Genomic DNA, 254,960 nt, shown 5'->3' on the forward strand with positions numbered 1-254,960 from the left:
AGATCCAGGTGACAAAAACACAGCCCCCTGCCAAGGTACTGAACTTCCTCCCCAGTTATGCTGCATTGGAGAGCTTGAAGCAGAAATTGGAGGGGAGGAAGTGTAGTCACAGTTGGAGTCAGTGTTCTTGAAAATACAGCTGGGTGCAACTTTCCTAAAACATTAAGTATATATTGTAATTTATATATATATATATACACACACTTTACAAAAATATAAAACATGTTTCATGAGCTTAAAGAGCCCATAAATGTTCCATATGCACAGAAACATATTTCTCTCAAATTTGTTTAACATCCATGTTAGTGAGCATTTCTCCTGTGCCAAGATAATCCATCCACCTGACAGGTGTGGCAAATCAAGAAGTTGATTAAATAGCATGATCATTACACAGGTGCACCTTGTGCTGGGAACAAAAGGCCACAAAAATGTACAGTTGTCACACAACACAATGTCACAGATGTCTCAAGTTGAGGGAGTGTGCAATTAACATGCTGACTGCAGGAATGTCCACTAGAGCTGCTGCCAAATAATTTAATTCTCTACCACAACTTTGTTTTAAAGAATTTGGCAGTATGTCCAACCGGCCTCACAACCGCAAACCATGTGTAACCACAGCAGCCCAGGACCTGCACATCAGGCTTCTTCACCTGCGTGAACGTTTGAGGCCAGCCACCCGGACAGCTGATGAAACTGAGGAGTATTTCTGTCTGTAATAAATCCCTTTTGTGGGGAAAAACTCATTCTGATTAGCTGGGCCTGGCTCCCATGATGGTGGGCCTGAGAGGGCATAGGCTGCATCCCTGCCCAGTCAAGAGAAATCCATAGATTAAGGCCTAATTAATTTATTTAACTTGACTGACTTGTTGTTTGCATGTTTTATATCCATTTTTGTTCAGCATATGAAAGATACGCTCCAAATGTTTCCAAAACTGTATCACGTGTATTTGCGTTTAGACAGCGCATTTGGCCCGCATCGGAGCGTTGCTGCATTTTCCACAAGGCTAAAGGGGACATCCAATGGCTCAATGTAATGGAATTGGAGTAATGAACAAGGGCTAATGGTTGGCTTGCTAGAAGAGATTTTATTATTATTATTTTGCTTTCAGAAAATGTATACACAACAGTGCAGAAAGTAACATTAATTATACACACAGCAGAAATAACAAAACTATTTATGTACACATGTCCCATGTTTTATTTGCTTTGTTTTAATTAGCTCACAGCTGATCTGCATTCACACTCCAACAGATGCATTGAAGCACCAGGCTCTATTTCAGGGGTATTCAACTCTTAACCTGCGAGGTCCGTAGCCTCCTGGTTTTCTGTTCTACCTGAATGTATTGCATTCACCTAAATCAGTCCCTAATTAGAAGTGAACAATGAAAAACGTGGAACTGGCTTCGAGGTCCAGAGTTGAGTTTGAGGGCTCTATTCTGTCATGAAATCCATCAGCCCAGTAACAGAACTACCTGTATTGGGATTAACAGTGTCTTCCCAGAGCTGAGATACACTGCAAGTAGCAAGAGTGTCAGAATGATGTTGGGGTCAGTCATCCTCCTCTTCATCAACATCATCTGCCTCTTTCTTCAGGGTGCAGCTCAGTAATGACTTGCGGATCTCTGATCTCTCTGCTGCACAAGGAAAGACAGAAACAAAACAGACAGTATAGTTCGTTCAATTCTCACTTCAATGGTTTGAAATCAAACTAGATGGTAATTGTACATTAATTACAAAAGCAGTCTGACTTGCTTTACCTCTTTAAAAAGTATTTTTGAGGTAATGGTAGAAGTTTAAACAGTTTTACTTTACTATTTAAAGCAAAGTAGTTTTGAAGTATGTATGGTTTTGAAAAATGTTATAGTAATGGTATTGTTTGCAGTAGTAATGATGGTGACTGGTTATAGTTGAAAAAGTAGGTAGATGAAAAGTTAGGATAGCCTGAACATATGAAAGCTGGCTTGCTGTATCTAGCTTGAATGGTCCAATAATTAATGTTGGGGAGTTACTTTACGCTAATTTATATAGTTATAGTTGATAAACTTAAATAATTTGAAGTTAGAATAGCCTGAACATTTGAAAGGTGGTTTGATGTCCCTAGCTTGAACAGTTCAAGAATTACTGTTGGGGAGTTATTTTATGCACATTTATGCAAATGTATTTAGTTCTAGTTTATACGTGTTAAAGAAGTAGATAGCCTGAATGTTTTAAAGTTGGTCTTGTAGCTTAATTGGCCAAGGAGCAGGACCATTTTCAATTGCTATACCTCTGCATTTCTTTGGTTCTCATTCAAACCCATGTTAATTTATGCACATTTTAAAATGGTTAGTTAAATTATAGTATCAAAAATCTTTTAACAAGCAATCTAAGTATGGTCAGTCAAAACACCTCAGAGTTGGTTTGGAGTTAATAGCTTAAGCGGTGAAAGAGGAGAGATCTAGAATTTTCCTTATTACCATTCTAGTGGATGGTCCTTTTTTGCCATTGAAATGCATTGGTATCCATACCAAACGGCTCCGTTTGGGCTGCTCGATGACACAATATGTAAAAGCTGTTAGCTAACATTAGCTAGCTGCTTTTCATCACTCTAAACTGACAAACAGCTGTAACCTTTTAATTGGTAAAATATATTTTTGTTCAAAACACCAGATTTGAATAGCAGAGGATGATTTCATATACTGTAACTTTTTGTCTCAGGGTGCGTTCATAAATTCAATCTGGAGTGCCAGAGTGCGCTCAGTGCCCTCTGGGCGTTTGTAAATTCAGAGCATTTCACTCTCGGTGCGTTCAGAGTGCACACTGGACGTTCTGGTCGAGGAGTAAGGTTGAGCCGAGCGAGCGTTCTGGCCACACAACGGCAGTCAAGCACCCAAGCTAACTGGCCAACGTTGGCTAGCTACTTCCAGACAAATAAGACAACACCTCACTGACTATTTTACTCACCCTATTTTTAGGTTATCCAGAGTGTTGGTGACTAATTTAACTGCTGCCGGCAACAATTCAATCATGCTTTTTTTTAACCGACGTTTACTGACACCAGCCATATTCAATGGGTGTTGAGCGTTCGTTATCTGTGCTCTGGCACACTCAGACGAGAATACTCTGAAATCGGAGTAGATCACCAGAGTAAATTTACAAACTAAACTGATCGCAAAGTAGTCAAATAAGCTGATGTGTCAAAAGTTATTGTTTACAGTGAATATTGTAAGTGATGATGTCACAATGAGGCGCTTTAGAAAGTTGAAAAAAACTCCCATTAAAGTTAATGAAGATGGACAAAAAGACAGCAAAATTAAACGGCATTTCTAGCTTAAACAGTGTAAGAGTAGCATACAAAATAATAACAAAAAGTATATTTGCTTTGGAAGTCCCACCTAATTATAGCTTCTCTGTAACCTGGTTGTTGCCAATTCAAAACTTACTAGATGACTAGGCATATTGTCTGCAATGAGAAAACTGTGCATGGGTAAGGAACTGATGTACACTGATAGAGCAGACCATCACATACCTTCACTCTGACAGAGGGGGAGCATCCGGTGGAGCTGCTGAGTATTGTATCGGACCAAATATTTCTGACATGTCCGGATCGTTCCTGCATAAAATTAAAATAAGTAGACAATGAATTTGCTGTTAGTTACCCTCACTGTTCAGTGCAAAATATATGTTTTTGTTAAGTTGATGACGGCACTAGAGCTGGTATATATATATATATTTTTTTTTTTAATTGTACACTGAGTTTATAATGTTCAATTGTAATTAGTATGCTTTGATTAACTGAACAAACTGTTTCCATATTAGCCCTCTTAGGTGAAAGACAAAACAGTTAAAATAAAAACAAGTTGGAAACCTGTCTTTTTTGTGTGCAAATAAATACAAATAATGTATGCATGCGTGTTACTTTTACATCCCAAATATCAGCTACAACTTGTTCATGCAAAGGGAAGTTGGTCTGTCTTACCTCCCACATGCAAACAGTTCAGAAAACATGGCACTCTTTGCCCTCGGTTCTCCAGACTGGTGATGAATGGCAATGCAGACCAGATGAGTCTGTAGTGGCTCTTCCGACAGCGCAGGAACACAATTCCAGTGTGGGCATTCAGATATTTCACTGAAAAAAAATAAAAGTGACTATGCAACAGGATTGATATAGTAGTAGCAAACATGTGTGGCATTAGTATGCGTGTTGGTAAAAGCCTAAGAATGAGTGTGTGCAAAGAGTCATTGCAGGTAGTCCGGGTAGCAATTTTGTTAGCCATTTATCAGTTATGGCTTGGGTGTAGAAGCTGTTCAGGTTCCTGGGTTAAGTGCTTTCCTCAAAGGCACAACGGCAGTGGTCCGTACCACCAGCAGCCCCCTAGCTGCATGCTGAGTTCCAACAGTATCACTTATCTTAATAATGTCAGCCAGTGGTGGGAAAAGTACCCAACTGTCATACTTGAGTAAAAGTACAGATACCTTTTCTTAATAGAAAGTTACTCAGTAAAATTACTACCTGAGTAAATGTCAAAGTATTTGGTTCTAAATATACTTAAGTGTAAATCATTTCAAATTCCTTATTAAGCAAAGCAGGTGGCACCATTTTCTTGTTTTTAAAATGCAGATAGCCAGGGGCACACCTCAACACTCAGACAATTTACAAATGATGCATGGGTTCAGTCAGTCTGCCAGCTCAGAGGCAGTAGGGATGACCACATTCTCTTGAAGTGCATGAATTGGACAATTTTCTTGTTCTGCTAAGCATTTTAAATGTTAAGAGTATTTTTGTATGTCAAGGAAGATGTAGGGAGTAAAAAGTACATTCAGGAATGTAGAAGGAACAGTTCAAACAAATAGTAATGTACAGTACCCCCCCCCCCCCCCCCCCGAAAAAAAACAAAAAAACTAAAAGTAGTACTTTACGCCACTGTCAGTTAACTAACGTGAAATGGTATTGTAAACCTAGTCTAGCATAGTGGGCTGCAAGCCCTTTTCAAGTGTATGCTATTGCATCATTAACATTAATTTAAGTGATCACATTGCTTAGCTACACAAGGTGGACTAATTCCCTTTATCAATACCTGAGAATCCGAGGCTGGACAGTGCAGCGCCATAGTCACCGTGCGCTCGAGCTACCGCTGCTTTTGTGGCAGTGTAGATGGCTCGGTCATCTAGCAGTAACAGATTGCTTCGATCTGATACGCAAACTTCACACAGCAAATATCTGCGAAGAAAAGCGTTTGATCAGGAGGGGAGAACTTCATAATTGTAGACATTAGCAACATGTAAATACGAGCTATTTTACCTGGATTTCAGTCGCACCATTTCTCTCAACACATGTCGATGTTTCTACTTCCGTGTTGGGTAATTTAACGAATGACAACTCGTGGTGGGGCTCAAGATTGATTGGCATCATGATAAACCAATCGCGATCTTTTACCAAAATAACTACTGCGCAGATGCACACTCAGAGGAGCTCGAGTCCAGATTGTCTTGGCTAGAATGAATACAGTTTATGTCCTAACTGTTGTCCTACCCTAATTATCCTAACCTGCTACGAAAAGTCAAATCTGACAAAAACTGTCACCTATGCGGATGACTCAACACTATACACGTCAGCTACTACAGTGAATGAAATCACTGCAACACTTAAAGAGCTGCAGTTAGTTTCAGAATGGGTGGCAAGGAACAAGTTAGTCTTACATATTTCAAAACGTAAAGGCATTGTTTTTGGGACAAATCATAAACTAAACCCTAAACCTCAACTAAATACTGTAATAAATGTGGAAATTGAGCAAGTTAAGGTTACTAAATTGCTTGTAGTAACCCTGGATTGTAAACTGTCATGGTCAAAACATGTTGAAACAACAGTAGCTAAGATGGGGAGAAGTCTGTCAATGATAAAAGGCTGCGCTGCCTTTTTAACAACACTATCAACAAGGCAGATCACACCTGGACTACTGTTCAGTCGTGTGGTCAAGTGCCACAAGGGGGACCTCGGAAAATTACAATTGGCTCAGAACAGGGCAGCACAGCTGGCCCTTAAATGTACACAGAGCGCTAACATTAATAATATGCATGTAAATCTTTCATGGCTCAAAGTGGAGGAGAGATTCACTTCTTGTTGACATGCTGAATGCACCGAGGTGTCTGTTTAAACTACTAACACACAGCTCGGACACCCATGCATACCCCACAAGACATGCCACTAGAGGTCTGTTCACAATCCCAAAGTCCAGAACAGACTAAGGGACGCGTACAGTACTGCTTAGAGCCATGGCTACATGGAACTCTATTCCACATCAGGTAACTGATGCAAGCAGTAGAATCAGATAAATAAATACAGCTTATGTAACAGTGGGGACTGTGAAGAGACACACACACACAGGCACAGACACACATTCACATGATAAGATGGATGTGGTACTGTAAATATGTGGTAGTAGAGTAGTGGATTGAGGGAACACAATGTGTTGTGAAAAGTGTTCTGAAATGTAATGCCATGTAATATTTTAAAACGTATATAACTTCGTTAATGTTGCTGGACCCCTTGGAAGCAGCTAATGGGGATCCTTAATGAATACAAATACAAATATCCTTTCTAATCAAAACCAACCCAAACCCCTTTTACTTGGCTTCTGCCAACAGAATATATTTCTACTGTAGGACTACTGACATTTGTACCTCTATTTGCAACGTTTCCGCCTTTGACTGTATTATGAAACTGAGTTTAAGTTGTTGCCGTGTTTTATCTTATTTTTCCTTTTCCCTCATTACCATTTATAACTCATAACAATTTCTAATTTGCCATCCCATGGACAATTAAGTGTCAACAACTCAGCATAGATGTTTTTGCTAGCTGTTGGTTTCTCATGATTTAGTAGTCCAGGTGGAGTTCTTTGTCCACCACTTTTTTCACACCAACTGTCAAAATTTGTGTTGAAGCCTATTTTATTTTAACTAGGTAAGTCAGTTAAGAACAAATTCTTATTTTACAATGACATCCTACTCCGGCCAAACCCGGACGACCCTGGGCCAATTGTGCGCCGCCGTAAAGGACTCCGGACGGTTGTGATACAGCCCAGGATTGAACCGGGGTCTGTAGTGACACCTACTAGAACTGAGATGCAGTGCCTTAGACCGCTGCACCACTCAGGAGCCCTAGCAAGAGAAGGTCTCTCTGTCAGCTGAGAAAAAAAACCCACCTGTTGCTTGAAAACTGCAGGTGAAAAAACAGGGAAAACAACAAGTGATTCACACATACATAAGATACAAGACAATGAGAATGTCACAGTTTAGGACTGTACCCTATTATGAAGAACTTTTATTTAATGCAACAACAAAAAAGAGAGACAGAGTTTCGCAAATTTAATAAGATTCAGTTTCAATAAAGGAAAAACAGACACATTTCCAATAAACATATGTGATTATATACAATATTTGCATCTTTACAAATCAATATCTTTCTTACAAAACACAACAACACAGATAATTTAATATATACAAGCATTTGCTGAAGTGCACAGAACCCCATACACCTTGGGGTATAACATCTTAAAAATATATATATTTTGCGATTATTGAAAAAAATGTTAGGTAGTGAACACATCACATCCACTGCCTTCACATAACAGTAATAAAAGTTGTTGCCCTCAGAAAAATAAATGCAGCTTCATGGACTTGAGGACATTCAAGACAACATGGAGATGGGGTTATGGAGCATCGCAAGGTAAAATGTAATAGTGTGTATAATCCTGGTTTGTGTCATCTTTATCTGTAGGAGAGAGCAATGAATGGAGAGTGTAATAGGTGGACTCCATTGTGCTCACAAGATACCTCCACTCCCCCCCTGTCACAGTTCAGGGCAAGGCCTAACTCCACATTGGTCAGCAGGGGTCCCACCCCCTCCCCCCACAGATCAACATTGGTATCCTGCAGAGACCATGGAGCTCCTGGCCTTTCTCGTGGGCCCCCACTTGAAAGCTCCCCCACTTTCCGCATGCCAACTAGGCTTGGCCCCCCTATGGCACCACCAGCTGCCTCCTGAAGACCTTGGAATAGGAACAGCAGATCAACTTGAAGCTCCAGAACATTCTCCTTTGACAGCAAACTGTATCTGTGGAATACAAAGGTTAAGAGTGGAGTCAGGACCACAGTACTTTTGCCTCATAGTAACAACTTTCAGTTTCCATAGATATGGAATGTAGTTATATAAAAAGTTGAGGTAATACAGCTAAGTAAGTGTACCATCATGTCAACCAGGACTCTTACCGTGTGGGAAGCTTGCGTTTTGCCATGTAGGAAAGGACAGGCTCAATGTTCAGGTGTTGAGGATTCAGCACACGGAGATGAATCTCAGCTCTCATTACTGTCACTGACAGAACATCCTGACTGAGAAGGAACTCCATGTCTGTATCTAGTGGGAAAAAGAAAAACATTATGTAAGGCCTAAATGAAAGAAGTACCACTCAGAATGTGACAGTGACCCCATTCCTCCTCACTAGAATGAATGTTATTTTCTATAAAAACCTAAGTCTTAAAGGTACTTTGAATTTAGATTCTTTATGGTAGGTCTGTCTACATAGGCCTACTTATTTAGTCCAAGAGTAGGCACAATAAATGGCTGAGAATCTACTTCAAATGACTGGATATAGATTCCTACCTCCACTGATACGACCCTGAATCCCCTTGACGCCTCTGCAATGGAAACGTAACTGACAGCAACGATAGACCTGTCTGACAAAACGGAATAGCGGTTGCTCTGGATAGACTGCACGCCGTAAACCTCCTTGGGGCATTGAAAGCACCCGAAGACGATGTAGCTGTGCCAAATCCATCCGGAGCGCGTTGGTTTCCATCCAAGGCACTGCCAACAGTGCGCAATGTTGCCGCTGTGTCGCCTCGCTCTCCCGTCGCCACCGTCTCAAGATATCTGTGTGTAAAGTCTTGTGTCCATCCTGAAAAGTGGATGACGTTGACAGTAACTCCTTAACCGCGCGACACTGTACTCCAATTAAATGAGTAGTCATAGATAGACACATTAAGGCAATCCAAAATAAGGCTGTAAAAGCCATGGTGGTGGGTCCGTAGTTGGAGTGCTCCACTAGAGTTGTACCAGCTCCGTCCAGTGGTACAGCGTTACTGAAAAGGACCGCTTATCTCCGTGGTTTAAGGGGTATGCCCTTACACTGACAATGGCAGGGCATTCTGCCACTTAGAATTTTAATTCTGTTTCTCCACACCCTGTTTTTTTCGTGCCCCTAACCACCTATTTGCACCCCACTGGCCCATAAAATGCGTTTGCATAATAAGGCACCCGAGAACACCGACTCCAGTCATTCAAATTCAGCTACGCAACTAATGACCCTAATTACACTATATTTGGACGATCAAGAATGGTTTCATTTACAAGACAAACAAAGGGCACAGAAACCGAGATTACTTTCTATATGGATAGCGTTCGCACGTAGACAGTCCTGTATGTTATGAAGCCCCAAATTATCTTACATTTCATGTCAACTTACATTTAGTCATTGTTCCTCCACTTCACCCAAAACAATATCATTACCATGATAACAAGTGAGGATGGTGTTCGTACTTTAGTGTTTGTAAAATGCTGCGAGCGCCGTTCTCTCTTGTTCCATTGAGCTACTAGGCCTATTATTGATATAACACCACAGTGGCCCCTGTAATTTAGAGTACAATGTGCAGCTCATTTAGACAAGCCAATTAAAATAGAGTTAATTTACTAATTCATCCATACATCAGTTGATCTATTGTAAATAACCACATTAGCATACATGCATTTGAGATAGTTTACTTGGAAGAAAAAGTACTTGCCATAAGACCAAGATGTATTGACAAAAATACTTTTTTCAAGAATCACCCATTCATTTTTAACAAACTGCAGTCTTTGCAAACAACCTCATCGAATATTATTGGAAAAGCACTGAAAATTATCACATTGAGTGTATGCAATGGCTTTTGTTGTCTTAATCAAAATAAACCCCATAAGGAAATCCAAGAGTACACAATAATTACATGATATTTGTAAATAAATACCATATTTTTTCTACATACACTGTCATTTGTGGGTGGTGGTGAAGGATTCAGTGGCAGCCGAGAGGATTACAGTGATTAGGAAACCCAGCAGCCATGTCATGAAGTTTGTACATTGAGTATTTGTTACACAAAACCACTTGTGTTCTGTATAAGCTCATGTGGTGTGTTGGCATTTCATAGTGCAAAATGTCTGCAGTCTTGACAAAGATCATGGCCCTCTGCACATTAACACAAAACAATGTAGGACTTGACCATCATTCTTGCAAATAGTTTATTTCATTTAACCAGCTAAGTCATTGAGAACACATTCTGTTATACAATAATGACCTGACCAAGACAGGACAAGAACCATGCAGCAAAGCGAACAAGTGACGACATTACAGATAAAGCAGACATTTCTTAAACTCCACGCAATAACACAAAAAGCTAAATACATACAACTTCCTATAATTCTTTACAAAGTGCTTATATTAACTTGAAAAAAGGTTCAGGGTAAGAACAGTGTTGGAAATGAATTTAAAGAGTATCATATTCAGAGCAGAGACTGAGTAGAGAAAGGTGCTGGTAGAACTCTCCTTGCCATGGTCAGTCAGAGCAGGTTTACCCCATGTTTCATTAATCTGTGTCGGGCCTTGCTGGGCAGAGAGAAAGCGCTGTCCTGGTGGTTAGGAATGCCAGAGTTTCTCACTGCTCCGCCTTGCTGCAGGAAGTACGTCTCCTGGGCCACGCTGCGGGTCCCGTACACAGCTGCACCAGCGCTCCTGTGGTATAAACATTGTGTCTAAACATTATACATACAACTCAATGCCAAAACACTCAAGGTTAATACAAACGGCATAATGATGGCCTCCGTTCCACTACCCCCATTATCAGCCTTGAGGAGTAATGAATGGTGAGAGCCCCCTCCGTCACTGCTGCTCATACTGACCTGACAATAGCCTCCTGCAGAGCTTCAGTGTGAGAGAAATGCGAGTGGAGCAGCGATGTGGCTCTCACAAAGGAACACTCCTGGGCTCCCCCTGGCCTGCCAGACAGGTTGGCTGCAGGGACACACAGCAGTCTCTCGTTACAAATACCACAAGCATGAATGGCAATCAACCACGCAATAAAAAAGCCTGAGATCGTGTACAGGGTCCTAGTTGCTCAAATGTACCCCAAAATACCCATATCAGCTAACACAAAGTTCACACAAAACACCACAGTCCCACAAAATGCACTAAAACATCCCAATCAGTTACTGCAAAGCACTGAGCTTACTACTCACACTAGCAGTAAGGTGAACACTGGGAAACTGAAAGACATGGTTCCATAAACAGAAATGGACAAAGAGAGAGGAAAAAGGTAAGAGTCAGACAAAGGTGGAAAAAATAAGTATAGAATATACAGAGCGCTGAGAATATTCAAGCCTCACTTGTGAGCGTGTTCTGTATACAGTCAAAGTGTGCAAAGGTGTACGGTCCATGTGGGCCGGGAGCCCCCAGAGCAGTGGTCCTCAGATGTGCCTCCAGTCCGTTCAAAGATGCCAGGCTGCTGTGATACTGAGCATAAACCACAGGGTGAGAGTAGACTAAATATCAAACTGCTGTAATAACATGTAGGGCAATAGTATATTTAAGCAATAAGGCACGGGGGGGGGGGGCATATGGCCAATATACCACGGCTAAGGGCTAGACTTAAACACGACGCAACGAGTGCCTGGATACAGCCCTTAGCTGTGGTATATTGGCCATATACCACAAACCTCCGAAGTGCCTTATTGCCATTATAAGCTGGTTACCAATGTAATTAGAGCTGTAAAAATACATGTTTTGTCATACCCGTGGTATATGGTCTGTGGTATATATGGTCTGGCTATACCCGTGGTATATGGCTGTCAGCCAATCAGCATTCAGGGCTTGAACCACCCAGTTTATACATTTAATTTCCGAACAGTTGAACACAGGTGGTGGTTCAGAAGGCGGAAACTCTTGTGGAACACTCATGCATGAACAAACATTCATATCCCTCCCATATTCCCCAAAAGTTCCTCACCACTTCCTCTGTGGCTGCAGTGTTGCTGTGGAAGTCTGGCTCCACCAGTAGGGCCAGTACCAGCCCTCTCACCCTGTGCTGGTACAACGACATGGGGAGCAGAGGGGCCTCTGTAGAGTTCTCACCGGGCGAAGGGGAGTAGGGGGGCACATCACAAGTATCAGCCTGCAGTAAACCTTTACTACCCTGTCCTTCCTTCTCCTTAAACACCTCCACATTCCCCACCCTCTGACTGCCAGGCTCTGGGGACTCCTGACCTCTGAACCTGAGGGCTCCAGCTCTCTCTCCACTCAGTACAATACTACCTCCATTCTGTCCATTGATGTGACGCAGGTCCTTGTTTTGCATTGACCTGGCTCCTCCTGCAAGACCCGACTCAGCTCTCCCACCATCTATGCTGTGAAAACTGTGGTCGTACGAACTTCCTGTGACACCCTCCTCCCCCTCATGGGACAGCTTTCCATTGGACAAGTTATGATCAGAGGTCTCTGGAGCGACCTTGATAGGTGAAGGGCTGAGAGGGCCAGGAGTGTGAAATGTAGGACTTGGGCTAAATAGTGACTCATCAGATATAGTTGACTGGGGAGTGGAGGGATAATGGAAGGATAGTGGCACGCAGTGGGTGGGGTCTGGGTCAAGTGGATCAGTGGTTGGTGTGTCAGATAGGGTTCTTGACAGGAGGCGGGACTTCCTAGGTCGGTTTGATTCCTTTGGAGTAGATTGGGTAGATTTGGATCTGCAGGACAGACACAGGCTCAACAATGTATCCTCATATCAGGGTGGCAACCATTGAAAATGTGTCTAACCCCCACTTTCACTTGGTTTGAGCTTACTGTATCAGGACAGAACACATTAACTCACTCTAGTTAGAGTGTTTACCAGAAAAGGATATACTTCATACAGTGGAGGGGGGTTTCTTCAGAGGTGGGTGAAGTACCTGGACTCTCTGTCCACAGGAGCGGAGCGGAGATACTGTAGTTCAGTGGCGGTCAGGAACACAGTGGTGGAGGTCACTGGGCTAGATAGAGGAGTGCTGCCAGAAGAGCTGGAGGAACTCAGTCCATTGGGTCTCTGGTCCTAGAGCAATATAGAAGCATAAGCAAAAAAGTATGGCAAGGCCTGTAACTAAACAAACTGCTGACTTTGGGTGAAGAAAACTATAGTATAGCTTGGAGCAGGAGGAAATGGCAGCAGGTTTACAGGCGCTGTGCTATTATTAAATTTTTTTTTGCGTTATTTGTAACTTATTTTGTACAAAATGTTTCTGCAACCGTATCTTACGACAAAAAGAGCTTCTGGATATCAGGACAGCGATCACTCACCTCGGATTAGACAAAGATTTTTACTCTAAACACCTGACAAGGCCAACATCCCAGTTATTGGCAAGAGGAAGAGGCGCAGGTACAGAGGACACAGAGCGGGATGTCTTCTGCAGGTCCTCACGTTACCGTCAATATTACTCGCAAACGTGCAATCATTGGACAATAAATTAGACGAGGTATGATCACGAATATCCTACCAACGGGACAGCAAAATCTGTAATATTCTTATGTTTCACGGAATCGTGGCTGAATGATGACATGAATATTCTGCTAGCGGGATATACGCTGCACCGGCAAGATAGAACAGCACACTCCTGTAAGACGAGGGGGGCGGTCTGTGCATATCTGTAAACAACAGCTGGTGCACGAAATCGAAGGAAGTCTCTAGAATTTGCTCGCCTGAAGTAGAGTATTTTGTGATAAAATGCAGCCCACACTATTTGCCTAGAAAGTTTTCAGCTATACTTTTCGTGGCTGTTTATTTACCACCACAGACAGATGCTGGCACTAAGACCGCACTCAGTCAGCTGTATAAGGAAATAAGCAAACAGGAAACCACTCACCCAGAGGCGGCACTCCTAGTGGCCGGAGACTTTAATGCAGGGAAACTTAAATCAGTTCTACTTAATTTCTATCAACATGTTAAATGTGCAACCAGAGGGAAAAAAATATATCTATATCACCTGTATTCTACACACAGAAGCGTACAAAGCTCTCCGTCGCCCTCCATTTGGTAAATCCAACCACAATTCTATACTCCTGATTCCTGCTTACAAGCAAATATTAAAGCAGGAAGCACCAGTGACTGTCTATAAAAAAGTGGTCAGATGAAGCAGATGCTAAACTACAGGACTGTTTTGCTATCACAGACTTGAACATGTTCCGGGATTCTTCCGATGGCATTGAGGAGTACACCACATCAGTCATTGGCTTTATCAATAAGTGCATCGAGGACGTCGTCCCCACCATGACTGTACGTACATACCCAAACCAGAAGCCATGGATTACAGGCAACATTCGCACTGAGCTAAAGGGTAGATCTGCCGCTTTGAAGGTGCGGGACTAACCCGGAATCTTATAGGAAATCCTGCTATGCCCCCTGACGAACCATCAAACAGGCAAAGCGTCCATACAGGGCTAAGATTGAATCGTACTACACCGGCTCCGACGCTCGTCTTATGTGGCAGGGCTGGCAAACTATTACAGACTACAAAGGGAAGCACAGCCACGAGTTGCCCAGTGACACGAGCCTACTAGACGAACTAAATCACTTCTATGCTCGCTTCGAGGCAAGCAACACTAAGGCATGCATGAGAGCATCAGCTGTTCCGAACATCTGTGTGATTACGCTCTCCGTAGCCAACGTGAGAAAGACCTTTAAACGGGTCAACATGCACAAGGCTGCGGGGCCAGACGGATTACCAGGACATGTGCTCCAGGCATGTGCTGACCAACTGGCAGGCGTCTTCACTGACATTTTCAACATGTCCCTGACTGAGTCTGTAATACCAACATGTTACAAGCAGACCACCATAGTCCCTGTGCCTAAGAACACAAAGGCAACCTGCCTAAATGACTACAGAACCGTAGCACTCACGTCCGTAGCCATGAAGTGCTTTGAAAGGCTGGTAATGGCTCACATCAACACCATTATCCCAGAAAGCCTAGACCCACTCCAATTTGCATACCGCCCAAACAGATCCACAGATGATGCAATCGCTATTGCACTCCACGCTGCCCTTTCCCAGCTGGACAAAAGGAGCACCTACGTGAGAATGCTATTCATTGACTACAGCTCAGCGTTCAACACCAGAATACCCTCAAAGCTCATCACTAAACTAAGGATCCTGGGACTAAACACCTCCCTCTGCAACTGGATCCTGGACTAGCTGACGGGCCACCCCCAGGTGGTGAGGGGAGGTAGCCACACATCTGCCACGCTAATCCTCAACAGTAGAGCCCCTCAGGGTGCGTGCTCAGTCCCCTCCTGTACTCCCTGTTCACCCACAACTGCACGGCCAGGCACGACTCCAACACCATCATTAAGCAGACGACACAACAGTGGTAGGCCTGATCACCGACAACGACGAGACAGCCTATAGGGAGGAGGTCAGAGACCCGGCCGGGTGGTGCCAGAATAACAACCTATCCCTCAACGTAACCAAGACTAAGGAGATGATTGTGGATTACAGGAAAAGGAGGACTGAGCACGCCCCCATTCTCATCGATGGGGCTGTAGTGGAGCAGGTTGAGAGCTTCAAGTTCCTTGGTGTCCACATCACCAACAAACTAGAATGGTCCCAACACACCAAGACAGTCGTGAAGAGGGCACGACAAAGCCTATTCCTCAGAAAACTAAAAAGATTTGGCATGGGTCCTGAGATCCTCAAAAGGTTCTACAGCTGCAACATTGAGAGCATCCTGACTGGTTGCATCACTGCCTGGTATGGCAATTGCTCGGCCTCTGACAGCAAGGCACTACAGAGGGTAGTGCGAACGGCCCAGTACATCGCTGGGGCTAAGCTGCCTGCCATCCAGGACCTCTACACCAGGCGGTGTCAGAGGAAGGCCCTAAAAATTGTCAAAGACCCCAGCCACCCCAGTCATAGACTGTTCTCTCTAATACCGCATGCAAGCGGTACCGGAACGCCAAGTTTAGGACAAAAAGGCTTCTCAACAGTTTTTACCCCCAAGCCATAAGACTCGCTACTGAATATAGCCTCGCTATCGTTATTTTTCACTGTTGGTTTATTTCTTTACTTACCTATTGTTCACCTAATACCTATTTTTTGTCTGAAATTGCACTGTTGGTTAGAGCCTGTAAGCATTTCACTGTAAGGTCTGCACCGGTTGTATTCGGCGCACGTGACAAATACATTTGCATTAAGATATTGATGCATAATACAACAACCCAACGAATCAACAAATTAAGACGATCACAAGATAAAATAAAAATCTCAAATGAGAGAAGCACCTAAATTATCAGCCATTGTCATCTACCTGCTTGTATGTTTCCATTTCATGAACCATGACTTTCACTGTGAGATCAGGGGGCATCTGTGTGCTGACAACCCTGTGGAGCAAAGACACGTTTATACATACACACAGTTCATGTCTGGTTCTAATCTGTGGTTAAGTACTCCAGCACTTTGCTGCAGCAAAGGTCAGACAGTTTACCTCCCACAGTAGAGTACACAACCAGCTAACACAAGGGGGCAGCGTTGACAGGCCTGCAGAATGAGGGCAGCCTTGAGTAGGAGAAGTGGGTCAATCTGAGAATCAAAATGACACATAAAACAAGGAAATAATTGCCAGACTAGAAGTAAATCAACTTTAAAAAATCTATGAAATAGATAGTAATTGTAACAGCGCCTTACATAAAAATAAGGAACCGTATGATATTACCTGAGGTAGCAAACCCTACCGACATCATGCCCAACAGACGACTTCTTACTTACATGTGTAGAGTCAATAGTGCTCAAGACACTGAAGATGTGGTGGAGTTCAGTGGCACCTCCTTGTAAGTGGGAGAGGTACTGGGTCCATCGAACAGCTAAATGTTCCTGACTGTAGATCTAAATGCAAGGCAAATCAGAGGGAGGCATATTTAGCATTAGCAAAAAACAACACACATCTATGTGAAGTGAGGACATGATATGACAGATTGCTCTACAGAGCTAAGATAAGTGTTAGTGATATGCAGTTCACGAACAAAACGTTTATTTTTAAGCGCCTCTTTTTACTGACTGGAGAGTCAGGATTCATTTTTCCTGAGACTCATTCATTTGAGTCTTTCATTTGATCAGCTGGCCGCAATGAGTCCTACAACAAGATTGATACATGCTCCTCTGGCTCAGCCGCTCCAGAGACATGATCCGACCACCAGATATAGGCATACGTAAAGGAAAATAGATCATGCTGTAGGCAGCATAGAGAGAGCAAAATGTTTATTATAACTGATAATTGATTGCATGGTGCAAGAATGAATTCAATGAATTGATTGAACGTTACGATGGACACAGCTTTATAGAACCAACACACCCGAAAACGAATAGTTGAGGGCTGCAGTTCAAACGATATTGTGCTTATCACCCATACGGCAGTCAAGCAACGCTTTCCGCCAAGAGTAGTTCAGAATCTAGTCCGGTTGCGGCCACAAGTAGACCTTGTTTCAAACGTTTATTTCTTCAATCTTATTTTTATTCCTAGCAATCAACAAATGTACATTGTTTAAAACCTCTTAAGAATCAGACCCTTTTTTCATCTGTTTTCGCCTAAAATGACATACCCAAATCTAACTGCCTGTAGCTCAGGACCTGAAGCAAGGATATGCATATTCTTGATACCATTTTAAAGGAAACACTTTGAAGTTTGTGTTAATGTGAAATTAATGTAGGAGAATAAAACATTAGATCTTGTTAAAGATAATACAAAGAAAAAATACGTTTTTTTTTTTTTTTTTGGTTCCATCAGTGAAATGCAAGAGAAAGGCCAATATGTAATATTCCAGGTCAGGCGTAATTTCAATTTTGGCCACTAGATGGAGGCAGTGTATGTGAAAAAGTTTTAGACTCTTCAATGAACCATTGAATTTCTGTTCAAAATGTATCATCAAGACTGCCCAAATGTGCCTAATTGGTTTATTAATACATTTTCAAGTTCATAACCGTGCACTCCCCTCAAACAATAGCATGGTATTCTTTCACTGTAATAGCTACTGTAAATTGGAAAGTGCAGTTAGCTTAAGTTCTTGTTAATCTTTCTCCCCATATCAGATATGTCTGTGTCCTGGGAAATTTTTCTTGTTCCTTACAACCTCATGCTAATCACATTAGCCTACGTTAGCTCAACCGTCCCACGGGGGACACCGATCCCTTAGAGGTTAAAGCACACTTTTACATGTCTGTCACAAATGACAGCTCCAATAAGCATCCTATGGTGAACCACATGCAGGGCCGGCTCTAGCCTTTTAGGGGCCCCAAGCGAGATTGGGTTGTGGGAATCCCCACCTTGCGGCAAAAATTTTAGTGGACCCCCTCTTAAACTGTGATTATTTTAGTTTTAAAGTTAATTTCCTGCAATCCTACACATTTTGTAATGACTTATGCCATGTTAATATGATATCGGAGTGAGAATGACTAACAAAATCAATGGGGGGGCAGTGCTGGAGGTCACATCTCGTTCACCATAGAGGGCACGCAGGACCCCCACCAGGGAAAGATAAACTCAAGAGTCATGATTCTACAAGCTTCTCGTTCACGTCTTCAGGGCCGGTTCCTGGCATAAGCAACATAAGAGGACGCTTAGGGCCACCGGGTGAACCTGCCCCGATGACTTGTGAACGAGAGGCTTGTAGAATCATGACTCTTGAGTTTTCGGTTTATCGTTTGCCAGTAGGGGGTCCTGCATGCTCTGGGCAATACAGACTAAGTCTTAAGATTTGTTCTTTTGACTGAACAAGTCCAAAAGACAAGTCAGTAAAAATACGCAAACTTCCCATCACTATTAAGTGTTAGAGATGACTGTACCTGGTAGCTCTGGCGGATAGGGCCGTTATAGAAACTAAAGAGATTTATCAGCTGATCCAGGAAGTCACATATACTGACGTCTGGTATTTCCATTGAACAGCTTAAGGCCTGAGGGAGGGCAACATGGATAGTTATTATGACATATACACAGGGGATTGAGACAAAAACAAAAACTGGTTTAGGGGACGAACAGTCCCATTACAGTAGTCTATCCATCTGAGATATCGGTGAATGTTTCAATAAGATCTGTCAGGTTTTGCTCAATCATCTGAAGTTGTGTTATAGACTTAGTGCATAGTTGTCATATACGACAATGATCTAGTGTGGTTCCAGGCTATGGTGCAGATAACCTCGGGCGGAAGTGTCGTAACAAGATTATGGCACAACTCACCCACAAAAAGTTGTCTTTCATGCGGATGGCGAACTTGCTCCGCCGTAGCCTGAGCAGACGTACAGGGGAGGAGGAGAGCTCAGAGACACAGCGGCTCACGCCTGCCAGCTGTCCACACAGCAGCTCCTGCTTATCCAGAGGCGTCTGGAAGAAATAAAAGGCAAAGAACCATCATTCAACCGACTCATCCAATTGGTAGGGGATCATTACGGCAATCAAGTAATCATTCTTAATACACAGTATCAATAATCTCATTGAGGGAACACATACAAACTTGACGTCCCTACCTCTTCAGGATAGAAGTAGCAGATACCAGCTCTTGTAGGGTCACCCTCACCCTTGACCTTTGACCCATCATACAGGAAGAAGTTAATGCATCTGCAAATCACCAAGAAATCTGATTGAGTGGAAAATAACCAAACTAACATTAGAAAACCAAGTAGAGACTATTGAATAACAGAAAAAAATGGATAGGAATTCAATAGAATAATAGAACCTCAGAGGTGACAGTCCCACCTTCTTGAGTCAGGCACAATGATTTCAGCCATAGCTGCCATTGGTTGTTCTTGTTCTCAGTCTGTCCTCCACTCTCCCTACCTTTATAAAGACCGTGATTAATAAAACAAGTGCATTCATTACGTGAATGTTATATCCTAGCTAGGTACAACGCAGATAACTAAGCCTATTGTTTTTCATTTTGATGACATGCCTTCGCTATTGAACCAACTGGTAGCAATTACCGACTGCATGATTAAAAATCGTAAGACCACACATTGAACAGAATTGCCCAAAGTACTTCTACTAGCGTGTAACGTTAGTTTCACAAATCAGTACTGTCGTGTCTCGCAAACTACCAGCTGTCTGGCATTTAGCTTACCAAATTCGTCAAGCCGCCTCCAAATGATGTTGACGCAGTCTTCCTCCAGGTCTTTCAAGGTAATAAATGTAAAGTTGCCATCTCAGTCGAAAACCTTCAAATTTCCTACCTTTACCTTGCAAAACTTTACTCCTTTGTTTCAGACAATTTGACAGACTGAATTGAAAACAGAGTAACTAACATTAGCTACTCGCTTGCTAGAGGAATGCGAGTCACAAGAAGTTAGTCATGTGAAAGAAGGGGAAGCAAATAGTGTCAAACAGTGCGTCGTTCTGAAACACGAATTTCTAAACTCCTTTCGTAACTCCAAACATTGCAGACTTATTTGGTAGAGAAAGAGACAAACCACCTGATAGTGTACATGAGTTAATAATGACAAACACATTTTGGTAATATTTATTTTAGTTAAGTTTAAGCACATTGTGTTAAATGGTCCAGATAGGTTTTACTATCATTGTGTCCCTTGTGTGCATAGTTAAACATAATGGAATAGAGGAGCGTAAATTGTTTTAAGAGTGTGGTCTAGTAACAGAGTAAAGAATTGAGGGAAGACACTGGTCCCAGTGTGTGAGGTAGTCTGGAAGAAGAGATTACTCTTCACGTCCTTCATAGCCATCAGGGAGGGCATTGACTTCAGGGTTGTGGAACAGGCTCTTGTTGCCATCACCCCATGGGAAACGCTGGTGAGAGACGAGTCAAGTTAACATCATGAAAATTCAACAGGGGGCACATTAAAATGTGTAAATACTCCAGGCAAAATTACAGAGACTAATACCAAAAACTATACGATCATAGGCGTTTTGCAAAAATAACTGGATGCATTTAGTATTTTGCCATAAAACATTTTTAAACTTGAATCAGACCTTGCTGCGAATGCGAAGGTGGCTGTAAGGTACGAACTCAGGTTCCACATGGTGTGCAGCATGTTGCTGCATCTTCAGGTACATGTTCAACATACACACTGCAACCCCCGGAAGGGCAACTACAAAGGAGAGGATCTTCCATGTTCTGGCTGGAGAAGAAACAAAGAACAAAATGAATTTGATGAGTAACACTGAAGCAAAGGCTTTATTTACACTTAAGCAAAACATTTGATCTTTGGATTCATTTTTTAATGAAGCAGCTGCCTGTTAGCTGTTGAGTCAGTGGAGAAATTAGCTAGCTATGTTGTGCTAAATGGCGATGTGAACCGTTTAGCAAACATTAGCTAGAAAGCAAACTGGCAGTATGGGAAATTGGAGTGAATTAAATGTTTTATTCGTCATTATTTATTGCTAGGTAGCTATCTTGGTAAATCATTGTGCTGCACTTACCACCCAAATCGTTTCATATGATATGTGTGTGACTGCCTGGCTCAGTTTAGTTAGCTAGCTAAAGCTAGCTTGCTAATGAGCATGTGCACAGTATCATACTGAACACAACCAACAACAACAAAAAATCCTCCAAGCACAAAACAACTTATTTTACATAGCTATGTACAGACTTGATAAAGTTTTGTTTGCTTTGCTTAGTTAGAATAATTCTGATGAAATGGGTCTGGATTACACAGAAAAGTGCCCTCTAATTTCTCGTCACTTCTCTCAGCTCCCCACATGGAGGTTTGTGCTTTCCGATTGGCTCAAAGTCAAGTTCTCGGCCACTGACAAGCATTGACTCTACAAGTATAAAACCGCAGGTTCGTTGGTACAAGGTCGATACGCAGCAGGGACATCTTGTTCTAGAAAGAGAAGGAACGGCCTCCTACTGCACTAAGTACCTATCAGCAATGTTCCCTCTGACTTGCGGGCACACAGCTTCCCCGGGACTGCCATGCAAAATAAATATCAGCCCACACAGAGAAGCACGAGATTGCACTTCAGTCAACTTTCTAGTTTTCCCCTATAGTTAACACTCAATGTTTACCTCTTGAATTAATTAAATATTAGCCACTTTCAATGAAACATACCAAAACTATGCAAGAAATTCTTGTATGCAGAGCGCATTAGAGTAGGATTCTATTGCATTGACAGGCATGACTCAGGCCCATACTCTACACAGACTGGTGAGCCATAACCAATCAGAGCTGCAGTATTCATGTGTCACCATAAGGATGGTGCCAGGTTTCCTCCAGACATGACGCTTGGCATTCAGGCCAAAGAGTTCAATCTTGGTTTCATCAGACCAGAGAATCTTGTTTCTCATGGTCTGAGTCTTTAGGTGCCTTTTGGCAAACTCCAAGTGGTCTGTCACGCGCCTTTAACTGAGGAGTGGCTTCCGTCTGGCCACTACCATAAAGGCCTGATTGGTGGAGTGGTGCAGAGATGGTTGTCCTTCTGGAAGGTTCTCCACAGAGGAACTCTGGAGCTATGTCAGTGACCATTGGGTTCTTGGTCACCTCCCTGGCCAAGGCCCTTCTCCCCCGATTGCTCAGTTTGGCCGGGCGGCCATCTCTAGGAAGAGAGACTGGGTGGTTCCAAAGTTCTTCCATTTAAGAATGATGGAGGCCACTGTTTTCTTGGCGACCTTCAATGCTGTAGACATTTTTTGGTGTCCTTCCCCAGATCTGTGCCTCCATGCAATCCTGTCTCGGAGCTCTACTGACAAATCCTTCGACCTCATGGCTTGGTTTTTGCTCTGAAATGCACTGTCAACTGTGGGACTTCATATAGCCCGGTATGCCCCTTTCCAAATAATTTCCAATCAATTGAACTTACCACAGGTGGATTCCAATCAAGTAGAAACATCTCAAGGATGATCAATTTGAGTCTCATAGCAAAGGCTCGGAATACTTATGTAAATAAGGCATGTTATTTATACATTTGCAAAAATGTCAAACCTGTTTTTGCTTTGTCATTATGGGGTAGTGTGTGTGATTAAATAAAAAAGAATCCTCAATTTTAGAATAAGGCTGTAACGTAACATTTTGAAAAGGGGAAGGTGTTTGAATACTTCCCGAATGCACTTTATCCAAATAGTCAGATTTCATAATACATCCGATCATAAGCACAGAGCTCTGACATAACGGTGCATGTTTCTCATAACAACTTGAGGATTTTACATTTTATGGTCGTTGTCTTCAAAGTTGTTTCTGCTGGTCGCAAAAAGCTAAATTAGCATGACGAGCTGAATTAAAATGTAAAAGGTATTGAAAATAAAAAGCTTGGTATACACAGTGCTCAGTTGACATTTCACAGAGATACTCAAATTGTGAGAACTTAAAAATAACAGGAGTTTGAAATTAATATGAAAATACTACATGGCACGTCTCAAATCGATATCCATCTTACCTCTTGTTTTATGTCCTGCAGATTTGAGAAGAAAGATGAGTTCAACGGGAAAGTAAGGCTACTGGCTACCAGTCAGGCTCAATTCTTGCACAGAATACATTGTGCAGATTTTTGACCACTTTTTCTCTTGCCTCCATTGATTTACTCAACCTAATGCTGGCCATCCTTCAAGCGTACAAACTCTAACCATGATAGCGTTCTGACCAATGTTCCCTCTAAGCTGTATGTGGGCACGCAGTAATCGAACACACAAATGCTGACGCTCCAGATACTCAACTAGTCTAAAGAAGGCCAGTTTAATTGCTTATTTAATCAGAACAGTTTTCAGCTGCGCTAACATAGTTGCAAAAGGGTTTTCTAATGATCAATTCGTTTTTTAAAATTATAAACTTGGATTAGCTAACTCAACGTGCCATTGGAACACAGGAAATGGTTGCTGATAACTGGCCTCTGTAGATATTCCAGTAAAAAAAAAAGCAGTTTCCAGCTACAATAGTCATTTAGATCATTAACAATGTCTACACTGTATTTCTGATCAATTTGATGTCATTTAAAAAAAATTGACAATTTCTTTTTTGTTTTTCTTTCAAAAACAAGGACATTTCTAAGTGAACCCAAACTTTTGAACGGTAGTGTATACTAGAGGTTGACCGATTAATCGGAATGGCCGATTAATTAGGGCCGATTTCAAGTTTTCATAACAATCGTTATTTTTGGACACCGATTTGTCTTTTTTTTTTACACAGTTATTTAACTAGGCAAGTCAGTTAAGAACACTTATTTTCAATGACGGCCTAGGAACGGTGGGTTAACTGCCTTGTTCAGGGGCAGACCGACAGATATTTACCTTGTCAACTCGGGGATTCAATCTTGCAACCTTACGGTTAACTAGTCCAACGCTCTAACCACCTGCTTTACATTGCACTCCACGAGGAGCTTGCCTGTTACGCGAATGCAGTAAGAAGCCAAGGTAAGTTGCTAACTAGCATTAAACTTATCTTATGAAAAACAATCAATCATAATCACTAGTTAACTACACATGGTTGATGATTACAAGTTTATCTAGCCTGTCCTGCATTGCATATAATCGATGAGGTGCGCATTCGCGAAAAAGGACTCATTGCTCCAACGTGTACCTAACCATAAACATCAATGTCTTTCTTAAAATCAATACACAAGTATATATTTTTAAACCTGCATATTTAGCTGAAAGAAATCCAGGTTAGCAGGCAATATTAACCAGGTGAAATTCTCACTTCTCTTGCGTTCATTGCACGCAGAGTCAGGGTATATGCAACAGTTTGGGCCGCCTGGCTCGTTGCGAACTAATTTGCCAGAATTTTACATAATTGACATAACATTGCAGGTTGTGCAATGTAACAGGAATATTTAGACTTAGGGATGCCACCCATTAGATAAAATACAGAACGGTTCCGTATTTCACTGAAAGAAAAAACGTTTTGTTTTTGAGATGATAGTTTCTGGATTCGACCATATTAATGACCTAAGGCTCGTGTTTCTGTGTGTTATTATGTTATAATCAAGTCTATGATTTGATAGAGCAGTCTGACTGAGCGGTGGTAGGCACCAGCAGGCTCGTAAGCATTCATTCAAACAGCACTTTCGTGCGTTTTACCAGCAGCTCTTCGCAATGCTTCAAGCATTGCGCTGTTTATGACTTCAAGCCTATCAACTCCCAAGATTAGGCTGCTGTAACCGATGTGAAATGGCTAGCTAGTTAGCGGGTTGCGCGCTAATAGCATTTCAAAAGTCACTCGCTCTGAGACTTGGAGTAGTTGTTCCCCTTGCTCTGCATGGGTAACGCTGCTTCGTGGGTGGCTGTTGTCAATGTGCTCCTGGTTCGAGCCCAGGTAGGAGCGAGGAGAGGTACGGAAGCTATACTGAAGTGCCTATAAGAACATCCAATAGTCAAAGGTATATGAAATAGAAATCGTATAGAGAGAAATAGTCCTATAATTCCTATAATAACTACAACCTAAAACTTCTTACCTGGGAATATTGAAGACTCATGTTAAAAGGAACCACGAGCTTTCATATGTTCTCATGTTCTGAGCAAGGAACTTAAACGTTAGCTTTCTTACATGGCACATATTGCACTTTTACTTTCTTCTCCAACACTTTTTGCATTATTTAAACCAAATTGAACATGTTTCATTATTTATTTGAGGCTAAATTGATTTTGATGTATTATATTAAGTTAAAATAAGTGTTCATTGTTCATTCAGTATTGTTGTAATTGTCATTATTACAAATTAATCGGTATCGGCTTTTTTTGGGTCCTCCAATAATTGGTACCGGCGTTGAAAAATCATAAATCGGTCGACCCCCCCCCCCCCCCCCCCCCCCAAATTTGTTGATGCTGCCATTTCAGCCACACACATTGATGACAGGTGTATAAAAATTTAGCACACAGCCATGCAATCTCCATAGACAAACATTGGCAGTAGAATGGCCTTACTGACGAGCTCAGTGACTTTCAACATGGCACCGTCATAGGATGCCACCTTCTCAACAAGTTAGTAAATAACATTTCTGCTGGTCAACTGTAAGTGCTGTTATTGTGAAGCTTACAACAGGGACACCGAGTGCTGAAGCGTGTAAAAATCGTCTCTCCTTGTTTGCAACACTCACTACAGAGTTCCAAACTGCCTCTGGAAGCAACGTCAGCACAAGAACTGTTAGTCTGGAGCTTCAAGAAATGAGTTTCCATGGCCTAACAGCCGCACACAAGCCTAAGATCTCCATGCGCAATGCCAAGCGTCGGCTGGAGTTGTGTAAAGCTCGCCACCATTGCTCTCTGGAGTGATGAATCACGCTCCCATCTGGCAGTCTGACAGATGAATATGGGTTTGGCGGATGGCGGGAGAACGCTACCTGCCCCAATGCATAGTGCCAACTGTAAAGTTTGGATGAGGAATAATGGTTCGGGCTAGGTCCCTTAGTTCCAGTGAAGGGAAATTGTAATGCTACAGCATACAATGACATTCTAGACACTTCTGTGCTTCCAACTTTGTGGCAGCAGATTGGGGAAGGCCCTTTCCTGTTTCAACATGACAATTCCCCTGTGCACAAAGCGAGGTCCATACAGAAATTTGTCAATCAGTGTGGAATAACTTGACTGGAAAGCACTGAGCCCTGAACTCAACCCCATCAAACACCTTTGGGATGAATCGGAACGCCGACTGTGAGCCAGGCCAAATTGCCCAACCTCACTAATGCTTGTGGCTGAATGGAAGCAAGTCCAGGAAGCAATGTTTCAACATCTAGTGGAAAGCCTTCCCAGAAGAGTGGAAGCAATTATAGCAGCAAAGGGGGGACCAACTCCATATTAATGCCCATGATTGTGGAATGAGATGTTCGATGAGCAGGTGTCATACTTTTAGGTCATGTAGTGTAGCTAGCCATCTGGCTAGTATAGGATGGGTATAGGTGGGACTTGAATTGCCAACGACTCCAGTGTATGTGGTTGATTTGCCAAGTTCCTGTAGTTAACGTTAACTTAACTAGTAGTTACATTAGTAAAGTTCGCTGTTATGCTGCCTCGCGCTAACGTTACGTTAGCTAACTAGCAAGGTCACTACGTTATGTCCTTCAAACAGCTGTTTATGGCTTGTCATTACTAAATCGTTTCCTCTGAGAAATGTTTGTGTGGGCTTACCTGTTTGCTCCCCATGACTATGGGCCGCTGAGGCAGAGAGTTGACGGGTCTGGATCATTGCGGACCGTAGCAGAGCTTGCGAAATTCTTCCAAAAGACACCATTTTCGCAGTCTTTCTGACTGATCAGATGAACGGAAGTGATGTAGAGGGAAACGTGCTCTTCTAATGGGGCTCCACGGTAGACGGTCAGTTCAGAGCGTACCCAGGGTACATTCAAACCAATCACTGCGCAGCATTATTTTTTAGAGTCAAACCAATCAGTGCGCAGAATTTTATTCCGCACAACATGAACATGGAGCCAACCGGTATGTAGCTTGCTAGCTAGCTACAGTAATTTCACCTTTGCATACATTTAGCTATATCAATTTCTTACGTTTATTAGCGATTGTAAGTACACTAATAAATATTAACGTAAAAACGTAATTGTAAAATGAATGGTAAACTAAGGCTGAAACTACTCAGTAGATTAGCTATAACTAACTACGTTTGCTGCAAGGTAACGTTAACTAGCCATGGGCGAACCTAGGAGACTGTTTTGCGTTTTGAATACTTGCTGAGCTATACGGTAGCTCTTGCCCATTCTTCATGAATGTTTTATCTAGCTAACTAGAACATACAGCTAACTAGCTAGTTATGTATGATATGCCAGGACTGTCACAGCCTGACAAGCTTAGTATCAAGCCCTTAATTGGTTTATCAATGTGTCACTGCTGGACTGGAACAACATGTTCAAACATCTCAAAGACCAGGAATAATAAGAAACCTTGATTTACTGGTGACCAAGGACGTGTTTTAATTGCAGAGAACATAAGCCCCGAGGAGCAGGAGATGATTCAGCTGGCAGAGGATGCACAGAGGAGTGCTGGTATGTAGATGGTTCTACACAATAAATTATCTAGATTAAAATTTTTTTTTAAAAAGGCAGCCTATCTCCTGTTTCTGTAGCATGAGGCTGCTTGATGTACAAGTACACCTCCTGGACAGGATGTTAGTCTGTTGCAGGGCCTTGAATACCTAAAACATATGGCGTGTCGTCCCTACTATCTTGTCCATTATTTCCAGATAATGTAGATGGTCTGTGTTTATCCCTTAAGAATACTATAGGTTACTGTAGGCTACATACCAGAAAAGCATGGATTAAACACTTTTTGTGTGGATTTAAACGCTTTTACTTCTCTTTTGAAAGCATTCAAGTGATGGGGATTCTGGACATTACGGGTTAAAGAAGGACGTACAGCATCAGTTTGAAGGAGATTAAGAAGCGTACTGATGGGCCAGAGAGAATGTCAGCCACAGCCCTCTGCAACTACCTGAGGGTATGTTGTTATTATTACTTTTGGTGCTCATATCCATGTCTATGTTCAATGACAGTTTTGTCTTTTTAATTGATATTTAAAATGTATACCACCCCTTTTGGGGGGGGGGGAGGTCAATGTGAATTCAATGTGAATTCAACGTGAACCCTAACAAAACATTTCACCATGTCATTGGATTTAGGTTAAAAGTTGAGTGGGGAAAAAAATACCAAATGCCCTGACGTTGATGGCTTTTTGCAAATCCAGTTCGGTTTCCATGTTGATTCAACCAGTTTTTACCCAGTGATACTTTGTCCCATATGCCTGCTTTTACAATGTTTTTCATTGTTGCCAACAGATTTCCCCATTATGTGGTGTTGTGATATCCCTCTTGTCCTGATGTGCATTGTCTCAGCCTATTTTGGCTGTTATCTGCCCTTACCAATGTTTGTACCATTTTTGTGTTGTTGCCATAGGTCTCCCTTCATATACTGCCTAGGCTCACGGGGTACGGCCAGTGGCAAGCCCTTTAGCACTGTATTTTGTAATACATTTAATTTCATTGTCTACACAGAAAGGGACTACTTAAAATGGTCCACCACATTAGGTCCAAGGAGGAAGTGATGCAGGAGTGGTCCATGATGACACACCGTCGGACCAGAGCTTTTACAAAGGCTGTTCACTTATATGGCAGCATTCCTTGGTAGGTACTTACCTGAACAATACATTATAAAACTCATAAAGATGTTCTTATACCACAGCGTTAGAATGCCAGTTAGTGTATTTGGAAAGTATTCAGACCCCTTGACTTTTTCCACATTTTGTTACGTTACAGCCTTATTCAAAAATGTATTAAATCGTTTAAAACCCCATAATGACCTAGCAAAAAACAGGTTTAGAAATGTTTGCAAATGTATAAAAAAAACGGATCACATTTACATAGGTATTCAGACCCTTTACTCAGTACTTTGTTGTAGCACCTTTGGCAGCCTCGAGTCTTCTTGGGAATGACGCTACAAGCTTGACAACTGTATTTAGGGAGTTTCTCCCATTCTTCTCTGCAGATCCTCTCAAGCTCTGTCAGGTTGGATCGGGAGTGTTTCTGAACAGCTATTTTGAGGTTTCTCCAGAGATCGTGTTCAAATCCGGGCTCTGGCTGGGCTTCTTGGACATTCAGAGACTTGTCCCGAAGCCACTCCTGCGTTGTCTTGGCTGTGTGCTTAGGGTCATTGTCCTGTTGGAAGGTGAACCTTCGCCCCAGTCTGAGGTCCTGGGCAGGTTTTCATCAAGGATCTCTCTACTTTTCGCCGTTCAACTTTGCCTCGATCTTTGCCCGTCCCTGATACTGAAAAAATATCCCCACAGCATGATGCTGCCACAACCATGCTTCACCGTAGGGATGGTGCAAGGTTTTCTTCAGACATGACACTTGGCATTCAGGCCAAACAGTTCAATCTTGGTTTCATCAGATCAGGGAATCTTGTTTCTCATGGTCTGAGAGTCTTTAGGTGCCTTTTGGCAAATTCCAAGCAGACTGTCGTGTGCCTTTTACTGATGGGTGGCTTCCGTCTGGCCACTACCATAAAGGCCTGATTGGTGGAGTGCTGCAGAGATGGAAGAACCTTCCAGAAGGACAACCATCTCTACAGAGGAAATCTAGAGCTCTGTCCATGACCATCAGGTTCTTGGTCACCTCCCTTCTCCCCCGATTGCTCAGTTTGGCCGGGCGGCCATCTCTAGAGTCTTGGTGGTTCCAAACTTCTTCCCTTTAAGAATGATGGAGGTCACTGTGTTCTTGAACCTTCAATGCTGCAGAAATGTTTTGGTACCCTTCCCCAGATCTGTGCATCCACGCAATCCTGTCTCGGAGCTCTACTGACAATTCCTTTGTCCTCATGGCTTGGTTTTTGCTCTGACATGCCCTGTCAACTGTGGGACCTTTTTATATAGACAGGTGTGTGCCTTTCCAAATCATGTCCAATCAATTGAATTTACCACAGATGGACTCCAATCAAGTTGTAGAAACATCAAGGATGATCGATGGAAACAGGAAGCACCTGAGCTCAATTTCGAGTCTCATAGCAAAGGGTCTGAATACTTATGTAAATAAGGTATTTCTTTTGAATACATTTGCAAAAATACCAACACCTGTTTTCACTTTGTCATTATGTGCTATTCTGTGTAGATTGCTGAGGAAAGGTTTTTATGTAATCCATTTTAGATTAAGGCTGTAACGTAACTGTGGAAAAAGTCAAGGGGTCTGAATACTTTCCGAAGGCACTGTATATCTGTATGGTTGCTAGCCAAAAGCTAATGTTATTGCCTGTGAGATAATGGGAGACATTACTGGTATTGTGTTTGTACAGTTGAAGTCGGAAGTTTACATACACTTTAGCCAAATACATTTAAACTCAGTTTCACAATTCTTGACATTTAATCCTAGTAAAAATTCCTTGTCTTAGGTCAGTTAGGATCAGCACTTTATTTTAAGAATGTGAAATGTCAGAATAATATTAGAGAGAATGATTTATTTCAGCTTTTATTTCTTTCATCACATTCCCAGTGGGTCAGAAGTTTACATACACTCAATTAGTATTTGGTAGCATTGCCTTTAAATTGTTTAAATTGGGTCAAATGTTTCGAGTAGCCTTCCACAAGCTTCCCACAATAAATTGGGTTAATTTTGGCCCATTCCTCCTGACAGAGCTGGTGTAACTGAGTCAGGTTTGTAGGCCTCCTTGCCCGCACACACTTTTTCAGTTCTGCCCACACATTTTCTATGGGATTGAGGTCAGGGCTTTGATGGCCACTCCAATACCTTGAGTTTGTTGTCCTTAAGCCATTTTGCGACAACTTTGGAAGTATGCTTGGGGTCATTGTCCATTTGGAAGACCCATTTGCGACCAAGCTTTAACTTCCTGACTGATGTCTTGAGATGTTGCTTCAATATATCCACATAATTTTCCTTTCCTCATGATACCATCTATTTTGTGAAGTGCACCAGTCCCTCCTGCAGAAAAGCACCCCCACAACATGATACTGCCACCCCCGTGCTTCACGGTTGGGATGGTGTTCTTCAGCTTGCAAACCTCCCCCTTTTTCCTCCAAACATAAGAGCTACTTAATGTTAGATCCCTCACTTCCAAGGCAGTTATAGTCAATGATCACTGATCACTGATCATAATCTTGATGTGATTGGCGTGACTGACACATGGAATAAGCCTGATGAATTTACTGTGTTAAATGAGGCCTCACCTCCTGGTTACACTAGTGACCATATCCCCCACGCATCCCGCAAAGGCAGAGGTGTTGCTAACATTTACGATAGCAAATTTCAATTTACAAAAAAACCCAGACGTTTTTGTCTTTTGAGCTTCTAGTCATGAAATCTATGCAGCCTACTCAATCACTTTTTATAGCTACTGTTTACAGGCCTACTGGGCTATATACAGCGTTCCTCATTGAGTTCCCTTAATTCCTATCGGACCTTGTAGTCATAGCAGATAATATTCTAATTTTTGGTGACTTTAATATTCACATGGAAAAGTCCACAGACTCACTCCAAAAGGCTTTCGGAGCCATCATCGACTCAGTGAGTTTTGTCCAACATGTCTCTGGACCTACTCATTGCCACAGTCATACTCTGGACCTAATTTTGTCTAGGTCTACACGGACAAGTTCTGTCCTGGTTTAGATCTTATCTGTCGGAAAGATATCAGTTTGTCTCTGTGAATGGTTTGTCCTCTGACAAATCAACTGTAAATTTCGGTGTTCCTCAAGGTTCCGTTTTAGGACCACTATTGTTTTCACGATATATTTTACCTCTTGGGGATATCATTCGAAAACATAATGTTAACTTTCACTGCTATGCGGATGACACACAGCTGTACATTTCAATGAAACATGGTGAAGCCCCAAAATTGCCCTCGCTAGAAGCCTGTGTTTCAGACATAAGGAAGTGGATGGCTGCAAACGTTCTACTTTTAAACTCGGACAAAACAGAGATGCTTGTTCTAGGTCCCAAGAAAAAAAGAGATCTTCTGTTGAATCTGACAATTAATCTTGATGGTCGTACAGTTGTCTCAAATAAAACTGTGAAGGACCTCTGCGTTACTCTGGACCCTGATCTCTCTTTTGATGAACATAACAAGACTGTTTCAAGGACAGCTTTTTCCATTTACTTAACATTCCAAAAATCAAAAATGTTCTGTCCGAAAATGATGCAGACAAATTAATCCATGCTTTTGTTACTTCTAGGTTAGACTACTGCAATGCTCTACTTTCTGGCTACCCGGATAAAGCACTAAATAAACTTCAGTTAGTGCTAAATACGGCTGCTAGAATCCTGATCATATTACTCCAGTGCTAGCCTCCCTACACTGGCTTCCTGTTAAGGCAAGGGCTGATTTCAAGGTTTTACTGCTAACCTACAAAGCATTACATGGGCTTGCTCCTACCTATCGTTCCGATTTGGTCCTGCCGTACATACCTACACGTACGCTACGGTCACAAGACGCAAGCCTCCTAATTGTCCCTAGAATTTCTAAGCAAACAGCTGGAGTCAGGGCTTTCTCCTATAGAGCTCCATTTTTATGGAATGGTCTGCCTACCCATGTGAGAGATGCAGACTCGGTCTCAACCTTTAAGTCTTTATTGAAGACTCATCTCTTCAGTGGGTCCTATGATTGAGTGTAGTCTGGCCCAGGAATGTGAAGGTGAACGGAAAGGCACTGGAGCAACGAACCGCCCTTGCTGTCTCTGCCTGGCCGGTTCCCCTCTGTCCACTGGGATTCTCTGCCTCTAACCCTATTACAGGGGCTGAGTCACTGGCTTACTGGTGCTCTTCCATGCCGTTCCTAGGAGGGGTGCGTCACTTGAGTGTATTGAGTCACTGACGTGGTCTTCCTGTTCGGGTTCGTGCCGTGGCGGATATCTTTGTGGGCAAAACTCGGCCTTGTCTCAGGATGGTAAGTTGGTGGTTGAAGATATCCCTCTAGTGGTGTGGGGGCTGTGCTTTGGCAAAGTGGGTGGGGTTATATCCTGCCTGTTTGGCCCTGTCTGGGGGTATCATCGGATGGGGCCACAGTGTCTCTTGACCCCTCCTGTCTCAGCCTCCAGTATTTATGCTGCAGTAGTTTGTGTCGGGGGGCTAGGGTCAGTCTGTTATATCTGGAGTATTTTTCCTGTCTTATCCGGTGTCCTGTGTGAATTTAAGTATGCTCTCTCTCTAATTCTCTCTTTCTTTCTCTCTCTCAGAGGACCTGAGCCCTAGGACCATGCCTCAGGACTACCTGGCATGATGACTCCTTGTTGTCCCCAGTCCACCTGGCCGTGCTGCTGCTCCAGTTTCAACGGTTCTCCCTGCGGCTATGGAACCCTGACCTGTTCACTGTGATTACTATTATTTGACCATGCTGGTCATTTATGAACATTTTAACATCTTGGCCATGTTCTGTTATCTCCACCCAGCACAGCCAGAAGAGGACTGGCCACCCCTCATAGCCTGGTTCCTCTCTAGGTTTCTTCCTAGGTTTTGGCCTTTCTAGGGAGTTTTTCCTAGCCACCGTGCTTCTACACCTGCATTTCTTGCTGTTTGGGGTTTTAGGCTGGGTTTCTGTACAGCACTTTGATATATCAGCTGATGTAAGAAGGGCTATATAAATAAATGTGATTTGATAACTATGGTCATTATGGCCAAACAGTTTTATTTTAGTTTCATCAAACCAGAGGACATTTCCCCAAAAAGTACAATGTTTGTCCCCATGTGCAGTTGCAAACCGCAGTCTGGCTTTTTTATGGCTGTTTTGGAGCAGTGGCTTCTTCCTTGCTGAGCGGCCTTTCAGGTTATGTCGATATAGGACTCGTTTTACTGTGGCTATAGATACTTTTGTACCCGTTTCCTCCAGCATCTTCACAAGGTCCTTTTTGTTGTTCTGGGATTGATTTGCACTTTTCGCACCAAAGTATGTTCATCTCTAGGAGACAGAACGCATTTCCTTCCAGAGCAGTAGGAGGGCTGCGTTGTCCCATGGTGTTTATACTTGCGTACTATTGTTTCTACAGATGAACGTGGTACCTTCATGCGTTTGGAAATTGTTCCAAGGATGAACCAGACCTTTGGAAGTCTACAATTTTTTTTGTGTGGTCTTGGCTGATTTCTTTTGATTTTCCCATGATGTCAAGCAAAGAAGCACTAAGTTTGAAGGTAGGCCTTGAAATACATCCACAGGTACACCTCCAATTGACTGAAATGATGTCCATTAGCCTATCAGAAGCTTCTAAAGCCATGACATTTTCTGGAATTTTCCAAGCTGTTTAAGGCACAGTCAACTTAGTGTATGTAAACTTCTGACCCACTGGAATTGTGATACAGTGAATCTGTCATAAAAATGTTTGGAAAAATGACTTGTCATGCACAAAGTAAATGTCGTAAACATCTTGCCAAACTATAGTTTGTTAACAAGAAATTTGTGGGGTGGTTGAAAAACGGGTTTTAATGACTTCAACTGTATGTAAGTACACACACCAGTCAAAAGTTGACACACCTACTCATTCAAGGGTTTTTCTTTCTTTTGACTTTCCTACCTTGTAGAATAGTAGCAATGACAAACTATGAAATAACACATATGGGATCATGTGGTAACCAAAGAAAGTGTTAAACAAATCAAATGATTTTCTATTGAGATTCTTAGTAGCCACACTTTGCCTTGACAGCTTTGCACACTCTTGGCATTCCCTCAAAGCTTCATGAGGTAGTCACCTGGATTACATTTCAATTAACAGTTAAATAAAATAAACAGGTGTGCCTTAAGTTAATTTGTGGAATTTCTTTCCTTCTTAATGCGCTTGAGCCAATCAGTTGTTGTGACAAGTTAGGGGCGGTATACAGAAGATAGCTCTATTTGGTAAAAGACCGTGTCCATATTAGGGCAAGAACAGCTCAAATAAGCAAAGAGAAACGACAGTCCATTACTTTAAAGACATGAAGGTCAGTCAATACAGAAAATTTCAAGAACTTTGAAAGTTTCTTCAAGTGCAATCGCAAAACCATCAAGCGCTGTGATGAAACTGGCTCATGAGGACCGCCACAGGAAAGGAAGACCCAGAGCCTTTGGTTTATGTCCCAGGCGTTTAAAATAATAATAATAATTAGGAATTATGTGAAGTTGGTTTATTTTTTTTTAATCACATTGACCTCAACCTTTGTATCCCCTTTTACTGGGGTTTCGTTCATATCCATCTGCTTGATGAATTCTGCCATACAAAGCCTGCAAAACAAAAGAACATTACAATGTGATTTTCCACTGCAGGAACCCCATACAGAAACCAGATACCTTCATTACCCCCTGGACCAAAACTAACCCTGACAACCTGCACATCCCTATTTCCTGTGAAGGGAGGCCTTCAAGAGGTGTGTGTGCCTTGTCTGTGAGCAAATGATGACCAATAGACCCATGTTTGCCATGTGCTGTAAGCTATGCCAGTGCTGCTTCACTGATAACATGACATTCTCAGGGTACAGGAGAAAGGATGTATTTCTTTCAGTGACTATATAAACATCACACATTATGGCATGGGTTTGTACCAGACTGTTGAGCAGAAGAAGCACACAGTGCATAACATAAGATTAGTCATAGAATGTTTGATTAAAGCTTGGTATGTCAGAATTTAACATCTTTCTTGGAGTTATTTTCATCAGATATTTTTCAGGCATTTGTGGGTGAATATGAATAATAAGGGAGATTTGAAACCGACCAATAACCAACAGAGGCACACATTGGATCACGACAGTTATTGATTTCAAGATAAGCACATGCTAGTACAGTACTAACAGAAAGCAGGGAGGTGGGCCACTGCGGGGGGAGAGAAGGACGGGTAAATGGCATGGCAAGTTTAAGGGGGAAATAAGAGCGATTTCTCCAATCTACAAGATGCAGATGACGAGAACATCCTAAAAGTTACTGTTGCAAAATACAAGTTTTGACTGCATACCTGTCCAGTGCATTCACAGGTGTGCCCAAGCTGCCCTTCCCACAGTAGCAGCCAATGTCAGCATAGTCCAGCACAGGCCAGCTGTCAGGCTTGGCACAGACAATCATCGTCCTGAACTTCCATAGTGCCCATGGGATGGGTTCATGCACCGCCTGCACTAAGAGACACACGAGGGGCCACATACAGAGCGTTCAAATATCCACATGACCATTCTGATATAGAAAAACAAACAATTTTGAGACATATTGGTCACATACTAGTATTGCTTTTCTAACTCTAATGAATAAGTTACATTTAACAGTATAGCAGCATGGTTGAAATGGGGAGGTGACCCAAGGTCTCATTCTAGAAAACTGACTTGTGGCATAATGTAAATGCATTTTACATAACCGGCTGTACTGAGGTGCTGTGTAGGTACTGGGTCAAATACCTTGCGGTGCACATTGACTTAACTAAAATTATATTTCCTCAGGAGAACTGGACATGAATTACAAGAAAACACTGTCATTATACTTTACACTGCTCTGTTACTGAAATGCATCAAAGCCCTGTCTCAATATACAGTATACCTAATAATACTCAGACTGGCAGACAGAAGGCTAACAGCAGCAGTGTGAGAAGCCCTTATTTTGGTGTTGAAGAGAATCAATGACCTAGCACACAAATCATTTATATAGACTCATGGCCTTGAGGGGCGGGCTTTGGATGATTACCAGAGAGTGCCGGATGCAAAGTACACAATTGTTCACAAGTTACTGCACAAACAGACACTCTATCATAAACACTTACCTACCTGTGTATAGTGATAAAGGTGCATTGAATCACATTTCAATACTGGTTACATGTTTTATTTAACAGGTCTAAGTCGCATTTTTATCACAATCTATTTTTCAAGCGACAGGATTATATGCATAGAGACAGGAGACTCAGTAAGTCATTGTACAAGGCTTGACTGGAGTCATGAACTGGAAATGTGTGGGAATTTAAGCATGTGTTTTGTCATTTACACAGCTGTCTGCTGGAATACAGTGTTCTTTGGAAGAAAGTTAGGGGAAAGTCTAAATTTACCTTCCAGAATATTAGTAATTTATTTGATACAGTAAAATGCTATTTTAACCCTAACAATGACTGCTTTAAGAAAGCAATATTACACTAGAGCAGGGCTCGCCAACCCTGTTCCTGGAGAGCTACCATCCTGTAGGTTTTCACTCCAACTCTGTTCCTGGAGAGCTACCATCCTGTAGGTTTTCACTCCAACCCTGTTCCTGGAGAGCTACCATCCTGTAGATTGTCACTCCAACCCTGTTCCTGGAGAGCTACCATCCTGTAGGTTGTCACTCCAAACCTGTTCCTGGAGAGCTACCATCCTGTAGGTTTTCACTCCAACCCTAATCTAGCACACCTGATTCTAATAATTAGCTGAACCAGGTTAATTAATCTCCAGGAACAGGGTTGGAAACACCTACACTAGAGTATATTACACTATACATCCTTTGTCCTGATCTGATCCACATTCTGATTGTGCCCACATACACTATAGCTGTTATATCTACACATGATAGTAAAACATGTCTCTTATCCATCCACATTGTGACCAGATATCCTGGTCCTTCCCTGTATGTAAGTTATTTGACAGATATTATTTTAAAGACACATATTGATGCCATAAGTCAATGGCATTACCTGCCAACGATTTTAGAGGGCAGGTGGAGATTATTTAAATGGTTTAAAACTTTCACTGTTCCGATCAGTCTATATCTGTAAGGTTGCATCTACACCAGTGTTTCCCAACACCAGTCCTCGATTAACCCAACAGCACACATTTTTGCTGTAGCCCCAGACAAACTCAACGGTTACAATTTTTTGTATTTATTAGAGATCCCATCCTCACTACTCTTCCTGGGGTCTAAACACATTAAGGCACTTACACAAAACAAAAGATAACAGTACATCATATAAGAATACACCACTATATAGCTACAAACAAAATGTATGATACCACCATACAACAATATTACAATGTACGTGTGTGTCCTTTCACAGTCCCCGCTGTTCCATAAGGTGTACTTTTATGGTTTAAAAAAAATCTGTTTCTACTGCTTGCATCAGTTACCTGATGTGGAATATAGTTCCACGTAGTCACGGCTCTATTTAGTACTGTGCTCCTCCCACAATCTGCTCTGGATTTGGGAAGTGTGAAGAGACCTCTGGTGGCATGTCTTGTGGGCTAGATGATTAGATGACAAGTTGAATCCGATGTGCTTGTCCGGGGCTACATCTAAAATGTGTACTGTTGGGGCTACTCGAGGACTGGAGTTAGGAAACACTGGTCTACACAGGCACTAATTGGTTTTTTGACCAATCGGCTTGGAAAAAGATCTGATGTGAAAAGATTGATGTGATTGGTCAAAATACCAATTAGTGGAAAAATGTCAGAATCGGGTTGCGTGTGTAAACGCAGCCTAAGCTATCCAGACACAATGCATATCTGACTACTTCCAGAGGTGGTCAGGAAGATCACAATGCGCCTTCTAATCATCTACACCTGTCTATAAATATGGGCACAATCGGAATGTGGATGTGATCAGGACAAAGGACTGATGTTAGAACCAGGTATAAATGGGGCTATTGATAGCAGCAATCCTTGGTAAACCAGTTTAGCACCTGAGGAAAGTATTTGAACCCTGAAATGTCATTCAGATTCCTGGCTGAATGACACAACCCCTCATCTTATCACTTGTTCTCTTTAGCCTCCCTTCATCCAATATCAGAGGTAAAGTTGGTGTTTCCTCTGTCATGCATCCAACCGCCCTCCTGTTGCTGCTGACCGGTAAGACTGTCTCGTTCTAATTATGATTAGAAGATTGTTGCCCCCTTGAACCAATGTGGAATAGGCATTGAATTGACGTCTGTGCCCAGTGGGCTGTAACTCTGTTATATGGAACCTCAATGTCAGGAATATGTGCAGTAGTGTGACTGATAGCTTCATCTCTTTCTTCTGCCAGCCTACGTGGCTCATGGTTCACTGCTGCAATTTGCCAAAATGATGAAGTGCACCCAGCCTGATGTCAACCCCTTCATGTATAATAACTACGGCTGTTGGTGTGGCTTGGGGGGGACTGGAAATCCAAAGGATAAGCTGGATGGGTAACTGAATTTCATTCAACCTATGTTGGACATCATGACCAGGTTTTTTTGTGTGTGTATATTAGGACTGTGGTGGTCACAAGTTTGTCAGCCAGTGATTGTCAAGCAAATAATTGTCGGTCTCACAGTAATTGACCGTTAATTAACAAACACATTTAGCGTCTCCTGGCTTCCACACATAGCATACAAGCCCCTGATGCAGACCTTTGGAACATCTACATGCTTAATTTAGAGTTATTAATGTAACTTAATTTGTTCTACAAATGTTTGGCTATGTTTTGATTTTTAATTCAAGCCGCATGATCCGCCTTTAATGATTTAAGAGAAGTTGCTTGAAAGGCATGCGTTCTGCTATGTTGTTTTTTTACGCAGGCTGTAGACTCTACATAAGTCACATTTTTCACAATTTGACAAGAATTTGATAATGCCTAGAATTTCACGGTGAAATCCCCTTTGTGGCTGTAATGCACCTTTAAAAAATCCAGGCCTTTTGTGGCCGTTGAGTCCTCCTCCCTGAGTGCTGCACGGCTCATCACGTGATCGGGTCTTTCATACAGGCTATAAGTGAAGACGCACATCGGGGATGCAACTGCGTGCGTCCTTACAAATTCTGAGGTGCATATTGGAAGAACTGTCCACATTTACTCAACAAGATGAGTAGGCCTAACGAACAGAAAAAGCACTGGCCTATGTCAGTCTACTATCCCCCATAGTACAAAAGTCAACCTATTCTGTGTGAGAAATAAATATTCCAAACAGTCTGGGCCAGTTTTATTGGGGGGGGGAAAAAGAATTCTCCCCAATCTGTGGTATCCAATTGGAAGTTAGTCTTGTGTCATTGCTGCAACTCCCGTATGGACTCAGGAGAGGCGACGGTCGAGAGCCGTGTATCCTCTGAAACACAACCCAACCAAGCTGCACTGCTTCTTGACACAATGCCCACTTAACCCAGAAGCCAGACGCACCAATGTGTCGGAGGAAACGCAGTACACCTGGCGACTGTCAGCGAGCACTGCACCTGGCCCTCCACAGGAGTCGCTAGTGCGCGATGGGACAAGGACATCCCTGTCGGCCAAACCCTCCCTTAACTAATTGTGTGCCGCCCCATGGGTCTCCTGTCGCGGCCGGCTGCGACAGAGCTTGGACTCGAACCCAGAATCTCTAGTGGCACTGCGATGCAGTGCCTTAGACCATTGCACCCCTCGGGATTGGGACAGTTGTGGGATGCGATAGATCCCAAATTAATACAACCACTACCATCAACAACTTTTTTTTTTACGCAGTGTGGCTGACCCAACAGATCAGAACGTTTAGCTTAAAATATTGATCAACTATTAGGCTTTTTCTTCACATTATAAGTGCAGCAATATAGACATGGTAGTAGGCTATAAGCGTGACTGTTCCATTAGCGGAAAACACCATTATCAAAAGTGACCGCAAATGCAATTCTGCATGTAATGCTTTTATTATAAAGGTGCATTTTTATGGTGAAAATGATCTTCCCTAAACTTGAACCTCACGCCTTGATTATGTATGCCAGTTAGGCTCTACACCCCCTTGTAAAGTGAATTAACTTAAAATTAAGCACATTATTTGGCCACTTTAGTTGTGATACAAATCTTATTAAAACATAGCCTAGCCTATATATGACGTGTGCGACTGATTTTGAAAAAAGGCATAGTTTCTTATGCTGGGCATCATTCACAAGTGATAGGGTAATATTGTCACGCATCAGACTATTCTTGATTTAATATACACTTCTTTTTTTATATATCCTGTCTTTACATATACTAAATATGTGAAAATTAATTTAGAATGGATAGTTATCATGCACCTGTATTGAAATGGGGGCAGCGGGAAAAAATTCATGTAATCTATGCACTTAAATAGCAAATGGAGGATGCTTTTCCCTGTGGTTTATTTTCATGCCAGCCAGGTAGGCTATACTCCTTCTGTGAAGATAAGCAATTATCTCAATATTAGGACAGTTGAAAAATAAATATAGTACTCCTCTTTTTAGTAGAGGCCATTACTCTGTTCTCTCGTGTAATTGCATAGCCTATTGAAATGTTGCACAACATGAGCTCATTAAGTATTTGATTAGATTTTCGAATACATTTGCTTTGATGTCAGAGTGATTAGTGGGACAATGGTGCTGAGTATCAGGCAGTTAGCAAGTTTGGTAGGCTACTAATGACCATCAGCAGCATCAGAGCTTGGAGAAGTGTAATTACATGACTAAACGGTCACGTGGAATTTTACTGCCTTCATGACTCATAGCGGTAATATGGTCACCACAACAGCCCTGTGTATATCTCAAACTCTTTACTTTTTCCTCTTTAACTCAGGTGTTGTGAGGTCCACGACCACTGCTATCAAGCGAGCAGGCATCTTCCAGATTGCCGTCCCGTCATTGATTACCCTTACATCAATCTGTACAGATTCTCTTGCACTAATGGGCAGGTCTCCTGTTCAGGTAACAACTGAACTCTAGAAACAAAATAATTTGTGGACATTTGCAATAAACAATACAATCTGTCCAAGCTTTATGAAATTGTCAGATGTACTGACGTTTTGTTGTGAAGGTGAGATTTCAGCTTTGTCTGCTACTGTTTATCATGAGTCTAAACCTGTGTCCTTACTCCTCAGCCTCCAGCCACGTGTGCCACGTCTCAGTGTGTGAGTGTGACCGTGTCGCCACTAACTGCTTCGCCCAGTCGACCTACAACCCTGAGAACAAGAACCTGAACCCCAAAGTCCACTGTCTCTCCTGAGCCAAGTCAAATCAGGAAGCAGCACCAACATCTGAAACTAAATATGTATACACAACTGTAGAGTCACAGAATGTTTCACACATGTGTGCCATGTTTGCTGGAATGGAATTTATTTTGCTAACAAAACTGACAACCTGATTAAATTATTGAATGGCACTCTTGAGTATTTGTTTGTTAGTTCTGCATTTTTATTTAAAGCATATGTTGCCTTTTTTGCAACCATTTAAATTGTTGATTTACTTGCACGTTACAGAATGCTAAATTGTAGTTGGTCCCATCATATAAAAAGGCTTATGCTAACTTCACCAGGTGGCAGTGACTATATCCTGGAACAAGTTCTGCATCAGATTGTTGATGTAGTTGGCCGTGTTCTTAACATAGCTCAGTCCACCAGCACATTCTGGTAATTAAAGCAACTATCATGTGTATTTGACTGACTGGTCAAATTGCTCACTGTCAAGTGCCTAGTTGCAGTGGTGTGTGTGTATTCATGGGTGCCAAGATAAACCAGGCTTCCCTAAAAATATTGTCATGACGTGGCCCTCTTTGGGTATAGCGAGTGCCTTCCCCCACTCTTCCCCTTACACCCAGGTTCTGTTATCTCAGGTCGTAAATACCTGGAGGAGACTCTCTCCCTCATGCAGTATAGAGAGGGTTCACAGTAGAACAAAGGAACTTCTTCCTCACAATTTGAGAACTGAACAATATCCATGTTTCGGCGACTGCGTAAACGGTCGTTGGAGGATCCAGCTACGACCGGTCCATGTTGTCTAATGTTTGTGACCTCGAGAGACAATACAGCCACATTACCATAACTCTGTTTATACAAGAGTCTCCCTTATGAGATTTGCATCTTATTGTATAAAGTGAATGAGTAAAGATGACACTTTGAAATTATGTAATGTGATTTTTAAACTTTTTAGTGAAAAAATCCAATTACCTTTAAAGTTTCACTAAGTCATTGGCCCGCCCCCATAAGCAGACATCGATCTGGCGTCATAGGACAGCCTTTCTACTGTTATGAATATATCCCACCTGGAGGAATTCCCTTGAGACCAAGCGTACCTCGATTACCGAGCGGGCTAAGATTTGAGTAGAGACCATGCATTCCTTGGTTGCTGAATTCTTAACCATACCACGTGGTTAAATTCAGACTATCGATACCGACAGAATAAGAGAATCTTCGATACTAATTACTAGTCTGCAGCTAGGAATTATGTACCATTGAATACGAAGACCGACAACTGCCTAATTCTATAAGAACATTTCTGAATGTTACTCTGAAGTATCCATTCTAACCAAAGACTCCAGGGATGCAGAAAGAATCTCGGATGAACTTTCCAACAGAAAAGGACGATTCCAACAGATCACGACGACACACTGAGCGTAAATATATATACTGATTGCAATTATTCCCGGCGTGAGCGTTCATGTGCAAAGAATTAGCATTTCAATTATTCTAATTATCAACTGTGTAGTGTCTTTTGCCTTTCGTGCCCTTCTCAGTCCCTTTGTCTACCAAGCTGCCATACTGGTTTAGCCCACTAGGGCACATCTATCATTTCCTTGTAACCATACCTACTGTTTGTTATGCATTTCTGTGATTATTTAGTTAGAAAATAAATGATTAAGACAATTGATGTATGGATGATTCATAGCAAAGACTGGGTTCGTGCAGATAACCAACAATTTACGACGTTTGGAATGAGACTAACGTGAGGTAAAGAATAATTCATTAATTAGAAGACTAATTGATCAGATATTAAAATATCTGAAAAGTTATATTAGGAAAATTATAACTTTGTAATCTGAATATTTTCCTTGGTGCCCCGACTTCCTAGTTAATTACATTTACATGATTAGTTTAATCACATAATAATAATTACAGAGAATTGATTTGATAAAATAGCAGTCTTCACTTTAATGATGCTAAAGACACGACAAAATGTACCAAGAAAAAATACATATTTTGTCTCTGTTTCATAATTTATTAAAGTAGAAAATAATACCCAATCAGCGTTGCGCTCAACTGTGAGTGGTCCTGGCACACAAAAAACAAATTGTCAAGGGAAGCCGATTTGACTTTACATCAAAAGCAAACTTCATTGCCAGAAACTACTTGAATTTTTTCAACCTCTTTGTGTCGTTGTCCTCTGGTGGCTGGCTAGCTAGCTAAAATTGTCCCGATCTTAAATTAGCCATACATTGTGCCCATGGCCTGAGAGGATGGAAGTTTAATATGTAGCTAGATGTAGTAGGCTAATGTTAACTAGCTGGCTCATCATTGCCCATGGGCTTCTGAGCGCAGTGGTCTAAGGCACTGCCTCTCAGTGCTAGAGGCGACACTACAGACACCCTGGTTCGAATCCAGGCTGTATCACAACCTGCCATGATTGGGAGTCCCATAGGGCGGTGCACGATTGGCTCAGAGTCGTCTTGGTTTGGCCGTGATTGTAAATAAACATTTAACTGACATGCCTAGTTAAATAAAGGTTTTTAAAAAAAAGTTAGGTTAGCAAGCAAGCATTTTAGCCAGGTAGCCTAGGACAACAAAAACTAGATTAAGCATAGGTGATGTTGGAATTAGTGGAGGCAGCTTCTGTTTTCTTTGCGATTTACGGTAACTCTCTGGTTCTAAATAGTTGTTTATTAATCCGAAAATGTCATAAACATTAACTTGCTTGACCATGCTGTAGGTCATGTAACTGTTGGATACATGGTATACTTTGTGGACTTCACCGGACAGAGGATGCTCTCTGGTTTTGTGATGAAACAAAGGTGTGGTTGAATTTATTCTGCCACTGTGTCTTGTCTCGGCCTTAGGTCTATATATCATGGTGGCAAGGCATATGAATTAACGAGTTATAAAGCAAACAACACAATTATCACAACACAGATTGAAATATGGCTTTTTTCTGTCTTGGCTTCCCCAGTGATTTTACACACGCACCGCTATTGCTGATACGTTTTTTGGCTAATGTGTGCCTTGCCAAACTGCTAAATATAGCCGATCAGCAATAATATTAGCTATTTTCTTATTCATCGTTTCACCGTCAGCCCATCCAACAGCTCCAGATCGAACTAAGTACGTTACAGAACGCAATAAGCCGTAGCATCAGGTTGTAAACTGGAAGTAATGAGCCTCCACATTAGAGGTCGACCGATTTAATTAGGGCCGATTTCAAGTTTTCATAACAATCGGTAATCAGCATTTTTGGACGCCGATTATGGCCAATGACATTGCAATCCATGAGGAGACCACCTGTTACCAGTGTTGCCAACTTAGCGACTTTGTCGCTATATTTAGCAAGTATTCAGACCCCTCGAGCGACACATTTTCAAAAAAATGACTAGTGACAAATCTAGCGACTTTTTCAGGTGTTATTGGAGACTTTTGGAGACTGACGTGAAAGCACGTATTGTTCTTACTCTTCTCAATGAGCAGCGGGTGCTGCCGTGGGCCCCACCCCCGTCCTAAAGCACTCACAGGTGGCCCAGTCCTCGTGCAGCAGTCCCTCCCAGCTGCAGTCAGAGCAGGAGATGTTCACCCCTCCGCGTCCAGACTGCAAATGAATCGCGCATGCGGAAGCCGCCGCTGGCTGATCCCGCCCTGTCTTACATTAAAAAAAAACAATTAATCTGAATTAGGGCCAGACTAGTTACCATAGTTTTTTCTTTTGTCTCTTTTTGGTCCATTTAGATTGTTAATGTAGATTGTATACAAAAAAAATGTATGGTTAAAAATGTTCATGTTTTACTGTGACTTGTTGTAGGCTCCTAAGGTTAAGACCATAAGGTTAAAAACCAAACCAAATTAAGAAAACTAAACTCAGAAACAAAAAAACAAAAAATAAAATATAAAATAAAATATAAAATAAAAAACTAAGTAACTCTGCCAGAGTGTCTCTTTTGGGTCACTTTTGCCAGTCCCAAGCCCGGATAAAGGAGGAGGGTTGAAATTGTGACATTAAAAAAAACAAGCATCGACAGAAGAAAGTTCATTTGTAGTTCTAAACATATTTAGGGTGTTTTTTACTCACTTTTTGTCTCTCCCAAGACGTTATTCCTCTCCTACAGCGTCCATCACAATTACATGCACATGGCCAATTATGCAAATTGGCGATGACGTCATTTAGCGACTTTTAGGACAGCCAATAGCTAGTTTCCTTACTGAGGAGTTGGCAACACTGCCTGTTACGTGAGTGCAGCATCAAAAGGACCTGGTGGCATTAAATTGATCTTATAAAAAATAATTAATCTTAACATAATCACTAGTTAACTACACATGGTTGATGATATTACTAGTTTAACTAGCTTGTCCTGCGTTGCATATAATCAATGCGGTGCCTGTTAATTTATCATCGAATCACAGCCCACTTCAACTTCGCCAAGTGGAAAAATCCTACATTTAATTTCAGATTAAGAGTGGTTGGATTAAATGCGGAAGACCATATTTTGGTTGAATGCATTCAGTTGTGCAACTGTGTCGGTTTTCCCTTTCATGCCCAAATATATCATACTTTGATTAAAACAAAGACTTATTGACTTAAATCATTGTGCAAGATCACGGGTAAACTCTGGGCATCGTCTTTCAGCTGAAAAATTTGGATTTTCACTGGTGTGGGCATTTCAGGCAGAAACAAATGGAGGGTGGATGAGTGGGTGTATAACGTGAACGTCCAGCAACCCAACAGGATGCGTGTTGAAATCTCATCATGGACAACTTACATTTTTTTGCTAATTAGCTACTTGGGTAATGATGTTGTGCAATTACCCATGATGCTGCACAACGATGTAAGTCAATACGTTTAAAAAAAAAATCAAAGTATGATATATTTGGGCTTGAAAGGGAACTGCCCGCGTCGTGCCAATGTTGTGTCTTTTCCAATGAAATTATGTGTAAATCATTTTTAGCCTACATTTCGTTTCAGGGATGGGTTTTATTTGAACGTTACCACCCACCAGCATGGAATTGTTTATTAATTAGAAATGCCTGCCAAGTTTGTGAGTCGCGACTGAGCTGAGAAATATAATAGATCATCTTTGGCAAGAGCAAAGATGGTGGAAAAATTATGTCTCACTCAGGCAGTTTACCATTGAGAAAAATGGTCAGTTCCGGTTAGTTTAACTGGGTGGGTGTAGAGGAGGACCTGTTGTCCTGTATATTCTTAGCGTTTTCTTAGCACTGTTCTCTCCCAAGTGCTTGTAAGGGCACAGACGACAGACAGGTAGGATTCCAGTTGAGGTAGTTTAATGACGCTGATTCACATAAAGCAGGAACGGCACAGCACAGTGTATGGCTTGACAATTGTGTTAACCAAGAGTGTGTGTGGTTCTGAAAAGGGGGAAATTAAAAACAATGGTAAATGGCAGGTATACATTTAATACAACCTCCAATTACATAAGCTGTAAATAATATGCCTACAATAGCTTATGTGCTGCACAGGACAATACAACCTAACAACATGGCCATGAATTCATTAATGAATGATCAGAAGAGTGCAACTACACAGCACTACTGAGCAGCATCATAATCCTCACACAACTGCATGAACTTGAATGTACAGTTGAAGTCGGAAGTTTACATACACTCAGGTTGGAGTCATTAAAACTGGTTTTTCAACTACTCCACAAATTTCTTGTTAAACTATAGTTTTGTTAAGTCGGTTAGGACATCTACTTTGTGCATGAAACAAGTAATTTTTGATCCTATGGCTGAGCACTGGTTGAGATAGTGCTCAGGGTTGTTGCAATAAGGACACTATGGCTTTGCCTTTCTTCTTGCCGGCAGCCAAACTGTTGAATGCTGAGGCAGCGGCTCCACACTCCGGGTTGTCTTTAGCTCCGTGAAGGATGGATGTTCCATGTTTCCTGTGTGCGCTCTTCTGACTTCTGCCCAAGCCTGTCCTTATGCCCTTTGCTTGATGACTGGCCATCGTAGCATGCCCACTAAGGACTGGACCTGTTGTGCGAACTTATCGAAGGCAGCTGTATCTCCACAGTGGACATTGGGAGAGTCCATGACACTGTCTATCTTCTTCAGGGTGACATGGTATGGCTGTCCAAACTTCTCATTTAGGGCTGCCATGATGTCTGAGTAAGGCATGGGAGAGTTGAGGTATGAATCTACCACTAGGCAGGCTTCTTCTAGCTTTAAGTGATCCACTAGTATCCGATACTTGAAGAGCTCATTCCCGTCAGCTGGCAGGAGGTTCCCAAGTGCGATCTTAAGGCAAGCAAACTCACTTGGGTCTCGGCTGTTGAAGTTAGGGATGGTTGGCCTAGGCCCTCTGTAGGTCTGCGCTGCTGCGGCGGTGAAGCCTCTAGGGGGCTGCGGATGGTGTTGAGGGTCTGGCCTAGGTATCCATGGAACCTGATCTGATCGGTGACCTGGTGGGTTGCCTTTGGCTGGCAGCTCTTCGTGGCTCATAGGCTGCTGCATCAGGGTGAGCTCTAGGAGGAAAAGACTGCCGGGTCACTGCACCAACGTAGTGCTGTGAAGGTGCGGCACTGGCCTGGTGAGGAGGTTCGCAATAGTCCTCATCAGGGTGATAACGTAGCTCTCTGGGACACGGCGAAGGTGTAGCCTCTCTTGGAGGGTGGCCTGGAGTCTTGACTACTGATGCAGGTCTGCTCTGCTTTGAGCTCACTCATCATTTTATCCAGGAGGTCTACTACTTGTTCTTTCTCTGGCTGCTATGATTCTTCCACTGTACACCATTCCGGTGAATCAGGCCACTCACCATCATCGCATTCCTCTTCATCGTTATCGTACTCCTCACTGTACTCCTCGCTTAACTCTTCCTCTAACTCTGGTGGGGGAATGAGGTGGACTGGGAGAACTGACTCAATTCGTACAGCGGGGCCAGACTGTTGTTGAGTAGACCTTTGTGGGGGTGTAGCTGGCTGCAGTCAGGTCAAGGGGTGGCTGGAGACTGCAGACCTTATCCACAAGCTTCCTCATTTCCTGTTTAACTCCATCAAACGTGCTAAACATATCAAGAATCTTGTGGACTAGTTTCATGGGCTTAGTAGCCTCAAATGCATAGAACTTGCGTACGAATTGGTACATCGAAACAACATCCCTGCCACAGACAACTGGTCAAGAAATGTAAAGGTAAGTGATATTGAACAGAGAGCTCTGAATATAGGCACATTTAATATATACAATATACCACACCCCCATTCCATGAATTCAACTTTGACCTACCAGCACCATCACCCATTTACCCCAAGGCAGCTCAACCTACCCTGTCCCTATGCCCAACATAACTGGAGTAAGATGTGCCAAGAGACCACTTTTTGGGGAAAAGCTTTGTTTTCAATACTGTTATGTTTTCAATTCAGATTATTTCCAGGGATACACAACATCTTGAAATATATTTAGATATCTTTGTTAGAAATAATACTACATTTCCCTTGACGTAGTGAAGTTTTTGATAGACTACAATAATCACGTTTTTGATAGCCTACAATAATCACGTTTTTGATAGCCTAAATAAATAAATATGGAAATGATGTGCAAGCACTAGCGGTTCTGGGGGGGGGTGGGCAGTGCCCCTGTGACAACAATTTTGGACCCCCTCGTGGCCCCCCAAATGGGGAGTATGAAATAATTTTTACATAACTAATTTTTGCTATCGTTCTTTTTTTACATCCGTTATTAGACAGTGGCAACGATGATGATTATGAACATGGTCTTTTGCCTGCTAATGCCTGCAATGCAGTGAAGAAAACGATATGACAACAATAACGTCTAATGTAACTGGCCCCTCTAACAGTACAACTGGCCCCAGCTGGGCCCCCCCAGTTGAAATGGTCTAGAACCGCCACTGTGTGCAAGTGGGGTTTACACTGATAAAACATTCTTGGTACTTATCAACCAAGTTTTAAAAATACTAATATCATGTGTCTGTCTACAGATACGACACCTGAGGAAGATAACCTACGGTGTCTCAGCTCACCCATTGCAGTTTGACTTATTCCTCTGATTCATTCACACGGCTATCCAGTTTCACTGTCTCACAACTGGGCCACGCCACAGTATACTCTGGGAAACCAGTCATAGCTATCCGCAGAGGCTCCAAACAATTTACACACTAAGACAAACACAGACGGGTGTGAACAGCAGTCTTAGCAGGAGCTGCAGCTCAAGGTTTTGACAATCAGAGATGGGAAAACACATTTTTGCATTGATTCAGTTTCTTGTACACTGCACAATGTTGAATCCTTTACATTCTTTACTGAAATTACTTAAAATATGAATGTGTGGAATGAAATAAGAGCAAAGCAATGATCATCATAAGGTTCTATTTTTCTCATCTTCACCATCGTCAACATTGTCATCAACACCCCCATCGTATCATCAACATAATCAGTGATGTTGAAACCATCATTAAGGTTCCACCTGAGTGACAGACCAGGGGAACGTCTCCTCTATTTTTAGCCTTTTAATGTTGATTCGATTACATATCAGAATACAGGATCCCTCAGACCTGCCAGATTGCAATGGGTGTGAATGATAAGTGGGAATGGTGGGGGAGTAAGGAAGGTAGTCAGCCAAAATAACATCTCACCCATCAGTGCCAGGTTGAACCCAACCTGTGAAAAATCACTGGTGGCTTGCAGAGGCCTTCACGGTGTATGAATAAATGTGTGTGTCTGTCCAAGAGAAAGCAAGAGAGATTAAAATCCAGAGCCTTATAGGTCAAGCAGGTAGAATGTAAAAATCGAACAATAACAGGAGAAAACCACATTTAAAGTCCATTAGGTTTATACATGCTCTCAGTGCATCAACTATTTGCATCAACTATATAGTTGTGAATTTACTAGTTGTCCTATTAACAACCCTACATACAGGTAACTGACAAAATAATGGACATTTAGTAAATTAGGGATATTCACTGAGTGTACAAAACATTAAGAACACCTGCTCTTTCCATGACCAGGTGAATCCAGCTGAAAGCTATGATCCCTTATCGATGTCATCTGTTAAATCCACTTCAATCAGCGTAGATGAAGGGGTGGAGACAGGCTAAAGAAGGATTTTTAAGCCTTGAGACATCGATTGTGTACTATTCAGAGAGTGAATGGGCAAGAAAAGTGCCTTTTAACAGGGTATGGTAGTAGTGGGTTTTTCACGCTTTACTGTTTAATTTGTTTATAAAGAATGGTCCATCACCCAAAGGACATCCAGCCAACGGCAGGCCAGTGGTTGAAAACGGGTCATTGATGAAGGAGGACAAAGGAAGCTGACATAAATTGTGGAGAGCAACAGTCGGGATACAGATAGTCAATTGACAGTCCAGAAAAACATTGGTGCCCAAAGACATAAGAAGTCACACCTCATTGTACCGTGACACGTATGGGGTATGGCAGCCGACGACCTTACAGAGTTCCACTTCTTTCAGCAAAAAAACAAGAAACAGCAGTTGCAGTGGACTAAGGAATGAAAACACTGGACACTGGAGAACTGGAAAAACATTGCCTGGTCTGATGAATCCCGGTCCCTGCTGTTTCACGCTGATGGGAGGACTAGGGTAGGGAGAAAATCACTTGGGTACATACATTCATAATGCTGCGTGTCAACATTGCAGGCATGTAGTGATGGTGTGGGGTGTGTTTTCATGGCACACATTGGGCCCCTTGATAAAAGTGTAGCAATGTTTGAATGCCACAGGATATCTGATTATCATTGCCAATAAGGTACGTTCCTTCATGGCAGCAGTGTTTTCATCTACGATTATATATTTTTTTCAGCAGGATCATGCCACAAGGCTAGGATTTTCCAGGAAAGGTTCCATAAACATGACAGTCAATTCGGCTTACTGCAGTGGCCTGCCCAGTCACTAGATCTCAATCCAATTGGAACGAGCTAATCGGCGTAGAGATCCTCTACTAGCCAACTTGACACAACTGTTGGAAGCATTGGTGTCAACATGGGCCAGCATCCCTGTGGATTGTCTTGACACCTTGTAGAGTCCATGCCCTGACGAATTGAGGCTGTTCTGAGGGCAAAAGGGGGTGCAAGTCAATATTAGGACAGTGTTCTTAATGTTTTGTACACTCAGTGTGTCTATATACACAGATGTGATCCCTGAGTAAATTAAGCAATTAACATCCCATCATGCTTAGGGCCATGTATAAAAATGCTGGGCAGGTATGGTGGCAAAATTGCAAGATTGTTATAATACTTTTATTGTATCAAATTGTTGTTTTATTCAACAGAATAGAGTATTAACTATTGTGTGTGTGTGTTCTACTGAGGATGGGCCTCTGGGAGATAACACTGACAGGAGATTTACCATGTTTTTTGGGTGATAAAACCTAAAGAGCATTCCAGAGCATGAGTTAATGTTTCTGTTCTATACCGTACCAGGGAGAGATGGTTCCAGTTTGGAGTCGGAGGGCCAGACACTGGTCTCTATACAATGAAAACTGTTGACACAGCAGATACTGTCTGCTATGCATTATAGGTATCTTTCATACAAATCTTAACCTTGAGACCCATTCTATATATCTGTTCGTCATGTAGGTTAAAAGGGGTGTATCTTGGCAATAAAAGACATCTGTACTTTTGTCTCGGCGCTCTCAACGAATCATCAGAGACAGTGATTCGTCGACCAGCCATCGCTATTGCAAAGCTCTCACTAATAAAGATTCAGTTTAAGTATAACTCTGACTTGTGTGATAAGTTTGTCTCTCCTCATTTGATAATACAGAAATTAACCACCACACAGGCCATTATTCTGGCCATAATTTTGGCTACCATGGCTATGCCCATATAGGATGACAATACCCCCATCCACAGGGCACGAGTGGTTACTGAATGGTTTGATGAGCATAAACGATGTAAACCATATATGCAATGGCCTTCTCAGTCACCAGATCTCAATCCAATTGAATTGGAGCGGTGCCTGAGACAGCGTTTTCCACCACCATCAACAAAACACCAAATTATCCAATTTCTCTTGGAAGAATGGTGTCGCATCCCTCCAATAGAGTTCCAGACACTTGTAGAATCAATGCCAAGGTAGTAGGTACATTGAAGCTGTTCTGGCTCGTGGTGGCCCAACACCCTATTAAGACACTTTGTGTTGGTGTTTCCTTTATTTTGGCAGTTACCTGTAGATGGTACTGTCTAGATCAGGGTTTCCCAAACTCAGTGAATATTTCGGTTTTTTTCACAACACTACCTGGCTGATTGGAAAATAATCAACTAATCCTCAAGCTTTGCTAATTTGAATCAGCTGTGTAGTGTTAGGGTAAAAAACTAAACGTGGACCGAGTTTGGGAAATGCTGATGTAGATTTACACAATGAACACACAGAAAAAAAGAAGACTGATAATTAGAGGTCTTCGCGTTTCAATAAAGCGAACCTCCACTCGCTGCACTGTTATTTTGCCTGTTCATTGATCCTCCCTTGATAAATATTTCCGCCCCTGCCTTGTCTGTTGTAGCACACTTGTGCCACAAAACTACCATGAAGTGATGTCCAGAGATAAGAGGTTACATATCATTGATCCATACTCATTACTTAATGCCCGAGGCATTTGTTTAGACTCACCAGTACAGAGAAGGTCAGAGCCTTGATGTCGACAGGTGAGGATGGTAAGGTAGATATTGTTCTTCAGAGGGGGGATCTCATGTACCTCCCTGCCCCCCAAGTGGTCAGCACTCTCATCCAGTGGCCGCTTGGTCTTCACCTCCGTTGGCTGGGGCGTTCCTGGAGACATTGAACCAGCTAAACGGGTCACACTGGTCACACAGGTCAGTCAGAGATGGACAAAAATTAGGTATAAGACCCAGGTCAAAAAGTAAGCTAATGTATGGGGAAAGTAACAATCTGGGGAAGAGTGTCTTAAGGCTGCCTTAGGCGTGGGAAGAAGGACGCAGACTGGGGGCTGCAGCCAGAGATGAGAGATGACCTAATTACTTTCAGGGGTGAATACTATCCTTCTTTTGAGAGAGGAGGGCTGCGAGAGGACGGTGAGAGGGAGGAACAGGGAGAGAAGAAAGAAGTGGGATGAGCTGGCTTCATGAAAGTGAAGAGAGAGAGTAGATTAAGACATGAACATAGGGGGGAATTCTGACCCAAGTTAAGGGGATACCTAGTCAGTTGCACAACTGAATGCATTCAACCGAAATGTGTCTTCTGCATTTAACCCAACCCCTCTGAATTAGAGGTGCCTTAATCAACTGTGTTCGGAGAGCAGTTGTTGTTGGTGGTTAACTGCATTGCTCAAGGGACTAATGACCTATTTTTCCACCTTGCTGGCTCGGGATTCAAACCTTTCAGGGTACTGACTCAACTCTCTTAACTGCTAGGCTACCTGCAAGCGCGCGTAAATTGAATGTAATTCCCTTTTTATGCTCTTCTCTCTCTATACGTATTCTAGCCTTGAACTTAAGCATGAGAATGGCATGCTTTTCACCCGCTATTCGTTTGGGGTAGAGATCGAATATATAAATTAAGGTGTGGCGGAGGTGTGTCTGCAGATAAACTGTATTCAGGGGCGGAAATCCCAGGGGGGACGGGGGACACACGACCCCCCCATCCTGGGAAAAATATGATTTGTCCCCCCCAATATATCACTGAAACATAACTATGTCATTTAAATAATATTAATAATACGCAATGAAAGCAATTGTGCTGATTATAGACACTTAATAGCGCGTTTTTAAGTTTCAAAAGATTGCGACCCCCCCACCCTTTGCCTCACAATGGTTTGATCCACTGCCAGTTCCTTAGTTGGCAAGGTAACAGAGGGGTCATGTCTACTGTCTGAAAGGCACTCAATGAACGTAACTGACTTAAGGTTAATCCAGTCAATCGCGCACACACACTAGCTGAATATGCAGACCTAGCGCGCAAATATTAACTATTAAGCTAGCTAGTACCTATTCCATTTATGTGGCGTCGTCAAAGATGGAATCTTTGCTATCGTCAATTTATTCCAAGATCAGCATGCAGAGGATGTAAGTTAGTACTTCAAAGTCCCTGTGATAAGGTTAGCGATAAACTGAAGTCCAAACTGAACAGAACTACACTCTCTTCTACCATTGTCTTAAATATATTTAATGGTCTCGTTGCAAAAGCTAAATTGTCGCAAGGGAACTTTTATTTATTTATTTTATTTCACCTTTATTTAACCCGGGTAGCAAAGATTATAGCAAACACCACTGAAACTGAATTGGTGCTCGCTAGCTTTGCAAATTCAGCTATTGTTGGAAGCCAGCCAATATGAAACAAACTATTACAATTACAAAAGGTTGCAGCATATGTTGTGTAAATGGTGAACTCATACAGCTGTCAACTCTTGTCATTTTAATCCGTTTCACATTTGCTAGCTACCTTTTAGATCGAAGCCCAAATAGAATGATAGAAGATGATAGAAGCCCATCTCCTACTGTAAATAACCTACACACTGTGTGTGTGTGTAGCCAGCCAGCCAGCCAGGTAGAAAAATGGCAGAAAAATAAAAGACGGACATCAGAGTATTTTTCAATACACCAAAACGCATAGTAAGAACCCTAGTAGCCTAATATCTCAAAGACTAGTTGATAAAATGTTCATAAGAAAGAAATGAAATTCTAATGGAAATGTTTCACAATGATGTCATTAGGCAGAGCAGGCAACAGATGGCACACAGACAGCAGAGTTGGGGACAGATATGCAGGGACAGACTGGCAGAGACAGGGAGTCTCAGGTAAGTTTGTTGAGTCTTTGCTTGGCAACATTATGAAAGGTTCTCAATTTTTTGGACTTGTAAAATAGGAACATAATTGGAAAATGCCATGGATACCCCCACTCTCAACTTAAACTGGTGACTGAACTAAGATTTGTTAAAGGCAATGGTATTGCTGTTGTGATTAGTTGTGTAGTTTTGGGTACCAATAGTTAGGAGTACGGCAAACACCTTATTTCTTTGGTTCCTCAATATACATTTACCATATTACAATGTAGGCTATGTGTTACAGCACTACTTTTGGTGTCCCCCTCAGGAATTGCTCATGAGAAAATTTCATGTAATTGTCCCCTCCAAAGTTGATATCAGATTTTCGCCCCTGACGGTATTCCAACACCTTTACACGTGAGGAAAATAAGAATAAGGTCTAGCAAACCAACCATTTCCAAGTGGTATAAGCCTCTACTTTATTTTTTCAGATAGAAACACCCTTCTCCATGCACTGTAATTTACAGCTTGATAAGAGCTATTGACAAGACCTATGTAAATGAGTAAACCGATTAGATAAGGGAATTATAAATGACAATTGTTTTAGATCTATTTTACCTTATAATCGCTGGAGACAAATGTCATATGGCTGCAAAGTGAAGCATAACATATCAACTTTCCAACAGTGAAGTTTATGAATGCTGTGCCATTATGAAGAATTTAAATTGTATGGTCTTTTCATTTGCAGGGATGGCACTCGAATGTCTTAAAGGAGTTACATGTAATCTTTTTGCATTGTAATTTCAGAAACTTTAATATGTAATGGACCCACCCCCATTCTAATGGTGCAGCCTTCTTATTGGTCAACAAAAGACAGACTGGGCCTGAGCCTCACACTAACCGATTGTGGCACAATCCGTTAGCGCCCCAGTCAATTTGACAACAAGAGATTCGCTGGCCCAAAAAAATATTGCATATAACTGTATTTTGAAAGTTATATATCTTGAAAACTTGATTGCTGACATGCAAAACATGTTGGGACTAAATCAACAATGGACTATCTCACCAGAGAAAGCAGCCGAGCGAGCGAAACAGCGCCCCTCTGTCTTACTATATGTAGCCGATGTATCTGATTCTGTCTGGCCAAAAAGAGTATAACATGCCATACTCTATTTTGCAAGACAGCATCAGATACATGGGCTTCACATACATGTCCTCTGCCTCGATGATGATAGTATTATCAGCAACACCTGTCTTTTTACTGAAGAAATGTGTATTGTATCCCCAAGAGTGTAAGTTTGGGTTCGGGTTGGGCTGGGTTTCTACTAAACTAGCCTTGTCGAGAACCAGGATTCCCTAATACGGGTAAGCCTGGGGAAGTTCATGGCAGAAAAATAGCTAAATAGGGGTGGAGACCTGGTGTAAGTCAGTGACGCCTTGCTACGCGTCAAAACAATCAAATGCCTTGCTTGGGCGGAGCTCCAATAATGCTCACTAGATTAGTGTCATAGCTGTAAGTCTACGTTGAGGATTGCCGGAAAATCGTTGATTTTAAAACCCCATCAAAATATGTTTGTGTATAGAGCACACTTCTGAGAAAACAGAATTATGTTTTTCCTCCAGGTTTACTGCAATGTTGCAAATTAGCATATGGAACAACTCTCTGCAAAATGTGGCCTTCCTGGTCTGAAAACAGTGACGAACATAACACGTTGCACCAATGGGCATGTGTGGGGAGGGTTATTGAAATGTAACATCCAATCAAGATCTTGCCGCTGGGAGTCAGCGGACCATTCAAACCATTTTTGCAATCAAAAATGATCCAGACCTCCAAGGGAGGCGTGACAGTGACGTGATTTTGGAAGTATGGCAACTTGAAATAACTAAGCTAACATATGCAATTGCTTTAAGATGGTCATACCAAGGATCATTTAGCTATTTGATTTGGTATTTTAGGACCCCTGTAAAATGTATTTTCATTTTTTTTAATTAAACACTGAATTCGGCCTTACTGCTGTTAGCCCATAGAAATGCATTGAATAACATTTTTTTTTTAAGTGTCTGTCCTATATCTGAGAGATGTAAGAAAGCTCAGGAAAAGAAATGCTAAGAATTGTTAGTGGAATTACCTGTGTACATTGACATTCATGTTTTGGCCTGGTACCGGGTTACCTTCCGTCGGAGTACATCATCATGTTTGTGAGAGTTTCATCTTTCCATAGATGGGTCAAAGTAATTTGTAGACCAAACCGTTCGGACACTACAGACATTTTCATGAGAAGACAGATTGTCGAGATGTGTCCTGGTCTGACAAACCCCGCTGTAGTTCTGCAACCTTCCACTGCATATGCGGAAGGCCTACATTGGCGGATGCAGTGGATTGAGACATCTCTAGTTTAAACAGACAGATTTTCATGGGAATTTGTTATGCATCGAGCTGAGCATTCGGGGGGCGGGGGGGCCTCAAGTGGATAAATTATTTTCATATTTCTTATGCCCAGCTCATGAGGCCCCTTGATGATGTGAGGCCTGAGGCAATTGCCTCTTCTGCGTAACGGTGTCTGTCAGTGGGAGAGACTTCAATCCCTTTATCTGACATACTGTACAGTATACTAGTCATGTCAAGCTTGAAAACCAATCCATTACTTCCCCCTCTCTTCATCTCGTACTGTTTCTAAACCTTTTCATGAAAACCATGTTTGGAAAGACAGTTACAACTTAAAGCATTAGTAGAATGTTTAAAAATAATTTATTAGGAATTGTAAAAAAATTGAAAAGAGGGTTACAGTGTTGACAAGAACCTTTCAGAGTAAACACAGAGTCCAAAGGCTGCAACACCATGGCAATCAATCAGCAGGCTTAGAAAAATATCAACATCTACAACTTGGTGATAGAAATTGACAGTGCCTCTTGTTCTTAAACTAACCACTAAAGTAAAACACCTTATCTAATCTCCCATTGCAAAAAGGTAACATTTTTTACAAGTATATAGCTTCTTATGAGTTTCATGGCTCCAGTCTGTGTCATCCAGTAGATGTACAGTGTATCTGTCAGTGTGGAGAAGGGGGTTGAGGAGAAATACATACAATCTCATCATGGAAGAGCCTCAGGAGAGTGTTAATTTAGCACTGAAATGAATGAACAAATCCCCTCCACACATCGACAGAGACAAGGAAGTTCATTAACAAACCAAAATGAAGATTATAAATTCACATTTTCCACCAATGTATCCATTCCCTGACAATACATTTCAAAACTAATTCCAGTGTGACCGCATAGCCATACAATGCACAAACACACAAACCCGCAGTCACACAACACAATCTGCGAAAGAATCTAGCCGTGAAATCGTACCATTGTGAAACTGTTTTATGACTGGTTCCTGCATGTTTGTCCTTCATTTTCCTTTACAACCACTACATATTCAAAATTATCATTCTAAAACAACAATAAAATAAGTTCCAAGTAATGATGAAAGAAACCGTTTTAGGCCTACTCAAAAGAGGAATATCCCCACAAGCTTTCTCTCTCCCAGTGCTGATAACGGGTTCCTGCGTGAATTCACAGTATAGGAGCAAACCCTTTCACTCTGACAGACCTGGACCAGTCTCACAACTCAGACAGCTAAAGATTATGAATCACACAAATACACTATGATATGTATCAGTCTGAGTGCCCAACACCAAACAGTATGAATGAAAGTAAAAAAACATCTGCTGAAAACAAATACCATCACTGCCTTCCCAATACCCCTCGTTTTTTGCAGAATCCAAAAGACAGTTATATTTACAATATTTTACAAAGACAAATCTGACTGGAAATAGGCTCATGACTATCAATTTTGTTACTTTTATCATTATTAGTATAACAAATGTTTGTTAAAAACCTACCAAGATATACATTTTTCAACTTTGTAATACATACAAAAAAATTGTATTATCAGCAGTTCTGTATGTACTGAAAGATAAATATACATTTATTCAGTACAAATACTTGCTCCTTCACATATTCCGTACATGGAGATCACTTTTTCTCCCTCACCGCCTCTCAATAAAACACCTTCTTCTGACAAAAGAATCAAATGGAAAAAAATTATAAAAAAGAATTAAGACATACAAGAATACATGACAATTTCCACAAAACAGTCAAATGAAATAAAATAAAAAAGTAGCTAGAATTATCTGCATGTTTTTCTAATACAAGCAGAAATATATATTTTTTAAAGGTTGTTGTTCCTTTCTGCTAACTACAGTAACATGTTAGACAGGAGGGGATGTTAAGACCGAACACAGGAAGTCTGAAGAAAAGAGATCCTCAGTGGGAGGAGGGGCGTGGACATCAGGGATCAAGGGTCAGTGTTCCCACTGCACCTGCAGCATCACACAGCCAGAGAGGAGTGTCAGACCAGTTCAAAGCTTTCCATCTCTCAGTTCACAGCTCTGCAGAGAAATTGAGACAATTTTCATGTGTGTATAGGCAACATTATATTGTTACAATAAATGTACAGTAAATTAGAGTGATTTATTTGAATGGAACATGACTCTTCTGAGTATGTGATGCTGTGGGTGGGTATAGTAGCAGACTCACTCTCTCAGTGGTAGCCGTTAGTGAAGGCCGTAGCAATCAGAGGGCCCTGTAGGGAGCAGTCAGACACAGGAGAGATTAGAGGGAGCGCCCAGTCATCACAACACAACCACCAACACCCTCAACATCACCAACATCATATCACATTCAATAATACAATAACACAACCCTCACCAAATGTGCAAGCAAAATCTGTCAAAATGGACAGTATATTACCCAAGAGCAACATTACTTGTTCCTTTGACAGACAATTCTATGCTCATAACAGACCCCCTCAATGTATACGATCATAACACAGGATTGGACAGTATTGCAAGATGGATCTATGAACATGTGCCAAGATCAACATCTTAAGAGCACTGCTATGTAGCATAGATAGTCTTCCTATGACAAACTGAACAGATAGTATGCAGACACATTTTGCATTTCCAAACATGAATAGGGTCTAAAATACCTACGTGGTAAGGGCTGTGTCTTACCCCCAGACTATGGCCGAACCCAGTGTTTGGGGAGGGGCTTGCAGCGCTGAGGTAACTGCTGACAGCAGACTCCTGATTGGCTGCTGCATATAAGTCTGCCATTGGCCCAGGGCTGCTGAACCCCCCCGAGCGAGAGGGGGCGGAGCCTAAAATAACATACAGATGCAAATAAGTAGACAGACACATAATTAGTTACACAGGAGAAATACTGTACATCAAATTGGCAAACATTTCTCAACCCCTCATACATACCTCTTGCTACTGCTGCTGCCGCCACTGCCATTGGTCCGTATGCCGACAGAGGAATGGCTGACAGGGTAGAGGAGGTACAGCAGGTTTCAAATCCAGCTCGGGCTACAAACAGCGTTGACCTCTCTAGAGGTCAGTCAGAACATGATTTTTACCATTATCCTTGACATCATGTCCACCTCTAACATATGGGGCTACATTACACTGATGAGGGCAAACCCACGACTGTGGTGTGTAATTAGTGTGTAGTAACTGGTGTGTAGCACAGTAAAGGGGTGTGTAGCAGACGGACGGCATGCTGCTTGTAAAGGCCAGAGGAGGGACTGACCTGTGAGCTCAGGGGGGTGTGGTGATGTCAGAAGAGGGGTCCTCTCTAAATGGAATTCTAGAACAGAAACATCAGAGAGTGCGAGGTAAGCAACACACCCATCCACACACACACACACACACACACACACACACACACACACACACACACACACACACACACACACACACACACACACACACATACACACACACACACACACACACACACACACACACACACAACTAGGGAGACACCAAGGGAACACACCAATGAGATGGCGTAAGAGGAAGAAATGAAGAGCGAATGGGAAGTGGCAGATTTACGTAGAAGAAAAATTCAGCTTAACTGGTGGTTCAAGCGCAATACGTTAGGATGGAATAAGAATATACTGCCCCCCACAAACATACCCACTCTTTCTCTTAGGAACACACACAATCACACACAAAGCACATGTAGTCCACTCCCTGATATTTATAAGCAGCAAATGACACTCAGAGTGCATTATGAGCTTCCATGGAGGCTGTGTTGGTTAAAGAGTTTGTCTGTGTTGTGGGAGCTATACACAGTATGACGAGTCTAGACACACACCAAGTGAAAATGAATAGGATCACACAACCATCATTAAATGATTGGACTCCTCTACTACTCTGTGACCGTCCAGGAACCTCCCAAAATGGCCATGATTGACTCAAGGGAGTATGAATGGGTGGAGGAGTAGCTTCTTACCAGGGAATTGATAGGTATATCCAGGGGTGATGCCAGTGTAACTTCGACTAGTATACGTAGCTGTCTGAAACCCTGGGTAACCTATGGCGAAAGGACAGTCATGGGTCTGTGTTTGAGTGAAACAGTGCTGCCCCCTGCCTGTGAAAGAGGATACTGTCAATGTAACAACAGGTTCACAGAAACAATACACTCAATAACATTTGTTATTCTAGATCAGCCAACAGCGTATGCTGTGTACGTATGCTCAGCTCAAAGTTGATCTATCTTAACAACTGTACCCTTGCTTATAATTCCCTCGTCCTGCCAACGTCATTGGGAGTATTGCAGTTCTCAGACTGAACAGTAGATGGTAGTGTCATTACCCCATCTTCAGAGGCATGCTTTAACCACTAAATCCTATTTTATATAGGTATAAATATATATATATATATCTCTCATAAATATCAATATTACATACATACACACATTACTTTTTCCTAAGATCATACAGTGCGCATCAATTCCAGGGTAACTTAAACTAATTTGGTACCACATGTTTTAATAGACTTGGCAGGCTCAAATATGAAATGATCTTACTAAGGGGAGATGATGTTATGAAGAGTATGCTATCTGTCCCCTAGCGGTAGTAACTTCTGTGGTAAATCATCTCCTCATAATATAAAATATGATATTATGAGAGGATGTGTGATGGTATGGGGTAACAGGATGAGGGGCCACATCATCGTCGACATTACTGTCGTCATCCTCGTCACTATGAGTTTACCCAGCATGCCGATGCCCAGCATGAAGGCATCCATGCCGTAGGGCATCACCCGAGAGCGCCCCCTGGCTGAGCCCGTGGGTGACATCACTTCCTTGGGCTGAGCCTTCTTACACTCCACCTGTCATGAACACACACGAGGGGGACAAAACTGTCAACAACCACAACTAACAATTACATTGTGTATTGAATAACGAAGGATTTATTTAAAGCCTTCTTAGCTCACCATTTTGCTGTTTATCTCATGGAAGTGCATCTCACACACTTTCTCCACCACATCCTCATTCTCAAACGTGACAAAGCCAAACCCTGGAGTGGACAAATACAAATAATGTATGTGAGGAGGGTCAGCTCATGAAGTGCTCGGCAACACCATTGATTAAAGCCCATTATTGAACATCTCAAACCCACGTTTGGGGAAATCCATTCTGCTGTGGGGCTAATGCTAGACTGCTAACCACCTCCTGTATTAGGTATTGTAGTAGCCGCTTAGTACGTTCGCACCCTCCCGCCTCTGGGCCGCTGTTCCTGGCTCATCCCCTCCCCCCTCCCTGCTGGCCAGGTCAGCGAGCCTCCCTCCCTCCCAGAGTAAAGCTGGTGGGCTGTCATAATCGATCAGTCCCAGGGTGGGTAGAAGGCGCTTTAGGAGGCTTTATTCTGATCCCCGATTAACAGACTGACTAATTATCCTAGACTTGTTCCTCTCCTCCTACTCAGTTCCTCCTGTTCAGCCTATGAGGAGGAGATAGCTGATAGTTGCTTTATTCAGGAAAAGTATTACTTACCATGATTGTGATATGTGGTTGTCTTACCTAGCTACCTTAAGATGAACCCACTAAATGACTTAAATGTAAAAAAAAACTATTGAGGATATGGAGATGTAAGGCTTAGAGTACTGGACAGAGAGAGGGTTTCTCAGTCTCACCTCTGTGTCTGTTGGTGGTCTTGTCGAACATGAGCATGGCATCATCAACCTAGAGGAGACAGAGTTTTACACACATCACCTCACACAAATGTACGCACGCGCCATATTGTCTGACCTCACCCCTTCTCAAGTTCTCCAGGGAGGCTCAGCAACAGATGGAGAAAAGGGGCAGAGCGAGGAGGGGTGGAGGAGGGGGACAGGTTTCAAAGGAGGGAGGGGAGCACAGTAGAGGAAGAGAAGAAAACAGAAGAAGAAAGAAACATCTTAAGAGGGGACATTAGTGATGCATGGGCACAAGATGGCCGCTAGAAAAGGTTTGATTCACAAACACAAAATCAGAATCACTTCCCTGTTTCTCTTAGTTAGATGTCTTGCCTCTGAACTGCATAGTTGGAATCTCTCTCTGAAAAAGAGGACATAATCCACCCTCGCTCCCCCTACTTTCCAAAGTTTGCCATTCCCATGGCAACTGTGTAAAAAGTTTTCTTAAAAATCTTTATCCGTATCACGCATTATTTGTTGAGAGAGAGAGAGAGAGAGTTTGAGAGAGAGATACAGACATAGATAGACAGAGAAAGAGAGAGGATGTGTGAGAGAGAGAGGAAGAGTGAGAGATATAGACAGACAGATAAGGTACAATAAGTAAGGTAGAAATGTGGGCATGTATAATGTTGGATATGGGGAAGAGGGACTAGGGAGAGAATACAGGTACAGACCATGGTGAGGTAGAGATGGGTGTGTGAGAGAAAGAGAAGTGAAAGAAACAGTATCGTGAGATAGAGGTGGAGACAGAAAATGTGGGACTAAATTGGGAGGGAGGAGAACAGAGAGCGACAAAGAATGGGTGCAAGAGAACAAAGAGGTGTGGAGGCTTTGTCTGTTGGCACAGCCAGCCATAACTCCTATTCTCCTAGTGCCCTCTCTTCCTCTCCCTCTGTACCTCCCTCCTTCATAGTACAGAGGCCCAGGATTCATCTTCAGCTGAACACAGACCAATACATTTCAATACAAAATCTAATAAAAAAAGCAACTGCCAAACACCTAATATCATTCAAATGAACTCCTGAATTAATTGCTAAGTCATATTTTAGTAAAGCAATATGTGTGCTTTCCACATTCAATATCTGATGCCTTTCAGTTTGTAATAAAGCCAAAGGCAGGTGCACATGGTTCCACCACCCATTTGCCAGAGCCACTTATTCACACGCCTATACGGTTCCACGCAGAGCTGACACATTGTGTTAGTCAATGTGCGTGTGTCAGTGTGTGTGTTCGTGCTTGGGTCCACCCTTGGGTAGCTTGCACGAAGAAAGGTCAAGGGTGAGGGAGGAGGGCCTCCAGCCAGGGTGAAAGAAGACCTGTCAGTCTTAGCTCTCTCAAATCCCTGACTCTTTCCACTCTGACATTTCCCTATCACCCCTCCTGTCTCCCTAACCAGGCCTGCCCTCGTTCTAGTCCAAGCACCATGACACAGCAATGGAACACAGACAATGTTGCTCCACAGTTTAGAGCACCAAACTTTAACCAAACTGTATATACTGAATTAGAAGTCTGAATTAAATGCTGAAATCTACAACCTGCAGGATGATAAAACTGTCCTGACACTTCAGATATGTTTTTCACATGTTCCCCACAAGTACCCAGTGCAATTAAAATGTACACAGGTTAAAACATCAATGTCCTCATTTAACTCATCTAACTAAATGTTTCTAAGTAAGTCAATAACTGTCCTTCAAAGCTATATATTGCAAACACGGGACATTTTAATGGTGCACTGGACAATATTCCCCTCTTACCCTCTCTTCCACTGGTCATCCTCCCAGTCATTCTCTCCCCATCCCTCGCTCCACCCCCTTGTCCAGGGCAGGGCAGGAGACAAAAGGTCCAGCGAGGCAGTCTAATCAGAAACTTCCATGGGTGGCTAGAGCTTACATTTCTCCATCTAGCCATCTCTCTCTCCATCTCATTCCATTAATGCAATTTTATGATTGGGAGCGAAGCACTTCATGTACCACTTACGTATGTGATAGATACAGGAAGTAACATTTTAATTATCAAGACTGATTTTAATATTACATAATCACACTGCTCTGACTGACTAATGGTAAACTACATAAATTAGCTTTGCCACAGCCTTTTATTGGGGTTGAAAGCTAATCTAGTTAGCATGCAGGCTCATTGGTTTATATGATTTCCTACTGAATTTGCACCTTACTTGCATAGGTTACTTGCGACCACTATTTCAAGTTGTCTGTTTAAAATAGTTACAATGTCAACAAAAAGTAAGAAAAGTTTGAAGATTCAACAGGAGTAAGAGTGCACCACAATAAATATTGAACTCCTGTACAAACTAGCAAAATATTTGCCTAGCTTTGTTCAAAGACATAACCGTCTCTGCACCCGCTCTCCCTTCTGCCTTTGTTACCTCTTCGTTTATTATCTCTGCTCTGCATTTCAAAGCCCTTGGAATCTATGGTGGGAAGCGTCAAAACTGAGTACAATACGGATATTCAAATAAATATCTATGGATATTCAAATAAAATCAAAGGCATAATTTTGAAGAACTGAAGACAGACTGGAAGTGACACGTATGCTGGTTTGGGTCTGTTTTGACCGTTGGTCAACCAGTGTTATTGTTACAAAACTCCTGGGTTGACGCTCTCCAACCACCCGCCCCTCCCCCCCCCACCCCTCCCCCCCACCCTCAACACAAAACCCCTTGCCCGCTGAATTACTTGGGGACAATGGGCAAGCCGGGTCACCACGGTAACGGACCAGGAGGGGGTTGGGGGTAGGAGCAGCTGTTACATCAGATTAATTCAAATTCTGATAATCCCTCCCCCTTCCCTACCATCACCACACTCACTCCCTCTCCAAAACTTTTTTCTCCCTCTTTTCCCTAACTTAGCCTAATGCTCCATACCTCCGTTCTACCCTCTCTATCCTTCTTCTCCTCCACCCCTCCCACAAGTAACTCTCCTCCCTTCCAAAACAACTCTTCAATTGCACTTCATTTTTACCTTTACCTCAGCAATCAGTTTCATCTGAACAACAAAGACGTGAGACGGGTTGAGGAAAACAGTGGCATGGAGGATGACGCAACGTCACACTCATCTCCACTCCCTCAACACAGTCTGAGACACAGATCCACACACATCTACATCACATTTCAGTAGCTATACTAACTCCCATGCTGCTTACCTTTCCGAACTGCTCGAAATACGCCTTGACATCCTCAATGGTCGTGTTCACGGAAAGACCTCCAACAAAGATCTTCTTGGTCCGAGTCACTAGCTGCAATAGGAAATGGGTCGGTTTATGACTGGATGGAGAATGAATAACTGTGATAACGCCATTGATTAAGATGAACCTTTAACGGTGGCTGTAGTTGGGTAGCCTGGTATTGTGCATCTCTATGATATATTAATTAAGCTGCCAATGGAAAAACCACCAGCAGGCAAAGCTTGAAATTTACCTGAAAGCTCCTAAAAGACCCCTTCGCATGAAAAATAAAGGAGTCAGATGAAATAACTGTGCCCAAGTATTAGCACAAAATGTTTTTAGACTTAATGTTGATATTTATGGCATCACGACCAACATTATTAACATAGTTATTACTCTGTTTATGTAGAAAACTACTACTGCTACCACCAGCTGCATTAATGCCGGTGAACTTGCAGGTTACACGCTCTTATGAATATATAAATGTACATTATTGTGCTGTATAAGGTGTTAACAAAAGCCACTTGATCACACAAGAGTGTACAGATCACATTGATGTCACAGCAGCAGTCATGACAAGGCATTAGGCCAGATAGAATGTGAAAAGCTTAACATAGCAAGCACAGGCTAACCTGCTCCCTCCCAGCAATGCCATTCACACTGGACTCACAGGACTAAGCCCTGATAAACCATCAGTAGACTGGCTCACTCACCTTGGGCTGGGCTCTACGAGGGAATGCAACTTTCGGATCAATCTAGAGGAGGAAGTTAAGAGGAGAAAGGCCGGTTTAGACACACAGCTCCATACAGAGCCCATGAAATCAGGTAAATGTGAACCAAGTCCTTGGTTGTGGTCTCTTTGGTGCCGCTCCTTGCCTCATCCTGTAAGGGTTCCTTATTAACGTGGGTGTCCGGGTTACAATGCTGCACCAGTACATTAGGTCATTATGAGAGCTAGAGGAAAAAGACAACTAGAGGAAAGACCCGAGGGATTGTTCTTTTCACAACGTGGGGCATAGAAGATGAAAAACATTGATGAGTATAACATTTACTTTCCCTCTGAAAGAATCTGCTGGTAGATTTGGAACTAAGAAACTCTCATTTTAACTCCATTGTAACCATAACCCCATTGGCCTAGCCAGGGTTGCTCTCAGTTCTATGAATACTTTTCCAACGCCTGAAGTGCTGGTTTATAGGTGTGCATGTGCAGGTGGAATGAGTGGGAATGTTTTACGGCATGTCTGCCTGCCTTCCACAACCCTCACCTCCTCTCGTCACCAGCATGTGATCTCCTGGAATCTCACACAGGCACTACAATCACAAACACATCTCACCTCCACAAAAAAGGAAGGACGGCGAAAGAGACACAGTAGGTGAAAAAAGGGAAGGACAGCACAGAACAAGAGGAAGATGAGGAAGACGAGGAGGGAGAATGGACTGAGGCAGACAGAGGAGAGAGCCGTCAACCTCACACACTGACAGCACATCAGCCTCAGTTTGTTTGTTTTTCTCACCTGCTAAGACGTTATGATGATTTTGTGAGCCATTTAAAAGCCAACATTTCATAGTGTGTTTATCGCCGTTCTTCCACACAGTTCTTCAGTAAAACGTGGGAGCTAAGCTATCATTAACAGTGCAGAGACTGAAATATTGGACACTAAATTAATATAATGATAATAAATAATAATAACAAAAGCCAAACCATTAAATTCATATATTTCCAATTGACAATATAGTCGTTTGTTCAGATTGGATAAAGAGTAACTACACCATACAAAAAAGATGCAACTATAGAGACTATAGTACAGGAATTAGAGACCTCTATAGTATTAGTCTCTACTGATCTAATAGAACAACTAGAGTATTCCACGCTGTACTATTATGCTACAAGACAGTAAGACAGTACAGTGCTAAGAGCACTATATTAGTCCGTAACCATGACAGGGTAGAGTGGAACTACAGTAGAACTACAGTAGAGAGCTAGTGCCTCTGTGGTACACCACATGCGTTTACCAGAGTAAAGTACAGTGTTATGTCTACGTGTATAGTGTCGACATCACGGCAGGTTCTCCTGAGCAGAGTGAGAAGGCTCCGCTAGACTGAATGGTGTATCGGATGCAGTCTACTGTTTAGTTCTATGGTTGCTAGACTACTCTGATAGTCACCTCCGGTCACCAACCCTCCTGATGTCCAACACTCCTGTGCACATTAAAAAACAAACAAACAGACACACACACAAACAAAATCAACGTACAGCAACCAACACACACCCATGGGGGGAAAATATGGACATTAGACAGGTGAGGGAACTTTTTCATAAAATAATTTTTGAAAACAAAATGAATGACCCGAATAGAGAATTGATTGGAGAAAGTTAAATGCCCCCCTTTTCTATATTTAAGACACAAAGTAAAATACATAACCACAAACTGCAAAACATCCTGCTTTAAATTTTTTTAATGATGACATATTTATTGGATAATGCTAAACGTGGCAGAGGTGTCAGGGAGATAGGCCGTAACCCAGGCCCACCGACTGTCCACAGAGCTGAGCCTTAGAAAAAGGCAAGGAGGCTTATCAAATCAGGACAATCCATTTGACCAATTACAGTCCAACCATGCACTCTTTAAAATAAAGGTGCAAGTTGGAACCAAATAAGGTTCTGGAGAACGATGCTATAGGGGAACCATTTTAGGATTTCTGAAGAACCATAAATGGGATGGTTCTTTGAAGACACATACAAAATACCAAACCAGAAATGTTTCGGATTGAATAGCCCTGCTGTAGTTTTAAGCCTTAATTGCATATTTCCCAGGGTGCCTTTCGAGTGAATTTTAGCGTTACCAGTACACCCCATGACTGTGTTTGGTAGTGACCGAGACATGGCTGTGTTTGGTAGTGACCGAGACATGGCTGTGTTTGTTAGTGACCGAGACATGGCTGTGTTTGGTAGTGACCGAGACATGGCTGTGTTTGTTAGTGACCGAGACATGGCTGTGTTTGGTAGTGACCGAGACATGGCTGTGTTTGGTAGTGACCGAGACATGGCTGTGTTTGGTAGTGACCGAGACATGGCTGTGTTTGGTAGTGACCGAGACATGGCTGTGTTTGGTAGTGACCGAGACATGGCTGTGTTTGGTAGTGACCGAGACATGGCTGTGTTTGGTAGTGACCGAGACATGGCTGTGTTTGGTAGTGACCGAGACATGGCTGTGTTTGTTAGTGACCGAGACATGGCTGTGTTTGGTAGTGACCGAGACATGGCTGTGACTGGTAGTGACCGAGACATGGCTGTGTTTGGTAGTGACCGAGACATGGCTGTGTTGGTAGTGACCGAGACATGGCTGTGTTTGGTAGTGACCGAGACATGGCTGTGTTTGGTAGTGACCGAGACATGGCTGTGTTTGGTAGTGACCGAGACATGGCTGTGTTTGGTAGTGACCGAGACATGGCTGTGTTTGGTAGTGACCGAGACATGGCTGTGTTTGGTAGTGACCGAGACATGGCTGTGTTTGGTAGTGACCGAGACATGGCTGTGTTTGGTAGTGACCGAGACATGGCTGTGTTTGGTAGTGACCGAGACATGGCTGTGTTTGGTAGTGACCGAGACATGGCTGTGTTTGGTAGTGACCGAGACATGGCTGTGTTTGGTAGTGACCGAGACATGGCTGTGTTTGGTAGTGACCGAGACATGGCTGTGTTTGGTAGTGACAGAGACATGGCTGTTGCATTCATTACTTTTCAGTCCTGTGGCCTTCACCAAGTGAGTACTTAGCTGAATATGTTGTCATTAAAATTTAATTATTGAAGACAATACATATTTCATAAGGCCTTCTTTTGAGGGCCTAGTTTTACTCTAATTCAATGGCCTGAAACTCAGTTTATATGCCACGTCAGCCCTGCAAATCATATTATGCTGGTTTGTGAAGTGATGTGCAATTCCTATTGGAATCCAGACAGAGTTGGGATAATAAAAATTCCAAAAATGTTGGATAACACACCACCTGCATTCAGAATGACTGCCAGGGTTAGAAAGACTAAGATATGAGACTACCTTAAATATATAAACTGGAACAACCATAACGGGTGCAATAAGTCCAATAAATACGTTTTTTTTTAAATGTTATTTATATTTCAGTAGCATAAGATTAATTAATCAATCAATGTACATGTAAAAACATAGATATTGACATAAACAACAACAACAACAACAAAAAATCAACCTGCAATAGAGTATGCTGGGTAATATGATAATAATGGGAACACCAACTGTTCTGCCTGCGGCTATGGAACCCTGACCTGTTCACCAGACGTGCTACCTGTCCCAGACCTGCTGTTTTCAACTCTCTAGAGACAGCAAGAGCGGTAGAGATACTCTCAATGATCGGCTATGAAAAGCCAACTGACATTTACTCTTGAGGTGCTGACTTGTTACACCCTCAACAACTGTGATTATTATTATTTGACCATGCTGGTCATTTATGAACATTTTAACATCTTGGCCATGTGCTGTTATAATCTCCACCTGGCACAGCCAGAAGAGGACTGGCCACCCCTCATAGCCTGGTTCCTCTCCATGTTTCTTCCTAGGTTTTTGCCTTTCTAGGGAGTTTTTCCTAGCCACCGTGCTTCTACACCTGCATTGCTTGCTGTTTGGGGTTTTAGGCTGGGTTTCTGTACAGTACTTTGAGATATCAGCTGATGTAAGAAGGGCTATATAAATATACTGCTCAAAAAAATAAAGGGAACACTTAAACAACACAATGTAACTTCAAGTCAATCACACTTCTGTGAAATCAAACTGTCCACTTAGGAAGCAACACTGATTGACAATACATTTCACATGCTGTTGTGCAAATGGTATAGACAACAGGTGGAAATTATAGGCAATTAGCAAGACACCCCCAATAAAGGAGTGGTTCTGCAGGTGGTAACCACAGACCACTTCTCAGTTCCTGTGCTTCCTGGCTGATGTTTTGGCCACTTTTGAATGCTGGCGGTGCTTTCACTCTAGTGGTAGCATGAGACGGAGTCTACAACCCACCCAAGTGGCTCAGGTAGTGCAGCTCTTCCAGGATGGCATATCAATGCGAGCTGTGGCAAGAAGGTTTGCTGTGTCTGTCAGCGTAGTGTCCAGAGCATGGAGGCGCTACCAGGAGACAGGCCAGTACATCAGGAGACGTGGAGGAGGCCGTAGGAGGGCAACAACCCAGCAGCAGGACCGCTACCGCCGCCTTTGTGCAAGGAGGAGCACTGCCAGAGCCCTGCAAAATGACCTCCAGCAGGCCACAAATGTGCATGTGTCTGCTCAAATGGTCAGAAACAGACTCCATGAGGGTGGTATGAGGGCCCGACGTCCACAGGTGGGGGTTGTGCTTACAGCCCAACACCGTGCAGGACGTTTGGCATTTGCCAGAGAACACCAAGATTGGCAAATTCGCCACTGGCGCCCTGTGCTCTTCACAGATGAAAGCAGCTTCACACTGAGCACATGTGACAGACGTGACAGTCTAGAGACGCCGTGGAGAACGTTCTGCTGCCTGCAACATCCTCCAGCATGACCGGTTTGGCAGTGGGTCAGTCATGGTGTGGGGTGGCATTTCTTTGGGGGGCCGCACAGCCCTCCATGTGCTCGCCAGAGGTAGCCTGACTGCCATTAGGTACCGAGATGAGATCCTCAGACCCCTTGTGAGACCATATGCTGGTGCGGTTGGCCCTGGGTTCCTCCTAATGCAAGACAATGCTAGACCTCATGTGGCTGGAGTGTGTCAGCAGTTCCTTCAAGAGGAAGGCATTGATGCTATGGACAGGCCCGCCCGTTCCCCAGACCTGAAATCAATTGAGCACATCTGGGACATCATGTCTCGCTCCATCCACCAACGCCACGTTGCACCACAGACTGTCCAGGAGTTGGCGGATGCTTTAGTCCAGGTCTGGGAGGAAATCCCTTAGGAGACCATCCGCCACCTCATCAGGAGCATGCCCAGGCATTGTAGGGAGGTCATACAGGCACGTGGAGGCCACACACACTACTGAGCCTAATTTTGACTTGTTTTAAGGACATTACATCAAAGTTGGATCAGCCTGTAGTGTGGTTTTCCACTTTAACTTTGAGTGTGACTCCAAATCCAGACCTCCATGGGTTGATAAATTGTATGTCCATTGATTATTTTTGTGTGATTTTGTTTTCAGCACATTCAACTATGAAAATATAAAAGTATTTAATAAGACTATTTCATTCATTCAGATCTAGGATGTGTTATTTTAGTGTTCCCTTTATTTTTTTGAGCAGTGTACATTTGATTTGACCAACACTGGCATTCTTTTACACAACTGAGTGTTAATTTAACTCTTTACGGTGTTAATGTAACTCTTGAATCAACACTAGAAATGTTACACTGAAAGATCCATATTAATCACAGATGGGGTGATCCCACCTGACATCTTCCCACTCTCCCTTCATGCATCCCTTCCTCGCTCTCCTCGACTTCCTCACTTTACGACTTCCTCACTTTCTCACTTTACCTCAAACCCTTTTCTAAACCATGATGACAGAGTGCAACATCACTCCGATGGGAGTAACCTTAAAACATAATACAATAATTCTCCGTAGATAGGATACTCAAGTCACTAGCAGACAAATAAAAGTCAATTAAAAAAGTCCTTCTGAGTGGACCTCCCTCCATTCTTGTCCTGGAGCAGGTTAGTCAGTCACAGCATGGTCAATTCTTTCGGTTGCCACTAGAGAAGGTTTCTCTCTCTACTGTCTAACAGGACAGCCTGCCTGCGGCTGTGAGAGAGAAGAGAGGGGGCAGGGTGTTCTCGCTCTAAACTAAAGCCAATCCTATTCACCATCCCACCCCTGCCGTTGGTCACTGAGCCTTCTCCACCACAGACACACACTCTAAAGCTGCAACAGAGCACCGGCCACGCAGAGCACAGTCACACCCTGTTACCAACCACACTCAGCCATGCTCCATCCAGCTGACAACACATGGATCTAATCTATTACTGCTCTAGGTTTTTATAGGAGGTTAAACTGTCACCTAGTCTGGTATCCCAGGAATGATCATTTTCAAAGATGCTGGTTTGTGTCCAATCTCTTTGGAGGGAGGTGTCATGGAGACAAATCTCTCTCTCTCTCCCTCCCTCCCTCCCTCCCTCTCCCTCCCTCCCTCTCCCTCCCTCCCCTCCCTCCCCCCTCCCTCCCTCCCTCCCTCCCCTCCCATAAAGCTCTCCACCCTAACAATGGCTCTCTCTCTCTCTCTCCCATAAAGCTCTCCACCCTAACTATGACTCTCTCTCTCTCCCATGAAGCTCTTCATCCTATGACACTCTCTCACTCTCTATCACACATAAAGCTCTCCACCCTAACTACAACTCTCTCTCTTTCCCATAAAGCTCTTCACCCTAACCACGACTCTCACTCTCTCTCCCATAAAGCACTCCACCCTATGACACTCTCTCTCTCCCATAAAGCTCTCTACCTATGACTGTCTCTCCCATAAATTTCTCCACCCTAACTACGACTCGCGCCCTCACATAAAGCTCTCCACCCTATGACTCTCTCCCATAAAGCTCTCCACCCTATGACTCTCTCGCTCTCTCCCATAAATACAGTGAGGGAAAAAAGTATTTGAACCCCTGCTGATTTTGTACGTTTGCCCACTGACAAAGAAATGATCAGTCTATAATTTTAATGGTAGGTTTATTTGAACAGTGAGAGACAGAATAACAACAAAAAAATCCAGAAAAACGCATGTCAAAAATTTTATAAATTGATTTGCATTTTAATGAGGGAAATAAGTATTTGACCCCCTCTCAATCAGAAAGATTTCTGGCTCCCAGGTGTCTTTTATACAGGTAACGAGCTGAGATTAGGAGCACACTCTTAAAGGGAGTGCTCCTAATCTCAATTTGTTACCTGTATAAAAGACACCTGTCCACAGAAGCAATCAATCAATCAGATTCCAAACTCTCCACCATGGCCAAGACCAAAGAGCTCTCCAAGGATGTCAGGGACAAGATTGTAGACCTACACAAGGCTGGAATGGGCTACAAGACCATCGCCAAGCAGCTTGGTGAGAAGGTGACAACAGTTGGTGCGATTATTCGCAAATGGAAGAAACACAAAAGAACTGTCAATCTGCCTCGGCCTGGGGCTCCATGCAAGATCTCACCTCGTGGAGTTGCAATGATCATGAGAATGGTGAGGAATCAGCCCAGAACTACACGGGACGATCTTGTCAATGATCTCAAGGCAGCTGGGACCATAGTCACCAAGAAAACAATTGGTAACACACTACGCCGTGAACCACTGAAATCCTGCAGCGCCCACAAGGTCCCCCTGCTCAAGAAAGCACATATACATGCCCGTCTGAAGTTTGCCAATGAACATCTGAATGATTCAGAGGACAACTGGGTGAAAGTGTTGTGGTCAGATGAGATGAAAATGGAGCTCTTTGACATCAACTCAACTCGCCGTGCTCGGAGGAATGCTGCCTATGACCCCAAGAACACCATCCCCACCGTCAAACATGGAGGTGGAAACATGATGCTTTGGGGGTGTTTTTCTGCAGGGCAACTTCACCGCATCAAAGGGACGATGGATGGGGCCATGTACCGTCAAATCTTGGGTGAGAACCTCCTTCCCTCAGCCAGGGCATTGAAAATGGGTCGTGGATGTGTATTCCAGCATGACAATGACCCAAAACACATGGCCAAGGCAACAAAGGAGTGGCTCAAGAAGAAGCACATTAAGGTCCTGGAGTGGCCTAGCCAGTCTCCAGACCTTAATCCCATAGAAAATCTGTGGAGGGAGCTGAAGGTTCGAGTTGCCAAACGTCAGCCTCGAAACCTTAATGACTTGGAGAAGATCTGCAAAGAGGAGTGGGCCAAAATCCCTCCTGAGATGTGTGCAAACCTGGTGGCCAACTACAGGAAACGTCTGACCTCTGTGATTGCCAACAAGGGTTTTGCTAAGTCATGTTTTGCAGAAGGGTCAAGTACTTATTTCCCTCATTAAAATGCAAATCAATTTATAACATTTTTGACATGTGTTTTTCTGGATTTTTTGTTGTTATTCTGTCTCTCACTGTTCAAATAAACCTACCATTAAAATTATAGATTTATAATTTCTTTGTCAGTGGGCAAACGTACAAAATCAGCAGGGGATCAAATACTTTTTTCCCTCACTGTATCTCCACCCTAACTACGACTCTTGCTCTCTCCCATAAAGCTCTCCACCCTAATTATGACTCTCTCTCTCTCCCATAAAGCTCTCCACCCTAACTCCGACTTTTTCTCTCTCCCATAAAGCTCTCCACCCTAACTACGACTCTTGTTCTCTCCGATAAAGCTCTCCACCCTAACTACGACTCTTGCTCTCTCCTATAAAGCTCTCCACCCTAACTATGACTCTTGCTCTCTCCCATAAAGCTCTCCACCCTAACTACGGCTCTTGCTCTCTCCCATAAAGCTCTCCACCCTAACTACGACTCTTGCTCTCTCCCATAAAGCTCTCCACCCTAACTACGACTCTTGCTCTCTCCCATAAAGCTCTCCACCCTAACTTTGACTCTCTCTCTCTCCCATGAAGCTCTTCATCCTATGACACTCTCTATCACACATAAAGCTCTCCACCCTAACTATGACTCTCTCTCTTTCCCATAAAGCTCTCCACCCTAACCACGACTCTCGCTCTCTCTCCCATAAAGCTCTCCAGCCTAACTACGACTCTTGCTCTCTCCCATAAAGCTCTCCACCCTAACTACGACTCTTGCTCTCTCCCATAAAGCTCTCCACGCTAACTACGACTCTTGCTCTCTCCCATAAAGCTCTCCACCCTAACTACGAGTCTTGCTCTCTCCCATAAAGCTCTCCACCCTAATTATGACTCTCTCTCTCTCCCATAAAGCTCTCCACCCTAACTCCGACTTTTTCTCTCTCCCATAAAGCTCTCCACCCTAACTACGACTCTTGTTCTCTCCGATAAAGCTCTCCACCCTAACTACGACTCTTGCTCTCTCCTATAAAGCTCTCCACCCTAACTATGACTCTTGCTCTCTCCCATAAAGCTCTCCACCCTAACTACGACTCTTGCTCTCTCCCATAAAGCTCTCCACCCTAACTACGACTCTTGCTCTCTCCCATAAAGCTCTCCACCCTAACTTTGACTCTCTCTCTCTCCCATGAAGCTCTTCATCCTATGACACTCTCTATCACACATAAAGCTCTCCACCCTAACTATGACTCTCTCTCTTTCCCATAAAGCTCTCCACCCTAACCACGACTCTCGCTCTCTCTCCCATAAAGCTCTCCACCCTATGACACTCTCTCTCTCTCTCTCTCATAAAGCTCTCCCCCCTAACCACGACTCTTGCTCTCTCCCATAAAGCTCTCCACCCTAACTATGACATGCTCTCTCTCTCCCATGAAGCTCATCACCCTATGACACTCTCTCTCTCTCTCTCTCTCTCTCTCTCATAAAGCTCTCCACCCTAACTACAACTCAATCTCTCTCCCATAAAGCTCTCCACCCTAACTACAACTCTCTCTCTCTCTCCCATAAAGCTCTGCACCCTATGAATCTCTCTCTCTCCCATGAAGCTCTTCACCCTATGAATCTCTCTCTCCCATTAAACTCTCCACCCTATGACACTCTCTCCCAAAAAGCTCTCCACCCTATGACATTCTATCTCGCACTCCCATGAAGATCTACACCCTATGACTCTCTCTCTCTCCCATGAAGATCTCCACCCTATGACTCTCTCTCTCTCCCATGAAGCTCTCCACCCTATGACACTCTCTCTCTCCCATGAAGATCTCCACCCTATGAATCTCTCTCTCTCCCATGAAGCTCTCCACCCTATGACACTCTCTCTCTCTCGCACTCCCATCAAGATCTCCACCTTACCTATGACTCTCAGTCTCTCCCATAAATTTCTCCACCCTAACTATGACTCGCGCCCTCACATAAAGCTCTCCACCCTAACTACGACTCTCTCTCTTTCCCATAAAGCTCTCCACCCTAACTATGACACACTCTCTCTCTCCCATGAAGCTCATCACCCTATGACACTCTCTATCTCTCTCTCATAAAGCTCTCCACCCTAACTACGACTCTCTTTCCCATAAAGCTCTCCACCCTAACTACGACTCTCTCACTCCCATAAAGCTCTCCACCATATGACTCTCTCTCTCCCATCAAGCTCTTCACCCTATGACTCTCTCTAATCTCTCCCATAAAGCTCTCCACCCTAACTACAACTCAATCTCTCTCCCATAAAGCTCTCCACCCTAACTACGACTCCCTCTCTCCCCCATAAAGCTCTCCACCCTAACCACGACTCTCGCTCTCTCTCTCCCATGAAGCTCTTCACCCTATGACTCTCTCTCTCTCCCATGAAGCTCTTCACCCTATGACTCTCTCTCTCTCCCATTAAGCTCTTCACCCTATGACTCTCTTTCTCTCCCATGAAGCTCTTCACCCTATGACTCTCTCTCTCCAGTTAAACTCTCCACCCTATGACACTCTCTCCCTCCCAAAAAGCTCTCCACCCTATGACACTGTCTCTCTCTCATAAAGATCACCACCAGATGACTCTCTCAATCCCATGAAGCTCTCCACCCTATGACTCTCTCTCTCTACCATACAAATCTCCACCCTATGGGACTCTCTCTCTCTCTCTCCCATAAAACACCCCACCCAATGACTCTCTCTCCCTCCCATAAAGCTCTCCACCCTACGACACACTCTCTCCCATAAAGCTATCCACCCTAACTATGACACTCTCTCTCCCTCTCCCATCAAGATCTCCACCTTACCTATGACTCTGTCTCTCCCATAACTTTCTCCACCCTAACTATGACTCGCGCCCTCACATAAAGCTCTCCACCCTAACTACGACTCTCTCTCCTTCCCATAAAGCTCTCCACCCTAAAAATGACACGCTCTCTCTCTCCCATAAAGCTCTCCACCCTATGACTCTCTCTCTCCCAAAAAGCTCTCCACCCTATGACATTCTATCTCACACTCCCATAAAGATCTCCACCCTATGACTCTCTCTCTCCATGAAGCTCTCCACCCTATGACTCTCTCTCTCTCCCATAAAATTCCCCCGATGACTCACGCTCTCTCTCTCCCATAAAAATATCCACCCTATGGCACTCTCTCTCTCTCTCTCCCATAAAGCTCTCCACCCTATGACATTCTATCTCGCACTCCCATAAAGATCTCCACCCTATGGCACTCTCTCTCCCATAAAGCACTCCACCCTATGGTTATCTCTCTCTCGCTCTCTCTCCCATGAAGCTCTCCACCCTATGGCTATCTCTCTCTCTCTCCCATGAAGCCCTCCACCCTATGGCTATCTCTCTCTCTCTCTCCCATGAAGCTCTCCACCCTATGGCTATCTCTCCCATAACTCCCCACCCTATGAAACTCTCTCTCCCATAAAGCTCTCCACCCTATGAAACTCACCCTCCCATAAAGCTCTCCACACCAACTACGACTCTCACCCTCTCTCTCCCATAAAGCTCTCCACCCTAACTACGACTCTCTCTCTCCCATAAAGCTCTCCACCCGATGACTCTCGCTCTCTCTCTCCATAATAATCTCCACCATATGACATTTTCTCTCTCTCTCCCTCTCCCATAAAGCTCTCCATCCTATGACATTCTCTCTCTCCATAAAGCACTCCACCCAATGACACACTCTCTCTCCCATGAAGCTCTCCACCCTATGACTCTCTCTCTCTCTCTCCCATAAAGCTCTCCACCCTATGACACCCTCTCACATCAAGATCTCAACCCCAACTATGACTGTCTCTCCCATAAAGCTCTCCACCCTAAATAGAACTCTTGCTCTCTCCCATAAAAATCGCCACCCAAACTACGACTTTTGCTCTCTCCCATAAAGCTCTCCACCCTAACTACGACTCGCTCTCTCTCCCATAAAGCTCTCCACCCTTTCTACGACCCTCTCTCTCTCCCATAAAGCTCTCCAACCTAACTATGACTCTCTCCCTCCCATAAAGCTCTCCACCCTAACCACGACTCTTGCTCTCTCTCTCCCATAAAGTTCTCCACCTTAACTATGACTCTCGCTCTCTCTCTCCCATGAAGCTCTCCACCCTGACACACTCTCTCCCATAAAGCTCTCATTCCTAACTACAACTCTCTCTCTCCCATAAAGCTCTCCACCCTATGACTCTCTCTCTCTCCCATAAAGCTCTCCACCACATGACTCTCTCTCTCCCATAAAGCTCTCCACCCTATGAATCTCTCTCTCCCATAAAGCTCTCCAACCTAACTATGACTCTCTCTCTCCCATAAAGCTCTCCACCCTATGAATCTCTCTCTCCCATAAAGCTCTCCAACCTAACTATGACTCTCTCTCTCCCATAAAGCTCTCCACCTTAACCACGACTCTTGCTCTCTCTCTCCCATGAAGCTCTCCACCCTATGACACTCTCTCTCCCATAAAGCTCTCATTCCTAACTACGACTCTCTCTCTCTCCCATGAAGCTCTCCACCCTATGACTCTCTCTTTCTCCCATAAAGCTCTCCACCACATGACTCTCACTCTCCCATAAAGCTCTCCACCCTATGACTTGCTTTACTGCTTTAATGGCATGGGAAACATATGTTAACATTGCCAAAGTAAGTGAAGTGGATAATAAACAAAAGTGAAAAACAAAATTAAGAGTAAACATTACGCTCACAGAAGTTCCAAAAGAATAAAGACATTTCAAATGTCATATTATGTCTATATAAAGTGTTGTAACGATGTGCAAATAGTTAAAGTACAAAAGGGAAAATAAATAAACATAAATATAGGTTGTATTTACAATGGTGTTTGTTCTTCACTGGTTGCCCATTTCTTGTAGCAACAGGTCACACATCTGGCTGCTGTGATGGCACACTGTGGTATTTCACCCAGTACATATGGGAGTTTATCAAAATTAGGTTTGTTTTCGAATTCTTTGTGGATCTGTGTAATCTGAGGGAAATATGTGTCTCTAATATGCTCATACATTTGGCAGGGGGTTCGGAAGTGCAGCGCAGTTTCCACCTCATTTTGTGGGCAGTGTGCACATAGCCGTCTGCCTACGGTGGCCTTTCTCAATAGCAATGCTATGCTCACTGAGTCTGTACATAGTCAAAGCTTTCCTTAAGTTTGGGTCATTCACAGTGGTCAGGTATTCTGCCACTGTGTACTCTCTGTTTAGGGCTAAATAGCATTCTAGTTTGCAGTTTTTTTTGTTAATTCTTTCCAATGTGTCAAGTAATTCTCTTTTTGTTTTCTCATGATTTGATCTAATTGTGTTGCTGTGCTGGGGCTCTGTTTGTGAACAGACCCCCAGGACCAGTTTGCTTAGGGGACTCTTCTCCAGGTTCATCTCTCTGTAGGTGACGGCTTTGTTATGGAAGGTTTAGGAATCGCTTCCTTTTAGGTGGTTGTAGAATTTAACGTCTCTTTTCTGAATTTTGATAATTAGCGGGTATCAACCTAATTCTGCTCTGCATGCATTATTTGGTGTTTTACACAGAGGATATTTTTTCAGAACTCTACATGCAGTCTCAATTTTGTGTTTGTCCCATTTTGTGAATTATTGGTTGGTGAGCGGACCCCAGACCTCACAACCGTAAAGGGCAATGGGTTCTATAACTGATTCAAGCTTTTTTTTTGCCAGATCCTAATTGGTATGTCGAATTTTATGTTCCTTTTGATGGCATAAAGGCCTTTATTTCCTTGTCTCTTAGCTCGTTCACAGTTCTGTGGAAGTTACCTGTGGCGCTGATGTTTAGGCTGAGGTATGTATCGTTTGTGTGCTCTAGGGCAACGGTGTTTAGATGGAATTTGTATTTGTGGTCCTGGCGACTGGACCTTTTTTGAGCACCATTATTTTTGTCTTACTGAGATTTACTCGCTCTCTCTCCCATATAGCTCTCCACCCTAACTACGACTCTCCCTCCCTCCCTCCCTCCCTCCCTCCCTCCCTCCCTCCCTCCCTCCCTCCCTCCCTCCCTCCCTCCCTCCCTCCCTCCCTCGAGTGGTGTCCTCTGTAGTCTCAACTCATTTTCCTTGTGTATATCTGTAGATATGTTGAGATGGTGTACCTCTCCAAACACAAAAGGGAAGAAGGAGCCTCAGCACATTTCAATACACTGACCTACCCCCAACCATCACCACTCCCACCCAGTAAGGGGGAACTCAGCCATCCCTATGACGACCAACTGGCAGCATTGTTCCCAAACCAGCCCACATTCATTAATAACAAAACCACACAACCCCCAGAGTTTTAAAAAAGCAAGTTATACACACTCCCTCATGCATATGTACACATAGGAACAGGTTGTCCGAAACAATAGTGCATTCTTTGATCTGGCTAACGGAGTTCTGAGATTTTCTTTTGTTTTCCCACAAGGGATCATAATTCCCCTCCATATGGTAGTGGTTGTTCTGACACTCCATCCCTATTGAATAGCACCGATATGACAATGTTGGGAATATCACCATCTTGTCCCAACTACATGAACACCTGTAGCTTACTAGTTTCAGGGTGCAGAGGCACAAGTTAATGAATTGATGTGTTTAAATAAGAGAGTTATGGAGGTAATTTTCACCCTAGGAACAAATTACTTGCGAACTGAAGTATAAAACAGCATGCAGAACATTTGACGATGAGTTTACACTTGCTATGAAGCAGAAACTGTGCAATTGAGCACAACCCTGTCTGGGTCCCCCAGTTTCCATGGCAATTGACACTGTGTAACGCTTTCTTGACCGTTTCACTGTGGGAGGGTAAGGGAAAGAGAGAGCACATTCTGTAGCCAAGTCTATTCCTGAACTTTACTCCATGGCTCAACATGTAGTTTTTAGACCCCATTTTAAGTGTCATGTGTAAAGAACACTTGTAAATCATATTGGGAAAAGCAATACTCATAAGTATTTTACTAATAGCATAGTTTAGTAGTCTAGATTCAATTAAAGGCAGCTATGGTAACTTTAACAGTGCCATATAAAGGCAATAATATATCTACATTTACTTAATTTTGTATTTATATTTGACTTATTTCCCAGAGATAATGTAATAACTTTACAAAAGTAAAGAAAATGTAGAATATGTCTAAAAGACTTAAAATTGATAAAACTACTACAGACATATGAAATATGGTTTTAGTTAGTTCTTGAGAACAGAAAACATGTTTTGGAGTAGGCTTTTGGGTAAAAATAGAAGTGATAATATTAGAAAAGTATTCTAGTCTACAGAAATACTTTAAGTGGATTAATAACTCACTGTTTTTGAATCCAACTCATGCCTGGTTACTGCCAAAACTGAATCCACACCGGCCTGGTCAACAAACGTGACAAATCCAAAACCCCTGCAAATAAATATCAGCATATACAGTGCCTTCAGAAAGTATTCATACCCCTTGACTTTTTCCACATTTTGTTGTGTTACAGCCTGAATTTAAAATGGATTAAATTGAGATTGTCACTGGCCTAATACCCCATAATGTCAAAGTGCAGTTATGTTTTTAGAAATGTTTTGAAAAATAATTAAACATGAAAAGCTGAAATGTCTTGACTTAATAAGTATTCAACCCCTTTTTATGGCAATACAACACATTACTGAGAACCACTCTTCATATTTTCAAGTATAGTGGTGGCTGCATCATGTTATGGGTATACTTGTAATCGTTAAGGACTGGGGAGTTTTTAGGATAAAAAAAGAAACGCAGTGGAACTTAGCACAGGCAAAATCCTAGAGGAAAACCAGTTAAGAACGAATTCTTATTTACAATGACGGCCTATTCTGGCCAAACCCTCCCCTAACCAGGACAACGCTGGGTCAATTGTGCGCTGCCCTATGGGACTCCCGATCACGGCCGGTTGAGATAAAGCCTGGGATCGAACCTGGTTCAGTCTGCTTTCCCCCCAGACACTGTAAGATGAATTCACCTTTCAGCAAGACAATAACCTGAAACACAAGGCCAAATCTACACTGGAGTTGCTTACCAAGAAGACGGTGAATGTTCCTGACTGGCCGAATTACAGTTTTGACCTACATCTGCTTGAAAATCTATTACATGACCTGAAAATGGTTGTCTAGCAATGGTCAACAACCATTTTGACAGAGCTGAAATAATTTTGAAAAGAATAAATATTGTACAATCCAGGTGTGGAAAGCTCTTAGACACTTACCCAGAAAGACTCACCGCTGTAATCACTGACAAAGGTGAGTCTAACATTTGGGGTATGAATACTGAATGAGATATCTATATTTTATTTTCAATAAATGTGCAAAAAAAAATTTCATTATGTGACATTGTGTAGATGGGTGAGACAAATCTATTTATTCCATTTTGAATTCAGCCTGTAACACAAAATATGGAATAAGTCAAGCGGTATGAATACTTTCTGAAGGCACTGTAAAATAAATAAAACACAAAGAAAGTATGGACACATAATAATCATGTGAATTAAGTAGGCCTATGTAATCACGAGCAGTTTAACTGGTGTGATGTGTCTGAGCGGGCTTGGGCTTTTCTGATAGGGCGCTGCGCCACGCACACCCCCCTCACCTAGAGCGCTTGGTAACTGGATCCCGCATCACCATGCACTCCTTCACCTCGCCATACTTGCAAAAGTACTCTTTCAATCCCTCTGAAAGAAAGAAGACCAACAAACTGAGATAAACTATTTGTTTTGTATGTCGGTTGCATAAAGCAGGTGGTGTGTGACGCTACAGCCTACTATGGTAGAATTGTAGCCACCATTGTTCAACTTTCTGATGGTCGCAGTCTGTGATTCGGTTCAAACGTCAACAATGTTAATGTCCAGTAATGAGAACATAAAATAAGGAATATTTCAAGTTGACCATGACAGCCTATACAGAATAGGATATATTTCGGTTATATCAACATACATACTGCATAAAGAGAGTAAACTATGATACAATATCCAATGACAGAATCAAGACAAAACTCATCCCTCAAGGAATGCAACGATCTTTCTTCCTGCGATGGGCTCAATTATTGTCTTGAACAATAGCTTATTGCCAAAGTAAAGATTTAGGGCCAGTTATAGTTTTGTCTCATTTCTTTAGCATTGGTTCATTTTCATTTTGGCATTCTGTATTATATCCCCCTGTATGGTAGGTTACTGATCTGTGTTGAATGAGGGACTTTGATTTTAGCAAAGGACCTCTGATTGAATTTACCTAGATGCCAAGCGAGTGTAGCACAACTGATTCATCACTTTTAGAAATCTTGAATCAAAATTTAGCCTAGAATTTAGGCTAATAGCTACAGATTATTATTTCCTACTCTCACTGTGACTTTAAAAACACATGACTGAGAATTACATACGAGAATAAACGGCTGATAAAAGTTTGATGGAGTTTGGAGAAAAAGCTCACCTTGTGTCGTCTGCCAGCTGAGACCGCCTATGAACATTTTGCTAAAAGAAATAACACGTAAGTGAAAATGCACATTAAATAGGCCTACGTAATATGTAAGCTTTGATGTTTGGTAAACAAGGGCAGTTCAATCATTTAGACATGTCGACCCGTTACAGCAATATTTAACTCGCTAAATATAAATTATAACACCGTTATTGAAGCCTATATATAACTTAGCTGTTCACAAAAATACTATGAATGGGCGGTCTCTCTTTGAAGATGAGAAGCCCATGGACCAACAACACAAAAAGTGCGAGTACGCTCTCCGTCTCAGTAAAATAGGTAGTTTCTCTCAACTCCCGGGTTTGTCTCGGAGGTGTATCGATCTCATGACTAGGTATAGCCGACTAAGGAAGGTAGGTTTACCAGGGGTCGTGAGGGGAGTCCGTGGAGGACAGGCTGCTCTGGCTCCCTTCCGTATCCATTTCGTGCCGGTGTGTTCAGACTGTACGGTATGGAAAAACAGACAGAGTGGAGAGATGGGGCGGGGGTTTGGCCAAGGTTTAAGGGGGGAACGGGCTGTTGCAGAGAGGAGGGACGAGTGCATTTGGCTCAAGGAGAGGTGGTCGACTCCTCCTTGTGCTGTGCCCGCGTGTTCCTCTCATCCTAGCAGTACGCACATTTTACGCATGCTTATAAATACAAAAATGTGTTACAATTTGTAAAATAAACAAATAGAGATATCAATATGTATTTTAGTTTGGGTAAATGATAATACTGTATGAAATCATTAGAATTATCATTTTTGTTGGTGTGAGCTAAATATATTTCGTACCGGTTTAAGGTTTTAAACTAGGCACATAAATACACTATATATACAAAAGTATGTGGACACCCTTCAAATTAGTGGATTCGGCTATTTCAGCCACACCCGTTGCTGGCAGGTGTATAAAATCGAGCACACAACCATGCAATCTCCTTAGCTAAACATTGGCAATAGGCCTTACTTAAGAGCTCAGTGACTTTCAACATGGCACCATCATAGGATGCCACCTTTCCAACAAGTCAGTTTGTCAAATTTCTGCCCTGCTAGAGCTGCCCCGGTCAACTGTAAGTGCTGTTATTATGAAGTGGAAACGTCTGGGAGCAACAACGGCTCAGCCACTGAGTGCTGAAGTGCGTAGTGCGTAAAAAATAAATAAAATTGCCTGTCCACAGTGACAACACTCACTACCGAGTTCAAACTGCCTCTGGAAGCAACGTCAGCACAAGAACTGTTCATCGGGAGCTTCATGAAATGGGTTTCCATAGCTGAGAAGCCGCACACAAGCCTAAGATCCCCATACGCAATGCCAAGCGTCAGCTGTAGTGGTGTAAAGCTCATCACCATTGGACACTTGAGCAGTGGAAATGTGTTCTCTGGAGTGATGAATCACGCTTCACCATCTGGCAGTCCGACGGATGAATCTGGGTTTGGCAGATCCCAGGACAACACTACATGCCCAAATGCATAGTGCCAACTGTAAAGTTTGGTGGAGGAGGAATAATAGTCTGGGTCTGTTTTTCATTGTTCAGGCTATGCCCCTTAGTTCCAGTGAAGGGAAATCTTAATGCTACAGCATACAATGACATTCTAAACAATTAAGTGCCTCCAACTTTGTGGCAGCAGTTTGGGGAAGGCCCTTTCCTGTTTCAGCATGACAATGCCCCCGTGCACAAAGCGAGGTCAATACAGAAATAGTTTGTCGAGATCGGTGTGGAAAAACTTGACTGGCCCGCACAGAGTCCTGACCTCAACCCCATCGAACATCAGTGCCCGACCTCACTAATGCTCTTGTGGCTGAATGGAATCAAGTCACCACAGCAATGTTCCAACATCTAGTGGAAAGCCTTCCCAGAAGAGTGGAGGCTGTTACAGCAGCAAAAGGGAGGACCAACTCTATATTAATGCCCATGATTTTGGAATGATGTTCGACGAGCAGGTGTCTACATACTTTTGGTCATGTAGTGTTTCAAAATAGAGGTAGACATGTAACGTGTGCTACTATGCCTTCTGCCAAGAAGCCTGGACCTTTCTGGCACAAGAGGAATAGAGCTTTCCCAGTTACTGCATAACCACTGGACCGTGGTGGTTGTCTCCAGTCAATCGCTATAATGGTGGCAGTGATGGGATATTTCAAGAGTTCCTTGTCTTTTTCTAAGTGGGATTCAATCTGTAAGCATTGGGTATAACTTGTGTGCCCGTCCTCAATGTATGAACATTTACTGGCCTCTTCCAAGAGAATTGTCTAGTGCACAGGAGGTACTTTCCCTATAACCTTTGGGGTTGCTGGTTCAAACCCCAATGCGGGTGCTCCCCTTCAATAGGTTTAATTGAGATTCTACAGGTAACTATCAAAATAACAGAAACACCAACATAAAGTGTCTTAGTAGGGCATTGGGCCACCAGCCAGAACAGCTTCATGCACCTAGGTAAAGATTCTACAAGTGTCTGGAACCTTATTGGAGGGATGCGACAACAGTCTTCCACAAGAAATTCCATATTTTGGGGTTTTATTGATGGTGGTGGAAAATGCTGTCTCCAGCACCTCTCCAGAATCTCCCATAGGTGTTCAATTGGGTTGAGATCTAGTGACAGACAGCCATAGCATTTGGTTTACATCGTTTTCATGCTCATCAAACCATTCAGTGACCACTCGTGCCCTGTGGATAGGCGCATTGTCATCCTATGGGGGCACAGCCATGGTAGCTAAAAAAAATTGTTTTCTCTGTAATAAAGCCCATTTGTGGGGAAAACTCATTCTGATTGGCTAGGCCTGGCTCCGTAGTGGGGTAGCCTGGCTGCTAAGTGGGTGGGCCTATGCCCTCCAAGGCCCACCCATGGCTGCACCCCAGCCCAGTCATGTGAAATCCATAGAATAGGGCCTAATTTATTTATTTCAATTGACTGATTTCCTTCTATGAACTGTGTGGTTCCGGAGTTAAGCAATTAACATCTCATCATGTTTAGGGTCATGTATACAGAGACCAAAAATATAAACGCAACATTAAACAATTTCTAAGATTTTACTGAGTTACAGTGTGTATCCCTCATTTACTCAAGTGTTTCCATTATTTTGGTAGTTACCTGTGTTGTAAAAACCTGTTTTAAAAAGAGAACCCTTTTTGATTAGTTTGACAAAATGGTTTTCAATGAAACAATCCTGAAATGAACGTGCCACCATCTCTTCATTTAGTTGAGATAATAGGATAGAATGAACTGTCCTACAGACATAGATACACAGGTCTAGATCCACAGGCCTAATACACATGCTTGAGTTCACCCAACTCCCTCATGTGACATACAGTGCATTTGGAAAATATTCAAACCCCTTCACTTTTTCCACATTTTGTTATGTTACAGCCTTATTCTAAAATGGATAAAAAATCCTCAGCAATCTACACACAGTGTTCCATAATGACAAAATTAAAACAGGTTTTTAGAAATGTTTGCAAATGCATTAGAAATAAAAATAAGTATTCAAACCCTTTGCTATGAGACTCGAAATGGAGCTCAGGTGCATCCTGTTACCATTGATAATCCTTGAGATGTTTCTACAATTTGGAGTCCACCTGTGGTAAATTCAATTGATTGGACATGATTTGGAAAGGAACACACCTGTCTATATAAGGTCCCACAGTTCACAGTGCACGTCAGAGCAAAAACCAAGCCATGAGGACAAAGGTATTGTCCATAGAGCTCTGAGACAGGATTGTGTCGAGGTACAGATCTGGGGAGGGTACCAAAACATTTCTGCAGCATTGAAGGTCCCCAAGAACACAGTGGCCTCCATCATTCTTAAATGGAAGAAGTTTGGAACCACCAAGATTCTTCCTAGAGCTGGCCGCTCAGCAAAACTGAGCAATCAGGGGAGAAGGGCCTTGATCAGGGTGGTGACCAAGAACCTGATGGTCACTCTGACAGAGCTCCAGAGTTCCTCTATGGAGATGGGAGAACCTTCCAGAAGGGCAACCATCTCTGCAGCACTCCACCAATCAGGCCTTTATGGTAGAGTGGCCAGACGGAAGCCACTCCTCAGTAAAAGGCACATGACAGCCCGCTTGGAGTGTGCCAAAAGGCACCTAAAGGACTCTCAGACCATAAGAAACAAGATTCTCTGGTCTGATGAAACCAAGATTGAACTCTTTGGCCTGAATGCCAAGTGTCACATCTGGAGGAAACCAGGTACCGATCATCACCTGGCCAATACCATTCCTACGGTGAAGCATGGTGGCGGAAGCATCATGCTGTGGGGATGTTTTTCAGCGGCAGGGACAGCGTCTAGTCAGTATCGAGGGAAAGATTACAGTTTTTCTTGATTGTTTACACACATTTTCTGAAAGCATGCCTCATATTCTCAGAACTCTACACACAAATCAAAAAACACACACACAATGAGCAAAACCCCTCAATTCTCCAGCTAAATGAAACTTTACATTCAAAACAATGTTATGTCTTATCAAAATGGTATTTTGTTTTCAAATGACACACACAAACCATCATATGAATAGACATTTATAAGAACCAGTTGAACACTTGATGTGCTCAATGTAAAACACTATGATGAATGGAAAACACTTCCTCTCCATTCATCATAATGACTTAGGCTTTTTTTTGGTTCAGTGTTGCCATTACTACAGACAGTACATACATAAGTGTGTTGTAAAATATTTGAGAATATTGTTTTTATACTCAGAACACACAAATACACGGTAACAAATATATTTTATTTTTCCCACAAAAACAATGTACACAGTGTACATCCCATTCCCAACCAACACAAAGTTGCACATACAGTGGTCTACATACAAAACAGAAGAATTTCATGTATACAGTTACAGTAAATAAATAAAAAAATATATAATAAAACTATGCTGCATCCTCTCTTCTGTTGCGGTCTGGCCACAGCACCTCATCCACATCACAAGCAATGTTTTCCCTGGCCAAGCAGCGGGGGAAATATGGCCTAGCATGGCGATTCCAGCCATGAAAAGCATCAGCTGCTATATCTCCACATGCGTCTTCCATAGCTTGGAGAAGAGGTATACGCGTTTGTGGATTTCGGTCATACACTTTCCATCTCCAGGCAGAAAAAAATTCCTCAATAGGATGTAGGAATGGAGAATATGGAGGGAGATAAACAACTACAAAGCGTGGCTGGGCAGTGAACCAGTTACGAACCAGAGCAGCCCTGTGGAAACTTACCTTGTCCCAAATGACAACGTACCTGAGCTGCTCTGGGCCATCTACCTGATCTGGTGGAATGAGTGTGTTGTGTAGGGTGTCCAGGAATGTGATCAGATGGGCGGTGTTGTAAGGGCCAAGGGTAGCATGGTGATGGATGACGCCGTGGTGGGTAATCGCTGCACACATTGTGATGTTCCCTCCGCGCTGGCCAGGGACTTGAACAATGGCACGCTGGCCGATGATATTCCTTCCCCTCTTTCAACTTTTTGTGAGGTTGAATCCAACCTCATCAATGAAGATGAACTGGTGCTCCACTGCAGCCACCTCTAGTTCAAGGACTCTCTGAAACACACATGACAATATCAGAAATAGACATGGAGTGGTCACTATTGTGAAGCACAATCATTATGATTACAATACTGAAATATGTATAATTTATACAGTGTTGAGAGTATGCATCAATGGTGGGATTGTATAGGACTCACTTGCACATAGTTATATCGCGATTCTTTGACTCTTTCTGAATTGCGTTCAAATGGCACCCTGTAGACCCGCTTCATCCTGAGATTATTTCTGCGCAAGACACGGTCCAGTGTCGATAAGCTTACCCTATCAATATTTTGAAATATCTCATTCTTTTATTTTTCTTTGTATTTGCCGTAATGTTATGGCGTTATTTTCTAGGACCATGTTCATGATTTCAGTTTCCTGTTCAGGAGACAGAACACGTTCCTGACCACCTTGTGTTGGTAATCTTTCAGTTCTGCCAAACAAATAGTCAAATACTGTAAATACAAAGTAGGAATACATTTCCCAAATACTTGAAACATACTTTATTTTTACAGTCCTACAGAACAGTCCACAGGCAATACTGTACTACTGTACTCATTGAGTACTGTATTGATATGCAGTACTGCAATTTTGTAGTGAGAGTAGATTTCTTACCTATTCTCATTTCGGAATGTCCGGATAATGTATGCTACAGTGTACCTGCTCAAATTTGGCTGTACTCTTTGCCCAGCCTCCCTCATTGTTAGACCATGGTTGACCACATGATCAACCAAAGTGGCTCGGATCTCATCAGAGATTACGTTCCTTGGTCTTCCTCATCCTCGTCCTCGTCCTCCCCATCCTCCTCCTCTTACTCTCACTTCTCTGGCTCAGCCTCTGTTTCCAATGTTGGCATCCATTGCTCCAAAACAGAAGAGCTCACCCGTTGCCATTTTATGCTAAAGCTCTGATTGCTAATTGTAAAACTGTGTGACGGGTGTTTGCCCATGTGATGAGTCAGTGTGCATATTTTAATGGCAGTGTGTTCATTGTGAAAACAAGAGATTTTCTGCATGAAAATTGTGCCAAATGCAAATAATTGTGTGTAGTGTTTTGAAAAAAGTGTGTTTTAGAACTGGAATTTGAGTGTAAAGCAGGAATTGTGCTTGTAGTTTAGCAGAATTGGTTCAGGGGGTTGGTGCATGAGTTACATGTTGTGGTCATTGTGTCTCAAGTACCAGTATTTGTGTGTAAACAATTGAGAAAACCTGTAATGGAGCAAGATCCTTGATGAAAACCTGCTCAAGAGTGTTCAGGACCTCAGACTGGGGTGAAGGTTCACCTTCTAAAAGGACAACGACCCTAAGCACACTGCCAAGACGCTTCAGGACAAGTCTCTGAATGTCCTTGATTGGCCCAGCCAGAGCCCGGACTTGAACCCGATCTAACATCTGTAACATCTCTGGAGAGAACTGAAAATAGCTGTGCAGCAACGGCGCCCCATCCAAACTGACAGAAATTGAGAGGATCTGCAAAGAACAATGGGAGAAACTCTCAAAAGACAGGTGTTCCAAGCTTGTAGTGTCATACCCATGAAAACTCGAGGCTGTAATCGCTGCCAAAGCTGCTGAAAAGTACTGAGTAAAGAGTCTAAATAAATGTGATAGTTTTTTATTTTCAATACATTTGCAAAAATGTCAAAAACCATTTTTGCTTTGTCATTATGGGGTATTGTGTGTAGATTGATGAGGGGAAAAAACGATTTAATCAATTTTAGAATAAGTAAGTAACAACAAAAAGGGGTCTGAATACTTTTGGAATGCACTGTAAGCTGCTGCAACACTTTACAAGACATAGACAAGAAAATACATGACTAAGCTTGGTGAACATGAGACACCAAATGACGTTCAGACTAATCCAAATTGTATCCAACCCTGTACAGATTACACATTTTGAATTCTATTTTGTTTGACAGTAGGTCATGTATAGCATTTAGTTATTTGTTAACTTATTGACAACTGCATTACTAAATATTGAACAATGAAGCTAGCCTTGAAAAATCTGCTCTCCACTTTCAATCAATCTCACAAAACATACCGTTGTACAGCTACAGTATAGGCCTTCATGAAAAGGTGTCGTTTTTTTGCTTACAAATAAAGTGGATTGAGAAAATACAACTTTTGGCCAAGTTGATGTTCTTTGAAGGACAGACGTCATATCAGTGTCCACATTGTCTTAAACTGTGTGTCATTAGCCACATTCCAACCACAGTTTTTATTAGAGTAAAGGCATAACGTATAAAGAAAAATTACGACCGCTGTGATGGAAACAGGACGTTTCGGTACAATTGTATAAATTATGACAGATAAATCTTCGCTCGGCATAGTTCGATCTTTTTGGGTCTAAAATGAATTACGCTATACGAGAAACGGCGGTGGAAACGCCTTTATGCGCAAATATTAATATACCAACCATCATATCGAAGTAAATTTACGATGATATGGCGTGTGGTCCTCTTACTACGACTTGGGAAACCATGCAGTTTATTAGGCTACAGATGAAATAAATTCTGATGAACTTCACAGAGTGATGCAAGTGCACGGTGATGAGCTTGATGCTGCTTTTCAATAAATATTGAGGGTCTTATGACTGCCGTTCAAGAAAAAGTTCTCCATAATAATCTCATCAAGTAGACTAGCCTACCCGCACTGTATCTGCGAGCTGTTGGCTAGAGCGCACCTGCCAAGACCAGAGTAAGCACATTTGCTATTTAACGCAACCGTTTGTGATCAAAAGATATCTGTAGAGTTGAAAATGCGATGGAAACACATTGAACGTTAGATTTTTATTAAGTACATGAAAACTCAAGCAAAAAAAATACATTGTGTGTGCATTGTCATCACGCACTGATTTAAAAAAAATCTGCAACAAGTCAGTTAGGTGGAAACACCACTGCTGGGAAATTGCGCATATTTTCTTTATGCAGAGTTTAGAATATTCACATGAAAATCTGTCACTAATTGGATGGTAACTTAGCTAGACTCCAGGCATTGGTTCGCCTACACCTGAACAGTCCTGACACTAGCATCAGTAATACAGTCGCTCACTAGCACAATCCACCCCATACTCAACCCGCTGACAATGAGGTGATTTTGGGTAGTGTACTTGTTCATTCACTGCGGGGTCTTCAGTATTTCATTGCCAAAACCAGCTCCAGTTAATCTCCTCTCCAACACATCATGTGATTTGTTAACCGATTGGAGGCCGATCACAATATTACCTCAAAGAAACAGCCATTCAAATAATTCAAGCAATGGCAATGCATTAGCACCAATGCCTAGGGTGATAAAGGTGAACAATGTTGTTGATTCACATGCCTCCAAAAGACAGTGAGGGAACTTTGGAAAGTCTTTCAAATCTGTATTAAAACTTCAAAAAGACTAACCGTAACTACTGTATTGTCCTAGAAGCCTCTGGTTCGTCCGACTCCCCTTTACACACACAGCTCATTCCATTAGGGGGTGCACTCTTAAGGTATGCCGCAAAACTAATGCCAGATGACAATAAGAACGAGAGACTGAACAAACACGCATTCGCACTGCCTACTTAAGAATATGTGAAAGCTATGTCTATTGACTACTTATTTTTGTGCGGTTTATGGTAAGCTCTGTTTGTGTGTGAAGTGTCCATTAAGTTTATACTGGGTGAGCTGTTGGACATTGTTGGAGGCACACAGCGTAGGCTACACAGCCTCTCCTCCCTGCAGAGGAAATTACAAAAATGTGGACAGTGCTTATTCGGGAAGGAACTAAGGGGTGTGTTATATTTCTGCATGCATGATCAATGGGGTTGAATAGTATGGGGTGGCGGGGTGGCATGGACACAAGGCTGAAAGAGGAGGGGCAGAAACAGGGAGGTTTGCTGACTAATGAGACTATGAGGACAGAAGGGAAAATTGCAGTTCTGATAGTGAGCTACTTTTCCAGTAAACAAAGTGTGGTTCTTTATTTCTAGAACAGAAGATACTGTAGGCTACATACTAACACATGCAAACACACTTTTTCTTTGATAATAAAATTACATAACTGTATATTTACTTTCTCACACCAAATGCCTGCTAGAATGTGTGATAATGCACTGTATGGGATTTAAATGCAGTACAGGCCACACTACCCTGCCTCCCTCACTGGGTTGTCCTCTGAACAGTGCAAATTCAGGCACAATGGGACTTAATTACAGGGCAGTAGTGTTTCAAAGAGATAGAGGGAGCCCTGTTCCCCCATTTCATATACTGCACAATGCCATCTTCCCTAGTGTAGGGTGGAGTGAGGAACGAGGCTGAACCGGAGGAAGCACAAGGTAAAGAGAGAGAGCGTTATTGGAGATGAATCCACACTGCGAAAGCAATACTACCAATATAGCATAGCTACAATGCCACCTGTAGGGGTTCTTAAGTATTACTGATTCAGATGTACACATGAAGTTAGACAAAGTCATGGAGGATAATACAAAACAGACGTGTGATGGTAACGACCTGTGAATCTGAAATATATGAAATCTTTAGCGAAAGCTTTGATGTGACATCTATGTCTGATCTAATCACAGGAGGTAAAGCACTTTCAATGAGAGAGAGGAAGGAATGAATGAGAAAAGGGTTGGACAAAGGGGTGGGAGGATGCTTTTGTTTGGGTTTTATGGCCAGATTGTCTACTGCTCTGGGAAAGTGAAAACCCAACCTTAGGTTAGGTTACCTGGGGGAGAAAAAGACCCAGGAAGAGGGTCAGAGGAAAGGTTAGGTGACTGTCAGGGACAGCAGAAATATTCAAGCGAGCAGAGAGAAACAGAACCCAAAGTCAGTGAACGCTAGCAGGTGTTCTCTGGCATCTAAAATCTACCTCTATCATACCCTGTCTTTCTAGAATGATGCAGTAGTGCCCTCTAGTGCTGTGCAGGACAACAGCTACTTTCAATTTCTCTGTCCAATTCATTCCAAACCTCTCAAAACACACCTATCAGGTTTTCATGATAAATGTTAAGCTACAACATCCATTCCATTAGGCCTTTACATTACAATTGATATGAAATATAGAATAGTATAGTTATACTAGCCACAAATTACATCAAGGCAGTCTAAAATATGCATTTTGCTGTTATCCTTTTTGGACCCTAAAATGAATGCCTATAAGTGTCATGGAGAATTGTGTCGGTTTAGAATATATTGAAAAATAAATATGCTAGGTTTTAATGTGCGTATTAAGATGCAGTTAGCTTATTTTTGTAACCTCACATATGTATTACATTTGTGTGTTATACAGGAGGCTGTATGAATGTGCAGTTTATTTTCATTTATAGTTTGACTGCACTTTGCTCACTGTTAGGGATGGACGGAGATGGGGACAAAGTTCACAGAAAGCGCATGGGGAGGAGGGGGAGGGAAAAAAAGACCTTTTAAAGCATAGCAGCAGGTGGAGGGCTAAAACCAGACAGCTCAGCTCAGAACGAGACGAGGAGAAAAATCAAACGGGGGAAAATGAAAGCAAACTTTCTCTATTCCTAAACTGAAGGACAGAAATGCAATGATTCCAGAAGCCAATTGCTCTGTTTTTTTGTGTAAGCGCATGACTGCAGTGTGTCTGTGTTGGTGTGTGAGTGTGTGTTTGTGACCTGTGGCCTGCGTAGTCTGTGTGCTGTGTTGTGAGGTAAAGATTAGGCAACAGCGTAATGGAGGGAGAGGAGAGGAAAGGAGAAGCAGGGCCCGGCCCTGGTCGTCTGTCTGCTCTCCAGGAGCAGCTGATCTGGGCTCTGCTGGGCTCTGGACTGTCCCGGGAGGTCCTGGTCCATGCCCTGGGAGAACTGGAGCGAGAGAGGGTCACCCCTGGAGCAGAGAAGGGGGACAGGGGGGATGGCGAGAGTTCGGAGGAAGGAGAAATGGATTTTCCACCCCCAATATTCCAGGAGCTGGAGGCCCTAGCCCCAGAGGAGGCAGCCAGGCAGAGGGCTCTGGTCGACCAACTGCTTCAGTAAGTAACTCCCAAATGTCTGCCATCCACCCTATCCTCCCCTTAACATATATAGTACATCAATTTCTTCCTTTTATCAAACCTCAAATATTAATACACACACCCATACAACAACAACATAGCCATACCCCTTTGCTGTGCTATTATTCTCTCACTTTAAAAAAATAATGTCCAACTCATTTGTAAAAAAAATTATAATAATATTTAAAAACAAATACGTTTTAGGGTGGTTACTTCATTGTGTTTTCCATTCGCTTTCTTTCCTGCTCTCTTTTCCTGTCGTTTTCTGACCAAGAAAAGGTTCCAGAGAGTACAAACAATTGACGGTTTTACCTGGCAGCATCCTTTCTACTCCCTTTCTTCATCTTTCTCAAATTTAGTCCCCCTCTTCCCCGTTCTCCTGCTCCCTCTGAGATCTCTCTTGGCCTCTGAGGTGAATTTAAAGGAGGGTTCCTCCTTTCCTGGTTACTAATTACCCACCCCATCAGTATTCTCTGTCCATTTAATGAATGAACTACATGCAATGGTTAAGATTAACAGAAATGTGCTATGTTTGTCTGTGTGTTAGAACAGATTGAGTGAATATTTACTACTATTTGGAAAAGCCCCTTTAATTTCACCACATTTCAAACTACAACATATATCTCAAGATTGTGGTTTAACTGGTCATTGTATATAGCTAAAAGTTGGCCATTTTACAACACCCAGCATGAAAACACAACTTGACCAACCATGCCGTAGTATAAAAATGCATCAAACATAGATAAAGCTTTTGTATGTTAATATACATAATACAAATGTTATGTACTATTGCTAGTCGTCAAGGTTTGTGTTGCAGCAAGTAGGCTATCCATATCTTTATGGGTTTTAATTCCAGTGACCAGAGAGAGCTGGACTTTGCCCTGCTGTGCTTCCCCTTATCTCTTATTGTCAACATCCCTCTCTCCCTCCCTCTCTTTAAGCATATGTGTTTTGTCTGTGTGTGTGTGTGATAGGGAGGATCCATGGCGCGTGGCAAAACTGGTGAAGAGCTACATGCAGCAGCATAACCTCCCCCAGAGAGAGGTGGTCGAATCCACAGGCCTCAACCAGTCCCATCTCTCCCAGCACCTCAACAAAGGCACGCCCATGAAGAACCAGAAACGGGCTGCTTTGTACAGCTGGTACGTCAGGAAGCAGGGCGAGATTAGCCAGCGTGAGTATTTGACCAGCTGATGAGCTGACCCTGCCTTTACTGCACTACAGTATGACATTACAGTCTGGACTCTGAAGTGTAACATTTATTAATAGCTCAAATCATGACTACCTCATTCATTAATATTCACAATAAATTGCCATAAATCTATAGTGTTTTGGGGATTGGGAGCTCTTACACAAGACTGAATCTCAGGATGCGAAGAACAATTATGTCAACGGATCTTGCTTACTCTATGTCCTTCCTTATATCCACTTTCTGGAAAAAAGTTTCAAATAGCTTTGACATTTGCAAACTTTCCATTTCAACCATGTAAGGAAAGTGTGGTCTCCTGCTGTGTTTTCCCAATGATAGCGAAATCACAATCCCTGTACCTCAATCCTTAGACTTGTAAATCCATCATGATACAGTATTCAATATGTCTGTCAGCTGTAAACAACTATGGGGGCCCACTGGTCACTGTGAGTCAAATATAGACATGTAAGGTAACATGATACTGTCCACTTTCACATTTCATGTGTAGAGAGACACACAATCTGCATGTCCCACACACACACACACACACACACACACACGTTGCAAATTATCTCAAACTCTAATATAAAAACAGATTCCTGTGAATTAGCCCTATTGTTTTAAAGATATAACAATACTGTCTGAATAATTAATAATACTGATATAACAATATGGATACTATAACAATACAATTGACGTTTATCACAAAATTCTACAAATATGCTTTCACTGACCACCCCATGCAGAGTTTACTAATGCCAGGCATGCCCTTGGGTCTGGAGAGGAGCAGGGAGAGGACGTGAGGAAGGGACGTAGGAACAGGTTCAAATGGGGACCCGCCTCCCAGCAAATCCTCTTCCACGCCTATGAACGACAGAGGAACCCAAGCAAAGAGGAGAGAGAGGGATTAGTGGAGGAGTGTAACAGGTGAGAGAGAGAGAGGTCAGCTAAAAACAGGAAATGTTCCCAGTTCCAGTGCAATGGAGGAACTGTCCCTGTCATTTTAGCGTGTCCCCCTTAAAGACGCTTCTCTTGCTCCGGGCCCTCTATGGCTCTTCCTCAGGGCTGAGTGTCTCCAGAGGGGTGTGTCTCCGTCCCAGCTGGCTGGCCTGGGCTCTAACTTGGTGACAGAGGTACGAGTGTACAACTGGTTCGCTAACCGCCGCAAGGAGGAGGCCTTCCGCCATAAACTGGCTCTTGATATGCCTTACAACAGCCAATCAGCAAGCTCCACCAACCACACGCTCTCACACAGCCCTGAGCAAGGTAACACTCACCCTCACCAAAGTGAATCAAAATATAATTTCATTTAATCCACAAAGAGCATAATTCATTATTAGTGTTGTCATCAGGGTGTTGCTTATGTACTATTTTCAGTGCCCTTATACAGGGGAACAGAGCCAAAACTGACAGGGTGCAACATTACCTCATCCCAGGAAACACCTGATCCTAACTCATCCTAACAGGCTTCCTCTCTTCCAGGCATGAAGTATAGCCAGCAAATCACATGTGATAATCTGGGGTCATCGAGGGGTCACAATGGAGACAGAGGCTTGGGGGGCCGCCTGGCCAGCCCCATTCAACTGGAGCCCAGCCACACACTCCTGGAAACACACCATCACAAACCAGTGAGATCACCTACCGTATCTCACCTCTACACACATTGTTACAATCCCCATTACACGACCACAAACCAGTAAAATGAGATCAAACAACCTCTCATTGTCACAACCAGAGATCAGCAACTATGATCACATAATCCCAATCATCACAATACATAGATTAGTAACTGCACAACACATCAGTGTGATCACAAACCATAATAAGCAAATTATTTCACAAACCATATTACATCATAATAAGCAAATGACATCACAAACCATATTACATCGTTATATAAGACCATGAGGTCGCTAACCATATATCATCATGTAACGCAGTGAAATCCCAAGCCATATCACATCAAACTAGGGAGATCATAGACTACTTCACGTCATCATAAACCTTTGGGTATACAAAGCATCTCAATCCTCACAAGAATCTATGGCTGTGGTTCTGCCACCAACTTTCCCCATCTCAGGTATCAGGTGGTGGCCCCTTGCCCCCAGTCAGCACCCTGACATCACTGCACAGTCTGTCTGCCTCGCCTGCTCCCCACCATGGACTCATCATGACCTCCCTGCCCAGCGTCATGAGTCTGGGAGAGTCCTCTCTCCTCATAGGTAACCCATTCTACACACAGTCCCCTCCACTCAAACAGCTCTAAGTCAGAGCATAGTTATTTTTAAAACGGTCATTTCAAAACATATTGACTGTATTGTATCTTATCCTTTTCCAGTGATGATCAGAAAGTTGTTAGATATAAAAAAACGAACTGACATTAACAAAGTAGCCTAGCCTAATCCATGTTTTCCTGGCCTGTTGGTCAACAGGTCAAACCGTACCTGTCATCAACAATGTGGGAGGCGGGTTCACCACCCTTCAGCCAATCTCTTTCCAGCAGCAGCTTCATTCCACTTCCCAGCAGCAACTCACACAGCAGTTCCAGAGTCATATGGGCCACCACAGTCCTTTCATGGCAACCATGGCACAGCTTCCATGTCACAGTAAGGCCACAGTGGCAGCATGTTACTCCTTCATTTGCCCTTTGACAGAAATACAATATGTGAAACAAGGAATGAGTGAGAGCAACCTAATAGAACTGCTAGAACTAAGGAGGGTTTCATAAAGTACCCATGCCTCCTGCTCTCAATTTCTCCACTGCAGTGTACAGCAAGTCTGATATGTCCCACTACCCTCCGTCCAGCCTACTGTCCCAAGCAATGGTCATCACTGACAGCAGCAGCCTTGGAACACTGACCAGTCTAACCACAGTCAGACAGGTACTGTGATTCTAAACATTCACCTAAAATGAAAGTGATGCCATTAATAATCAGTTGCATAAGTCTGAGTATACAGGTATAGAAAAGTCTAGACTCACTAGCTAATGATCGGTAGTAGTATTAATGTGGGTTGAATCTGCTAATGACTTTTGCATTGGTTAGATTCTGACCACAGACCCTGAGGAGCAGACAGACCAACCCATCCAGGAGGACTCCCTACACCTGCAGTCCCCTTCACCTGTGCCAGGTAAGATAAATCATGTTACTCCAAGTGTAGACTATTTCCCAAAATATGCAGTTTCTTACACTACACTAAAGGGGAGACTGAAGACATCTAAAAAAGCTACTAAGTGTGTAACACATACAGTACCAGTCAAAAGTTTGGACACACCTACTCATTATTTTTCTTTATTTGTACTATTTTCTACATTGTAGAATAATAGTGAAGACATCAAAATGTTAAATAGTATATATGCAATCATGTAGTAACCAAAAAAAAAAAAGTGTTAAACAAATCCAAATGTATTTTCTATTTGAGATTTTTCAAAGTAGCCACCCTTTGCCTTGATGACAGCTTTGCACACTCTTGGCATTCTCTCAACCAGCTTCATGAGGTAGTCACCAGGAATGCATTTCAATTAACAGGTGTGCCTTGTTAAAAGTTCATTTGTGGAATTTCTTTCCTTCTCAATGCGTTTGAGCCAATCAGTTGTGTTGCGAGAAGGTAGGGGTGGTATACAGAAGATAGCCCTATTTGGTAAAATACCAAGTCCATATTATGGCAAGAGCAGCTCAAATAAGAAAAGAGAAACAATAGACCATCATTATTTTAAGACATGAAGGTCAGTCAATCCAGAAAATGTCAAGAACTTTGAAAGTTTCTTCAAGTGCAGTCGCAAAAACCATCAAGCTCTATGATGAAACTGGCTCTCATGAGGACCACCACAGGAAAGGAAGACCCAGAGTTACCTCTGCTGCAGAGGATAAGTTCATTAAAACGTTTCCAGCCTCAGAAATTGCAGCCCAAATAAATGCTTCAGAGTTCAAGTAACAGACACATCTCAATATCAACTGTTCTGAGTTGACTCTGTGAATCAGGTCTTCATGGTCGAATTGCTGGAAAGAAACCACTACTAAAGGACACCAATAATAAGAAGAGACTTGCTTGGGCCAAGAAACAAGAGCAATGGACATTAGACAAGTGGAAATCTGTCCGTTGGTCTGATGAGTCCAAATTTGATATTTTTGGTTCCAACCGCCGTGTCTTTGTGAGACGCAGAGTAGGTGAAAGGACGATCTCCGCATGTGTGGTTCCCACCGTGAAGCATGGAGGTGGTGGTATGATGGCGTGGGGTTGCTTTTCTGGTGACACTGTCAGTGATTTATTTAGAATTCAAAGCACACTTAACCAGCATGGCTACCACAGCATTCTGCAGCGATACGCCATCCCATCTGGTTTCGCTTAGAGGGACTATCATTTGTTTTTCAACAGGACTATGACCCAAAACACACCTCCAGGCTGTGTAAGGTCTATTTTACCAAGGAGGAGGAGTGCTGCATCAGATGACCTGGCCTCCACAATCACCCAACCTCAACGCCATTGAGATGATTTGGACCGCAGAGTGAAGGAAAAGCAGCCAACAAGTGATCAGCATATGTGGGAACTCCTTCAAGACTGTTGGAAAAGCATTCCAGGTGACTACCTCGTGAAGCTGGTTGAGAGAATGCAAAGCTGTCAAGGCAAAGGGTGGCTACTTTGAAGAATCTAAAATCTAAAATATATTTTGATTTGTTTAACACTTCTTGGTAACTACATGATTCCTTGTGTTATTTCATAGTTTTGATGTCTTCAGTATTATTCTACAATGTAGAAAATAATTAAAAATAAAGAAAAAAAATCTTGAATGAGTAGGCGTGTCCAAACTTATAACTGGTACTGTACTTCAAAGTCATCTTAATACAGCTTGAAAGTAGTAAATATAACCCATGGTGTTCTCTAGTTGCCAGTCAAAATAGGGCATTTTAAATGCAGGGTTGTAATTGGAATGACAGTAGAGAAACTAGAAATTAATAACTTACCATCTGTTTTTCTTAGTTTCCTCTGGGAATTTACAGCTGTATCCTCCATCTCAGTCTAGTGAAAGTCATCCACCTCACCGCCTCTCCTCTTCGCCAGCAGACATCAACTCCTACATTCCTGCACAGATGGTCTCTACCGCACAGTAGCAACAGAATGTAACCACTATGTATTGTGAAGGGGTGGGAGCAGAGGGTGGGTGAAACAAAATAGTTTTTACAGTAAGTAGAGAACTGTAATAGAGATGTAACGCAAATTCTCCAAAACTACTTCTGCAGTAAAATTTTCCAGAGAAACTATAACTCATTCTGCTAGATACATAAATCCAGGAGGGACTCACTGTCAGTTATCAGTCTCGTCACTTGAATTAGCAGCCTTACTATTACAAAGAACGTTGTGCTCAGTGTCAGTCTGCTGATCTGAGGTCAGAGATAAACCATTAGCAACAACCACATCTAAATCCATGCAAACAGAGAATGCTGAGCGATTGATCCCCGTTTTACAATAAACATGTATATTATCAATAGGAAAGTGTTTTAATAAAAATGCTCTCAGAATTATTGACATCAGTGTAAACTGCTTTCTTTACAAAACAAGGCATAGCACTGATTGTGTTTTGGGCAGAGAAAAAAGGTAATCAAATATCTGGTGAGACTTACAGTATTCCACATTTCTGAAAGAACGTATTCCATTCCAGAAAAGAACAAACTACAAAGTAGTACAACATTGCAGTGATTATTTAAAGAAAATAACAGTGTATGACCTGACCATGTTATAATGAATGCTAAGAACCCCAAGCTACAACAGGTTAACAGTTCTTACAAGTATGGAACAGCCAATATCCCAAATCACAACAAGTGAGTCCAGAAGTCTCTCAGTGCTTTTCTACTTCCTCTTCCACCCTTTCATCTGTGCCTTTTTGTTTATTTTTCTTCTTCTTGACCTTCAGCGGTAGACTATCCTCCTCGGGGCTCTTTTGGTCCTCCTCCGTTTTAGCATAAGGTGAGGCTTCTCCACAGTTCTCGACCTCGCGGGGAGCTGTCCTTTTCTTATTTTTCTCTGGGACAGGGCTGTTATTACTGTCCTCTCCTTCCTGAACCTTGTATTTCTTCTTCTTCTTCTTCTTCAATTTATCTGAGCTGAGGGACTCTGGCAGGGAAGGTGTAACTGCGCTGGGGAGAGCAGATGATAGGAGGTCTGTAACTGACACTGCCGCCTCTCTCAGTCTCATCTCCAGCTCACTGTCACTGTCACTAGGGGAAAATTGCAGAAACAAACTTAAACTTTATTAAACTGTTTATTAAACTGTAATACAGTAGTATTACAATATGAGTTACAGGAATATTTCAATCATGCAATGCTACTGTAAGGATTCCTTCCCAAAGTAGTTATGAAGGTGACATCAAACCACCTCACATATCCCAAAGGTTAAAAGGTCAGGCCTACATAGAACAAGCATCACCTTGAGCTGGGGACGGGCCGGCGCCTTACAGGAGGAGGAGGGGGATCAATGGTAAACTCTCCTGGGACAGATGTGGTGAACAGCCGGAAACCTTCAAAAAACCAAGAAAAAAGATCAAGAACACACACAGGATTTATATTGCATCATATTTGACATCATACAGTTCGTAACTACTGCATTAGTTTCAGTGCAAAACAATTTCTGGATAAACCCTCACCTTCATCTTCACATTTGGTTGACTGTGTGCAGGGTTTTGATGTTTCTGTAGATATCACTGAAATGCAACTGAATATCAAATTGCATAGTTAGATTAAAGTTGGCGACTGAAAAGTTGATAGGTGGAGGCAACGAGGCGAACGCTAAAGGTAGCTATAATAGTAAAACTGATGTTTCATCAACAGTTTCCCATGACAAAGAAGAAATACTGTACCTGTCAAGTATAGCACCTAATTTCTTTGCAACGTGCGCACGGAACTCTGGAGTCGTCTGAAGCTCATTCCCATCATGTTCATGTTTAGATACAGCCACACTGTTGACCATAGCATTACATAAAACACGATTGTTCTGGAGAAGCCAAACGTGAGGCAAAACCTCTATGCCTGATGGTGAATCATAATAATACAGAGTGGGTGGCATGCCATTCAGAGAAAACGAACAACTTACCGACGGGATAACTTCCCATTGCTTTCCCCATCTAAAACAACAGTCGTTACATTACTGTTAAGACTTTGCTGCTGTATTGGGGTAAGATAGTTTTGTGTGTGAAATCTTTAGCCAGCGAGCAAATCTATCTCCCACCCCACATTTGCTGTTGACTAGCATTAGCTAGCTAAGATACATCCTGTGTTTTAGCTAAAGCAAAAGGTTATTTAGGCTGAATTTACCTGCCGTGTTGGTATTGTGTGTACCATTAATTCCATATGTGCCAAAACTCCAAGCTGCTTCCTTAAACTTTTCCAGATCTTCCTCCTCACTGCTTGAGTCTTCAACCATCGTTCCAACGGGGGCTGACATGTTGGATCAAGTACATTTGCGGCTACAAAGCAATGCACTATGGGTAATGAAGTATTTCGGGTGAGATATGCATGCCACAGTCAGTGTAGTGAGAGTTTGAGTGAACTTAAGCCAAAATGTATACAGAACATTTGTTCAATTGTTTTTTTATTCCCCCCCTCTCCTGACAGTATATCATCTTGCAGAAACAAAAACATTTAACAGAACATAAAAGGCAATGTTAGGAGGGCTTCTAGTTCTACTTCACCAAGTACACATCCAACAATATAGACAACATATGGAGTCTATGGTCCCTGAAATGTAACATTCAAAAAACAGTAATCTTTGTAGTAATGTTGAATAAAAATCTCACTGTGAAATTTGTCTGTCCTAAAACACATTCATCAATAGATAAAAGTACAATATGCTCAATAAATTCAGTGGTTCCAGTTTACAGAGTATGCGGGTCCAACTTCATAAGAGTGAAAAATGAGATCAGTAGCGACCGTGTTGTAAAAGCCATAATTTGTGTTAATTTGGTGGTGCTATTAGAAAAAAAAATGGTGGCTGCTATCACAGACCTTCCATCAGTAAAGGTAAAGAACAGACACATCACAAGTCTATAAAGTGGTTAGCATCACAGCCACATCATCATACATACCACAGGAGGTTGGTGGCACCTTAATTGGGGGAGGATGGGCTCGTGATAGGCTGGAGCAGAATGAGTGGAATGGTATCAAACACATGGTTTCCATTCGTGCCGTTCCAGCCATTATTTTGAACCGTCCTCCCCTCAGCAGCCTCCACTGATACATACACTATACCTTCCACTTGTCATTATGAACTGTATAGTTATAATTTCATAACTAACCTCTCGTGGACAGAGGAAACGGCGAGAATATGTCGAGACTCACGTACAATTATGTGATTACGAGCAGCAGGATTGGGTTTAGGCAGTTCTTAAATTGGTGCTGTGATTTTAAAGCCTGTGTGTGGATGATAAGCAGTTTCCACTAAATTCCACAGCTACAAACTCAAAATGGCCTATCATAAAAATTCATGAAAACAAAAAATGTGCTTTTTGACCATGATAAACACGGGTGAAATTAGCAGAAGGAAGGAGATTTGGCCGAGTTTCCGTTTACAAGAGGCGACTTCGCACGAAGGTAATCAATTGTTATCTGCATTCCCCCAGAAGTAAAACAAGAAATCACAAACTGTCACACTAATTTTACTTCTGGGTAACCAATATTATTTTATAGCTGACTGGGATATGCTTAGAATGAATTCACAAAAATATCTTCCAGCCAGCTTTTGACATGTTGGACAGATGTGTAGCGGAGCACAGCTGGACTTCACATGAATTTCTCTCACACACAACAAACCCTCTTGAGCTGAGAAGTCTGAATACAAGGCACATGGGGGAGGTTTCATTTAGTGTTGGAAAACTCAGTGTAACTCCAGCAGGCACGAACACACTACAAGCACATTTAAAAATGCTAAAAACGTAACAGACCAGGGTTGTTGTCTGTCACCCACCATTGCCCTCAGAACAGCCTCAATTTGTCGGGGCATGGACTCTAGAAGGTGTCAAAAGCATTCCACAGGAATCCTGGCCCATGTTGACTCCAATGCTTCCCACAGTTGTGTCAAGTTGGCTGGATGTCCTTTAGGTGGTGGACCATTCTTGATACACACAGGAAAATGTTGAGCGTTAAAAACCCAGCAGTGTTCGTGACACAAACCTGACATCTACTACCATACCTCGTTCAAAGGCACTTAAATATTTTGTCTTGCCCATTCACCATCTGAATGGCACATATACACAATCCATGTCTCAAGGCTTAAAAGGCCTTCTTTAACCGGTCTCCTCCCGTTCATCTACACTGATTGTAGTGGATTTAAGTGATAACAATAAGGGATCATAGCTTTTGCCTGGTCAGTCAGTCATGGAAAGAGCAGGTGTTCATAATGTTTTGTGCTCTGTGTATATAGCTAGAGGGGTGACATGGGACACCCAATACGAATAATACAGCTTCTACACCAAGGCAAGATGTCAAATTCATGGAGCATCTGTTAGTCTCAAAGCTGAATATACAGTTTAGCCCACTATCTGAGGAACGAAGATATAGCAAAGGATCACGGTTGCTACTTCAGCAGAATGAGTAGTTAGAAATTGATGACCAGAACCAAACTATTGTTCAATGAAATTAGGTAGTATCAGTTGTAATTTGCTTGCAATCCAATTGTGCCATCTGTCAACCCTTGTGTGTACAAAAGAACATAAGGCCTGGTCAAATTCAATCATTGTTCATCTTACGGGCTACAAATGACCGGCATTTAACATTCAGATTGGGATCATGTAATGTTCCCTTATCCCTCTGTAGAGCTGTCTGGTAACAGTGGACTAAACACAATACAACTCAAAAACAAGGGTATGCAACAAATACTGAACTCAAAGCAGATTGAAATAAGCAGTAAAGTAATCACTTAAATGTAGAAACATTAGAAAAGACAAAGGAAAACATGTTCAACATTACAAAAGAGTGATTGACAAGAGATTCCTATGAGTCCAAGCAATAGATGGGTACGAGGTATCAAATAAATGAAGCAACCTGTTTGGAAGGTAGATATGGTCCTTTTTCCCCAAACCTGGGGCTGGTAAAGTTTGTTGGAATGTCTGAAGTGGAGAAAGTACACTCCTGTTCCCAAAAGAGCTACATGATGGTTGTATTCAGGGGCAATGTGACCCCTGCGTTGCATTGCACACATGAAGCTAATCTTCAGACACTACTGGCCCCCATCGTAGGCGTAGTCTGCCTTATTGTGCATGATCAGTTTGTTGTCCACAAAATAGAAGCTGTCTGACCTGGTCTCATACGGGTGCTCCACCATTAGGCCAACTTAAAGAGACAAAAAAAGGAAATTCAGTTTGCAAATGACTTCATAAAGGAACAGCAGAACACACATATCACAGACTAAAAAAGTAAATTAATGCTGTTCAGCGCACCAAAATAAACAACCTGTAAAGGAACCATGTGACTGTCTAGTATCCACATTCCTCCCCTTACAACGAGAGTTGTCTGACTGGCTCTGTATGGATAGTATAGACTTACAGACTTTGCCAGCTATGTTCTGGCCAGTCTGAACTTTAGCTTGTAGGGACACACACAGGCTACAACAAAGTTGATAGACGAAGTGAGAAAGATGCACTACTACTATTAGACTTACTGAGGTCCTCATGGAGCTGGGGAAACTCATAGATGTGTTCGCAAGTGTTCCGGCTGTTTGGGATGCAGAATCCGAAGTCAAAGTCAAAGTTCTTGAGAACTTTATTCTGGAAATAATGCCTCTCTATCATGCGAAAGCTGTTAACAGGCCGGTCCCCCACGGTGAACTCCACACTGAAAGCAGAGTAGAAAGAGGCACTTGAGATACTAGCAGGGACATGCTGAACATAACTGTGGGTGGTATCTGCATTCAATTGCTTCAACTATTTGAATTGTAGCTTTATTAATTGACCATCTATATTCCTTTTTAAAGTCCAAAAGTAGGATGATTCTTTCAATAGTCTTGTTCCCAGCTGTGTGCTCTGCCAAATCCTCTCTGTTGTAGTTTATGTGGTTGCCGGAGCTGCAGGACTTAGTTTCTTGCGCTGGTAAGCCACACCAGCAAACGAAACAGTTCAGAATTTGTCAGCATAAGGGAAAGCACATACTATGGAACATTTAGGCCTCACCAAAGTATGTGGTTTTTCAATGATGAGTCATGTGACTTCTAACAATGAAAATGCATGTGATGTTTCCTGTTTAATCCACTGCCTTACGTTGCACCAACAGTCCGCAGTCTGAGGAAGGCTGGCGTGAACTGATAGCGCACAAAGCGCCCAGCACTGGCATCTCCATTCTCCTCATCTTCAGGGTCTGATGAAGACAACATGGATTCAAATGTAATTGCCATCCAAATAAGTGACAAAAGGTCATCTCGGATTTCAACCTAAAATTATAGCTACAACATTTGCATAAGGACTACATTCCTTATCATAGAAGGAATAACTTGGCTTGTTTGGTTTTACTTGAAATAGTACAGATTAATTTAGTCTGTGGCCCTTCGGCGTAGACTCAGCAATACGACATCATACACAGCGGGGCAACTTCCTGCTTACTAAACTAATGCTCAAATCTCCCAAAACTATGGGCTGTCCCAATATATACCTTCCAATGAGGCAAGTCCACATTGTAAAGAGCCAAGTGTCATGTGTGGCAGATTTCAGCAGTTGTTTAGTGCCCCAACTGAACACCACCAGTGCACCGGTCAGCAGTGATTGCAATGGTTTCAGCAACTGGGGTGTCTCACAGACTGAGCATGGTGCCCTGTTTAAGCTGACAGCAACCCCAGCTTGATCTCTATAAGCAGAAAGTCACCCTAGTGTGTATTATGATGGCATATTGCTGAGTATACCTTTAAGATGTGGCCTATCCAAGATCTGTCACTTATGTTGTGGCAAAGTGTGAAAAAGTTTAAACTTACCACAGTTGTGAGGTTTAGCAATCTCGAAGAGCACTGTCCCAGTCTCCAGATCTCTGATCTTGAAATGTGTGAAGTCAATATTGTAGACATTGTCCTCAGGTTTACATAGATAATCTGGAAGGAAATTCGTAGTAAGCAGCACATACAGACAGGGAATCTGGTGTGTCCACAAATTCTTTGTTTGGCTTCCTCAAAACAGTGGTGCAAACTTAGCTAGCTAGTTAAAGTCAACTAACTCACTACAAAGCGAGGTATGCAGTGTTTGCAGCCACATCAAGTTAGCCAACTAGTTAACACATTAACTAGCTAGATGAGCTAGAAAAAGAATAGATAGCTACATTGATTAACTTGAATCTTATCCAAATCACATCTATCATCTCCAATCAATCCACTCCATACTAGCTACAGATTGTTACACAAGATTAACACAAAGATTTTTGGTATCCATTACCAGGAGTTACAGGTTAAGTACTGTGTAGTACACAGAATTTTCGACCAACCTTAACTTGGCGATACTATCTTCGTTCTCGATTCGGCCAAACATGTACACTGAACAAAAATAAAACGCAACAACTTCAAAGCTTGGGAATCAGTACAAGGGAATCAGTCAATTGAAATAAATTAGGCCCTAATCTATGGATTTCATATGACTGAGAATACAGATATGCATCTGTTGGTCACAGATATCTTAAAAAGAAAGACAGGGGCATGGATCAGAAAACCAGTTAGTATCTGGAGTGACCACCATTTGCCTCATGCAGCACGACACATCTCCTTTGCATAGAGTTGATCAGGCTGTTGATTGTGGCCTGTGCGAAGTTGCTGGATATTTACATTTTAGTAATTAAGCGGACGCTCTTATTCAGAGTGACTTACAGTAGTGAATGCATACATTGTCATTAGTACTGGTTTTACGTGGGAATCGAACCCACAATCCTGGCGTTGCAAGTGCCATACTCTACCAAATGAGCCACACAGGACCACAGGATATTGGCGGGAACTGGAACACGCTGTCGTACACGTCGATCCAGCGCATCCCAAACATGCTCAATGGACGACATGTCTGGTGAGTATGCAGGTCATGGAAGAACTGGGACATTTTCAGCTTCCAGGAATTGTGTACAGATCCTTGCAATATGGGGCCGTGCATTATCATGCTTAAACATGAGGTGATGGAGGCGGATGAATGGCACGGTATCTCTGTGCATTCAAATTACCATCAATGAAATGCAATTGTGTTCGTTGTACGTAGCTTATGCCTGCCCATACCATAACCCCACAATGGGGCACTCTGCCATCTGCCCGGTACAGTTGAAACCGGGATTCAGCCGTGAAAAGCACAGTTCTCCAGCATGCCAGTGGCCATCAAAGGTCAGCATTTGCCCACTGAAGTCATTTACGACACCGAACTGCAGTCAAGTCAAGACCCTGGTGAGGACAACAAGCACGCAGATTAGCTTCCCTGAGGCGGTTTCTGAAAGTTTGTGCAGAAATTCGTCGGTTGTGCAAACTCAGTTTCATCAGCTGTCCGGGTCGCAGGTCCCAGACGATCCCACAGGTGAAGAAGCTGGATGTGGAGGTCCTGGGCTAGCGTGGTTACACTTGGTCTGCGGTTGTGAGGCCGATTGCACGTACTGCCAAATTGCACATACTGCCAAATTCTCAAAAATTTGAAATTAACATCAAATGATTTGGCAATAGCTGTGGTAGACATTCCTACAGTCAGCATGCCAATTGCACACTCCTTCAAAACTTGAGACATCAGTGGCATTGACCTGTGCCAAAACTGCACATTTTAGAGAGTCCTTTTATTGTCCCCAGCACAAGGTGCACCTGTGTAATGATCATGCTGTTTAATCAGCTTCTTGATATGCCACACCTGTCAGGTATATGGATATCTTGGCAAAGGAAATATCTTGGCAAAGGAAATATGCTCACTAAAAGGGATGTAAACAAATTTGTGCACATCATTTTAGAGAAATATGTATGGAACATTTCTGGGCTCTTATTTCAGCTCATGAAACCAACACTTCACATTTTTCGTTTATCTTCTAAAATGTCTGTGTACAGTTGCAGGTAGAGCGTTTGAATTTAGAAAATGCTCTTTTATTAAAATAAATCATTTTTTTTCTACATTAAGTAATCCAACAATGTGTATGCCGCCATCTTGGCTATTTAAAATCTTCACTGATTGAATTAGACAGGTGGGTCCACCTCAAATTCAAACGCACCACCTACAACTGTGCTACATCAAACTGTAACTAACCTGTAACTCCCAGTAATGGAAACCAAAAATATTTTGTTACATCACATTATCTGCTTTAACAATCTGTAGCTAACTCCATACATACCCCGTGTAACAGCACACAGACCAAGGATTTCATCTGGTGTGATGTCTCTTCCTAGCGCCCTGAGCTCATCTTCTGTAACAACAGGCCGCTGTTTATCCGTTTGATTTCGTCGCGACTTGAGTCTCTTCATCACATCTCCACCGGACTTTCGCTCCCTGGAATTTGCATCTAGCCCCATATCGGTGTCGGGTCCTTTAACTGTGGCTGCCGTCTCGTTCCGAGAGTTAGAGCCGCTCATGTCTTGATTGTTCTGTGTTTGTTTAGTCAACTGAAACTTTCACTAAATTCAAGATGGCGAAGCGTCTCTATGGAGAACCTATGCTGAGAACAGTCGATCGTAATTGGCTGAAAACGTAGGTGGTTGCCGTAGTTACCAGTAGGGCGGGATGTTCAAAAACGTTGCAGGCAAGGTAAATGTTTTTGCATCTTTAACCCAGGTTGCAGGTAACTGGAATTCCAACCAGGGAACACCTTAGTATGGTACAACTCCATGAAAATGGTTTCACTATACCAATGTAGTTTAAGTTTGCCCATGCTTTTTATTCATCATCTCTCAAACGCATTACTGCCATTTCATCCTACCGACCATACATTTCCCATGTCCCCCCCATAGAAATATAATATAATTGTAGTTCTCATTATTTGTGACGACTGCAGTATCCCAGTGATACATGTTGAACCGTTCAGTTATGAGGGCGGGGTACTGCAATAACCCTAAGGATAGTAGAACATGGGATAAATCATAAAGAACCAATTTGCTAAAACACCAGTTAGATAAAATAGCACATTTATTAAGAAGAGACAGCATTTATCAGCAGTTCCTACTTTGTAGATGTTATTTGCAGAGCTAAAACTGAGTAAGGTGGGGGGCACCTCAAATTACTCCATCAGTCCACCTGCGGCCTGAAGCCCTCAGGGCTGGGAGAAATCAATAAGGAGAGTAGGATTCCTTATTGGCATTGATCACTCTCACACACACATTCACACTAATTCATACATACTCTGTGACTGTGTGTGGAGCGCAAGAGTGTATGATTGTTGTCTGTACCTCAGTGGGGATAATGGGAGTGATGCAGCTAAATGTAATTATTGAAGACTTAGGCCTACATATCTATATGACGGCAAGCCTTTGGTTCTTATCCAAGGTGAGCTTATGTAGGGTTAGGATTTTTGCACACTAGGACTTTCGTGGGCAAAAATAAAAACCATGCAATTAAGTAATGAAAAGCACACCAAAAAAAAAAGGAACCTCAAACAGATAATGGTAAAACACAAATGTATTCAAACCAAGGCAACAATGACTCAATCAAAACAAAATTACACACAAATAACAGACAAATGCTTTGAAAATAAACCAGTTAAATCATGGTAAAAAAAAATTAAAATAAAAATCAATCCTGAGGAAAATGTTAAAGCTACAAATCTTTATTAATCATTTAGGAAATATCTCAAGATTAAACCCCACTTTCTTACTTAAATTATACAATATAAAATGTAAAGAATTCCATACTCCGCTAATCACATTTCTCTTCCTGGCTGTCATCCCCAGCAGAAAGGCCACAGTCTTCTTTACAATTAACCATTAAAAAAAATACCTAACACCTCAATAATAACAATATTTATGAAGAAAAAAAACAACCGCTGTCACACTACAATAAGTGTGATATTGTACCGTACAGTATATACACACGCAACTGTGTAGATTTCGATAAGCCAACAAACAAAAGATTGACATTTTTTGCAGTTTTTCAACTAAGGAACAAAGGTGCTTCTGATTATTTATGGATTGTTTCTTTTTTATATATAAAAAAACACAAATAAACCAAACTACTATCAGCTGACTATTAAGTATTGTAACCTCCCCTGGCTGTTTTTTCCAGCAGCATGGAACATGGAGGGAAACCTCAGGAGTGAGGGGATTTACAACACCTGGATCATCTACTTGTCAAGTATTCAGCAAGTGTGAAATCAATGACAAGTGTGGAGAGGCTTGGGGGAACATAAGACAAGGCTTGGTAAAAGACGTGTCATTCTTGGAAAGAGCTACGTTCTTGATACAGAGGCAATTGGACACACAAAAACAATGCACACATGCAGCTACTGACTTCCAGGCTAACTGTATGGAAGAATATAGGATGTCACTGCGACACCTTAGAGACTAATAACAAAATGCTGCGGTCTACTTTAAGGCAAGTTTTAAGACAAGGTATGCTAGGGATTGATGAGACAAAAATACTGGCCTAAACTGAACTATTTAATGCAGAGACGGGGAAGAGGAAAAATATTCCCAACCGTGAAACATGTACACACCCATATCTACGCACAGATGCATGGTGAATAGGCTATAGATCATGATTAAGACTGGTGCAAGCACACTGTTTTTACATCATGTTGATTTGACTAATAGCGCCTCAAATTAGTTCTATAAAGTGAGCAGGCTAAAAAAATAAAATAAACTTTTCCCTGGGAACATAATTTCAAACTTGCAATAAAATAATTCTTAAGAAGGCCGCTCTCAAGCTTGCTGGTCACATCCAGTTTCAATTTAGCCTACCACTGAAAATCTTGCTTAGCAACAGATGTTTAACATAACTAGTTCTTTCTAACGCATTTCACTTTCTAACCCTCTATGTAGCTATGGATAACTGATTATTTATATGCATGCATGTATACACACAATTGTTCTTCACATTGTAAGTCCTACATTCATGTTCCAATATTTTTAAAGAATCCAGCAGTATCTCAAAGAGGACATTACATAAATACTAAATAAAATAAAACGCTTAGGCTCTTCCAGTTATTATAACTCCTAATGACACAAATTGTATCGGGATAACTTCTGATGTTTACGTTGTATCTTGACCTAGTACTTAATCATCACTACAGCACCAACAATGTGAGTAAAAAAACGAAATCATATTAATGACAGAGTTATGAATGGAGGATTACTAACAGCTTCATAAAACAACATTTTACAACACAAAACACTCTTTGGTGAAACAAAAAGGCATGCACAATCATAAAATGAGCAGAAAAGGCAGTGACCATGACAAAGGACTACACTACATGCATCTTTGAGTCAATTTAGACATGTTCCTGATTCAGGACCTGTCCCACTAGAGTATTTGTTAAATGATCAAGTCCCTCACTGTTGGCAATGTAACTCAAATCGCTCAGAACTATTTCACATAACCTTTCAAAGGTGGCCTTTCATCAGCTGCAAACCAAGCCATGTACCGTTAAGTGGAAAACACAGAAGTTAGAGGGTTTTATCAATGTGATTAAAAACCAGGTAAACCCTCAAAGGATTCAATTTCTGATAACGTTATAGTCTAGTTGCCTCAAAAGGTACCTGCAAGGTCAGATATTTATACGTGCCAGCACAACAAGTGGACTTCTTACTTGTGATCACATTTGAGGAAACTCGCATCAGCTATATGAAACAGCACAGCATGGGATAGTCCCATTGAGGTACACATGCATTTTTGAAACATATTATGCAACAGAATTGTGAAACCCACCTTGAATGTGATAACACTTCATCAGCAGTCTTATAAAACAGCACATGAAATGTCAATGTGCTGCAAAGAACAGGCTGTAACAGTATGAACTTGTTGAAATTACTGGTATGTTGTCTTCCTCAGACTATGGCACATCTTATATCAAAAGCTAAATTACATTTTTGCTCTAAAACACCAGCACGTTGGGAGATAATCAAACACAGAAATAAAAAGTCAAAAAGAGCAAGCAAAAACATTCTAAAGCCTAACTGATCAAATTGTTAACCATCTCCCCCTAACCTCCACCAACAACGCAATCTCTAAAACAAAATATCTTCAATTTTCTATTTTTTAAGAATCTGTCAATTTTCATGATTTCACCTCCTGTTCCATCTCTGACTAAATACCGGGCCTGATTTTTTGTTGATCAGCATAGCAGCTCATCTGCATTCCCTTCACTCCAAGCCACACCTCATCCAAAGTCATAACAACAAGTTTATCTATAAAGAGGGACAGCCACTAACACTTCAGAACCCCTCAGTATAATCCCAGGCACTTCCTGCCAGACAAGAGAAACCTGGTTTGAAAGTGGGAAATCCTGTCTTATTTCTTTGTGATGTGGTAATGTGCCACGTGGTGAAAAGGTGTCAGATGTACAACACACACAAACTCTCTCCATTCCTTTTTCCCTGTGTCACCTTAGTCAGTGAGGAAGGCATTTTATTTTGCCGCCTGCAGAGCATTCCAAATTTGTGGTCTCTTTTGTCCTCTGTTATCACCATTCTCCCCTTGGATCTTGTGCTCTCTCCCATCTGTATGCTTGCCTTGTGTCTTTGATGTCACTTTGACCCCCTCCCCCCCTTTCTTCAGTCTCTTGTCCTTCATGTCCCCGTTTCCCCCTCGAACTTACATTCTCACAGCCGACAGAGGCAGAAGAGTGTAGGGATGAACACACCGAACGCCACCAGGATAGGGAACATGAGGCTGCTATTGTCGGCCGCATACGGGTTTGGCGTTCTGGGGCCTGACTGGACCTTGTACTTGGGAACTGTCGAGGTACTCTTCTTACCACCCTCCTCGCCTACCTCAGTCTCCTCTTCCTCCTCCTCCTCAAGATCTTCACGTTTCTCCAGTCCAGGGTGAGGCTGGAGTTTTGGTACATCTGAGATGCAGAAAATATAGAGGGGGCTGAGATTACAGGTTTAAAGATAGTGTTAAATGAAAATAGAAAGGTAATTAAATATTTTGTCATACAGAACTTGAGGATATTGAGGAGAGGTTGTGATGACTTTAGACTGGATTGTACATACAATTAATTGATTCAGGAGCAAATTAAAGATGATATTGAAAATGAATGGGATAAAAAAAGAGCAAATATTCCATAATAATACCAACATGCCATTACAATTCTTTAAAGAATTTCAGAATTATAAAGACAACATCTTAGAAAATGCTTTTTTTAACTGGCACTGTTGAATATTCTCCTGTTAATAGACTGATGAGGCTCACCGTCTAATGTCCCTTTCATCACGTACAGAGCACAGACCTTGGGGTTGTCATAATAACCCTGAGAAAACACAGGGCATGTTATCAGTTCCCAGCAGATAAAGCCACGTGTCAAATGAAAGTTTTGAAAAAAACTATCCTACCATTATTTGTAAAAAATATTAATGGCATAGAAAAAGCCTAAACAAACACATTCAGAGTTGTATGTAGGTAATAGTACATTTTGTGCTTGACCGTTTAACTTGAGGACACTTCTGTTTATTTTTTTTGTTTTTTTTAATGAGTCAGGAGGAGAGGAAAAAACATTATTCACTGACACACTTCAACTCACCTTGACAAACTCCACAGTGAGCTTGCCGTTGAAGGTGGACACCTCTCCCTGGACACTCAGCTTACCGCGGCGTATGGAGAAGGGCACTATTTCGTCATGAGCTGTACTGTGACCGACCCGTTCAAAGATATCCAGGTCTTTCACCACCACATGGTCATTAAGACGCACATCAAATACCTGTCAAAAGGATAATTTCAGTCAGCCAGATTCGCAACATGAAAATAGCATGGGAGGCCTCCCGAGTGGCGCAGTGGTCTAAGGCTCTGCATCGCCGTGCTAGCTGTGCCACTAGAGATTCTGGGTTCGAACCCAGGCTCTGTCGCAGCCGGCCGCAACCAGGAGACCCATGGGGCGGTGCACAATTGGCCCAGCATCGTCCGGGTTAGGGGAGGATTTGGCCGGCAGGGATATCCTTGTCTCATCGCGCACTTGCGACTCCTGTGGCGGGCCGTGCGCAGTGCCCGCTGACATGGTCGCCAGGTGTACGGTGTTTCCTCCGACACATTGGTGCGGCTGGCTTCTGGGTTGGATGGGCATTGTGTCAAGAAGCAGCGCGGCTTGGTTGGGTTTCAGAGGTCGCATGGCTCTCGACCTTCGCCTCTCCCGAGTCCGTACAGGAGTTGCAGCGATGTGACAAGACTGTAACTACCAATTGGATACCACGAAATTGGGGAGAAAAAAGGGGTGAAAATACAAAAAATAAATAGCATGGGAAATACTCAGTCCTAAGTGTACAAGTTTGTAAGAAGTATTTATAGATTACTAATAAAATCACTACCTTGCAATAAAACATCTGCTGGAATTTTTTGTTAATTTTGAGACTATCAACATCATCTAAGTTGAACAACAATCTTTGCTGCCAAATTAGAATAACATTACCATGACTTACAGTTTACTGGACAGAACTTTGAGATCTAAACAGAAAACATTATGATGATTTGATTGGATGGCTGTCATACCTTCTGCTGAGACTGGGCAAAGTAGACTTCTGCATACTTCATGACTAGTATATAGTCTCCTTCTTCACGAATCGGCACCTCATAGCCAAAAGTATCTTCATTGTAGCGTTCTGTCTGGTAGAGAACCTGGTCTTCAGGACTAGAACGCAATATGGGCAGACGGACTCCATAATCTGATGCTAGAGGGAAATACAAAGAGTAGATTGCTTACTACGTTGTCGATTTATAATCAATTCAGTCGCATTTTCACCCAACACTTCTCACATAAGCTTACACAATACAAACCCATTTGCTTACCCATGTACTGGAACAGTAGTGATGCCTACATACATTTACTTTCTTGTACTGCATTTGCACACAAACGCTGCAAACAAGGCAAATAGTGCATGCATTCTTATGCCTGATAAAGTAATTTAAAAAAATGTGAGACGCAAACTTTCTGGCTAACCATGGTTTGGCATGTTAAAATATTAATGACTTATCTGTTCTGGCAAGTTAGCGGTGATAGCTTAGCGGCAGGTAGCCTAGCTGTTTTTGAAACATGGGACAAACACTTTACATGTTGCATTTATACTTTTGTTCAGTATATTTCCTGACAGACCCATTTGGTCTTTAGTTTTAGTAGAGTGGATGTAAGAAACGATCTGAAATGTCGCTTCTGGGTGAAGTGTTTTTCATCAAATGAATAGATGAACATGCCGTGGAACTAAGCAAAGTGGCTATCATACAGTGATGAAACGTCCTATTTGATGTTTTATCCTCTACCTCATACTTTACTTTTAATTAACTACTCATATTATTAGTTTCCAATTATTGCTTTTAAAGAAATAAATTTCTGAATATCATTAGTCATCGTCGGGTTAATTATTCTTCCATGAGGTGCTTCATTTTCGAGGGAGGCACTAGAAAGTAATGCTGACTCTTCATTGGGTTAACCTAGTTAAATTGCGGAAGTCAAACCCATGCATGAGTTGATTACCTTGAAATATGTTATTTATGGAAAACACACATCTGCAATCACACGATTACCCTCTGCCAGAAGAAAATATTTCACTTCCTTTTAGCCAAATAGCTAAACTTGTGGCTAATTTCACACAGCTCTAACGTGTAGCTGGCTAGTTAGCTTTCAATTCAATTTAGCAGTCACATTTGCTCTAGGGAACTGTATCAGTATCATACAAAGTTAGAGGTTAGCTAGGAAGCTAATAAGGAAATTACGATTCAGCCATGCCTAGACAGACTCACCTTTCCCAAGCTTTCCTTCCAAAGGATCCTTCTTAAAATGAATGCCGTGCATGTCTGTGTGAGCTTCCCCGCCAGCGTTCACTGCCCAAATAACTCGTTCAGCAAGGTTTGGGCCCCCACCATCCGCCCAACAGTGTTCAGCCAGCACCGACAACACCGTCACGACCAGCCCGGCGACCAGTGGGACTTTTACCCACCGCATTGCCATACACAGCTTGGTACAAGCAGACACACACCAGTTGGCCCAAGGAAGCTGTGTGAGAGAAGACATCAATAGTAGGTAGCTAGCTAGCATAAATGACAGCACAAAACCCTCCCACCCCCTCCCCAGATAGTCAAATATATTCAGCTAGCTAGCATGTTCACTCTCTGGCTAAGATTAGCATTGATTGTGAATATGTTGTAGCTGGCAAACGTTCGAATGTACGGTCAACACAGCTTACTCTAAATAAAATGTAAAATACTCTTAGATCGAATTGCCTCGTTGGGCTTTACTACATTTAGCTAGTTACAGTACCTGTCTAGCTTGTTAGCTATCTCAGCTTGATAGCTGACCTCCTCTAGCTCTCAGCAGCTGTGGCTTGCTGAATACGAAGTTCTTACGTTGAAAAATCCTTGGTGCAACTTGCTTCTATGCCTGTTTCCTGATAAATGTAAAACCGAATAGTCCACAATCTATACTGCGGCTCTCATTGACAGTAATGGCCGTTTGGTCTTCTCTGCCAAATTGGTATGACTGACGTTGATTTCCATAGAGGCACACACATTGCATGAGGGTGTGAACGAACTGCTGGTTCACTGTACAGGAAGTGGATGACTGAAGAGACACCCAATCACATTGCATTATTGAAGCATTTCTACATATGTATTAAAAGTTTTGCATATTTATAGAAAATGCTTTGGATTCACGAATCACATACAGTTTCCTACAACCGCTGTATATTAACTTTCACTTTATTTACCAATGAGAGGGTCAAAGTTGATGCAAAAGAGACCGAGCTGAGGTTTGGTTGAAGTGCAACGTTGTTCAGTTGGCAAAATGCGGAAGGTACACACAATTACACCTAATGGGAGTTATTCGTGATTTTATTAATTGTGTGTTCGAAAATAACATTTATAATACATAGATATAATATATAGATAAGAATTTCAATAAAAAAAACGTTTGCAGTTCAAATCTGCATATGTATTTTGTGCAAACTTGAATGACGAAAGTGCTCCTGTAAATCGCTCTGGACAAGAGCGTCTGCTACATGGCAAAAATGTAAATTTGAATTGAAGTGATATTAATTTCCCCAGATTCCCCTAATCACAAAATCGGTAGAAGGAAATGGCCGTGTTCCATGTCGTATTTATTGTAGGTGTGCTGCGTAAATGAACAGATCTCACATTGCTATGCGAAGTGTTTAACTTCTCGAGAACCCCATTAATAAGACACGAATGTTGCTGTATAAAGCAATGTGGCTCCCGATAAATGTAAAACACTTTCTCAGGCATTTTGGGTTCTGATTATCGGCGCAGCGCTACTACAAAGAAAAGTAGCCTGGAACGCAACCGATGTTTGAAATATTGTCCAATCAGAAGAGTCCAACGCAGCGTGCTTGCACTGCACTCTGGGTTTGTCAAAAAAGGCCCTTGCTATCCGGGATCCTTGGGACGTGCCTACCCACTGTTGAAGTTTACATTTCAATTGGTTAGGTAGGATAGGGATTTATGCAGGGCCCTCCAATCCTGGTCCTATAGATCTACCAACCTGTAGGTTTTCACTCCAACCCTAATCTAGCACACCTGATTCTAATAATTAGCTGGTTGATAAACAATCAGGTTACTTACATCTACAGGATTGTTCTACAGGATAGTTCTCTAGGAGCAGGGTTGGAGAGCCCTGGGTTATGGCCAGTGGTGATTTTAGCATGTTAATCTTGGTGGGGGCAAAAAATAAATACAAGTTGGATGCATGCTAGCAAAGCTGCTACACAACACAGTAATTGCACTATACCACTGAGACACCTTGCTATCAGATGATTACATTTCTCAATAACATGTGCACCACAAAGTCAGAATGGTAGGTGAAATTAAGAGGTGAAAATAGACAAAATTATTAGGGTGAGGCACATGGGTTACTAACAGCTTACTATGTTGGACAACATACACTTAGCATTACTTTCTTAGCTACAGTATACATATCTCTCTGGCATATTACACCATTTATGCAGCAGCATACAAGACATGTTTGGACTCACCTTGTTGTGCTGTGCTCACTTAAACAGGAAGGTGACGCGGTGGGTCTTTGTGGGCAAATTTTGTCATCAAAGTCTGGCATTCTCTGGATTTATGGTGCTTTCAAGACAACTTGGAACTCTGGGGGGGTTGAATCATGATGATGTCAGTGATCTTCAGGTCGTAGCTCTAGAAAGAGGCCCGAGTTCCCGATTTACAATTCAGAGTTAAATGAAAGTTCAAAACGTATTTTCCCATTCGTAGCTCGTTTTCCCCTAAGTTCCCAGTTGTCTTGAACTCAATAAAGTCAGATTTTGCCTTTCCGAGTTAACTGTTTTGTGAGCGGCACAAATCATGCTTCATTGACAGCATGGCCAATGTTGAATGTTTATAATTTTAAACTAGGAAAAGAGACCATTAATCTTAGACTTAGGACCACACAGCCACTCCACTGAATAGCAGGTTAATGATTGCTTTGCAATGCATGCAGTTAACCACTGATTCCTTCCAAACCACTCATTGTTGAATTTGCGATTTCCAACTTCTTGTGTAATGTTTATTTCCAATGGCTGTTGAGCACCGATTCGTTATATCTATAATTTCTCTTCATTATTTCTCTTCATATGACAAGGATTAAAAAGGATTTGCCACTAGATTGTTGACTTGATTCATAATGATGACTGCACGATTTTGAAAGTATGATGTTGACATGATCAGTCCAATCAAAGCTACTGTAGATGTGATTTGATGTAATTTTATCTGTGGCCAATGACCTTGAGCCTTCATGGATGGGCACTTCTAATGTAACTCTATGGCAGCACCCAAGGGGCTTGAATTTCCAAGTTCTACAGTTTTGAGAATGACACAAATATTAATTTTCAAAGTCTGCTGCCTCAGTTTGTATGATGGCAATTTGCATATACTCCAGAATGTTATGAAGAGTGAATTAATTGCAAAGTCCCTCTTTGCCATGCACATGAACTGAATCCCCCAAAAACATTCACTGAATTTCAGCCCTGCCACAAAAGGACCAGCTGACATCATGTCAGTGATTCTCTCATTAACACAGGTGTGAGTGTTGACGAGGACAAGGCTGGAGATCACTCTGTCATGCTGATTGAGTTCAAATAACAGACTGGAAGCTTCAAAAGGAGGGTGGTGCTTGGAATCATTGTTCTTCCTCTGTCAATCATGGTTAACTGCAAGGAAATACGTGCCGTCATCATTGCTTTGCACAAAAAGGGCTTCACAGGCAAGGATATTGCTGCCAGTAAGATTGCACCTAAATCAACCATTTATCGGATCATCAAGAACTTCAAGGAGAGCGGTTCAATTGTTGTGAAGAAGGCTTCAGTGCGCCCAAGAAAGTCCAGCAAGCGCCAGGACCGTCTCCTAAAGTTGATTCAGCTGCGGGATCGGGGCACCACCAGTACAGAGCTTGCTCAGGAATGGCAGCAGCCAGGTGTGAGTGCATCTGCACGCACAGTGAGGCGAGGACTTTTGGAGGATGGCCTGGTGTCAAGAAGGGCAGCAAAGAAGCCACGTCTCTCCAGGAAAAACATCAGGGACAGACTGATATTCTGCAAAAGGTACAGGGATTGGACTGCTGAGGACTGGGGTAAAGTAATTTTCTCTGATGAATCCATTTTACGATTGTTTGGGGCATCCGGAAAAAAGCTTGTCTGGAGAAGACAAGGTGAGCGCTACCATCAGTCCTGTGTCATGCCAACAGTAAAGCATCCTGAGACCATTCATGTGTGGGGTTGCTTCTCAGCCAAGGGAGTGGGCTCACTCACAATTTTGCCTAAGAACACAGCCATGAATAAAGAATGGTACCAACACATCCTCCGAGAGCAACTTCTCCCAACCATCCAGGAAAAGTTTGGTGACGAACAATGCCTTTTCCAGTATGATGGAGCACCTTGCCATAAGGCAAAAGTGATAACTAAGTGGCTCGGGGAACAAAACATCGATATTTTGGGTCCAGGGCCAGGAAACTCCCGAGACCTTAATCCCATTGAGAACTTGTGGTCAATCCTGAGGAGGTGGGTGGACAAACAAAAACTCAAATTCTGACAAACTCCAAGCATTGATTATGGCTTCAGTGCGCCCTGACTGATGGGCTGCCATCAGTCAGGATGTGGCCCAGAAGTTAATTGACAGCATGCCAGGGTGAATTGCAGAGGTCCTGAAAAAGGGTCAACACTGCAAATATTGACTCTTTGCATCAACTTCATGTAATTGTCAATAAAAGCCTTTGACACTTATGAAATGCTTGTAATTATACTTCAGTATCCCATAGTACATCTGACATAAATACCCAAAGACACTGAAGCAGCAAACTTTGTGGAAATTAATATTTGTCATTCTCAAAACTTTTGGCCATGACTGTATCCTTAGACTTGGCAGTGACGTAGTGTCCCCATGAGTGACAGAACACTGGGCCAATCACGATGCAATGCTCCGTGTTTCCTGCTGGCTTGCCCCACCACCACAGAAAGCATTGAGCTAGGCTGAAACACCTGCATTTTGGAGGTGCCTTACTCAAGAAAACAAAAAAGTGACCATGTTTGTATGCAGCTTTATTAACTCAATGAGATATATATTTTTTTAATTGTTTGCAAACTGACGTGACACGTATTAATGCCAAAATAACATGCAAAACATGCAAGCGTTTTTGTATTCATATTTTTTTGCTAAAAATGTGGGGCTCAAAACAGGTGTGGCTCTGCCCTGAAGGACGGGTCACCACAGGTTAGGGTTTAGGGTAGGGACGTTCCAAGGATCCGGATAGCACTGACCTTGTCGAAAAGTTGGGCTCCTGAGTGGTGCAGCAGTCTAAGGCACTGCATCTCAGTGCTAGAGGCGTCACTACAGACCCTGGTTCAATTCCAGGCTGTATCACAACCGGCTGTGATTGGGAGTCCCATAGGGCGGTGCACAATTGGCCCAGCGTCGTCTGGATTTGGCCTTCATTGTAAATAAGAATGTGTTCTTAACTAGTTAAATAAAATAAAAATAAAAAGATGACGAACAAATAACATTGCCATAGAAACGCTTGATGCTTATATTTCATTAGGGCTCTGGTGTCATGAAAAAATCTTCCCAGAGTGACATAGTTCCCAATCGTTCTGATTGTGTTGCGATAAGAACGGTCTGGCACAGATGAAAGGGGAAAATGGTGTTAGTTAAAGGCCCACCCCCGAGGAAGTTGCCAAACCTCCTGTATTTCGAGTAATTCCTGTCTTTGAGGGAAAATTCTCGTTTAGGTTACACCTCGAAGACTGAGGAAGGCTTCTAATACATATTCAGGAATTGGGGGTGGGAACGTCGTGGTGATTTCCACGTGTCGCAGATAAATGACAAATAGGGCACTGACTGACAGCTGTCTGTGCAATTAGGTAGCATGCTAACCTTAGCCAGCTAATGAAAGTTAGCAACATTTCAGTTAAGTCAGGTGAAAATAATTATTTCAGAAAAAGACTACCAGCCTACCTGTCAAAAGATGAGTCTCAGGTGCCTATGTGAGCTGTTGAGAGTTGACGTTTGTCTGACTCTTGCCATTTGATAATTCCAGTGCTGCAACCTGGACTCGGGGGTAGACGTAACATAGTAAATTGAAATCCGAGACGCTCCAATTAGTATGATACGTTACGTTTCGTATGGTATGTTTTAATTGCAATTTGTTGTGGCTAATGTTAGCTAGGTGGCTAACACTAATGATAGCTAGGTTAGGAGTTATGTTAAAGGGTTAAGTTTAGGGTTAGGTAACATGCAAAGTAGTTCAAAAGTAGTAAGTAGTTGCACAGTTGCTAAAATGTTAAAGTTGTCCGTGATGAGATTCGAACACGCAACCTTTGGGTTTGTGCCTTAAAGTGAAACTGACAGCATTTTAGCAACATTCAATTTATACACCCCCAGGAAGTATATGACTACTTTTTTTAAAGCGAGCACTTAGGTATGGTCATTTTTACATTTGCATACTTTCATAGAATGTTTGGGGATTACGTAGTGTAACGCATTTGTGAAAATTCTATAGCAAAATAGTGTTTGAAAGCGGCCATGCGTTTGGACAATTGATATACAATGCAGTAAATAAAACGTAATAAAAACGTGTTAGTCTTGTCCAGAACTGGACTCCACACAGACCGGTGCACCATAGCCAATCAGAACTACAGTAGGCCTATATATCAATAAGCCATTTGCCACACGGACCTGCCATCATTCACTTTGAACTGGACTTTGTGTTGATAGACAGTAGCAAAAGCGTGACTTTAGAACATTAGGATGCATTTGCCAAAATCCACAAAATCCAGCTGAATGGATTTCTGAAAATATGTAAATACCACAGGCGTCATCTTACATTTGGGAACTTTACAGTTCTATTGATCAAAGAATCATGAACAGGTAGGCTCGCTCCCTTAGTTGCCTGTGCACATCAACAATAACAAGATCCACAACTAATGATAGCCAGAGCAAGATGAGCTAAAATCTAACGAGGGAAAAGTAGATAAATGATTTGAGATAAACGATTTATCAGTGCAGTCAAAATGTTTAGGTTGTAGTTATTATAGGAATTATAGGACTATTTCTCTCTATACCATTTGTATTTCATATACCTTTGACTATTGGATGTTCTTATAGGCACTATAGTATTGCCAGTGTAACAGTATAGCTTCCATCCCTCTCCTCGCCCCTACCTGGGCTCGAACCAGGAACACATCGACAACAGCCACCCTCGAAGCATCGTTACACATCGCTCCACAAATGCCGCGGCCCTTGCAGAGCAAGGGGACAACTACTTCAAGGTCTCAGAGTGAGTGACGTCACCGTCTGAAACGCTATTAGCGCGCACCCCGCTAACTAGTTAGCCATTTCACATCGGTTACACCAGCCTAGTCTCAGGAGTTGAATGGCTTGAAGTCATAAACAGCTCAATGCTTGAAGCACAGCGAAGAGCTGGTGGCAAACGCACTAAAGTGCTGTTTGAATGAAAGCTTTCGAGCCTGCTGCTGCCTACCACCACTCAGTCAGACTGCTCTATCAAATCATAGACTTAATTATAACATAATAACACACAGAAATACAAGCCTTAGGTCATTAATATGGTCAAATCAGGAAACTATCATTTCGAAAACAAAACGTTTATTCTTTCAGTGAAATATGGAACCGTTCCGTATTTTATCTAACGGGTGGCATCCTTAAGTCTAAATATTGTTGTTACATTGCACAACCTTCAGTGCTATGTCATAATTGTGTACAATTCTGGCAAATTAATTACGGTCTTTGTTAGGAATAAATGGTCTTCACAGAGTTCGCAATGAGCCAGGTGGCTGCTTGCCCGGACTGCTTGCACGGAACGCAAGAGAAGTGACACAATTTCCCTAGTTAAAAGAAATTCATGTTAGCAGGCAATATTAACTAAATATGCAGGTTTAAAAATATATACTTGTGTATTGTTTTTAAAGAAAGGCATTGATGTATATGGTTAGGTACACATTGGTGCAACGGCAGTGCTTTTTTCGCGAATGCGCTTGTTAAATCATCACCCGTTTGGCGAAGTAGGCTGTGATTCGATGAGAAATTAACAGGCACCGCATCGATTATATGCAACGCAGGACAAGCTAGATAAACTAGTAATATCATCAACCATGTGTAGTTAACTAGTGATTATTGTTAGGGTTTGACCAACTATTTGAGTGCATATCCTATATAATATAACAATTTGTTTGCATAACCTATATAATATAACACAGATGCTATAATAATGAGTATATAAACTATAGATAATTAAGTACTGCTATATGTTAAGAGGAAGTGGAAAGAATGCTGATGATGTAGAAACAGGATTTTCTGTAGAATAATAGCAATAACAGGATATGGGTGAAAGGTATATGCGGGAGGGGGGGGGGGGGGGGGGGGTGTGTAAGGATTTTAGAGAACTGTGCATTGTGCAGTCACAAGTTGAGACATCCGCCAGGAAGCTGGAGTGCGTCTAGAGGTTGGGACAAACCTGCACGCCAATGATAGGCTGGAATAAGTCTAAACCATATTCTAGCCTCTACTATGACAGGCCCTCAAGGAGAGGGAACTAAGTCTGTCAAAGTATTTATTGTCATTCCAGTATTGTCATTCCAGTTCTCTGTCTGCCCTGCGTGGTGTTTCAGGGAGCCCGTATATACGAACCACATATTTACCATTCAAGTGTTTGCATTAATTAAAGTACAAAGAAATCAGAAGTTACTATATGCTGACTATTTTGTTCTGATACCAGATTCGAATTGACGCGACCTGACATTATGTTAAGATTTATTGTTTTTTATAAGATAAGTTTCATGCTAGCTAGCAACTTACCTTGGCTTCTTGCTGCACTCACGTAACAGGTAGTCAGCCTACCACGCAGCCTCCTCGTGGAGTGCAATGTAATCGGCCACAATCTGTGTCCAAAAATCCCGATTACCGATTTGTTATGAAAACTTGAAATCTGCCCTAATTAATCGGCCATTCCGATTAATCGGTCGACCTCTAGTGGGAAGGGCTCGCAATTTGGGCAGTGCGCTGTAAATACCAAATAGATGATTGTTGAGTTGCGACTGTCAGTGAAAAGCAGAGCGACACAGCCAGGCATATCGCAATATTTAAAAATACAATCGCAGAAAAACTGTTTGGAAAGCAAATGGCTGTTGCTGTAAAGAGAAGACAATGAAAATACTTCATTTAATTATCAATATTCTTAGTTGAGTGAACAGTATCTTATTGGCACCAGTGGAGAACATCGGCCATATCCCCGGTGAGTATGCATATTCACTGTCTTTATCTTTGGATCAGTGCCGCTTTCGTTTGTTTTTGGACAATCATTTCCTCCTCCAGGTTAGATGGACATCAATGCATTTGTGTTTCCCCTTTTCGTAGCCAGATTATATGGATCAGACCTCGTTTTCATGTGTCAGCAGAGTAGGCTACACTGGAATTTTTGTACTTTCACACCTGCATATATTTGTTTTAAAGGTGCAATATGAAAAAATCGCTTTGCCATTTCCTGGTTGCTAAAATGTTAATAGTTCACCTAACTTCAGTTTATATGACAAAACAAGAGAGAATCATTGTACCATCCAAACCGCTGTGACATATCTTTTCAATATCCAAAATGTCAGCTGTTTGAAGCTGGTGTACAAAACCAAAAGTAAAAGAAGCATAAGTTAAATGTAAGAATGGGAAGCATAAAAATAGCATACATAGAACAGATCTACTGCTTCTTAGACTTGCTTTCAATGAGAATGACAGATCTATAACTCATATGTCTATGTGAATTTGATTGGGTCTCCTGAAAAGGTACATATTGCATTTTAATACAGACTAGCTCAAAATTTGAGAAATTATCCAATGGATTATGATAATTTGCTGGTAAAAAAAGGGCAGGTGCAAAACTTAGCCTAACCCTAAATTAAGACCAAAAAGCTAACTTTCGATTTTATGAATTTGTACGTTATATCCAATTTTGACTTTGTGGCTGTTTTATCTAGTGGAAACCTGTGAGGACCGACACGAGGCGAGAAGCAAGTACAGAGAGTGAACATTTAATGAAACACGGACAGGAACAGAATACGGACAGCGTCTGGACAGGGGAAAGCAAAATGACAATAATGCTGACACAGGGATCTAACCGAGGGACAGACCGATATAGGAGGGGCAATGTGCGCTGATGCGTGTAATGATGGTGACAGGTGTGCATAATGAAGGGTAGCCTGGCGCCTTCGAGCGCCAGAGAGGGGAAGCGGGATCCGGGTGACAGTACCCCCCCCCCCCCCCCCACCTCTTGGGAAGCCACCCGGCAAGCCTGACTGGCCGGCCGAGGCATGGCGCCGGACGGGCCGGCCGAGGCATGGGAGCTTGACGAGCCGGGCCGAAGCGTGGGAGCCCGACGAGGAACCCCCAGTTCCATTGGTAGCGGAAACTGGACCCAAAAAACAAGTCTCCCTGATGCTTCAAATAGTGGTGTCAGCATTCTGTGAGGACTGACGCTGGAGACGATAAGCAAGTACAGGGAGTGAACATGTAATGAAATACAGACAGGAACAGAATACGGACAGCGTGGACAGGGGAAAACAAAACAATATTGCTGACAAAGGGATCTAACCGAGGAACAGACGGATATAGGAGGAGCAATCAACAAGGTAATGGAGTCCAGGTGAGTCCAATGAGTGCTGATGCGCGTAATGATGGTGACAGGTGTGCGTAATGAAGTCTAGCATTGCGCCTTCAAGCGCCAGAGAGGGGAAGTGGGAGCAGGCGTGACAGAAACCCAAATGTAAGCTACAGAGAAAAGCTGGACTTGTGCATAGGAAGAAATTTGCAGCAGGTGTTTCTGATGAATAAACATTGCCATGTTGGTGGTGGGTGGTAACATTTAAATAAAACCCAGCCCTAAAACGAAATGTGGGCTGAAAATAATATGCACATCATCTCATCAGAAAAGACATGTATGACTCATGGAAACATCTGAAGTCACACACATGGATTTGTCACTTCAAGCCCAAATATATCATACTTTGACTAAAACGATGACTTATTGACTTACATCATTGTGCAATTTCATGGGTAAGATCTGGCAATCGTCTTTCAGCTCCAAAAATGGTATTTCTACTGGTGTGGGAGTTTAAGGATCTTTGGCTCTGGGTTTTGATCCACCACCACAAACCATGCTGATATCTTGGTAAAATAGCAACACAACCTGTAGCCTACATAATCATATCACCAAATGACGATTCATGGATTCTTCTTCTTTGGAGTTTAACGGTGGTTGGCATCCAATATGTTGCATCACCGCCTCCAACTGGACTATAATATAAATCCATTAGACTTTGTGATACAAAAAAATATATTAAATAAATAAACTAAACTAAATGAAAATATATATATCAATATAAAAAAGCACCCTTCCAACTAACCATACACTCATTAAAAACCCACTCCCCCATTCAACTACTTCAATGTCCTGGGAGGAAAGGACGCCACCACTCAACACACCCTGGAACTCTTCTGAATTCAAATCTCGTATGCCCAAATACTTCTCTGTAGCTGCCACCACAACATCTATTTTCTATGATTTACGTTCCATTTCTGCGGTACAGTTGATAACTTTGAAAGCTAAGAAGACAACCTTACTGAAACATATATCACTTGTCGGCCTATCCCTCAGTGCTTCTGCACTACTCTGACTCTAGCCACCTCAACCTGCCTCTCTCGCACCGGACACTTCCGATCAACATGGGCACCCCTACAGTTGACACAGAACTTTATCCACCGAAACTACACAATCCTCTATCCCATGCCCTCCAGGACACTTCCCTCCTACAATCTGCTGCGAGAAACAGCGCAGTAGATTCGGCACATAACTGGATAACTGATATATCCTAACATGACTTTGTCGGGTAAATACTCTGACTGAAAATTCCAAATGACTGACAGTGACTCCTCTGTTTCACCACGCTCACCACTGGGTCTGTGTTGCACCAAACTTCGGGAATCACAAACACCAGCAATCTTCAACTTCACTTGCTCCACCTCCACACTTATCACTAGCCCAGAAATTAATCATTTCAATGGTGCCCTGTTCCTAAGAGCAAAGCAATAAACAGATCTTGATCTTGACCCAAGTTGCGTGACACGGACTACCCACTCCCTCTGGTCAGAAGGAACACAAACAAATATTACAAGTCCACTACAGGTTACACTGATTCAACTGCATCCAACTCCTTTCCCATCCACCCTGGAACCACAAATGGATTCGACAAAAGGCAAGGATCTACTTTCTCCAAAAATGTCACTCCTACTGGACCAGATTCTTCTTTATCATGCCCATTGATGCCAGGCTCGGGTTCTAAGCTCTTCACCATGCCTTTCACCTCACTTAACTCACTCTCATTCACTTTCATTTCCCCCCCAGAACTCGGTCTGGTGCACAGCTCACTCATTTTGCACTTGACACCAATCCTCTTCAACACCCCATCTCCATTTTTGTCGGCATCTTCCTCAAATTCAAATCCAACCTCTGCTTTCCTCATTCTCTTTAACCTCTTTTTCCCCCTCCATTCCTCCTCAGAAATCCACCTTTCTGTGTTCCTGTCCCAATATTCCTCTTCTCTCCACTTTGCTTGCAGCCCGGTGGCATCCAACGTAACTCCATCTCATAAACATCATAAACATCCTGCTCACCTCGGAAACATTTCTTCTCCAAGCGCCAACATTTTGAGAGCATGAACAACCCTCAAACTCAACTCTGTTTTCTTCTTCTTCTTCCAGATGACAATTCATCAAGACACACAACAACTTGACCCTTTTCTAAGCCCTGCCCCCCTTGGATACTGTTGCAACCTCTGATAATATTTTGCTGGAAAGCCCAACTAAACTAGTGGAGAAAACCAATCACAGTGATCTCAAGCTGTGCTCTTAATACAAGATTAAATTAACCCATTTTGGGGGGGGGGTTATTAAACAACAAATTGACCAACATCAGTTACATTTCTTGAATTGCATTGTGGATGAGGGACCTGCAGTGTGACCAGCAGAAGAGGCAGCAGTGAGAACAGCAGACGAGGCAGCAGAGGGGGGGAGTAAGCCGAAGGGATTTCTGTGGTATTCTTTCCTTTTGCTCTTTGAACATGACCAGGCAGTCAGTGTATCATTGGGGTCAACTTCCCTTCTTTAGAAAGCAGGTCTGCATTCTTTACCTCAATTCTGGCAATAGTATATAGCCCCAACTGGGCATGGTCCAACTTGCCACCCTTCCTCTGTTGGATCCTGATGTTCTTTCTAAGGACTAGGTCTCCAACGACAAAGGTTACTTGATTTCCCTGTGCCAACTTCCATTTTCTCACCTTCTCTTGCTCCTTCTCCACATTCTGTAGTACTATTCTGTAAATGTCTTCCTGCCTTTTCAGACCCTCTGCCAGGATCTCATTTTTCAGGACATCCTCAATGCTTGCATCTGCCTATACCAAAATTAATGTGAATATGTTAACTTTGTAGGTCTACATCAAGGATACATGATGATCATAGAATACCACAGTATGAGTCATAAAACCCATAAAACCTAGCGGTCAAACACGGAAATGGTTCCAATCGTTTTCCCACCATTCATTTTTCCCATAGGAGATTTTAGAAACATGTCAAATACGGGCTGTGTTGTGTAGGCTTACCCTGGCGTGGCGTTTTGGTAACTGTGTAAATCTCTCTAGGACAAGGTGACTTTTTAAACAATATATTTTCCTGTATTTACCCCCTCCCCCCAAAATAAAATGATAATTATTTGCTAATGTGGCTAACATAAAGAACTGGGCGAGACTGTCAAATCGAAGCAAAGGTAGAAATCTGGATTAACTATCTAATGTTAGCTAAATGTAGTAATTCATATATTTTCTACATGTCTATTGACAATCTGTCAACTGTCTTGTGCAAGTTTTTAATTGACACAATACTTGTTAGCAAAAGTGTCATCTAGACATGACATGCAGGAGCTTGCAGGGATTTATAGTTTTGCATGATGTCTACTTTGGTGCTAATTTAGCATTTTCGAATCTGAGAGTAAATGGATCCAAATATATTGATAAGTCACCTGGTCCGAGAGAGATTTATTTATCAAAACATCACGCCAGGGTAAGCTTACACGAAACACAACCCTTTATTTTAAGGGTTTCTAAAATCCCCTATGGGAAAAATGAATAGTGGAAAAACAACTGGAACCATTTCCCTGTTTGATCGCTAGGTTTTAGGGGTATTATGACACCTCCACTATTTAAGGGTATGAATTCCAGACTTATTTCTTAATGTACTGGCATCTCAGAAGGATATCAAGCCTCTTTGCCAAACATAAAAAAGTATAGGGAGAACTTTGTCATCATTTGTTTCTTTGTTCTTATTTAAAAAAATGGTAGCATTCAGGAATTTGTTCCATTGTTCTACTTTCAGGTTCATCACTTTGCTAAGGGTCCTTAAAGATATAAAGACGTTTCAAGATTATGTACTTCTAAATTACATTCCCCGTACCTTTGAATCGTGGCATTCATCCTTTCCACCAAACCATTTGTTTGAGGGTGGCACGGGGAACAAAGGCTACCTTCTATTTCCAGCCTCTCACAGACTTCTCTGTTGATCTTTCAAAGTGGGAAAATAATGAATTACATTTACACACTCAAATGTCAATGTTAAAGCATGTGGAAAACATGTGAATGAGAAAAGAGGATACCTGGAATTTACAGGTCAATTTAAGAAAAATGCTGAGCATTAGACTGAAAAGTATTAGTAATGTTTGGACTAAAACTCACCTTGTTCACAAATTCTTTCCCTTGATCAGTTAAAATTATTTTGGGGGTGCCAAACTTGTAGAACAATTTCATAATGCAGTCTGTGACCTCTGTACATTTTGTCTTTAAGGGGAAAGCCTCTGTCCATTTTGTAAAGTAGTCCATCATTACACACAGTGTCGGATTTAGGCATAGGCGACATGGGCAGCCGCCCAGGGCGGCATCTTGCCGGGGGCGGCATGGGTTGCCCACACAAAATAAATAAATAATAATAATACAAATATAAATATTTCGAATGGTGACAATTGCGTGATCGGTTTTCTATCGCTCATTTGCACGTTCTGTCAATGATATCACATCACAGTGTGGGACTGTGGGTCAATTAACCTTGTCGGAGTGGGCGCCCTGATTCTAGTTTGTGAGTTAGGCAGGCTACTGCCTGGGAAGGTCTCCCACTCTGTTAAGGGTGTGTACTGGAGTGTACTGGAGGCGAAGTCAGGTGCAGGAGAGCAGAGTGTAGTGAACAGGCACACTTTTTATTCTGGTCCAACGAAAGCACAAAAGTACATAAATTTGCCCAAACACGGAACATAGACAAAAGTATAGTGCGTAACAATACCCACATAACATAAATACAACTTCACACAAAGGCATGGAGGGGAACAGAGGACTAAATACATGTAGTGTGATTAGGAAATTAAAACCAGGTGTGTATGGAACAAGACAAAACAAATGGAAATATGAAAAATGGAGCGGCGATGGCTAGAAAGCCGGTGACGTCGATCGCCGAACGCTGCCTGAACAAGGAGAGGAGCCAACTTCGGCGGAAGTCATGACAGTACCCCCCCCGACGCGCGGCTCCAGCGGCGCGACGACACCGGCCTCGGGGACGACCCGGAGGGCGAGGCGCAGGGCGATCCGGCCGGCGACGATGAAATTCACGCAGTAGTTCAGGGTCCAAAACATCCGCAACCGGGACCCAGCACCTCTCCTCTGGACCGTACCCCTCCTACTCCACGAGATACTGAAGGCCCCGATCAGACACTATATCCTCAGGCACCCCGTAGTGCCGGAAGACGTGAGTAAACAGGGCTTCCACAGTCTGTAGGGCTGTAGGAAGACCATGCAGAGGGAGGAGACAACAGGACTTAGAGAAACGATCCACAACGACCAGGATCATAGTGTTTCCCTGTGAAAGAGGAAGATTGGTTAGAAAATCCACTGACAGGTGGGACCAAGGTCCAGATGAGGAAAGGGTGTTTAGCCTCCTCAAGCCAATGTCTCCACGCCTTCAACGCTTTAACCACAGCCAACAGCTCCCGGTCCCCCACATCATAGTTACGCTCCGCTGGGCTGAGCTTCTTCGAGAAGAAAACACAAGGGTGGAGTTTCGGGGGCGTACCCGAGCGCTGTGAGAGCACGGCTCCTATCCCAGCCTCGGACGCATCCACCGCCACTATTTACGCCAAAGAGGGATCCGGATGGGCCAGCACGGGAGCCGAGGTAAACAGAGCTCTCAGGTGCCCAAAAGCCCTGTCCGCCTCAGCCGACCACTACAACCGTACAGGACCCCCTTCAGCAGTGAGGTAATGGGAGCAGCCACCTGGCCAAAACCCCGGATAAATCTCTGGTAGTAATTGGCAAACCCTAAAAATCGCTGCACCTCCTTTACCGTGGTGGGAGTCGGCCAATTACACACGGCTGCAATGCGGTCACTCTCCATCTCCACCCCTGATGTGGAAATGCGATACCCTAGGAAGGAGACGGCCTGCTGAAAGAACAGGCATTTCTCGGCCTTGACGTACGGGTCATGCTCCAACAGTCGTCCAAGTACCCTGCGCACCAAGGACACATGCTCGGCACGTGTAGTGGAGTATATCAGAATGTCATCGATATACACCACTACACCCTGCCCGTGCAGGTCCCTGAAAATCTAATCTACAAAGGATTGGAAAACTGATGGACCATTCATCAACCCGTACGGCATGACGAGGTACTCATAATGCCCTGAGGTGGTACTAAACACTGTCTTCCACTCGTCTCCCTCCCGGATACGCACCAGGTTATATGCACTCCTGAGATCCAGTTTAGTGAAGAAGCGCGCCCCATGCATTGACTCAATCGCCGTGGCGATAAGAGGTAGCTGGTAACTGTACCTCACCGCGATTTGATTGAGACCTCGATAGTCAATGCACGGGCGCAGACCTCCATCCTTCTTCTTCACAAAAAAGAAACTCGAGGAGGCGGGTGAAGTGGAGGACCGAATGTACCCCTGACGCAGGGATTCAGAGACATATGTCTCCATAGCCACCGTCTCCGCTTGCGACAGGGGATACATGTGACTCCTAGAAGCGCAGCGTCTGCCAGGAGATTTATCGCACAATCCCCCCGTCGATGAGGTGGTAATTGAGTCGCCTTCTTTTTACAGAAGGTGAGAGCCAAATCGGCATATTCTGGGGGGATGCTCACGGTGGAGACCTGGTCTGGACTTTCCACCGTGGTAGCACCAGCGGAAACCCCTACACACCTCCCCGAGCACTCTCGCGACCACCCCACGAGAGCCCTCTATTGCCAGGAAATGGTGGGATTATGATGTGCCAACCAGGGAATGCCTAGTACCACGGGAAATGCTGGACAGTCAATGAGGAAGAGACTGATTTTCTCCTCGTGACCCCCCTGCGTCTCCATGGCCAGGGAGATGGTGGCCTCCCTGATTAGCCCGGACCCTAATGGTCGACTATCCAGAGCGTGTACCGGGAAAGGTCTAACTACAGAAATAATGGGGATCCCTAAACTAAGGGCTAACACTCTGTCTATAAAATTCCCAGCTGCGCCTGAATCGACGAGCGCCTTATGCTGGGAATGTGGGGAAAACTCAGGGAAACAAACAGGTACAAACAGGTGGTCAACAGAGGACTCTGGATGAGTGTGGTGCAGACTCACCTGGGGTGACGCCAGAGTGCCCTGCCTGCTGCCTCGACTCCCAGAGGGACCGACACGGCACCGACCGGCAGTGTGCCCTCTGCGGCCACAGATGGTGCACGTGATGGCTCCTCCTCCAGCCTCCCTACGTGCAGCCCCTCCCAGCTCCATGGGCACCGGCGCGAGGGTGCTGGAAGATGGAACCGACAGAGCCCCCTCTGGAAGTCCGCAGGTGACCAGGTGATGGTGGCATCCCTGCAGGCCAGCTCACGTCGGATGTCCTCGCGCAGGCTGTATCGGTAGTGGTCGATGAGGGCCCTGTCGTTCCAGCCTGCTCTGGCGGCCAAGGTCTGGAATTCCAGGGCGAACTCCTGGGCGCTCCTTGTCCCCTGCCTCAAATGGAAGAGCCGTTCCCCCGCCGCTCTACCTTCGGGCGGATGGTCGAAGACGGGTGAACTCCTCGAAGTGGTCCAACGCCGCGTCTCCTTCTCTCCACACGGCGTTTGCCCACTCCAGAGCTCTCCCCGAGAGGCATGAGACGAGGGCAGACACTCTCTCCCTTCCCGAGGGAGCTGGGTGAACGGTGGCCAGGTAGAGGTCCAGTTGTAAAAGGAACCCCTGGCACTGTGCTGCCGTCCCATCATAGTCCCTGGGAAGGGAGAGACGCATCCCACTGGGACTGGCTCCGGACGGGACGGGTAGAAGTATCCCCGGTTGCGCTGGTCGAGGCACTGGAGAGACTTCCTGTCTCTCCCAGCGGTCCATGGTCTGGACAACGCGATCCATCATGGCACCAAGATGATTTAACATTGCAGAGTGTTCCTGGACGTGCTCCTCGACTCCTCTAACCGGGGTACCTGCTCCTGCTGCTCCTGCTGCTCCTGCTGATGAAATCAGCCAAGACTTCAGGAAAAAATGGTAGACCTCCACAAGTCTGGTTCATCCTTGGGAGCAATTTCCAAACGCCTGAAGGAACCACGTTCATCTGTACAAACAATGGTACGCAAGTATAAACACTCTGGGACCACGCAGCCGTCATACTGCTCAGGAAGGAGACGCTTTCTGTCTCCTAGAGATGAACGTACTTTGGTGCGAACAGTGCAAATCAATCCCAGAACAACAGCATAGGACCTTGTGAAGATGCTGGAGGAAACAGGTACAAAAGTGTCTATATCCACAGTAAAACGATTCCTATATCGACATAACCTGAGAGGCCGCTCAGCAAGGAAGAAGCCACTGCTCCAAAACCGTCATAAAAAAGCCAGACTACGGTTTGCAACTAACTGCACATGGGGACAAACATCGTACTTTTTGGAGAAATGTCCTCTGGTCGGATGTAACAAAAATAGAACTGTTTGGCCATAATAACCATCGTTAAGTTTGGAGGAAAAAGGGGGACGCTTGCAAGCCGAAGAACACCATCCCAACCGTGAAGCACGGGGGTGGCAGTATCATGTTGTGAGGGTGCTTTGCTGCAGGAGGGACTGGTGCACTTCACAAAATAGATGGCATCATGAGGGAGGAAAATTATGTGGATATATTGAAGCAACATCTCAAGACATCAGTCAGTACGTTAAAGCTTGGTTGCAAATGGGTCTTCCAAATGGACAATGACCCCAAGCATACTTCCAAAGTTGTGGAAAAATGGCTTAAGGACAACAAAGTCAAGGTATTGGACTGGCCATCACAAAGCCCTGACCTCAATCCTATGGAAAATTTGTGGGCAGAACTGAAAAAGTGTGTGCGAGCAAGGAGGCCTACAACCCTGACTCAGTTACTCCAGCTCTGTCAGGAGGAATGGGCCAAAATTCATCCAACTTATTGTGGGAAGCTTGTGGAAGGCTACCTGAAACATTTGACCCAAGTTAAACAATTTAAAGGCAATGCTACCAAATATTAATTGAGTGTATGTAAACTTCTGACCCACTGGGAATGTGATCAAAGAAATAAAATCTGAAATAAATCATTCGCTCTACTATTATTCTGACATTTCTCATTCTTAAAATAAAGTGGTTATACTAACTGACCTGAAACAGGGAATATTTACTAGGATTAAATATCTGCAATTGTGAAAAACTGAGTTTAAAGGTATTTGGCTAAGGTGTAAGTAAACTCCTGACTTCAACTGTATGAGTCTTATTTTTGTATATATATTTATATAGTTTTAAATGTTATGATTATTAATTTGTGTTCCAAATGTCCAATAAAAATTACAGTTAGTGTAGAATGGTGCTTTTTTTGTGTTGGGGGGGCGCTGAAGGGGGAGGTTCGCCCAGGGAGCCATACAAGCTAGAACCGCCACTGATTACACATGTACTAGTACCCCTCAGAGGTTATTTTGGCCCTGGTTAGGTCCATCCCAACCAATTCCCATGGTTCCGTTACTTGACAAAGTAGAAAAGCAAAAAACACCTCTCTCTGCATATTCATTGTTCACAGGCATGACAATGTGTGGGTAGGGGGAGAGTAAATTAACATTATTGGGGTGTAATCTGATGTCTGTTTCAAAACAGTTATTTTCCCCTGGCAGACTGAACATTGAGCTACCTGCAAGAAAGCAATGGGTAAAGGTTTATTATCACCAAAACCATTTGGGGTATAACTGTCCAACAAATCATTAATTAGGTACTGTATCTGAAGACACTATGCTAACTGAAGATGTCTAAAAGTTTCATAATGGAAGTAATTGAGTGTGGCATTGTGGAGTTAGTAAGTAACAGAGACAGAGAGAGAGAGAAATTGCAGAATATTGTGATGACTTCAATTTGACTATTTTAACCTTATGACCTTTCTACAACAAAGCAAGTGCTGGAGACAATGTGTGAGAACATATGATTTGAATATCTTCAGACATACTCACTGAGAAATATCTGCAGCCATTCCTGGCCAGTAATATCCAGCAACAATGGCATGGTGCATTTTATGAACACCACCATGCCCTCCCATGCTGCTGCAGTGGAACTCCTCAAAGATGTTGTCAGCCTCTCCAGGAGTCCTCACTACATTTGCCAGGTGCGGTCCTAATTTACTTATTGTAAATCGTCTCAGAGTAGGAGTGCTGATCTAATATCTGGGCCCGTAGTTATTAAGCGTCTCAGAGTAGGAGTGCTGATCTAATATCTGGGCCTGTAGTTATTAAGCGTCTCAGAGTAGGAGTGCTGATCTAATATCTGGGCCCATAGTTATTAAGCGTCTCAGAGTAGGAGTGCTGATCTAATCTCTGGGCCAGTAGTTATTAAGCATTTCAGAGTAGGAGTGCTGATCTAATATCTGGACCCATAGTTATTTTGCGTCTCAGAGTAGGAAATTGGTCCTAACTGGCCGAAAATACTCAGCGTGAAGCAAATTTGGTCCTACTTTTATGCATAGGATAAGAGCATGTTATCAACATTCCTATGACATAAAAGTACTCATTTCTCAGGGTGTATTTAAGAGAGATCGAGAGGTGTCCTAGCCAGTTAGAAGTTGCCAGAATACAGATATGATGGCAAGCAGACACATTTAGGCAGAGGAGAGGGATGTTTTATTAACATTTGATAATGACAATTTAATCAAAAGGTACTGGTTAGATAGGGATGGTATACTTTATGGGACTGACCTTGTCCGTGATGCTAATTCTCCATACAGAGATCAAAGTAATCGCCACTTGACACTTCTTGGCAACAAGAAAAATGCAACAGTGTAACAGCGATGATTTGGGTCCATCACGACCACTATCAGCAGAGCAATCTGTCAAACCCTATGGCACTTACGGCACCTCAAATCATCCAAAGGTTCATTGATTTTTCCCACCACTCAACGTCAGATTATTCAAAAACAAGTTACTTTCATGCAAATCGCTGGTTTTCCGGGAGTTGTTGGTGTCATTGATTGTACTCTCTGCAAAATCATTGCTCCACAAATGAAGAGGACACATTCATTAATGGAAAGCGGTACCACAGTATTAACACCCAAGTGGTTTTTGATGCAGGCTAGATGTCACCTGCTTTGCGACAAGGGATACCCCCAGAGGAGTTGGCTGTTGACCCCTTTTTTATGACCTCTTCCCGGCATTAAGCTCAATTATAACAGGTGAGGTAATAGGCCAAACATTTGTTTTACTGGGCTACAGTATGTAGTGGACATTATCTCAGCATAATTAAAATATTAATCGATATTAAATTACTCACAAAATCACAAGGAGTGTGGTAGAAAGGGGAATAGGCCAGTGGAAGAGGAGATCATCTGCTCCATGGAGAGGTGAGTCAGCCCAAGGATGGTCTGCCACATAATAATGGCTTGTGCAATATTGCACGACATCTGCAAACTACTGCGGATCCCTCTCCCTCCGGATGAAGGAAACCCAGAAACTGACGATGACGACAGTGACGACGATCACAGAGATGGAGACGATAGCGATGATGATGCACCAGCACTTTATCCAACCTTCACTTTAGGGAGGTAGGCTCTCATAGCAATCTTCACACTTCGTTTTGGTGCTGTGTCAGCGCAGGAGAATGGTCTCGCAGAACCCAATATCTAGCTACAGATAAACATTACGCTATTGGAATGGGAGAGCATAATACAGATATGCCATAGCTTGTTAACATTTAAGTATAGGCTAGATTACTGTGAACAAATAAACACACAATATTATTTCTTAAGATGTTTTATTGTAAAAGAATATGATTATTTTATTTATTTTTTTATTTTGAATTTAGCTTTCTCCCACTGCAGCTGAGGAATGTCCTCCTCGGGGTTTGTTGGAACCAGACCTTCTTTGGAGCTGCTGGTGGATTGGGTGTCCTGCGGCAACAGCGAGGTAGAGGTCTCTTGAGACGCTGTGCCAGACTCTGGAGCTGGAGTTGCGCTGCAACAAGATAATTATGTTTTTTTTATGGCAAATAAAATGTATATTTTGTAATCAGATGTTAAAATTCAACAGTAAGCTTATATTATACTTATAGTGCTGCTCGGCGACCTTCAAAAGCGCAGTGTCTTGGCCCTCTCCGATGCCCTAGGTAGTTGAACACACATTCAGCTATGGCACTGAGGGGTTAGGTGGAGGGCCACCTCCTGAATGCAGAGAATACCCATTAGACAACAAAATAATTGGGCTGCCTGTCTAAACTCAGCCATAGTGTAATCCTGACAAAGGCTTGGGACAAAGGCTTGAATTTATTATATAATATCTGGGACCAAGGATGGAAGTAAGAAGACAATATTCAGAATAGAGATTCTGACACTGATCACACTTCCAAATTTTGTTTACGCCTAAAACCAAGTTGTTCTTGTGGACGGACTGCTGTTCCTCTGCCCATCCTGTGCTGAAATATTCAGGGTGCGAATTACGGGGGAGCCAGGGGGGATCAGCTCCCCCGAATGAGACGTAGCTCCCCTAAATGCAACAAAAGTCAAAGTTTGGGGGGTCTGTAACTAATGCTAATTTAACCATTCTGCTATTTGTTTTAAAATGTAGTGGTAAATATCTTTTACAGTGGAAAATATGAAAATAAACGTTTCCAAATTAAACGAATACCCCCACCTCTCTGTCATGGTTTAAACCATTTATTTCTGTGGCAGCGCTGAATTTCGGCCTCAGCTGAGTTCCTTCATGCATAGCTTTTCCTTTGTACTTCCTCATTTTCGCTATTTGTTTGCCATGCGTCCTTGATAAAAAAAAAAATAGCCTTTATTCCAATGCATTAGATCTATCCATCGATTTATCGTTGTTTTCGTTTGTCAGTCAGCTGTTTAGAGCGCTCATTGCTTTGTTTTTCAGTTACGTGCGGGTAGATACTGGTGTTATCTGTGTCATCCGTGGCCAAAATTAGTAGACCGTTTATTCAGCTTTATTATTTTCTATCAATAATTGTTTTCTTTACTGGATCAGCTGACGATGGTCGACAATATCATTAGACAACTAGCATACAGCTATAAACCAATTCGCATCCAATCCATCCAACAAGTCTACGTTAATCACAGTAGTCCTATAAGGTGACTCTTTTGGTTAGAACTGTTTTCACGACGAAACACAATAATACGTTTGCTTATGGAATGCATTTCCGAGATCTCCAAGAACCATGATTCGTACATGTTTTAAGTTAAATGTTAACATTAAATTGTTAAATGCTTAATAATGACAAATAAGAATGTCATAAATGTCATTAATGTAAGGGGAAAAAATGTAGTGTTCTATATCACATTGTCTGTGAAGACTCCAAACATTAACTCATGAATTATGGACGACTCATGAACTAGAACATGTTTTGATTCAACTCATGTATTATATTGAATGTAGACCACCTGTTCTGTGTGTGTTCATGTGTGTAAAATTGCCTCGGCTGAGAGGGTAGGCTACCGGCAGTGGGGTAGGCCTAGTGGAGGGTAAACGCAAGTAAACGCCGTTTACCCACCTTTTTTAGAAAAATTTATTGAAAGATATAATTTTTTTTACCTGGACCGGCAATCAGAGTTTACCCACCTATATTTTTTTTACCACTACATCACGGGCCTATTTGTAGTTCATTGTAATAATACACATTGTAGCCTAGTAAATTGATAGTGTGTTATGGTGACTACCCCGACTACCCCCCCCCCCCCAGGACGGTATGAGCCCCATTTCAGGTGTCCCGACTTTTCAGGCTACAAAAAAGGTACATTTGTCAGCAAGGTTAATCAATTAATGTAGGCCTAATCAATGGCAATTGCTGATTGTGATTAGGCACACATTTTGGTCTTTTGTAACAGATGTCTATTTCCATTCATCAGATGGCACCAGTATACATGCAGTTTGAATGCTTGAATTATTTTGGAGTGGACGAACATGCACAGGTAGCCTATTTTTTGAAGTGATTTGTTTGACAATCAGATGAAAATATCAACTGGTTGTGTTCATGCCACATTAAAAAGTAATTCATTTTTACAGTTTAAATTATGTCTTTATTATTAGGCCCAGAAAAATAATTCACACTCGGCCTATGTTGCTTCATGTCATGATCAACTTGTGAATACATCCAGGCCAGTTGCAATGAGGGTCATCTGTTAGTGGTTCCTGGTAATCTACAGACTTGGTAAAGACTATAATAACACACACTACAAGTTTGAACTGTGATTTATTGGTGACGCCTATTCTTAGGCACAATGACGCAAAATAGAGTTGCTGTCTGTCACACGTGTCGTAGTGGAGAGAAGACCAAGGCGCAGCGGGTAAGGCGCAGACCCTGGAATGCACCTTAAAAAAGAAAACACAAAAAAATCCCCAATACCCCAACAAAACCAATAAACAATAACCTCTAAACAATAAGGGAGGGAAGGGAGGGTGGCTGCCGTCAACGACGGCACTGTGCTACACTCTCCCTCCCCAACCCACCTATCCTGGAGGTGGCTCAGGTGCGGGACGTGGACCTCGCTCCACCTTCGGCGTCGCCCACTTCGGTGGCGCCGATGGCTGCACCGGGCAGACGGGCCACTCGGGCTGACCCGGGCAGACGGACCACTCTGGCTGGGCCTGAAGACAGGCGGGCCACTCGGGCTGGGCCTGAAGACAGGCGGGCCGCTCGGGCTGGGCCTGAAGACAGGCGGGCCGCTCGGGCTGGGCCGGAGGACAGTCGGGCCGCTCTGGCAGCTCCGGGCAGTCGGGCCGCTCTGGCAGCTCCGGGCAGTCGGGCCGCTCTGGCAGCTCCGGGCAGTCGGGCCGCTCTGGCAGCTCCGGGCAGTCGGGTCACTCTGGCAGCTCCGGGCAGGCGGGCAGCTCTGGCGACTCCTGACTGGCGGGCAGCTCTGGCGACTCCTGACTGGCGGGCAGCTCTGGCGACTCCTGACTGGCGGGCAGCTCTGGCGACTCTTGACTGGCGGGCAGCTCTGGCGACTCTTGACTGGCGGGCAGCTCTGGCGACTCTTGACTGGCGGGCAGCTCTGGCGACTCTTGACTGGCGGGCAGCTCTGGCGACTCTTGACTGGCGAGGCTTGGCTGACGCACTAGACGCCTGATGCGTTGGGCTGGTACCGGACGTGCCAGCCTGGAGACACGCACCTCCATGCTAGTGCGTATAGCGGGAAACACCGGACCGTAGAGGGGCACTGGTGGTCTTGAGCGCAGGGTTGGCATCACCCCTTCAGGCTCGATGCTTACTTCGCCCTGGCACATGCGGGGCGCTGGTACTGTGCCTACCCGCCTGAAAATCCCAGGCCTCACCACAGCCCCAACCCCAAAGCACGGGACCTGTCCAGTCTGTCTCTGCCCTACAAGGGTACGGGGAGCTGGCCTGGGGCTCCAATCTCACCCCGCCAAACAGCCCTTCTGCCCCCCAATTTTTTTATTTATTGGGGCTGCCTCTCGGGTTCCCTTAGCTCCCTTAACTTGTCCTCCCAGAATCTTCGCTCCTTCTGCCAAGTCCATCCATCCACGCTGTTCTCCTGTGGCTCCCTCCTCTTCCGCTGCTTGGTCCTTTTGTGGTGGGTAGTTCTGTCACACGTGTCGTAGTGGAGAGAAGACCAAGGCGCAGCGTGTATGTGGATACACATATTCTTTTAATGAAAACACGCAAAGCATCCACAGGAAAAACAATAAACAGTACTCACGACAACAGGAACAGTTTTGCAGGCTCACAAAACGCAGTGCAAAAACAACTACCCACAACCCCAAAGAAAAACACACACTACTATATAGGACTCCCAATCAAAGGCAACTCAACACACCTGCCTTCAATTGGGAGTCCAATCACCAACACAACACTTAACACACAAAAACCCTGCCACGTCCTGACCAAAACTAATACAATTGATCCCTCTGCTGGTCAGGACGTGACACTGTCAATGTGTGTGCGTACTGGTAGCGAAATCAGGTGCAGGAGAGCAGAGATTTGTGAACAGGCGCACACTTTATTGAGGCAAAATTGCAAAACGTGCAAAACAGTCACAAGAATTATGTTTAACAATAAACATCTTCATGAAATACCACGGGAAAAACAAACCAGTCTGGCGCGTCAACAAATAACACGTAACACAACCAATCTTTCACAAAGACATGATGGGGAACAGAGGAATAAATACATGTAGATTGATTGGGGAATGAAAACCAGGTGTGCAGGGAACAAGACAAAACAAATGGATACATGAAAAATGGAGCGGCGATGGCTAGAAAGCCGGTGACGTCAACCGCCGAACGACGCCCGAACAAGGAGAGGAGCCGACTTCGGCAGAAGTCGTGACAGCCGCGTGCTGGTGAAACACTTGACCTACACCGCCTACACAGTACAACAGAGATGAACGTCTCACAACCACTCTGAAACAAGTTGGTGCTTTGAGTCCCCAACTCCATCACCATTTATTGTAGTGCAGCCTCGCCTGTTGGTGAAAGTTGACACTTGTCTGTGCATAATAATGTACTTTTAGTTACAAGACTGTGGTCTAAAATATCCATTATGATAAATTATATGAAAAATCGAGCAGTACATAGGCCAACGTAGGCCTGATGACAAAGTAGGATACAGAAAGTACATTTTCGCTAAGCCCTGGTGTTTTTTATTTCATCTTTATTTAACCAGGTAAACTAGTTGAGAACAAGTTCTCATTTACAACTGCGACCTGGCCAAGATAAAGCAAAGCAGTGTGACACAAACAACAACACAGAGTTACACATGGAATAAACTGAAATGTCAGAATACTAGTAGAGAGAATGATTTATTTCAGCTTTTATTTCTTTCATCACATTCCCAGTGGGTCAGAAGTTTACATACACTCAATTAATATTTTGTAGCATTGCCTTTAAATTGTTTAACTTGGGTCAAACATTTCGAGTAGCCTTCCACAAGCTTCCCACAATAAATTGGGTGAATTTTGGCCCATTCCTCCTGACAGAGCTGGTGTAACTGAGTTAGGTTTGTAGGCCTCCTTCCCTGCACACGCTTTTTCAGTTCTGCCCACAAATTTTCTATAGGATTGAGGTCAGGGCTTTGTGATGGCCAGTCCAATACCTTGACTTTGTTGTCCTTAAGCCATTTTGCCACAACTTTGGAAGTATGCTTTGGAAGACCCATTTTCGACCAAGCTTTAACTTCCTGACTGATGTCTTGAGATGTTGCTTCAATATATCCACATAATTTTCCTCCCTCATGATGCCATCTATTTTGTGAAGTGCACCAGTCCCTCCTGCAGCAAAGCTCCCCCACAACATAATGCTGCCACCCCCGTGCTTCACGGTTGGGATGGTGTTCTTCGGCTTGCATGCCTCCCCCTTTATCCTCCAAAGATAACAATGGTTATTTTGGCCAAACAGTTCTGTTTTTGTTACATCAGACCAGAGGACATTTCTCCAAAAAGTACAATCTTTGTCCCCATGTGCAGTTGCAAACCGTAGTCTGTTTTTTTTAATGACGGTTTTGGAGCAGTGGCTTCTTCCTTGCTGAGTGGCATTTCAGGTTATGTCGATATAGGACTCGTTTCACTGTGGATATAGATATTTTTGTACCTGTTTCCTCCAGCATCTTCACAAGGTCTTTTGCTGTTGTTCTGGGATTGATTTGCATTTTTCACACCAAAGTATGCTCATCTCTAGGAGACAGAACGCGTCTCCTTCCTGAGCAGTATGACGGCTGCGTGGTCCCATGGTGTTTATACTTGCGTACTGTTGTTTGTACAGATGAACGTGAAGGATGAACGCCTTCAGGCATTTGGAAATTGCTCCCAAGGATGAACCAGACTTGTGGAGGTCTACCATTTTTTTCTGAGGTCTTGGCTGATTTCTTTTGATTTTCCCATGATGTCAAGCAAAGAGGCACTGAGTTTGAAGGTAGGCCTTGAAATACATTCACAGGTACACCTCCAATTGACTCAAATGATGTCAATTAGCCTATCAGAAGCATCTAAAGCCATGACATAATTTTCTGGAATTTTCCAAGCTGTTTAAAGGCACAGTCAACTTAGTGTATGTAAACTTCTGACCCACTGGAAAAGCGGCAGCGTAGCCTAGTGGTTAGAACTTTGGACTAGTAACCGAAAGGTTGCAAGATCGAATCCCCAAGCTGACAAGGTACAACTCTGTCGTTCTGCCCCTGAACAAGGCAGTTAACCCACTGTTCCTAGGCCGTCATTAAAAATAAGAATTTGTTCTTAACTGACTTGCCTTGTTAAATAAAGGTAAAATAAATACAGTGAAATAATCTGTCTGTAAACAATTGTTAGAAAAATGATTTGTGTCATGGACAAAGTAGATGTCCTAACCAACTTGCCAAAACTATAGTTTGTCAACAAGAAATTTGTGTAGTGGTTAAAGAATGAGTTTTAATGACTCCAATCTAAGTGTATGTAAACTTCTGACTTAAACTGTACATAGCTTATTGAAGTCCACAAACAAAGAGAAAAGGTGAGAGGAGGAGAGAGCATAGATGAGAGAAGGAATACAACATGACTGCTATGAAGGTCAACTGTGTTTACGTGTGATCAGGGGTGTTTCATTCTGCCGATTCTGTTGAAAAACCTTTCTTAAACGGAAGCAAATGTAACAAAACAAGGATAAATATACCTTAATTTGTCCAATAGAACCTCTCATTTGCAACTGTTGGTCTAATGATTACACCCTAGATCAGCTAGATGCAGACAGTATTGAACGTGTCACTGTCTGTCACCTCAAAATTTTATCTCGACCTGTGTACAGCTACGTTGTAAACTTTCATTCATAGGATAGGGTGTAGCAACCTCATGATGGGGTTTAGGGAAAATTAGAGTATCATGTAGTAGCCTAAACCAATCGATGTTACATTGAATTGGGTGAATTTAATATGAATGACAGTCATCCAATATGCTGTAATAGAAATAAGGCCATGCTCATGAAGAAAAACAAAAAATCGTCCTCCCTCATCTTAAACTGCCACTGGTGTGTAGATTGTACAATCACTGAGAGAGCCTCAAATATCACATTCATTTGTATATATCCACTGTATGAATCGCTGCGAAGTTCGTTCCTGTTTCAGTCATGTCTTTGGTCACATTTGCGTGGATCAAACAAAAACACCCTAATGATTGATCCCACAATGCAGGGGATGGCTGTAAGATGAAGTAGGTGAAGAGCTGCAGAAACTGGCAGTCGTCTAGCAGCAGGGCACTCATCAGAGATTCATAACGCTCACCAGTCCTGAAGACCAGTGGCTGAGGGGTTTGCCAGTCCGTCAAAATAAATTCATTTTCTAAAATAATTTCCTGCAATTCTACGTCATTTTACATGACTGGAGACATTACAACAATAATATTTTTTTATACCACACAAATGACCAAAATGACAAGCTACTCTGACATTGACATACTGAGATCAATAAAACGAATGACGCATGTCTTAATAGGCCAATGAAAAGAGTGATACACAGATCTTAGGCCTACAATATGAGGAGGGAATTAAAGTCCACCAACTTTCTGGTGGCACTCACTTATCCAAACTGTTTTTTCCCACAATTGCATTTTGAGATATTGCGAAAGACCTTTTAGCAGCTGCCTGCTGTTCATTGACAGCCACAACTCAACAACCAGCTGTTTGATATTTGCTGCAGTGGCTGCACAATTATGGGATTCCCGACTCTAGGCCTATGCTCTAATAATGTGACAAAACACAATCTACAGCAATTTTTTAAAATAAGCTGTTGAGCCTCTGTGGCTAAATTATTCTCTCTGGTATACTATTTACAATTATTTCATTCATTTCTGTAGAGACAGGAGTAATTATATGCACTGAACAAAAATATAAACGCAACATGCAACAATTTCAAAGATTTTACTGCGTTACAGCTCATATAAGGAAATCAGTCACGTTACAAATTCCCTGTTGATGACTGTTATCAGCATCTCACAACCCTGAGCTGCAAACTCCACTCCCCATCCCCAATGACCGGAGCCTGAGAGTCTGTGAGTATTGTTCTTCATAGTTAGTTACTACTATTGCCTATTGTATGTTGCCCGTCTGAGTTCACTGTGCTGTGTAAAACTCATATGGCATATGCAATCTATACAGCCTTTACTGCTACAGTGCCTTCGGAAAGTATTCAGACCCATTTACTTTTTCCACATTTTGTTATGTTACAGCCTTATTCTAACATTTATTAAATACCTAAAAATCCTGATCAATCTACACACAATATCCCATAATGACAAACCAAAAACAGGTTTTTAGAAAATGTTGCCAATATGTTAAAAATAAAAACAGAAATATGTTATTTACATAAGTATTTAGACCCTTTGCCATGAGATTCGAAAATGAGCTCAGGTGCACCCTGTTTCCATTGAAAATGCTTGAGATATTTCTACAACTTAATTGGAGTCCACATTAGAAATGATTTGGAAAGGCACACACCTGTCTATATAAGTTGACAGTGCAAGTCAGAGCAAAAACCAAGCTATGAGGTTGAAGGAATTGTCCGTAGAGCTTCGAGACAGGATTGTGTCGAGGCACATATCTGAGGAAGGGTACCAAAACATTTCTGCAGCATTGAAAGTCCCCAAGAACACAGTGACCTCCATCATTCTTAAATGGAAGAAGTTTGGAACACGTCGATCCAGAGCATCCCAAACATGCTCAATGGGTTACATGTCTGGTGAGTATGCAGGCCATGGAAGAACAGGGACATTTTCAGCTTCCAGGAATTGTGTACAGATCCTTACGACATGGAGCAGTGTATTATCATCCTGAAACATGAGGTGATGGCAGCGGATGAATGGCATGACAATGGGCCTCAGGATCTCGTCATGGAATCTCTGTGCATTGAAATTGCCATTGATAAAATGCAAATTTGTTCATTGTTTGTAGTTTATGCTTGCCCGTACCACAACCCCACAGCCACCATGGAGCACTCTGTTCACAGCATTGACATCTGCCCAGTACAGTTGAAACTGGGATTAAGCCGTGAAGAACACACTTTTCCAGTGTGCCAGTACACATCGAAGATTTGTGCAGAAATTCTTTGATTGTGAAAGCCCACAGTTTCCTCAGCTGTCTGGGTGGCTGGTCTCAGACGATCCCCCAGGTGAAGAAGCCAGATGTGGAGGTCCTGGGCTGTCGTGGTTACACGTGGTCTGCGGTTGGGAGGCCAATTGGAAGTACTGCCAAATTCTCTAAAAAGATGTTGCTTATGGTAGAGAAATTAACATTCAATTCTCTGGCAACAGCTCTGGTAAACATTCCTTCAGTCAGCATGCCAATTGCACACTCCCTCAAAACTTCTGTGGCACTGTGTTGTGACAAAACCACACATTCTAGTGTCCTTTTATTGTCCCCAGCGCAAGGTGCACCTGTGTAATGATCATGCTGTTTAATCAGCTTCTTGATATGCCACACTTGTCATGTGGATGGATTATCTTGGCAAAGGTGAAATGCTCACTACAATGGATGTAAACAAATTTGTGCACGTTTGCAAGAAATAAGCTTTTTGTGCGTCTGGAATATTTCTGTGTTCTTTTATTTCAGCTCATGAAACATGGGACCAACACTTTACATGTTGCATTTATATTTTGTTCAGTGTACATGTATTGTAACTCGACTTAGGTTTATTGCTCTGTATAGTTTGTACATTATGCAATTTAAAAAGGAAGGTTTGATGTGTCAGTCCAAATGTCCTTTTGAGACACTTCTTTACTTCACTGTTGCCTAGTATAGGCTAGGCTTATTACATTTGTCTTGTAGTCTTTTATATCCTGGCTTTACAGCATAGTCCTGGGACATATTGCATAACTGAAAAAAGACACATTTATTTTTAGTACTCTGTAGCCTACTATATACATTAGACAATGTATTCAATTTACTGTGTCACAAATACAGATACATACTGTAATTACAAGTAGGTTTGTCTCTTTGGCATGCATAACAACAGCAAAAGGACAAACTATGACTAACATACAGGAAACAGACAGACAAGCTACTGTACACAAACCATCATGTTTTGAGTGCGCTGCACATAAATGTGAAGAAAAGCTACTATTTTCCAGATCTGGGGTTGGCTTGTTCACGGAGGTCCTCGTTGCTCTTGCTTGTCCGTCCCATCACCCCATTGCATTACAGACAGGATCTGGTGCTTTTATGGTACTGGGTAAACACAGTGATCACAATTTAAAAGATCACACAGTATCAAGGACCAGTTAATCAAATGAATGAAAGTGTAAAATTGCTGCTGCTTTCTGAGATCTTTTGTTCAGTCCCAGGATCACACAGATAGGACATCCAAATTAAGCAGTATAAAACAAATAATTTATAAACCATGAGATGGTGGGTACAAGGACAGTAAAAATAGGTGCACAAATACACACATCTGTGGGACATAAACACTCAAAACTATGCATTCTTCTGTTCACACAGGTAACGTGGTGGTGGAGTTCATGGTCACAGGTAACGTGGTGGAGAAGTTCTTGGTCACAGGTAACGTGGTGGAGTTGTTCTTGGTCACAGGTAACGTGGTGGAGGAGTTCTTGGTCACAGGTAACGTGGTGGTGGAGTTCTTGGTCACAGGTAACGTGGTGGAGTTGTTCTTGGTCACAGGTAACGTGGTGGTGGAGTTCTTGGTCACAGGTAACGTGGTGGAGGAGTTCTTGGTCACAGGTAACGTGGTGGAGGAGTTCTTGGTCACAGGTAACGTGGTGGTGGAGTTCTTGGTCACAGGTAACGTGGTGGTGGAGTTCTTGGTCACAGGTAACGTGGTGGTGGAGTTCTTGGTCACAGGTAACGTGGTGGAGTTGTTCTTGGTCACAGGTAACGTGGTGGAGGAGTTCTTGGTCACAGGTAACGTGGTGGTGGAGTTCATGGTCACAGGTAACGTGGTGGTGGAGTTCATGGTCACAGGTAACGTGGTGGTGGAGTTCATGGTCACAGGTAACGTGGTGGTGGAGTTCTTGGTCATTAGATATAACACGTACATACATACAAACCCATTTGTATGCATGTGCTTTTCTCACTCTATTACCCCAAACTTGAAGAATTTACCAGTAGTCACAAGTAATATTGACATTTAAAGGGGAACTCTACAGTTGCTACATCAATTTTTGGACTTAGAAATGAATGATATACTGTATACCCATTGATTCTTGAAGAATATAACATAGATGCCTGATGAGCATGGTTCAACTGTCATACCTCATCAGAACCCAAAATATCAGCTTGTTTTACGCAAATGTTTATAAACAAGTTCAATGTAAACAAACACTGTATAGCCTCAAACATGGTTAAAACTAGAATGTTGATATCATGGATGGTCAGTCTTTGAGCTGTCCATGAATTTCAAAGTGGTTCCATTTTTCCAGGCTTACTCCTTAGCCTTTTACCAAAACACAAGCGTTATTGTTTCAATGGCGGATTGCCCTTTAAAGGTCGAGAAACAAAACTTGCCTAAATAGCAGGCTACACACAAGTGTATGCAGTTTGTGGAGGGTTAAAAGTGCAGGAAACCATAAGCAGGTCAGTCTGTAAACTACAGTAGAATTTGCCTCTGTTGGACTGTGGGGCTTTTAGAGAAGAACACTATTTTGGGGAGAACAGTGTTAATCCGTTTCTCCTTAGATGTAAGGGCTTTAATTCCAGTTTCCCTCAGGAAAGAAATTGCTCAGAGGTCCTAGTATTTCCTCTGCTTTGCTCATTCGATGATGAAAAAGTGGCAGAGGTTCACATTCAGCATAAATAACTTGAAGCCATATTGACCACTCCTCCTCTCAGCGGAACATCATTCGTACAAACTCTGTGAAAAGAGAGGATAAGATCTGTCAAAGATTAGAAGTTCAGACAGTGTGTGTGTGTTTGTCTGGTGTGTGTGTGGTAAAATATGCATATTTTATCTCCGTGTGGGAGTGGACAGTATCATATGTTACTATACATGTCTATATTTGACTCACAGTGATTTGACCCATAGTTGTTTATATGATGGAGACCACACTTTCCTTACATGATTGAAACACAGTTTGCAAATATCAAAGCTATTTGAAGCTTTGCCAGAAAGTGGATAAAAGGAAGGAAATATAATGGGAGCGAAGAGTAAGGAAGACCAGTCGACATCAAGCATTCATGAAGCACTCCTGTCCCAGCAGGTGGAGACTACCTTGCATACAGCATAAGTAGCAAAGTCTCTAGCTATTACAATATTATCTGTGATTTATTATTCTGCTGGTATAGATAAACAAGATCTGCATCAGCTTACCTTCAAAGTCAACATGCCCATCACCATTCAAGTCAATGTCCCTCAGGATATCCTCTAAGTCCCTATGGCCAACCTACAGTCCAGTAACATAGGAGGAATAAGTCTGTGCAAAACAAACAGTTTTTAGTAGTGATGCATACATTGATTAAGCTACTCTGACAGACTTGATTCTGTAACCTCACCTGTTGTCCCAGCAACTTCCTCATGGCTTCTCTCAGCTCAGCTATGCTTATAGCTCCATCACCATTGGCGTCAAACTTCAAGAGGAAAAAAACTAATGATCACGTTCATAATCCATAGCATGAAAAATTAGACAGACAGACAACATAACTACTTTTCTCCGTATCACCCTCTCCTCCCTCTCTCTCTGCCAATCCGGTTTCTCACCTCTTTGAAGGCATCTCTTAGTTCTTTCACACCAATCATATCTGCAGTTTCAGCGAGAAGTTTGGGGCCCATCAACTCCACAAAATCCTCAAAATCAACATGACCTCCCACTTTACAAAAAGAGAAGAAACGAGGGAGAAAGAAGATGTTAGGGGAGGGAATTAGCAAACCATGGTGTAATGTACCTTTACTGCAAATACACTATATATACACAAAAGTATGTGGACACCCCTTCAAATTAGTGGATTTGACTATTTCAGCCACACCCGTTGCTGACAGGTGTATAAAATCGAACACACAGCCATGCAATCTCCATAGCTAAACATTGGCAGTAGAACGGCCTTACTGAAGAGCTCAGTGACTTTCAAAGTGGCACCGTCATAGGATGCCACCTTTCCAATAAGTCAGTTTGTCAAATTTCTGCCCTGCTAGAGCTGCCCCGGTCAACTGTAAGTGCTGTTATTATGAAGTGGAAACATCCAGGAGCAACAATGGCTCAGCCGCTAAGTGCTGAAGCACGTAGAAATCACCTGTCCTCGGTTGCAACACTCCCTACCGTGTTCCAAACTGCCTCTGGAAGCAACGTCAGCACGAGAACTGTTCATCTGGAGCTTCATGAAATGGGTTTCCATGGCCGAGCAGCCGCACACAAGCCTAAGATCACCATGCGCAATGCCAAGCGTCGTTTGGGGTGGTGTAAAGTTTGTCCCCATTGGACTCTGGAGCAGTGGAAACGTGTTCTCTGGAGTGATGAATCACGCTTCACCATCTGGCAGTCCGACGGATGAATCTGGGTTTGGCGGACGCCAGGAGAACACTACATGCCCCAATGCATAGTGCCAACTGTAAAGTTTGGTGGAGAAGGAATAATGGTCTGGGGCTGTTTTTCATTGTTCGGGCTAGGCCCCTTAGTTCCAGTGAAGGGAAATCTTAACACTACAGCATACAATGACATTTTAGACGATTCTGTGCTTCCAACTTTGTGGCAACAGTTTGGGGAAGGCCCTTTCCTATTTCAGCATTACAATACCCCCATGCACAAAGCGAGGTCCATACAGAAATCGTTTGTCAAGATCGGTTTGGAAGAACTTGACTGGCCTGCACAGAGCCCTGACCTCAACCCCAGCAAACACCTTTGGGATGAATTGGAAGGCCCGTCCCCACTAATGCTCTTGTGGCTGAATGGAAGCAAGTCCCTGCAGCAATGTTCCAACATCTAGTGGAAAGCCTTCCCAGAAGAGTAGAGGCTGTTATAGCAGCAAAGGGGGGGACCAACTCCATATTAATGCCCATGATTTTGGAATGAGATGTTCAACGAGCAAGCGTCCACATACTTTCACACTCTTACAATTCATGTTGATCTGTTGGCTCAGTTCTATCAACTCCATTTCAGTAGGCATGTATCCCATGGATCTCATGCAGTTTCCCAGGTCTTTACAGCTGATGAAACCGTCTTTGTTCTTATCAAACTCCTTAAAAGCATCCCGCAACTCTGAAGAGAGAATACAGAGGAAGATTACTCTGCAGTGATCTGAAAACGACTGTACTACTGCCACTACCAGCGACAACTACAGAGAGACAAGCACAGGAATGTACATGAAAAAACACTTACCATCAATCTCCTCTGGCCTCAGCTTTCTGTTCTATTAGGGCAAAGAAGACAGTCTCAGTATAGTCAGAATTGGCAATAAAATTCAGTTAACAATGAATAAAAATCAACATCATGAATAAGTCATTTAGTGACAATAACAAAAGTCGTTCCTATTATATTCTTACACTATCTGATGCTAACAATGCCAGAAACAAAGTGACTTTGAAAGGTAAATCAGCGGTCTGCTCCATGATCATTTATTCTGGTGCAACTCAAGCAAGGGACAATAGCTATATAGTAAAGAATTAAGTCACTGGAATGTTTTCAAACATCTAATGACACCCGTTGAGACTGCTCCCTGCGTCATCAGACGCACAGCACAACTGGGAAACGCCTGTCTTTCAGTCTGCAAAAGAATGTAGCTGTGTTCTTTTGTCAGCTCTGGCTTACAATGAAAGCAACCTTTAAAGGATACAGAAGACAGAGAGGGAGAGAGACATATCCCAGAACCCTTAGGGGTTAACCTGCAAAGCAGAGAGAAGTGTAAACACAGCGTCAACTCTGACGTCAGTCCCAAAGAACTGTCTGACCGGAACCACTCACACAGAAAACAGAGAGGCCCAAAGAGATAGTGTTGGCTAAACATCAAGCAGCCATCAGGAGCCACAACTAAGTCTTCACCAATAACCTAAATCACACAGACCAGAGGTGTTTCCTTTGACATCATTCACAACACAAACATAAAATGTAAAACAAAGTGTGTTGAACATGGCGTATGTACACCCAGGTAAGTCCATGTTTGCTGTCTCATCAGTATAATTGTACACACACATCAAATCAAATTGTATTTGTCACATGCAGCAAATACAACCTTACCGTGAAATGCTTACTTACAAGCCCTTAACCAACAATGCAGAGTAAGAAAATACTAAATATTAAAGTAAAAAAAGTAGCACAATAAAATAATCCCGAAGCTTTAAACAGGGGGTACCGGTACCGAGTCACTGTGCCAGGGTACGGGTCAGTCGAGGTAATTGAGGTCATATGTACATGTGGGTAGGGGTAAAGTGACTATGCATAGATAATAAACAGAGAGTAGCAGCAGCCTAAAACAGGGGGGGGGGGTCAATGCAAATAGTCCGCGTAGCCATTTGATTAACTGTTCAGCAGTCGTATGGCTTGGGGGTAGAAGCTGTGAAGGAGCTTTTTGGACATAGACTTGGAGCTCCGGTACTGCTTGCCGTGCAGTAGCAGAGAAAATAGTCTATGACTTGGGTGGCTGGAGTCTGACAATTTTTAGGGCTTTTGACGCCGCCTGGTATGGAGGTCCTGGATTGCAGTAAGCTTGGCCCCAGTGATGTACTGGGCCGTACACACTATCCTCTGTAGTGCCTTGCAGTTGGATGCCGAGCAGTTGCCATACCAGGCGGTGATGCAACCAGTCAAGATGCTCTCGATGGTGCAGCTGTAGAACCTTTTGAGGATCTGAGGACCATTGCCAAATCTTTTCAGTCTCCGGAGGGGGAATACAATGCATTCGGAAAGAATTTAGACCCCTTCCCCTTTTCCACAGTTACAGCTTTATGAGACTCGAAATTGAGCTCAGGTACCTCCTGTTTCCATTGATCCTCTTTGAGATGTTTCTATAACTTGTAGTCCACCTGTGGCAAATTAGATGAATTGGACATTGTAAAGGCACACACACCTGTCTATATAAGGTCGCACAGTTGACAGTGCATGTCAGAGCAAAAAGCAAGCCATGAGGTTAAGACAGGATTGTGGCAAAGCGCAGATTTGGGGAAGGGTACCAAAACATTTGGCGCGAAGGTTCGCCTTCCAACAGGACAACAACCGTTAGCACACAGCCAAGACAATGCAGGAGTGGCTCTGGGACGTGTTTCTGAATGTCCTTAAGTGTCCCAGTCAGAGCCTGGACCTGAACCCGATCTAACATCGCTGGAGACCTGAAAATAGCTGTGCAGCGACGCTCCCCATCCAACCTGACAGAGCTTGAGAGGATCTGCAGAGAAGAATGGGAGAAACTCCCCAATACAGGTGTGCCAAGCTTTTAGCGTCATACCCAAGAAGACGCGAGGCTGTAATCGCTGCCGAAGGTGCTTCAACAAAGTACTGAGTAAATGGTCTGAATACTTATGTAAATGTGATATTTCAGTTTTTGCATTGTCATTATGGGGTATTGTGTGTAGATTGATGAGTGAAAACGTAATAAAACCTAGAAAAATTCAAGGGGTCTTAATACTTTCCGAAGGCACTGTAGGCATTGTCTTGCCCTCTTCACGACTGTCTTGGTGTGTTTGGACCATGGTGATGTGGACACCAAGGAACTTGAAGCGCTCAACCCGCTCCACTATAGCTCCATCGATGTAAAATGGGGACATGCTCGGCCCTCCTTTTCCTGTAGTCCACAATCAGCTCCTTTGTCTTGCTCACGTTGAGGGAGAGGTTGTTGTCCTGGAACCACACTGCCAGGTCTCTGACCTCCTCCCTATAGGCTGCCGGTGATCAGGCCTACCACCGTTTTGTAGTCGGAAAACTTAATGATGGCCACGTAGTCGTGGGTGAACAGGGAGTACAGGAGGGGACCAAGCATGCACCCGGGGGCCCCCGTAGCAGATGTGTCGTTGCCTACCCTTACCAACTGGGGATGGCCCGTCAGCTAGTCCAGGATCCAGTTGCAGAGGGAGGTTTTTAGTCCACGGGTCCTTAGCTTAGTAATGAGCTTTGAGGGCAATATGTTGTTGAACGCTAATCTGTAGTCAATGAACAGCATTCTCATGTAGGAGTTCCTTTTGTCCAGGTGGGAAAGGGCAGTGTGGAGTGCAATAGAGATTGCGTCATCTGTGGATCTGTTGGGGCGGTATGTGAATTGGACTGGGTCTAGGGTTTCTGGGATGATAGTGTTGATGTGAGCCATGACCAGCCTTTCAAAGCACTTCATGGCTACAGGCGTGAGTACTATGGGTCAGTAGTCATTTAGGCAGGTTACCTTGGTGTTCTTGGGCACAGGAACTATGGTGGTCTGCTTGAAACATGTAGGTATTACATACTGTCAGGAAGAGGTTGAAAATATCAGTGAAGATACTTGCCAGTTGGTCAGCGCATGCTCTGAGTACACGTCCTGGTAATCCGTCTATTTAAAAGTCTTACTCACATCAGCTACGGAGAGCGTGATCACATGGTTGTGTCCGGAACAGCTTGTTCTCTCATGCATGCTTCAGTGTTGCTTGCCTCGAAGTGCGTATAGAAGTAATTTAGCTTGTCTGGTAGGCTCATGTCTCTGGGCAGCTCACGGCTGGGCTTCACTTTGTAATCCTTAATAATTTGCAAGCCCTGCCACATCCGACGAGCATCAGAGCCGGTGTAGTAGGATTCAATCTTAAACTGTATTGATGCTTTGCCTGTTTGACGGTTCATCGGGGGATTTCTTATAAGCGTCCGGATTAGTGTCCAGCTCCTTGAAAGCAGCAGCTCTAGACTGTAGCTCAGTGCGGATGTTGCCTGTAATCCATGGCTTCTGGTTGGGATATGTACGTACATTCACTGTGGGGATGACGTCATCGATGCACTTATTGATGAAGCTGGTGACTGAGGTAGTATACTCCTCAATGCCGTCGGCTGAATCCCGGAACATATTCCAGTCTGTGCTAGCAAAACAGTCCTGTAGCTTAGCATCTGTGTCACCTGACCACTTCCGTATTGAGCGAGTCACTGGTACTTCCTGCTTTAGTTTTTGGTTGTAAGCATAGAATTATGGACGGATTTGCCAAATGGATGTGTTAAATGTCTGATTGCATTTACCAAACAAACACACACACGGATACAAAAATATATATGGGTTTGTGTGTTGAGACTTACTATTGTCCAGGTCATTGCGCAGGAAGATGCAGGTGGTCCCATAATGTTGTGAATGAGTGCGCAGTTTTGTGCTAGGGCCGTGAGGGGCACCTGAAAGGCCCCTGTAAGGGCAAAGCCCCTTTCCTCGCAGAACTGCACCACTCTGTACTGCCTCCTGTCTTCATGGACCAGCTTTCTAGGGGGCCAGGGGGGTTCGGGTATATGGAGGGCAGTTAAACGTGATTTATGCTTGATCCGGCAATGCGGAGGACTCCGCATTTCTCCGTATAGCTCCACATTGACATGATTAGTTGACGGTAGGTGGGGGCGGTACATCCTGTATAAACACTTCCTTGACAAGTTCCTTCACAACAAACATGGAGAACTTTGACGAAAGGCTATCAGAACAAGTTCGCAAATAAACATCTTTATGGTACCTCATGTAGTGATTTCAAAGACACAAAAATGTGTTTAACTCCTGGAAAGAAAAAACAGGGAGGTAATTGGGATAGAAGGACGCTGGATTAGCACACATTCAACAAATCTGATTTAACAAAGTGTATATTCGTCAAATCCATCATGACTAATGAATAACAAGCCCACAATGTGGTTACTAAAATCCGATTTGGATATATTTAGCTGTTTTCGCTGCATAACATTTAGAAGTTATCCCTTTTCAGGTTTAGAAGAAGTGACTGCTAAATGCTAACTCCCGTTCGTATAAGCTGGTAGCATAGCTACAGTAGCATACAGAAATCGGTTGTGGTAGTCAAAGTAGTTTTTAACTGTAATGCAGTTGATAATGACGATGACCTGAACATGTATTGGGGTTGACAATGGTTTGGTTGAGTTCCATTGACCTCTTTACCACATCTATGAAAGGGGAAGCTTGCCACAAGAAGTGGAGACAGGCAGTTGCGGGACCAAAAAAATGAAGGGTTGAAGTGGAGATGCAGGTGGGAAAATGGTGGCGCTTTTTTACTTCATAATTTCTTGGCTGAGCTCCTATGTCAAGCACCGGGAAACTAAAGTGCAAGAAGTATGAATGCTCTGACTTCTGCGGAAGCTGCATGGCCACTGCAGACGCCAGATTGACAATAAATCGGTTTTGAGAGACCCGTAGTAATCAAATGTATTTGTAAAGCCCTTCTTACATCAGCTGATGTCACAAAGTGCTGTACAGAAACCCAGCATAAAACCCCAAACGGCAAGCAATGTAGGTGTAGAAGCACGGTGGCTAGGAAAAACTCCCTACAAAGGCCAGAATCTAGGAAGTAACCTAGAGAGGAACCAGGCTATGAGGGGTGGCCAGTCAGCAGCTATGGGACCGAATGGATACAGAGGTACAGTTGTGAGTTGTATTGTGTGTGTGAGTAGGGGCACAACTTTCATTGGGGATGGGGGGGTGGGGATGTCCCCTCCACATTCTGAAATTGTATTCCCCCCAGTTTTATCATTGGATTGTGATACAAAACGAGGCAACGGTGTGCTTTAGGACCATGCGGACGGTTCCGAGCGGTCAGGTAGGCTGTTTGGAGTGTTTAACTGACTGGATAAAAAAAATTGTCCCCCCACTTCTAAAACCAAAGATGGACACCTGTCTGTAATTCTCTAATTTCTTTAAAAACGTTGTAAGGGCTGCAGTGCATAATACCTACTTGACATTTGTCTATTTGATTGTTTGTATTTAGTTTCTTCACAATTATTATTTATTATTATAATTGTTTTTAACGTCTTCCTTCTAGCTAGCCCATCTAGGGACTTTAAAAAAAAGTTATTTCTTGAATGTATTTAATTTTCTTAGGGAACAATTGTGACGCTAAATGTTTTTATCTATTTGCCCAGGGACTACAGCTGAAAACTATCCAGCAGAAATGTTAATTGAAGTGCATTGTCCCAGTCAAATAATTAAAATAAATATATATGAATGACCTGTTTAAAGTGCTAAGGGCCCTGCCTTCGACCTGTTAATTATGTCATGCTGCATCTCAGTCATATTATAATCCTTATCAGTCCTTAGCTTGTGCTGCTACCTTTTATCAAATGTAATTTCTACAATGTAGTAAAAATAAAGAAAAACCCTGGAATGTATATTTTTGTTGTTGTCGTTTCTCTGTAATACTGCTAGCCACCTAGCAATTTTATGACGATGGCTTTAGCTAGACCAGATAGGTTCCCAACCTCATGACTAGCTACCAAGATGCCATTTCAGGCTATCCATTTTTTTATTTTTTCTATTTCACCTTTATTTAACCAGGTAGGCCAGTTGAGAACAAGTTCTCATTTACAACTGTGACCTGGCCAAGATAAAGCAAAGCAGTGTGACAAAAACAACACAGAGTTACACATGGGATAAACAAACGTACAGTCAATGACACAATAGAAAAATCTAGATACAGTGTGTGCAAATGTAGTAAGATTAGGGAGGTAAAGCAATAAATAGGTCAATAGTGGCAAAATAATTACAATTTAGCATTAAGACTGGAGAGATCGATGTGCAGATGATGATGTGCAAGTAGAGATACTGGGGTGCAAAATAGGAAAAATAAATAGCAATATGGGGATGAGGTAGTTGGGTGGGCTATTTACAGATGGGCTGTGTACAAGTACAGTGATCGGTAAGCTGCTCTGACAGCTGATGCTTAAAGTTAGTGAGGGAGATATAAGTCTCCAGCTTCAGTGATTTTTGCAATTCGTTCCAGTCATTGGCAGCAGAGAACTGGAAGGAAAGGCGGCCAAAGGAAGAGTTGGCTTTGTGGATGACCAGTGAAATACACCTGCTGGAGCGCGTGCTATGGGTGGGTGTTGCCATGGTGACCAGTGAGCTGAGATAAGGCAGCGCTTTACCTAGCAAAGACTTGTAGATGACCTGGAGCCAGTGGGTTTGCCGACGAATATGAAGTGAGGGCCAGCCAACAAGAGCATACAGGTCGCAGTGGTGGGTAGTATATGGGGCTTTGGTGACAAAACGGATGGCACTGTGATAGACTACATCTAATTTGCTGAGTAGAGTGTTGGAGGCTATTTTGTAAATGACATCGCCGAAGTCAAGGATCGGTAAGATAGTCAGTTTTACGAGGGTATGTTTAGCAGCATGAGTGAAGGAGGCTTTGTTTGCAAAATAGGCAGCCGATTCTAGATTTAATTTTGGATTGGAGATGCTTAATGTGAGCCTGGAAGTAGAGTTTACAGTCTAACCAGACACCTAGAATATGTAGACAACTACAAATACCTAAGTCAGAACCGTCCAGAGTAGTGATGCTAGGCGGGCAGCGATCGGTTGAAGAGCATGCATTTAGTTTTACTAGCATTTAAGAGCAGTTGGAAGCCACGGAAGGAGTGTTGTATGGCATTGAAGCTTGTCTGGAGGTTTGTTAATATAGTGTCCAAAGAAGGGCCAGAAGTATACAGAATGGTGTCGTCTGCGTAGAGGTGGATCAGAGAATCACCAGCAGCAAGAGTGACATCATTGATATATACAGAGAAAAGAGTCGGCCTGATAATTTAACCTTGTGGCACCCCCATAGAGACTGCCAGAGGTCCGGAAAACAGGCCCTCCGATTTGACACACTGACCTCTATCAGAGAAGTAGTTGGTGAAACAGGCGAGGCAGTCATTTGAGAAACCAAGGCTGTTGAGTCTGCCGATAAGAATGCGGTGATTGGCAGAGTCGAAAGCCTTGGCCAGGTCGATGAAGACGGCTGCACAGTACTGTCTTTTATCGATGGCGGTTATGATATGATTTAGAACCTTGAGCGTGGCTGAGGTGCACCCATGACCAGCTCGGAAAACAGTGGAGAAGGTACAGTGGGATTCAAAATGGTCGGTGATCTGTTTGTTAACTTGGCTTTCGAAGACTTTAGAAAGGCAGGGCAGAATGGATATAGGTCTGTAACAGACTGGGTCTAGAGTGTCCCCCCCTTTGAAGAGGGGGATGACCGCAGCAGCTTTCCAATCTTTAGGGATCTCAGACGTTACAAAAGAGAGGTTGGTAATAGGGGTTGCAACAATTGCGGCAGATCATTTTAGAGAGAGAGAGGGTCCAGATTGTCTAGCCCAGCTGATTTGTAGGGGTCCAGATTCTTTGCAGAGATGCAGAAAAGCATATTTAGTTTCTTAAAACAAAATAAGTCACGAGGATACAGACAGCTCAAGGGGTGTGCATTAGATATGCAGATTATTATTATTTACATATAATTAAGCACAATGATTATGGCTCTGCAGGGAAAAGCTGTTTCAGGTGTTTGAAAACTGCAATATTCTCATTCTCATCCAGAATTTTGGGGTCCTCGATACCCCTGTTCTAAATTCATGGTAACTGTACAGGTCAGAGATGAATAGATTTTTCTGCTCAACTGTCACCTGGCTCTATTTTCCCCATCTATCCTCCATTCTCCTACCCTCTCCCCCCCTCCCATGTCCTCCCCTCTCCACCTCCCATCACCTCCCCTCTCATGTCCTCCCCTCTCATGTCCTCCCCTCTGTAGACTATGACTAGGTCACACTGACCTAACAGATATACGGAGGCAATTTCACAGAGAACATCACAGAAGACGGAGAGAAAACCATGGAGGGAGAAGAAGAGGGAGGGAGGGAAACAGACAGAGCATTGTAGCGCTGCATTCATTTTTAGAACATTCTCTAATGGTCTGTTATAAAAAAAGTGAATAGGTAGAAGGAGATTTCTGCTTTATTTGTCTCAGAAACATTCCTTAAACTCTATAGACAGGCCTATCTAAACATTAGTAAATCGACTATGTGAAGGCTTATGCCACTATGTAGTTTAAGCTCGGTGTATGAATAATAATTGGCTATTTATTCCTGGGCAATAATTACAATATCTATAAAACACATCCGACACGTTTGGAAAACACCTGCTCTGGGTGCAGTGATGTGTGGAACATCTAAGTTCCTTTAACCTTGACGAGATCCTTCAAAGTGACTATGCTACATTCAAAGAGTAAAATACAAAACAGATATCATAGCTTTTTGATCAATGTATACATGAATATGCAAATAGAATTGATTTCAGTCTAATACAAATGAACAGTTCAGAACCATTCTTCTCTCTCTCTCTCCTCTGTCTTTCTCCTTCCCATGTGAACTACTATACAGTGCATTCTGAAAGTATTCAGACCCTTTCATTTTTCCACATTTTGTTACGTTACAGCCTTATTCAAAATGTTATTGAATTGTTTGTTCCCCCTCATCAGACAAAGCAAAAACAGGTTTTTACATTTTGCAAATTTATACAAAATAGAAATTTGAAATATCACATTTACATAAGTATTCAGACCGTTTACTCAGTACTTTGTTGAAGCACCTTTGACAGAGATTACAGCCTCAAGTCTTCTTGGGTATGACGCTACAAGCTTGGCACACCTGTATTTGTTTTTTTTTTCACATTCTTCTCTGCAGATCCTCTCAAGCTCTGTCAGGTTGAATGGGGAGCGTTGCTGCACAGCTATTTTCAGGTCTCTCCAGAGATGTTTGATCAGGTTCAGGTCCGGGCTCTGTCTGGGTCACTCAAGGACATTCAGAGACTTGTCCCAAAACCACTCCTGCGTTGTCTTCGCTATGTGCTTAGGGTCACTGTCCTGTTGGAAGGTGAACCTTCGCCACCAGTCTGAGGTCCTGATCAGGTTTTAATCAAGGATCTCTCTGTACTTTGCTCTGTTCATCTTTCCCTCAATCCTGACTAGTTTCCCAGTCCCTGCCACTGAAATACATCCACACAGCATGATGCTGCCACCACTATGCTTCATCGTATGGATGGTGCCAGGTTTCCTCCAGACATGAAGCTTGGCATTCAGGCCAAAGAGTTACATCTTGGTTTCATCAAACCAGACAATCTTGTTTCTCATAGTCAGAGTCTCTAAGTGCTTTTGACAAACTCCAAACAGGCTGTCATGTGCCTTTTACTGAGGAGTGGCTTCCGTCTGGCCGCTCTACCATAAAGGACTGATAGGTGGAGTGCTGCAGAGATGGTTGTCCTTCTGGAAGTTTCTCCCATCTCCACAGAGGAACTCTGGAGCTCTCTCAGAGTGACCATTGGGTTCTTGGTCACCTCCCTGACCAAGGCCCTTCTCCCCCGATTGCTCAGTTTGGCCGGGAGGTCAGCTCTAGGAAGAGTCTTGGTGGTTCCAAACCATTTCCATTTAAGAATAATGGAGGCCACTGTGTTCTTGGGGACCTTCAATGCTGCAGTACCATTCCCCAGATCTGTGCCTCGACACAACCCTGTTTCTGAGCTCTATGGACAATTCCTTCGACCTCATGGTTTGGTTTTTGCTCTGACATGCACTGTCAACTGTGGGACCTTATATAGACAGGTGTGTGCCTTTCCAAATCATGTCCAATCAATTCAATTTACCACAGGTGGACTCTAACCAAGTTGTAGAAACATCTCAATGATGATCAATGGAAACAGGATGCACCTGAGCTCAATTTCAAGTCTCATAGCAAAGGGTCTGAATACTTAGGTAAATAAGATTTTATATATTTTTTTTATACATTTGCAAATTTTTCTAAAAACCTGTATTCACTTTGTCATTATGGGCTATTGTGTGTAGATCGATTTTTATGTATTTAATCCATTTCAGAATAAGGCTGTAAAGTAACAAAATGTGGAAAAAGTTCTGAAAACTTTCAGAATGTACTGTAGCTGAGAAACCATCAATCCAGACATGGCTTTATACAGCAATGTGTGTAGCTGTGAATATATTACAATGCCAGAAAAATCTGATATGTATGGCTAATGTGTGCCCTGTGTGCTCCAAATGTGTGCATTGCTTTTCGGGATGACTTGATGTGAAACTTACAATGAGGATAGGCTATATGGTTTCCTATTCACGGTTCCCTGACAGAGGAGCTCTGATAAGAGGACTCACTGAAGCCCTCTGCACTTTCACAGACAAGCTCAGCCATTATTAATGTAATTGATTTACTCGGCTGGTGAGGCATGTTAAATAGCTGTAAGATTCCGCTACAAGATGTTAATTGTGACCCTGAAATATTAGTTTTCATGCACCATCAATTACATTCAGACTACTACCTCTATCTGAGATCAATACCCTGATAAAGATAGGCCTATTACTCCCTCTAAAGAAATAGCCAACACTACAGGGCTAGATGGGCCTTATTGATGATGAAATATAGCCTATTCCTATCTGTCATTGCCACAATGTAATCTGTTTAATCACAAGGCCCAAACTATTTGAAGAAGCGTATCCTTATAAATCAGTGATTCATTGTGAATCATTATTTTTCATAATTAAGAAATAACTTTTAATTAGGCCTTACCTGCCCAAAAACCGAGCTGAGAATTGGTCGCAAATTGAAGTCGGATTCAAAGGATGCCGCACTGGACCTTCCGGAGCGGTGAGAGGATCGGCTGGACACGGGGATAGGCGATGAGGAAGCTGGGGAAGGGATGCTGGCATTCCCGCTAGCGGACGAACTTGGCCTTGTATGGTCCCTCGAGTCAAAAAATAGCGCGGTGTCATCTCTGCAATCAGAGTGGGGCTGTATTCTGGGGTCCAAGTGGGTAGGGTGAGTGTGGCTGTGGTGGTTTGCAGGTGACGGGTCGTCCCGGGTCGTTTTCCGGTGATGCTTGGATGACTTGCAGTGTCCACTCACACCTCGGCCCAAACCATGTTGCTCAGATGGGTCATCCTGGTAGTTGGCAGCGGGTATCTGGCCGTGCGAGGCGTAGGGCTGGCTCTTACCCAGAATAGGGCAACGACCCGAGCTAGTAACGTTACCGAGTAGCGAAGGGTGGCACAGGGGTCTCCGCGCACTATCGTCGCACTCTGCCGACAATAATGACTCCTCTGCGGCTTTGCTGCTCACTTGAATTGCAGCTGGACGATGATGACGACTTCGGTCGGTTCCTGTCGTGCATTCAGGGAAGTATGTCGATCTACCGCTTACCGAGGAAGATTTCTGCAAGAACGTCCTAGATTCGGATTTGGGAAAAGAAGAACTCATGATTGCGTCTTGCTCCTAGTCTCGTTTCCGCAGTAGGCCTAGTCATTGCCGTTTGGTTGTGTATTTTCTCACATTGTCGGCCTTCGTACTGTAACAACAAAACCATAGCTGCCTTCAAAAGCTGTTCTTAAAAGTTGCATTTACCATCTGATTGCCATGTGGCGCTGATGCAGGGCGCGCGCAGACGCGTAACGAAAATCATAGCACTCCGTTCACGTCGCGTCACCTGTCACTACTATGAACATCCCTGGCTCCTTGACATTTAAAGTGTTTCGTTGTGGGAGGACCAAACACCGTGCCCATAACTGATTGTTGTAGGCAGTGGTGTAAAGTACTTAAGTAAAAATACTTGAAAGTACTACTTAAGTCGTTTTTTTGGGTATTTTCACAACTTTTTACTCCATACATTTTCCCTGACACCCAAAAGTACTTTTTACAGTTTGAATGCTTAACAGGATTGGAAAATGGCCTAATTCACACACTTATCGAGAGAACATCCCTGGTCATCCCTGGGGGAGCCGCCAGGGATTTTGGGCCCCATGAAAAGATATCTCATTGGGCCCCACCACCACTGGCCACACAAACCCTGCGCAATTGCTGTAACCACACACCTCCAGAACCCAATCGACCCATCCAAAGCTTTAAATAACTTTACCTTTGCAACTCTCTTGTAGTCCAATATTTACTGTTCGATATTTACTGACAGTGAGTTGTGAAAATATAACACTGTGCAGACATGCAGGCAACATTCTGTGGAATTCACTATTTGATGCAAGACTGATACCCTCTAAGAAATGTGCTAAAGGCCATCTTTTAGTCTAAATGTCATTTTAATGTTAACATTCTTGAATGGAAAGTTCTCTTAACGGTAATGAATAACTTAAAATAAACAACTTAAATGTACATTAACCTCTTCAATTAAAATACATTAACATAACAAACTAAATAATAAATTCTGCAGCAGATTGTTGAACTAAGTATACATACCAACTAGAAAATAAGCAGCTGTAAAAGTGGAAATGGAAAACAAAATGGGAATGAAAAGAACTGATGGTGGCGCTAGAGGAAAGGTCAAGTGGTCACCAAATCAATAGGTTTCTTCCACTTGGGGTCTTGATTGTGCACAAATGTTATGGCAATCCAGCCAATACTTTGAGATATATCTTGTTCTCAGTCTTGTTCTCATCCTGTGGGCATCATGTGTGTAGTGATCCAATATCCATGCCATTTAACAGCATGGCAATATTGCAAATGCTGTCCTGGGACATAGTGGAGCTCAAGTAGTTTAAAAAAAATCAGTTTTAGTTTACTGAAAGCTCTCTCGCTTTCAGAAACAGTCACAGGCAGTGTGCAAAATATATGTAAAGCAACTCACACTTCTCCAAAAATGCTTTGCAGCTGCATCTTACAAATTGCATTCAGGAGACCAAGAGGGGACAAGTTAGGGGGGAAAGTGGCAGCATATACAGTGTTCAGGTGTCTTACTTCATTTTGAAACTCAGGTGTAAGATCTCTGGAATACTTCATGATCAGTGGTTGGCACACAGAAGGGACTTTATCCTCACTAATCTGCCCAACTTTCAGAACAGCAGAAAATGATTCTACAATTTTTGCAGTGGTGTGGAACCTATTGTCCAAGTCACTTATGATGATGTCCATAGCAGTAAAAACACTGTTCTGAAACACCGCTGCTGCACTGTCCTGAGCTAACTCCTCTTCAGAGGTCTCACCATGGAATCTCTTCCTTTCCTCTGGTGGCTGTGTTCCTTGCTAAATTGAGTTGCAACATCCATTTGTGTAGCAATCAGTGTTGCCTTAGACAGGAGAGACTCCCATCCATCTCTAAGAGCCTGCATCTCTTCCTTTAAGGCTCTGATATTGGCTACCTCTGTGTCAAGTGAGCTTTTTCCTGACTGGAGAATCACATTCCTGTCCTCAATGCATTGCAGTACCTGCAATTATGCCAACTGACATGTCATTCAACACAATGCTGCTCACCTCCTTCTTCAGTTGGGAGTAGGGCTTGTTCAGGGGGATGGGGAGACAGGGCTTGTTCAGGGGGATGGGGAGACAGGGCTGCTGAGCCTGAAGCTGCATCTGTTGGGCCTGACACCAGGCAGGGGGAGGGACAACTGATTCAGTATGAATAGCTTGCTAAAAGTTTGCCTGCATTGATTAAATGTCGACTAAGATGAGCAAAATGTAAACAGAATTTTCTGAGAAGATATTAAGTAACTGATGTTAGGGGAGCAAAATGATCCTATTTCACTATGGACTAAGCTAACAGGTTCATTTCCACCACTCACAGACTACACCCACCTTCCTTTGTGAAACATTGGGTGACATACTGTCGCCCTTTCTTTTCTCTCTCCTGTCTTTCTTTTTTGGAAGCCAGATTGTTCTTTAGGAAGCTGAGACATGATGCTCCACCGGCACGCCTCAACACATGCGTCGCTTGTAAATGATGTCTCAGTGTTGGAGCTATCCGTAAAAAGAAAAGAAAAGGGTTCCATCTGGTTTGCTTAATATAAGGAATTTGAAATTATTTATATTTTAGATACTTAAGTAGATTTAGATTTTAGAAATTACATTTACTTTTGATAGTCAAGTATATTTAAAACCAAAGTAGGATTTTACTGAGTGACTTTCACTGGAGTCCTTTTGTTACGCGGAGCGAACACAGGGGAACCCAAGAGCTGACTCAGATGCGTTGCAGAAAAACCCAAAGTGTAGAGTGAGGAGTAGACTGAGTTGAACAGGGTAAACAGATCCTGAGGGGAATCCAAGGTGGTGGTGGTGGTGAGTGAAGTCCAGAGCAAGGTGGTTGGTGGTGAGATGTGGTACAGGAGCCAGAGACAGAGCAGTACTGCAAAGAGAGGACAAACGGTGTAAGGCAGGGAAACAAGCACAGCAGGGCAATAGGATCTTGAGAACTTCCAAAAGGCTAGGCTAATCACTGACTGAGCAGAGATTACAATCTGGCAGAGTGGAGGTGGCAGGGCTGAGTATATTTAGAGGTCTTGATTAATGGGACGATTTGCAGCTGGTAGGGATCTGCTCTGACTCCAGCCACACAATCACACTGAGAGAGAGAGAGAGAGAGAGAGAGAGAGAGAGAGAGAGAGAGAGAGAGAGAGAGAGAGAGAGAGAGAGAGAGAGAGAGAGAGAGAGAGAGAGAGAGAGAGAACACTGTAGGTTAGGACGACATCTCTCTAGTGGGAGCAGATGTGACACCTGATCTATTAAGATATCTTTACTTTTACTCAAGTAGGACAACGTGTAAATCAGCTAGAAAGATGTGTCGGCATCGAGTAATTGTCTCTAGCCCCCTCCCAGTTAGGGGGAGTGATGAGCTCTTCAGCAGAGTCTCACAACTCAATCGCTGGTTGAAAACTGTTTTCTGCCCCTCCCAAAAGATAGAATTTGTAGATAATTGGCCCTCTTTCTGGGACTCACCCACAAACAGGACCAAGCCTGGCCTGTTGAGGAGTGACGGACTCCATCCTAGCTGGAGGGGTGCTCTCATCTTAGCTACGAACATAGACCATGCTCTAACTCCCCTAGCTCTACAATGAGATAGGGTGCAGGCCAGGCAGCAGGCTGTTAGCCAGCCTGCCTACTGGAGTCTGCCACTAGCACAGTCAGTGTAGTCAGCTCAGCTATCCCCATTGAGACCGTGTCTGTGCCTCGACCTAGGTTGGGCAAAACTAAACATGGCGGTGTTCGCCTTAGCAATCTCACTAGAATAAAGACCTCCTCCATTCCTGCCATTATTGAAAGAGATCGTGATACCTCAAATCTCAAAATAGGGCTACTTAATGTTAGATCCCTCACTTCAAAGGCAGTTATAGTCAATGAACTAATCACTGATCATAATCTTGATGTGATTGGCCTGACTGAAACATGACTTAAGCCTGATGAATTTACTGTGTTAAATGAGGCCTCACCTCCTGGTTACACTAGTGACCATATCCCCCGTGCATCCTGCAAAGGCGGAGGTGTTGCTAACATTTACGATAGCAAATTTCAATTTACAAAAAAAAAAAAACAACGTTTTAATATTCACATGGAAAAGTCCACAGACCCACTCCAAAAGGCTTTCGGAGCCATCATCGACTCAGTGGGTTTTGTCTAACATGTTTCTGGACCTACTCACTGCCACAGTCATACTCTGGACCTAGTTTTGTCCCGTGGAATAAATGTTGTGGATCTTAATGTTTTTCCTCATAATCCTGGACTATCGGACCACCATTTTATTACGTTTGCAATCGCAACAAATAATCTGCTCAGACCCCAACCAAGGATCATCAAAAGTCGTGCTATAAATTCTCAGACAACCCAAAGATTCCTTGTTGCCCTTCCAGACTCCCTCTGCCTACCCAAGTACATCAGAGGACAAAAATCAGTTAACCACCTAACTGAGGAACTCAATTTAACTTTGCGCAATACCCTAGATGCAGTTGCACCCCTAAAAACTAAAAACATTTGTCATAAGAAACTAGCTCCCTGGTATACAGAAAATACACAAGCTCTGAAGCAAGCTTCCAGAAAATTGGAACGGAAATGGCGCCACACCAAACTGGAAGTCTTCCGATTAGCTTGGAAAGACAGTACCGTGCAGTATCGAAGAGCCCCACTGCTGCTCGATCATCCTATTTTTCCAACTTAATTGAGGAAAATAAGAACAATACGAAATTTATTTTTGATACTGTCGCAAAGCTAACTAAAAAGCAGCATTCTCCAAGAGAGGATGGCTTTCACTTCAGCAGCAATAAATTCATGAACTTCTTTGAGGAAAAGATCATGATTATTAGAAAGCAAATTACGGACTCCTCTTTAAATCTGTGTATTCCTCCAAAGCTCAGTTGTCCTGAGTCTGCACAACTCTGCCAGGACCTAGGATCAAGGGAGACACGCAAGTGTTTTAGTACTATATCTCTTGACACAATGATGAAAATAATCATGACCTCTAAACCTTCAAGCTGCATACTGGACCCTATTCCAACTAAACTACTGAAAGAGCTGCTTCCTGTGCTTGGCCCTCCTATGTTGAACATAATAAACGGTTCTCTATCCACCGGATGTGTACCAAACTCACTAAAGTGGCAGTAATAAAGCCTCTCTTGAAAAAGCCAAACCTTGACCCAGAAAATATAAAAAACGACAGTCCTATATCGAATCTTCCAATCCTCTCAAACATTTTAGAAAAAGCTGTTGCGCAGCAACTCAGTGCCTTCCTAAACACAAACAATGTATACGAAACGCTTCAGTCTGGTTTTAGACCCCATCATAGCACTGAGACTGCACTTGTGAAGGTGGTAAATGACCTTTTAATGATGTCAGACCGAGGCTCTGCATCTGTCCTCGTGCTCCTAGATCTTAATGCTGCTTTTGATACCATCGATCACCACATTCTTTTGGAGAGATTGGAAACCCAATTGGTCTACACAGACAAGTTCTGGCCTGGTTTAGAGCTTATCTGTCGGAAAGATATCAGTTTGTCTCTGTGAATGGTTTGTCCTCTGACAAATCAACTGTACATTTCGGTGTTCCTCAAGGTTCCGTTTTAGGACCACTATTGTTTTCACTATATATTTTACCTCTTGGGGATGTCATTCGAAAACATAATGTTAAATTTCACTGCTATGCGGATGACACACAGCTGTACATTTCAATGAAACATGGTGAAGCTCCAAAATTGCCCTCGCTAGAAGCCTGTGTTTCAGACATAAGGAAGTGGATGGCTGCACATTTTCTACTTTTAAACTCGGACAAAACAGAGATGCTTGTTCTAGGTCCCAAGAAACGAAGAGATCTTCTGTTAAATCTGACAATTAATCTTGATGGTTGTACAGTCGTCTCAAATAAAACTGTGAAGGACCTCGGCGTTACTCTGGACCCTGATCTCTCTTTTGAAGAACATATCAAGACTGTTTCAAGGGCAGCTTTTTTCCATCTACGTAACATTGCAAAAATCAGAAACTTTCTGTCCACAAATGATGCAGAAAAATGTATCCATGCTTTTGTTACTTCTAGGTTGGACAACTGCAATGCTCTACTTTCCGGCTACCTGGATAAAGCACTAAATAGACTTCAGTTAGTGCTAAATACGGCTGCTAGAATCCTGACTAGAACCAAAAAATGTTATCATATTACTCCAGTGTTAGTCTCCCTACACTGGCTTCCAGTTAAGGCAAGGGCTGATTTCAAGGTTTTACTGCTAACCTACAGAGCATTACATGGGCTTGCTCCTACCTATCTTTCCGATTTGGTCCTGCCGTACATACCTACACGTACGCTACGGTCACAAGACGCTGGCCTCCTAATTGTCCCTAGAATTTCTAAGCAAACAGCTGGAGGCAGGGCTTTCTCCTATAGAGCTCCATTTTTATGGAATAGTCTGCCTACCCATGTGAGAGATGCAGACTCGGTCTCAACCTTTAAGTCTTTACTGAAGACTCATCTCTTCAGTGGGTCCTATGATTGAGTGTAGTCTGGCCCAGGAGTGTGAAGGTGAACGGAAAGGCTCTGGAGCAACGAACCGCCCTCGCTGTCTCTGCCTGGCCGGTTCCCCTCACTCCACTGGGATTCTCTGCCTCTAACCCTATTACAGGGGCTGAGTCACTGGCTTATTGGTTTTCTTCCATGCCGTCCCTAGGAGGGGTGCGTCACTTGAGTGGGTTGAGTCACTTCCTGTCTGGGTTGGCGCCCCCCCTTGGGTTGTGCCGTGGCGGAGATCTTTGTGGGCTATACTCGGCCTTGTCTCAGGATGGTAAGTTGGTGGTTGAAGAGATCCCTCTAGTGGTGTGGGGGCTGTGCTTTGGAAAAGTGGGTGGGGTTATATCCTTCCTGTTTGGCCCTGTCCGGGGTTATCGTCGGATGGAGCCACAGTGTCTCCTGACCCCTCCTGTCTCAGCCTCCAGTATTTATGCTGCAGTAGTTTATGTGTCGGGGGGCTAGGGTCAGTCTGTTATATCTGGACTATTTCTCCTGTCTTATCCGGTGTCCTGTGTGAATTTAAGTATGCTCTCTCTAATTCTCTCTTTCTCTCGGAGGAGGACCTGAGCCCTAGGACCATGCCTCAGGACTACCTGACATGATGACTCCTTGCTGTCCCCAGTCCACCTGGCCGTGCTGCTGCTCCAGTTTCAACTGTTCTGCCTGCGGCTATGGAACCCTGACCTGTTCACCGGACGTGCTACCTGTCCCAGACCTGCTGTTTTCAACTCTCTAGAGACAGCAGGAGCGGTAGAGATACTCTCAGTGATCGGCTATGAAAAGCCAACTGACATTTACTCTTGAGGTGCTGACTTGTTACACCCTCGACAACTGTGAATATTATTATTTGACCATGCTGGTCATTTATGAACATTTGAACATCTTGGCCATGTGCTGTTATAATCTCCACCCGGCACAGCCAGAAGAAGACTGGCCACCCCTCATAGCCTGGTTCCTCTCTAGGGTTCTTCCGAGGTTTTGGCCTTTCTAGGGAGTTTTTCCTAGCCACCGTGCTTCTACACCTGCATTGCTTGCTGTTTGGGGTTTTAGGCTGGGTTTCTGTACAGCACTTTGAGATATCAGCTGCTGTAAGAAGGGCTATATAAATACATTTGATTTGAATTTGATTTGATTAGATTATCTTGCCAAAAGGGTGCTCAAATTCACGGCAGGTAGCCTAGTGGTTAGAGTGTTGGGATTATAACCGAAACGTTGCTGGATCGAATCCCCGAGATGACAAGCTAAAAATCTGTCGTTCTGCCCCTGAGCTAGGCAGTTAACCCACTGTTCCCCAGGCGCCGAAGACGGATGTCGATTAAGGCAGCTGCTGATTCAGAGGGGTTGGGTTAAATGGGAAGACACATTTCAGTTGAAGGCATTCAGTTGTACAACTGACTAGGGTATCTCCCCCCTTTCCATTCACATTATCCTTCCTTTAGGCTAGCTTTATCAACTCAGTTGTGTGTATTTATACTCATTAGGCTATTTTATGCAAGCATCATTGTTAAGCAAATGGCCTCTACTAAAAGGTCTAACCTTTGTGGCACAGGAGGTAACGCATTTGCCCTAACAGCAGGTTGCTGATCCATTTTTACCTCCTGTCCATCTGCTCAGACTGAAATATGGCACACCTACTCCTCCTGGTGCCACTAATATGAAACTGCAGAACAACATCATACCCAAGGGATATGACATACATACCCACTGAATACACAAGCTGTTACAACAGTATTACCATGCACAAATGAGATTCTGAATTCAAGACAGAAGTAGGCTGATTCAGATAATTTGCCATTTATTAAATACTGTTCAAAGTGAGTACAAATGCCACAGATATGAATCTATTGGGGTAGAATATCACCATAAATTTGATATACAGCTGAAAAAAAAAAAAAATCACTGAATTATATAAAATGTCACTGAACAATAGCCAAACCACTTGACAAACATTTCAGATATCTAAACCTGAATGTATCAAAATGACAAATGCTCAGAAGAGAAGATGACATTACAGTACCAGAATATTAAGACCGCACAATAACTTAACTATTGATTGTAAGACAATTACATTTCAAAACCTATGATATGTTTTGTACTCCAACTCTATTTACAGAAATACAAAGATATCAAATACAACCATATTACAACCATTCATTAGATCATTGACCAAATACAAGCCTTTCTTCTGTGTAGCAACAACACAGACAGTTTCAAGCAAATCATTTCATCTCTAAAAAAATGTTTCTATGTGCTTATCCAACCATGTTTTTGTGAAAGCTGTATTGATTTCTATAGGAGAGCACAGTAAAGTATCACACATTGGCAGGGATAATCACAGAGATAAGGATTGGGGCTGTAAACATTCAAATGTAACATTTTACATTATGGCTGTTTGGTCAAGGTCAGCAGGTGCTAAGAGTTACAGGGAGAAAGCAGATTCGAACAAGACAGAGAATATGTACACAGTGAGTGTGGGAACAGGACAAGAGAAGTGCTCCCTCCCACCCCACTCACACTGTTCTTCTCTACTTTTTTCACCAACTCTCTTAAATTCTGAAAGACATTCTCTCCGTTGCCCTTTACCTCTGTTTTACTCTCTGTAGCTCTGTTTCTCTTCAACCCCCCTCCCCAACAAACTCCTTGTCTTCTCAGCGCCCAGGGGTGAAGATGTAGTCCAGAGCCTGTCTCTCAGCAGCTGCCACATTAGGGTGCCAGAGGTCCACCATGAAGACAACCCTGGGGCCGTCCTCTGGGCCGCCTGAACATAGAAAAAACACAGATTCATGTCTTCCTCCAATCAACCCTTTATAACAGCTTAATAACACTTTCTCACAACAGTACAAACACACACACACAACCCGGGAAGAAAAACGCGACCCCTTTCACCCCCTCCACACACACAGCCGTCTCCCTCTCACCCTCATGGAAGGCCCTGTGGAGGAAGGAGTCATCAAACAGCAGACAGCTCCCCTCAGACCAGCACTGTGGCTCACCGCCAACCACCAGCTCACAGGAAGAGGGCACTCTAAGACCTACGGAAGACAGGCAGCAAGTCAGTCTATATACAGTAATTACCAAGGAAACCAGGGAAAAAATTACATGACACAAACACATACTGTATGAATATATTCTAAAATGTCAGCTGTATATGTTGTCATGCAAAGCAAGCTTTAAATCAACCCTACAATAGTAAACATCATTACTATCATTGTAATAATTTCAGAGACACAGGTGAACACACACAGGGAGCCAGGTGCATCTTTGAAATCCCTATATTTAACAGTGTTTTGTAGCCCTCCAGGCAGCCCCCCCCCCCCCCCCCCCCCCCCCCCCCCCTCTTACCCAGGTGGCAGCGCAGCCTGACGTTGGTTGGGCCGTAATGCTCAGTAATCAGGGCTCCCGGGGTTAGCACAGAGAAGCAGGCGTTTCCAAACACGTTGTTGGCGATAAAGGTGCGCAGCTGACTCAGCACCCTCCAGGCCCGGGGGCACCTCCTGGCATTGAGGGCCAGCGGAGTGCCCTGGTTCAACAAGTAGAAGGTCCACCACTGGCCATGGGGGGTGCTGTTGGACTTCCAGCCCAAAGGAAGGGAGGAGCCGGCCCTTGATGGGGGGGCGTGGTAGATGCTCTCAAACTCAGCCAGCAGAGCAGGGAAGCTCCTCTCCAGCAGCTCCACGTCATGCTTCTGTGCGTCCCGGGAGAAGAAGGGTGCTGAGGGCAGGTCAGGGAGGAAGAACACCTCTGGCCTCTGGATGGTGGGCCGACTGGTGAGGTAGCGACCCTGGTCTCGTACCCCTTTGTGTACCCTGCCCATGCCCGACCAGGTGTAGCGTTTGGCGTAATCTTGCAGGCTGTGGTACAGCTTCTGATTGAGACCGTCCCCTGTGTTGGTGCAGCGAAAGGACTCAGCGGACTGGCAGTAAGCAAAGCCGTTCGGCTCCTCCACCCCTGACACCGGCCTGCCTTTAGCCTTGCCATCTCTCTCTGTGCTGATCAAGGCCCCCCCACCCCCTCGACTGGGCTCAGTGCTGTACCCCCCACGCAGGGGAGAGGAGCTGTGCTCACGACCTACCCTGTAACAGTACCACACAAAGAGCAGCAGCAGGCACATGGCTGTGCCAAAGGCACTGGACTCACAGTCCCTCATAGACTGCATCCCTCCAGCCACCATCTCCCTCACCCTCTCTAGTGACCACTCCATTCTGGCTCTTCGCTAAAACCACTGAGTTTGGTCTGAAGAAACTACCGTTGAGAAGGTCAATAACCAACCCTGTCTGCCTCTGCTTGAAAATGGCTATTAGAGGAAAATGTTCCACAGGGTTTCTCAAAGGCTACTTTCAGGAAGCTCTTATCATCCCCCCTTCTGGATGTAGTCTGACACTATCTGATATGACACACTCAGGGATGAGGGGAGGGTTCCCCCTGCATGGTGCCTGGCTGTGTGATATTTGTGCTGCTCCCTCCCTTGTTCATTTTCGACAAATGCAGACAGACAACACACCTCAGGGTATCTGGTCTCTGCATCGGAGAGAGGGGGGGGGGGGGGGGAGACAGGGAAAAGGTCATTAGACATAAGCACTGCACAGATACACAGACACACACAGCATCTAATAAAGAAGCAGAGTACCAACATGCAGATCTCATTGCAAGCTCAGTTTTCCACATTACCTCCCCCACTTAGCTGGTTTAATACGGAACTAAATCCCACCCTCTGTGCCACCCTTTCCACAAACTCCCACCCCCACACTCAGCTCTGGACACACACAGTGCACCATGCGCACACACTCACACACAGATGGCATTTAAAATTCAGTTCTCCACACACCTCCGCACTGCACTGTAGAAAGCCATGAGTCACATTGCTGCATTCAAACACCAAAATCTGTATGTCTATCACACACACACACACACACACACACACACACACACACACACACACACACACACACACACACACACACACACACACACAAAATCTCAGTAAGACAAAAATAATGGTGTTCCAAAAAAGGTCAATTTGCCAGGTCCACAAATACAAATTCCATCTAGACACCGTTGCCCTAGAGCACACAAAAAACGATACATACCTCAGCCTAAACATCAGCGCCACAGGTAACTTCCACAAAGCTGTGAACGATCTAAAAATACTTGAATCAGTTATAGAACCCATTGCCCATTATGGTTGTGAGGTCTGCGGTCTGCTCACCAACCAAGAATTCAGAGACATTCAATTCTACAACCACCTAAAAGAAAGTGATTCCCAAACCTTCCATAACAAAGCCATCACCTACAGAGATGAACCTGGAGAAGAGTTCCCTAAGCAAACAGGTCCTGGGGCTCTGTTCAAAAACAGACCCCACAGAGCCCCAGGACAGCAACACAATTACACCCAACCAAATCATGAGAATACTTGACACATTGGAAAGAATTAACAAAAAACCCCAGAGCAAACTACAGTGCTATTTAGCCCTAAACAGAAGGTACACTGTGGTAGAGTACCTGACTACTGTGACTGACCCAAACTTAATAAAAGCTTTGACTATGTACAGACTCAGTGAGCATAGCCCTGCTATTGAGAAAGGCCGCCGTAGGCAGACCTGGCTCTCAAGATTAGACAGGCTATGTGCACACAGCCCACAAAATGAGGTGGAAACGGAGCTGCACTTCCTAACCTCCTGTTAAATGTATGAGTGTGGCTCTAAGGCTATGTATACAAAACGAAATTCCTTAGGGTTTTCTAGAATAGCGCTTTTTACATTTATTGTAGGAAGGATAAGGATAAGCAGCATAGATACATGAACATACTAACTGCAGTATTAAGCACTCACACAGACGAAAAGATACACTGTAACAAGCAAATTATGCAGTAAACATAAACACACATAAGCAGAGCTCCCACTGTACAGACCTTCCAATGCTTCTCCTGCACAACCATCTCACCAAAAATGGTCCGGCAAACCTGCTTGGAAAGACAGAACAGCCATCTCCTCTCATGAACACAGCCCAGATGACAGTCCACCGAGACGCACGCCCCCATAGAATCTCTCTAGCGCAAATACACAGTTCGCTCGCTGTCTGCTGCCTTGAATTGAGGAACTGTCGTAACTGAACAAACCCTGAATGGGGACAACCATCCATAACACTCGTCTGTCTCTCTCTCTCCCTCCCCCCTCCCTCCCACTCTCAATTTCTCCAATATTCCTGCCTCTAATGCCCTTAAACCTGCATACTTAAAGCTGTAGTTAGTCCGCCATCGTATCATGATTCACTCGCATAAAACCACGACAGATGTTCAGGGATTCACACTGTGTATTAACAATCTGCCAATAACAGCTACACTTGTACCGCATAAAAACAAAAATGCAACATAATGATATTTGAAATAATAATAATGACGATGATAATATTAATAATAACTCACCCAATTTTCATGGTTTTGAAAGATATCTAGACTAGCCTACAGGTTTACCATGTCACCAAGCAGCTAGTGAACTCTTATCTAGGTATGCTATAAGTTTATTATTACATGTCAATCATAATTAGGCCCTAATCAATTTAGCAAAATGTAAAAAAAAACTAACAGCAGCAAAGATGTTCTATTATATTGACAAGATAGTCAAGTGACCGCTCTAACAATGGAAAAACATGTCCCCAAATATGGAAGGCAGGCAGGAGGATGCAAGATCAGGTGGGACCCTTCTAACCAATGAGACGGCAGATAATCGTGTGAACAACAGGCACAACTCAGAGGGTCGTCATTAGTTACCACAGCCACAAAGTCAAAATTATGGCTAAACCCCGCCTATTTCTACAATAAACCTTAACTTTAACCCTAACCTTAACAACACTGCTAACCTTATGCCTTACCTTAATCTTAAACTCGCATCGCCCAGAGTTCCCCCGCCCACTTCACTTCCCTCCATTGAAAATGAATGGGGCTCCATTGTTTCATCTCTCCTAATGTGTTATGTGGAAATGCACTGTAATTCGGATAGTCACTCTTGCTTCACTCTCATGTGGGTGCTAGCAAACAGGCTAGGTAGTGCTAGGTATCAACAGCCAATCCAGTAGGGGCTGCAAGCTATAGTGAACTTCGAATGGTCAATAGCGTTGCAATATCGCAGAGTATTTGCATAAAGTTCAGTTTTCCCCAACTTTGGTTCTCACTTCCTTAAATTGAAAATGAATGTCTGTTGTTTCATCCCCTCCTACGTGTTATGTTGAAATGCACTGCAAGTCATTTTTCTCAAAGTTGCCGGAATGCCACATGTATCCACTTAAAATAGTACATTTGTAATAGCCTAAACATTACAAAACGTATATTCCATTAAATATACCTCACGTAATTCAACACATTCTCATCAGTGGCATTGCACAGTTTTGCGGGGCCCCCACAAGGTCAGAGCTTGGCCTTAACTGTTTAATTCTAACATTAGGTTATTCAAATATGCAATACAAATCTCCAACCTCTTTTTGTTTTTTTTAATGGCAGTATTAAATGCTCCAGGGCTAATTTTGTATAGCATTTTGGCATGTTTTTCTAGATTTTATTTGGTTACTTTTTGTTGCGGGGAGTTACAAGTACATTATCCATTTCAAATGATACATTTATAAAACATTTACCCGTAGGTTACCAATCCCCCCCCCCCCCCAAAATGTAAGAACTACATACAAAGTTTAAGTGATAAAAATTCTGTATAAACAGGAAAATAAAACAAAACCTCCCATCCCATTCCCCCAACTCCACCCAGCCAACATGTCTCCAATTTTTCTTGCAGTATTACTTTAGTCCCTTGTTGAAAAAAGGATGCATGTTTTGGAATATTTGTGTTCTGTACAGGCTTTCTTCTTTCACTCTGACAATTAGGTTAGTATTGTGGAGAACTACAATGTTGTTGATCCATCCTCAGGTTTCTCCAATCACAGCCATTAAACTCTGTAACTGTTTTAAAGTCACCATTGGCCTTGTGGTGAAATCCCTGAGCGGTTTCCTTCCTCTCTGACAACTGTTAGGAAGAACGCCTGTATCTTTGTAATGACTGGGTGTATTGATACACCATCCAAAGTATAATTAATAAATTCACCATGCTCAAAGGGATTTTCATATATTTTTTTTTTTACCCATCTCCCAATAGGGGCCGTTCTTTGCGAGTTATTAAATGAAAACCTCCCTGGTCTTTGTGGTTGAATCGGTGTTTGAAATTCACTGCTTGACTGAGGGACCTTACAGATAATTGTATGTGTGGGGTACAGAGATGAGGTAGTCATTCAAAAATCATGTTAAACACTATTATTGCATACAGAGTCCATGCAAATTATTATGTGACTTGTTAAGCAAATTGTTACTCTGGAACTTTTTTAGGCTTGCCATAACAAAGGGGTTGAATACTTATTGAATCAAGACATTTCAGCTTTTCATTTTTAATTGCTTTGACATTACGGGGTATTGCATGTAGGCTAGTGACAAAAAAATCTCAATTTATTGAGTTTATATTCAGGCTGTAACACAACAGAATGTAGAAAAAGCCAAGGGGTGTGAATACTTTCTGAACTTCGGAAAGTATTCAGACCCATTCCCTTTTTGCACATTTTGTTACAGTACAGCCTTATTCTAAAAACAATTAAATTATATATATAAAAAAACATGAATACCTTATTACAAAAGTATTCAGACCCTTCAGACCCTCTATGAGACTAGAAATTGAGCTCATGTGCATCCTTGAGATGTTTCTACAACTTGATTGGAGTCCACTGGTGGTAAATTCAATTGATTGGACATAATTTGGAAAGGAACACACCTGTCTATATAAGGTCCCACAGTTCACAGTGGACGTACTCTGTAAATGGTCTGAATACTTATGTAAATGTGACATTTCAGGTTTTTATTTTTAGTAAAATACCTGTTTTTGCTTTGTCATTATGGAGTATTGTGTGTAGACTGATGAGGGGAAAAAACAATTGAATCCATTTTAGAATAAGGCTGTAATGTAACAAAATGTGGAAAAACTGAAAGGGTCTGAATAATTTCTGAATGCACTGTATTCATATTGTTATACATATAGCCTATAGGGAGGAGGTCAGAGACCTGGCCGTGTGGTGCCAGGACAACAACCTCTCCCTTAACGTGATCAAGACAAAGGAGATGATTGTGGACTACAGGAAAAAGAGGACCAAGCACGTCCCCATTCTCATCGATGTGGCAGTAGGGCAGCAGGTTAAGAGCTTCAAGTTCCTTGGTGTCCACATCCCCAACAAACTAACATGGTCCAAAAACACCAAGACAGTCGTGAAGAGGGCACGACAAAACCTATTCCCCCTCAGGAGACTGAAAATATTTTGCAATGGTCCTCAGATCCTCAAAAGGTTTGTCGGGTTCACCTAGGGGTCATGAAAAGGGTTGTACCAAAATGTTTGATGTATTAGAATAATTGATTATGCTTATGTTTTATTAATAGAAGGGGAGGGGTTATAAGACCCCTCCCTCCTTACGTTTATAGGGTCCTAGACTACAGATTAACAATATATATATTCATTATATAGTTTTAGAATTGTTCCACAGTTGTTTGCTCTTTCTCTATCTCTCTCTCTCTCATATAAAGAAGACCCCTCTTAGAAATGTGTGACTGAGACAGAGTGTGGGAGATAAGAGACTAGTCAGACATTCCACAATAAATCAAATTTTGGGGAGTGGACATTTATTGCCTAGCTTTTAGATAACACTGAAACTCTATGTTTGTATAGCTATGGATGCAGGGTTTTGGTCCCAGGAGTAAAAAGGTAATGACGTAGTCAGTGACATCACTAAGGCGGAACTTCGGTTTAATAAAACAACTTGAGACCTTTTTGTTTGATGCAGAACTTACTCGGAAACATGCGTGCTATGTTCCTGATTGTCAACTTCTGTCTGCAATTGCATTCATAAAGTTTTTTGAATGATTTAATTAAATTTTTTGTCATAATGCTAATTTCACCAATGAACCAATGATGATTGACAAGGACGAAAGGAACGAACCCTAACAGGTTCTACAGCTGCACCATCGAGAGTATCCTGACTGGTTGCATCATTGCCTGGTATGGCAACTGCTTGGCTTCTGACCGCAAAGCACTACAGAGTGTGCGGCCCAGTACATCACTGGGGCCAAGCTTTCTGCCATCCAGGACCTCTACACAGGCGGTGTCAGAGGAAGGCTCTAAAAATTGTCAAAGACTCCAGCTACCCTAGTCATAGACTGTTCTCTCTGCTACCGCACTGCAAGCGCTAGGTCTAGGTCCAAGAGGCTTCTAAACAGCTTCTACCCCCAAGCCATGAGACTCCTGAACACCTAATCAAATGGCTACACAGACTATTTGCATTGCCCCCCCCAGCCCCACTATTTTACACCGCTGCTACTCTCTGTTGTTATCATCTATGCATAGTCACTTTAATGACTCTACCTACATGTACATAATGACTCTACCTACATACACCTCAACTAACCGGTGCCCCCGCACATTGACTCTGTACCGGTACCCCCCTCTGTATAGTCTCACTATTGTTATTTTACTGCTGCTCTTTAATTACTTGTTACTTTTATTTGTTATTCGTACTCATATTTTTTTTAACTGCATTGTTGGTTAGGAGCTCGTAAGTAAGCATTTCACTGTAAGGTAAACTACGCTTTGGTCCTATTATTGCTCACATAATTTCTATTTGGCGCAAAATTGAAAAACAATGTAACTGGGAATCAAAATGGGATGCCCATATTCCATTCCATTCCATAGAGTTCAACACATACATACAAATTAAATCAAATATTATTAGTCACATGCACTGAATACAACAGGTGTATTCCTGTTGTATTCCAGGTGTATTCCTGAATACCTGTTGTATTCGGTGCATGTGACTAATAATATTTGATTTGATTTGTATGTATGTGTTGAACTTTATGAAATGGAATGGAATATGGGCATCCCAGGACCAAAGCGTAGTTTACATGAAATACTAGTACCTGAAAATACAATTTAAAGTTTGGTACGGATAGCCCTCCTACGTCTTTCCCTCTTCGCAAATGTGTTAATTTTATCCGTGCTTGCTTACCTTGCCATATCCATTTTGAAACTTCACCATGGATTTTATCCCAATAGCCAGAAGGGGGAGATAAGGGCATCATTGAACTACAGATATTCAGCAGTGGCAATACAATCATTTTGACAGTAGATATTCTGCCCGTTAAAGCAACTGGATATTAGTCCATTTACTGAGGTCGGATTTCATTGATTTGAGTGTTCTGTAAAAGTTTCTGGCCATGGTTTTATCTAAGGAAGGAAAAATATACACTACTGTGCAAAAGTTTGGGGTCACTTAGAAATGTACTTGTTTTTGAAAGAAAAACAATTTTTTTTGTTAATTAAAATACCATAAAATTGATCAGAAATACAGTGTGGACATTGTTAATGTTATAATTGACTATTGCAGCTAGAAACGGCTGATTTTTTATGGAATATCTACATAGACGTACAGAGGCCCATTATCAGCAACCGTCACTCCTGTGTTCCAATGGCACGTTGTGTAGTTTATCCAAGTTTATAATTTTAAAAGGCTAATTGATCATTACAAAACCCTTTTGCAATTATGTTAGCACAGCTGAAAACTGTTGTTCTGATTAAAGAGGCAATAAAACTGGCCTTCTTTAGACTAGTTGAGTATGTGGAGCATCACGACCAGTGATGGTGATGGTACTAGAGCCTCCACAACCAGTGAAGGTTTCTCAGAGCTTCCGGTCATAACTTGTAGACTTGTTTACGTGCTGCTGTGCGTTTGTTGCTAACCTTGCTTTGCTACCTGCCAACTTCACGGTTTTTACTTTTTAATTACCTTTTATATTTTTTGTTTTACACTCACTCAACTTTTTTCATTCAACTTTTTCACTCTGGAGGTTTTATCTGGAAGTGGTTCGTCAGGCCCTCCACCAGCCGAAGCTAAGTAGTAACATTAACATGATGCCTTCTAATTGCAGTCGCTGTACTCATAATATACAGGAGAACGATCGCCTTACGGCGAGGATAGCTGTGCTGCAAGCCCAGCTTCAGACGCAATCGTTAGGCAAGGGTAATTTAAGTGTAGGAAAGGATGAAACAGTGTCTGTGCCACCAGTAAGTACAGATAGTAGCATAAATCCCCTCGCACAGTCCCCGCAGCCGGACAACTTTCTCATGGCTTCTGGAAGGAAATGCTGTGACAAATTGACAAATTGAAAGCCCTAGTCATTGGCGACTCCATTACCCACAGTATTAGACTTAAAACAAATCATCCTGCGATCATACACTGTTTACCAGGGGGCAGGGCTACCGACTTTAAGGCTAATATGAAGATGGTGCTGGCTAAAGCTAAAACTGGCGAGTGTAGAAAGTATAGGGATATTGTTATCCACGTCGGCACCAATGATGTTAGGATGAAACAGTCAGAGGTCACCAAGTGCAACATAGCTTCAGCGTGTAAATCAGCTAAAAAGATGTGTCGGCATCGAGTAATTGTCTCTAGCCCCCTCCCAGTTAGGGGGAGTGATGAGCTCTACAGCAGAGTCTCACAACTCAATCGCTGGTTGAAAACTGTTTTCTGCCCCTCCCAAAAGACAGAATTTCTAGATAATTGGCCCTCTTTCTGGGACTCACACACAAACAGGATCAAGCCTGGCTTGTTGAGGAGTGACAGATTCCGTCCTAGCTGGAGGAGTGCTCTCATCTTATCTATGAACATAGACCATGCTCTAACTCCCCTAGCTCTACAATGAGATAGGGTGCAGGCCAGGCAGCAGGCTGTTAGCCAGCCTGCCGGCTTACTGGAGTCTGCCACTAGCAGAGTCAGTGTAGTCAGCTCAGCTATCCCCATTGAGACCGTGTCTGTGCCTCAACCTATTTTGGGAAAAACTCAACATGGCGGTGTTCGCCTTAGCAATCTCACTAGAATAAAGACCTCCTCCATTCCTGCCATTATTGAAAGAGATTGTGATACCTCACATCTCAAAATAGGGCTACTTAATGTTAGATCCCTCACTTCTAAGGCAGTTATAGATAATGAACTAATCACTGATCGTAATCTTGATGTGATTGGCCTGACTGAAACATGGCTTAAGCCTGATGAATTTACTGTGTTAAATGAGGCCTCACCTCCTGGTTACACTAGTGACCATATCCCCCACGCATCCCGCAAAGGCGGAGATGCTGCTAACATTTACGATAGCAAATTTCAATTTACATAAAACTCTGATGTTTTCGTCTTTTGAGCTTCTAGTCATGAAATCTATGCAGCCTACTCAATCACTTCTTATAGCTACTGTTCACAGGCCTCCTGGGCCATATACAGTGTTCATCACTGAGTTCACTGAATTCCTATCGGACCTTGTAGTCATGGCAGATAATATTCAAATTTTTGGTGACTTTAATATTCACATGGAAAAGTCCGCAGACCCACTCCAAAAGGCTTTCGGAGCCATAATCGACTCAGTGGCTTTTGTGCAACATGTCTCTGGACCCACTCACTGCCACAGTCATTCTCTGGACCTAGTTTTGTCCCGTGGAATAAATGTTGTGGATCTTAATGTTTTTCCTCATAATCCTGGACTATCGGATCACCATTTTATTATGTTTGCAATCGCAACAAATAATCTGCTCAGACCCCAACCAAGGATCATCAAAAGTCGTGCTATAAATTCTCAGACAACCCAAAGATTCCTAGATGCCCTTCCAGACTCCCTCCGCCTACCTAAGGAAGTCAGAGTACAAAATCAGTTAATAACCTAACTGAGGAACTCAATTTAACCTTGCGCAATAGCCTAGATGCAGTCGCACCCCTAAAAACAAAAAATATTTGTCATAAAAAATGAGCTCCCTGGTATACAGAAAATACACAAGCTCTGAAGCAAGCTTCCAGAAAATTGGAACGGATATGGCGTTACACCAAACTGGAAGTCTTCCGACTAGCTTGGAAAGACAGTACCGTGCAGTATCGAAGAGCCCCACTGCTGCTCGATCATCCTATTTTTCCAACTTAATTGAGGAAAATAAGAACAATCCAAAATGTCTTTTTGATACTGTCGCAAAGCTAACTAAAAAGCAGCATTCCCCAAGAGAGGATGGCGTTCACTTCAGCAGTGATAAATTCATGAACTTCTTTGAGAAAAAGATCATGATCATTAGAAAGCAAATTACGGACTCCTCTTTAAATCTGCGTATTCCTCCAAAGCTCAGTTGTCCTGAGTCTGCACAACTCTGCCAGGACCTAGGATCAAGGGAGAGACTCAAGTTTTTTAATACTATATCTCTTGACACATTGACACAAGGTTCCGTTTTAGGACCACTATTGTTTTCCCTATATATTTTACCTCTTGGTGATGTCATTCGGTAACATAATGTTAACTTTCACTGCTATGCGGATGACACACAGCTGTACTGTCACAGGGGTTGTTGAGTGGAGACCAAGACGCAGCGTGTATAGTGCTCATTCTGTTTCTTTAATGAATACACTTAAACAACAAAACAACCAACAACAAACCCGTCACATACTCTAGACTAAACGGAAACAACTACCCACAAACCCCAAAGGAAAACAGGCTGCCTAAGTATGGCTTCCAATCAGAGACAACGATAGACAGCTGCCTCTGATTGGAAACCATACCTGGCCACAACATAGAAAATGACAACATAGAATGGAACTCTAGACAACCCACATAGAAAACAGAAAACCCAAAACACATAGACAAAACACCCCCCTGTCACGCCCTGACCAATCTACTAAGGAAAAACCTCATACCAGGGTCAGGACGTGACAGTACCCCCCCCCAAACCAAAAAACCCAACAACAACAACCCCAAACACAAAGGGAGGGCAGGGAGGGTGACAACAGTCTATGGCGGCTCATGTGCTCCACCCAGAACCTTCCTCTTCTCCCGATCCTCCAGAAACAGATGTGGCTCTGGCTCAGGGCGTAACCTCCATTCCGCCCGCAGATCCCTCCGCTTCTGTAACATAGGCCTGTGGATCATTATTGGAGGAATCGGACTGTAGATCCTTACCGGAATCACTGTGCTGTAGACCCCTGCTGGAGGTTCCGACCTCCAAGCCGCCGCTGGAGGATCTAGGCTGCAGGCCGCCGCTGAAGGCTCTGGGCTGCAGGCCGCCGCTGAAGGTTCTGGTTTGCAGACCGCCGCTGAAGGCTCTGGGCTGCAAACCTCCGCTGAAGGCTCTGGGCTGCAGACCTCCACTGAAGGCTCAGGGCTGCAGACCTCCACTGAAGGCCCTGGACTGGAAAGCGTCGCTGGAGTCCCCGGACTGGGAGGCGTCGCTGGAGGCCCCGGGCTGAGGAGCGTTGCTGGAGGCCCCGGGCTGGGGAGCATTGCTGAAGGCTCTGAACTGAGAATTGTCGCTGGAGGCTCTGGACAGAACAGTGTCGCCGGAGGCTCCGGACTAGGAGGCGTCATAATCGGTTCCGGACTAATGACCGTTGCTGCTGACTCCATGCCATGGATCATTTCTATAGGTTCCGCGCCAAGGATCATCACTGGAGGCTTCTTACCTTGGATTCTCACTACAGGTGCCGGGCCATGGATTATTCCGACAGGCATCGTGCCATGGTTTATCCTTACAAGCTCCAGACCATTTAGAATCCCTCCAGGCTTCTTGCCAAGGATTCTTTCCTCAGGTTCCAGGCCATGGATTACCTCTTCAGGCTTCGTGCCATGGAATGTCCCTACAGGCTCTGGGCCATGGATCATCACTAGAGGCTTAGTGCCATGGATCATCCTTACAGGCGTCGGACCATCGATTATCACTGGAGGCTTTTTACGTGGAGTAGGAATCGATCTCACCGGACTGGGGAGACGCAATAAGGGCAGAGTGCTCACAGCAGGCACTGGCCATACTGGGTTACGGGTGCGCACTGGAGGGAGAGTGCGCGGAGCAGGCACCGGACGTACTGGGCCATGGAGGTTTACTGGAGGTCTGGCGCTTACGGCTAGCACAACCCTTCCTGGCTCAATGCTGACTCTAGCCCGGCAAGGGCAGAGCGCTGGCACAGGACGAACTGGGCTGTGCTGGGGAATGAGGGGTACCGTGCGTGGAGCAGGCGTAGGATATACTGGGCCATGGAGGCTCACTGGAGGTCTGGCGCTTACGGCTAGCACAACCCGTCCTGTCTCGATGCTGACTCTAGCCCGGCAAGGGCGGAGCGCTGGCACAGGACGAACTGGGCTGTGCTGGGGAATGCGGGGTACCGTGCGTGGAGCAGGCGTAGGATATCCTGGGCCGAAGAGCCGCACTGGAGGCCAGATACGTTGAGCCGGCGCACTTTTCCCTGGCTGCCGGCCAACTCTCGCACGGCAACGTTGAGGAGCTTGTATTGACCGCACCGTACTGTGAGTGCGTATGGGTGACATAGTGCGGATCACTCCATACTGCATTGCTCGCCCCTCTGCGCGCCTGCTCCGCCGTGCCCTTTCCGCCAGTACCTCTCTCCGGAATCTAGCGTCATGCTCCGCGCTTGACTCCCTGACTGGCTCTGGTTTACTCCATGGCTCACTCCGAAATGCCCGGGAAGTTAGATCAGGGCTCCCCCTGACCTCGCCAAACTCCCCTTATGCCCCCCCCAAACCTTTTTTTGGGGCTGCCTCTTCGCCTCCCCTATTGGAGGATACAGCGCCTCATAATACCGTCGCTCCCTCTTGGCTTCTTCCAATTCCTCCTTCGGGCGACGATACTCCCCAGCCTGGCTCCAGGGTCCCTTCCCATCCAGGATTTCTTCCCACGTCCACGACTCCACGTACCTCCTCTCACGCTGCTTGGTCCTTTTACGGTGGGTAGTTCTGTCACAGGGGTCGTTGAATGGAGACCAAGACGCAGCGTGTATATCGCTCATTCTGTTTCTTTAATGAATACACTTAAACAACAAAATACCAAAACGACCAACAACAGTCCCGTCAGGTACTCTAGACTAAACGGAAACAACTACCCACAAACCCCAAAGGAAAACAAGCTGTCTAAGTATGGCTTCCAATCAGAGACAATGATAGACAGCTGCCTCTGATTGGAAACCATACCTGGCCACAACATAGAAAATGACAACATAGAATGAAACTCTAGACAACCCACATAGAAAACAGAAAACCCAAAACACATAGACAAAACACCCCCCTGTCACGCCCTGACCAATCTACTAGGGAAAAATGACCTCATACCAGGGTCAGGATGTGTTATGTACATTTCAATGAAACATGGTGAAGCCCCAAAATTGCCCTCCACCTGTGTTTCAGACATAAGGAAGTGGATGGCTGCAAATGTTCTACTTTTAATCTCGGACAAAACAGACAATGATTGTTCTAGTTCCCAAGAAACAAAGAGATCTTCTTTGGAATCTGACAATTAACCCTGATGGTTGTACAGTCATCTCAAATAAAACTGTGAGGGGCCTCTGCGTTACTCTGGACCCTGATCTCTCTTTTGACGAACATATCAAGACTGTTTCAAGGACAGCTTTTTTCCATCTACGTAACATTGCAAAAATCAGAAACTTTCTGTCCAAAAATTATGCAGAAAACCAGCGTTACTTCTAGGTTGGACTACTGCAATGCTTTACTTTCCGGCTACTTGGATAAAGCACTAAATAAACTTCAGTTAGTGCTAAACACAGCTGCTAGAATCTTGACTAGAACCAAAAAATGTGATCATATTACTCCAGTGTTAGCCTCTCTACACTGACTTCCTGTGAAGGCAAGGGCTGATTTCAAGGTTTTACTGCTAACCTACAAAGCATTACATGGGCTTGCTCCTACCTATCTTTCCGATTTGGTCCTGCCGTACATACCTACACGTACGCTACGGTCACAAGACGCAGGCCTCCTTACTGTCCCTAGAATTTCTAAGCAAACAGCTGGAGTCAGGGCTTTTTAATATAGAGCTCCATTTTTATGGAATGGTCTGCCTACCCACGTGAGAGACGCAGACTCGGTCTCAGCCTTTAAGTCTTTATTGAAGACTCATCTCTTCAGTAGGTCCTATGATTGAGTGTAGTCTGGTCCAGGAGTGTGAAGGTGAACGGACAGGCACTGGAGCAACAAACCGCCCTTGCTGTCTCTGCCTGGCCAGTTCCCATCTCTCCACTGGGATTCTCTGCCTCTAACCCTTTTACAGGGGCTGAGTCACTGGCTTACTGGTGCTCTTCCATGCCATCCCTAGGAGGGGTGCGTCACTTGAGTGGGTTGAGTCACTGACGTGATCTTCCTGTCCAGGTTGGCGCCCCCCCTGGGTTGTGCCGTGGCGGAGATCTTTGTGGGCTATACTCTGCCTTGTCTCAGGATGGTAAGTTGGTGTTTGAAGATATCCCTCTAGTGGTGTGGGAGATGTGCTTTGGCAAAATGGGTGGGGATATATCCTGCCTGTTTGGCCACGTCGGACATGGCCATAGTGTTTCCCGACCCCTCCTGTCTCAGCCTCCAGTATTTATGCCGCGGTAGTTTATGTGTCGGGGGGCTTTGGTCAGTCTGTTATATCTGGAGTATTTCTCCTGTCTTATCCAGTGTCCTGTGTGAATTTAAGTATGCTCTCTCTAATTCTCTCTCTCCCTTTTTCTCTCTTTCTTTCTGTCTTTCGCTCTTTCTTTTTCTCTCGGAGGACCTGAGCCCTAGGACCATGCCTCAGGACTACCTGACCTGATGGCTCCTTGCTGTTCCCAGTCCACCTGGCCGTGCTGCTGCTCCAGTTCCAACTGTTCTTTCTGCGGCTATGGAACCCTGACCTGTTCACCGGACATGCTACCTGTTCACCGGACATGCTACCTGTCCCAGACCTTCTGTTTTCAACTCCCTAGAGACAGCAGGAGTGGTAGAGATACTCTGAATGACCGGCTATGAAAAGCCAACTGACATTTACTCCTGAGGTGCTGACCTTTTGCACCCTCGACAACCACTGTGATTATTATTATTTGACCCTGCTGGTCATCTATGAACATTTGAACATCTTGGCCATGTTCTGTTATAATCTCCACCCGGCACAGCCAGAAGAGGACTGGCCACCCCTCATAGTCTGGTTCCTCTCTAGGTTTCTTCCTAGGTTTTGGCCTTTCTAGGGAGTTTTTCCTAGCCACTGTGCTTCTACACCTGCATTGCTTGCTGTTTGGGGTTTTAGGCTGGGTTTCTGTACAGCACTTTGAGATATCAGCTGATGTAAGAAGGGCTATATAAATACATTTGATTTGATTTGAAGTACTGAACGGAAGTCCCATAAGGTCTAGTAGTGACCCGGAAGGGAGATAAAGGTGTGTGTGTGTGTGTGTGTGATTAGTGGGCCTAAGGGAACTGTAGACATGTGTGTGTGTGACCCGACCTGAAGAGGCTTGGAAGCAACAGCGAGTAACCTTCAAGGTCCCCCTAATCTCGGGGGAAAGGAACAGGCAGCACAGGATAGGGATTAACAGCGGTGGGAAGTCACCTACTGTTCGTGTGTATGGGTGTGCGTAGGATATCTACTGTTTGTGTGGAGGTATGTGCGTAAGCAGGGAGGGAGCATAAAATGAACTTCTTTGTGTAATTGTACTTCAGAACGTTCACTGAATAAACTGTACAGACCTTTTGCAGAAAGCTGAGTCCTTGCCTAATTATTCTTTACCCAGTGTCTTACAAACCTTGGGAATTAGTCAAGGCTTATTGATTGTTAATTATTATCATTGGGATAGGAAAATTCCCATGACAGCTTGGTCCTTCGACAGCCGGAATTCAATACCCGCTCCGGTCGTTCCATGGAGACACTGAAACCGTGCACGGGCGGATGAAATATCGGTAAATTAAAGACCTGGCCCCTTGCTGAGGGTTCTTTACAGGCCGGTGGCGAATTGGTATACGACAGAAGCGATGACGAGAACCTACCAACATTGAAACCTCAGCTGCAAAAAATAAGGTCAGTGCGCTTTATTCAGTTTTTTGGGGGGATAGCACCTGTATGATTGCATTAAATGTTGAAATGAGTGATGTGAGAGTGAAAGGCGGGAGCGTTTATAAAGGATTTTAATGTAGTCTGGGTGTTAGACGCTGGAATATCCTGAAGGAGTTTATATCTGGTGACCTGTCTTTATAATTTTGTATGGAGAAAAATGTTTTAAAGGTGACCAAGTATTCTATGCAAACGGAAGACAGGAATTAGTTGTAAATTCAACAATGTAAGAAGAGGGGTCCGAAATGACTCCAAGGTATCTGTGGCCACTACCAATATAAACTACCTAAGAAATTTGTGAATTGGAGGGCGAAATATAATAATAGAATTATGAGAGAGGAGGTCAGAGACATGATTATATTAATATAGGTCGCCTGTCTAAATAACGACGATAGAAGGGGATGGCCAGATCTTCCAGAGGCGCAAAGATAGGTCTGATTATCCATTGAAGGAGGGAAACCTAATATAGCGGAGTGAGATACGTGATATTAACGACTCAATAATTGCAAGGAACGACAGAAAAATAGGCTGTTAACCTGTTGAGGACAGACGTTCCGCCTGCGGAACCCCTAGCCAACAGCCAATGGCATCGCACGGCGCGAAATACAAAACCAACTAAAATACCACAATTACATTTTTTCAAACAATCAACTATTTTACACCATTTTAAAGATAAGACTCTCGTTAATCTAACCACATTGTCCGATTTCAAAAAGGCTTTACAGCGAAAGCAAAACATTAGATTATGTTAGGAGAGTACATAGACACAAATAATCACACAGCCATTTTCCAAGCAAGCATATATGTCACATAAACCCAAACCACAGCTAAATGCAGCACTAACCTTTGATGATCTTCATCAGATGACACTCCTAGGACATTGTGTTGTTCAATCAAGTTCATATTTATATCAAAAACCAGCTTTTTACATTAGCATGCGATGTTCAGAACTAGCATACCCACCGAACACTTCCGGTGAATTTACTAAATTACTCATGATAAACGTTGACAAAATACATAACAATTTTTTAAAGAATTATAGATACAGAACTCCTTTATGCAATCGCGGTGTCAGATTTTAAAATAGCTTTTCGGCGAAAGCACATTTTGCAATATTCTGAGTACATAGCTTGGCTATCACGGCTAGCTATTTTGACACCCACCAAGTTTGGGGCTCACTAAACTCAGAATTACTATTAGAAAAATTGGATTACCTTTGCTGTTCTTCGTCAGAATGCACTCCCAGGACTTCTACTTCAACAACAAATGTTGTTTTGGTTCCAAATAATCCATAGTTATATCCAAATACCTCCGTTTTGTTTGTGCGTTCAGGTCACTATCCGAAGGGTAACGCGCGATCACATTTTGTGACAAAAAATTTCAAAATATTCCATTACCGTACTTAGAAGCATGTCAAACGCTGTTTAAAATCAATTTTCATGCAATTTTTCTCGTAAAATAGCGATAATATCCTCACCTGAATACCATATTCATAATGTATCAAGGCAACGTTGTATTCATTCAAAGAGAGAAAGAAAAAAATGGCGAGTTCTCGTGACTGCGCATCTCCAGTCTCACTGTCCCCAGGCTGACCACTTACAAACTCTGCTCCTATACTTTGCCCAGAGACAGCAGACACCCCATTCCACTTTCTGGCGGCTTTTGAGGGCCAATGGAAGCCTTAGAAAGTGTCACGTAACAGCTCAGATGCTGTAATTTTGATAGAGATGCAACAGAAGGACAACAAATTGTCAGACAGGGCACTTCCTGCATGGAATCTTCTCAGGTTTTTGCCTGCCATATGAGTTCTGTTATACTCACAGACACCATTCAAACAGTTTTAGAAACTTTAGAGTGTTTTCTTTCCAAATATACTAATTATATTTCTGGGCAGGAGTAGTAACCAGATTAAATCGGGTACGTTTTTTATCCGGCCGTGAAAATACTGCCCCCTATCCCAAATAAGTTTTAAAGGAATTTTTAGCTCCTCTCATCTTTTGAGAATCAGGGATGCCAAATGTTGGTCTGTGGACTCCTCTGCCTCCAAAAACCCCATAAAATGTTCCTTTATGTGGGGCTCCTCCTTCAGTGACACAATTCTAGTCACAACTGACAACTGTCAGTGTGGCTGACATCTGAGGTGCAATCTAGAATGATAGAGAAAAATGTTGCCAGCTTGATGTCACTCTCCATTATTGAAATGACCTTGCTGCCCAAGAAATTAATGAGTTCATTCTGTATTTGGTGGCCAAGGTAGCTGGTTGTGCGACTCGAGGTCCCTTTTTGGACACGTTTAAGGTGCTCTTTCATGACTGAATCAAATTGTGCCATCAGTTCAACCTCTTTGAGGAAATTTCCATTTGATGGAGAGTACAGTGTTTCTGTGTGTCCCCTTAGTGTCAGATTTCTAATTGCCAGAGACTGCACAATAGCAGTCAGACGTGTCAACACCTCTCTCCATCTTATCCTCACAGCCTCCATAAGTACCATCTCATGCTTATCAATTGTTTCCCCTTTTTTGATCCTCATTGCCAGTTCATTCCATGTTTTCATGCAGTTTTGGTGTTCTGGACTGCTGTCATGTGAAGTCAGCAAAGAACTTGCATATTTCCAGTCTGTCAGTCGTGAGTTTGCTAAATTAATTTTCTTCTTAGAAAAGAGTTTGCAGCAGAAGCAGAAGAGGCTGTTGTTTCTTCCAGAATACACCAACCAACTTCTAGGGATTTTTTCACCACTTGCTAAGGTCTTCCTGAAATACTGGTGGTGGCAACTTCTTCCATCAGTCTCATTCCTTGGGAAAACAAATTTAGGTGGTACCTCACTTGTTCCTCTGCAAACTAGTTGTGTCCGAATTCTGTCAGTCAGAACTGAAGGCCAGTCAGCAGGGTCTGTAGACAGTGGTTCATCCTCAGCAGCAGGATTTGGTGGGGATGCCACTACAAGCATTTCTAATGGAGAGCAGATGGGCATTAGTTTACACACGTTATTCACAGCATTTATAGTGGTGGAACAACCCACATACATACCCAGTAATAATAAAATCATCATTGTTACATACAATATGGAAACGTAAAACTTTGAAAAAGGGAAATTATTTGTTTTGTGTGAACCCACACACCCACACACACACACCCACATGTGCATGTGCACAAACACACCTGAAGAATCCTGCTGGGGAGAAGTGGAAGCAAATGGGTCTTCATCCTCACCTTCAGGCTTAGGCAACATTTGTGAAGACACCTGTATGGCTGAGGAGGTGTATGGCTCCTCATCCTGGCCAGTGCCAAAAGGTGCTCCAAAATATTTCAGAAGTGCCCCTGAATTTGCATTAAAATACAGTATATGAGTCGGACACCCTAAATACATTTGTTACACAATTAAATATACATGTCATTATGCACAATTTATTAAACTCTCAGAATAAGAACCAAATGAACCATACAACCTCCTTGGCCAATTCTAGGCATAAAACACCCCAAAAGACTCAATATATCACAAAAGATACCAAATACATAATATAGACGTCTTTTAATTAGCCTACAGCATTGGAAGTTCCCCTTACTGAGCTCAGGACCTAGTCAATACAATCACAGAAAACCTTTATGATGTCACCTCAATGAAAGTTAACCAAATCAACAATGTGCTAGTTAGGTTGTAATCGTTTTGCTGCAGGCTACATACATTATCATGATGAAACTGTGTGAAATTATATCCATTGTTATATAAGCTAGTTGGACAGAAAACTGAATATTGTTGCCCTATGTGTAATAGCATAGCAAGCAACAAAGTGTTATACTGGCCTATTTCATTACATGCATAATGTTATACTCATAAAGAGATAACATATCTGCATACCTTTATCTTTTGCGCGTTTCTCATCTTCTTTCCTCTTTTTCCTAAACTAGGCACCTGAGGGCTTAGACCTTTTCTTATCCATTTGTGTTGATTTGGCATCGATACATTACCCATCCCCCAACATTGTCAACCAAGAGTCAAGACTAAACCAATTCACCTTGGTGGTGTGCAGACTGGTTTTATACTATTCTTAACGATTTCGTACACAAACCAGAAAAAAATACAACAATATGTCTGTGAAACAATATACTCACAGTATTATGAATGAATTGTGGTTTATTTGGTAGCATTTCAGTGTGACTGATTTTACTAATTGCATTAGTACTGTACAAAGTTAGAGGTGCACTATTTGTTAGATTCCCCTGCTCCCCCTACCTTGGGCTTCCAGTGGGGAGACCCGAGGTCAACCTACCCCTACCCCCGCCCCCCTTCCTGTCTTATACTTCTGAGTGGGAGACCATCCTGGGCAGTAGCCTGCCTAGCTCACAAACTAGGATCAGGGCGTCCACTCCGACAAGCTTAATTGACGTGACGTGCAAATGAACGATAGAAAACCGATCACGCAAATGTCATCATTCCACATTTTTTTGTGCGGGCACCCCGTGCTGCCCCCGGCAAGATGCCACCCTGGGCGGCTGCCTATGTCGCCCATACCTAAATCCGCTACTGTCTGTTAGACAAGTAACTCTTTATCCACATTATAGCAGGGGGTGTAAAGCCATAACACATATGTTTTTCCAGCAGCAGACTGTGATCGATAATGTCAAAAGCTGCACTGAAGTCTAACAAGACACCCACCACAATCATTTTATCATATTTCTCTCAGCCAATCATCAGTCATTTGTGTAAGTGCTGTGCTTGTTGAGTGTCCTTTCCTATAAGAGTACTGAAAGTGTGTTGTCAATTTGTTTACTGTGAAATAGCATTGTATCTGGTCAAACACCATTTTTTCCAGAAGTTTTCTAAGGGTTGGTAACAGGCTGATTGGTCGGCTATTTGAGTCTGTAAAGGGGGCTTTACTATTCTTGGGTAGCGGAATGACTTTAGCTTCCCTCCAGGCCTGATGGCACACACTTTCTAGTAGGCTTAAATTGAAGATGTGGCAAATAGGAGAGGCAATATCGTCCGCTATTATCCTCAATAATTTTCCATCCAGATTGTCAGACCTCGGTGGCTTGTCATTGTTGATAGACAACTGTTTGTTTAAATCTATCAAAAGTAGAGAACTTTACAGACCATGAGTGGTCCTGTTGCACTACATGTAATGAGGACATGAATAAGGGGTCCTTATGGTAGAGCTGACCCTGCTCATTCCTGATTAATTTAGGATTTTAGACAAATCTGACGGAGTTGACCAAATCTCTGGACACATGTTTTAGGAATCAAAGTTTTGAGAGAAATATTATTTGAAGTCAAAGAGGGCTATTGCAAGAAACTACATACGAAAAATGTTCAGTTAATATATATTTTTGCCAGTTTCTTTTAAAAAATGTAAACGCTTTTTTGGACAGTTTGAAATTGGGATCCTTTGCTCCGGAAAAGGGCATTTCCAGGCTTAGAGCCAACATGGAAATTCATAAAATTGAAAGTATTTAAAAATTCCAAAAACAAAACTTTTCCCTCATAAAATTCCCCTAAATGTACATTTTAAGCTAAAAAAGCGCAACAGCAAAAGGATTGTCCAGACTTTCAAGAATCCCTGAGCTAATTTCCTGCTATTCTACGCGAGGCTGAGAGAAAATGTTCCAGTTTTAAAGTGAATTTCCTGGAACGTGGCCAAGAGGGCGGCAGGTAGCCTAGCAGTTAAGAGCATTGGGCCAGTAACCGAAGGTTCCTGGTTTGAATCCTTGAGCCGACTCTGAGAAAAATCTGCCTGTGCCCTTGAGCAAGGCACTTAACCCTAATTCCTCCAGTAAGTTGCTTTGGTAAAGAGTGTTTGCTAAATGACTTAAATGTAAGAGGTAAGTGTGTACATACTAGAGCACAATACAATAAAAACAATCCCAATGGTCAACAACATTTTCCTCTATCAGAGCTTTAAACTCAAAAAGGGATACCCTCTCCTCCAGTTTTAAAGTCTATTCTGCTGCTGAGAATGAGAGTGCTAGTGCTGTGGTACAAAGAGGGGTGGTAGCGACACCTCATGTTGAGCAAGAGTTTGAAGATGACGTTGTTCCTGGTTTTGACCTTGGCTGCTGTTGTCCTCATGTGCTCCTGGAAGGTGAGTGACCTGTCCAGGTCACCCTGAGGTATGTGGGGGTGGGGTGGTGCTGTAGCTTGTGGTTGTTCATCTACAGTAGATGTTGAGCTCTTTGTTCGCATTTGCGTCATTTTGGTGGACTATACTGGACACAGACAGACAGATAGCCAGGCTCACTACATGTAAACCCCCATTAGGAGACATCCTGCAGAGAGGAGGATCGGCAGTAGATGGAGCCATTGCTGCGTTACTGTGCACCTCTGTCATCAACCCACAGAGTATGGGCATTGGCGGGGGTCCATATTCACGGTGATGGACAGCGGTGGTAAGGACACTTCATCCCCCTACTACAAGATACCACACAGACATCCAACTATTGAAATCTCAGAGGGGGGATAAACAATTTTCATGCCATGTACCTTTGTTTATTTCAAAGGCACAGTCCGTCCGTCAGGAGTTTAATCCTGATCTACTGAGTGGATGCCCACAGATCTTTCAACTGATGACAGGTATTTGGAGTGAAAATGAATAAACATGAACATGACTTGACTTGTTCTGTTGCTGACAAGCATGTCCTTTCTCAGCGCAGTGTGAGCTGTTTTTCTAGTTACTCAAGCTTTCCTTCATGTTGGCATCGTGGTGGGAATTCTGTGGAACTCCAGTAATCCTGGGGCAGCTATATCTTACTGATTAAGGCAGTATGTCAAGTGACAAGCACACTATGCTGGTTTATAGGCAAGGATTTTCATTCCTTGGTTTAAAATCATTATTTAATGATGACATTTAGAGCCACTACAGTCATATATATGATTGATTTCCATAAGTGACCTATCCTCTCCAGACCCAAAACTCCTGCCTCCGTTCTGACAAGCTGTCTGCTAATGTCAGCCTGCTTCTGGTTCTCCTCTCACTGCAAGAGGCAGATGGTTTTGTGGCTTCCTTTTGACTTCTCCCCTTTTCAATAAAATGGGATTATAAACGCTCTAAACTGGACACATGGCCAAGGGTCCCATGGACCTTTAAACAGGATGTTGCCATGTGCTGTGCTGTGAGCCAAGACCACACACAGTGAACAGCCAGTCAGTTGGCTTTGTTTTTAATACCACTAATCAGTTTGTTATACAGACTATAAACCAACATCATCTTCATTTGTAAACATAATAGGGCAAGCTTCCACAGAAAATTAGAGAAATTACCATACTAGTCGAAATTCAATGGCTTAGCGAAATCCCTAAAAGAAATCCACTCCTGATAGGCTTAAAGGTCCAATGCAGCCGTTTTAAAAAATGTTTTCTCTCAATGGGTAACAATTAAGTACCTTACTGTCATTGTTTTCAATTAAAATGATCCAAAAAATTAATATGATTTACCACTTTCTTGCAGGTATAACCCTTTTATACATATCAGTGGGTAACTGGCAAATTGGGAGGGGTGGGGTTGTTGTTAAACCATGGGGGCTGTTTGCATTTCAAATTAGACCCGATACCTGTATTTTGGTAAAAAAATTATATAATAATAATGTTTGGTTGGGGCCACTTGCAGCCGGGGGCCCTAAGCAATCGCTTATGTCGCTCATGTCTGGAACCGGTCCTGCTGGGAGTGGGGAGGAGGTGATGTCACCAGGCAGGCCAAACTCAATCCCACCAAAACAGGCTGACATTTCAAGCTGTCTTTTCAAAAAGCTCTTACATCAAAATTACATTGTAATTTTCACAATTTCACAGTATTATTCCAACCTCATAATGTGGAAATATATATAAAACAGAGGAAAATTGACTGCACTGGGCCTTTAAACAATGCTACAATTAGTAAGTGATAGCAATCTCAGGGATATGGAGATAGATACCATGACTGAAGACCATTTCAGATAGAGAGAGAGATAAATGGCGTGTAAAAAGTCTGTTTTCCCCCACCCCCACCCCCGGTTCCAGCCAGCCAATGGATTGGTGTCCCTGGAGAGATCCATGGGTATGAGCAAGCCGACTGGCTGTTTGGGAAACTCACCTGGGCAGGCTTCTTCCATACCACCATCAAGCTGGCCAGAGAGGGTTTCCATGTACCCCAGGTCCTGAGCCACTTCATCCCACTGATCAACAGGGATGAGACTCTACCATTACGGTGCGTATGAAACCGGACAAACATAAACTAAGCTACAATCAGTAAATTATAATCTCAGGGATATGGAGATTGATAGATGCCGTGACTGAAGACCGTTTTGGATAGAGAGAGAGAGAGAAGTCTGCTGTCCTGGGCTGCTTTATCCCACTGATCAACAGGGATTAGACCCACCCTACCGTTACGGTAAGAAACACCCGGACCTTAAAGCGGCAATCTGCAGTTCAAACAATAACAAAGCGGCCACCCTCCCACTGATTTGGTAAACAGCTGAGGGATGGGGCTGGAAAAATTGTACCACTCTGAAATTCATGGAAAAAGCTATGGATATAAGGACTGACCATCCATGATATCAACATTATAGTTTGAACCATGTTTTGGGGCTATACAGTGTTTACATTTACATTGTTTATTAAAAAGTCGTAAAACAAGCTGATATTTTGTTTAAAAGTATTTCAAGAGAGCAACTGTCAAGCCATCATTCTGTCATCACATTGCAAGACAATTACATTTGACCTGTCCTCTAGTCAGTTGTTTCTAGATAAGGATGGAAACCAGCTGAAGGTTGGAGACACTGTGAAGTTTGACAAATTTGCTGACACATTGGAGATAGTTGCAAACCAAGGGGCAGATGCTTTTTACACTGGAAAAGTAGCGGAGGATTTAATCTGCAACGTAAAAGATATGCTCTTATGTAGAGCATAAACAATCATCATTAGCTTATTGATATTTGGGTAAACTGACACATAACTGACATTGATTATAAGAATGTGGAGATTGAAAGCCTCATGGAGACCAGACAACATGCATTCCCACCTCCTTATTACATTTTACTTTTGTCTATAGAACACACCCTAAACTCAGCTTCTCTGATGGGAGAGCAAATACTCTTAATTAACCTATCAACGCTACACCGAAGCTTGTAAGTTTTCCAACGGACTAAGGAAGTACGTCCGTAATCCACACTAACTCAGGAGTAAGTTCCACAAGACTCCAGGCATAGGAAATCCTTAAGGAATGATGCAGTATAGATCAAGACCAAGACGCTTCGTAAATCTAATGATCTAAGTGCTGTTTGACCCCAACAGGGTACTCTCAGGGTCATGTTGAGTGACAAGAGAGCATTATATACAGCATCAGCTATTTTTTTACCTTTATTTAACTAGGTAAGTCAGTTAAGAACAAATTCTTATTTACGATGACGGCCTACCCCGGCCAAGACCTAACCCGGACGACGCTGGGCCAATTGTGCACCGCCCTATGGGACTTCCAATCACAGCCGGTTGTGATAAAGCCTGGAATCGAACCAGGATCTGTATTGACACCTTTGGCATTGAGATGCAGTGTCTTAGACCACTGTGGCACTCGGGAGTCTAAGGCACTGCTGCAAGCTTTGCTGTGCTCCACTCTTAAATTTCTATCCATCCCTGCTCATTTTGACAGAGTGGAGTGGTCACGAAATGTGAGAAAAGACTCCATTTAGCCAATATCACATTTCTGTGTGGGTCATTTACTCTAGTGAAGTTAGTGAAGTCATATGCCTGTGTTACTGGCTTCTGTGGAAACTGAGAGCTATGATCCATAAATTGCAATGTGGAACATGAGCAGCTAATCTCACTAGAATTCATGTTTGTTTTAAGGCCATTTGCTATCACAGTAACTCCAAATGTTGTTTGGGGGCCTGTTGTTGAAGGCATTTACCAGAGGCCTGCCACCAGCAGAGACTGAGCTACGGATTTATTGAGCTCTCTCCATTATGCTCAGCTGTCGTCAGCCAGGAACAGCAAAGGATTATTACAATCTTATGTGCTGAAGCAGAATCTATTAAACTACTGTGATCAGACATTCCTGGGTTTCTTTCACAGATTGTTCACAAGATGTCTTATTGCTGCACACCTGCTAGCCCTGAGACATGGCTGTATACTCGTAGGCGTCTGACTATGGCATCACAGGATTCTGCAGCCCTGCCTCAGGGCTAAACACCTTTTGAAATCACTCACTATAGAATTAGGAATTAGAATAGTAACTTAATAGGATCTATATGTCACTCACACACAAAGCCAGCCCTCAAGATATTTCATTCAGATCTTAAGAACTGTGTACAGTTTATTCCAAACTGAACAGCAAACCATCCAAGAGGGTGAAACTAGAAGTGGCTAGAGGTTCAACATACAGTATACTGTTGCTACTGTAATGCAACATATACTGTAACTCCAACATCCCTGATCAAGGTCCATTTCCTTCCTTTGACCAGAGAGCACTTAAGTTCACTGAGCAGCAGTTTGCTGACCACTTCAGGGCCATGTTTAGCGGTGATGAGACCCATGATGCCCAGTACAACATAGTCACTCCATACCTGGACACCATGGGCACCACACATGTGTCTGTGATGGCTGAGGACAGAACTGCTGAGTCTGTTATCTGCACTATCAACCACATGTGAGTAATTCACTGTGTAGAATCCTTACCACGACCATCATTGGGGTTATGTCAGATGTATAATTGCCAATGACTTGTCAAATATCTTTTCCTTCACACAGGTTTGGATCCAGAGTGTTCTCCCCTAAAACCAGTGTAATTTTCAACAATGAGTTTTCATATGTCTGTGGGAATGCAGATCATAATGCCACCTCAATGATTTGTTTGATGGTTTGGCTTGCAAGTGAGCAGCCTCCTTCCTCCATGTCCGCTGTTGTTTTGCAGTCCAAGTACAAAACCCTGGTGATTGGCGGGTCGGGTGGCAGCATGATCACCACAGGGATGGCCTTGGTAAGTGACCATGGTATTAACTATCGGTCTTTGTATATATGCAAATACATTGAGCCACACAATAACAAATACCTGTGTAACACTCAACTACTGTACATCGGTCCTTTTGTGAAGTGTAGCTTAGTTAAAAAAAACTTTAGATTTCACCTAATTTTAACATTATGTAATAAAGCAGTGGTTCTCAACTGGTTTTGCCTCGGGTCCCAAATTGAACCAGGTTGTCTCAGTCGCAATCCAATATTCACATCGCACATTCTTTTCCTTACAATATCTGGAAAACTATTTTTAATATTGATAGTAAATGTGTCAGTTATATGACAAGGGAAAAACAGTCCCACTTTTTTCATTGTCAATAATTAAATGTTGCCCATATTCTTGATGAAGAATGTTAAGCTCACTGGTTTGAGACCACAAAATCAACTAAATCCGCTAAATAGCGGCACTAATAATTGTATATTGAAAATACTGTAATAAAGAAAAATAGTTCAGAGGTTAAATTATAGGTTCATTATCATTTCTACACATTTTCTTTCTGGTTTTAGTAATTTAAGGTCAAACTGGAGTATTTGTAAGTAAAAAAAAATATATATACGATTATTATTATTATTATTTTTTACTCAGACACTCACTGCCCATTCAAAACCTCCCCCACCAGTTGAGAATCGCTGTCCTAAAGAGCACATGTTCAACTTCATAAAAACATGTTTTCCCATCCCAAGAGGTTAAATAAAAAATGGACTATATGAAGTGCCTATTAAGTGCCAAATAAAGTAACAGGGTTGACCATAACAGGGTTCACGATTTCATCTTCAACCAGCGATAAATTCCATTGTGACAGGGGGAATGGAAGCTTGTTGTGTGCCACAGGATACGGCAATTGAATTCACGTTTCACATTTTGGTTTTATTATTGAAACATTTTTCAGGGTTGACGTGTTATGCTCGACCCTCTCAGTTTTCCACCACAAACACCAGAAAATGGCCAAAAAGAGTAGATCCTGCTCACCTGATTTTAAACTTTCTATTATTAATTTAAAAAAATTAAAGGAACAGTTTCACCATATTAAAAGAGTTCAGAGTTCAGTTCACGTAACATGGTTGACCTTAAAATGAGGGACATACATACAGTATGTGAATAACTAATCACGTTAAATTAATTATCTGTCATGTCCTGACCAGGTAAAGAGGTCATTTGCCATAGTAAAATGGTCAGGGCGTGGCAGAGGTTTGTTTTGTGTGGGTTTTTGGGTTTTCAGTTTCTGTGGGAGTGTTCTAGTTTTCTATTTCTATGTGTTGTTTTTCCATGTTTGGCCGGGTATGGTTTCCAATCAGAGGCAGGTGTCTTTCGTTGTCTCTGATTGGAAGTCATACTTAGGCAGCCTGTTTTCCTTTGGGTTTTGTGGGTGGTTGTTTCCGTTTAGTCTAAGTGTACCTGACGGGACTGTTGTTGGTCGTTTTGTTGAAGTGTCTTCATTAAAATAATTAAGAATGAGCACTATCCCCACTGTGTCTTGGTCTCCATTCAACGACCCCTGTGACATTATCCTATTCAGAAATTACATATTACACATATGCTGAGCACTTGTTGGCTGCTTTTCCTTCACTCTGCGGTCCAACCCAAACCATCTCAATTGGGTTGAGGTCAGGTGATTGTGGAGGCCAGGTCATCCCTTGCAGCACTCTGTCACTCTCCTTCGTGGTCAAATAGCCCTTACACAGCCTGTAGGTGTCTTGTGGGTCATTGTACTGTTCAAAAACGAATGAAAGTCCCAGTAAGTGCAAACCAGATGGGATGGCGTATCGCTGCAGAATGCTGTGGTAGCCATGCTGCTTAAGTGTGCCTTGAATTTTAAATAAATCACTGACAGTGTCACCAGCAAAGCACCATCACACCTCCTCCTCCATGCTTCACTGTGGGAACCACACGTGTGGAGATCATCCGTTCAACTACTCTGCGTCTCACAAAGACACGGCGGTTGGAACCAAAAATTTCAAATTTGGACAGATTTCCACTGGTCTAATGTCCATTGCTCATGTTTCTTGGCCCAAGGAAGTCTCTTCTTATTATTGGTGTCCTTTGTCACCACCGATAAATCTACGATAATCAAGCATTTCAACAATTTTTCTACAGCTAGCCATGCTTTCCACCTGGCTACCCCTACCCCGGTCAACAGCTCTGCACCCCCCACAGCAACTTGCACAAGCCTCCCCCATTTCTCCTTCACCCAAATCTAGATAGCTGATGTTCTGAAAGAGCTGCAAAATCTGGACCCCTCCAAATCAGCTGGGAAAGACAATCTGGACCCTCTCTTTCTAAAATTATCTGCCACAATTGTTGCAACCCCTATTACTAGCCTGTTCAATCTCTTTTTTGTATCGTCTGCGATCCCCAAAGATTGGAAAGCTGCCGTGGTCATCCCCCTCTTCAAAGGGGGAAACACTCTAGACCCAAACTGTTACACACCTATGTCTATCTAAGGTCTTCAAAAGCCAAGTTAACAAACAGATCACCGACCATTTCGAATCCCACCGTACCTTCTCCACTATGCAATCAGGTTTCAGAGCTGGTCATGGGTACACTTCAGCCACGCTCAAGGTCCTAAACAATATCATAACCGCCATCGACAAAAGACAATACTGTGTAGACGTATTCATCGACCTGGCCAAGGCTTTCGACCCTGTCAATCACCACATTTTTATCGGCAGACTCAATAGCCTTGGTTTCTCAAATGACTGCCTCGCCTGGTTCACCAACTACTTCTCAGACAGAGTTCAGTGTGTCAAATTGGAGGGCCTGTTGTCCGGACCTCTGGCAGTCTCTATGGGGGTGCCACAGGGTTCAATTCTCGGGCTGACTCTTTTCTCTGTATACATCAATGATGACGCTCTTGCGGCTGGTGATTCTCTGATCCACCTCTACGCAGATGACACCATTCTGTATACTTCTGGCCCTTCTTTGGACACTGTATTAACAAACCAAACTCTCCTTCCGTGGCCTCCAACTGCTCTTAAATGCAAGTAAAACTAAACGCATGCTCTTCAACCGATCGCTGCCCACACCTGACTGCCCTCCTAGCATCACTACTCTGGACGGTTCTGACTTAGAATATGTGGACAAATACAAATACCTAGGTGTCTGGTTAGACTGTAAACTCTCCTTCCAGACTCATATTAAGCATCTCCAATCCAAAATTAAATCTAGAATCGGCTTCCTATTTTGCAACAAAGCATCCTTCACACATGCTGCCAAACATACCCTCATAAAACTGACTATCCTACCAATCCTTGACTTCGGCGATGTCATTTACAAAATCGCCTCCAACACTCTACTCAGCAAATTGGATGCAGTCTATCACAGTGCCATCAGTTTTGTCACCAAAGCCACATATTGTAACGCTGGGACGTCGTGGGTGTGGAGTCAGGTGCAGGAAACAGAAGCGTTTAGTACAGTGCTTTTATTTACGCACCACCAAAAGAGGTGGAAATGCTATAACCCAGGAAGGAGACGGCTCGTTTGGAGTACTCACACTTCTCAGCCTTGACGTATAGGTCATGCTCCAGCAGTCTACCAAGCACCCTGTGCACCAGAGACACATGACCGGCGCGTGTGGCGGAGTAAATCAGGATATCGTCGATATACACAATCACACCCTGCCCATGCAGGTCCCTGAGAATCTCATCCACAAAGGATTGAAAGACGGCTGGAGCATTCTTCAACCCATACGGCATGACGAGGTACTCATAGTGGCCCGATGTGGTACTAAACGCAGTTTTCCACTCGTCTCCCTCCCGAATACTCACCAGATTATACGCACTCCTGAGATCCAGTTTTGTGAAAAAACGCGCACCGTGAAATGATTCCACCGCCATAGCGATGAGAGGTAGTGGGTAACTGAACCCCACTGTAATGGAATTGAGACCTCTATAATCTGCATTAACGCAGACCTCCCCCCTTTTTCTTCACGAAAAATAAACTCGAGGAGACGGGTGAAATGGAGGGCCGAATGTACCCCTGTCCCAGAGATTCCGTGACATATTTCTCCATAGCCAACATCTCCTCCTGGGACAATGGGTACACGTGACTCTTGGGAAGCGCAGTGTTTACCTGGAGGTTTATCGCACAATCCCCCTGTCGATGAGGTGGTAATTTAGACGCCTTCTTCTTACAGAAGGCGAGAGCCAAATCGGCATACTCAGGGGGAATGCGCACAGTGGAAACCTGGTTTGGACTCTCCACCGACGTGGCATCGATGGAAACTCCCAGACTGAGGGCGAGTCCGCGATCCATAAAGTTCCCAGCTGCGCCTGAATCGACTAGCGCCTTATGCTGGGAAAAGGGAGGAAAATCAAGAAAGAAAATTAAAACAAACATGTGACCAACAGAGGGTTCTGGGTGAGTTTGATGCGGACTCACCTGGGGTGAACGAGGAGTGTTCTGCCTGCCCTCTTGACTCCCAGAGGGACCCACCCAGCACCAGTCGGCCGTGTGTCCTCGTCGACCACAATTGGCGGCCCCTCCTAGCTCCATTGGAATGGGCGCGGGAGGGCTAGGAGGTGGAACTGACACGACCCTTTCTGAACGCCCGCGGGCAGCCAACAGATTGTCCAGTCGGATGGACATATCGATCAGTTCATCTAGGGAGAGTGTAGTGTCCCGACACGCTAGCTCCCTGCGGACGTCCTCCCGGAGGCTACACCGGTAGTGATCCATTAGGGTCCTGTCGTTCCACCCGGCCCCAGCAGCCAAGTTCCGGAACTCCAGAGCAAAGTCTTGCACGCTCCTCGTCTCCTGCCTAAGATGAAACAGTCGTTCACCCGCCCCTCGGCCTTCTGGGGGGTGGTGGAATACGGCCCGGAAACGGCGGGTGAACTCAGGGTAGTTCTCCCTCGCTGAGTCTGGGCCATTCCATACAGCGTTGGCCCATTCCAACGCTCGGCCCGTCAGTCAGGAGACGAGGAGGCTCACACTCTCCTCCCCCGAGGGAGTCGGCCTCACGGTAGCCAGGTATAAAGCGATCTGTAACAGAAACCCCTGGCACCCCGCTGCTGCTCCATCGTACTCCCCCGGGGGCGCAAGACGAAGTGCGCCAGATCCAGACGGAGAAGGGAGCGGAGTAGGTGGACTCGTCGGGTGAGCTGGAGGTGAAGAGAGGAGACCACTCCTCTCCCATCGGTCCATCCTCTCCATCATCTGGTCCACAGCTAACCCAATCCGGACGGTGGTGTGATGGAGGAACCTTTCCTCCATCGATGGTAGTGGGGTGGCGGCTGCTCCTGCTGACTCCATGCTTAGAAGGTGCGGGCTTCTGTAACGCTGGGACGTCATGGGTGTGGAGTCAGGCGCAGGAAACAGAAGCGTTTAGTACAGTGCTTTTATTTACGCACCACCAAAAGAGTATTCGCCCAACACAACAGGGCGTATCAAAATACAAAGTCCCAAAAAACACGATCCACTACACAACACACAGTGTAAATGAATGAAACAAGCCCACACACAGAACAGGGGGGGAGACGGGCTTAAATAGCTCAGCTAATGACCTAATTGAAACAGGTGCAACAAATAAAGGCATAACCAACAGAAAAGGAAAAAGGGATCGGTGGCAGCTAGTAGGCTGGTGACGACGACCGCCAAGCGCCACCCGAACAGGGAGAGGAGTCACCCTCGGCAGGAGTCGTGACATATATACCACCCACCACTACAACCTGTATGCTCTCGTTGGCAGGCCCTCGCTTCATATCCGTTGCCAAACCCACTGGCTCCAGGTCATCTATAAGTCTTTGCTAGGTAAAGCCCCGCCTTATCTCAGATCACTGGTCACCATAGCAGCACCCACCTGTAGCACGCTCTCCAGCAGGTATATTTCACTGGTCACCCCCAAAGCTAATTCCTCCTTTGGCTGCCTTTCCTTCCAGTTCTCTGCTGCCAATGACTGGAACGAATTGCAAAAATCACTGAAGGTGGAGACTCATATCTCCCTCACTAACTTCAAGCATCAGCTATCAGAGCTGCTTACAGCTCATTGCACCTGTACATATCCCATCTGTAAATAGCCCATCCATCTACCTCATCCCCATATTGTTATTTTTAATTTTTTTGCTCCTTTGCACCCCAGTGTCTCTACTTGCACATTCATCTTCTGCACATCTATCACTCCAGTGTTTATTTAATAAATTGTAATTATTTCGCCACTACGGCCTGTTTATTGCCTTACCTCCCTAATCTTACTTCATTTGGACACACTGTATATAGACTTTTCTATTGTGTTATTGACTGTACGTTTGTTTATTCCATGTGTAACTCTGTGTTGTTGTTTGTGTCGCACTGCTTTGCTTTATTTTGGCCAGGTCGCAGTTGTAAATGAGAACTTGTTCTCAACTGGCCTACCTGGTTAAATAAAGGTGAAATAAAAATAAAACAGTTAGTAGTGGTTTCTTTGCAGCAATTCAACCATGAAGGCCTGATTCACACACTCTTCTAAACAGTTGATGTTGAGATGTGTCTGTTACTTGAACTCTGTTGAAGCATTTATTTGGGCTGCGTTCTGAGGTGCAGTTAACTCTAATGAACTTATCCTCTGCAGCAGAGATAACTCTGGGTCTTCCTTTCCTATGGCGGTCCTCATGAGTGCCAGTTTCATCATAGTGTTTGATGGCTTTTGCGACTACACTTGAAACTTTCAAAGTTCTTGAAATGTTCCGTATTGACTGACATTCATGTCTTAAAGTAATAATGGACTGTTGTTTCTTTTTGCTTATTTGAGCTGTTCTTGCCATAATATGGACTTGATCTTTTACCAAGTAGGGCTATCTTCTGTACACCACACCTACCTTGTCACAACACAACTGATTGGCTAAAACGCATTAAGAAGGAAAGAAATTCTACAAATTAACTTTTAACAAGGCACACCTTGTGAGGCACATCTCATGAAGCTGGTTGAGAGAATGCCAAGAGTGTGCAAAGCTGTCATCAAGGTGAAGGGTGGCTACTTTGAAGAATCTCAAATATAAAATATACACTGCTCAAAAAAATAAAGGGAACACTTAAACAACACAATGTAACTCCAAGTCAATCACACTTCTGTGAAATCAAACTGTCCACTTAGGAAGCAACACTGATTGACAATACATTTCACATGCTGTTGTGCAAATGGAATAGACAACAGGTGGAAATTATAGGCAATAAGCAAGACACCCCAAATAAAGGAGTGGTTCTGCAGGTGGAGACCACAGACCACTTCTCAGTTCCTGTGCTTCCTGGCTGATGTTTTGGTCACTTTTGAATGCTGGCGGTGCTTTCACTCTAGTGGTAGCATGAGACGGAGTCTACAACCCACACAAGTGGCTCAGGTAGTGCAGCTCATCCAGGATGGCACATCAATGCGAGCTGTGGCAAGAAGGTTTGCTGTGTCTGTCAGCGTAGTGTCCAGAGCATGGAGGCGCTACCAGGAGACAGGCCAGTACATCAGGAGATGTGGAGGAGGCTGTAGGAGGGCAACAACCCAGCAGCAGGACCGCTACCTCCGCCTTTGTGCAAGGAGGAGCAGGAGAAGCACTGCCAGAGCCCTGCAAAATGACCTCCAGCATGCCACAAATGTGCATGTGTCTGCTCAAACGGTCAGAAACAGAATCCATGAGGGTGGTATGAGGGCCCAACGTCCACAGGTGGGGGTTGTGCTTACAGCCCAACACCGTGCAGGACGTTTGGCATTTGCCAGAGAACACCAAGATTGGCAAATTCGCCACTGGCGCCCTGTGCTCTTCACAGATGAATGCAGGTTCACACTGAGCACGTGACAGACGTGACAGAGTCTGGAGACGCCGTGGAGAACGTTCTGCTGCCTGCAACATCCTCCAGCATGACCGGTTTGGCGGTGGGTCAGTCATGGTGTGGGGTGGCATTTCTTTGGGGGGCCGCACAGCCCTCCATGTGCTCGCCAGAGGTAGCCTGACTGCCATTAGGTACCGAGATGAGATCCTCAGACCCCTTGTGAGACCATATGCTGGTGCGGTTGGCCCTGGGTTCCTCCTAATGCAAGACAATTCTAGACCTCATGTGGCTGGAGTGTGTCAGCAGTTCCTGCAAGAGGAAGGCATTGATGCTATGGACTGGCCCGCCCGTTCCCCAGACCTGAATCCAATTGAGCACATCTGGGACATCATGTCTTGCTCCATCCACCAACGCCACGTTGCACCACAGACTGTCCAGGAGTTGGCTGATGCTTTAGTCCAGGTCTGGGAGGAGACCCCTCAGGAGACCATCCGCCGCCTCGTCGGGAGCATGCCCAGGCATTGTAGGGAGGTCATACAGGCACGTGGAGGCCACACACACTACTGAGCCTCATTTTGACTTGTTTTAAAGACATTACATCAAAGTTGGATCAGCCTGTAGTGTGGTTTTCCACTTTAATTTTGAGTGTGACTCCAAATCCAGACCTCCATGGGTTGATAAATTGGATTTCCATTGATTATTTTTGTGTGATTTTGTTGTCAGCACATTCAACTATGCAAAGAAAAAAGTATTTAATAAGATTATTTCTTTCATTCAGATCTGGGATGTGTTGTTTAAGTGTTCCCTTTATTTTTTTGAGCAGTATATTTTTATTTGTTTAAGACTTTTTTGGTTACTACTTGATTCCATATGTGTTATTTCATAGTTTTGATGTCTTTACTATTATTCTACAATGTAGAAAATAGTAAAAATAAAGAAAAACCCTTGAATGAGTAGGTGTGTCCAAACCTTTGACTGGTACTGTATATGTCACTTTCTTGAAAATGAGCGAACCGAGGCGCAGCATGAGTATAGTTCCACATACTTTTAATCTCCGTGAAACAAACAAAACAATAAAGAATCGCGACATCATGACAGGCAACCAAACACAAACAATATCCCACAAAACACAGGTGGGGAAATGGCTACCTAAATATGATCTCCAATCAGAGGCAACGATAAACAGCTGCCTCTAATTGGAACCATATTAGCACCAACATAGAAATAAACATACTAGATCACCCCCTTGTCACGCCCTGACCTCTGTCTGTCAGGAGGTGCAGAGTGAAGAGCTTGTCTGCTCCAAATGTGAGAAACTGAGAGCTGTTGTGTTGCTATGGGGCCATAAAAAAAAAATCCCCCTTGGGGAATGAGTGATGTTTCATAAGCAGAGCTCATCCCTATTGAAATCTGCTGGATAATTCCGTTGCTCTCTACCAGATTGTATTAGGAGCTGTCTGTTTGACCTCTTGGGGTTTCCCTTTTTTACAGTGTGCTGGAGCAAGATAACCAAATCAGTAAATAATTAATTGCAGATACAAGCTCTTTCCTGGATTAAAGTTTCTGAGGGATTAAACTGCTCTTTTGTTTCCATGCTCTTTTGATTGTCTGATTATAGCAAGTACTGTTCATATATAATCTTTTTACTTCAATACTGTAAATGTAATCTGATCTGTTGGTATGATAATCATTGCCAGTCCAGAAGTTGTTAGCGTAGTAAACATATTGATTGCATCACCGGAAGATTGAAGGGACTTCTATGTCAATGGTAGAAACCTTCATTGTGCCTTCAGAAATCATTCACACCCCTTGACCTGTTCCACGTTGTGTTACAGCCTGAATTTAAAATGGGTTAAATTGATACTTTGTGTCACTGGCTTACACACAATACCCCAGAATGCCAAAGTGGTATTATGTTTTTCGATTTGTTGACAACAACAAAAAAGGAAAAGCTGAAATGTCTGGAGTCAATAAGTATTCAACCCCTATGTTATAGCAAGCCTAAATAAGTTCAGGAGTAAAAATTTGCTTAACAAGTCACATAATAAGTTGCATGGACTCTGTGTGCAATAATAGTGGTTAACATATTTTTTGAATGACTACCTCATCTCTACAATTATCTGTAATGTCCCTCAGTCGAGCAATGAATTTCAAACCACGAAGACCAGGAAGGTTTTCCAATGCCTCGCAAAGAAGAGTCCATGCACCTAGTGGTAAATGTGCAAAAAACTGTTTACAGACATTAAATATCCCTTTGAGCATGGTGAAATTATTAATTACACTTTGGATGGTGTATCAATACATCCAGTCACTACAAAGATAAAGGTGCCCTTCCTAACTCAGTTGCCGTTAGGTGTCCTTCCTAACTCGGATAGGAGAAAACTAAGGATGGATCAACAACATTGTAGTTACTCCACAATACTAACCTAATTGACAGAATGAAAAGAAGAACGCCTGTACAGAATACAAATATTCCAAAACATGCATCGTGTTTGCAACAAGGCACTAAAGTAATACTGCGAAAAATGTGGCAAAGCAATTTAACTTTTTGTTCTGAATAGAAAATGTAATGTTCGGGGCAAATCCAATAAAACACATTACTGAGTACCACTCTCCATATTTTCAAGCATAGAGGTGGCTGCATAATGTTATGGGTATGCTTGTAATTGTTAAGGACTGGGGAGTTTTCAGGATAAAGAAGAAACGGAATGGAGCTAAGCACAGGCAAAATCCTAGAAGAAAATCTGGTTCAGTCTACTTTCTACCAGACCCTGGGAAATGAATTCACCATTCAGTAGGAAAATAACTTAAAACACAAGGCCAAATATACACTGGAGTTGCTTACCAAGAAGACAGTGAATGTTCCTGAGTGGCCGAGTTACATTTTTTGTGTTAAATCTACTTGAAAATCTATGGCAAGACCTGAAAATGGTTGTCTAGCAATGATCAGCAACCAATTTGACAGAGCTTGAAGAATTTAAAAAATAATAATGCGCAAGTGTTGTACAATCTAGGTTTGGAAAGCTCTTAGGGCCCGATTCCAACTCAGGTAATTACGCCTTTCTTACGCACGCCTTTCTGATGCACTTCTCCGTAATTGGTATTCAGACTTACCTTATGAAGATGCGTCACTGGCTTTGCAGGCGTGGTTCCCTGGCACGTGCTGAATAAATGTAATTCAACTGCTGAAAACCCTCCCACTTGCTGGCCAACTGATTTTCTTGTGGAGTTTTCTTTCAATATTTTCAGTACATTTGGTGTACCTTTTAGTTAGAATTTTGTCAACAGACTCAATAGAACATATTGAGAGAACGGGTTCAGAATATTAGGGATCTGTCACGTCCTGACCAGCAGAGGGTGTAATTGTATTAGTTTTGGTCAGGACGTGGCAGGGTTTCTGTGTGTTAAGTGTTGTGTTGGTGATTGGACTCCCAATTGAAGGCAGGTGTGTTGAGTTGCCTTTGATTGGGAGTCCTATATAGTAGTGTGTGTTTTTCTTTGGGGTTGTGGGTAGTTGTTTTTGCACTGCGTTTTGTGAGCCTGTAAAACTGTTCCTGTTGTTGTGAGTACTGTTTATTGTTTTCCCTGGGGATGCTTTGCGTGTTTTCATTAAAAGAATATGAGTATCCACATACCCGCTGCGCCTTGGTCTTCTCTCCACTACGACACTTGTGACAGGATCAATGAAAGAAAGCCATCTAAATATATGTATATTTAGGTAAACGTAACAAATTAAGGTAAATGTAACAATGGAATTAAATGGAATGATAATGTAGGCTTTACCAACTGAAGGGAACTAACAGTAAATTGGTAGTTGAATATGTGTTGTTATTAGGCCTACTGACGGTCGATAATGATAGTGGATAATATTTAACATGATAGAAATATTAAACAGAGAAAGTTGGGGTAGCGTATAATTAAGACATTCGAGAGTGCCCATCCCTGCAAGTTAAAAGGTTGTACAATTTAAATTCTGCATAATGGCACAGCATTTCATAAACTTTACTATGGTAAAGTTGATAGTCAGCAAGTCAGTTAAGAACAACTGCTTATTGACAATGACGACCAAACCCTAACCCGGATGATGCTGGGCCAATTGTACGCCGCCCTATGGGACTCCCAATCGCGGCAGGTTGTGATACAACCTGAAATGGAACCAGGGTCTGTAGTGTCACCTCTAAGGCAGTGGTCTAAGGCACTACAGTGAGATGCAGTGCCTTAGACCACTGCGCCACTCGGGAGCCATGTCAATGTTAATATGGCAAAACATTTGCTAGCTAGCTAACCAATAACTTTAACGATTTATTTAAGAGACAACAAGTGCTCATTGTGCAAATGTATTTATGATATCAATAAACATTGGAGACTAAATATAGTTTACGATCTACACCAACCCTGTCTGTTTTGCCCCATGATTGTGCACGCGTCGGTTTTGTAGCTAAACTCTGATGCTCGTCGGATGTGGCAGGGCTTGCAAAATATTACGGAAACCCAGCCGCGAGCTGCCCAGTGACATGCGCCTACCAGACGGGCTAAATGCCTTTTATGCTCACTTTGAGGCAAGCAACACTGAAGCATGCATGAGAGCACCAGCTGTTCTGGATGACTGCGTGATCGAGGTCTCCGAAGCCGATGTGAGCAAGACCTTTAATTGACTACAAAGCTCATCACTAAGCTAAGGACCCTGGGACTAAACACCTCCCTCTGCAACTGGATCATTGACTTCCTGAAGGGCCGCCCCCAGGTGGTAAGGGTAGGCAACAACACATCTGCCACGCTGATCCTCAACACATTGTTTATTTTCAGCGCGCTGGAGAGGTTTCAAACAACTCAATGCACCAAGTACACATGTCAATCAGGAGCTCAACCGGGGCAGTCCCGTTAGTTCCCTTATATACTGGTTACAGACACGTTGCATAGGCATAGTTCATAGGGTTGGTTCCGGCATGTGTCTGGTCATTTCTTAACCTGTTAGGGCTAGGGGGCAGCATTGACACGGCTGGATAAAAAACATACCCGATTTAATCTGGTTACCACTCCTACTCAGTAACTAGAATATGCATATACTTATTACATATGGATAGAAAACACCCTAAATTTTCTAAAACTGTTTGAATGGTGTCTGTGAGTATAACAGAACTCAAATGGCAGGTCAAAACCTGAGAGATTCCTTTACAGGAAGTGGCCTGTCTGACCATTTGTTGAACTTCTTTTCCATCTCTATCATTTACTAAGGATCTCTGCTCTAACGTGACACTTCCCACGTCTTCCATAGGCTCTCAGAGCCCGGGAAAAAACAGAATGTCGTCATTCCAGCCCCAGGCTGAAACACATTATCGCCTTTCTCAAGTGGCCCATCAAGAGACACTAGCTTATGCGCGTGACCCCGACCGCCCCCGCCTTTGGGATTTTTTCCTCTGTTTGCCGAAAAGGAGATTCCCTGTCGGAATATTATCGCTTTTCTACGAGAAAAATGTCGTAAAAATTGATTTTAAACAGCGGTTGACATGCTTCGACGTACGGTAATGGAATACTTAGAATTTTATTGTCACGAATTGCGCCATGCGCGCGACACTTCTTTACTATTTCGGATAGTGTCTGGAACGCACGAACAAAACGCCGCTATTCGGATATAACGATGGATTATTTTGGACCAAACCAACATTTGTTATTGAAGTAGCTGTCCTGGGTGTGTATTCTGACGAAGACAACAAAAGGTAATGACATTTTTATAATAGTAAATATGATTATGGTGAGTGCTAAACTTGCCGGGTGTCTAAATAGCGAGCCCGTGATGCCTGGGCTATGTACTTAGAATATTGCAAAATGTGCTTTCACCAAAAAGCTATTTTAAAATCGGACATATCGAGTGCATAGAGGAGGTCTGTATCTATAATTCTTAAAATAATTGTTATGCTTTTTGTGAACGTTTATCGTGAGTAATTTAGTAAAATGTTAGCGAATTCCCCGGAAGTTTGCGGGGGGTATGCTAGTTCTGAACGTCACATGCTAATGTAAAAAGCTGGTTTTTGATATAAATATGAACTTGATTGAACAAAACATGCATGTATTGTATAACATAATGTCCTAGGGTTGTCATCTGATGAAGATCATCAAAGGTGAGTGCTGCATTTAGCTGTCTTCTGGGTTTTGGTGACATTATATGCTGGCTTGAAAAATGGGTGTCTGATTATTTCTGGCTTGGTACTCTGCTGACATAATCTAATGTTTTGCTTTCGTTGTAAAGCCTTTTTGAAATCGGACAGTGTGGTTAGATTAACGAGAGTCTTATCTTTAAATGGCTGTAAAATAGTCATATGTTTGAGAAATTGAAGTAATAGGATTTTTAAGGTTTTGAAAATCGCGCCACAGGATAGCCGTGGCTGTTACGTAGGTGGGACGAATTCGTCCCGCCTAGCCTAGAGAGGTTAACCTCTATGGGCTAGGCGGGACGAATTCGTCCCACCTACGTAACAGCCACTTTAAGCCTGTGGCGCGATTTTCAAAACCTTAAAAATCCTATTACTTCAATTTCTCAAACATATGACTATTTCACAGCTATTTAACCTGTTAGGGCTAGGGGGCAGTATTGACACGGCTGGATAAAAAACATACCCGATTTAATCTGGTTACCACTCCTACCCAGTAACTAGAATATGCATATACTTATTACATATGGATAGAAAAGACCCTAAAGTTTCTAAAACTGTTTGAATGGTGTCTGTGAGTATAACAGAACTCAAATGGCAGGTCAAAACCTGAGAGATTCCTTTACAGGAAGTGGCCTGTCTGACCATTTCTTGAACTTCTTTTCCATCTCTATCTTTTACTAAGGATCTCTGCTCTAACGTGACACTTCCCACGTCGTCCATAGGAGCTCAGAGCCCGGGAAAAAACAGAATGTCGTCATTCCAGCCCCAGGCTGAAACACATTATCGCCTTTCTCAAGTGGCCGATCAAGGGACTCTGGGCTTATGCGCGTGACCCGACAACCCCCGCCTTTGTGATTTTTTCCTCTGTTTGCCGAAAAGGAGTTTCCCTGTCGGAATATTATCGCTTTTCTACGAGAAAAATGGCGTAAAAATGGATTTTAAACAGCGGTTGACATGCTTCGATGTACGGTAATGGAATATTTAGAATTTTATTGTCACGAATTGCGCCATGCGCGCGACACTTCTTTACCATTTCGGATAGTGTCTGGAACGCACGAACAAAACGGCGCTATTCGGATATAACGATGGATTATTTTGGACCAAACCAACATTTGTTATTGAAGTAGCAGTCCTGGGTGTGCATTCTGACGAAGACAACAAAAGGTAATCAAACTTTTATAATAGTAAATATGATTATGGTGAGTGCTAAACTTGCCGGGTGTCTAAATAGCGAGCCCGTGATGCCTGGGCTATGTACTTAGAATATTGCAAAATGTGCTTTCACCAAAAAGCTATTTTAAAATCGGACATATCGAGTGCATAGAGGAGGTCTGTATCTATAATTCTTAAAATAATTGTTATGCTTTTTGTGAACGTTTATCGTGAGTAATTTAGTAAAATGTTAGCGAATTCCCCGGAAGTTTGCGGGGGGTATGCTAGTTCTGAACGTCACATGCTAATGTAAAAAGCTGGTTTTTGATATAAATATGAACTTGATTGAACAAAACATGCATGTATTGTATAACATAATGTCCTAGGGTTGTCATCTGATGAAGATCATCAAAGGTGAGTGCTGCATTTAGCTGTCTTCTGGGTTTTGGTGACATTATATGCTGGCTTGAAAAATGGGTGTCTCATTATTTCTGGCTTGGTACTCTGCTGACATAATCTAATGTTTTGCTTTCGTTGTAAAGCCTTTTTGAAATCGGACAGTATGGTTAGATTAACGAGAGTCTTGTCTTTAAATAGCTGTAAAATAGTCATATGTTTGAGAAATTGAAGTAATAGGATTTTTAAGGTTTTGAAAATCGCGCCACAGGCTGCAAGTGGCTGTTACGTAGGTGGGACGAATTCGTCCCGCCTAGCCCAGAGAGGTTAAAGACAAGACTCTCGTTAATCACTCCCAGGACTGCTACTTCAATAACAAATGTTGGTTTGGTCCAAAATAATCCATCGTTATATCCGAATAGCGGCGTTTTGTTCGTGCGTCCCAGACACTATCTGAAATGGTAAATCAGGGTCGCGCGCATGGCGCAATTCGTGACAAAAAAAATCTAAATATTCCATTACCGTACTTCGAGGCATGTCAACCGCTGTTTAAAATCCATTTTTATGCCATTTTTCTCGTAAAAAAGCGATAATATTCCGACCGGGAATGTCCATTTAGCTAAACTGAGGAAAGTAAACAAAGCTTTCGGTCGACGCGGGCATGCGCCTGAGTCTCACAGTACTGTAACCAGCCACTACCCAAACGCGCTACTTTGTTTCAGCCAGAGCCTGCAAAGCCACGATTCTGCTTTTTGCCGCCTTCTGAGACCCTATGGCAGCCGTAGGAAGTGTCACGGGACAGCTAAGATCCTCACTCTTCAATAAACAGATACAAGAAGAACAACACCTTGTCAGACAGGCCACTTCCTGCCTGAAACCTTGTCAGGTTTTTGCCTGCCAAATGAGTTCTGTTATACTCACAGACACCATTCAAACAGTTTTAGAAACTTTAGGGTGTTTTCTATCCATATGTAATAAGTATATGCATATTCTAGTTACTGGGTAGGAGTGGTAACCAGATTAAATAGGGTACGTTTTTTATCCAGCCGTGTCAATACTGCCCCCTATCCTAAACAGGTTAACCTAAATAACAGCGTTCTGCCAGATGGTCCTAAGGAGGAGGTCATGATGCCCCCCCCCTCATATTTTTACCAGGCACAGGCAGGAACCAAGGATTGTTTATGACACCAAAGACAAGATTAACATTTTCATGACTGTAGAATTTCCTTCACAATGGCAACTGCTCGGCATCCGACCGTAAGGCGCTACAGAGAGTAGTGCGTACTGCCCAGTAGCCAAGCTTCCTGCCATCCAGGACCTATATACTAGGCCAGGCGTGGGCAATTCCAGTCCTCGAGGGCCAGATTGGTGTCACAGTTTTGCCCCAGCCCCAGCTAACTCACCTGACTCCAATAATCGCCTAATCATGAACTTCAGTTTAGAATACAATTTGATTAATCAGCATTGTTTGCTAGGGATGGAGAAAAAGTGTGACACCAATCAGGCCCTCGAGGACTGGAGTTGCCCACCCCTGTACTAGGTGGTGTCAGCGGAAGGCCCAAAACAATTTCAAAGGCTCAAGTCACCCAAGTCATAGACTGTTCTCTCTGCTATCACACAGCAAGCGGTACCAGGCAGTGTCAAGTCTAGGTCCAAAGCCAAGTCTACCCCCAAGTCATAAGACTGTTGAACAATTAATAAAATGGCCACCCAAACTATTTGCATTGACCCCCCCCCTTTTGTTTTTACATTGATGCTACTCGTAGTTTATTATCTATGCATAGTCACTTTACCCCTACCTACATGTACAAATTACCTCGACTACCCCCGCACATTGACTCGGTACCCCCTGTATATAGCCTCGCTTTTTTATTGTGTTACTTTGTTTTTCTTTTTTTACTTTAATTTATTTAGTAAATATTTTCTTAACTCTACTTTCTTAAAACTGCATTGTTGGTTAATGGCTTGTAAGTAAGCATTTCACGGTAAGGCCAACCTGTTGTATTCGGCACATGTGACAAATAAAATTTGATTTGATTTAAACAACCAACCCATTTATGGAGAATGGTGTTATTTCTATCTGCAAAAATAAAGTAGATGCTGTTTCCATTTGGAACCGGTAGGTTCGCTAGACCTTATTTATGGTTTCCTCACATGTAACGGTGGTGGAATTATTAGGGAATTAAGTCAAGGTCAGAATACAGCGTATCTGTGAACACACCTCCGCCACACCTTCATTTATTCAATCTCCACCCAAAATGAATAGCAGGTGAATAGCACGGTATTCTCATGCTTAAGTTAATCGTCAGAATACGCATAGAGAAAAAAAGTGCAAAAAAAGGGAATTACGTTCCATTTACGCCCGCTTAACTCGGGTCAGAATCAGGTCCTTAGAGACTTACCCAGAAAGACTCAAAGCTATAATCCCTGCCAAAGGTGCTTCTACAAAGTATTGACTCAGGGGTGTAAATAATTATGTAAATGAGATATTTCCATATTTAAGTTTCAATAGATTTGAAAACATTTGTAAAAACATGTTTTCACTTTCTCATTATGGGGAAGTGTGTGTAAATGGTTGAGAATTATTTATTTTTTAATCCATTTTGAATTCATGCTGTAACACAACACAATGAGGAATAAGTCAAGGGGTATGAATACTTTCTGAAGGCACTGTAGCTACACTATACAGAAAATAAAAAATCCCCCCCCCAAATTCCCCTTGTTTTAGCAGAAGCAGGCTTGATTCTATAATCTATTCAAGTGTGCTTCCGCCAAACCCATTATGCAAACATTTTTGCTCTATCAGACAAGAAGGATGGCTAACTACATTCTCAGAATTTCAGATCAGTTCCACTATTCACTGGACAAAGGAAGAGGATTCAGAAAGGATGAGGCTCTATCTGAATGAATACCACAACACACTGTATTTTATGACCTTCAGATACATTTTGTGATTCTCTCTTCAAAGAATACCCAGGAAGCCTCCAGTCATGAGTTGTGTGAACATATGAGATACAGCAAATCTGCTCGCCTTAAAATATTAATAACAAGCAAACTAAGACTTCTACATGTATGTTGCTTGACTTACATATGCTATGTTAGTAAGACAAAATCTACAAGATGTGATGAAGTTACAGAGTGGCTTTCCTGAGGACTGTTACAGTGTGTATGTCTGACCTAGACCATGGCATTTGCGACCTGGGGGATGTGACAGTCACACGGGGCCGTGACCATCTGTGGCAGCAGGAACAAAAGGACTGGGAGGAGAGGATGAGGGACAGAGTTAACCCTAACCTCGTGACTGACTCCCTGCCTCGCGCTGGTGCATGATGGGAGCTTCGGGTTTTTACTAGTGGAATGCAACAACGCAGATGACCCCGTGCCCTTGCACACAGCCACACAGTAACCCCCAACTCCAAAAACTCTAGCCTAGCCACCCACATCCATCACCTCTGAAGCTTATAGTGCTGCTCTGTTGTTTATTGACTCTTCTATACATCCTCCTGTTTGTGCCAACGAGATCAGATCTAGGGAAGATACCATTTCCATTGCTATTCCCACGGCTGCAACACATCTGGACTAGAAGAACACCTATGTGAGAATGCTATTAATTGACAACAGTTCAGCATTCAACTATTGTTCCCTCCAAGCTCGAAACCAAGCTCAGAGCCCTGGATCTGGACACCACCCTCTGCAATTGGATCCTGGACATCCTGACGGGCAGATCACAGGCTATGAGGATTGGTAACAACGCCTTCTCTACAATGACTCTTAACACAGGGGCCCCCCAAGGGTGTGTCCTCAGCCCTCTGCTGTACTCCCTGTTCACCCACGTGTGGCTTTGCACAACACCAAGTCCATTATCAAGTTTGTTGACGACACCACGGTTCTAGGCCTTATAACAACAACGAGTCAGCCTATAGGGAGAAGGTAAGTGACATGGCATTGTGGTGCTAGGACAACAACCTCTCCTAGGTCAGCAAAACAAAGGAGTTTATTGTTGACCTCAGGAGGCAGAGGAGGGAACATGGCCCGGTCCACATCAACGGGACTGCAGTCAAGAGAGTAAGCAGTTTGAAGTTCCTCTGCGTTCCACCTCATCAAAGGCTTGACATGGACCAACAACACCACCACTCTTGTCAAGAGGAAGCAACAGCGTCTCCACTTCCTAAGGAGGCTGAAGAAATTCGTCATGCCACCCCGGGTCCACTCCAAATACTATCGCTGTACCATCGAGAGCGTCCTGACCGGTTGCATCACGGCCTGGTACGGGAATTGCTACATTCACGACCGCAAGGCCCTCCAGCAGGTGGTGAAGACGGCCCAGCACATCACTGGGGTCGTGCTCGAAATGGAGCCCGAGGAAGGCCCGCAGCATCATCAAGGACCCCACACACTCCAGCCATGATCTGTTTATTCGCTTACCATCGGGCAGATGGTATCAGAGCATGAGGTCTGATACCAAAAGGCTCAGAAACAGTTTCTATCTACAGGCCATCAGACTGGTGAACAGTTAAACTGGAATGACCACCTGCTCTGATTCTCTGCACCTTAACAAACACGCGCACACACACACACACACACACACACACACACACACACACACACACACACACACACACACACACACACACACACACACTACACACACACACACTACACAAACAACACAACTGCTGCTGCTACAAGACCCTTGTAATGAATACTTCACAATTTAAACAGGGGGGGTAGCCTGGTTCAGGACTGGTAACCCCTGGCCACCCCTCATAGCCTGGTTCCTCTCTAGGTTTCTTCCTAGGTTTTGGCATTTCTAGGGTGTTTTTCCTAGCCACCGTGCTTCTACACCTGCATTGCTTGCTGTTTGGGGTTTTAGGCTGGGTTTCTGTACAGCACTTTGATATATCAGCTGATGTAAGAAGGGCTTTATAAATACATTTGATTGATTAACTTCAGCCTCCAAACAGTGCTTAGATTCACCGTTTTTATTGGCACTAAAATTTCATTCAAGATATGGCATGAGATATACATACAACGACCCAGTTGACAAATAGTATAACAATGACACACAACGCTAACATATATACAGCGTTAGAAAAATATTTTCCTGTCATAGTTCTCTCCCATTACAACACCTTTGATCTTGTATTTTTTAAACATACACATACCTTACATACAAAGCACTTTCCTGTGCTACATTTCAGTGAACATAACAGTAGTGATATGTCATTACTTTATTAATACCTTCCTCTTGTGTGTCCCCTAATTGTTCCAGCAGAGTAGGCTAGTGTGCTCATTTTCACAATTAGAATAATTACGGTAATTGCATGGTTCGACAAAGGACACAACGTCAAAGCAAGAATACAAACAGTTACGACAGTAATCAGACAATACACAACAGCAAACACACATGAAACACCCTCACACATATTCAATCAGATAATACAAGTATATTACTTTGTTATTCAATACATTGACTTCATTAATATAAGTTTGCTGAATGACCCTTATGTATATTATGGTTTCAGTGTGGTTAAGCTTCTTAAATATTATTGGGAAAAATGATTCGATGACTTGGAAAAAACAGGTTAACGCATCAATGAGTTTGAAATGGATCTGAAGTTAATACATTTCTTACAATTCTTAAAGTGCAATGCAGCATAGAGCGCAGCTGCAGTTGGTAAACCCAACTTACTACCATGTGTTATTTTAAAGACCACCTCTATTCAGCACTACACTATACTCAGCCCACCATGCTGATTATCAGCCCTGGAAATATAGCCTACAACGGAAATGGAACAGTCATGTTCCTCCCTTAAAACAAACAAACAAGTAAGCACATATAAATGTTAATAATGACATATTGGTATAAAGGGTGGACAGTATGTGTTTACATTTTGGGTACCCTTACTACAAAGAGATGAATGGGTCCACTCTTGGGGGTTGGCTGTACTGTCATTGATCCCACATGTATCCTGAAATGTAGTGGCTATGATAATGACTCAAATTGCTAAACGGAGCCGTGAATATCAGAGTTTTGGACACCGCAAACAATCAGTTAAAAAATCGGTCTATTGTTGAGTCCTACCTGTTGTCTTATAAGATGCCTTTGTTCATCTGCAGTGCACTAAAATAGCCTGTGGAAATACAACAGAGACATGTTTTGTGTCATCATTTACATCTACGTAGGTATTCACAAGTGGACATTTCGAAAGGGGGGGAAAAAGCAAAAAGTCTTGACTTAGCAGTTTTGCTGGCGTCACGTGACTGGTCGTCGGCTGTATAGTCTGTTGAACTTGTTTCATAGCCTTTGTTGAGAGATTAACAGAGAACACACAATGTGGAGCTAGGCCCTGCCTGCCAGGGATAGTCTCAGTGACAGTCCTGGTAGAGAACCCGGTTGGGACCTACTGCTTCCATACCAACAGCAGCTCATTAGACCACCAGCGTTATGCCGCTCCTCCGTCAGGCCGTCTGATCTGAAGTCCTTGGGATTTGCTCCACAGCTGCAACTTTAAGAGAGCGAGAGAAAGAGCACCTTTTCCTAAATTCGTTCAGCCCCCCTCCAATGAAACCACACCTCGTTCCCAGGAGCACCATCCGCCAACACAGTAAGTCACTAACATAATCGTCAGTTACTGCGGTGGTCTTGTGTGGGTTAACTCATAGATGGTGAGAGATTATTTGGTGGCTGTGTTGGGACAAGGGTCTCTGAATGTGTGGCGCTGAACATCCCTCGCGCCACAATGGGTGACTGGGCTCATGGTGTGAGGGGCAGCAGGGGAAACGTAGGACCTGGGAGCTGTGGGAAGGCCTTTCAAATACAGCAGGACCGAGCCAGGGGGAGGTCACCTCATCACCTCTCACAGTAGTGTAGGGTGAAGTCCTTCGAAACCTTTCCACCCCCAATACCCCATGGCTCCAGCTCATCTTCATCTTCCTCCTCTTCCTCTGCCTCCTCTTCGTAGTGGCTGGGCTCCTCAATGGAGGTTTCCATGTGGTAGCAGTAGGGCTGGCCCTCTGTGTACTCGTAGATGGTGGGCAGGCTGCTCTTCAGGCTGCAGCGGCGTCGCAGGGCCACTAACAAAGGCTGGGGCATGGTGAAAATGTCCAAGTTGTTGCTCAAGTCGATCCAAACCAAGCTGGAGAACTTCTTGGGGTCCTTTAGGATCTCAGTCAGATCTATGACTATGGCCAGGGTCAGCCGGTTGCCATTGAGGGCCAGGGTGTTGAGTTTGGGCAGAGACCCCAGGTAGGGTAGCAGGATACGGAGGTTCTCGTCCTGGAGCTCAGTGAAACTGATGTCTACAGCCACCACTGCATCCCCACTGTTCTGGAGGTAGAAGGCCACGTGGCGGACGTCTCGACTGGAGAGAGGGATACCAGACAAGTCGACTCTGTCAGTGGATACCTTTCTCTGCAGGGTTGTCTTCAGACTGTAAAGGGATAAAAAAAATATATTGTAATAAATGTTGAGACATTCTTGGATATGAAAGTACACTTGCTCAGTTAAGATATCTCAGAACTTAAGGAACAGGAATGAGGGATATAGAGGGGCTGAGTGCTGAAATGTTGGTCTCAATTGTATCATCTATATGTGTGACCTGGGAACATGGCCTTCGTGCCATATTGTGTTTCCTGTGTTGTATAAAGGGGGGTTGGGCATGCTTGGAGTGGAAGGCTGACATAGATTCTCCAGCATGAGGATTTAGCAGTGTACACTGTGACGGGCCAAAACATACGAAACACCCAACCTCCTCATTCAGAGAGTGAAAAGCATTGCATTCCTTATTACCAATAGCCAAAAACATTTACCATCTGATTATATGACACAAAACATAACAGAGCTCATTTATAAAAGAGACCATGGTCTCAACATGACTCAAAATAAAGGTTAAATAAAAACATTTATTGGCTTAATTCAAAAGTCAAACCATGAAATTGCAACCCTGTTTCAATGATTGAAACGAGATGAAACAAAACATGTCTAGACCGACAGAAATGGCATAAATTTGAATCAACTAAAGTTGCTGGCATAGAAAATGTATTTGATTGCATAAGTTGTGTTGCTTCAGTGGATTTAACTACTTTTCTGTAAATGGCAGTTGTGGGTTCCATTTGATATGAGACTGAAATTAAACACATTTTCCATGTGAAAACATGTATTCTTATGGCTGGATATCTGTCTCAGTCTCAGCTTCACAGCATGAGAGTATCAGAGGCAAATCCTCCTGACTTTTGAAAGATGACATTTGTGTGATGTTGGAATCCATGGCTGGATTTATATTAAAGGTATTGCACTTTGATGTTGCTTTAACGCTGACTTCCAGGAGTTGGCATATCATATCAGTGACTCCTTCTGAGCAATAAGGAAGAGAGACAAGGGCAACAACCACTGATCTACTGCACGGTTTTGCTTCAGAAATACACATTACATTTGTATATCACCTGCATACCACCCTATAACAACTTTTCCACATGGCAAATATTCCATACTGTTTGAGGACTTCGGTGCTTAACCAATCCCCATTCTCCAGCCTGTTTGGTAATAATATGTTCCACTAGAGCTGACAGAAGAGCCCTGAGTCTCTGATGTAGTATGGGTTTGAATTACAGCGTCCCCCAGACATTCATCCTTTCTGTCCTCTGAGTAATGCTTCTGGACCTGACGGGAATAGAAATCAGCCGTAGAAATGTAATTTCCAAAGGCTCACCTCACATGTAAGTGTTACAGCAGTGCTGTGACACAATGTTGAAAATATGACTCTCTAATGTGAGTTGAATAAGTCCTGTCTCTGGAGCCTGCTCTCCCCCTCCCCTCCACCCCTTATTCATTTTGTTCCCTTTACAGATGTATGATCTTAATTTGATCACTCTTTTGTTGCTGAGAATTTTCCTGCATAGCAGGAAATGCAAACTTGTAGTGTATTCAAGGTTTAAAAAGGCTTCTAAAGTTAGTAATTTCCACTTTAAAATGTCAGACTTGATTTGCCCTAATGAAAAATGTATCAGCCCCTACAAGAAATTTCCATTAATTATAATCCACATAATAATTCACATTTCCTGTTGCTGCAGGATTATTGGCTCAAATGAAGATCCTAAATCTGTATATTAATCCTCTCACTGCTTTTAATTTGGCCAAAATCTCATTTTCTCAGGAGCACATAAAAAAGTCTAATGGCTGAAGGTGTGAATGGGGTTATGCCTGCCAATTCCCTGCTCCTCAGACACATAATTACTGTGCTCTGGAAACAAGAAAATAAACATCTCAGCTCCCTGAATAAAGAGGCTATATATATTTTTTTTTCGCTCTCTCTTTCTCTCTCTCTCTCTCTTTCTCTTTCTTAATTCAATTTAAAGGGCTTTATTGGCATGGGAAACATATGTTTACATTGCCAAAGCAAGTGAAATAGATAATAAACAAAAGTGAAATAAACAATGAAAAAAGAAACATTCATTAATAAAAATTGTAAAACATGAACAATAAACTACACTCACAAAAGTTCCAAAATAATAAAGACATTTCAAATGTCGTATGTTTATATACAGTGTTGTAACGATCTGCAAATAGTTAAAATACAAAAGGGAAAATAAATAAACATAAATATGGGTTGTATTTACACTGGTGTTTGTTCTTCACTGGTTGCCCTTTTCTTGTGGCAACAGGTCACAAATCTTGCTGCTGTGATAGCACACTGTGGTATTTCACCCAACAGATATGGGAGTTTATCAAAACTGGATTTGTTTTTTAATTCTTTGTGGATCTGTGTAATCTGAGGGAAATATGCGTCTCTAATATGGTCATATATTTAACAGGAGGTTAGGAAGTGCAGCTCAGTTTCCAACTCATTTTGTGGGCAGTGTGCACATAGCCTGTCTTCTGAGAGCCAGGTCTGCCTACGGCAGCCTCTCTCAATAGTAAGGCTATGCTCACTGAGTCTGTACATAGTCAAAACTTTCTTTACGTTTGGGTCAGTCACAGGGGTCAGGAGTTCTGCCACTGTGTACTCTCTGTTTAGGGCCAAATAGCATTCTAGTTTGCGCTGTTTTTTTGTTAATTCTTTCCAATGTGTCAAGTAATTCTATTTTTGTTTTCTGATGATTTGGTTGGTTCTACTCTCTCTCTCAATGTCACTCTCTCTCTCTACACTCTTAGAAAAAAGAAGAACCCTTTTTAGTTCCAGGTAGAACCCTCCTTGGTTCCAGGTAGAACTCTTTTGGGTACCATGTAGAAACCCTCTAGGGAAATGGTTCTACATGGAAACCAATAGGGTTCTAACTGGATCCAAAAAGGGTTCTTCAAAGGGTTTTCCTATGGGGACAGCCGAAGAACGCTTTTAGGTTCTAGATAGCACCTTTTTTTCTAAGAGTGTAGAAACAGGATCTTAATTGAGCCCTGCACTCCTTTACGGCCCTTTCAAGGAATTTATATTGTGGTCATTAAATCCAGAGGAATTTATATTGTGGTCATTAAATCCAGAGGAATTTCTTACAAGGGTCTGAGGGTCACTGTAAATTAGAAGGCTCATTGTGGCCCAATCTGGGTCTGACATTTACAGGAATCTGAAATCATTGAAACTAGACTACTTGAGCGTTCATAAATATAATTGGAACAAATATAAGTGGATACCAGGATTCGGTCATAAATTATGCAGAATGAACACAAAAATACTGTTTTTAATTACCTAGGCAGGGTAAACTGCTAAATATAGTGACTGTCAAAATGAAGAGCCCCTACAGAGGTAGATGACCATGAAAAAGTAATACTGCTATGCACTATAGTTGAGAATCATTTCTTCAAGGAGTCCATTTTCTCCCCATATCTCCCCTGAGCTACTGCACAGCTCACATCATTTTGTTTTTGCAAAGTCATTCATGTTTTAAGCATTACTCTTTAAACAGTAAAGATGTCATTCATCTTTTCCCTTCACAACCACAGTAAATCTCAGAGCAGAGGGACAGGAGTAGAATGTCAAGTCGAGTCAGACTGAATATTCAGGTTACCGCCCCTTATTTCCCCCTCCTCACCCCAGGTGTCTGCTGCACTCCTGCTGGCAGGCTGCAGGTGTGACATTTCAACATGTGACAGACAGACAGAGAGAGGGTGGCCATGCCAGATTGCCAACTGTCATCATCCTTAGCTGACTCCTGTGTGTACAGGTTCCCTGTGGATTGAGCTGCCGAGCGGCGCAGCGGTCTAAGGCACTGCATCTCAGTGCTAGAGGCGTCACTACTGACACCCTGGTTCGATTCCATGGCTGTATCACAACCGGCCGTGATTTGGAGTCCCATAGGGTGGTGCACAATTGGCCCAGTGTCATCCGGGTTTGGCTGGGGTAGGCCGTCATTGTAAATAAGAATTTGTTCTTAACTGACTTGCCTAGTTAAATAAAGGTGAAATAAAAAAAAATACAAATGATGATGGTCCTCAGATACTGTATTCTCATTAATCTCATATACAGTAGTATACAAATAAAGAGTATGTCTAAACCTATGAAGAGGAATTTGCAAATTAGCCGGGTGAGAATAAATAAATAAAAAATAGAATATGCCATGAAATATCTATAGCAGCTAAATGTATTGTAATGAAACTTCATAGTCGGTGGTTAGTATGCATTAGTTTAGCAGTGTGGTATAATCGTGTGCATTGTATAGCATTAGATTTGTGACTGTTAAATGAGCTCCGCTGATAATATCTGGGTTCAAGAATATTTGCCCAGAACCAGAAATCCTTTATTTTATGTTTTGCTACAACTCAATTAACTCTGAATACAGGAACCCTTTACAAAGTGCCATTAAGTGTTGAATACGGATGAGTGTAGTTTCCTTAGAGCTGAACATAAAAGCGATGGGAGGTGATGACTAATGCTTGTCCTGCTGCCTGCCTCAGACTGTGTCAGATAACCAACCACTTCAACTACAAGTTCAATATGGGAACATGTCCTCACATACTCGCTGTGAGTGAGTCAGTCTCAACGTTAATCAGGGTGACTTCTGAGTTGACCCTTGTATTATTATATTTTTTTGCACCGTCTCTATGCACACTCACAGGACTCTGCACACTCACACACACTGACACTTCAACACACAGATAACATACACACATTTATACTGACTTTACACACACGCTCACACACTCACATAAAATCATAATTTACACTGCTGCTACTCTGTTTATCATATATCCTGATGCCTAGTCACCTTACCCTTATACATATCTACCTCCATCACTCCAGTATCCCTGCACATTGTAAATTATGGTATCAGATCTGACACTGTATATAGATTCTTACTATCTCAAGTTGTCCTTAAACTTCAAAGTCCGCAGGCACATCAAAGCCTTGCGTGAGTTTAAATGTAGTTGTACAGCAAGACAAGGCGACGTGGGAATCAATGTATTGTTTCAATTGACCCTTTTGTTACTATCCTTTTGTAACTTCCTTATTATTCTCTGTCTTTCTTTCTGTTACCTCAGACTGAAGCACAATGAGCCTGACTCATCAGATACTGAATGTTCTCTTCTGCTTACTTTCTATCAGTGATAATTTCCTATTTAGAAAATGCATTGTTTCCACTGTCTATCCATCTGTAAAGATGTAAAAAGAGCAAATACTGGAAACAGCGTAATCATATCCTGCTTATTTTTCATCAACATAATTACTAAAGACTCAGAAACAGAATAACCTGTCAATTCATTTGCAAGCGATTTCCATTTTCATGATTTGCACATCAATGATTGCAAAACTGGCTGGTACAAATAATGTGTTTTCATCTAAGGAGCCAATGGATCTTATTTCTATACAACCCCTTTATTTCATCCCAACCAAACTGGCCACGTTTGTAGGCAGGCTACTGTCTGTATGGAGAGTGGCCTGTTCTGAGTCAAAGAGGACTGATGCCATTGCACAAACCATTGCTGTGGTGACAACAGCACCACACAGAGGAATGATTGACACTTCTGGTTGCCTCTGTGGTCCTGACCTGCCTGGCCAGCCCAGAGGCTGCTGTGTCCCAGCCCTATTGAATGTCAGACAAACCCACTCAAAACCCACTTAGGGTGCTTGTCATAGGTCTGGCTGTGGCACTGGCACCATATTAGATGGCGGTGTTGGCATTTGGACAGTTTAGAGAGTTTTATGTGTGAAAGACTAATGGCTAGATGGAGGAGCTTACCAGGCCTGGGACTTCCGCCTGGACATGCTCTGTCTGAGCCACTTAGAGTGAGGGGTCAGGTGGTAGATCAGCTGTCTGCAGATCTTATCTGATGACTTGAAGGTGTCAGCGTCTTTCTGGGGGAAGAAAGACTCAAAGATAAGAAAGTGAAGTGTAACAACAAAATAATACCAGAGGCCCTCTTTTTTTGCTTAGTTCTAAATATGGTTGTTACTTTTTGAGACCACGTAAAAGCAAAATATGGCACATTATCTAACAGCTCAACTTTTAAGGTACATTGTACCAGAGCTTTCTTGATTGAGGTACAACTTTAGATCGTAGAAGGACATTTCCAGCTCAGTGTTCCTTTAGTCTTAAGTAGTTGTCAATCTCTGCCATTCAAAACCGTTCATAAGAACAGGAAAGAGGTTCTGTTATTGTGTCTTACTTTGAGACTGTTGCTTTGAGCTGTTCCTGATCAAAACAATTTAGGTCCCTTGATGGAGTAAATTTAATCAGAGCTGGTGAGCAACAGTGTGGAAAACAGGAGTCATGGTGAGGAAATAAACAGTCCTGATTCAATACAAAATCTAGTGAACACTTTTTTCTTTTTATTTCTATCCGTTGTCTGTTTATTGAGTTTATTTTATTTTTACAGGGACAGTGCACATTAATCAACATTATGTAAAGTCTGTTACTTTTGGCATCCACATCCCATTTCAACTCAATGTGTAACTGTGGCAAAACTGAAAATATTATCATGTAATTGTTTTATCAATCTTTCTATCCAAACAACATCCAGCTCCTCTGTATGTCACACCCTGATTTGTTGCTCTTGTCTTTGTGATTGTATCCACCCCCCTCCATGTGTCGCCCATCTTCCCCATTATCCCCTGTGTATTTATACCTGTGTTCTCTGTTTGTCTGTTGCCAGTATGTTTTGTTCGTAAAACCTACCAGTGTTTGTTTCCCTGCTCCTGTCTGTTTCTTGCTCCTGTTTTCTAGTCCTTCCCGGTTTTGACCATTCTGCCTGCCCTGACCCTGAGACTGCCTGCCGTTCTGGACCCTTTACACCCTCTCTGGATTATTGACCCCTGCCTGTCTTGCCCTGTCGTTTGCCTGCCCCTGTGGTTGTAATAAACTCTTGTTACGTCTGCATCTGGGTCTTACCTAAACGTGATAGTATGGTAATAATACACTGGTGAGAAGAGGGCAGTGTCACGTCCTGACCAGTAAAGGGGTTATTTGTTATTGTAAGTTTGGTCAGGATGTGGCAGGGGGTGTTTGTTTTATGTGTTTCATTGTTTTTGGTTAATGTTCTATGTTAGTCTATTTCTATGTCTGTGTCTAGTTATTCTATTTCTATGTTTAGTTTATTGGTTTGACCTTCAATTGGAGGCAGCTGTTCCTCGTTGCCTCTAATTGAAGGTCCTATTTAGTAGGGGTGTTTTTTCATGGGTTTTTGTGAGTAGTTGTTCGGTAAGTGTAGCTGTGTGCCTCACAGGACTGTTTTCTCATCGTTGTTTTGATTAAGTGTTTGTTTTGGTTTTTCTTCATAATAAAGAAGATGAGTTTACACATTCCCGCTGCGCCTTGGTCCCATCTTTACGACGAACGTGACAGAACTACCCTCCACCAACGGACCAAGCAGCGGGGTAAGGAGCACGGTGAAGAAGAATGGACATGGGCAGAGATGAGGATGAGCATATCTAGGGCTATGGAGGATTTAGGGAAGACCGAGAGGGATCCCCAAGAAAATTTTGGGGGTGCACATGGGGAGTTGGGCAGAGTCAGGATGGAGACCTGAGCCAACTCCCCGTGCTTATTATGAGGAGCAACGAATGAAGAAGGCACCGAGCTATGCGGAAATGCGCATTGTATTACGAAGAAGCATTCAGAGGCCGGTGCAATCGATAGAAGCTCCTCAGCGTGGCCAGGCAATATTGAGCATTCATCCAGGAAGGGTTGTGCAGGCCGTACGCTCCAGACCTCCAATATGTCTTCAGGGTCCGGTTTACCCTGTTCCTGATCCTCGCACTAGCCCTGAGGTGCGTGTCTCTAGTCTGGCGCCTCCAAAGCCAGCACCATGCACCAGGCCTCTAGTGCGTCAGCCCAGTCCAGTACGTCCTGTTCCCGCTCCTCGCACTAGCCTTGAGGTGCGTGTCTCCAGTCTGGTACCTCCAGTACCGGCCCCACGCACTAGGCCTCCAGTGTGTCAGCCCAGTCTAGTTCGTCCTGCTCCTGCTCCTCGCACTAGCCCTATGGTGCGTGATAATAGTCTGGCTCTTCCAAAGCCAGCCCCACGCATCAGGCCTTCAGTGTGCGGTGCCCGTCCAGAGCTTCCGGCGACAGTGTCACTTCCTGACCAGTAAAGGGGTTATTTGTTATTGTAAGTTTGGTCAGGACGTGGCAGGGGGTGTTTGTTTTATGTGTTTCGGGTTTTTTTGGTTAATGTTCTATGTTAGTCTATTTCTATGTCTGTGTCTAGTTATTCTATTTCTATGTTTAGTTTATTTGGTTGACCTTCAATTGGAGGCAGCTGTTCCTCATTGCCTCTAATTGAAGGTCCTATTTAGTAGGGGTGTTTTTTCATGGGTTTTTGTGGGTAGTTGTTCCGTAAGTGTAGCTGTGTGCCTCACAGGACTGTTTTCTCGTTGTTGTTTTGATTAAGTGTTTGTTTTGGTTTTTCTTCATAATAAAGAAGATGAGTTCACACATTCCCGCTGCGCCTTGGTCCCATCTTTACAACGAACGTGACAGGCAGTGGGAAGGTAGGCCTCTAAATGGCAGATAATCCAAAAAAGAAGATGAGTAGGCGGCCAGTACGTTGTAATAAACTTTAGTGAACTATTAAGAGAAGATATTTACAAAAGAATACATATAGGAAGTGTTAATAGTTCACAAAAGTTTATTGCAATGTACTGGCCGCCAATTCGTCTTCTTTCCTGGTAATAATACACTGACATTATTATAGTACTAGGGTTGTAAAGGGAGGGTATATTACTGGAAACTTCCGAAGTATACCAGTAAACTACCAGAATTTCGGTAACTTTCAAGATTTATTTTGAATTTTATAAGATTACATCTAGTGGCCTTTTTGGGTACTTCAGATTATGACAGGTGTCTGTAATTATCTCTGAACCCTCTATGTGGCCTCATCACAAATACAATGATTTAAATAAAACAATTATATAATGACAAAGCTGTAAAACATTATCCTAAATATAAACCACCAACTTAGTGAATACCATTGGTGTTTAATATGAGGGTTTCAGCATGAATCCTTTATATATTTTTTTCTCCACACTTCTATTTTGCAATGTCAATATGTATTTGTTATCAATGTTTTGGCATCAAACTGGTGGCAGTTCTGAAAAAGTCAACAACAAAACATTATGCCATTGTTGATTAGATCCTTTTGTCACTAATTAACTATTTTTGTATGCACGCATGACTGTAAGTCGCTTTTGGATAAAAGCGTCTGCTAAATGGCATATATTATTATAATATATTTTCTCTTGAACCATATGGTCTATCTACTAGAAACTCATGGACAATATGGAGGCAGATATAAAAATGAATACTATATATGAGTTATCCAAGGATAAATTACAAGTTTCCATAGATTGCCATATATTTTCTGTTAATTACCAAAATTACAGAAGATTCCGGTAACTTTGGTAAATTACCGGAAACTTTGCAACCCTATATAGCACCAATCATTATAAAGCCAAACCATTTGCATGGCAAATGTGGAAGACTTTCCTCATTAGTGATTGTATTGGAACAGCATATCATTCTATTCATGATGATACTTATTCTGTCGACATCTTGATTTCTGGAAGTTTGATTCCAAGCTAAGCAGACAATACACCTTGAGATAAGGGTTTTGGAGATCTTACCTTCTTGGGACACTGCATCTCACGAGCCAGGCTTAGCAGCAGCTCATGGGAGATGGGATCCACCAGGTTGAGAAAAGCAGCGTTCTTATATAAGATGTCATTTAGGGACGTTCCTTCCAAGCCCAGATCCTGCCAAATCAGACAAGAAGAGACAGTATTACTCAAAGTGCCTTAAGGCCACATTTTTCACTCTTCCTATTTTATGAAAACAAGGAATTGTGTAACAAGAGCAGCATTATCACAGACACACCTGATTGATGATATATTATGAAATGATGATGAAATCGACAAATCTGCTTTAAGTGCAGGACTAGCTGGATATATACGGTATAAAGAGGATGTAGAGAAGTTCCAGCAACAATAATGTAATGCTACTGTAGATGAGACACATAGAAAACTGTATTTAAAAAAAAAAATAATATTAATTTAAGGGGTGAAGGCTTTCATCTGAAAAGAGCTATACCTGAATACTGTAATGTGCTTAATGTGCCTTGCACCAGGCAGAAGCATTACTTTTAGGATATTCACCAACACCTCTGTAATTTAAAGTTTCAGAGAGCTTTAGCATGCCACAGCATTGCACAGTCTGCATCTCTAACTTTAGTACTATGGTGTCCTTCTGATGAATCCTGCAGTATATGAGAGTTCAATAAACATTATATGATGGATGAGCATTTGGTTCTTCTTTTGATGTTTAATGTAGCATTTTGTTTAGGTCTGCCATTGCGCAATACATTCTAAACATTAGACTAAAAACAACTACTCTATGAATGGCGCAGACACATTTGTGAGGGCAGACAGACACAAAAGAGTTGCTACAGTACATGACGGGTAGAGAGAATGTTTTTAAGGTGAGAATGATGTCTGTAACAAACTACAGATCAGAGCCAACTGAAAGGAATTATTTGCATACACCTTTTAAGCCGCAAATGAAGAAGTAAGTAAGGAGAGTAGATAGAGAACTGAAAATGAAAGATTTTCACAGGCCGCATAGATTAGCTGTTCCTGAATCCTCTACAAAGGCCTTATTAGGCTGTGTATGTGAGGGGTAGAGATTGGATGCGCACATATAGAGAGCTGAGAAATGAAAGACATGGAGGATGGGAACACACACACACACACACACACACACACACACACACACACACACACACACACACACACACACACACACACACACACACACACACACACACACACACACACACACACACACACACACACACACACACACACACACACACACACACACACAGAGAGAGAGACAGAGAGACACACAACAAAAAGTATTGATTGCAATGGACAGTTTGGGTGGGAGGCTAGCAGCCACCCCTTACTGACTTCCCTTTTAACAAGGGCACCAGTTTACACAAACAAAACAACAAATGGGTGGAAAGTTCCTTCTCTTTTTTCGAGAGCAAAGGTCTAAAAATACTTCCTTTCTGTGTTGTTTGTGCTTGCGGCCCACATCTGATCATCTCAGAGGCAGACATTGAAACAGGATCAATACACATGTAACCGCACCACGTCTGAAGCAACGAGGAGTCCTTTTTAATGGGATATTCTGAAGAATAGACTTTACTACCTTACTGTTCACATTATGAACTCAGTTGTCTATACAGGTACATTTTCATTCTTCAGTTGTTACAGTAACTCTAACCTAACCATAGCATGTCTACTAACTATACAGTGGATGATGGATCACCTCTTTTAATTGAGTTACAAACCAAAATATAATTGAGACACGTGCCGATTTGCAATAGCATGAATGCTGATAACGTGAGTCTTATTCAATTAAACCAGAGCTAATTTAAAAGAGGGTCCCCTGTGATGTGGCTGTCATGCAGCTTTGGCACTCTGGGTTATCTCCTTGCCTTGATTAAAGAGATTCTACAATCTCCTCTGTCAAGTCTTCAGCGTAATTAACTACAGATTGGACAACCTCTGAAAGAGAGAGGAGCTTACGATTGAGCTAACAAACAGGACTATCAGATGTACTGTTATAGCGCATTAATAGTCATGTTATCATACTGCTGCTATTCTTATAGAAATGACTCATTTTCAGCTGATAACATGCTTTGAAATCCTGATCCGTCCCTAGAAACATGATGCATAGATAGTGAATAAATAGAGCCAAATCCAAACTTGACAGAATTTTTTATGCTTGGGAATTTTCAAGACATCTTGCATTCCTGTGTCTTAGCGTGATACTAACCATGACTAATGTTGTGTAGCAATCAGGGAACTACTTGTAGTTCAACTAGTAATTGAACTACATTTTGCAGCAGCTTGGTGGTACTGGAACTAACTTCAAATCAAATCAAAGTTGATTTGTCATGTGCGCCGAATACAACAGGTGTAGACTTTACAGTGAAATGCTTACTTACAGGCTCTAACCATTAGTGCAAAAAAAGTATTAGGTGAACAATAGGTAAGTAAAGAAATAAAACAACAGTAAAAAGACAGGCTATATACAGTAGCGAGGCTATAAAAGTAGCGAGGCTACATACAGACACCGGTTAGTCAGGCTGATTGAGGTAGTATGTACATGTAGATATGGTTAACGTGACTATGCATATATGATGAACAGAGAGTAGCAGTAGTCGATGAACAGCATTCTTACATAGGTATTCCTCTTGTCCAGATGGGTTAGGGCAGTGTGCAGTGTGATTGCGATTGCGTCGTCTGTGGACCTATTGGGGCAATAAGCAAATTGGAGTGGGTCTAGGGTGTCAGGCAGGGTGGAGGTGATTTGATCCTTGACTCGTCTCTCAAAGCACTTCATGATGACGGAAGTGAGTGCTACGGGGCAATAGTCGTTTAGCTCAGTTACCTTAGTTTTCTTGGGAACAGGAACAATGGTGGCCATCTTGAAGCATGTGGGAACAGCAGACTGGGATAGGGATTGATTGAATATGTCTGTTAACACACCAGCCAGCTGGTCTGCGCATGCTCTGAGGACGCGGCTAGGGATGCCGTCTGGGCCGGCAGCCTTGCGAGGGTTAACACGTTGAAATGTTTTACTCACATTGGCTGCGGTGAAGGAGAGTCCACAGGTTTTGGTAGCAGGCCGTGTCGGTGGCACTGTATTGTCCTCAAAGCGAACAAAGAGATTGTTTAGTTTGCCTGGGAGCAAGACATCGGGGTCCGTGATGGGGCTGATTTTCTTTTTGTAGTCCGTGATTGACTGTAGACCCTGTCACATACCCCTCGTGTCTGAGCCGTTGAATTGCAACTTTACTTTGTCTCTATACTGACGCTTCGCTTGTTTGATTGCCTTGCGGAGGGAATAGCTACACTGTTTGTATTCGGTCATGTTTCTGGCCGCCTTGCCCTGATTAAAAGCAGTGGTTCGCGCTTTCAGATTTGCGCGAATGCTGACATCAATCCACGGTTTCTGGTTGGGGAAGGTTTTAATTGTCGCCGTGGGTACAACATCACTGATGCACTTGCTAATAAACTCGCTAGCCGAATCAGCGTATACATCAATGTTGTTGTTCGACGCTATCCGGAACATATCCCAGTCCACGTGATCGAAGCAATCTTGAGGCGTGGAATCAGATTGGTCGGACCAGCGTTAAACAGACCTGAGCACGGGCATTTCCTGTTTTAGTTTCTGTCTATAGGCTGGGAGCAACAAAATGGAGTCATGGTCAGATTTGCCAAAAGGAGGGCGAGGGAGGGCTTTGTATGCGTCGCGGAAGGTAGAGTAACAATGATCCAGAATTTTTCCAGCCCGGGTCGCGCATTCGATATGCTGATAAAATTTAGGGAGCCTTGTTTTCAGATTAGCCTTGTTAAAATCCCCAGCTACAATAAATACAGCCTCAGGAAATGTGGTTTCTAGTTTAAATAGACTCCCATGAAGTTCTTTCAGGGCCGTCGAGGTGTCTGCTTGGGGGGGATGTACACGACTGTGATTATAATCGAAGAGAATTCTCTTGGTAGATAACGCGGTCGGCATTTGATTGTCAGGAATTCTAGGTCAGGTGAACAAAAGGACTTGAGTTCCTGTATGTTGTTATGATCACACCACAACTCGTTAATCATAAGGCATACACCCCCGCCCTTCTTCTTACCAGAGAGATGTTTGTTTCTGTCGGCGCGATGCGTGAAGAAACCAGGTGGCTATACCGACTCTGATAACGTATCCCGAGTGAGCTAGAGAATGTTACAATTGTCCGTAGAGCTCCGAGACAGGATTGTGTCGAGGCAAAGATCTGGGGAAGGGTACCAAAACATTTCTGCAGCATTGAAGGTCCCCAGGAACACAGAAGCCTCCATCATTCTTAAATGGAATAATTTTGGAACCACCAAGACTCTTCCTAGAGCTGGCCGCCCGGCCAAACTGAGCAATTGGGGGAGAAGGGCCTTGGTCAGGGAGGTGGCCAAGAACCCGATGGTCACTCTGGCAGAGCTCCAGAGTTCCTCTGTGGAGATGGGAGAACCTTCCAGAAGGACAACCATCTCTGCAGCACACCACCACTCAGACCTTTATGGTAGAGTGGCCAGACGGAAGCCACTCCTCAGTAAAAGGCACATGACAGCCCACTTGGAGTTTGCCAAAAGGCACATAAAGACTCTCAAGATTCTCTGGTCTGATGAAACCAAGATTGAACTCTTTGGCCTGAATGCCTAGAGTCACATCTGGAGGAAACCTGGCACCATCCCTATGGTGAAGCGTGGTGGTGGCAGCATCATGCTGTGTGGATGTTTTTCAGCGGCAGGGACTGGAAGAGTAGTCAAGATCAAGGGGAAGATGAATGGAGCAAAGTACAGAGTCCTGCTCCAGTGCGCCAAGGACTTTAGACTGGGGTGAATGTTCACCTTCCAACAGGACAACGACCCTAAGCACACAGCCAAGACAACGCAGAAGTGGCTTCGGGACAAGTCTCTGAATGTCCTTCAGTGGCCCACCCAGAGCCCGGCCTTCAACCTGATCAAACATCTCTGGAGAGAACTGAAAATAGCTGTGTAGCGATGCTCCCCATCCAACCTGATAGAGCTTGAGAGGATCTGCAGAGAAGAATGGGAGAAACTCCACAAATACAGGTGTGCCAAGCTTGTAACGTTATACCCAAGAGGACTCGAGGCTGTAATCACTGCCAAAGGTGCTTCAACAAAGTACTGAGTAAAGGGTCTGAATACTTATGTAAATGTGATATTTCAGTTTATAATTTTTTATACATTTTGTAAAATGTCTCAAAACCTGTTTTTGCTTTGTCATTATGGGGTATTGCTTGTAGATTGATGAGGGGGAAAAAATGATTTAATCTATTTTAGAATACGGCTGTAACGTAACAAAATGGGGAAAAAGTCAAGGGGTTTGAATACTTTCCGAATGCACTGTATATTCTCGGACTCAGACATTGCTTGTCTTAATATTTCTATATTTCTTAATTCCATTATTTTACTTTTAGATTTGTGTGTATTGTTGTGTATTGTTAGATATTACCGCATTTTTGGAGCTAGGAACATAAGCACTTCGCTACACCTGCTAAATATGTGAATGCGACCAAAACAATTTGATTTGATTTGGATGGGTAACTTTCTTCACCAGTTCTTTTACCATTTTGTACAATTATGTGATTACCCTACCAGTTGTTGTAACTGTAATGTTATTTCTCCTGAGAGGAATTATGGTGTTATTTTTCTCTTATTGTAAATTGTGTATAGAGATAGCTGACATTACTGTCATATTGTTTATTGGATTTACATTGTCGTAATTTTCTCTTTCATGTATAACCTGTTTCGTCATTAAAACTCCTAGACTGGGCTTCTGTGTCTGTCGTCACTCTTTGACCGGAGTGCAGTCTGGAATCCGTCTACTCCGAGTGGCCTATCCACACATTAGAGAGTACCAGACTCTGTTTTATAACTACTTTTTCAAAGTAACATTAGTTAAACAAATTACATTGTTCATAAGGGTAGCTTTACCGTGGTTTAACTTCCTTCAGTGTGAAGTAATTGGTAGCTTGGTAAACTATCTTTTCAGAGGAGCTTCCCCAACACAGGTAGCAATCATTACCAATAGGATGGCTCGATTAAATCTATACAGATATTATGTCAATGCTGTACTTTACTTGTGTGAATCTACATAACACATTTCCTCTGTATATCTTTAAAAAATACTGAGGCAAAACTTGAATTACCCAATATGAAATGGGCCGATTTCTGTATTTCTGGAAGCGTCAGCTGCTCACTCTCCTGCTGTAACAGCCAAGGTCCATTACAGAGAATGGGCTGGCAGTAGGGAGGAAGACATTAGGGGCAGAGAGAGGGTGAATGTGTGGCTCTAATGGGTGCATTAGACAGCAGAGAGTGGAGGTGAGATCCTGCCCTGTCCATACCAGGGGATAAAGGGGTGGGATGACGGGGAGGAAGGGGGGCAGCACTCACACCCACAGTCCCATAAGACAATAGGAGCAGAAGAGTAGTCATTCGGTGACCTGTCAGTAGAAGAGACTGTATCGTGAGTTAGGTGGACTGTGGTGGGGGTATTGATCTGGGCTGTGCAGACATCTAAATTGCACTTAGACTAATAACTGAGAATTGCCATTTGTGCTTCATTTCAACCAACGCAAGAAATTGTAGTGGAAAATGAACCTTATTTTAAGCCATTTATAGACAAAACACAGTCCACATGACATAGGTCGCAATTAAATTGAAAAAATCAAATGCAGGTTTTCCAAAAAATGTCAATACTAAACACATTATATTATCATTACATCATTATGGGTGGAATGGCATAAGATAATGTAATGTAATGTAATGTAATGTAATGGGAACATTTTATTAATGAAAGAAATCAGCATTAATTCTACAGACAGACACTTGTAGTCCCATGTGTTACACCACTGCTGTTGCACATAGAATTCCCTATTTATGAGAATAAGTGGCAGAATCACTCTATTCCCACAAGCTGGTCCAGCACCCTGTTTCTGTTATTATTAGAAACTCTGAAAAGAGCATGCACTCAGAGAAATCTGTGCAATATGTTACGTCTATCATATTGTGAATAGTAATTGTGATATTGTTCAAGGTTTATTTGAAATAGCAGCAGCACCTGTGGTGCCATGGAAATGACCAGATGCCAGGGATGACAGTGAGAGTAGTGGGCCTAATAGTTTACAAACACCTCCTTCAAAAACAGGTCAATAGTAGGAGCACCTGTGGCCACCATATGGGTGGGTAGGCTACTTCAAATGTAGGTTAAATAATGTAGAGGAGCTCCTGCATAAACGGAAATAAACAGTCTAAATAAACAGTCTGCATAAACAGTCTAAATTACGCATGCTGCATATGATGCAAGGTTAATATATCTGTTTGAAAAATTCGAATAAAATTTTTTGGAATGGAACTGACAATACACATGGCGACAAGCAGCGCAGTGATGACAGGCATTTGTCATGAAAGCAAATCGATGCACATTTGCGCGATGTAGGCCTACTGTGCGCAATTTATGATCAATTCATACGCAATAATTCCAATGTAGATAGTTTGTCCTTACCTTCCTCAATAGTTTAAGCACGTCGGATGCCTGATCTATCCTGCGATCACCGAGCAGCTTTTGTATCTCTCGGATCCATGCCACTCGCCTCACGTAGGGACTGTGATTGGACCGCCTCAGCATCCCCGGCAGTTTATCTGATTTCAGCATCATTGTAAACAGAAAGTCGCCGCCTTGAATTCTACCTCTGTCGCCTTCTCCTGTGCTGTTAAGATGCTTGCAACGCCTTTTCGTAAAATTCTCATTGTCCAGACTACTCTGTCTGCTTAATCTAGAACCCATATTTAAGTGTTTATATCGACAGTATTTTACAATTGCACAATGCAACCAAAATACATTACCCTGTCTAAACTCAGAAATATACCCCAGTTCAATAGCCCATATGTTATCTGTAGCCTATTGCCTATTATTGTTGTCAGAAGACAACATTCAAAACTGAGCGCAACACAGCACAATATTCCTGATTTACCTGTTACCGGATATTCAACGACTGTCTATTGCGCCCGTGACACATTTACTATGACAGACGAATGCTCTGTTAATTTTATGATCTCTGAAGGTCTACGTGTGCCAGTATGCTCGGTGGATGCTCTTTCCTTTACGCTGTTGTTTAGGTTTGTGCAGTGTTGCACGGCAGACACCAGACTCGTGGCGCGCATAACCAATCAAAGCCTTCGTGTGACATTGCGCGCCCTACGAAGTTACGACACGCCCTTCTCACGACTTCAATTTAGGAAGGTGCATGGTATGGCCACTGAGTGCACAGCCTTTATTAAGACACACCTGTTGTGAATAAACTCTACCACCTTTATTTAGGCTACTGTGACATTGCACTGTATTTGCATTAAACCTTTTTGCAGCAATCATATGGATGGCATGGGGGTTGTTTGTTATAAAAATGATCAGTGAGACCAGTTTGGGTTGAGGCCACAGTGCTTTATTGTCTTACATTCATTCCCTAGATAAGGCCAAATGTAGTCACAGGGGCCATCGGGGGTTCAGAACAGTATGCAGTAATAATAGACAATGGTAAGCGCATAGAAATAGAATCCTACTATTTGGAACCCTATATGTATGGGTGAGCTGCTGTTGAATCCATAAGGGAGCACATGCTGTGCATTTGAGCAATCTATGGAAGTAAGTTCATCATCAACTATAAGCTGTGTGATTTATGCTATCAAATTGATTAGGATATCATTGTTTGATATTGAGATCCATTTTTGGGGAATTGGTATTCTGTCAAGTGTTATGACATGGTTGGCAAGGATGAAATACTGTGCAATTTGTTGTGAAATAAGCTATTGTGTGATTCAATTATAATCACTTCTAGACTCCTTCAAAGAGCGTATTATACATCTAATAAAGGATTAAAAGGAACTTTACAAGTTTAAAATGCAATGTGAAAAATATTTTTGTCTCAAAAACCTTGGTTTGTTAACTATTTGTTAACTGCTTGTTAACTCGTTACGGGGGTTTTAACCATCTGTTCTGTCTAGAATGACATGGCTACCCCAATTCCCATCAAGTTCTGTCCAACTACTTCGTATGTCTCCAGTGTTTGTCTGGCAAAATATGGTATGTCTGGCCAAATCAACATTACTGAACACTGAACACGTCATTTGATTGAGGCAACATGATGTTGTCTGTGCCAAACGCTAGTTATGGCAATTTAGTGTGGATATAAAAATGATTACACATGCTCATTAGGCTATGTTGATTACCGGTCAATTACAGAGACAGCACATGTGGTTAAGGCTGAAAGTAAGTAGTTTTTTTATGCTGTAAATCAGTTGTGCTGCTAGACACCACAGGACTAGGCTAAATGTTACTGAGTAACTCATTACAGTGTTCAGTAACTCATTACAGTGTATTTTTGTTCCCTTCTGAACAGCTTAGTTCCAAAGTGTAGGCCATATATCAGATATCAGGGTTACATCTATTATGTAAGTGTTGCCAAATGGTTGATAAGACAAACTCTTAATATAATAAATTGTTATTTTATAACACAATGTACTTTATGGTGAAGAGTACATTGATGTGGTTGCCATGTTTTCTGTGTAGCCCGAGGGCAATTCCTCAGAAATGGAATTACACTGAGACTCCGATTTTTCACCTTAAAATGTATTTCAAAGTTTATCCAATAGCAGAAACCATCATTTGAAATGTTAAACTTTGAAATCAATGGATTTTGTTTGGTATACATTGAGTTTACTTTCCATGACATAGACTGACCAGGTGAATCCAGGTGAAATCTATGATCCCTTGTTGATGCCACTTGTTAAATCCACTTCAATAAGTGTAGATGAAGGGGAGGAGACAGGTTAAAGAAGGATTTTCAGCCTTGAGACAATTGAGACATGGATTGTGCATGTGTGCCATTCAGAGGGTGAATGGGCAAGACAAAATATTAAAGTGCCTTTGAATGGGGTATGGTAGTAGGTGCCAGGCACAACAGTTTGTGTCAAGAACTGCAACGCTGCTAGATTTTTCACACTCAACAGTTTCCTGTGTGCATCAAGAATGGTCCACCACCCAAAGGACATCTAGCCAACTTGACACAACATGAGCCAGCATCCCTGTGGAATGCGTTCGAAACCCTGTAGAGTCCATGCCCTGATGAATTGAGTCTGGGGCATGAGGGGGTTTAACTCAATATTAGGAAGGTGTTCTTAATGGTTTGTACACTCGGTGTATATGTTCTATTTCTTGTATCTTACTCTTAATTTTATGCTTCCTATGTAAGGGAGACCGGGGTTGGTTGTCACAGTGTTTGTCACAGGGCTGTGTGATAATTTCAAGATAAAAATGTGTGTCCTCTATAGGAGAGGTCATACGCATAGTAAATTCAGGCCAGGATCACAAAACATTGAGGGAAGAGGACTATTATAACTTTTCAAGGGTGAAAGTAAATATTCACTTGAAATAAAGTGTATCAAATTAAATCCAATCAAATGTATTTATATAGCCCTTCTTACATCAGCTGATATCTCAAACTGCTGTACAGAAACCCAGCCTAAAACCCCAAACAGCAAGTAATGCAGGTGTAGAAGCACAGTGGCTAAAAACTCCCTAGAAAGGCCAAAACCTAGGAAGAAACCTAGAAAGGAACCAGGCTATGAGGAGTAGGGTTAGAAGCAGAGAATCCCAGCGGAGAGAGGGGAACCGGCCAGGCAGAGACAGCAAGGGTGGATCGTTGCTCCAGAGCCTTTCCATTCACCTTCACACTCCTGGGCCAGACTAGACTCAATCATAGGACCTACTGAAGAGATGAGTCTTCAGTAAAGACTTAAAGGTTGAGACCGAGTCTGCGTCTCTCACATGGGTAGGCAGACCATTCCATAAAAATGGAGCTCTATAGGAGAAAGCCCTGACTCCAGCTGTTTGCTTAGAAATTCTAGGGACAATTAGGAGGCCTGCGTCTTGTGACCGTAGTGTACGTGTAGGTATGTTTTAAAAACATTTTTATTTCACCTTTATTTAACCAGGTAGGCAAGTTGAGAACAAGTTCTCATTTACAATTGCGACCTGGCCAAGATAAAGCGAAGCAGTTCGACAACATACAACAACACAGAGTTACACATGGAGTAAAACAAATATACAGTCAATAATACAGTAGAAAAATAAGTCTATGTACTATGTGAGCAAATGAGGTGAGATAAGGGAGGTAAAGGCAAAAAAAGTCCATGGTGGCAAAGTAAATACAATATAGCAGGTAAAACACTGGAATGGTAGATTTGTAGTAGAAGAAAGTGCAAAGTAGAAATAGAGTTAATGGGGTGCAAAGGAGCAAAATAAAATAAATAAATACAGTAGGGGAAGAGGTAGTTGTTTTGGCTAAATTATAGATGGGCTATGTACAGGTGTAGTGATCTGTGAGCTGATCTGACAGCTGGTGCTTAAAGCTAGTGAGGGAGATAAGTGTTTCCAGTTTCAGAGATTTTTGTAATTCGTTCCAGTCATTGGCAGCAGAGAACTGGAAGGAGAGACGGCCAAAGGAGGAATTGGCTTTGGGGGTGACCAGAGAGATATACCTGCTGGAGCGTGTGCTACAGGTGGATGCTGCTATGGTGACCAGTGAGCGGAGATAAGGGGGGACTTTACCTAGCAGGGTCTTGTAGATGACCTGGAGCCAGTGGGTTTGGCGACGATTATAAAGCGAAGGCCAGCCAACGAGAGCGTACAGGTTGCAGTGGTGGGTAGTATATGGGGCTTTGGTGACAAAACGGATGGAATTGTGATAGACTGCATCCAGTTTGTTGAGTAGGGTATTGGAGGCTATTTTGTAAATGACATCGCCAAAGTCGAGGATCGGTAGGATGGTCAGTTTTACGAGGGTATGTTTGGCAGCATGAGTGAAGGATGCTTTGTTGCGAAATAGGAAGCCAATTCTTGATTTAACTTTGGATTGGAGATGTTTGATGTGAGTCTGGAAGGAGAGTTTACAGTCTAACCAGACACCTAGGTATTTGTAGTTGTCCACATATTCTAAGTCAGAACCGTCCAGAGTAGTGATGCAGGACAGGCGGGCAGGTGCAGGCAGCGATCGGTTGAAGAGCATGCATTTAGTTTTACTTGTATTTAGGAGCAGTTGGAGGCCACGGAAGGAGAGTTGTATGGCATTGAAGCTCGTCTGGAGGGTTGTTAACACAGTGTCCAAAGAAGGGCCAGAAGTATACAGAATGGTGTCGTCTGCGTAGAGGTGGATCAGAGACTCACCAGCAGCAAGAGCGACATCATTGACGTATACAGAGAAAAGAGTTGGCCCAAGAATTGAACCCTGTGGCACCCCCATAGAGACTGCCAGAGGTCCGGACAACAGGCCCTCCGATTTGACACACTGAACTCTATCAGAGAAATAGTTGGTGAACCAGGCGATGCAATCATTAGAGAAACCAAGGCTATTGAGTCTGCCGATGAGGATGAGGTGATTGACAAAGTCGAAAGCTTTGGCCAGGTCAATGTATTGTTTCTTATCGATGGCGGTTACGATATCGTTTAGGACCTTGAGCGTGGCTGAGGTGCACCCATGACCAGCTCTGAAACCAGATTGCATAGCGGAGAAGGTGCGGTGGGATTCGAAATGGTCGGTAATCTGTTTGTTGACTTGGCTTTCGAAGACCTTAGAAAGGCAGGGTAGGATGGATATAGGTCTATAGCAATTTGGGTCAAGAGTGTCCCCTCCTTTGAAGAGGGGGATGACAGCAGCTGCTTTCCAATCTATGGGAATCTCAGACGACACGAAAGAGAGGTTGAACAGGCTAGTAATAGGGGTTGCAATAATTTCGGCAGATAATTTTAGAAAGAAAGTGTCCAGATTGTCTAGCCCGGCTGATTTGTAGGGGTCCAGATTTTGCAGCTCTTTCAGAACATCAGATGAATGGATTTGGGAGAAGGAGAAATGGGCAAGGCTTGGGCGAGTAGCTGTGGGGGGTGCAGCGCTGTTGACTGCAGTAGGGGTAGCCAGTTGGAAAGCATGGCCAGCCGTAGAAAAATGCTCATTGAAATTCTCAATTATAGTGGGTTTATCGGTGGTGACAGAGTTTCCTATCCTCTGTGCAGTGGGCAGTTGGGAGGAGGTGTTCTTATTCTCCATGGACTTTACAATGTCCCAGAACATTTTTGAATTTGTGTTGCAGGAAGCAAATTTGTGCTTGAAAAAGCTAGCCTTAGCTTTTCTAACTGCCTGTGTATATAGGTTTCTAACTTCCCTGAAAAGTTGCATATCACGGGGGCTGTTTGATGCTAATGCAGAACGCAATAGGATGTTTTTGTGTTGGTTAAGGGTAGTCAGGTCTGGGGAGAAACAAGGGCTATATCTGTTCCTGGTTCTAAATTTCTTGAATGGGGCATGCTTATTTAAGATGGTGAGGAAGGCATTTAAAAAAACAAAACAGGCATCCTCTACTGATGGGATGAGGTCAATATCCTTCCAGGATACCAGGGCCAGGTCGATTAGAAAGGCTTGCTCGCTGAAATGTTTCAGGGAGCGTTTGACAGTGATGACTGGAGGTCGTTTGACTGCGGACCCATTACGGATGCAGGCAATGAGGCAGTGATCGCTGAGATCTTGGTTGAAAACAGCAGAGGTGTATTTAGAGGGCAAATTGGTTAGGATGATATCTATGAGGGTGCCCGTGTTTACGGCTTTGGGGTGGTACCTGGTGGGTTCATTAATAATTTGTGTGAGATTGAGGGCATCAAGCTTGGATTGTAGGATGGCTGGGGTGTTAAGCATGTCCCAGTTTAGGTCACCTAGTAGCACGAGCTCTAAAGATAGATGGGGGGCAATCAGTTCACATATGGTGTCCAGAGCACAGCTGGGGGCGGAGGGTGGTCTATAGCAGGCAGCAACGGTGAGAGACTTGTTTTTAGAGAGATGGATTTTTAAAAGTAGAAGTTCAAATTGTTTGGGTACAGACCTGGATAGTAGGACAGAACTCTGCAGGCTATCTCTGCCGTAGATTGCAACACCGCCCCCTTTGGCCGTTCTATCTTGTCTGAAAACGTTGTAATTAGGGATGAAGATTTCAGAGTTTTTGGTGGACTTCCTAAGCCAGGATTCAGACACGGCTAGGACATCCGGGTTGGCAGAGTGTGCTAAAGCAGTGAATAAAACAAACTTAGGGAGGAGGCTTCTAATGTTAACATGCATGAAACCAAGGCTATTATGGTTACAGAAGTCATCAAAAGAGAGCGCCTGGGGAGTAGGAGTGGAGCTAGGCACTGCAGGGCCTGGATTCACCTCTACATCACCAGAGGAGCAGAGAAGTATGAGGATAAGGGTACGGCTAAAAGCTATAAGAATTGGTCGTCTGTGACGTCCGGAATAGAGAGAAAAAGGAGAAGGTTTCTGGGGGAGATAAAATAGCTTCATGGTATAATGTACAGACAAAGGTATGGGAGGATGTGAGTACAGTGGAGGTAAACCTAGGCATTTAGTGATGATGAGAGAGAATTGTCTCTACAAACATCATTGAAACCAGAAGATGTCATAGCATGTGTGGGTGGAGGAACTGAGAGGTTGGATAAGGTATAATGAGCAGGGCTAGAGGCTCTACAGTGAAATAAGACAATAAACACTAACCAGAACAGCAATGGACAAGGCATATTGACATTAAGGAGAGGCATGCTTAGCCGAGTGATCAAAGGGTCCAGTGAGAGTTAGATAGCTAGCCGAGCCATAGGTAGCAAGCTGGTAGAAGATGGAGGAGGTCTGTTTTTAGCCACCTCGTGCGATTCCGTCTGTAGATTAGTGGGGTTCCGTGTGGTAGGGGGGACCAGTCCAATTGGCAAAATAGTTAGCTATAGTGGCCCAAGAAAATTGTCCGATAGACCTATTCAGATAGCAGCGGATAAGACAGCTAACGATTAGCGGGCCGCAGATGGGCATTCAGGTTACGTCGCGACGGAGGGGCCAGTTGGATAACTCCCTCGGGCAGGTAACGTCGGTGGTCCAGTCGTGAAGGCCCGATGGGTCTCCGCATCGGCAGTAAAACGGGTCCGGATAGGTGATTGTAGCCCAGGAGATGCTGATGGAACTCTTCAGCTGGCTAGCTCCGGAATAGCCCAGGAGTGGCTGATGAAACTCTTCAGCTGGCTAGCTCCGGAATAATTATGTTAACTCCGGGACCAACGTTGCCAATAGTCACTCAGGTAGCAGCTAGCTAGCTGCAAGATCCAGGTGTAAACGTCCAGAGCCTGTGGTAGAAATCCGGGGATATGGAGAGAGAATAGGTCCGGTAAGCTCTGGTCTGAGTCGCGCTGTACAAAAATTGGCGATAGCTTTTCGAGCTAATGGATAGCTGAGGACCGCTAACCGTGGCTAGCTGAACTCCAACGTTAGCCAGGCTAACCTCTGGTTAGCTTCTGTTGTGGATTTCAGATTTGAGGTAAATAATACTTGTATTTTTTTTAATTGGTGAGGCGTGTTTTGAGGTTGAGTTTTTAGAAGAAAAAAATATGTAAAAAGATATGCAAAGAAAATATGTAAATATATATATACACGGGACACGACAAGAGGAAGACAAAGGACATCTGAACTGCTACGCCATCTTGGGACATGTACGGCAGGACCAAATCGTAAAGATAGGTAGGAGCAAGCCCATGGAATGCTTTGTAGGTTAGCAGTAAAACCTTGAAATCAGCCCTTGCCTTAACAGGAAGCCAGTGTAGGGAGGATTGCACTGGAGTAATATGATCACATTTTTTGGTTCTAGTCAGGATTCTAGCAGCCGTATTTAGCATTAACTGAAGTTTATTTAGTGTTTTATCCGGGTAGCCGGAAAGTAGTGCATTGCAGTAGTCCAACCTAGAAGTAACAAAAGCTTGGATTAATTTTTCTGCATAATTTTTGGACAGAAAGTTTCTGATTTTTGCAATGTTACGTAGATGGAAAAAACTGTCCTTGAAACAGTCTTGATATGTTCAAAAGAGAGATCAGGGTCCAGAGTAACGCCGAGGTCCTTCACAGTTTTATTTGAGACGACTGTACAACCATCAAGATTAATTGTCAGATTCAACAGAAGATCTCTTTGTTTCTTGGGACCTAGAATAAGCATCTCTGTTTTGTCCGAGTTTAAAAGTAGAACGTTTGCAGCCATCCACTTCCTTATGTCTGAAACACAGGCTTCTAGCGAGGGCAATTTTGGGGCTTCACCATGTTTCATTGAAATGTACAGCTGTGTGTCATCCGCATAGCAGTGAAATGTAACATTATGTTTTCGAATGACATCCCCAAGAGGTAAAATATATATAGTGAAAACAATACTGGTCCTAAAACGGAACCTTGAGGAACACCGAAATTTACAGTTGATTTGTCAGAGGACAAACCATTCACAGGGACAAACTGATATCTTTCCGACAGATAAGATCTAAACCAGGCCAGAACTTGTC

At 43.0% G+C, this 254,960-nt stretch overlaps 15 protein-coding genes and 2 long non-coding RNA genes across 36 annotated transcripts; 4 read left to right on the plus strand and 13 right to left on the minus strand.

Moving 5' to 3' along the window:
* Nucleotides 1–1,067: 1,067 nt before the first annotated feature.
* On the minus strand, nucleotides 1,068–5,327 carry pop5 (POP5 homolog, ribonuclease P/MRP subunit). The gene is given in 5 exon segments (NM_001141215.1): nucleotides 1,068–1,634; nucleotides 3,509–3,592; nucleotides 3,959–4,108; nucleotides 5,058–5,200; nucleotides 5,282–5,327. Coding segments are annotated over 5 exon segments (483 nt in total). The 5' UTR covers nucleotides 5,302–5,327; the 3' UTR covers nucleotides 1,068–1,548.
* A 2,002-nt stretch (nucleotides 5,328–7,329) lies between these two features.
* LOC106580253 (uncharacterized) lies at nucleotides 7,330–9,625 on the minus strand. 2 transcript variants are annotated; one of them, XM_014161073.3, is made up of 3 exons: nucleotides 9,501–9,625; nucleotides 8,248–8,392; nucleotides 7,330–8,092 (listed from the first exon to the last, which is right to left on the minus strand). In XM_014161073.3, the coding sequence occupies exons 1-3, from the start codon at nucleotides 9,508–9,510 to the stop codon at nucleotides 7,747–7,749; spliced, it is 501 nt and encodes a 166-aa protein (XP_014016548.1). In that variant the 5' UTR covers nucleotides 9,511–9,625; the 3' UTR covers nucleotides 7,330–7,746. The 2 variants fall into 2 exon arrangements, with proteins under 2 accessions (XP_014016548.1, XP_014016547.1); XM_014161072.3 differs by lacking the exon at nucleotides 9,501–9,625 and adding an exon at nucleotides 8,639–9,332.
* Nucleotides 9,626–10,295: 670 nt separating this feature from the next.
* Nucleotides 10,296–20,436, minus strand: hps4 (HPS4 biogenesis of lysosomal organelles complex 3 subunit 2). Of its 3 annotated transcripts, NM_001173822.1 has the most exon segments (13): nucleotides 10,296–10,799; nucleotides 10,967–11,078; nucleotides 11,450–11,576; nucleotides 12,070–12,805; nucleotides 13,007–13,146; nucleotides 16,392–16,464; nucleotides 16,569–16,663; nucleotides 16,850–16,966; nucleotides 18,920–19,027; nucleotides 19,311–19,454; nucleotides 19,598–19,688; nucleotides 19,827–19,907; nucleotides 20,188–20,395. In NM_001173822.1, coding segments are annotated over 12 exon segments (1,956 nt in total). In that variant the 5' UTR covers nucleotides 19,868–19,907; nucleotides 20,188–20,395; the 3' UTR covers nucleotides 10,296–10,627.
* Nucleotides 20,437–20,571: 135 nt separating this feature from the next.
* On the minus strand, nucleotides 20,572–27,346 carry cox6a1 (cytochrome c oxidase subunit 6A1). The gene is made up of 3 exons (XM_014160366.3): nucleotides 27,133–27,346; nucleotides 21,051–21,199; nucleotides 20,572–20,867 (listed from the first exon to the last, which is right to left on the minus strand). Exons 1-3 carry the CDS (start codon nucleotides 27,233–27,235, stop codon nucleotides 20,778–20,780), a joined length of 342 nt encoding a protein of 113 aa, XP_014015841.2. The 5' UTR covers nucleotides 27,236–27,346; the 3' UTR covers nucleotides 20,572–20,777.
* A 17-nt stretch (nucleotides 27,347–27,363) lies between these two features.
* Nucleotides 27,364–36,439, plus strand: LOC106579943 (uncharacterized). 2 transcript variants are annotated; one of them, XR_014381821.1, is made up of 6 exons: nucleotides 27,364–27,438; nucleotides 27,936–27,998; nucleotides 28,320–28,449; nucleotides 29,003–29,131; nucleotides 33,685–34,633; nucleotides 35,739–36,439. It is a non-coding gene; the product is annotated as an uncharacterized LOC106579943 (long non-coding RNA). The 2 variants fall into 2 exon arrangements; XR_001322773.3 differs by lacking the exon at nucleotides 35,739–36,439 and having other exon boundaries at nucleotides 27,374–27,438; nucleotides 33,685–35,244.
* LOC145862393 (uncharacterized) lies at nucleotides 35,595–54,268 on the minus strand. 2 transcript variants are annotated; one of them, XR_014381820.1, is made up of 3 exons: nucleotides 36,851–37,372; nucleotides 36,421–36,577; nucleotides 35,595–35,696 (listed from the first exon to the last, which is right to left on the minus strand). XR_014381820.1 is itself a non-coding variant. In XM_082966271.1 (3 exons), the coding sequence occupies exons 1-3, from the start codon at nucleotides 54,075–54,077 to the stop codon at nucleotides 35,600–35,602; spliced, it is 423 nt and encodes a 140-aa protein (XP_082822397.1). In that variant the 5' UTR covers nucleotides 54,078–54,268; the 3' UTR covers nucleotides 35,595–35,599. The 2 variants fall into 2 exon arrangements, 1 of the variants encoding a protein (XP_082822397.1); XM_082966271.1 differs by lacking the exon at nucleotides 36,851–37,372 and adding an exon at nucleotides 53,909–54,268.
* Nucleotides 38,989–42,509, plus strand: LOC106579941 (phospholipase A2, minor isoenzyme). Its single transcript, XM_014160365.3, has 4 exons — nucleotides 38,989–39,250; nucleotides 39,426–39,567; nucleotides 41,916–42,043; nucleotides 42,217–42,509. Exons 1-4 carry the CDS (start codon nucleotides 39,133–39,135, stop codon nucleotides 42,339–42,341), a joined length of 513 nt encoding a protein of 170 aa, XP_014015840.1. The 5' UTR covers nucleotides 38,989–39,132; the 3' UTR covers nucleotides 42,342–42,509.
* A 4,480-nt stretch (nucleotides 54,269–58,748) lies between the features above and the next one.
* Nucleotides 58,749–86,299, minus strand: LOC106579940 (RNA-binding protein Musashi homolog 1). 9 transcript variants are annotated; one of them, XM_014160358.3, is made up of 15 exons: nucleotides 86,110–86,299; nucleotides 85,702–85,742; nucleotides 84,866–84,947; nucleotides 83,578–83,662; nucleotides 67,987–68,028; nucleotides 67,253–67,345; nucleotides 64,052–64,100; nucleotides 63,353–63,435; nucleotides 63,130–63,247; nucleotides 62,367–62,504; nucleotides 61,659–61,715; nucleotides 61,334–61,456; nucleotides 61,082–61,227; nucleotides 60,606–60,651; nucleotides 58,749–60,388 (listed from the first exon to the last, which is right to left on the minus strand). In XM_014160358.3, exons 1-14 carry the CDS (start codon nucleotides 86,166–86,168, stop codon nucleotides 60,610–60,612), a joined length of 1,158 nt encoding a protein of 385 aa, XP_014015833.2. In that variant the 5' UTR covers nucleotides 86,169–86,299; the 3' UTR covers nucleotides 58,749–60,388; nucleotides 60,606–60,609. The 9 variants fall into 9 exon arrangements, with proteins under 9 accessions (XP_014015833.2, XP_014015832.2, XP_014015834.1 ...); XM_014160357.3 differs by having other exon boundaries at nucleotides 58,749–60,457; nucleotides 86,110–86,298; XM_014160359.3 differs by having other exon boundaries at nucleotides 58,749–60,457; nucleotides 61,061–61,227; nucleotides 62,367–62,447; nucleotides 86,110–86,297.
* A 10,326-nt stretch (nucleotides 86,300–96,625) lies between these two features.
* Nucleotides 96,626–103,910, plus strand: hnf1a (HNF1 homeobox a). 2 transcript variants are annotated; one of them, XM_082966046.1, is made up of 10 exons: nucleotides 96,626–97,200; nucleotides 98,196–98,395; nucleotides 99,157–99,337; nucleotides 99,474–99,676; nucleotides 99,893–100,038; nucleotides 100,491–100,632; nucleotides 100,843–101,016; nucleotides 101,177–101,292; nucleotides 101,455–101,539; nucleotides 102,785–103,063. In XM_082966046.1, exons 1-10 carry the CDS (start codon nucleotides 96,902–96,904, stop codon nucleotides 102,790–102,792), a joined length of 1,554 nt encoding a protein of 517 aa, XP_082822172.1. In that variant the 5' UTR covers nucleotides 96,626–96,901; the 3' UTR covers nucleotides 102,793–103,063.
* Nucleotides 103,887–105,877, minus strand: c20h12orf43 (chromosome 20 C12orf43 homolog). 2 transcript variants are annotated; one of them, XM_014160067.3, is made up of 6 exons: nucleotides 105,716–105,877; nucleotides 105,495–105,525; nucleotides 105,262–105,360; nucleotides 105,049–105,116; nucleotides 104,832–104,922; nucleotides 103,887–104,622 (listed from the first exon to the last, which is right to left on the minus strand). In XM_014160067.3, the coding sequence occupies exons 1-6, from the start codon at nucleotides 105,843–105,845 to the stop codon at nucleotides 104,244–104,246; spliced, it is 798 nt and encodes a 265-aa protein (XP_014015542.1). In that variant the 5' UTR covers nucleotides 105,846–105,877; the 3' UTR covers nucleotides 103,887–104,243.
* An 89-nt stretch (nucleotides 105,878–105,966) lies between these two features.
* unc119.1 (unc-119 homolog 1) lies at nucleotides 105,967–113,032 on the minus strand. Its single transcript, XM_014160353.3, has 5 exons — nucleotides 112,706–113,032; nucleotides 110,355–110,468; nucleotides 109,651–109,747; nucleotides 109,056–109,228; nucleotides 105,967–108,727 (listed from the first exon to the last, which is right to left on the minus strand). Exons 1-5 carry the CDS (start codon nucleotides 112,941–112,943, stop codon nucleotides 108,615–108,617), a joined length of 735 nt encoding a protein of 244 aa, XP_014015828.1. The 5' UTR covers nucleotides 112,944–113,032; the 3' UTR covers nucleotides 105,967–108,614.
* A 932-nt stretch (nucleotides 113,033–113,964) lies between these two features.
* LOC106579938 (malectin-like) lies at nucleotides 113,965–122,645 on the minus strand. 3 transcript variants are annotated; one of them, XM_045703061.2, is made up of 6 exons: nucleotides 122,490–122,645; nucleotides 120,247–120,499; nucleotides 119,002–119,180; nucleotides 118,043–118,219; nucleotides 117,715–117,772; nucleotides 113,965–117,367 (listed from the first exon to the last, which is right to left on the minus strand). In XM_045703061.2, the coding sequence occupies exons 2-6, from the start codon at nucleotides 120,452–120,454 to the stop codon at nucleotides 117,120–117,122; spliced, it is 870 nt and encodes a 289-aa protein (XP_045559017.1). In that variant the 5' UTR covers nucleotides 120,455–120,499; nucleotides 122,490–122,645; the 3' UTR covers nucleotides 113,965–117,119. The 3 variants fall into 3 exon arrangements, with proteins under 3 accessions (XP_045559017.1, XP_014015826.1, XP_014015827.1); XM_014160351.3 differs by lacking the exon at nucleotides 122,490–122,645 and adding an exon at nucleotides 120,764–121,068; XM_014160352.3 differs by lacking the exon at nucleotides 122,490–122,645 and adding an exon at nucleotides 120,850–121,052.
* A 19,677-nt stretch (nucleotides 122,646–142,322) lies between these two features.
* Nucleotides 142,323–143,784, minus strand: LOC106580252 (uncharacterized). The gene is made up of 3 exons (XR_001322847.3): nucleotides 143,215–143,784; nucleotides 142,631–142,745; nucleotides 142,323–142,539 (listed from the first exon to the last, which is right to left on the minus strand). It is a non-coding gene; the product is annotated as an uncharacterized LOC106580252 (long non-coding RNA).
* Nucleotides 143,785–153,927: 10,143 nt separating this feature from the next.
* On the minus strand, nucleotides 153,928–168,895 carry cabp1a (calcium binding protein 1a). Its single transcript, XM_014160348.3, has 7 exons — nucleotides 167,964–168,895; nucleotides 156,828–156,858; nucleotides 156,564–156,707; nucleotides 155,216–155,325; nucleotides 155,011–155,085; nucleotides 154,829–154,901; nucleotides 153,928–154,372 (listed from the first exon to the last, which is right to left on the minus strand). Exons 1-7 carry the CDS (start codon nucleotides 168,648–168,650, stop codon nucleotides 154,347–154,349), a joined length of 1,146 nt encoding a protein of 381 aa, XP_014015823.2. The 5' UTR covers nucleotides 168,651–168,895; the 3' UTR covers nucleotides 153,928–154,346.
* An 8,031-nt stretch (nucleotides 168,896–176,926) lies between these two features.
* On the minus strand, nucleotides 176,927–182,202 carry asphd2 (aspartate beta-hydroxylase domain containing 2). 3 transcript variants are annotated; one of them, XM_014160341.3, is made up of 5 exons: nucleotides 181,570–181,985; nucleotides 181,057–181,107; nucleotides 178,491–179,666; nucleotides 178,067–178,180; nucleotides 176,927–177,906 (listed from the first exon to the last, which is right to left on the minus strand). In XM_014160341.3, the coding sequence occupies exons 3-5, from the start codon at nucleotides 179,347–179,349 to the stop codon at nucleotides 177,797–177,799; spliced, it is 1,083 nt and encodes a 360-aa protein (XP_014015816.1). In that variant the 5' UTR covers nucleotides 179,350–179,666; nucleotides 181,057–181,107; nucleotides 181,570–181,985; the 3' UTR covers nucleotides 176,927–177,796. The 3 variants fall into 3 exon arrangements, with proteins under 3 accessions (XP_014015816.1, XP_014015822.1, XP_082822399.1); XM_014160347.3 differs by lacking the exons at nucleotides 181,057–181,107; nucleotides 181,570–181,985 and adding an exon at nucleotides 182,016–182,202; XM_082966273.1 differs by lacking the exons at nucleotides 181,057–181,107; nucleotides 181,570–181,985 and adding an exon at nucleotides 179,974–181,047.
* A 19,054-nt stretch (nucleotides 182,203–201,256) lies between these two features.
* LOC106580216 (glutathione hydrolase 5 proenzyme-like) lies at nucleotides 201,257–211,157 on the plus strand. Its single transcript, XM_045704223.2, is given in 8 exon segments — nucleotides 201,257–201,452; nucleotides 203,088–203,274; nucleotides 203,799–203,937; nucleotides 204,018–204,161; nucleotides 204,163–204,226; nucleotides 205,503–205,710; nucleotides 205,935–206,040; nucleotides 211,041–211,157. Coding segments are annotated over 8 exon segments (1,161 nt in total).
* A 15,317-nt stretch (nucleotides 211,158–226,474) lies between these two features.
* LOC106580215 (leucine-rich repeat-containing protein 75B) lies at nucleotides 226,475–246,715 on the minus strand. The gene is made up of 4 exons (XM_045703064.2): nucleotides 246,069–246,715; nucleotides 238,559–238,687; nucleotides 234,678–234,793; nucleotides 226,475–228,940 (listed from the first exon to the last, which is right to left on the minus strand). The coding sequence occupies exons 1-4, from the start codon at nucleotides 246,348–246,350 to the stop codon at nucleotides 228,361–228,363; spliced, it is 1,107 nt and encodes a 368-aa protein (XP_045559020.1). The 5' UTR covers nucleotides 246,351–246,715; the 3' UTR covers nucleotides 226,475–228,360.
* Between the last annotated feature and the right edge of the window lie 8,245 nt (nucleotides 246,716–254,960).

The sequence above is a fragment of the Salmo salar genome, chromosome 20, assembly GCF_965601325.2.
Source record: "Salmo salar chromosome 20, fSalSal1, whole genome shotgun sequence".
NCBI lineage: Eukaryota > Metazoa > Chordata > Actinopteri > Salmoniformes > Salmonidae > Salmo > Salmo salar.

Coding starts and splice junctions, on each gene's coding strand:
- LOC106580253 (XM_014161072.3), bottom strand. CDS start 9,050: ATGGCTTTTACAGCCTTATTTTGGATTGCCTTAATGTGTCTATCTATG. Junction 8,393..8,638: donor TCAGGGTCGTATCAGTGGAG/GTAGGAATCTAT, acceptor TTTTCCCACTAG/ATACAGACATGGAGTTCCTT. Junction 8,093..8,247: donor AAACGCAAGCTTCCCACACG/GTAAGAGTCCTG, acceptor TGTATTCCACAG/ATACAGTTTGCTGTCAAAGG.
- hps4 (XM_014160077.3), bottom strand. CDS start 19,867: ATGGCAGCTATGGCTGAAATCATTGTGCCTGACTCAAGAAG. Junction 19,455..19,597: donor GCTACTTCTATCCTGAAGAG/GTAGGGACGTCA, acceptor TATTTCTTCCAG/ACGCCTCTGGATAAGCAGGA. Junction 11,079..11,449: donor TATACAGAACACGCTCACAA/GTGAGGCTTGAA, acceptor GTGTCCCTGCAG/CCAACCTGTCTGGCAGGCCA.
- cox6a1 (XM_014160366.3), bottom strand. CDS start 27,235: ATGGTGTCTTTTGGAAGAATTTCGCAAGCTCTGCTACGGTCCGCAATG. Junction 21,200..27,132: donor TAGTCATGGGGAGCAAACAG/GTAAGCCCACAC, acceptor TTTCTTCTCCAG/CCAGAACATGGAAGATCCTC. Junction 20,868..21,050: donor ACCTTCGCATTCGCAGCAAG/GTCTGATTCAAG, acceptor GTCTCTCACCAG/CGTTTCCCATGGGGTGATGG.
- LOC106579941 (XM_014160365.3), top strand. CDS start 39,133: ATGACACAACCCCTCATCTTATCACTTGTTCTCTTTAGCCTCCCTTCA. Junction 39,568..41,915: donor CCAAAGGATAAGCTGGATGG/GTAACTGAATTT, acceptor TCTTTAACTCAG/GTGTTGTGAGGTCCACGACC. Junction 42,044..42,216: donor TGGGCAGGTCTCCTGTTCAG/GTAACAACTGAA, acceptor CTTACTCCTCAG/CCTCCAGCCACGTGTGCCAC.
- LOC145862393 (XM_082966271.1), bottom strand. CDS start 54,077: ATGTCTCCAGGAACGCCCCAGCCAACGGAGGTGAAGACCAAGCGGCCA. Junction 36,578..53,908: donor CTCTGACCTTCTCTGTACTG/GTGAGTCTAAAC, acceptor TGTGTCTCTTAG/TGCAGGCGGTGCATGAACCC. Junction 35,697..36,420: donor CCTGTGAATGCACTGGACAG/GTATGCAGTCAA, acceptor TTTGTTTTGCAG/GCTTTGTATGGCAGAATTCA.
- LOC106579940 (XM_014160356.3), bottom strand. CDS start 86,168: ATGGATACGGAAGGGAGCCAGAGCAGCCTGTCCTCCACGGACTCCCCT. Junction 83,663..84,865: donor CCAGTTACCAAGCGCTCTAG/GTGAGGGGGGTG, acceptor ATTTATTTGCAG/GGGTTTTGGATTTGTCACGT. Junction 61,457..61,658: donor ACACCCCCCTGAGCTCACAG/GTCAGTCCCTCC, acceptor ACTGACCTCTAG/AGAGGTCAACGCTGTTTGTA.
- hnf1a (XM_082966046.1), top strand. CDS start 96,902: ATGGAGGGAGAGGAGAGGAAAGGAGAAGCAGGGCCCGGCCCTGGTCGT. Junction 99,677..99,892: donor CTCACACAGCCCTGAGCAAG/GTAACACTCACC, acceptor CCTCTCTTCCAG/GCATGAAGTATAGCCAGCAA. Junction 101,017..101,176: donor GGCACAGCTTCCATGTCACA/GTAAGGCCACAG, acceptor TCTCCACTGCAG/TGTACAGCAAGTCTGATATG.
- c20h12orf43 (XM_014160067.3), bottom strand. CDS start 105,845: ATGTCAGCCCCCGTTGGAACGATGGTTGAAGACTCAAGCAGTGAGGAG. Junction 104,923..105,048: donor AACCAAATGTGAAGATGAAG/GTGAGGGTTTAT, acceptor GGTTTTTTGAAG/GTTTCCGGCTGTTCACCACA. Junction 104,623..104,831: donor CGGCCCGTCCCCAGCTCAAG/GTGATGCTTGTT, acceptor ATTTTCCCCTAG/TGACAGTGACAGTGAGCTGG.
- unc119.1 (XM_014160353.3), bottom strand. CDS start 112,943: ATGAGCGGCTCTAACTCTCGGAACGAGACGGCAGCCACAGTTAAAGGA. Junction 109,748..110,354: donor TGCTAAACCTCACAACTGTG/GTAAGTTTAAAC, acceptor TGTCTTCATCAG/ACCCTGAAGATGAGGAGAAT. Junction 109,229..109,650: donor CTGCGGACTGTTGGTGCAAC/GTAAGGCAGTGG, acceptor CTCTGCTTTCAG/TGTGGAGTTCACCGTGGGGG.
- LOC106579938 (XM_045703061.2), bottom strand. CDS start 120,454: ATGGCAATGCGGTGGGTAAAAGTCCCACTGGTCGCCGGGCTGGTCGTG. Junction 119,181..120,246: donor GGAAGGAAAGCTTGGGAAAG/GTGAGTCTGTCT, acceptor ATTTCCCTCTAG/CATCAGATTATGGAGTCCGT. Junction 117,773..118,042: donor TCACTGTGGAGTTTGTCAAG/GTGAGTTGAAGT, acceptor GTGTTTTCTCAG/GGTTATTATGACAACCCCAA.
- cabp1a (XM_014160348.3), bottom strand. CDS start 168,650: ATGAGTTCTTCTTTTCCCAAATCCGAATCTAGGACGTTCTTGCAGAAA. Junction 156,708..156,827: donor GAGGCCAGAGGAGATTGATG/GTAAGTGTTTTT, acceptor TTCTCTCTTCAG/AGTTGCGGGATGCTTTTAAG. Junction 154,902..155,010: donor GGAAGTTGCTGGGACAACAG/GTGAGGTTACAG, acceptor ACTGGACTGTAG/GTTGGCCATAGGGACTTAGA.
- asphd2 (XM_014160347.3), bottom strand. CDS start 179,349: ATGGAGTGGTCACTAGAGAGGGTGAGGGAGATGGTGGCTGGAGGGATG. Junction 178,181..178,490: donor CAGGCTGCGCTGCCACCTGG/GTAAGAGGGGGG, acceptor TGTCTTCCGTAG/GTCTTAGAGTGCCCTCTTCC. Junction 177,907..178,066: donor CCACAGGGCCTTCCATGAGG/GTGAGAGGGAGA, acceptor TTCTATGTTCAG/GCGGCCCAGAGGACGGCCCC.
- LOC106580215 (XM_045703064.2), bottom strand. CDS start 246,350: ATGGGTTCTAGATTAAGCAGACAGAGTAGTCTGGACAATGAGAATTTT. Junction 238,688..246,068: donor TGCTTAAACTATTGAGGAAG/GTAAGGACAAAC, acceptor CTGATTTGGCAG/GATCTGGGCTTGGAAGGAAC. Junction 228,941..234,677: donor AGGCGGAAGTCCCAGGCCTG/GTAAGCTCCTCC, acceptor ATCCCTTTACAG/TCTGAAGACAACCCTGCAGA.